Below are 218123 nucleotides of genomic sequence, written 5' to 3'. Positions count from 1 at the left end.
GACCCATCAAGATAATCAGAGGACCAGATAGCACAAAAAATCACAAGGTATATTGAAACTCAAGAAGAAATGGACCACTCAAAGAAACAGATAAAAAAAATTGAAGGAGACACAGAATCTGGAACAAACAATGAAAGGTGTGCAAACAAATCTCTTGAATCAATTTAAAGGCATAAAGGAAAATGGGCAAGGAGATAAAGGATATTAAGAAGACATTAGAGGAACATAAAGAAGAATTTGAAAGAATACTTAGAAAAATAAAAGATATATGGAAATAAAAGTAAATGCAGATGAGATAAAAAATATACTGGACACAACAACAGAATTGAAGAGGCAGAAGAAAGAATCAGTGAACTAGAAGACAGATCAATCACACTTCAACAGACAAAAGAACAAATGGAGAAAAAAATGAAAAGTTTGAGCAGGGTCTCAGGGAAATGATGACCAACACAAAGCATGCAAACGTTTGCATCATGGGTGTCCCAAAAGGAGAAGAGATGGTAAAAGGACCAAGAAGAATATTTAAAGAAATAATGGCTGAAAATTTCCCAAAACTAATAAAAGATGTAAATATGCAAATAGACTCACTCCAAGATACATAGTAATCAGACTGTCAAATGCCTAAGAGAAGGAGAAAATTCTTTAGCAGCAAGAGAAAAGTGATTCAGCACATACAAGAGAAACCAATAAGATTAGGTACTGAGATTTCATCAGAGACCATGGAGGTGAAATGGCAGTGGTACAATGTATTTAAGAATCTGAAATAGAAAAATTGCCAGGCAAGAATTTCTCCCCAGCAAAGCTGTCTTTCAAAAATGAGGCAGAGTTTAAAATATTCACAAATAAACAGAAGCTGAGAGAGTTTGTTAATAAAAGTCCAGATCTACCAGAACTACTAAAGGGAGTTCTGCCACCTGAAAAGAAAAGACAGGAGAGCGAGGTCTGAAGGAGGGTAAAAAACTGAAGAGTACTGGTAAGGGTAAATTAAAGGATAAAAAGAGATGTAAAAAGTAAGATTGACAAATAAAAACCAAAGGATAAGATGGTTGAATTAAGTTTTGCCATTATAGCAATAATTTTTTGAATGTTACTGGACTCAACTCATTATTCAAAAGACACAGACTAGCAGAAAGGATTTTAAAATATGACCCATCTATATGCTGTTTACAAGAGACTCATTTCAGGGCCAAAGATACAAATAGATTGAAAGTGCAAGGATGGAAAAAGATATTCCACACAAGCATTAGCCAAAAAAACTGGGGTAAGTTTACTAATATCAGACAAACTAGATTTTAAATGCAAAAATATAATTAGTGAAATAAAGGACACTATATATTAATAATATGGTAAATTCACCAAGAAAAAATAACAATCATAAACATCTATGCTCCTAAACAAGGTACCCCAAAGTACATGAGAGAAACACTGGCAAAACTGAAGGGAGTAATAGATGACTCTACCAAAATAGTGGGAGACATCAACATACCACTATCTCTGATAGAATATCTAAGCAGATGATCAATAAAGAAACAGAGAACATAAATGATATGAAAAGTAAACTAGACCTAACACATTTATGGAACTTTGCACCCTGTGCTGGTTTTAAAGGATGTATGTCCCCTAGAAAAGCCATGTTTTAATCTAAATCCCATTTCGTAAAGGTAGAATAACTCCTATTCAATACTGTATGTTTGAAACTGTAATCAGATCATCTCCCTGGAGATGTGATTTAATCAAGAGTGGTTGTTAAGCTGGATTAGGTGTCGACATGTCTCCACCCATTTGGGTGGGTCTTGAAAAGTTTCTGGAGTCCTATAAAAGAGGAAACATTTTCGAGAATGAGGTAGATTCAGAGAGATTCAGAGAGAGCAGAGAAGAATGATATAGCCATGAGAAGCAAAGAACCACAAGCCAGTGGCCTTTGGAGATGAAGGAAACGCATCCCAAGGAACTTCATGAAATAGGAGGCCAGGAGAGAAAGCTAGCAGATGATGCCTTGCTCACCACGCGCCCTTTCAGTTGAGAGAGAAACTCTGACTGTGTTCGCCATGTGCCTTTCCATTTGAGAGAGAAACCCTGAACTTCATCAGCCTTCTTGAACCAGGGTATCTTTCCCTGGATGCCTTAGATTGAACATTTCTATAGACTTGCTTTAATTGGGACATTTTCTAGGCCTTAGAACTGTAAATTAGAAGCTTATTAAATTCCCCTTTTTAAAAGCCATTCTGTTTCTGGTGTATTGCATTCCAGCAGCTAGCAAACTAGAACACACCCCCAGAAAGAAACATATACCTTCTTCTCAAGTGTTCATGAAACATTCTCCAGGATAGACCATATACTGGGGTACAAAACAGGTCTTAACATATTTAAAAGATTGTAATTATACAAAGAAACTTCTCTGACCATAATGGAATGAAGCTGAGAAGAGTAACAAATGGAAAACCAGAAAATACACACATATATGAAGTCAAAACAAAATGCTCTTAAACAATCAGTGGGTCAAAGACAAAATTGCAAGACAAATCAGTAAATATCTTAAGATGAATTAAACTGAGAACACAAGGCATTAAAACTTATGGGATGCAGTGAAGGCAGTGCTGAGAGGGAAATTTATAGCCCTAAACTCCTACATTAAAAAGGAAGAAAGAGCTAAAACCAGTGACCTAACTGAACAACTGGAGAAACTGGAGAAAGAACAGCAAACAATCCTATCAAGTAGAAGGAAAGAAATAATAAAGATTACAGTAGAAGTTAATGCATTAGAGAATAAAAACAATAGAGAGTATTAATAAGACCAAAAATTGGTTGAGAAGATCAATAAAATCAAGAAACCATTAGCTAGACTGACAAAGACACAAAGAGATGCTGCACAGTAAAAAAAATCAGAAACAAGAGGGTGGCATTATTATGGATACCAAATAAATTTAAAAGATTATAAGAGGTTATGATGAATAACTGTATGCCAGCAAAGTACTCAACTTAGACTAAATGGCCAACTTCCTAGAAACACATGAACAATCTACACTGACTCGAGAAGTAATAAATGATCTCAACAAACTGATCAGAATAAAGGGATCAAATCACCCTTCAAAAACCTACCCACAAAGAAAAGTTCAAAACTGGATGGTTTCACAGGTGAATTTTACCAGGCATTCCAAGAATTAATACTATTCCTGCTCAAAGTCTTCCAAAAAATTGAAGAAGGGGAACACCACCTAACTCATTCTGTGAAGCCAGCATCACCCGATACCAAAGCCAGATACAATACAAGAAAATAAAACTTCGAGTTCTTCTAATGACTATAGATGCAAAAATCCTCAACAAAACAATTATACAACATGACCAAGTGGTTTTATTCAAGGTATGCAAGGGTGGTTCAATACAATAATATCAATTAACATAGTAACCCCCATTAACAAAGTAAAAGAGAAAAACCACATGATCATCTTGATTGACAGAGAGGACACATTTGTCAAAATTCAACATCCTTTCATGATTAAAAAACTTCAAATAATAGGAGTTGAAGGAAATTTCCACAACATGATGAAGGGCATATATGAAAAACCCATGGCTCACTATGGTGAGAGACCGAAAGAGTTTCCTCTAAGATTGGGAACAAGACAAGAATGCCCAACTGCTGCTCAACATTGTGCTAGAAGTGCTAGCTAGAGCAATGAGGAAAGAACAAGAAATAAAAGGCATCAAAATCAGAAAGGAAGAAATAAAACTGTCACTATTTGTAGATGACATAATTCTATATTTAGAGAATTCTGAAAAAAACAACGATGAAGGTACTATAGTTATTCAACAAGATAGCAAGTGGCAGGATACAAGGTCAAAACCCTCAAATCAATGGTATTTCTATACACTGGTAGAGAGCTATCCAAGGAGTTAATTAAAAAAACTCATTTACAATAACACTTAAATGAATTAAATATTGAGGAATAAACTTAACCAGGGATTTAAATGACTTGTACACAGAAAAGTACAAAATATAGCTAAAAGAAATCAAAGAGGACCTGAATAAAAGGAAAGGTATTCCATATTCAATTATTGTAAGCTTAAATGTCATCAAGATGTCAATTCGACCCAAATTCATCTACAGATTCAATGCAGTGCAAATAAAATTTCCAACATACTACTTTGCAAAAATGGAAAAATGAATTATCGGTTGTATTTGGAAGGGTGTGGGCCTTCAAAAGCCAAAAACATCTTGAAAAAAGTAGAATGAAGTAGGAGGTATCACACTTCTTGACCTTAGACCACATTATAAAGCGACTGTGGTCAAAGCAGCATGGTACTGGTATAAAAATAGTCATACTGATCAATGGAATTGAATTAAAAATTCAGAAACAGACCCTCAGAACAACTGATTTTGGACAAGGTTCCCAATCCCACTCAAGTGGGACAGAACAGTCTCTTCAACAAATGATGTTGGGAGAACTGGATATCTATAACTAAAAGAATGAAAAAGGACTGTTATCTCACTCCCTTTACAGAAATTAACTCAAAATGCATAAAAGGGCAAGATGGCGGCTTAGTAAGGTACGTGCGTCTTAGTTACCCCTCCAGAGCAACTACTAGGTGAACAGAAACAGTGCAGAACAGCTCCCGGGGCCACGGCAGGGAATGGACACACAGCATACACCAGTCTGGACTGGCTAGTCTGACTGCGAGACTCTGCTGCGGTGAGATCCCCGAGCGGTGCACGATTCCCCGAGCAGTGGCAGCTGTGGCGGCCGGAGCTCCTCCCTCCTTCCTGGGCCGGTTGAGAGTCTCAGAGAGGCAAGTTTCCCAAGCCGCGGCAGCCGGCGCCCCTCTTTTGTGGGCGGCTTCCTGGACTGGCTACGAGTCTCGGATCAGAGGGCTACCCAAGCCGCGGTGGCCCTCCCCCGCGGGCAGCTTCCTGGTCTAGTGGTGAATTCCACAGACCGCGGCGGCTGGCACCGATGCCCCTCCCCCGCGAGCGGCTTCCTGGTCCGGTAGCGAATTCCCCAGGCCGTGGAGGCCAGCGATCAACGCCCTTCCCCCGTGGGCGGCTTCCTGGTCCGGTGGCGAATTCCCCGGGCCGCTGCGGCCGGCGACCGACACCCCTCCAGGGAGAGGAGGGAATTTCTGACAGTGGCGGGGACTGGGACCAACTGAACACCAATAGGGGAATTAATAAAGGAGCCACAGGGTCCCCTCAAGCTGCGGCGGCTGATGCCCCCACCACGCGTGGCCCCCTGAACCAACTGAGAGAATTGGATCGGAAAACCCCAGGCCGCGGAGAACGGTGACCGGGGGGATCCCTTCTAACATGTGAGACAAACGTGTGCCACGAGCGCCACCTACTGGGCAGGATAAGAAAAACAGAACCCAGAGATTTCACAGAAAAATCTTACAACCTTGTTGGGTCCGACACCCAGGGAAATCTGACTAAATGCCCAGACTCCAGTAGAAGATAACAGTCCACGCTCAGAAGATTGAGAATATGGCCCAGTCAAAGGAACAAACCAATAGTTCAAATGAGATACAGGAGCTGAAACAACTAATGCTGAATATACGAACAGAAATGGAAAACCTCTTCAAAAATGAAATCTATAAATTGAGGGAGGACATGAAGAAGACATGGGCTGAACAAAAAGAAGAAATAGAAAAACTGAAAAAACAAATCACAGAACTTATGGAAGTGAAGGATAAAGTAGAAAAGATGGAAAAAACAATGGATACCTACAATGATAGATTTAAAGAGACAGAAGATAGAATTAGTGATTTGGAGGATGGAACATCTGAATTCCAAAAAGAAACAGAAACTATCGGAAAAAGAATGGAAAAATTTGAACAGGGTATCAGGGAACTGAAGGACAATATGAACCGCACAAATATACGTGTTGTGGGTGTTCCAGAAGGAGAAGAGAAGGGAAAAGGAGGAGAAAAACTAATGGAAGAAATTATCACTGAAAATTTCCCAACTCTTATGAAAGACCTAAAATTACAGATCCAAGAAGTGCAGCGCACCCCAAAGAGATTAGACCCAAATAGGCGTTCTCCAAGACACTTACTAGTTAGAATGTCAGAGGTCAAAGAGAAAGAGAGGATCTTGAAAGCAGCAAGAGAAAAACAATCTGTCACATACAAGGGAAACCCAATAAGACTATGTGTAGATTTCTCAGCAGAAACCATGGAAGCTAGAAGACAGTGGGATGATATATTTAAATTACTAAAAGAGAAAAACTGCCAACCAAGACTCCTATATCCAGCAAAATTGTCCTTCAAAAATGAGGGAGAAATTAAAACATTCTCAGACAAAAAGTCACTGAGAGAATTTGTGACCAAGAGACCAGCTCTGCAAGAAATACTAAAGGGAGCACTAGAGTCAGATACAAAAAGACAGAAGACAGAGGTATGGAGAAGAGTGTAGAAAGAAAGAAAATCAGATATGATATATATAATACAAAAGGCAAAATGTTAGAGGAAAATATTATCCAAACAGTAATAACACTAAATGTTAATGGACTGAATTCCCCAATCAAAAGACATAGATTGGCAGAATGGATTAAAAAACAGGATCCTTCTATATGCTGTTTACAGGAAACACATCTTAGACCCAAAGATAAACATAGGTTGAAAGTGAAAGGTTGGGAAAAGATATTTCATGCAAATAACAACCAGAAAAGAGCAGGAGTGGCTATACTAATATCCAACAAATTAGACTTCAAATGTAAAACAGTTAAAAGAGACAAAGAAGGACACTATCTACTAATAAAAGGAACAATTAAACAAGAAGACATAACAATCATAAATATTTATGCACCGAACCAGAATGCCCCAAAATACGTGAGGAATACACTGCAAACACTGAAAAGGGAAATAGACACATATACCATAATAGTTGGAGACTTCAATTCACCACTCTCATCAATGGACAGAACATCTAGACAGAGGATCAATAAAGAAATAGAGAATCTGAATATTACTATAAATGAGCTAGACTTAACAGACATTTATAGGACATTACATCCCACCACAGCAGGATACACCTTTTTCTCAAGTGCTCATGGATCATTCTCAAAGATAGACCATGTGCTGGGTCACAAAGCAAGTCTTAACAAATTTAAAAATATTGAAATCATACACAACACTTTCTCGGATCATAAAGGAATGAAGTTGGAAATCAATAATAGGCGGAGTGCCAGAAAATTCACAAATACATGGAGGCTCAACAACACACTCTTAAACAACGAGTGGGTCAAAGAAGAAATTGCAAGAGAAATTAGCAAATACCTCGAGGCGAATGAAAATGAAAACACAACATATCAAAACTTATGGGATGCAGCAAAGGCAGTGCTAAGAGGGAAATTTATTGCCCTAAATGCCTATATCAGAAAAGAAGAAAAGGCAAAAATTCAGGAATTAACTGTCCACTTGGAAGAACTGGAGAAAGAACAGCAAACTAACCCCAAGCAAGCAAAAAGAAAGAAATAACAAAGACTAGAGCAGAAATAAATGAAATTGAAAACATGAAAACAATAGAGAAAATCAATAGGGCCAGAAGTTGGTTCTATGAGAAAATCAATAAGATTGATGGGCCCTTAGCAAGATTGACAAAAAGAAGAAGAGAGAGGATGCAAATAAATAAGATCAGAAATGGAAGAGGAAACATAACCACTGACCTCACAGAAATAAAGGAGGTAATAACAGGATACTATGAACAACGTTACGCTAATAAATACAACAATTTAGATGAAATGGATGGGTTCCTGGAAAGACATGAACAACCAACTTTGACTCAAGAAGACATAGATGACCTCAACAAACCAATCACAAGTAAAGAAATTGAATCAGTCATTCAAAAGCTTCCCAAAAAGAAAAGTCCAGGACCAGATGGCTTCACATGTGAATTCTATCAAACATTCCAGAAAGAATTAGTACCAACTCTCCTCAAACTCTTCAAAAAAAATCAAAGCGGAGGGAAAGCTACCTAATTCATTCTATGAAGCCAACATCACCCTCATACCAAAACCAGGCAAAGATATTACAAAAAAAGAAAACTACAGACCAATCTCTCTAATGAATATAGATGCAAAAATCCTCAATAAAATTCTAGCAAATCGTATCCAACAACACATTAAAAGAATTATACATCATGACCAAGTAGGATTCATCCCAGGTATGCAAGGATGGTTCAACATAAGAAAATCAATTAATGTAATACACCATATCAACAAATCAAAGCAGAAAAATCACATGATCATCTCAATTGATGCAGAGAAGGCATTTGACAAGATTCAACATCCTTTCCTGCTGAAAACACTTCAAAAGATAGGAATACAAGGGAACTTCCTTAAAATGATAGAGGGAATATATGAAAAACCCACAGCTAATATCATCCTCAATGGGGAAAAATTGAAAACTTTCCCCCTAAGATCAGGAACAAGACAAGGATGTCCACTATCACCACTATTATTCAACATTGTGTTGGAGGTTCTAGCCAGAGCAATTAGACAAGAAAAAGAAATACAAGGCATCAAAATTGGAAAGGAAGAAGTAAAACTATCACTGTTTGCAGACGATATGATACTATACGTAGAAAACCCGGAAAAATCCACAACAAAAGTACTAGAGCTAATAAATGAGTACAGCAAAGTAACAGGTTACAAGATCAACATTCAAAAATCTGTAGCATTTCTATGCACTAGTAATGAACAAGCTGAGGGGGAAATCAAGAAACGAATCCCATTTACAATTGCAACTAAAAGAATGAAATACCTAGGAATAAATTTAACTAAAGAGACAAAAACATATATAAAGAAAACTACAAAAAACTGTTTAAAGAAATCACAGAAGACCTAAATAGATGGAAGGGCATACCGTGTTCATGGATTGGAAGACTAAATATAATTAAGATGTCAATCCTACCCAAATTGATTTAAAGATTCAATGCAATACCAATCAAAATCCCAACAACTTATTTTTCAGAAATAGAAAAACCAATAAGCAAATTTATCTGGAAGGGCAGGGTGCCCCGAATTGCTAAAAACATCTTGAGGGAAAAAAACGAAGCTGGAGGTCTTGCACTGCCTGACTTTAAGGCATATTATGAAGCCACAGTGGTCAAAACAGCATGGTATTGGCATAAAGATAGATATATCGGCCAATGGAATCGAATAGAGTGCTCAGATATAGACCCTCTCATCTATGGACATTTGATCTTTGATAAGGCAGTCAAGCCAACTCACCTGGGATGAACAGTCTCTTCAATAAATGGTGCCTAGAGAACTGGATATCTATATGTAAAAGAATGAAAGAAGACCCGCATCTCACACCTTATACAAAAGTTAACTCAAAATGGATCAAAGATCCAAACATTAGGTCTAAGATCATAAAACAGTTACAGGAAAATGTAGGGAGATATCTTATGAATCTTACAACTGGAGGTGGTTTTATGGACCTTAAACCTAAAGGAAGAGCACTGAAGAAAGAAATAAATTAATGGGAGCTCCTCAAAATTAAACACTTTTGTGCATCAAAGAACTTCATCAAGAAAGTAGAAAGACAGCCTACACAATGGGAGATAATATTTGAAAATGACATATCAGATAAAGGTCTAGTATCCAAAATATATAAAGAGATTGTTCAACTCAACAACAAAAAGACAGCCAACCCAATTACAAAATGGGAAAAAGACTTGAACAGACACCTACCAGAAGAGGAAATACGGATGGCCAAGAGGCACATGAAGTGATGCTCAATGTCCCTGGCCATTAGAGAAATGCAAATCAAAACCACAATGAGGTATCATCTCACACCCACCAGAATGGCCATTATCAACAAAACAGAAAATGACAAGTGCTGGAGACGATGCAGAGAAAGAGGCACACTTATCCACTCTTGGTGGGAATGTCAAATGGTGCAACCACTGTGGAAGGCAGTTTGGCAGTTCCTCAAAAAGCTGAATATAGAATTGCCATACGATCCAGCAATACCATTGCTAGGTATCTACTCAAAGGACTTAAGGGCAAAGACACAAAGGGACATTTGCACACCAATGTTTATAGTAGCGTTATTTACAATTGCAAAGAGATGGAAACAGCCAAAATCTCCATCAACAGACGAGTGGCTAAACAAACTGTGGTATATACATACAATGGAATATTATGCAGCTTTAAGACAGGATAAACTTATGAAGCATGTAATAACATGGATGGACCTAGAGAACATTATGCTGAGTGAGTCTAGCCAAAAACTAAAAGACAAATACTGTATGGTCCCAATGATGTGAATCAACATTCGAGAATAAACTTGGAATTTGTCATTGGTAACAGAGTCCAGTAGCAGTTAGAAACAGGGTAAGATAATGGGTAATTGGAGCTGAAGGGATACAGACTATGCAACAGGACTAGATACAAAAACTCAAAAATGGACAGCACAATAATACCTAATTGTAAAGTGATCATGTTAAAACACTGAATGAAGCTGCATCTGAGCTATAGGTTTTTGTTTTGTTTTGTTTTGTTTTTACTATTATTACTTTTATTTTTTTCTCTATATTAACATTCTATATCTTTTTCGGTTGTGTTTCTAGTTCTTCTAAACCGATGCAAATGTACTAAGAAACGACGATCATGCATCTATGTGATGATGTTAAGAATTACTGATTGCATATGTAGAATGGTATGATTTCTAAATGTTCAGTTAATTTCTTTTTTTCTGTTAATTAATTAAAAAAATGGATAAAAGGCCTAAATACAAGAACCAGTACCATAAAACTGCTAGAAGAAAATACAGGGAAATATCTTCAAGATCTAGTGATAGTTGCTTTAGACTTTACATACAACGCACAAGCAACAAAAGAAAAAAATAGATAAATGGGAGCTCCTCAGAATAGAATATTTCAGTACTTCAAAGCACTTTTCAAAAGGGAAAAGAGGCAACCATCTCAATGGGATATTTGGACACCAACAGATTGATAAGGGTTTGATGTCTAGTGTATATAATGAAATCCTCCAACTCAACAGTAAATAGACAAACAACCCAATTAACAAATGGACAAAAGCCATGAATAGACATTTTTCTAAAGAGTAAGTATACATGGTTAAAAAGTGCATGCAAAGATGGTCAGCTTCACTAGCTAATAGGGAAATGCAAATCAAAACCACAATGAGAAATCATCTCACACCTACTTGATTGGCCACTATTAAAGAAACAGGGAACTATAAGTGTTGGAGAGGATGTGGAGAAATTGGAGCACATATTCACCATTGGTGGGAATGTAAAATGCTACAGCTATTGGGGAGGATGGTTTGGTGGTTCTTCAGGATGCTAAGTAGGGAGTTGCTTTACTTCCTGCAATCTTGCTACCCAGGATATACCCAGAAGATATGAAAGCAGGGTACATTTGTACACTAATGTTCATAGCAGTATTATTCACAATTAGCAAATGATGGCAATAACCCAAGTGCCAATCAACAGATGAATGGATAAACACTATGTGGTATATACATATGATACCATATTATTCAGCAGGAAGAAGGAATGAAGTCCAGTAGCATGTGACAACATGGACAAACCTTGAGGACATTATGTTAGGTGAAGACCCAAAAGGACAAATACTGAATGATTTTATTGGTATGAACTAATTAGAATGGGTAAACTCATAGACTTAAACTATCAAATATAGGTTACCAGCATAGAAAATGAGGCTAAAGAACAGGGAGTAGTTGTACTATACATTTATATAATATGTATAAATACATATTATATATGTATTTAATATATAAATACATATATTTTAACAAGAAATCATATTCCTTTTTAAAAAGTCTTTGGAATTGAAGTGTTAAAACACACACAACACAACATAGTCTCAAGTGGGGAAGGCTTTTCTAAGTATGACAGAGTCTCAGAGGCTATAACACCAAATGTTAATAATTCACTACCAAAAAAAGTAAAGAAATAAATTAATCTCTATATCACAAAAGTTACCACAAACAAAGTCACCTGGAAAAAATATTTCAAAGGTCTATCTTCTTAAATATATAAAGAGCCTTTAAATATCAATAACAAAGTGGCTCCAAATAGTTAAAATCATCTTGAGAAAAAAAAAGGTGGAGGGCTCACACATTCCAGTTTAAAAACCTATTCCAAAGCTATAATAATTAAAACAGCACAGAGCTGGCACAAGGACAGACACAGTGACCAATGGAATAGATTTAAGAGCCCAGAAATAAATTCACACATCTATTGATCTTCTACAAGGGTTGCACATTCACCCAATGAGAAAGAACAGTCTACCTGACAAATGGAGTTAGGAAAACTGGACTTCCACATGTAAAAGAACAATATTAGACCCCTACCTCACACCATATACAAAATGAACTCAAAATGGATAAATGACCCACTCCTGATAGCCCAAACCATAAAACTCCCAGAAGAAAACATAAGGGAAAATCTTCAGGAAATTCTATGTGGGAAAGAATACTTAGATGTGACAGTAAAGCCTGAGTGACAAAAGTATAAAAGATAAGTTGGTCTTCATCAATTTTAAAAATCTCTGTGCCTCAAGGGATATTAAGAAAGTGAAAAGACAACCTACAGAACAGGAGAAAACATTTGGGAGCCACATATCTGATAAGGCTCAAAATTATATAATAATTCCAGAACTCATCAACAAAAAAGTCAAACAATCTAATCCAAAAATGGGCAAAGGACTTGAATAGACATTTCTCTAAAGAAGATATACAAATGGTCAATGAGCACATGAAAAGATGCTTCCCAGCACTGGTCACTAGGGAAATGCAAATCAACACCATAATGAACACCACCCCACATCCAATAGGATGGCCACCATCAAGGAACAGAAAATAAGTATTGGAAAGGATGTGGTGAAATTGGAACTTCTGTGCACTTCTGGTGGGAATGTCAAAGGCTGCAGCCACTGTGGGAAACGGCTTGGCAGTTCCTCTAAAAGCAAAACACAAAACCCAGAAATTTCACTCTTGGGCATATACCCCAAAGAATCTAAAACAGGCACTCAAACAGACTCCTGTTCACCAATGTTCAGAGCAGCATCATTCACAACAACCAAAAGGTGAAAACAACCAAAACACCCATCAAAAGACGAATGGATAAACAAAACATGGCACATCCGTACAATGAAATACTATTCACCCACAAAAAAGGAATGATGTTCCGATATATGCTACAACATGAATGAACCTTAAAAACACCATGCTATGTGTAATAAGCTCGACACAGAAAGACAAACACTGCATGATTCCACCCATGTTTCACAACCAGGAAACTGACACTGAACCCATCCTCTTATCCAGATTTCACCAGTTTTACATGCACTCATTTGTGTGCTGTTTATTGATCACATTCAGATACAGACTAGGTCACCCCCAAGGATCCCTTGTGCTTCCCTTTTATAGCCACAGGCACCTATTTTCTGCTCTGCCTCCCTAACCCCGGGCAAACACTAATCTTTTCTCCATCTCTCTCTCTCTCTCTCTCTCTTTTTTTTTTTATCATTTCAAGAATGTTACACAAATGGAATAATATACTGTACAACATTTTGAAATTGCCTTTTTTTCTCAGAATACTTCCATTGAGAGCCTCCAAGTTGCATATATCGATAGTTCACTGCTTTTTATTGCTGGGTAGTATTCCATGGTATAGATATTTGAGCATTCAACAGCTGAAAGGAGTATGGTTTGTTTCCAAGTTGAGGCTACAATGAATAAAACTGCTGTGAACATCTGGGTACAGTTTGCACGTGTGTGTGTTTGTGGACACTTTTAATTACCACACATAAGAAAACTAAGGTTTCAGGACCTCAGTGAAGGCGATCGATCCAACGGGTGATGAACCTGAAACCTGAAAACAATCTGTACAAAATGTACCTGAAAGAAATGGATGCATAAAGTTTGGAAGTAAGAGGATAAAGATCAGATAATGGGAAATCTATGAGGTAATTTTAATATTAAACCAAGAATACTAGAAAGCATAAAAGGAAAAGTGTCACATTTTAATTTAAAAAATGGATTAATCCAAAATAAAAATATTCTGCTGGAACAACTTTTCTCTGCTAGTGGGTGTGCAAATGGTACAGCCAACTTGGAAAAACACTGGTATCATCCAGTATGGATGATGATGTACAGACACAGGAATCACTCTCTAAGTTACTGTCTTCAAAAAACTGTGGCTTCTACCTTCAAGGAGACATGATCCTTGCAGCAGAGAGCACAAGAATTAAAACTTTAAGCTTTGAAAATTTATAAAAATATCCAGTGCCTTGGCTTTGGATAAATCAACTCAGCCATATTTATAAAATTTAATATTATGTAAGAATAAAAATAAGTGTAAAATAGAGACATGCACCAACATGAGACAATTTCAAAAGCTTGAGATTAAATGAATTAAAAGACAGTTGTAAATGAATACACCCACTATGATTCCATTTATATACATATTCAAATCATGCAAAATGAGTATTATATTATCTAGTGGCACATTCATATGTGGCAAAACTATAAAGAAAAAACAAAGGTGTGAGAAACACACAATTTACTAGTGTGACTAGCTGTGAGTGTTAATAGAGGGTAGAGGTATTCAGAGGATTAAAAAATCCTGGAAATACTCTGTCTTAATCTGTATAGTGAGCATATAGGTGTCAACTGGCATGAAAACAAATCCAACTTGTAGGAAATTAAATATCTACTTTCTAACCTAAATCTTGGCAAAAAAAAAGACACCGAAATTTCCAGTACAGTATTTGTAAAGTAACTAAAGGAATAAATACTGTCTTTAGAGGCAATTAGAGCCTTAAATGATTCTAAATTGATGATTCAAGTGCCTAAAGTCTCATCTCAGAAGTGGGTGGGATCTGGGCTTGGGCCAGCAGGGGGCGCTGTGGACTGTCGCTGAAGGGTCTGAGGGTTCTCAGCTGGAAAACGAGCCTTTGGTTTGGTGCCCTGTTGCTCAGGGCTCACTGGGGTCCACAGCTGTGTCCTCCCAAGTCCCCTGGTGACCCCAAGCCAGAAGTCCCCAGAGTCATGCCCTCTCCAAATAAACAATAAAGCAGAGGGCCTGATTCATGGCATAGTAAGGGGCTGGAGTTAGTGTGGGGGGAAATTTTGAAAGAATGTCTCCTCCTCCCATCCAAGTAAGGGAAAGGGATATGAGAGATTTTGACATCTCTGCTCAGCTGTGGGAGCTCAACAAATCGAACACGTGGGCATCTCCACCTGGCCTGGACTGCCCTCCTCCACATGTTCTTCACTGCACAGATAACTGGATGCTGATGGCCAGGGGAACACTCTAGGATGATACATGTACCCCTTCTTTCTCCCTAGCTACTCAATAGATGCCTAGGCTGGGTTGTAGGTGGGGCCAAGATGCCCCCTATCTGTGATGCTATGTCCTGCATTTTGGGGTCATCAGCATGGTCTTTGCTGACCCAGCTAAGCTCAGCATTGGGGGTCTCTGAACCAGTTGGTGACCATCCCTGCTTGAATGCAGAAACTACAGTAAAACAGTTTCACCTAGAAAGCTGAAAAAATGGTTACATATCATAGTTTTGGAAACTGTGTGATATACAGAAAATACTGACTTTTATGCATTGACTCAGTAATACAAGTAACAACACAAGTTTCACCTGGAAAGTGGTAAAACTCATATATTGCTTTGTATGCTGAGTGAAATTCATTATTCACCAGCTTCTATGCTTTATTCATTGACACTGTTACAGCATAAGTTTCTATTGGGAAGGGGCAAGGTAGTATTTTGTTTAGTTTTGGAAACTGAGTCATATAATGAGTCAAAGACTCCTATGCTCTTATCTTGACTCACTGGCACCATTAAAGCAAAAGTTTCAACTAGGAAGATGCAGGATGATATCTTGCTTAGTTTTGGAAACTGAGTGATATACATGATTCAGTGATGTCTGAGCATGTATCTTGATGCACTCACATTGTTAGAGCACAAGTTTCATCTAGGAAACTACAAAAATGGTATTTTGCTTATTTTAAAAACTGGAATGACTTACAAGATTCAATGCCTCCAAGCCTTATCTTGACTCCCTGACACTCTTACATCATAAGTTTTAACAAGGAAGGTGCAACTGGTATTTTGCTTAGTTGTGGAAACTGAGCAATGTACAAATGTCAATGATGTCTGTGCACTTATCTTGACTCACTCACACTGTTAGAGCACAAATTTGATCTAGGAAGCTGCAAGAATGGCATTTTGCTTAGTTTAAAAAATGGAATGACTTATGAAAGATTCCATGCCTCCTATACCCTTACCTTGACTCAATAGCACTGTTACAGCAAAAGTTTCAACAAGGCAGATGCAAGACTGGCATTTTGTTCAGTTTAAGAAACTAAGTAATGTAAGTAATACAATGATATCTATGTATTTACCTTGATTCACTGACACTGTTTGAAATAGGAAGTGCAAGCCTAGTGTTTAGCTAATATCAGAATAGGATGAAGAACTTACATAACTCAATTCTTCCTATACCTTCAGATTGTCTCACAGGCATTGTTACTGCAGAAGTTCCAACCAGGAAGCCGCAAGGCTGGTATTTGCAAATGTTCAGAAACTGAATGACTTACAAGATTCAGTGATTTCTATGCCCTTAACTTGATTATCTGGAAATTTTCACAGCCAAAGTTTGAATGGGGAATGTGAAAAACTGTTTTTGTTTTTGTTTTTTTGCTTATTTTCTGAAACTGTCATATACAAGTATCCATGATGTCTACACACTTATCTTGACACAGTGACACTGTTAAAGCACAAGTTTCAACTAGGAAGCTGTATAACAGGTAAATACGTGTTTGCTAATCTTGAGAAACTGCTAATGTTCAGAAACCAAACGACTTACAGGACTCAATGACTCCTATGCCCTTTCATATGCCCTGTTATAGCATAAGTTTCAACTTGGAAAGTGGAAGCCTGGTGTTTTGCTCAGTTTCAGAAACTGAGAGATATACATGATTCAATGATATCTATGCACTTCTCCTGCCTGACTGACATTGTTACAGCCAAAGTTTCAGTTAGTAAGGTGCAAGAGTGTCATTTTGATTAATTTCAGAAACTACGTGATATGCTTGAGTTAATGACTTCTACCCACTTATCTTGATAATTGCTACAGCAGAAGGTTCAATTAGGAACCTGAAAGACTTGTAATTTGTGAATTTTCAGAAAATGAAGGACTCGAGCCAATGATTCCTATGCCTTTATCTTAACTCACTGACACCATTTCAGCAGAAATTTCAACTAGGAAAGGTACAAGATGGGAATTGAACTTTGTTTTCAAAACTGAATGACATACCTGATTCAATGATGTCTATGCACTTATTTTGATTCACTCATACTCATACACCTCAGGTTTCAGCTAGGAAGCTGCAAGACTGATATTTTGCTAATTTTATGCAACAGAATGACTTACATGATTCAGAGTCTCCTATGCCCGTATCTTTTTTTTTTTAATTTTTTTATTAATCAAAAAAAGAAAAGAAATTAACACAACATTTAGAAATCATTCCATTCTACAAATGCACTCAGTAATTCTTAGCATCATCACATAGATGTATGATCATCATTTCTTAGTACATTTGCATCGATTTAGGAAAAGAACTAGCAAAACAGCAGAAAAAGATATAGAATGTTAATATAGAGAAGAGAATTAAAATAATAATACTAATGAAATATATATATATATATAAAAAGGAAAAAGAAAAAAAACAAACAAAAAAGATACGAACACACAAACAAACAAAAAACCATATTTCAGGTGCAGCTTCATTCAGTGTTCCAACCTAGTTACATTACACTTAGGTATTATTGTGCTGTCAATTTTTGAGTTTTTGTATCTAGTCCTGTTGCACAGTCTGCATCCCCCCAGCTCCAACCACCCATTATCTTACCCTGTCTCCAACTCCCGCCGGTCTCCGCTACCAATGATATATTTCAAGCTGATTCTCGAATGTCGGTTCACATCAGTGGGACCTTACAGTATCTGTCCTTTAGTTTTGGGCTAGACTCACTCAGCATAATGTTCTCTAGGTCCATCCATGTTACTACATGCTTCATAAGTTTAGTCTGTCTTAAAGCTGCATAATATTCCATCGTAGGTATACGCCACAGTTTGTTTAGCCACTCGTCTGTTGATGAACATTTTGGCTGTTTCCATCTCTTTGCAATTGTAGATAATGCTGCTATAAACACTGGTGTGCAAATGTCCGTCTGTGTCTTTGCCCTTAAGTCCTTTGAGTAGATACCTAGCAGTGGTATTGCTGGGTCGTAATCCATTCTGCCATTCTATGTCTTTTGATTGGGAAATTCAGTCCATTAACTTTTAGTATTATTACTGTTTGGATAATATTTTCCTCTACCATTTTGGCTTTTGTATTATATATATCATATCTGATTTTCCCTCTTTCTACACTTTACTCCATACCTCTCTCTTCTGTCTTTTCGTATCTGACTCTAGTGCTCCCTTTAGTATTTCTTGCAGAGCTGGTCTCTTGGTCACAAATTCTCTCAGTGACTTTTTGTCTGAGAATGTTTTAATTTCTCCTTCATTTTTGAAGGACAATTTTGCTGGATATAGGAGTCTTGGTTGGCAGTTTTTCTCTTTTAGTAATTTAAATATATCATCCCACTGTCTTCTAGCTTCCATGGTTTCTGCTGAGAAATCTACACATAGTCTTATTGGGTTTCCCTTGTATGTGACAGATTGTTTTTCTCTTGCTGCTTTCAAGATCCTCTCTTTCTCTTTGACCTCTGACATTCTAACTAGTAAGTGTCTTGGAGAACGCCTATTTGGGTCTATTCTCTTTGGGGTGTGCTGCACTTCTTGGATCTGCAAATTTAGGTCTTTCATAAGAGTTGGGAAATTTTCAGTGATAATTTCTTCCATTAGTTTTTCTCCTCCTTTTCCCTTCTCTTCTCCTTCTGGGACACCCACAACACGTATATTTGTGCGCTTCATATTGTCATTCAGTTCCCTGATCCCCTGCTCAAGTTTTTCCATTCTTTTCCCTATAGTTTCTGTTTCTTTTTGGAATTCAGATGTTCCATCCTCCAGTTCACTAATTGTAGCTTCTGTCTCTTTAAATCTACCATTGTAGGTATCCATTGTTTTTTCCATTTTTTCTTCTTTGTCCTTCACTCCCATACGTTCTGTGATTTGTTTTTTCAGATTTTCTATTCCTTCTTTTTGTTCAGCCCATGTCTTCTTCATGTCCTCCCTCAATTTATTGATTTGGTTTTTGAAGATTTTTTCCATTTCTGTTCGTATATTCAGCATTAGTTGTCTCAGCTCCTGTATCTCATTTGAACTATTGGTTTGTTCCTTTGACTGGGCCATATCTTCAATTTTCCGAGCGTCATCCATTATTTTCTGCTGGTGTCTGGGCATTTGATCAGATTTCCCTGGGTGTGGGACCCAGCTGGTTGAAAGGTTTTTCTGTGAAATCTCTGGGCTCTGTTTTTCTTTTCCTGCCCAGTAGGTGGCGCTCGTGGCGCTCGTCTGTCTGCATGGCAGTCGGCCCGGGAAACCGCGCCTGGAGGCAGGGGTCACTGGCTGCCGCGGCTTGGGAGAGTGCCGGTCCTAATTGCCCAGCTGGCCAGAAACGCCAAGCGTGATGGGAGGGCCCCGCTATCCAACGTTCCCAGTCAGACCGGGAAGCCACGTGCGTGGAAGGGACCCCAGTCGCCAGCCGCCCCGGCCGGGAAAACGTGCACCCCTCGGGTATCTCACCGCAGCAGATTCTCCCTGCCCGTTCAGCTGTTCCAGAATGGGGTATGCTGTCTTTTTGGTCTCTGTCGTGACTCCGGGAGCTGTTTCGTATTGTTTCTGTTTCTTTAGTTGCTTTTCTGGAGGAGGAACTAAGACCCGCGCGTCTTACTAAGCCACCATCTTCTCTGGAAGTCCCCTATGCCCGTATCTTGATGCACTGATGGTGTTACACACAAATTTCAACTAGGAGGGTGCCGGGGGGGGGGGTTACTTAGTATTGGAAATTGAATAATATACAAGATTTGATGACGTATTATATGCAGTTATCTTGACTCACTGACACCATGACAAAGCATAAGTTTCAACTATGAAGTTGCGAGACTTTTATTTTGTTAAGTTTCTGAGAGTATTACAGGATTTAAAGGCTCCATGCCCTTATCTTGTCTCACTGGCACTGCTAGGGCACAAATTTCAACTAGGAAAGTGCAAGGCTGGTATTTTCTAGTTTTCAAACACTGAATGCCTTCAACGATTCAACAACTTCCATGCCCTCATCTTGACTCACTGACACAGTTACAGCACAACTTGAAACTAGGAAGCTGGAAGCCTTGTATTTTGCATAACTTTCAGAAACTGAGTAACATATATGATTCACTGTCTTCTATGCACTTATTTTGACTCGCTGACACTTTCCAGGCCAAGTTTCAAGAAGGGATTGCAAGTCTGGTATTTTGCTTATTTTTGGAAACTGAGTGATATACATGACTAAATGACATCTTGGCAGTTATCGTGACTCACTGACCCTATTTCAGCACAAATTTCAACTAGGATGCTGCAAGACTGTTTCTTTACTTAATTTTGGAACCTGAGTGACATACATTGTTCACTGACTTCTGTGCAGTTATCCTGACTCACTGCACTTTTATTGCACCAATTTCTACTAGGAAGCTGAATCACTGACTTTCTAAGTGATCAATTTCTTTATCTTTTTTTCATTCACCCAAAAGATCAATACAATAAAAAAAAAATCAGGTATAGTTACTTTAGTAGATAGATTTGTCAACTTCTTACTTCCTTTTTGCAACACACAAAAGCCCTATAAAAGTAAAAATCAATAAAATTTTCCTTGCTTAATAAATATTCTCAGTGGCTCAGATAAGAGTCAAGCAAAATAGCCGTGCAAAAAGACTGCTACTGCCAGGAGGAGGATGGCGTTGATGTTCACTACAGTCCTCCACAAGGGCTTCTCAGACGTGTCCGTCAGCCTCTTCTCCAGGGCAGCTTCCTCTTCTTTGGTCAGCTGGGGGCCTTTATTTTGCAAACCACAGAATAAAGCAAAAGCCTTCCTGAAACATCCGTGAGGTTTCTCAGGATAATCTGAAACAGAGAAAGATCAATAAATTGACAGAAGCTATTTCTTGTGGATGTAGTACAGATTACCATAAGAGGGAACACACCCCCTACCAGAAAATACAGATAAGTTTGACTATATAAAAATAGGAAACTTTTGCATGACATAAAGTTCAATAAACAAATATAAAGACATTCAACATTTAAAAAAAAGTTTGCATCTTATATCACAAAGCATTTTTTATTTCATAAAGGTGTATTAACATGTCTGTTCAACGTATAATAAAAAATAAATTACAATGAGGAAATGCCCTTTTGGTAGGAGACACCAAACAACAGAGTTGCTATAATTTGCTAGCTGCCAGAATGCAATATACCAGAAACGGAATGGCTTTTAAAAGGGAAATTTAGTAAGTTGCTAGCTTACAGTTCTAAGGCCATGGAAATGCCCAAATTAAAGCAAGTCTATAAAAATGTCGAAATTAAGGCACCAACAAGAGGTTACCTTCACTCGAGTAAGCTGATGAAGTTCAGGGTTTCTCTCTCAACTGGAAAGGCACTGGTGAACATGGTGACAACTGCTAGCTTTCTTTCCAGGGTTCTTGTTTCATGAAGTTCCCGCAGGGGCATTTTCCTTCTTCATCGTCAAAGGTCTCTGGCTGTGTGGGCTCTCATGGTTCTCATGGCTCTCTTCAAAATGCTTTCTCTTTTAAAGGATTCCAGTAAGTTAATCAAAACCCACCTGGAATGGGTGGGGTCACGTCTTCATGGAGCTAATCTAATCAAAAGATCCCACCCTGCATTATTGAATAGGAATTAAAAGAAATGGTTGCTCCCATATTATTGGATCAGGATTAAAACATGGTGTTTCTAGGGCACAGAATTCTTTCAAACAGGAAAGCACAGGGCAATGTCTGCAGGCCTTCTCTCCCAGCTTCTGGGTTCCAACAGCCCAGGGTGATTCCTTTCTGCATCTCCACATGTCTGGGCTAAATTGCAAGTGTTGAGATAAGGAATGCTGAGCTGCTTGGGCTGTGCTATGGTGAGCTCTCTTCTGACCTCTCACTTTTTTTTAACTTTTTTATTTTATATTATAACATATATACAAAACAAATAAATAAAAAAGCAATAGTTTTCAAGCACTCTTCAACAAGTAGTTACAGGAGAGACCCCAGTGTATGGCATGGATAACCATATGATCCTCTGAAATTTTTCCGGCTAGCTGATCCAGAATATAGGAGGCTAGAAGGCACAAATATTTTTTTTATCAACACAATTGACTTTTTTTGAAAAATAACATATATACAAAAAAGCAATAAATTTCAGAGCACAGCACCACAATTAGTTATAGAACATATTTCAGTGTTTGACAGAGGTTACTTGTTTTAGTTAGGGTTCTCTAGAGAAACAAAATCAAGAGGAAATATTTGTAAATATAAAATTTATAAAAGTGTCTCATGTAACCATGGGAATGTACAGTCCAAAATGTGTAGGGCAGGCTGTGAAACTGACAATTCTGATGGAGGGTCTGGATGAACTCCACAGGAGATGCTCACCAGCAGAAGCAGGAAGAGAGCCTGTCTCTTCTGAATTCTCCTTAAAAGGCTTCCAGTGATTAGATTAAGTATCATTCATTAAAGAAGACACCCCCCTTGGTTGATTACAAATGGAATCAGCTGTGGATGTAGCCGATGTGATCACGATTTAATTCTTTGAAATGTCATCATACCAACAGACAGGCCAGCACTTGCCCAACCAGACAAACAGGTACTACCACCTGGCCAAGTTGACACATGAACCTGACCATGACAGTCACAACTGCACAATTTTAGGCTTTTACTTCTAGCTACTCTAAAATATTGGAGATTAAAAGAGACATCAATTTAATAATTCAGCGTTCATAATAATTTATTAAATCCCATCTTCTCTGTACAATTCCACCATCACCTTTGATCTTTCCATCCCTCTCTTCAGGGATGTTTGGGCGATGTCCATTCTAACTTTTTCAACTTGGAAGGGTGTGTCATTAATATGGGGTAGGGAGATGGAACTATCTGATGTTCAGAAGAGTCTGGGCTGTTTCAGGAATTCTCTGGACCAGGGACCCATCTGGAGGCTGTAGGTTTCTGGAAAGTTACTCTAGTGCATCGAACCCTTTTGGAATCTTATATATTGCCCTAGGTGTTCTTTAGGATTGGCTGGAATGGTCCTGGTTGGGGGTTGGCAGGTTATGATAGGTAGCAAGGTCTACTCTAAGCTTGCATAAGAGCCACCTCCAGAGTAGCCTCTCAACTCTATCTGAACTCTCTCTGCCACTGGTACTTTATTAATTACATTTCTTCTCACCCTTTTTATCAGAATGTAATTGTTGATCCACAGTGCCAGGTCTTCTTTCATCCCTGGGAGTCATCTCTCACTGTCACTTAAGAGACTTTTACCCCTGGATGTCATGTCCCACGTAGGGGGTGGGCAATGATTTCACTTGCAGAGTTGGGCTTAGAGAGACTGTGGCTACATCTGAACAACAGAGGTCCCTGGAGGTTATTCTTATGCATAACACAGATATCACCTTTTCAATTAAGGTATATTGGACATGCTGGAGGAAAGTGCTTGAAAATGTAGAGCTGTGTTCCAGTAGCCATGTTTCTTGAAGATGATTGTATAATGATATAGATTTCATAATGTGACTGTGTGACTGTGAAAACCTTGTGTCTGATGCTCCTTTTATCTATGGTATGGACAGATGAGTAAAACATGTGGATTAAAAATAAATAAATAATAGGGGGAACAAATGTTAAAATAAATTTAGTAGATTGAAATGCTAGTGATCAATGAAAGGGAGTGGTAAGGGGTATAGGAAAAAATAGGGGAAAGAAAGGCTAAAATATATTGGGTAGATGGAAATACTAGCAGTCAATGAGAGGGAGGGTTAAGGGGTATGGTATGTCTGAGTTTTTTTCTTTTTCCTTTTTATTTCTTTTACTGAATTGATGCAAATGCTCTAAGAAATGATCATGGTGATGAATATACAACTATGTAGTGATATTGTGAGTTACTGATTATATACCAAGAATGGAATACTCATATTTTAAGAATGTTTGTGTTTATATGTTGTTATATTTAAAAAAAATAAAAAATAAAAAAAGAAGGTGGGCTGATGCTTTGTGTTAATCAAAAGTGATTTGCTGAACATTCAATATGTGACTAAGAATGAGAGTTTGAAATTGATTGTCAGCTCAAAAACTGGTAGATAGTTTCACGGTGGTTGATGTATGATGGATGGACAGGAAGTTGAATTAATGGATTTCATGAGACACATTGTCTTGGTTGTTGGGAAGTTGTTTTTTTTTTTTTTAAAAAAAGTTTTAGTCATACACCATCCAGTCCATCAAAAATGTACAATCAGTGGCTCCTAGTATAATTTCATAGTTATGCATTCACCACCACAATCCGTATGAAACATTTGGATTCCTTCCAAAAAGAAAGAAAGAAATCCTATACCCCTCCATTATATCCCCCAATTATTGACATTTAGCTTTGCTATAGTGCCTTTGTTACAAATAATGACTATTACAATATTACTGGTAACTATAGATCTTAATTTACGTTAATCATATTTTTCTATATACATCCCATTTTTAACATCTTGTAATAATGACGTACATTGTTCTAGTACATGTAAAAACTTTATAATACCTGTATAATTTAATCAACATCATTGTTCACTCTAGGTTTTGCTAAGTTATACAGCTCCAGTTTTTATCCTCTAGCTTTCCTTCTGGTGACATACAGGACCCTAGACCTCCTATTTCAATCATATTCACACTCAGCTTTGTTCATAAGAGTTCCACAATTTTGCTACCATCACACAGTATTGTGCTATTCATTTCTGAACCTTACATTCAAACTGACTGAACATTTGGTACTACAAAAGCATCAGTTGCTCAATCTTTACACTCTTTGTATCTCCTAATAATGCATTTTAACAAATTTAACACTTAGAGATTGTTCATTCTAGTTAGTTCATATTAGTGAGACCATACAATTTGTTCTTTTGCTTTTGGCTTATTTCACTCAACATAATGTTCTCAAAGTTCATTCATATTGTTGTATGCATCATGATTTCATTCTATCTCACAGCTACATTATATTCCTTTATATGTATATACCACAGATTGTTTATACACTCATCAACTGATGGACATTTGGGCTGTTTCCACCTTTGACAGTTCTGAATAATGCCACTATAAACATCAGTGTGAAAATGTTTCTTTGCATCCCTGCTCTCAGTTCTTCTGAAAAATACCTAGTAATGGCAGTTCTATATTAACTTCCCGAGGAACTGCCAAACTGCATTCCAGAGTGGTTGCACCATTTGACATTCCCACCAACAGTGAATAAGTGTAACTATTTCTTCATATCCTGTCCAACACCTGCCTTCTGTTTTGTTTTGTTTTTCTGTGTTATGACCACAAAATGGGAAATTCATTGTGGTTGTGACTTGTTTTTCCCTAATAGCTAGTGAAGTTGAGTATCTTTTCATATGCTTTCTAGCCATCAGAATTTCATGTTTGGAAAAGTGTTTGTAAAAAGTCTTTTGCTCATTTTTACCTCGGTTGTTCATCTTTTTGTTTTGAGTTATAGGTGCTCTTTATATATTTTGTGTATTAAACCCTTATTAGAATTGTGGTTTCCACATATTTTCTCGCATTGAGTAGACAGACCACTTTTTAACTTTCTTGACAATGTCCTTTGACACACAAAACTATTCAATTTTGAATATATCCTACTTATCTATTTCTTCTTTCATTGCTTGTGCTTTGGGTGTAAGTCTAGGAACCCCCTCATTCACAAATCTTTAAGATATTTCCCTCTAACTTCTTCTAAGAGTTTTATGGTTGTACTGGTTTGAATCTATTACATACCCCCCAAAACGACTGTTCTTTTAGCCCATTCTTGTGGTGGCAGACCTGTTGTAGGTGGAATCTTTTGATTAGGTTGTTTCCATGGAAATGTGACCCATCCAATTCGATATGGGTCTTAATCCTTTACTGAAGTCCTTTAAGAGAGCTCGCAGAGACAGAAAGCTGAAAAAGAAACCACCTGCAAGAAGCCAAAGGACCCACAGGAGCTGAGAGAGCCATTTTGAAACAAGAATCCAGGAGAGAAGGGCTGGCAAACAGTGCTATGAGCCATCCTACATAACAGAGGAGTCCCAGATGCTAGCAGCCTTTCTGCAGAGAGGGTATCTCTCCATTGATGGCTTCATTCAGGCATTTTCATGGCTTTAGAAATATAAATTTGTAACCCCTTTGTAAAAGCCAATCCATATCTGGTATATTGCATTCTGGCAGCTTTAGCAAACTGAAACAGTGGTCTAAGCTCTAATGTTTAGGTCTTTGATCAGTTTTGAGTTAATTTTTATATCAGGTGTTAGAAAGAGATCTGCCTTCATTATATTGGATATGGATATCCAGATCTCCCAGCACTAATTGTTGAAGAGGCTGTTCTGCCCCAGTTGAGTGGACTTGGCTGCCTTGTCAAAAATCCATTGTCCATAGATGATTGGATCTGTTTCTGAGTTCTCAGTTTGATTCCATTGGTTGGTGTATTAATCTTTATGCAGTACCATGGTGTTTTGACCACTGTAGCACTGTCACATGCTTTCAAGTCAGGAAGTTTCAGACCTCCAACTTCATTTTTCTTTCTCAAGATGTTTTTAGCTATTCAGGGCAACTTTCCCTTTCAAATAGATCGAATTACTGTTTTTTTTCTATTTCTGCAAAGTAAGTTGTTGGCATTTTTATTGGTATTGTACGAATGTATAAATCCTTTTGGGTAAAATTGAAATCTTAACTCTATTTAGCCTTCTAATCCATGAATAACAGTATGTTCTTCCATTTATTTAGGACTTCCTTGATTTCTTTTTAGGAATATTTTGCAGTTTTCTGTGTATAGGTCATTTATATCATTGGTTAAATATATTCCTATATATATTATTCTTTTGATCGCTATTGTAAATGGTACTTTTGTCTTGATTTCCTTCTGAGATTGCTCATTATTATTGTATAGAGACACTACTGATTTTTGCATTTTGATCTTGATCCTGGTACTTTGCTGAACTCATATATTAACACTATGCTTTGTTGTAGATTTTTTGGTACTGTCTACATATAGGATCATGGTACCTGCAAACAGTGAAATTTTAATTCTTCTTTTCCAATTTGGATGCCTTTTGTTCATTTTCCTTACTGGATTACTCTAGCTAGAACTTGGGCACAATGCTGAATAGCAATGGTGACAGCGCACATCCTGTCTTCTTCTTGCCGTTCAAGCCCAGTGCTCCAACATCCCACCTTTCCCCAAGCTCAGCAAATGTCCTGCAATGCAATGGACATACTGGGAAGCTCTTTTAGTTCCCATAACACTGCCAAAGTCTCTTCTGATATCTTAACTTGAAAAAGAGTCCCTCTGCTTGCTCCAAATCTGTACCCAGAATTGCTAAATGCTCCAAGGGGAAGATATGGGCACCATATTTAGCTGACATAGGAAGCGCTCTTTTCTCTGTGGACATATCTATTGCACATCATTTCCACAGCTATATTATGCCACTACACATGATATTTCCATAATTCATCTGTTTTTAATGCTAACTATTGTAAGCAGTTTGCTGACATGTCACAGACTCCTGGAAACAGAAGGTAAGTTGTTAAAATAAATATTTTCATATTAACTTAAAACCAATTTATTTTATTTCAAATAAATATTTTGATAAAATGTTTTAGAAAGTGGCATATATAAAATGAAAATACATTTAATATTTAAATCCTTTTTATAGTCACAATCAACAAAAACAGATAGTGATTTATAACACTATGATTATTTTGCTTATACATAGGCAAGATAAAATTATGTAATAAATAAAAATAACTGAGGCAGGCCATGGTGGCTCAGCTGGCAGAGTTCTCGCCTGCCACACTGGAGACCCAGATTCAATTTCTGGTGCCTGCCCATGCGAAAAAAAAAAACTGAAAAAACAAAATACAAAAAAAGGAAAAACAAAACCTTATTAATAGGTATTTTATTACCCTTTCAAATTTCATCTGCTTACTGGCAGACTATCAGATATTCACAATCCTAGTTAAAATCAGCCATCAAGGACGTTGGCTGTTTTACTGCCAGATACTAACCATAATTTTGACATATGTTTTTTCCCCCTATTTTATCAATAAGAAAGAATACTTGAGAAAGTTGGGGAATGGAATTTATATTTATTTTCATTTAAAGATTTCCCACTTTATTTATAATTTAAGGTATTTTATATATTTGGTATGTTCACTTCCATTTGTACACTCATACACAGGGCCCCATAAAAGTTAGGGAAGAGTCTAATTTGTATATAAATTTCCATAATCCTGGGTACTCATTAACATGTTCATTTTGCTCTCTACACTTCCTTTCCCAATACCCTCATCAGTAATAAAGATGGAGTTTTTAATTTCTAAGAAAAAAATTCAGTTGGTCATGGTGTATGATTCTTTTAATGTGCTGCTAAATATCATTTGTAAATATTTTGTTGAAGAGTTCTCCATCTATATTCATTAGAGAGATTGGTCTGTGATTTTCTCTTCTTGTAGTACCATTGTCTGGCTTTGGCATTAGGGTGATGTTGGCTTCATAGAGTGACTTAGGTAACTTTCTCTTCTCTTCAATTTTTTTTTTTGAAGAGTTTGAGCAGGATTTGTACTAATTCCACATGGAATGCTTGGGAGAATTCACATGTGAAGCCACCTGGCCCTGGAGTTTCTTTCCTGGGAGGGTTTTCATGACTGATTCAACCTCCCTACTGGTGATTGCACTGTTGAGGTCTTGATTCTTTTTGAGTTTGTGTTAGCTATTCATATCCTTCTTTGAAGTTGTCCATTTGTCCTGGTTTTCTGTTGTTAATGCTAACTATTGTAAGCAGAGTGCTGGCCTGTCACAGACTCTTGAAATGGACGGGAATCATAGCCAGAGTATTTTGTTGGCATACAGCTGCTCATAGTATCCTCTTATTAGCTCTTTTATTTCTGCAGGGCCAGTAGTAACGACCCCCTCCCATTTCTGTTTTTATTTATTTGTAACTTCTCTCTCATTTTATTTATCAGTCTAGCAAAGTGTCTAATTTATTTTATTGATTTTCTCAAAGAAATAACTTCTGGTTTTGTTGATTCCCTCTATTGTATTTTTTTGTGTGTCCTCAATTTCATTGTAATCTTCGTCCTCTCTTTCCTTTAGATCACTTTTCTCTCTTTGCCTTTGGCATTTGACAATCTGATTACTACATGTCTTAGAGTACGGCTACTCATATCTACTCTGTTTGGGATATGTTACACTTTTTGGACCTGTAATTTGAAGTCTTTCATAACAGTTGGGAAATTTTTCAGATTATTTCCTCAATTATTCTTTATGCCCCTTTTCCTTTCTCTTCCCCTTCTGGGACCCCCAGGACACATACTTGTGGGCTTCATGTTGTCATTCAATTCCCTAAGAGCCCACTCAAATTTCCCCATTCTTTTCCCTATCTATTATTGGTGTGTAAGATTTGAGATGCCTTATCCTCTAGCTTGCTACTACTTTCTTCTGATACTTCTACAGCCTATTGAAATCTGTTCTTTTATGACACCATTATAGTTTTCACTCTTATGTAGTGTCTTTCATTACCATAAGTTCTGTTATTTTTTTTTTGCATGTGCCTAGGTTTCTTTATAATCACACAATGTTTTCTTTATATCCTTTCATCTGTTTTGCCACATTTTCCTTCAAACCAATTGAACTGATTTAGAATATTTATTTGAACATCCCTAATTAGTTGCTTCAACTCCTGTATCTCATCTAAACTTTAAGTTTGTTCCTTCACATGGGTCATATCTTTGTGCTTCTTAGGGTGACATGATTTTTGCTGCTTTCTCGGCATGTGATTTTCTTGATTACTTTATTTTGAAGCTCATTTTTCAACCTTTTGCCTAGGGTTTTCTTGTTGATTGGCTTTGTGCTGTAACTTTTCGTTGACACTTGGTTCAATTTATTCTAGACCGCTAACTTCTTTTTAACTGATCAGAACTTTTTCAGCTCTTATTATTTAGCTCTTATCTTATTCTTATCTTATTATTTCAGCTCTTATCTTATTCTTGTCAAGAATACGTAGACTTCCGGAGAAGATGGCGGCTTAGTAAGAAGCACAGGTCTTAGTTCCTCCTCCAGAACAGCTACTAGGGAAGTAGAAACGATACAGAACAGCTCCCGGAGCCACGACAGAGCCCAAAAAGACAGTGTACCCCATTCTGGAACGGCTGACTGGCTGGGAGAACCCGCTCCGGTGAGATCGCCGAGGGGTGCGGGCTTCCCCGGGCCGGGTCGGCAGGTGGCCGGAGTCCCTCCCTCCCTCCTTCTGGGGCCACGCTTGGCGCCCCGGGCCGGCTGGGAAATTTGGACAAGAGCTCCCCCAAGCCACGGAGGCCGGTGCCCCCCCACCATGCTTGGCGCCCTGGGCCGGCTGGGAAATTTGGACAGGCGCTCCCCCAAACCGTGGAGGCCGGCGAACCTACCCACGTGCAGAACCCCGGGCCGGCTGGGAGATTTGGATTGGCACTCCCCCAAGCCGCTTCGGCTGGCGACCCCCCCTCTACAGTGAGAGTTTTCCAAAGTTAAAGGAGCCACAGCATCTTTTGCTGGTGGGACCCACAGACAGATGAGTGCCACGAGCGCCACCTACTGGGTAGGATACGGAAAACAGAGCCCAGAGATTTCACAGAAAAATCTTTCAACCTGTGGGGTCTCACACCCAGGGAAATCTGATTAAATGCCCAGATGCCAGCAGAAGATAACGGATCACGCTCAGAAAATTGAAGATATGGCCCAGTCAAAGGAACAAACCAATAGTTCAAATGAGATACAGGAGCTGAGACAACTAATGCTGAATATACATACAGAAATGGAAAACCTCTTCAAAAACGAAATCGATAAATTGAGGGAGGACATGAGGAAGACATGGGCTGAACAAAAAGAAGAAATGGAAAGTCTGAAAAAACAAATCACAGAACTTATGGGAGTGAAGGACAAAGTAGAAAAGATGGAAAAAACAATGGATACCTACAATGGTAGATTTAAAGAGACAGAAGCTAGAATTAATGAATTGGAGGATGGAACATCTGAATTCCAAAAAGAAACAGAAACTATCGGAAAAAGAATGGAAAAATTTGAACAGGGTATCAGGGAACTGAATGACAATATGAAGCGCACAAATATACGTGTTGTGGGTGTCCCAGAAGGAGAAGAGAAGGGAAAAGGAGGAGAAAAACTAATGGAAGAAATTATCACTGAAAATTTCCCAACTCTTATGAAAGACCTAAAATTAAAGATCCAAGAAGTGCAGCGCACCCCAAAGAGATTAGACCCAAATAGGCGTTCTCCAAGACACTTACTAGTTAGAATGTCAGGGGTCAAAGAGAAAGAGAGGATCTTGAAAGCAGCAAGAGAAAAACAATCCATCACATACAAGGGAAACCCAATAAGACTATGTGTAGATTTCTCAGCAGAAACCATGGAAGCTAGAAGACAGTGGGATGATATATTTAAATTACTAAAAAAGAAAAACTGCCAACCAAGACTCCTATATCCAGCAAAATTGTCCTTCAAAAATGAGGGAGAAATTAAAACATTCTCAGACAAAAAGTCACTGAGAGAATTTGTGACCAAGAGACCAGCTCTGCAAGAAATACTAAAGGGAGCACTAGAGTCAGATACAAAAAGACAGAAGAGAGAGGTATGGAGAAGAGTGTAGAAAGAAGGAAAATCAGATACGATGTACATAATACAAAAGGCAAAATGGTAGAGGAAAATATTATCCAAACAGTAATATCACTAAAAGTTAATGGACTGAATTCCCCAATCAAAAGACATAGACTGGCAGAATGGATTAAAAAACAGGAGCCTTCTATATGCTGTCTACAGGAAACACATCTTAGACCCAAAGATAAACATAGGTTGAAAGTGAAAGGTTGGGAAAAGATATTTCATGCAAATAACAACCAGAAAAGAGCAGGAGTGGCTATACTAATATCCAACAAATTAGACTTCAAATGTAAAACAGTTAAAAGAGACAAAGAAGGACACTATCTACTAATAAAAGGAACAATTAAACAAGAAGACATAACAATCATAAATATTTACGCACCGAACCAGAATGCCCCAAAATACGTGAGGAATACACTGCAAACACTGAAAAGGGAAATAGACACATATACCATAATAGTTGGAGACTTCAATTCACCACTCTCATCAATGGACAGAACATCTAGACAGAGGATCAATAAAGAAATAGAGAATCTGAATATTACTATAAATGAGCTAGACTTAACAGACATTTATAGGACATTACATACCACAACAGCAGGATACACCTTTTTCTCAAGTGCTCATGGATCATTCTCAAAGATAGACCATGTGCTGGGTCACAAAGCAAGTCTTAACAAATTTAAAAAGATTGAAATCATACACAACACTTTCTCGGATCATAAAGGAATGAAGTTGGAAATTAATAATACACAGAGTGCCCGAAAATTCACAAATATGCAGAGGCTCAACAACACACTCTTAAACAACGAGTGGGTCAAAGAAGAAATTGCAAGAGAAATTAGCAAATACCTCGAGGCGAATGAAAATGAAAACACAACATATCAAAACCTATGGGACGCAGCAAAGGCAGTGCTAAGAGGGAAATTTATTGCCTTAAATGCCTATATCAGAAAAGAAGAAAAGGCAAAAATGCAGGAATTAACTGTCCACTTGGAAGAACTGCAGAAAGAACAGCAAACTAACCCCAAAGCAAGCAAAAGGAAAGAAATAACAAAGATTAGAGCAGAAATAAATGAAATTGAAAACATGAAAACAATAGAGAAAATCAATAAGATCAGAAGTTGGTTCTATGAGAAAATCAATAAGATTGATGGGCCCTTAGCAAGATTGACAAAAAGAAGAAGAGAGAGGATGCAAATAAATAAGATCAGAAATGGAAGAAGAGACATAACTACTGACCTCACAGAAATAAAGGAGGTAATAACAGGATACTATGAACAACTTTACGCTAATAAATACAACAATTTAGATGAAATGGACGGGTTCCTGGAAAGACATGAACAAACAACTTTGACTCAAGGAGAAATAGATGACCTCAACAAACCAATCACAAGTAAAGAAATTGAATTAGTCATTCAAAAGCTTCCTAAAAAGAAAAGTCCAGGACCAGACGGCTTCACATGTGAATTCTATCAAACATTCCAGAAGGAATTAGTACCAACTCTCCTCAAACTCTTCAAAAAAATCGAAGTGGAGGGAAAGCTACCTAATTCATTCTACGAAGCCAACATCACCCTCATACCAAAATCAGGCAAAGATATTACAAAAAAAGAAAACTACAGGCCAATCTCTCTAATGAATATAGATGCAAAAATCCTCAATAAAATTCGAGCAAATCGTATCCAACAACACATTAAAAGAATTATACATCATGAGCAAGTAGGATTCATCCCAGGTATGCAAGGATAGTTCAACATAAGAAAATTAATTAATGTAATACACCATATCAACAAATCAAAGCAGAAAAATCACATGATCATCTCAATTGATGCAGAGAAGGCATTTGACAAGATTCAACATCCTTTCCTGTTGAAAACACTTCAAAAGATAGGAATACAAGGGAACTTCCTTAAAATGATAGAGGGAATATATGAAAAACCCACAGCTAATATCATCCTCAATGGGGAAAAATTGAAAACTTTCCCCCTAAGATCAGGAACAAGACAAGGATGTCCATTATCACCACTATTATTCAACATCATGTTGGAGGTTCTAGCCAGAGCAATTAGACAAGAAAAAGAAATACAAGGCATCAAAATTGGAAAGGAAGAAGTAAAACTATCACTGTTTGCAGATGATATGATACTATACGTCGAAAACCCGGAAAAATCCACAAGAAAAGTACTAGAGCTAATAAATGAGTACAGCAAAGTAGCAGGTTACAAGATCAACATTCAAAAATCTGTAGCATTTCTATACACTAGTAATGAAGAAGCTGAGGGGGTAATCAAGAAACGAATTCCATTTACAACTGCAACTAAAAGAATAAAATACTTAGGAATAAATTTAACTAAAGAGACAAAAGACCTATACAAAGAAAAATAAAAAAAAATTGTTAAAAGAAATCACAGAAGACCTAAATAGATGGAAGGGCATACCGTGTTCATGGATTGGAAGACTAAATATAGTTAAGATGTTAATCCTATCTAAATTGATTTACCGATTCAATGCAATACCAATCAAAATCCCAACAACTTATTTTTCAGAAATAGAAAAACCAATAAGCAAATTTATCTGGAAGGGCAGGGTGCCCCGAATTGCTAAAAACATCTTGAGGAAAAAAAACGAAGCTGGAGGTCTCGCGCTGCCTGACTTTAAGGCATATTATGAAGCCACAGTGGTCAAAACAGCATGGTATTGGCATAAAGATAGATATATCGACCAATGGAATCGAACAGAGTGCTCAGATATAGACCCTCTCATCTATGGACATTTGATCTTTGATAAGGCAGTCAAGCCAACTCACCTGGGACAGAACAGTCTCTTCAATAAATGGTGCCTAGAGAACTGGATATCCATATGCAAAAGAATGAAAGAAGACCCATATCTCACACCCTACACAAAAGTCAACTCAAAATGGATCAAAGATCTAAGCATTAGGTCTAAGACCATAGAACAGTTAGAGGAAAATGTAGGGAGATATCTTATGAATCTTACAATTGGAGGCGGTTTTATGGACCTTAAACCTAAAGCAAGAGCACTGAAGAAGGAAATAAATAAATGGGAACTCCTCAAAATTAAACACTTTTGTGCATCAAAGAACTTCATCAAGAAAGTAGAAAGACAGCCTACACAATGGGAGATAATATTTGGAAATGACATATCAGATAAAGGTCTAGTATCCAGAATTTATAAAGAGATTGTTCAACTCAACTACAAAAAGACAGCCAACCCAACTACAAAATGGGAAAAAGACTTGAACAGACACCTATCAGAAGAGGAAATACAAATGGCCAAAAGGCACATGAAGAGATGCTCAATGTCCCTGGCCATTAGAGAATGCAAATCAAAACCACAATGAGATATCATCTCACACCCACCAGAATGGCCATTATCAACAAAACAGAAAATGACAAGTGCTGGAGAGGATGCGGAGAAAGAGGCACACTTATCCACTGTTGGTGGGAATGTCAAAGGGTGCAACCACTGTGGAAGGCAGTTTGGCAGTTCCTCAAAAAGTTGAATATAGCATTGCCATATGACCCAGCAATACCATTGCTAGGTATCTACTCAAAGGACTTAAAGGCAAAGACACAAACGGACATTTGCACACCAATGTTTATAGCAGCGTTATTTACAATTCCAAAGAGATGGAAACAGCCAAAATGTCCATCAACAGACGAGTGGCTAAACAAACTGTGGTATATACATACGGTGGAATAGTATGCAGCTTTAAGACAGAATAAACTTATGAAGCATGTAATAACATGGATGGACCTAGAGAAGATTATGCTGAGTGAGTCTAGCCAAAAACTAAAGGACAAATACTGTATGGTCCCACTGATGTGTACCGACATTGGAGAATAAACTTGGAATATGTCACTGGTAACAGAGTCCAGCAGGAGTTAGAAACAGGGTAAGATAATGGGTAATTAGAGCTGAAGGGATACAGACTGTGCAACAGGACTAGATACAAAAACTCAAAAATGGACAGCACAATAATACCTACTTGTAAAGTAATCATATTAAAACACTGAATGAAGCTGCATCTGAGCTATAGGTTTTTCTTTTGTTTGTTTGTTTGTATCTTTTTTTTCTTTTTCCTTTTCTTTTTTTACTATTATTATTTTTTTTATTTTTTTCTCTATATTAACATTGTATATCTTTTTCTGTTGTTTTGCTACTTCTTTTCCTAAATTGATGCAAATGTACTAAGAAATGATGATCATGCATCTATGTGATGATGTTAAGAATTACTGATTGCATATGTAGAATGGAATGATTTCTAAATGTTGTGTTAATTTCTTTTTTTTCTTTAATTAATAAAAAAAGGATATGTAGAATGATTTTTGAGATTTCTCTTTTTGTGCAGTTGTTTTCCCCACAAGAAAAAGCTTTCTCTTTCCTGCCACCATCCTCAGTGAATTGTGATCTGATCTGTTTTGTGTTTTTTTAATTTGCCTCTATATGTTTACACTCTTTTCATTATCAGTAGTGACTTTTACATGGAGGGTTGATTCTGGGACCTTGGTCCCTGCTGAGAGGATCTACTCCAGTCAGTTTTTCCCAGACAAGACAGGTCCAGGACTCACAAGTGAGTGTAGATCAGTATCGAGGTTTCCGAGCAGGAGGGGAGATGAGACCCAGCAGGGTACAAGTCTTTCCTGTGAAGCCAATTTCTGTGCTTTTCCTGTCCTGCCCAGCAGAGGGTATTCTCCAGCCCAGTGCTTGCCACAGACCTAACATGGTACTGTGCCTTTAATTTGCAGCCAACCCTGTCCCTGCTGGAAATGTTGTTAATACAGAGGCTGAGGGGATAGTGGGTCAAAATCATTTCTAATTTATCTACTCTTGGCATTGAATTATCTAAATAATGGCGACAGCCTTGGCTGGGCATGGCACTCCCTCTTCTTGGGGAGAAGCTGCTCTTCAGCCCAGTGTTGCCTGTAGGTATGAAAAGCTACAGTGATTATTAGGCAGCCCCACTTACCTGTGTCAGTGTGTGTTTGAGAGAAAGCCTGGGTATGATCTTTTGGGAGGTTGAAACTGTTTCTTATATTTTAGCCTCTGGAATCTAAATTCTCTAAATGATCACCCTGGCTACCACTGTGCCCTGCCCCCTCTTTTCTTGGGGAAGATCCTCCCTTCAGGGAACTATCTCCACTGCTGAATGGTAACAGTGCCTCTCAGGGAATGCTACTTCTGCCCCTGCAGGGAGTGGCTGAAAACGGAATGACTGCCAGTTGCTTTCTTTAATGGGCTGCTTAAAAAAGTCACTGTTCTCAGAGCTGGTCTCCAGAATCCCAGGTTTTACCAGTCAAGAACCAGAGTAGGTACTGACTTTATCTACCCCTTTTCTTGGTGCAGAGCCATCTTACAACAAACTGCCACAACCAACTCCAGAAGACTCTGTCTTCCTGTCACCTCCTGAGTCCTCCCTGCAGGGAGTGGGGCTGAAACAGAACTTCCCATTTCTTTCATGTTGTGTTGTAAATTTATCATTACTTGGGACAGGTATCAGCCATCCAAATTTGTTCATCAATGTGCAATTGGTGCCTGGTTCCTGTTTTCCATCAGGAAGTGGGAAACCTGCCCTGCCAGTGGGGGAGGGTTATCACCTTCACAGGGTCAAATGATTTACTTACAGCATTTTGCTGCAATTTATCTGTCTTGCTTTTCTATTCATTTCTGACTAGTGTCCAACACGTGCCCCCAAAATCCTCCAGTTATTTCAGAGAGTTCTTACGTATTTACTAACTGTCCTAGCAGATGGCCTAAATCCTATACTCCTTAACATGACCATCTTCCATCTTTGGAAGTCAAGATTTTAAAGTTTTTTTTTGCTGCAAATGTGACAGCTTACTCAGAGCTTGAGTTTAGTGTCCTTTAAAAACCAAGCCAGGCACACAGAATTCCTACATGAAAACAATGACAAAACAGACATTACCTTCTTCAACACCATCATCAACTTCTTCCTGTCTTTTCTCTTCTGCATCTAAATCGATTCGTTCCTCAGTACTGTTCCGAAGAGACCAGCAAAGGCGATATAGCTGAACAGAGACCATTCACAAGTACATTAGTGACAGGGAAATCTGTGAAATAATACAGTAGTACCTTTATTTATTATAAGGATTTAAAAACCAGACAGCACAGGAGAGATCGCAAAGAAAAATTCTCCTACCACAACCACTCACAGAAATGCACTAACAATTTTTAATTGTTTCCATTTTTAATTCTGCTGGTATTTTTGAAACACTAAATATTATGTTTAAAACCCCTACTCTGATTTTATAAGTTAGAAAAGTCAAGGATTTAGCTCATTTACTGTACCCTATCTTCACTCATTGTCTATTATTAAAATGTTACTTGTGACATATTTTTTTCTGAATCTTAAACCTCATGTGTCAGCTTAGTTATGAAACTAACCATCTAGTGCTGAATTTTATAACTTTAAAGTATCTTCTTAAGCTCTATTTTGGGTCCCATCAATTCTCTATAGGATCTCTGTATTATTCACTAGAACTGAAAGCAATTTACACACTTGCATGTCCCTTTACCAATCTCCTTACCAACTTGGGTCACCTCTACCATAACTTTTAACTAAGTTCTACAAAATATTATCTTTTCTGTAAATATAACTAAGTTTTTTATACTTTGCCTGTAAGAAAATTAAAACATCAAAAATAAGTAAATAGCATTTATGCTGTTGAGAGTACGTTACTATTTTCTCTCTTTTTTTTGGCTATAGTTCCAAGACATGCAATTTAACACAATGAATAAATATCAGTGTTGGGTCATTATAAGGAAATGTTTCCAAGGATCAAATAGGGTTTAAATTTACAATCCAGCATATGCTCTGTAGTGGTTAGGTTCAGGTGTCTACTTGGCCAGGTGATGGTGTCCAGTTGTTCTGTTGCTGTGTGAAATTCGTCTGTGGCTGATTACATCTGTGGCTGGCTAAGGGGAGTGCCACCTGAAATGAATGATGCCTAATTTAATTAGCTGAAGGCTTAACAGGAGAGGTCAGAAGAGAGAAAAACAACTCAGCACAGCCAAGCACAACTCAGCTAAGTGCTCAACTGGTTATGACATTTCAGATGCAGAAGGGCCACATCCAGACAGTCATTTGAACCCAGAAGCTGGAAGAAAAGAAGGCCAGCAGACATCACCATATACCAGAGAAACCCACAGGAAAGCCAGCTGCTTTTCCTCCGAGATATTGCAAATTTGTAAATCCCCTTTATGAAAGCCAATTTGTCTTTGGCATACTGCATTCTGGCAGCCTTAGCAAACTATAACAGACTTTAGTACCAGGAGGTGCTACTGAGCTTGCAACTACCAAACATGTTGGAACAGCTTTATGAATGGATAAGGGGAGGATTATGAAGAATTATGATGAGCTTGACAGAGAAACCTAGATTGCTTTGAAGAGACTGTCAGTTGAAATATGGACTCTAAAGATATGACTGTTGCAGATTGAAAGGAGGGTGACCCTTGTTTTGAAGTGGCAGTATGTTTGGCAAAATTGAGTCCTGTGCTTCATGGAAGGGAGAATTTGAATGTGACAATCTGGGATATTTGGTTGAGGAGAATTTCAAACTGAGTGTGGAGAATGCAGCCTGGTTTCTCTTTGAAGCTTATGGTAAAATGTGACAAGAGAGGGATAGGCTGAGGAATGAATTTTTGGTTACAGGCAAATGAGAGGTTGTTGATCTGGAAAATTCTGTGCTTCCAGAAAGTAAGACCATGTGAGGATTTAACCAAACAGGAACCAGTCAGCCATTACAAGACAAGCCAAGATTGGGAATGGAGATATCAAGAAAGTAATTGTGGAAAATCCTACTTTCTGATGGCTTTGATCCCTATATGCTACATGCCAAGTCAACAAATTTTTTGCAAGATTTATATAAGCAGAACTGTTGCCAGTCTGGACTGGAAAGGTAAAATAAAAGGAAAAATAACCTCATAGGCAGAACCATGGAAGCTAAGGTCTGAACATAAGAAACCTCAGGCCAGGACAGTGGATCTACCTGTGCATGTGGAAAGGGTGAATTTACCCCAGAGGCAGAGGGCTGGCCTTCCACCTCAGTGTTCAGGAAGAGTTTACCTAGACATAAATTAGGTAAATGGTCTCACTTGGCCTGCAAACAAATTTTTTTCTTAAAACAAATAATAAATTATAGTCATTTCTATAGAGTCTAACATTTAGACTGATTTTGTTGAAAATTGTGATGTTTTCTAATGTTCTTTAATCAGTTCAACTCCCAATACTCAGCACAATATTTAGTCATGAGTTCTACTGGCATGTACTTGGTAAATTCATTTGGATCATCCTGGGGCCTCAGATTTCCCCAACCACACATAAGCAACTGGTTATTCCCTAAGGAAAAAGGGAATTAAGTTTGAAGTGGAGATTATGATTGACAAATGCAAAAACACATAAAGGTTATACACATTAGTGAGAAATTTAAACAATATTACTATGTTTAATATTTCAAAATTTAAAATTTTTAAAAACATTTCATATTTTTTGGCCCTTTACATGCCCCTGAGATACCTATTGTTCACACTTTAATTTGTGTGTGCCTTAAGAGATTTTTGTATATGTACACAAATATCTATCTATACATGTCTAGTTGTATTCATTTTCCAAAAGTGGTATTATTCTGCAAGTATTTGCTCCTACTTAAGCATAGGATGGGAATTTTTTCAAAGCAGCAACAGAGCTTCCTTATGCTTTTAAATAGCTGCATAATTTTCAGTGAAGTAGTCTTTGTGTAACTTTTCCTCTAGTGATAGAAATTTGGGTGGTGCCAATTTGTTTTTTCTATTAGAAACCTCACTAGAGAGAATGTCCTCTGTACATCTCGAAGTTATAAAAGTATTATGACATATTAGACTCTTATAAAAAGAATTGTTAACTCAGGATATGAGAATTTAAAAATTGATAATACTGACAAATACCTTGCTACAAATTCATACATTCACCAACCATTTTGGGGCATGGACATTTCCACATATCCTCACCAACCTTGGATATTATTCATGCTAATTTTTTTTCCGTTCTGAAAGCTACCATGATCTTTTTTTCATCTCTGTGCATGTATTTAGGCAGGATATAAAATCCTATCTCCCCTAACTGGGCCAGCCCAGTTTACGATTCTGCTGTGAAGCCTTTCTCAACTTTTTAGGCAATGCCAATTAATCTCTTTTTCTCCTATAACAATGGTGTTAATTTACATGCCAACAGTATTGTGATGCTTTTTGAGGATGGAGACTTTTTCCTAATCCCTTGTATTTTATTTCCTGGTGTGCTGCATATACAGGTGTAAACTGGATGATGATCTCTTAGGTTCCTTCTACCTCTAGTGCTATGAAGTTCTATGATTCCATAGGCCTGTGACTGGGAGATGAAAAGGCAAAGATCTGTTCTTTAAAAGTGAGCACAAATTCATTACTCATTACTCACATGTACATCAGGAATGGGTTTTGTTACCAGTGAGACTGCCAGGACGACCAGGATGGACATAAAAAAGAGAATGATGGCAAAGTACAGATAGTGCACTCCACAGATAATCTTGGGACAGTTGCTGGCAGTCGAGCAATTTCCTGTCCCATAGGCAAACTCCGCTATCATACGGACAAGGCCAACGACGAGGCCAATGATGAGACCCCAGAAGGCTCCCTGCAAAAGAAACCAGAACAAATTCACTTATTGAGAAAAGAAGAGAAGTCATAATTACTGCACTATCTGCTTTTTTGACTTAAGGGCCAACAAATGGTTAACCTTAAACACAAGTTTATCAAAGCTAGGAAAGCACCAAATACATATGCTTATTGTTCTCTGCAATTCTGAAATCTCATTGCACTGTAGCTTCTCTAGAGTCTAAGAGACTAATTCCTCCTGTCTACCCCATCTCAAGCTGAATAGTTTCTCTTAACTTTCATTTACATATAGCTTTAAAATTATGATTCACTTTGTAGAATATACAGAACTTATTTGTGTTAAACACTTTACAAAGCTGACCTCATGTAGTTTGGACAGTTTTATTAAGTTTTTGACAACCAAAAGCATTTATTTTTGCTGTGAAGGTGGTAGGGGTGGGACATGTGCCCCTGTTTCTCTGCCCCAGGTGTTAATAATTAAGGAAAACAGTGCTGCACTGAGGTCAGGAGAATGAGTTTTGGATGGAGAAATACCTGAGCCTGCATCCCAATTACCCCACATACTCATACAAAGTAAATGTTCAAGGCATAAGGATGGTAACCTCTCTCAGCCTGTTCCTTATCTGAGCATTAAAATAATGAGGGTAACACCTTCAAACAATTAAATTTAATCACATGGTCCATTACAGTTGATCAATTACATGGATTATAATAGCAATTAACATATTTTGAACCCTTATTTTGGTATGCTAGTTCTTCTTAAAAAGCACTTTAGATATTTTAATTCATTTATTCTCAGAACAACTCCATAATAACTGTACTATGATCTTCATTTACATATGAGGAAATCAAGGCATAGAAGAAAAAGAGTGATTTGCTGGAAATAAAATGGTATTTAGTGCCAGAACTCAGACTGGGCCCTGGCAGTCTGACTCCAAAACCTGTGTTTTTCAGCCCTGTACTTTGTATGTACTTTGTATTTCACAGGAAGTTTAAAACTACACTATGAATATGCATTATAAATTTATACAATTGAATAAGCATCAAGAATTGTAGCTGGCTGCAAGTGAAATTGAGATGAAGAATTGAGAGATATAATTAGGGTGAAAAGGAAGCATTTTTTCTAACCCAGTAGAATAAACAAGTTTTTTTCTCATTTTATCAGAGGAAAAATTTTCCCAATTTGCCTACCTGTTCATTGACTCTCTTATAGAAAATGGCAAGCAGGAACACTGCTGCAATTGGAGGTCCAAGGTAGCTAGAAATTGATTCTATGTAATGGAAAAGTTGCCCATTTTGAGATAGCTGTACAAGAGGGACCCACATAATGCTGATGACAATTAGTAGAATGATAAATAACCTGGAAAGAAAATATTAACATTAACTCTAACTGAAACTATTATTGGAACCTGCCTTGAACTTTAGTTCTTACATGCATTCTGTGGCCTCTCATTGATTTTTCCCAATAAAATAAAGGCCTTTGTCCTACCATAAACCCTCATTTAATAATTATCCACGAGTAAAATGCTGATACAGCAACTGCTTGTCAATAATTAGTCTTTTCTTCAACCATGTGATGAAATAACCATTCATAAAATCAGTTTAAATGTCAGTAATTGATTGATTTATCTTTAATCCTAAACTCATAATGAACTAATTAGAAATAAACACAATACTGCTTCTATTAGTAAGTAATGATTTGTATGATAAAGAAAGGAGACGCCCATATTTTTCTTTTCTTTTTCTCCAGCTTATGGGACACTTAGTTGGCATAGTTTAGAATTAAGACATCTCTAAATCCTGAATGCTGAGGAAGTGGCAAGAAATGCTGATTATGTATTTTACTACTTGAGTTCTCAGGCAGAGAGAAAGAATTGATTGGAATATTGGTAAGCAGCCAAAATCTATTACAGCTCCTGGAGTCTGGGGGGCATGAGTTCTCCTTTCTAAACCTCACAGTACCCTGTGTTTGCTGTGTGAACAACAAAGTATCATTTACTCGACCATCTGTTAAAGGTCAGCATTTCTCTGTGTGCACCTGAAATAGAGCAGTGGTGCTTGGAGGAAGAGAGGAATAAGCATTTGGGCAGGAGAACATGGCACCAACAACTCACCTAAGTCTCACAAAACTTCTACAACCTTGCAATACGACAACGTTACCACAGACAGTCCTTGCACATTGCCTGTGCCACAGAAAAGATTCAGTGAACACTGCTCTCCTATGCTTGTTGTTATCATCATCTGAAATCATGTCCCTCCTAGGCTCTTTCAGAGTCAATTACTTTTGATCACATATAGGATAAACTCTGAGTCTTGTGATGGCCTTCGGCTGCCTCTCGACCTGATGTTTCACTGCTCTCCCAATTGCTCCCCGGGTACTCTCCTCAGACACATCAAGCATGTGACTGTCAGAAATAAAAGACAACCAGCAGCATTTGAAAATTTGGAAAAGTAACTATTCTGTTTAAAAGTATGGACCCAGTTTTCATATCAGGAAAAAGATAAAGTTGAATTAAATGTTCCTAATGCCCCTTCTCCCACACTAGAAATCGTACTAGTTTCAATGGAATCAAAGGTGTGGTAGCTCCAGTTCACATCCTCATTTGCACTTTTCCACAGATATTTTGGGCAGAAACCAGGGTTCTCTTACCGTCCAGCAATAAGGAGCTCTCTCTCTGACGCCTGCTTCCGGATCTTGGTATACAGGTCCATGGTGAAGAGGGTGCTGGCGCTGTTGAAGATGGAGGTCAGGGAGCTCATGAGAGAGGCCAACATGACTGACAGCATCAGGCCTCGGAGCCCTGGGACCAGAAGAGGTGCAAGCACTTATTAGGGGCTGGAGGCCATGGTCTATGAGAGTCTTACAAAACCAAGGAGTCATTCCAAGATAAGAGTAAAGAGCCCTGCATATTTCCTAGGGATTTGAGAGCAATCCAGAAAACTACCTAATTCTAATTATAAAACTGGAGGTCATCTCCTGGAAGCAGATTTTGGTAGAGAAAAAACAATGCAATTTAGCCTTTCTTTGGGCAGGAACTATTGGTTTCCTGAAGACTTGTGATAACTGGAGATTTGGCAGGTGGTACTGCGTAAGAAGTCTTTGGCTGGGCAAAGCTGAGGTTTTGAGGCATTATGACAGCCTCTTCCTCTGCCCATTAGAGATGCTGCTAACCTCCTAAGACAGTGACAGATGCGGTGGATGGATGATGTCAGTAGTGGGCCATGCTCCTTTCGTGTTGCAAATGCTCATGTGTAAAACTAGAAGTGAGCATCAGTTTGAGGATTTTGTGCCTACTTCACTAATATTTTTGAGCAGCAGGGAAGTGCCTGGCACATAATAGGCATGCAATAAATAGTTGTAAAGAAAATAGGTCAAGACATTATTTGGTATAATTGGTCTAAAGATGACCTCTAGTCTTGAGTTTATATGTTTATGGCTGTGACATTCTTTTATTGACAATTAAGGTATTCAAATATACTCTATTTTTGGAATCATCTTAAATATGAAGGACTAAGGATTCTTCTAGCAAGAACTATATCTGGTTTATTTCTGTATGCCCTGGGCACAGCACAGGGCTAGTAGCCTATGGAAGGTGCTCAAGAAATGTTTGATAAATTGAATTGTATTAATAGAAGTCAGAATTAGCAAGATTTATCCCCATCCTTCCTAATGGTCTATCTTCACAGAAGACCTCTGCAGTATCTAGCTCTGATGCTTTCTTACCGTCAGGCATCAGCTCTAGCACCAGTGTTGGGTAGGCATAATTAGAGCAGCTGACTTCAGTACCACAGTATTTCATACACTCGGAAGGTACCACACATGCCACCTTATCTGAGGAGGAATTCAGAGGTGAGTTCAGAGAGGACGAAACAACAGCCCATAATCGCTGGGCAAAGAAATAAGCTGTAGGTTTACAGGAGCAAAGATGTTTATCTAGAGCTTGGAAACTCAAATTTGAATTATACTGCTGAGTGTTCATACCACAGATCTGGCTCCCCTTTCACACCTGCAGCTTCCCTTTCACTGACCTATGGGTCAGGGTTTTCCTTGGAATGTGGTCCAGGTAGAGCACTGCAGCAAACAAGGGGGTTGATGCCTGCCTCCAGAAAAGCATCAGGAGAATAAATTCTCCCAGAAGCACTGAATCCATGGGTAAAAACACAAAAACCCAAGAAGTTCTTCCTGTGTTCAGTTATAGTTAGTCTGGTACCTTCACCTACATGTAAGAGGAGGTCTTCACTCTCAAGCGTAATTTTCCAGAAAGAAGAAATATAATAATTTCTTTAGCCATTTCCTACTTGTTTGAGATCTATACATCCTTTAGTGTTTTAAACAACTAGATTATCATTTCTCTGAAATGAAAATGATGCCCAGTTGCAAAAACAAGAAGTAGATTCAGTGTTATTTGATGGATTGTCTCGATAATAAGCAAAGGTGTTGATTAGCCAAGAAAAGTTTGGTTATATTTCCTTCACTCTTTGTAATAAAGAAAGAAAATTGATTTTTAGGAAGATTTTCAATACTAGTACTTATTCTCAGCTGTCTCAGAAGTTAAAGTAGACCATCGATCCAATCCAAACAGTGAAAATCTGGCATAGCTCTTCACCCATCTGAAGGACCAAGAAGAAGTGCCCGTACATCTCAAAGTGTCTTCTCAGTCAGAGATACCACAGGACTCAACCTCCACAGCTCACTCAATTCTACTTCATCCTCCAGGACTCTCTATATTATCCTCTAGACTTGCTTAAATCTAGGCCGCTCACCATTTTAAAACACCTACAGGATATAGGCTGGCAGCAGGAAGGAGCCAAGGCAGAGAGTCAAATACACCAAATTTTCTTGCCTCTGGCCCATGGCACAAGTTCCGAAATTCTGTTTTGACCATCAGCTGGGTTCTTTCCCTTCTAGTTTTTTAAGATTTTACTACACTTTAAAAACACTTACCTGTGTAGAGGATGCGGCTGACCATTCCCGGCATCACCATGAGGAACATGGGCAGTAGCTTCAGGTACCCACACATGATGCAGGCCGCCTTCACGTGGGACATGTTCTTGCCCGAGAGGCAGCGCTGCACAATGACCTGCCAGGAAGACCCAACAGACTCATGAAACAACCAGAAGATGGTTACAGAGAAGGTGAGCATCTCTTTTTGAGATTTAATGTTATGACAGAAATGACATCATGGTCAGTGCAAAATAATGGGGTTTGGAGTAAGATCAGGATTCACATCCTTATTCTTCCTATATGATATCTGCCCCTTGTGAGTCTCAATTTCAGCATCCCTAAAATGGAATTATCTCTTGTAATTTACTCTGAATATTTGCTTTGATGTGTGTAAGGTCCTTGGTGCACAGCAGGAAGTAGCAGGAATAAATATCAGCTACTATGAAAATAGGTTTATTGCTCCCAGATTACAATGCAGCAATGGCTATGCATTCCTCCAGGTACAAATCTATTGCTACTGATTGCACTGTGTTAACTGGGCCTTTTAATATTGTAGGCTTAAGTAAGCCATATACTCGTCAGTCTTTTTCTGTGGTTAGGGAGCAGTTGCCTCCTTGGGAAATCAAACCTGTTGCCATAGAAATACCATAATTAGATAGTTAGCAGAGTAGAAACTTGTATATATTTGTCTCTAGATTTCTTCAGAATATAAAAGCAGACAGTTGGAGGGACAACAAAAATTACAGTTGAGAAGGGGAGTCCTACCCATAAACAAGCAGGGTCAGACATCTAATAAAAGTGTGATTGTACAGCTACTTTCAGGAGACAAGTTAGGGGGTGGTCAGAGGTGAAATATAAATGATGAACATGGTTCTGCACAATGCAGAACTTGCATTTTTTACCTACAGAATGGTAAAAGATGTATTCCTTAGTAGATATGTTGGGAAACCAGTTCACTATGTAGAGAAAATAAGTCTGAATCACACAATAACACACAGTATCATTGATTCAAGATGGGTTAAAGACTGTGAAACTATAAGTTTGAAGATGACAGAGATTGTTCAGGGAGAACAAAATTTGAAAAAATAAGACACGAATGCTATAAAAATGGAATAAAGAAGCAAAAACAAAAAAATTAATGTGATCTTCAAAATAAAAAATGTAAAGTCCTGATGGATAAAATTGTGGAAATTATCTAAGGAAGCTAGAGCAAAAAGGCCAAGAGATAGAAAATGAGGAGAAAAGATAAGACTACCAGCAAACCAGCTCAGGAAGACCAAAACCAAACACCCTAGAACATCGCAAAAGAGAAAACAAAATGGAAGGAATCAAACAAAGAATCTCCCCAAATTAACCAAGACATCAATTACCAGATTAAATAGGCTCCTAGTGGCTCACTGCAATGTATGAAAATAGATGCATACCAAAGACACATTGTGGTGAAATTTCACAACAATGAGGACAAAGGAAAAACAAGCTTCCAAGTAGAAAAGACAGGTCACACTCAGAGGATCAAGGATCAGAAAAAACTCAGGCCTCTCAACAGTGACAACAAAGTCAATGAATCTATGCCTTTAAGAAAATTATTTACAACCTAGAAGTTTGCATATGTCCAAAGAATCAACTATGGAAAGAATGTAGTGAAGACAGTTTCAAACATGCAAAGTTATGACAAATATACCTCCTCTGAGGCTTTCTCAGAAAGCTACTGGAGGATTTATTTGCCCTGAAAAAGTAAGCCAAGAAAGAAGCCATGGCTATTGGAAATAAGAGATATAACCCAAGAGATAGGCAAAGGGAACCCCAAGATGGTAGTGAAGAGATTTCATTTGAGGGTGGACACCAACCTGCTAGATTGGGAGAGGCCAAAGAGCTCTAGGAGAAAGTGAGGAAAAGGTTTTAGCAGTATATCTGATGTATTTGCAAGTATTGAAAGGAGATTTAGGCAATTTTCAGAGCTTTTGGGGTTTATTTACTAATTTCCAAGAAAATGTAATTTTGCCCCCACCCCGAAATTAAGATAATTATTAATTCCAGGGATATAAAAAAGCCATTAAAGAAAAAAAGACCATGTGGTTCAGCTGTAAGTTATATGTCTATGCATATTTTTAGATTTATTTTAAAATATATTTATAAATATATATATATATATTTAGTCACAAATTGGAAGCACTGAATGTTGGTCTCACCACAGTTGTGATTTAAATCTACTGGGAGGATGGAGGGACAGGAGCTGTGTGTGCATGTGATGGAGGATGCAAAGTTGCTGGAGAACTAAATCATCATTTCTTATCGCAGAAGCCAATAGAAAAAAAAACCTTAGAACTGTGAAACTGAGAGGAAGCAGCATAAACATGTTATTTGAATCACTCTTGATCAGAACCAAGCCAATTCTGATCCAGCCGATCTGGGTAGCCAGAGTCTTTGTTTCTAATGAGTTTCAAGAGGATGTCTGTGCTGGTTGTGATTGTACATTCAGTGTAAGGATTTAGAGACAGAAATAAATATCACAATACTCATTTGAAGTAGCTGAAAGTGTTTGTAGTATTTGCCTCTGAGGGATAAGAAGCAGGGGAGGGAGCCAGGTACTGGGCTGCTATTTTTCAAAACGAGTCTTGTAGAACCGTTGGACTCTTTACGAAGTGTGTGCGTAAATTTGACACAAAATAGAAACTAAATCCTCCTCTATGAGAAGGAAAAGAACAACATGAACATTTAAACACACACACACACACATATACACACACATCACCTGATCTGTGCACCAGTACCACACAGCTACAATGGTCATCCCAAAAATCGTTCCTGGCCATGGAATGTCTCCAGTGACAGCATCTCGGAAAATGTGGAAGGAGTCTGCCTGTGGAGTGTAGCACCTGGGGCTGATGGTCAGGTTGTCACCCTCGACTACTGTTGGGATGGCCTTCATGTACTTCTCTGTGAAACTCTCGTAGCCTCCAACTTCAGCAAATGCTGAAAAGGGATCAGAAAAAGTGAAATGTCTGACAGAAGTCTAAGACACTTGGAGTTCATGATTATTCCTTTATAAAGACCCTAACCCATCAATCTGGTCAAACCCTCATTGTTTTTCTTTTGGAATCCATGTTTTTCTAGTACCTACATCAGTATTGGTCCTGCTACCAAATTTACTTTCACATGGTATATAAAGAAATTGTTCTTTCTCTTTTCTCCTTATAATACAATTTCAAATTTTGATTTAGTTTCTAGCTTTATGAAGTAAAAGTGAAACTGTTATACAACAGACTGATATTGAAGTCTCACAGCCATCCAGAGCAGAAACAAATTTGAAAGTGAGCTAATGATGAAGGAATCCAGTGAAATTAGCCACAGAAAGCCCCAACTACTCTGAAAGGGCTAGGACATGGCAGCCTCTCTTCCTGCCCCGGGGCCTGGCTGGTCTAACCTTAGAAATGGGCTGGTTTTCTGCTGATTTTACCTATGATACAATTTAAAATTTCTCAAAGTATCATACAACTGTAGAGATGAGATCAACATTAACTCACTTCCTCATTAGTTATTTAATTGAGCACTACTATGTGCCAGACATTTAGCTGGGCAGTAAGTGGATGAGATTATGTGCAAAACAAAATGAACAGGGCAGGAGATTGGCCTAGTGAGGAGTAGAGTTGAGCAACTACAAACTAGGAGAATTGCTCTGATAAAGGGAATGTGATTTGTAACAAAAATCCATGGAGACTAAGAGATGAGGGAGTCTGATCTCCCCATTTTAAGGATGAGAGAAGAGAGGCTTACAGAGGCTGAATAATTTGCCAGGGAATACATTATTGAGGTCTGAAACAAAACAAAAAAACGTTAGCACAAGTTATGTAGATGTTTTTGCTAACTAAATAGAAAGATGCAGAAGAAAGTGGTCCTAGGAGATGCTTCCAGGGAAGCATTATACAACAGAACTTTCTGTAATGATGGGACTGTTCTACATCTGTGCTGTCCAATATGGTATCCACTGACCATACATCAGACACATGAAATGGGGCTTGGTGACTGAGGAACTGAATTTTAATTTCATTTAATTTTAATTTAAAAAGCCACATGTCATAGTGGTGTCCATATTGCGTTGAAACCACCAGCTCTCATTGTGAATCTGTTTGCTTTGTAGTTCTACCAGTTTTTGCTTCATGCACATTGAAGCCCTGTGACCAGATGCATGTATATTCAGGATTGTTGTTCTTCCTGCAGTTCAAATAGGTGAAACACGTTGGCTGCAGAATAGGAGTGGGATGAAGAGAGGTGTATTTTCATGGTATGGCCTTTCTACTATGTGCATGAATTTCTTATCCAAAGATTAGTAAAAGAAAACAAAAATTAGTAAACTATGAGTTCAGTTTATCAATAACGCCTGTAGGAATGATTTACTCAAAAGATTGAAATAACCGCTGGTGGTTACAAGTCAGAGTTATTGAGGAACATTCAATCCATGGTTGTGAATAATATTTTTGAATGGATTTCCATCTGAAACAGTCATAATGAGGTTAATATTCAGTTATCCAAATTTTCCTCAAAAGCTAAATTTCCATTTTATGATGATTCTATGTAAATGAAAGGCACTTGTGCTTTGAATCAATTGAATCAGTACTTTTGCAAAAATGTGAACTCATTGGCATTGATTTTGTCTAATATGGATACAAAGAAACAATGTCAAACAGGAAAATTTACCTATGCAACAATTTTCTAAAAGGAGTCAACTCTTTCTCCCCCATTTCTTCATGCCAATATAGTGCAGAAAGAGAAGTCACAGAGACATTTCAATGATGGGAATTAGATTAATGATGGGAAAATGAGTCCAGATGGAAATGGGACACAGTAGTTTAAGAGTTGCCCAGAGAGACTGAGCAGAAACACATCCCATGATTTCCAGTCCCAGGCACTTCTCACATGCCATCAGCTGGCTGTGTTCACTTACCAAATCCCATGAGAATAAAAGATCCTATGAGCATGATGATGGTCTGGAGGGTGTCTGTGTAAATCACTGAGGCCAAGCCCCCTGTGTAGAGAAAGAAAAGGACTGGGGCATTTTGTCCATGTGCACACATTTGTTTGCTTTCACCTTTGAGTTCTCCTCTACTCAAACGCTGGACATGACTCAGCAGTCAGGCTGGGCTATGAGTTTGTCTGGGAATCATTACTTCATTAGTGCTGGTGTCTCTCATTGATTCTTCTGTCTCCATTTCCTTGCCCTGACTCAAAGCTTCTATGAATCATAGTGGGGTTCCATCTTTGTGTAAGTCTTTGAATATTAACTAGGGAAAAGGAAAAATTTAAATGTTTTGAATGCTTCCATTAAGAATCCACTAGTTTTCCACATTTAGTAGATCATTCCATCTCTCAAAAAATCTAGCAAAGATATTTTTGGTCCAGTGTTGGGACATATCATTTCTTTGGTTGAATGCTACATATACCTGTATAAACAACATGTATGATAGTGTTTTTTTATTTAAAAGACAATTTAAAATCACACACCAGAAAATCCATCCTAAGTGTGCAATCATGGCTTTTGATGAATAACATATTTATGAATTCATCACTATAGACAGTATGAGGACACTATCATTTCTTCCAAATAAAAAAATCCCAGACTCCTTATATCTCCCTATTATTGACATGTAGCTTTTCTATAATGCCTTTCTCACAATTAATGAAAGATATTACAATGCTACTTTAACTATAGAACTTAGTTTACATTAATCTTATTTCTTTCACATACAACACATTATTATTTTTATTATTTGGTTATGATTTTTTTCCTTTTAAAGACTTTTTATTGTGAAAATATAACACATATACAGTGAAAAGAAAGAAAAAACAATAATTTTCAAAGTACACTTCAACAAGTAGTTACAGAATAGATTTCAGAGTCTGTCATGGGTTATTATTTCACTGTTTCAGATTTTTTCTTCTAGCTGCTCCAAGATACTGGAGCCTAGAGGTAATAGTAATATAGTGATTCAGCAGTCATACTCATTTGTTAAATCCTATTTTTTCCAACTCCTCATCCTTTTTTTTTATTATTAACGGGAAAAAAAGAAATTAACACAAAATTTAGAAATCATACCATTCTACATATGCAATCAGTAATTCTTAACATCATCACATAGATGCATGATCATCGTTTCTTAGTACATTTGCATCGGTTTAGAGGAACTAGCAACACAACAGAAAAAGATATAGAATGTTAATATAGAGAAAAGAAATAAAAGTAGTAATAATAGTAAAAAAAAAAAACCCCTATAGCTCAGATGCAGCTTCATTCAGTGTTTTAACATGATTACTTTACAATTAGGTATTATTGTGCTGTCCATTTTTGAGTTTTGTATCTAGTCCTGTTGCACAGTCTGTATCCCTTCAGCTTCAATTACCCATTATCTTACTCTGTTTCTAACTCCTGCTGGACTCTGTTACCAATGACATATTTCAAGTTAATTCTCGAATGTCCGTTCACATCAGTGGGACCATACAGTATTTGTCCTTTAGTTTTTGGCTGGACTCACTCAGCATAATATTCTCTAGGTCCATCCATGTTATTACATGCTTCATAATTTTATCTTGTCTTAAAGCTACATAATATTCCATCGTATGTATATACCACAGTTTGTTTAGCCACTCGTCTGTTGATGGACATTTTGGCTGTTTCCATCTCTTTGCAATTGTAAATAACCCTGCTATAAACATTGGTGTGCAAATGTCCGTTTGTGTCTTTGCCCTTAAGTCCTTTGAGTAGATACCTAGCAATGGTATTGCTGGGTCGTATGGCAATTCTATATTCAGCTTGTTGAGGAACCGCCAAACTGCCTTCCACAGTGGTTGCACCATTTGACATTCCCACCAACAGTGGATAAGTGTGCCTCTTTCTCCGCATCCTCTCCAGCACTTGTTACTTTCTGTTTTGTTGATAATGGCCATTCTGATGGGTGTGAGATGATATCTCATTGTGGTTTTGATTTGCATTTCTCTAATGGCCAGGGACATTGAGCATCTCTTCATGTGCCTCTTGGCCATCCGTACTTCCTCTTCTGGTAGTTGTCTGTTCAAGTCTTTTTCCCAGTTTGTAATTGGGTTGGCTGTCTTTTTGTTGTTGAGTTGAACAATCTCTTTATAAATTCTGGATACTAGACCTTTATCTGATCTGTCATTTCCAAATATTATCTCCCATTGTGTAGGGTGTCTTTCTACTTTCTTGATGAAGTTCTTTGATGCACAAAAGTGTTTAATTTTGAGGAGCTCCCATTTATTTATTTCCTTCTTCAGTGCTCTTGCTTTAGGTTTAAGGTCCATAAAACTGCCTCCAGTTGTAAGATTCATAAGATATCTCCCTACATTTTCCTCTAACTGTTTTATGGTCTTAGACCTAATGTTTAGATCTTTGATCCATTTTGAGTTAATTTTTGTATAAGGTGTGAGATACGGGTCTTCTTTCACTCTTTTACATATGGATATCCAGTTCTCTAGGCACCATTTATTGAAGAAACTGTTCTGTCCCAGGTGAGTTGGCTTGACTGCCTTATCAAAGATCAAATGTCCATAGATGAGAGGGTCTATATCTGAGCACTCTATTTGATTCCATTGGTCAATATATCTATCTTTATGGAATACCATGCTATTTTGACCACTGTGGCTTCATAATATGCCTTAAAGTCCGGCATCGCGAGACCTCCAGCTTCGTTTATTTTCCTCAAGATGTTTTTAGCAATTCGGGGCACCCTGCCCTTCCAGATAAATTTGCTTATTGGTTTTTCTATTTCTGAAAAATAAGTTGTTGGGATTTTGATTGGTATTGCATTGAATCTGTAGATCAGTTTAGGTAGGATTGACATCTTAATTATATTTAGTCTTCCAGTCCATGAACACGGTATGCCCTTCCATCTATTTAGGTCTTCTGTGATTTCTTTTAGCAGTTTTCTGTAGTTTTCTTTATATAGGTTTTTTGTCTCTTTAGTTAAATTTATTCCTAGGTATTTCATTCTTTTAGTTGCAATTGTAAATGGGATTCGTTTCTTGATTTCCCCCTCAGCTTGTTCATTGCTAGTGTATAGAAAAGCTACAGATTTTTGAATGTTGATCTTGTAGCCTGCTACTTTGCTGTACTCATTTATTAGCTCTAGTAATTTTGTTGTGGATTTTTCTGGGGTTTCGACGTATAGTATCATATCGTCTGCAAACAGTGATAGTTTTACTTCTTCCTTTCCAATTTTGATGCCTTGTATTACTTTTTTCTTGTCTAATTGCTTTGGCTAGAACTTCCAACACAATGTTGAATAATACTGGTGATAGTGGACATCCTTGTCTTGTTCCTGACCTTAGGGGGAAAGTTTTCAATTCTTCCCCATTGAGGATGATATTAGCTGTGGGTTTTTCATATATTCCCTCTATCATTTTAAGGAATTCCCTTGTATTCCTATCTTTTGAAGTGTTTTCAACAGGAAAGGATGTTGAATCTTGTCAAATGCCTTCTCTGCATCAATTGAGATGATCATGTGATTTTTCTGCTTTGATTTGTTGATATGGTGTATTACATTAATTGATTTTCTTATGTTGAACCATCCTTGCATACCTGGGATGAATCCTACTTGGTCATGATGTATAATTCTTTTAATGTGTTGTTGGATACGATTTGCTAGAATTTTATTGAGGAATTTTGCATCTATATTCATTAGAGAGATTGGTCTGTAGTTTTCTTTTTTTGTAATATCTTTGCCTGGTTTTGGTATGAGGGTGATGTTGGCTTCATAGAATGAATTAGGTAGTTTTCCCTCCACTTCGATTATTTTGAAGAGTTTGAGGAGAGTTGGGACTAATTCTTTCTGGAATGTTTGATAGAATTCACATGTGAAGCCGTCTGGTCCTGGACTTTTCTTTTTAGGAAGCTTTTGAATGACTAATTCAATCTCTTTACTTGTGATTGGCTTGTTGAGGTCATCTATGTCTTCTTGAGTCAAAGTTGGTTGTTCATGTCTTTCCAGGAACCCGTCCATTTCCTCTAAATTGTTGTATTTATTAGCATAAAGTTGTTCATAGTATCCTGTTATTACCTCCTTTATTTCTGTGAGGTCAGTAGTTATGTCTCCTCTTCCATTTCTGATCTTATTTATTTGCATCCTCTCTCTTCTTCTTTTTGTCAATCTTGATAAGGGCCCATCAATCTTATTGATTTTCTCATAGAACCAACTTCTGGTCTTATTGATTTTCTCTATTGTTTTCATGTTTTCAATTTCATTTATTTCTGCTCTAATCTTTGTTATTTCTTTCCTTTTGCTTGCTTTGGGATTAGTTTGCTGTTCTTTCTCCTGTTCTTCCAAATGGGCAGTTAATTCCTGCATTTTTGCCTTTTCTTCTTTTCTGATAAAGGCATTTAGGGCAATAAATTTCCCTCTTAGCACTGCCTTTGCTGCGTCCCATAAGTTTTGATGTGTTGTGCTTTCATTTTCATTCGCCTCTAGGTATTTACTAATTTCTCTTGCAATTTATTCTTTGACCCACTCGTTGTTTAAGAGTGTGTTGTTGAGCCTCCATGTATTTGTGAATTTTCTGGCACTCCGCCTATTATTTATTTATTTATTTTTTATTAATTAAAAAAGAATTAACAAAACAATTAGAAATCATTCCAATCTACATGTACAATCAGTAATTCTTAATAACATCACATAGTTGCATATTCATCATTTCTTAGTACATTTGCATCGATTTAGAAAAAGAAATAAAAAGACAACAGAATAAGAATTAAACCAATAATAGAAAGAAAAAAAACAAAAAAAACAAAAACAAAAAACCTATACCTCACATGCAGCTTCATTCAGTGTTTTAACATAATTGCATTACAATTGGGTAGTATTGTGCTGTCCATTTCTGAGTTTTTATATCCAGTCCCATTGTACAGTCTGTATCCCTTCAGCTCCAATTATCCCTTCTCTTTTTTTTTAATTAACGGAAAAAAAGAAATTAACCCAACATTTAGAGATCATACCATTCTACATATGCAATCATTAATTCTTAACATCATCACATAGATGCATGATCATCATTTCTTAGTACATTTGCATTGGTTTAGAAGAACTAGCAACATAACCGAAAAAGATATAGAATGTTAATATAGAGAAAAAAATAAAAGTAATAATAGTAAAATCAAAACAAAACAAAACAAAACAAAACAAAACAAAAACCTATAGCTCAGATGCAGCTTCATTCAGTGTTTTAACATGATTACTTTACAATTAGGTATTATTGTGCTGTCCATTTTTGAGTTTTTGTATCTAGTCCTGTTGCACAGTCTGTATCCCTTCAGCTTCAATTACCCATTGTCTTACCCTGTTTCTAACTCCTGCTGAACTCTGTTACCAATGACATATTTCAAGTTTATTCTCGAATGTCCGTTCACATCAGTGGGACCATACAGTATTTGTCCTTTAGTTTTTGGCTGGATTCACTCAGCATAATATTCTCTAGGTCCATCCATGTTATTACATGGTTCATAAGTTTATCTTGTCTTAAAGCTGCATAATATTCCATCGTATGTATATACCACAGTTTGTTTAGCCACTCGTCTGTTGATGGAGATTTTGGCTGTTTCCATCTCTTTGCAATTGTAAATAATGCTGCTATAAACATTGGTGTGCAAATGTCCGTTTGTGTCTTTGCCCTTAAGTCCTTTGAGTAGATACCTAGCAATGGTATTGCTGGGTCATATGGCAATTCTATATTCAGCTTTTTGAGGAACCACCAAACTGCCTTCCACAGTGGTTGCACCCTTTGACATTCCCACCAACAGTGGATAAGTGTGCCTCTTTCTCCGCATCCTCTCCAGCACTTGTCATTTTCTGTTTTGTTGATAATGGCCATTCTGGTGGGTGTGAGATGATATCTCATTGTGGTTTTGATTTGCATTTCTCTAATGGCCAGGGACATTGAGCATCTCTTCATGTGCCTCTTGGCCATCCGTATTTCCTCTTCTGAGAGGTGTCTGTTCAAGTCTTTTTCCCATTTTGTAATTGGGTTGGCTGTCTTTTTGTTGTTGAGATGAACAATCTCTTTATAAATTCTGGATACTAGACCTTTATCTGATATATCATTTCCAAATATTGTCTCCCATTGTGAAGGCTGTCTTTCTACTTTCTTGATGAAGTTCTTTGATGCACAAAAGTGTTTAATTTTGAGGAGTTCCCATTTATTTATTTCCTTCTTCAGTGCTCTTGCTTTAGGTTTAAGGTCCATAAAACCGCCTCCAATTGTAAGATCCATAAGATATCTCTCAACATTTTCCTCTAACTGTTTTATGGTCTTAGACCTAATGTTTAGATCTTTGATCCATTTTGAGTTAACTTTTGTATAGGGTGTGAGAGATGGGTCTTCTTTCATTCTTTTGCATATGGATATCCAGTTCTCTAGGCACCATTTATTGAAGAGACTGCTCTGTCCCAGGTGAGTTGGCTTGACTGCCTTATCAAAGATCAAATGTCCATAGATGAGAGGGTCTATATCTGAGCACTCTATTCGATTCCATTGGTCGATATATCTATCTTTATGCCAATTCCATGCTGTTTTGACCACTGTGGCTTCATAATATGCCTTAAAGTCAGGCAGCGCGAGACCTCCAGCTTCGTTTTTTTTCCTCAAGATGTTTTTAGCAATTCGGGGCACCCTGCCCTTCCAGATAAATTTGCTTATTGGTTTTTCTATTTCTGAAAAATAAGTTTTTGGGATTTTGATTGGTATTGCATTGAATCTGTAAATCAATTTAGGTAGGATTGACATCTTAATTATATTTAGTCTTCCAATCCATGAACACGGTATGCCCTTCCATCTATTTAGGTCTTCTGTGATTTCTTTTAGCAGTTTTTTGTAGTTTTCTTTATATAGGTTTTTTGTCTCTTTAGTTAAATTTATTCCTAGGCATTTCATTCTTTTAGTTGCAATTGTAAATGGGATTCGTTTCTTGATTTCCCCCTCAGCTTGTTCATTACTAGTGTATAGAAATGCTACAGATTTTTGAATGTTGATCTTGTAACCTGCTACTTTGCTGTACTCATTTATTAGCTCTAGTAGTTTTGTTGTGGATTTTTCCGGGTTTTCGACGTATAGTATCATATCGTCTGCAAACAGTGATAGTTTTACTTCTTCCTTTCCAATTTTGATGCCTTGTATTTCTTTTTCTTGTCTAATTGCTCTGGCTAGAACCTCCAACACAATGTTGAATAATAGTGGTGATAGTGGACATCCTTGTCTTGTTCCTGATCTTAGGGGGAAAGTTTTCAATTTTTCCCCATTGAGGATGATATTAGCTGTGGGTTTTTCATATATTCCCTCTATCATTTTAAGGAAGTTCCCTTGTATTCCTATCTTTTGAAGTGTTTTCAACAGGAAAGGATGTTGAATCTTGTCAAATGCCTTCTCTGCATCAATTGAGATGATCATGTGATTTTTCTGCTTTGATTTGTTGATATGGTGTATTACATTAATTGATTTTCTTATGTTGAACTATCCTTGCATACCTGGGATGAATCCTACTTGGTCATGATGTATAATTCTTTTAATGTGTTGTTGGATACGATTTGCTAGAATTTTATTGAGGAATTTTGCATCTATATTCATTAGAGATATTGGTCTGTAGTTTTCTTTTTTTGTAATATCTTTGCCTGGTTTTGGTATGAGGGTGATGTTGGCTTCATAGAATGAATTAGGCAGTTTTCCCTCCACTTCGATTTTTTTGAAGAGTTTGAGGAGAATTGGTACTAATTCTTTCTGGAACGTTTGGTAGAATTCACATGTGAAGCCATCTGGTCCTGGACTTTTCTTTTTAGGAAGCTTTTGAATGACTAATTCAATTTCTTGACTTGTGATTGGTTTGTTGAGGTCATCTATGTCTTCTTGAGTCAAAGTTGGTTGTTCATGTCTTTCCAGGAACCCGTCCATTTCCTCTAAATTGTTGTATTTATTAGCGTAAAGTTGTTCATAGTATCCTGTTATTACCTCCTTTATTTCTGTGAGGTCAGTAGTTATGTCTCCTCTTCCATTTCTGATCTTATTTATTTGCATCCTCTCTCTTCTTCTTTTTGTCAATCTTGATAAGGGCCCATCAATCTTATTGATTTTCTCATAGAACCAACTTCTGGTCTTACTGATTTTCTCTATTGTTTTCATGTTTTCAATTTCATTTATTTCTGCTCTAATCTTTGTTATTTCTTTCCTTTTGCTTGCTTTGGGATTAGTTACCTGTTCTTTCTCTTGTTCTTCCAAGTGGGCAGTTAATTCCTGCATTTTTGCCTTTTCTTCTTTTCTGATAAAGGCATTTAGGGCAATAAATTTCCCTCTTAGCACTGCCTTTGCTGCATCCCATAAGTTTTGATATGTTGTGTTTTCATTTTCATTTACCTCGAGGTATTTACTAATTTCTCTTGCAATTTATTCTTTGACCCACTCGTTGTTTAAGAGTGTGTTGTTGAGCCTCCATGTATTTGTGAATTTTCTGGCATTCTGCCTATTATTGATGTCCAACTTCATTCCTTTATGATCCGAGAAAGTGTTGTGTATGATTTCAATCTTTTTAAATTTGTTAAGACTTGCTTTGTGACCCAGCATATGGTCTTTCTTTGAGAATGATCCATGAGCACTTGAGAAAAAGGTGTATCCTGCTGTTGTGGGATTTAATGTCCTATAAATGTCTGTTAAGTCTAGCTCATTTATAGTAATATTCAGATTCTCTATTTCTTTATTGATCCTCTGTCTAGATGTTCTGTCCATTGATGAGAGTGGGGAATTGAAGTCTCCAACTATTATGGTATTTGTGTCTATTTCCCTTTTCAGTGTTTGCAGTGTATTCCTCACGTATTTTGGGGCATCCTGGTTCGGTGCATAAATATTTATCATTGTTATGTCTTCTTGTTTAATTGTTCCTTTTATTAGTGTATACTGTCCTTCTTTGCCTCTTTTAACTGTTTTACATTTGAAGTCTAACTTGTTGGATATTAGTATGGCCACTCCTTCTATTTTCTGGTTGTTATTTGCATGAAATATCTTTTCCCAACCTTTCACTTTCAACCTATGTTTATCTTTGGGTCTAAGATGTGTTTCCTGTAGACAGCATATAGAAGGATCCTCTTTTTTAATCCATTCTGCCAGTCTATGTCTTTTGATTGGGGAATTCAGTCCATTAACATTTAGTGTTATTACTGTTTGGATAATATTTTTTTCTGCCATTTTGCATTTTGTATTATATATATCATATCTGACTTTCCTTCTTTCTACATTCTTCTCCATACCTCTCTCTTCTGTCTTTTCGTATCTGACTCTAGTGCTCCCTTTAGTATTTCTTGCAGAGCTGGTCTCTTGGTCACAAATTCTCTCAGTGACTTTTTGTCTGAGAATGTTTTAATTTCTCCCTCATTTTTGAAGGACAATTTTGCTGGATATAGGAGTCTTGGTTGGCAGTTTTTCTCTTTTAGTAATTTAAATATATCATCCCACTGTCTTCTAGCCTCCATGGTTTCTGCTGAGAAATCTACACATAGTCTTATTGGGTTTCCCTTGTATGTGATGGATTGTTTTTCTCTTGCTGCTTTCAAGATCCTCTCTTTCTCTTTGACCTCTGACATTCTAACTAGTAAGTGTCTTGGAGAACGCCTATTTGGGTCTAATCTCTTTGGGGTGCGCTGCACTTCTTGGATCTGTAAATTTAGGTCTTTCATAAGAGTTGGGAAATTTTCAGTGAAAATTTCTTCCATTAGTTTTTCTCCTCCTTTTCCCATCTCTTCTCCTTCTGGGACACCCACAACACGTATATTTGTGCGGTTCACATTGTCCTTGAGTTCCCTGATACCCTGTTCAAATTTTTCCATTCTTTTCCCGATAGTTTCTGTTTGTTTTTGGAATTCAGATGTTCCATCCTCCTAATCACTAATTCCATCTTCTGTCTCTTTGAATCTATCATTGTAGGTATCCATTGTTTTTCTATCTTTTCTACTTTGTCCTTCACTTCCATAAGTTCTGTGATTTGTTTTTTCAGTTTTTCTATTTCTTCTTTATGTTCAGCCCATGTCTTCTTCATGTCCTCCCTCAATTTATCGATTTCGTTTTTGAAGAGGTTTTCCATTTCTGTTCGTATATTCAGCATTAGTTGTCTCAGCTCCTGTGTCTCATTTGAACGATTGGTTTGTTCCTTTGACTGGGCCATATTTTCAATTATTTGAGCATGATCCGTTATCTTCTGTTGGCGTCTGCGCATTTAGACAGATTTCCCTGGGTATTGGATCCAAATGTTTGGAAGATTTTTCTGTGAAATCTCTGGGTTCTGTTTTTCTTATCCTGTCCAGTAGGTGGCGCTTGTGGCACACGTTTGTCTGCGGGTCCCATCAGCAAAAGGTGCTGTGGGACCTTTAATTTTGGAAAACTCTCGCCGTCTGGGAGGTTCACTAGCTGAAGCTGCTTGAGCCGGCCCGGGGCCCGAACACAGGGAGGCTTGCTGGCCGCCGCAGCCCGGGAAAGAGCCCGTCCGAATTTCCTAGTCGGCCCAGGGTGATAAGCGTGGCAGGCGGGCTCCAGCGGCAGCGGCCCACCCGGGAGAGTGCACGTTCCCGGGGAGTCACGGGTTTGGAAGGGGCCTCCCCCACCCGTCACCGTTCTCTGCGGCCTGGGGATTTCCGATTCAATTCTCTCAGTTGGTCCGGGGGGCTGCGCGTGGTGTGGGCGCCACCCGACGTGGTTTCAGGGGACCGCCTCTCCAATTCTCCCAGCCGGCCTAGGAAGGGGGAAGGGAGTGACTCCGGCCTCTTGCCGCCCCGCCCGGTGAAGCCCGCGCACCTCGGTGATCTCACCCGAGCTGCTTCTCTCAGCCAGCCAGCCGTTCCAGGATGGGGTATGCTGTCTTTTTTAATCTCTGTTGTGGCTTTGGGCGCTTTCTGTATCGTTTCTTCTCCCCTAGTAGCTGTCCTTGAGAAGAAACTAAGATCCGCGTGTCTTACTAAGCCGCCATCTTCCAGGAAGTCCCAATGACACACTCTTGAACAACCAGTGGGCCAAAGAAGAAATTGCTAGAGAAATCAGCAGCTATCTTGTTTGAAGTGCTTTCAGCTTTACAAAGCATTAATTCTTTAATCCTCAGAGTAGCTCTCTCCCCCTTTTAGAGATGAAGGAACTCGGATCAGGAAGACAAGTGCCTGGTCTGAAGGTCTCTTTCTGAGTCCAGGGACTGTTTTCCTCATGCCATTGTCATTTCCTGGGGCATCCGAGGAAATTGCAGGGTGATGGGCCAGCATCTCAGTTCATAGGCATAGTTTCCTCATCTTAGAATTGAAGTCCTTAGATGTTGACATTTTGAAGCTGGGCCTTCAAGATTAGGCTCATTGATCCTTGGACATGCCCCAAGGACTCCCTGAGCTATGGGTCGAAGTTGAGCATCTTTTCATATGCTTTTGAAGCATCTGTATTTCCCTCGTTGGAAGAGTGTCTATCTATGTCTTTTGTCCATTTTTAAATTAGGATATTTGCGTTTTTAAAAAAATATTTTTATTGATAAAACAACATACAAACAGAAACACTCTTAATGTACAAACATTCCATACATGGTGTACAAATAGGTGGCTCACAATATCATCACATAGTTGTATATTCACCACTATGTTCATTTTTTGGAACATTTGCATCACTCCAGAAAAAGAAATAAAAAGAAGAAAGAAAAAACTCACACATAGCATACCTCTCACCCCTCCCTCTCATTGACCACTAGTATTTCCATGTACCCAATTTATTTTAACCTTTGTTTCCCCTATTGTTTGTTTACTTTTTTATCCATTTTTTTATTCATCTGTCCAAACCCTAGATAAAGGGAGCATCAGACACATGGTTTTCACAATCATATAGTCACACTGTAAATGTTATATCTTTATTCAGTCATCTTCAAGAAGCAAGGCTATTGGACCACAGCTCTACAGTTTCAGGTATTTCCCTTTAGCCATTCAAATATATCATAAACTAAAAAGGGATACCTAAATAATGCATAAGAATAACCTCCAGGATAACCTCTTGAGTCTGTTTGAAATCTCTCAGCTACTGACACTTTATTTTGTCTCATTTCTCCTCCTTTTTATTAAGAAGGTTTTCTCAATTCCTTGATGCTGGGTCCCAGCATATCCCAGGATTTCTGTCCCATGTTGACAGGGAGATTTACACCCTTGGGAGTCATGTCCCATGTAGGGGGGACAGCAGTGAGTTCACTTGCCGTATTGAGAGAGACCACATCTGGGGGTGACTCTTAGGCCTAATTTCAAGTAGGCTTAGCCTATCCTTTTCAGGGATATTTTCATAGGGGTGAACCCCAAGATCAGAGGCTCAGCTCATTGATTTGGTTATCTCTACTGCTTGTGAGATTATCAGAAATGCTCCAAATGGGGAAGTTGAATCTTTCCCCCTTTCTCCATATTCTCCTAAGGTGAACCTGCAAATACTTCTTTATTCACTATCCAAATCACTGTGGGATTTATCAGAGCATCACACCCACTTGGACAAACCAACAAAATCTCATGCCCGAATCAAGATTCCCTGTACTTACGGTGTTCAACTAAACTGACCATATAAGTTAAATTAGGAAATGTACTACACAAAATATAAATTTTGCCCCAAATAAACATCTCTCCCTTTAGTCTCACACAGAAGTTGAAGTTTTAAGATATGGAAGATATCATCCTTTATTCAGTCTTCTGATGTACCCTAGTCCTATCCAGATGAGCTTCATTCATATCTTTACATGATGTCTTGATCACTCTTCAACTTTTTAAACATTTCCTGTATGGGGTATGCTGACTTTCATAGCTTCAGAGCTCTAACTCTGAGTCTCAGGTGTCACATACCCAAAGTTTCTGGGAAAGATCAGGTTATAATAAAAAAGCTCAGTATCTCAGAGTTTAGAATTAACAATTATACCTCGGATATATGTTTCTGCTCTAAGAACTTACAGTCTAGGACTGTTTACAATAAGCCCCAACCTGATAACCCATGTTCTCAATTTTAGATTACCAAATTTTTATATTATAATTAGTCCATATAATTGAGGCATAATATTTGTCTTTTTTGTTCCTGACATTTCATTCAACATATAGCTTTTAAAGTTCATTCATCTAGTTGCATGCCTCCTTGCTGCAACTCAGAAGTCCATTGTATGTATACACCATAGGTCACCCTTCCATTCCTCAGTCATTGTACCCTTAGGCCACCTCCATTTATTGTGGATCACAATCACTGCTGCCAGAAACACCAGTGTGCAAATGTCCATCCATGTCCCCACATTCAGTTTTTGCAGGTGTATACAATCAGGTAGTATTGTGCTATCCATATCTGAATTTTTACAGTCAAACTTGTTGCACAATTTGTATTCCTTCAGCACCAACTGCCCAATCTCTACCCTATTTCTATCTCCTGATAACCTGTGTTCTTAACTTAAATTCTCCAAGTTCACTCATCAATATTAGTTCATATAAGTGAGACCATAGAGTATTTGTCCTTTTTTTGGCTAATTTTACTCAGCATAATGTCCTCAAGGTCCATCCATGTTGTTACATGCTTCATGACCTTATTCTGTCTTACAGCTGTGTAATATTCCATCATATGTATATACCACAGCTTGTTTAGCCACTCACCCATTGATGGACATTTGGCTGTTTCCATCTCTTGGTAATTGTAAATAATGCTGCTATAAAACTTGGTGTGCAAATGTCCATTTGTGTCCTTGCCCTTGTGTCCTCTAAATAGATATCTAGCAATGGGATTGCGGGATCATATGGCAATACCATACTTAGCTTTCTGAGGAACCACCAAACTGCTTTCCACAGCAATTCTACCATTTTACATTTCTACCAACAGTGGATAAGTGTGCCTCTTTCTCCACATTCTCTCCAGCACTTATCATTTGCTGTTTTTTTTTTTTGATAATGGCCATTCTAGTTGGTGTGAGATGATATCTTATTGTGGTTTTGATTTGCATTTCCCTAATAGCCAGTGCAGTTAAGCATCTTTTCATGTATCTTTTAACTATTTGTATTTCCTCTTCTGAGAAGTGTCTGTTCATGTCTCTTGCCCATTTTTAAACTGGGTTGTATGTCTTTTTGTTGTTAAGTTGAAGAATCTCTTTATACATTTTTGATACTAAACTCTTATCTGATATGGGGTTTCCAAATACTGTCTCTTATTGTGTAGGCTGCCTTTTTACTTTCTTGAAAAAGTTCTTTGATGCACAAAAGTGTTTACTTTTGAGGGGTTCCCATTTATCTATTTTCTTCTCCAATGCTCGTACCTTGGGTGTAAGATCTAGGAAACCACCTCCTATTACAAGTTTTATAAGATACTTCCCTACATTTTCTTCTAAAATTTCTATTGTCTTAGCTCTAATGTTTAGGTCTTTGATCCATTTTTGAGTTAAGTTTTGTATAGGGTGTGAGATATGGATCCTCTTTCATTCTTTTGCACCTGGATATCTAGTTCTCCAAGCACCATTTATTGAAGAGCCTGCACTGTCCCAGGTGAGTTGGCTTGACTGCCTTATCAAATATAAATTGTCTATAGATGAGAGGGTCTACCTCTGAAACCATTCAATTCCATTGGTCAGTATATCTATCTTTATGCCAGTACCATGCTGTTTTTTTTTTTTTTATTAAAAAAAGAATTAACAAAACAATTAGAAATCATTCCAATCTACATGTACAATCAGTAATTCTTAATAACATCACATAGTTGCATATTCATCATTTCTTAGTACATTTGCATCGATTTAGAAAAAGAAATAAAAAGACGACAGAATAAGAATTAAAACAATAATAGAAAGAAAAAAAAACAAAAAAAACAAAAACAAAAAACCTTTACCTCACATGCAGCTTCATTCAGTGTTTTAACATAATTGCATTACAATTGGGTAGTATTGTGCTGTCCATTTCTGAGTTTTTATATCCAGTCCCGTTGTACAGTCTGTATCCCTTCATCTCCAATTATCCCTTCTCTTTTTTTTTTTTTAATTAACGGAAAAAAAGAAATTAACCCAACATTTAGAGATCATACCATTCTACACATGCAATCATTAATTCTTAACATCATCACATAGATGCATGATCATCATTTCTTAGTACATTTGCATTGGTTTAGAAGAGTACCATGCTGTTTTGACCACCACTGTAGCTTTGCAATATGCTTTAAAATTAGGTATTGTGAGACCTCCCACTTCATTTTTCTTTCTCAAGATATTTTTAGCTATTCAGTGCACACTGCCCTTCCTAATAAATTTGGCTATTGGTTTTTCCATTCCTGCAAAGTAATGTTTTGGGATTCTGATTGGCATTGCATTGACTCTATAAATCTGTGTAGAATTGACATCTTACCTATATTTAGTCTTCCAATCCATGAACACAGCATGCCCTTCCATTTAATTAGGTCTTCCATGATTTCATTTAGAAATTTCTTGCTGTTTTCTGTGTATAGGTCTTTCATATCCTTAGTTAAATTTATTCCTAAATATTGTATTATTTTGGTTGCAACTGTAAATGGAATTTTTTTTTATTTCGTCCTCAGATTGCTCACTACTAATGTTTAGAAACAGTACTGATTTTTTGGATGCTGATCTAGTAAACTGCCACTTTGCCATACTCACTTATTAGCTCTAATTAATACCTTTGCTGAGGATTTTTCATTGTTTTTGACATATACTATATTATTTGTAAATAGTGAGAGTTTTACTTCTTCCTTTGCAATTCGGATGCCTTGTGTTTCTTATTCTCATCTAATTGATCTGACTAGAACTTCCAGCACAATGTTAAATAACAATGGTGATAGTGGGCATCCTTGTCTTGCTCCTGATCTTATGGGGAAAGCTTTCAGTCTTTCCCCATTGCGTATGATGTTAGGTGGCTTTTTTCATACATTCCTCTTATCATGTTGGGGAAGTTTCTATGTATTTCTTTCCATCCTTTGAGGTGTTTTCATGAAGAAAGGATGCTGGATTTTGTGAAGTGCCTTTTCTGCATCAATCCTGATGACCATGCATTTTTTCTCCTTCGATTTGTTGATGTGGTGTCTTACATTAAATGATTTTCTTGTGCTGAAACAGTCTTGCATTCCTGGAATAAAATTCACTTGTTCATGGTGTATAATTCTCTTAATGTACTGCTAGATTCAATTTGCAAGTATTTGGTTGAGGATTTTTGCATCTATATTCATTAAAGAGATTGGTTTGTAATTTTCTTTTCTTGTAGTATCTTTGTCTGGCTTTGGTATGAAGGTGATCATCAAGAAGCTCCTGAAAAAGAAAAGTCCAGGACCAGATGGCTTCACATGTGAATTCTACCAAGCATTCAAGAAGGAATTTGTACCAAACCATGTTGGCTTCACAGAATGAGTTTGGTAGCTTTTCATCTTCAATTTTTTTTAAGAGTTTGAGCAAGATTGGTACTAATTCCTTCTTGAATGCTTGGTAGAATTCACATGTGAAGTCATCTGGTCCTGGACTTTTCTTTTTTGGGAGTTTCTTGATGACTGACTCAATCTCTTGTGATTGATTTGTTGAGGTCATCTATTTCTTCTCGAGTCAACATTGGTTGTTCATGATTTTCTAGGAAGTTGTCCATTTCAACTATGTTGTCTAGTTTATCAGCATATAGTTGCTCATAGTATCCTCTCATTACCTCCTTTATTTCTACAAGGTCGGTGGTTATGTATTCTCTTCCATTTTTGATTTTATTTATTCACATCCTCTCTTTTTCTTTTTGTCAACCTAGCTAAGGGCCCATCAATTTTTTATTTTCTCAAAGAACTAACTTCTGGTTTTGGTGATTTTCTTGATTCTCTTCATGTTCTCAATTTCATTTATTTCTGCTCTAGTTTCATTATTTCTTTCTTTTTGTTTGCTTTGGGGCTAGTTTATTATTTTTTCTCTAGTTCTCTCAAGTGAATGACTAATTCCTTGATTTTTGTTCTTTCTTCCTTTTTTGATATGGCATTTAAGGCCATAAATGTCCCTCTTAGCACTGCTTTTGGCTGCATTCTCATAAATTTTGGTATTTATGTTTTCATGCAAAGGAAATGTGTTTTCATTTTCATTTGCCTTGAGGTATTTACTGATTTCTCTTGTAATTTTTTCCTTGACCCACAGGTTGTTTAAGAATGTGTTGTTTAGCCTCTATATATTTGTGAATTTTCTGGCCCTCTACCTGTTATTGATTTCCAACTTCATTCCTTAATGATCTAAGAAAGTGTTTTGTATGATTTCAATCTTTTAAAATTTATTGAGACTTGCTTTGTGACTTAGCATATGGTCTATCCTTGAGAATGATCCATGAGAACTTGGAAAATGGTGTATCTTGCTTTTGTGGGGTGTAGTATTCTGTAAATGTCTGTTAAGTCTAGTTCATTTATTGTATTGTTCAAATTCTCTGCTTCTTTATTGATTCTCTGTTTAGACGTAGTATACATTGATCAGAGTGGGGAATTGAGGTCTCCAACTATTATGGTAGAAGTATCTATTTCTCCCTTCAGTGCTTGCCTCTTGTATCTTGGAGCACTCTGGCTCAGTGCATAAATGCTTATGATTGTTATGTCTTCATGTAGAATTGTTCCTTTTATTAATACATAGCGTCTTTCTTTGTCTCTTTTAATTGTTTACATTTGAAGTCTAATTTGTCAGATATTAGTATAGCTGCTCCTGCTGTTTTATGATTGTGTTTGCATGACATATCTTTTCCCAACCTTTCACTTTCAGCCTATTTTTGTCATCTAAATGAGTCTCTTGTGGACAGCATACAAATGGGTTCTGTTTTTTTAATCCATTCTACCAGTCTATGCCTTCTAATTGGGGAGTTTAGCCATTAACATTTAGTGTTACTACTGTAAAGGCAATACTTTCTTCTATCATTTTGCATTTGGGATTTTATATGTCATATTTAGTTTTTTTTTCTCTTTTAACTTTACTGATAGTCTTTTTCTATACTCTTCTCCATCCCTCTTTCTCCTGCCTTTTCCTGTCTGTCTGTAGTGCTCCCTTTAGTATTTCTTGTAGAGCCAGCCTCTTGGTCACAAATTCTTTCAGTGATTGTTTGTCTGAAAATGTTTTAATCTGTCCCATTTCTGAAGGACAATTTTGCTGGATATAGAAGTCTTGGTTGGCAGTTTTTCTCTTTTAGAGTCTTAAATATATCATACCAATGCCTTCTCACCTCCACAGTTTCTGCTGAGAAATCCACACATAGTGGATTCCCTTGCATGTGATGGATTGCTTTTCTCTTGCTGCTTTCAAAATTCTCTCTTTCTCTTTGACAGTGGACAGTTTGATAAGTAAGTGTCTAAGATTATGTCTATTTGGATCTATTCTATTTGGGGTACATGGCACTTCTTGGATCTATAATTTTATGTCATTCATAAGAGATGGGAAATTTTCAGTGATTATTTCCTCCATTAGTCTTTCTCCTCCTTTTCCCTTCTCTTCTCCTTCTGGGACACCTACAACATGTATATTTGTGTGCTTCATGTTGCCATCTGTCATGGTTAGGGACAGGTGTCAACTTGGCCAAGTTATCGTTCCTGTTCATCTGATTGGGCAAGCGCTGGCCTGTCTGTTGCAATGAGGACATTTCATAGGATTAGGTCATGATCACGTCAGCTACATCCACAGCTGATTCCATTTGTAATCAGCCAAAGGGGAGTGTCTTCTGCAATTAGTGATGCTAAATCCCATCATGGGAAGCCTTTTAAGGAGGACTCAGAGGAGACAGGTTGCATTCCTGCTTTGGCTGGTGAGCCTCTCCTGTGGAGTTCATCCAGGCCATCCATTGGAATCGTTGGCTTCACAGCCTGCCCTGTGGATTTTGGACTCTGCGTTTCTACGGTCACGTGAGACACTTTCATAAATTTTATATTTGCAAGTGTTCCCTGTTGATTCTGTTTCTCTAGAGAACCCTAACTAATACATCTTGGTACCAGGAGTGGTTCTTAAGGAACAGAATCTTAAAAATGGGTTTTTATGAATGGTTTTCTACTCTGACTGGGCTCAGAGACACTAAGGACTCTGATTTCCGTAATCAGAATGACATTCCCAATCCATGGACTGAGTTGGCAAAGGAGATAGTCAAAATATCATCATTCAATTCTCCTAATGCTTCGCTTGTACGAAACCAGACTCTGGGGGATAATGTTTTTGACACTTTACAGAGTTTTGTAGAAATAAGAGTTATAGAGATGTTGGTTGGTTGTTGTTAGATACACTGTCTACATTAAAGGGTGAAAGGGATGGGCTTAAGGCTTCAAACAAGAAGCTTAAGTGCCGTCTGAAAGATGTAGAGGTTTCTATGAGTATCCTGAAGGAAAATTTTATTTCCTGTAGCCGTAGACTTGAGATCTCTGAAAATCAGACTCAGAATCTTATTGTTAGAGTAGCAACTTTACAACGTAAACTGAAATCTCAGTCTTGCATAGTGTCTGCCGTAAAGTGAGGGCATTGATTGGAAAGGAGTGGGACCCTGAAAAATGGGATGGTGGCATATGGATTGATAATGATGTTGGGAGTGAGGTTGAAACCCTAGACCATGCTGAGCCTTCTTTAGATAACCCTGTAATAGTCTGCCCTGAGGACATAGCCGCCCCACCTCCAGCCTGCCTTGAGGAATTGGCCACCCAACCTCCTCCTGAAGGGATTAGCCCTAGAGTTATTAATCCTGTTTCACCAGATGAAACTGCAAATGAAAGCCCTGAAGCAAATGGCTTGGAAGATATTTCTAATTCTTTTCATGACCCACCCCCACCACCCCTCATTTCTTCTAGACCTATAACTAGACTAAAGTCCCAACAGGCCCCTAAAGGTGAGGTACAAAGTATCACACATGAGGAGGTACGTTATACTCCAAAAGAACTGTGTGAGTTTTCCAATTTATATAGACAGAAATCAGGGGAGTATGTGCGGCAATGGATTTTAAGAGTGTGGGATAATGGTGGGAGGAATATAAGGCTGGATCAGGCTGAATTTATTGATATGGGCCCACTAAGCAGAGATTCTGCATTCAATGTTATAGCTAGAGCAGTTAGAAAAGGCGTTAACAGCTTGTTTGGGTGGTTGGTTGAAACATGGATCAAAAGGTGGCCAACATTACCTGAGGTTGAAATGCCAGAACTGCCCTGGTATAATGTAGATGAGGGGATCCAGAGGCTTAGAGAGATTGGGATGTTAGAGTGGATTTATCATGCAAAGCCTGCTCTTACACCCCAGGAATGTCCAGGAGATGCACCTTTTACCAGAACAGTGAGAAATAAGTTTGTGAGACTAGCACCATCATCCCTCAAGAGCTCTGTGGTTGCACTTCTCTGTAGGTCAGATATTACTGTAGGAAATGCTGTCACTGAGCTGGAATCCTTAAACACAATGGGGATGACAGGATCCCGAGTTGGCAGAAGCCAGGTGGCAGCACTTAATCACCAAAGACAGGGTAGACGCGGGTATTATAATAGACAACAAACTCAAAGGAGGCATCAAAATTATATGACACGCAGAGATTTGTGGCATTGGCTAGTAAATCATGGGGTGCCTAGAAATACAATAGAAGGGCAGTCTACTAAATTCTTGTTGGAGCTGTATAAACAAAAGAGTTCTAGGTTAAGGGAACAGAAGTCTAACCTGAATTACAAAAACACAGAGTCACAGCCCCTTAATCAATTTCCAGACTTGAAACAGTTTACAGACCCTGAGCCCCTTGAATGAAGAGGAGGCCAGGTCCCTATGGGGAAGAAACCTGTTACACTGCCACAAATTTATACCGTTGACCTTCCTCTAAGTCTTCCCCAAGGAGGCCGACGGCCTTTTACCAGGGTAACTGTGCATTGGGGAAAAGGAAATGATCAGATATTTGGGGGATTATTAGACACTGGTTCAGAAGTGACATTAATTCCAGGGGACCCAAAACGTCACTCTGGACCACCAGTCAGAGTGGGGGCTTATGGAGGCCAGGTGATCAATGGAGTTTTAGCTCAGGTCCGTCTCACAGTGGGTCCAGTGGGCCCCCGGACCCATCCTATAGTTATTTCCCCAGTTCCAGAATGTATAATTGGCATAGACATACTGAGCAACTGGCAGAATCCCCACGTTGGTTCTCTAACTCGTGCAGTGAGGGCTATTATGGTGGGAAAGGCCAAGTGGAAGCCACTAGAACTGCCCCTACCAAGCAAAATAGTAAATCAAAAGCAATACCGTATTCCTGGAGGGATTGCAGAGATTACTGCCACTCTTAAGGACTTGAAAGATGCAGGGGTGGTGATTCCCACCACATCCCCATTCATCTCTCCTATTTGGACTGTGCAGAAAACAGATGGGTCTTGGAGAATGACAGTGGATTATCGTAAACTCAACCAGGTGGTAACTCCAATTGCAGCTGCTGTTCCAGATGTAGTATCATTGCTTGAGCAAATCAATACATCCCCTGGTACCTGGTATGCAGCTATTGATCTAGAAAATGCTTTTTTCTCAATAGCTATTAGTAAGGACCACCAGAAACAGTTTGCTTTCAGCTGGCAAGGTCAGCAATATACTTTCACTGTCCTACCTCAGGGGTACATCAACTCTCCAGCCCTATGTCATAATCTTGTTCGCAGAGACCTTGATCATTTCTGCCTCCCACAAGACATCACACTGGTCCATTATATTGATGATAATCATGTTGATTGGACCTAGTGAGCAAGAAGAAGCAACTACTCTAGATTTACTGGTAAGGCATTTGCGTGTCAGAGGATGGGAGATAAATCCAACAAAAATACAGGGGCCTTCCACCTCAGTAAAATTTCTAGGTGTCCAGTGGTGTGGGGCATGTTGAGATATCCCTTCTAAGGTGAAGGATAAATTGCTGCATCTGGCCCCTCCCACAACCAAAAAAGAGGCACAACGCCTAGTTGGTCTTTTTGGATTTTGGCGACAACATATTCCTCATTTGGGTGTGCTACTCCGGCCCATTTATCGAGTGACCAGAAAAGCTGCTAATTTTGAGTGGGGACCTGAACAAGAGGAGGCTCTGCGACAGGTCCAGGCTGCTGTGCAAGCTGCTCTGCCACTTGGGCCATATGATCCAGCAGATCCAATGGTGCTGGAAGTGTCAGTGGCAAATAGAGATGCTGTCTGGAGCCTTTGGCAGGCCCCAATAGGAGAATCACAATGCAGACCCTTAGGATTTTGGAGCAAAGCCTTACCATCTGCTGCAGATAACTACTCTCCTTTTGAGAAACAGCTTTTGGCCTGCTACTGGGCCTTAGTAGAGATTGAACGCTTAACCATGGGCCACCAAGTTACCATGAGACCTGAGTTGCCTATCATGAGTTGGGTGTTGTCTGACCCACCAAGCCATAAAGTTGGGCGTGCACAGCAGCACTCTATTGTAAAGTGGAAATGGTATATATGAGATAGAGCCAGAGCAGGTCCTGAAGGCACAAGTAAGTTACATGAAGAAGTGGCACAAATGCCCATGGTTTTCACTCCTGCTGCCACATTACCTTCTCTTTCCCAGACCAGAGCTATGGCCTCTTGGGGAGTTCTTTACAGTGAATTGACTGAGGAAGAGAAAACTCGGGCCTGGTTTACAGATGGTTCAGCACGATATGCAGGTACCACCCGAAAGTGGACAGCTGCAGCATTACAACCCCTTTCTGGGGTGTCCTTGAAGGACAGTGGTGAGGGGAAATCCTCCCAGTGGGCAGAACTTCGAGCAGTGCACCTGGTTGTTCATTTTGCTTGGAAGGAAAACTGGCCAGAGGTGCGTTTGTATACTGACTCATGGGCTGTTGCTAATGGTTTGGCTGGATGGTCAGGGACTTGGAAAGACCATAATTGGAAAATTGGTGACAAAGAGGTCTGGGGAAGAATTATGTGGATAGACCTTTCTGAGTGGGCTAAAAACATGAAGATATTTGTGTCCCATGAGAATGCACACCAGAGGGTGACTTCAGCAGAGGAAGATTTTAATAATCAAGTGGATAAGATGACCCATTCTATGGATACCAGTCAGCCTGTTTCCCCAGCAACTCCTGTTATTGCCCAATGGGCTCATGAACAAAGTGGTCATGGTGGTAGGGATGGAGGTTATGCATGGGCTCAGCAACATGGACTTCCACTCACCAAGGCTGACCTGGCTACAGCCACTGCTGAGTGCCCAATCTGCCAGCAGCAGAGACCCACACTCAGCCCCCGATATGGCACCATTCCCCGAGGTGACCAGCCAGCTACATGGTGGCAGGTTGATTACATTGGACCACTCCCTTCATGGAAGGGGCAGCGATTTGTTCTAACTGGAATAGACACATACTCTGGATATGGGTTTGCTTTCCCTGCACGCAATGCTTCTGCCAAAACTACTATCCGTGGGCTCACAGAATGCCTTATCCATCGTCATGGTATTCCACATAGCATTGCTTCGGATCAAGGAACACACTTCACAGCAAATGAAGTGCGGGAATGGGCACATGCTCATGGAATTCTCTGGTCTTACCATGTTCCCCATCATCCAGAAGCAGCTGGATTGATAGAACGGTGGAATGGCCTTTTGAAAACTCAATTACGGTGCCAACTAGGTGGCAAAAACTTGAAAGGCTGGGGTAATGTTCTCCAGGAAGCTGTGTATGCTCTGAATCAGCGTCCGCTGTATGGTGCTGTTTCTCCCATAGCCAGGATCCATGGGTCCAGGAACTGAGGGGTGGAAATGGGTGTGGTGCCACTCACTATTACTCCTAGTGATCCACTAGGAAAATTTTTGCTTCCTGTCCCTGCTACCCTGAGTTCTGCTGGTCTACAGGTTTTAGTTCCAAAATGGGGTGTGCTTTCTCCAGGAGAAACAACAGTGATACCACTGAACTGGAAGTTAAGATTGCCACCTGGCCACTTTGGGCTACTTATGCCTCTGGATCAACACACCAAGAAGGGGATTACATTATTGTCTGGGGTAATTGACCCTGACTATCAGAAGGAAGTAGGACTGCAACTACATAATGGAGGTAAAGAAGAGTTTTCTTGGAATATAGGAGATCCCGTGGGGCGTCTATTAGTACTACCATGCCCTGTGATCAAAATCAATGGAAAACTGCAACAACACAATCCAGGCAGGACCACTAATGGCTCTGAGACTTCAGGAATGAAGGTTTGGGTCACCCCACCAGGCAAAGAACCACGGCCAGCTGAAGTGCTTGCTGAGGGGAAAGGGAACATGGAATGGGTAGTGGAAGAAGGTAGTGATAAATATGAACTTCGACCACGTGATCAGTTACAGAAACGAGGACTGTAATGTTGTTTTGTTTGTGTTATACTATTTAAGTTGTAAGATATCAAGTTTAAGAATGAATGCTGCCCAAGGATTTGCACGCTATTCTGGAGAGATTTAATGTGTTTCCAGTTATATGCAGGACAGTTGAGTATTGTCAGGTAAAAAAAAAAATGTGTGCTTATTTGTTTTCATTTGGAAATTAAGTCCAAATATATATATGTGCCAAGTTGACAAGGGGTGGACTGTCATGGTTAGGGACAGGTGTCAACTTGGCCAAGTTATCGTTCCTGTTCATCTGATTGGGCAAGCGCTGGCCTGTCTGTTGCAATGAGGACATTTCATAGGATTAGGTCATGATCACGTCAGCTACATCCACAGCTGATTCCATTTGTAATCAGCCAAAGGGGAGTGTCTTCTGCAATTAGTGATGCTAAATCCCATCATGGGAAGCCTTTTAAGGAGGACTCAGAGGAGACAGGTTGCATTCCTGCTTTGGCTGGTGAGCCTCTCCTGTGGAGTTCATCCAGGCCATCCATCGGAATTGTTGGCTTCACAGCCTGCCCTGTGGATTTTGGACTCTGCGTTTCTACGGTCACGTGAGACACTTTCATAAATTTTATATTTGCAAGTGTTCCCTGTTGATTCTGTTTCTCTAGAGAACCCTAACTAATACACCATCCAATTCCCTGAAACTCTGCTCATATTTTTCCATTCCTTTTCCTATATTTTCTTTTCTGTGTCAGATTTCAGATATCCAGTCCTCTAGTTCACTAGTTCTTTCTTCTGCCATTTCAAATCTATCATTGCATTGAAGGTATCCATTGCTGTTTTGTTTTTCATTTCTTCTACTGTGCCTTTCATTCACATAAGTAATTTGTTTTTTCAAACTTTCGATTTCTTCTTTTCATTCACCCAGTGCCTTCTCTATATTCTCCATCAACTTGTTGATTTGATTTTTGATGAGTTTTTCCATGTCTGTTTGAACATCCTGAGTTAGCTATTTCAACTCCTGTATCTCATTTGAGCTTTTGGTTTGTTCCTTCTCCTGGGCCATATCTCTGATTTTCCTAGTATGACTTGTTATTTTTTTGCTGGCATCTAGGCATTTGATTTCCTTAATTAGTTTATTCTGGAGGTTTTTTCATTCTTTTACCTAGGATTTTCTTGCTGGATGGCTTTGTTCTCTATCTGTTCTTTTTCATTCAGTTCAACTCACTCTAGACCTCTAGTATAGATTCTATTTAACTGATCAGAATTGTTCAATTCTTCTTTTTCTGTTTCCTATCCTGCCTATATGGAGCCTTTTTTTTAAATGTGGGTCTCCTCAGATATTATAGAACCTAGCCATATTTTCCCTGAACAGACTGGCCCCTGGAGGAGTAAAGAGTCACTTGCATCAGTTTTCCCCAAGGGTGAGACCCAGCAGGTTGATAGACTTTCCTATGAAGCTTCCAGACTCTGTGTTTTTCCTATCCTGCCCAGTATGTGGCATTTGTCTGTTTGCAGCTTCCCACCAGTATAAAGTTGTGTGGTGCCTATAACTTCAGCAGACTCTGCCAATTTGGATGCCTTTCACTTCTTTTTCTTGTTTAATTGCTCTAGCTAGCACTTCCAGCACAATGTTTAATAACAATGGTGGCAGTAGGCACCTTTGCCTTGTTCATGATCTTAGGGGAAAATTTTTCAGTCTTCCCCCATTGAACATGATGTTAGGCCTGGTTTTTCATATATTCCCATTATCATGTTGGGGAAGTTTCCATTTATTTCTATCCTTTGAGGTGTTTTCATAAAGAAAGGGTGCTGGATTTTGTGAAATGCCTTTTCTGCATCAATCATGACAACTGTGTTTTTCTCCTTTGATCAGCTGATATGGTGTCTTATATTAACTAATTTTCTTGTGTTGTAGCAACCTTGTATTTCTGGAATAAAACCCACTTGTTTATGGTGTATAATTCTCTTAATGTGCTTCTGGATTCAGATTGCATGTATTTTGTTGAGGAGTTTTACATCTATATTCATTAGAGAGATTGGTCTGTAATTTTCTTTTCTTGTAGTATCTTTGTCTGACTTTGGTATTAGGGTGATACTGGCTTCATAGAATGAGTTAAGTAGCTTTCCATCTTCTTCATCTTTTTTTTTTTTTGAAGATTTTCAGTATGATTGTTAGTAATTCTTCTTGGAGTGCTTGTTAGATTCACATGTGAAACCAGCAGGTCCTAGGCTTTTTTTTCCTTGGTAGGGTTTTGATGACTGATTCAATCTTTTTAGTTGTGATTTATTTGAAGTCTTCTATATATTCTTGTCAATGTTGGTTGTTCATGTGTTTCTAGAAATTTGTCCATTTCATCTAGTTGTCTTGTCATTAGCAAACAGTTGTTCATGTTATATGATTGCATTTTGCTGCAATGTATTATGAAAAATAACAACAACAAATGTCTTTAAAACCTAGGTTACCTAGACTCACAGTCAACAGCTATTTCCTTTATGAGAGTGTCCCAGGGAAAGAAGTCTCATCCTGAAATGAGCATATTTTTTCTCCAACATGTATTCTAAAATGTATGTTTATTGTATGAAAATCACTCCAGAACTGTTCTTGATTGATTGCGCTATTTCTTTTTTAAATTTCCCAACAGTACTGGCATAGTTCAGTTTTCATAAATTCACATGTATTGATACTACTCCAGACAGGTTCATGAGAGCCGGCCATACACCTTCATTCCTTAGCCACCCACAACTCACTTCCCCAGTTCTCTCTTTCCACCTCCACCACTAATGATCTACTACCATGCCCTGGCATCCTGTATTCCTTAGGGCCCCATTTTGCATACTGTAGTCTTTTTCTACACTGCTTTGTTACTCTGCATTCCATGTGGATAATATGCTGGAGTCTTAATTGCCAATCTGGGTGACAAAAATGCAGCTGAATCAAATCATCAATTCCCTACCCTGAGTGCCCACCTCACTATCCTTGATCAAGGTGCTTATGCCACACACTGTAGATTCTGTTTTTTATACCTGGTAGTTTTATTATTTATACTGATTTTGCATCTGAGGAAACTGAAGCTCAGGGAGGTTAATTAATTTAATAAAGTTCACCCAAGAATGGAATGATATCTTAATGTTTTGTTTGTTTGTTGTTAATTTTTTAACTAATAAAAAAAAGTTCACCCAGATAACAAGTGGTAACTTCAGCATTTGAAATCATGCAGTGACTCCAGAGCTGTCCCTGTTCAACAGTGAGATAAAGTGGTTTCCTTACCTTGGTTATGGCAAGGTTAACACTGATGTTCATAATTGCAAGTAGGGGCAGAACCAGAAGAAGACAGCATGACTGAGCTAAAAATGCAATGGAGGGCGGGCCGCGGTGGCTCAGCGGGCAAAGTGCTTGCCTGCTATGCCGGAGGACCTCGGTTCGATTCCCGGCCCCAGCCCATGTAACAAAAACAAAGAAACAAATTACAATAAAACAAGAAAATGTTTAAAGATGTTTCCCTTTCTTCCTTCCTTCCTTCCTTCTCTCTGTCTTTCCTTTAAAAAAAAAAAAAAAATGCAATGGACTCACCAGTAATTGTGTAAATAGCAGTGATAGCCAAGAGGATAAAGATTGCCAGGTAAAGGTCCAATCCCAAGGCCAGCTTGATGAATATGGCTCCAGAAAATATGTCTGACTGAAAAAGGAACAGGTAGGATTGAAAAATCAACATTCTTCTCAGGTCTCTGAATTTTCTTATTCAATGTATGCCTTCTTCTTTTGCTGGTAAACTCCTATTTATCCTTTAAGACCCCACTTGGCTGTCTCCACAGCAATACCTTCCATCAAGTCTTGCATGGTAATCTTCATGCACTTTCCTTTAGAGCCTCAGAGCACTTAGTTCATCTCTCAATTGAAGCACTTATTAATGAGGTGACATGTCCTGAGACCTTTCTTTGCACCAAGAATATTATAGAAACACTCTTGACAATGATGGGGTATCTTTATATTTTATATATTATATTATATTTAACTATTATGTTATATTATATTATATTATATTATATATTATTGAAGTCAGTATTCTTGTTAACCAATGAGTATTCTAACAAGTATATATGACTTTTCCTTTTTACCATAATTGGGTATGTTTTAGGGAAGGATGGGAAAAAACTTAAGTTGCGAAGAATAAGCTCTTCTTGAAACCTTGAGAGTATTCACTTCTCTTCACATTCTATAAGGTAGTTTTGTTATTTATACTAATTTTGCATCTGAGGAAACTGAAGCTCAGGGAGGTTAATTAATTTAATAAAGTTCACCCAGATAACAAGTGGTAACTTCAGCATCTGAAATCATGCAGTGTGACTCCAGAGCTCTCCCTATTCAACACATTGTTATACTACCACCAGGGGATTTTATTTAATTAAGTATGTTAAGCACTTTCAGAAGGACAGAGAAATAATTTGAAGAAAGAGATGACTGTGATAGCCATAGTTTGTGAATCTTCATTAAACTTCCCATAACGAAGACAAAGCAGATAATTAGAAAAACCAAACACACACTTAATTTACAGGAAAACTAAATGACAAGGTGTTTCCATGAAGCTAAAATGCAAGACATGGGAACAAATTAACCACAGAGGAGCCCTGCATGTGTATCAGCATCTGGAAGGAATTAGAAGGAAACAACAGCTCATCTGAAGGATCTGAGAACAGGGCATCCCTCAACTGGCAATAAGTATTCACTGGAAAACACAGTGAGCCAGTTTTGAAACAGCAGCTCTAACCGGAAGATGTTGTACTTTATTGACTAGTGGGGGAGTGCAAGAGCCCCTCAGTAAGTTCTGAAAGGAACCAGAACAGTAAAGACTGCAGAAACTCTCAAAACTACCTGCCAAATATGGTGTACACATTTAATGGAATATTAGCCATTAAAAAGGGAGAATTCTAAAAATTCGAAACAAGGACTGACATTTTAGTATCCCAAAAGACATATGTGTTGGTGAAAAATCTCATGATTATCTAAGTTTCATAAAAACTACTTACTGCAAGTCTTATACACTGAATTTTCCAGGAATGCAATTAATGTGTAAATTCAGGGAAGACAGTACCAATTTTAAAAATTGGAAACTTAGGAAAATTTGTTAATTATTTTTTCTATGGTGCCTCTTGTTATACAGGAGTTCTGTAAAAAAAAAATACCTGCATCTATCTGCTTTTATAGAGGTCTCATTCATAGTGATTTTCATGGAGGGGCAATTCTTCAACCATAAGTTGAGGTCATCTGTTACAGCCATGCCCAATAATGTACATATTTTAAATGCAGGATTTTATTATGACACTTTTGACTTTCATCTATTTTACTTACTACAATTGAGGGATTAAATTAATGGATTAGAAATAATATGTAATAAACGTTCATTGTAAATGATTTGTATTTCAGGACAGATAAGGGGCATTATCAAATGTTTGTAATAAAAAGGTATTGCATGAGCCAAGGTTTTCTTTTGCTATAAAGGACATTACTAGGATAATCATTATATCTGAATAAGGTCTGTAGATTAGATAATGGTTTGTACCAAGTTAACTTCCCGATTTTGAAATTTTCGAAGTTGATGTATTAGAAAATGAAAAGTGAAATTCAGGGGTAAAGGGGCATCATGTCTGCAACTGATCCTCTGATTCCTAATATATTTTATATGTATTTCATATATAATAGATATATTGTTATTATTATTATTGGAGGTTGAGGACCAGTGAACAAGATGAACTTTTCCAAACCTGGGGCAGGGGAGAACTATGAAAACAGTCTTAACTTCTTTATAATAAATCCTTTAATGAGTAACCAGGACAGAATCTGTTATCTGAATATAAAGAATGCAAGAGGTCATGCCTATGACTAATTGTTGCCAATATCACTTAGAGCATGAATGGACCCCTGCCCCCATATCATTCCAGCTGGTCGCATACCCTGCACGTGCTCTTGGCCTTCTCTGCTCACCTTACCCACCTGGCTACCATTCTGGCTCATCCCCCTCGAGGAACACTCCACTCCAGGACGTCCATCCCCCAAGTGCCCTTTTGGCCACTGTCAGTTTGCCCCAGCACCTTGTTCATGCTCTTTAGAGCCATAAAATGGCAAATGTCAGAGTCAGAGAAGAACTGGGAGGTCAGAGAGTCCAACCAACTGTGGAACTGTGCAACATGGAAGCACAAAGGCTCAGACACCCATGGGCTCCTCTGCTTCCCTCCACCTCTCCTAACCCTTCTGACATGGTGTCTTTCCTCTTTCAAGTTCCTGCTCCATGAAGGCAACACCGGTAGGGCCACTCCCCTTCAGTTGTGTCCATAGCACATATCTTATACTTGTCCACATATACTCTATCCTGTTCTCATTTTAGTATATTTACACATACATTCATAAGGTGCTTATTATTTCATGTGCAAAATTCTTACCTCCATACCCATATAGTCATGTAGGAATCATACATGAAGGACTCTTTGTTACTCTTAACACAGAGCTCAATAAAAAAGACTAATGCTAGGGAAATGTTCAAGCTGTGTTTGGAGGACTCGTACCACCTAATCTGAGCAGGGGCCTTATTTCCCACAATGCCTTAGCTAAGTGGAGGAGCCACAGTGAGAATCAATGTCTTCCTTCACTAAGGCTGAGAAAACTGCCTGGCCTGAAAACTTGCAGGAGATTATTTCACACATCCATGAAAAGCAAATGTGTTAGGCTTTCTTTGTTTTTTACACACGCTGCTGAATCTTCAAATACCTTCCTTCTGTTCTCATTGGTTATCTCCAAGGAAAGCAGCTTTTAAAACAGCTTTTAAACAATTGAATATTAATTTGCAGTCTGAGATAAAATAAAATACATTTAATAAAAGACAGTATATAACATGCAGAACACTTTTCTTCTGATTCACAAGTTAGACAGTCAAGCTGAAAATAAAAGTGTAAACCCAGACTGGCTCTGCCAAAGACAATGAAGAGGTTATTGTGCAGTGAAAAGGCAGGAGATTAGAGAAATCCTCTTTTCTACTACTAAATGGCTGTCACTTGAATGAATATTTTGTTCTTGGTGTACATTCACGGTTTTCCCATTCTTAATGGGAGGGCAGTTCACATTCTGGAGCTTCTCACTACTTAAAATTCTACTACTCACTTACGTGAAATATTTAAATAAGTAAAATCATAGAGGCAGATAGTAGATTGCCAGTTACCAGAGGCCAGGGGTTGAGGGGAAAGGGGAGGTGGTATTGCTTGACGGGTGCAGAGTTTGTGTTGAGATGATGGAAAAGTTGGGGTGACGTACACGGGTAATGGTAGCACAGTAGTGCGAATGCAATTAATACCTCTGAAATGCACACTTGATGGTAGTTAAGACGGGAAATTTTGAATCAGATTAATGTTACTGCAATAAAATGTTAATGAATTACTGTATGAACATGGGGTCTCTGAGCTTCTGCTTTTCCACAAGGACTTGATGGCAAGACCCTAGATAGTTGAAACATCTGTATGGTTCCACCTATAAAGGCTTTCAATAGTCTACACATCTATCTCTCTGATCTGACCACTTCTGCCTCATCAAGGCAATCTCTCAAAGACAGCACACAAAATCAGGTGAACTCACCGAGATTCTCAAAGCCACACAGATGAAGAGGGAGAGCACAGAGAGGTAGATCTGGAGTCGTTTCCCACCAAACCGCTTCTTCAGGTATTCCGGCATGGTCATCATCTGCATGGACAGACAGCATCGGGAGTGACCTCCAGGGCCCAGTACATTGGGTTACTAAGCAATTCTAGGCAGCAAGCACTGTGTATGACACCTTAAGAATACAGAGGTGAGAAAGGCAGGACCCCTTGGAAGAGAAGCATTGCTGGAATGAGCACAGACATTGGAATCAATCTTGGGATCTGTCCCTGGTTCCGGCATTTACTAGAAGTGTGACCTTTGGTCAATGACCATCTCTCTGATTCCCTCTATTGTCACCATCTATATAGAGGGGGTTTAATGTGAAGATCTGTGTGAAGACCTACAACACATAAAGCACAGTAGTATTTGTATTATTTTCACCTATAATCTTGCACTCTAGTAGCTATAATATTACTTATAAAGAATGTCACAATTATGATGAAATAATAAAGAAATAAGCAGACAAATAGAAAATATATATCTGGATATGCAGTTGTTATAGGCATCTTTTAAATCTCCACGTCAAGAAAAAACTGGGATTTGTGGTTATCATAACTGAACTATGAAGTTGGCTATGTGATTAGTAGAGTAACAGTGCAGCTTTCTGATTTATTTATAGAAAATTCTGCTCATGATTTAGTCTTCCTTAGTGCAAAAGTATGTTAAATAAATTTTTATAAAACATTCTTAAACAAGAAGGGGAATTCTAGGTAGACCAGAAACTGTATGTCCTTCAAGATGCAAAGCCACTGCCACAAACACATGAGTGAGTTCTGTGACAGAAAGCTGGTCATTGCACCCAGGAGGCTATGGCATCCAGAGCTTGTTGAAGATAGAACTGGAAGGGTCCCAATGTTGAAGATGGAACTGGAAGATGGAACTGGAAGGGTCCCAACTGGTGAGCAAAGAGTTAGCAGATGAGACCTGCAGAGAGACTGGCCAGGCGGCTTGCCCTCTGAGCACCCTCATCTCAGGCCTTATCCTGGGATACAGCACTCCACTGTCCCAGCACCAGCAATAGAAGGAATAAATATAGGTACTTGGCCCATGGAGACAGGGCAGTGCCCCAGTTTGTTGGGAACACCAAGGCTGAAGAAGAGCTGCCACAGCTGTTGTATATTCTGCCCCTAATTTAAAAAGATTAACAGTACTGATTGATATGTTTGATGTGGTTAAAAGGGGGAAATTTTAGGTTGTATATACATTACCAGAATAAAAATTAAAAAAAAAAGAACAAACAAAATTAAAGCCATAAGACTATACTATATACTATATAGTATATGTACTATTATATAGTATATATACTATACTATATAGTAAATAGTACTACTATAAAATTATTCTTTCCTGAATTATAACAAATGTGCCACACTAAGGCAAGGGGATATTAATAGGTTGTATATTGGAACTTTGTATTTCATGTGTTATTTTTCTTTAAATCTACAACTTTTCTAATAGAAAATAAAAACAGAGTTAAAAATGAGAGACCTCTTTTGGTGACAGAATAGGAAGAATTAGAATTACAGAAAATACCATGTGTTGGTGAAGATAAGGGAAAATGGGAATTGCCATGATAATAGTGAGAGGCAGGAGGGCAGCTAGCTGTAGCCATTCTCAAGAACACATTTCAGCACTTAGTGGATTTATGCAAATACATCCCCAGATATCCTGGAACAGATGAGATTAGAGCAGTAGTTCCAAACTGGGGGTGAATTTCTTCCCTGTCCCAGGTAACATGTGAAAATGTCTGATGCTCCTGGTATCTAGTGAGTAGAGCCCAGGAATCCTGCTAAACATCCTACAATGCAGAGGACAGGTCCCTACCGCAAAGTGTTAATCCTTTCTTAGAGATCTAGAGAAGAAAGGAACAAGGATGTTCATCACCACAGTATTATTACTCACTTTTAAAATTATTCCCTTTAAAAATTTACACAAGTGTGAATCAGAGTTCACTGAAGCATTTTTCATAATAGTCAGTAGGAGGAAGCACCCAAGTGTCCCTTAACAGATGAATGGATAGACAAAGTGTGGTCTGTTCACACAACAGAATATTATTCAGGGATAAAAGGAAGTGAAGTGCTGGTACCTGCTGCAACATGAATGACCCTTGAAGACCTTTGAGTGAAGTAAGCCAGACACAAAAGGACAAATATTGTATGATTTCTCTTAAATGAAAAACTTAGAATGAGCAAATTCATAAATATAGAAGGCAGAACAGAGGTTACCAGGGATAGCAGGATTGGGAAAAGGGGACTTACTGCTAAATGAGTATGAGTTTTGGTTTAAGATAATGAAAATAGTTTGGAAAGAGACAGTGGTGAATGTTACACAGTATTGTCAATGTTCTTAATATCAAAGAATTGTCCATTTAAAATGGCTAAATGATTTTTATGTTTGTGCATATATATATATATATATATACATACACGTAATAAAGTTGGAGGTTTACAGAAAAATCATGCAAAAAAATATAGGGCTCCCATATTGTTACATATATTTCACCACACTTAAAAAGAAACACATTTTAAAATGTACATACAATAAAATTCCTTTTGATTTATGAGATTGGTAAATGTACACAGACAGGTACCTACCACCACAATCATGATCAAAAAGAGTTCCTTCACCCCCCAAAATTCCTACATACCGTCCCCCTGCTATAGAGTTGGAGGCAACTTAGGTGACCATCAGTAAGGTAGTGCATGAACAGCAGCCAGAAGCAATAATTGAGCCTGGGTATAGAAGTGTGCAATTGTAAAAGATAAAGCCAAATAAGAGAAAAAATGAGGTTTACAGCAGGATAGCAGTTATGTAAATATGAAATATATATATGAACAAACACACATACACATAAGCAGAAAAAATCACCATAGAATTCCAAGGAGACAGAAGCATTTAATAACAAAGTAAACACATTCAAGTGATACTTGCAGGAAGAAGGTAAATGAAAGGAGGGATAGAAAGGGAAAGGGAGACATAAGAAATACTATGTAAGGAGCTTTAGGCAGATTTCAAATAACAATATGCACAAAGAATACATTCCTATTGTGATATATATTTATGAAAATATGTACATAGTGAGGAACACCCTTGTTCTATGGAACTGATGTCCAATAAAGAAGAAAAAGTGAGCAACTGATAATTTTCCAGAATTACAAAAAATATACGACTTCAGATTGAGGGTCCTGTTGAGTGGCGCCCCAGCCTGATGGCCTGGTGCATCAGGCTGCAACCCCTCTCTCCACCTCCAGCCCCAGCCTCTGTGCTTCATCTGCACTGAACCACTACCACGTTCCCACAGGTGCCTTGTGCTCCCTCATTTTGGGCTTTGCACTCACTCTTCACCTCACCCATCCTGCCTACCTGACATCTGCCCATTCCTCAAGTCTCCACTCAGATGGCCCCCCTCAGGGAGGTTTCCTTAATGCCCGGACTGGATTAGGGACTCTTTCACTGAGACCACAGAATCTTCCCACGTGTGATACCCAATTTATTGTTCTACCCTTTCCAGTGGGGAAGGGGAGGCTTCTCATACATAGATACAACTATGTCACTATGCACAGCACCTGGCACAGAATGGATGATCAACCAATGTTTCAGAAGAAAAGAACTCCCATGTCAGTAACTCCAGTCCAGCTTTCCTTCCTGAGCAACCTGCAACTCTGAGTCTCCCATTGCTCGGTGGGCACCTCATAACCTGAACACCACGTACTCAGTTCCGCAATGAACTTACTGTTTTCCGTGTCACCCATCACCTGGTCTCCCCCCTGGACTTCCCCACTCTGTTAATGGTCTCACGCACTTTGGCTCCCTATCTTGACCTCTTAGGGTTGCTCTTATTGCCTCCCTCACCACAGCCTTCACCTCTAATCTGCCACCAAACCTGTTATCCTTACTCCCTGCACATCACTCTTTCCCCTCTGTTTCCTTGCCTAGAGACTCATGAGATACATGAACTTCCTCATTATCTTGCCTTCAGAAGATTCCTGCTCAAATCCATTCTTCACTCAGCTGCCTGGGTGGAACTTGCTAAAACATGAGTCTGATGATGACTCTCAACTTCCTGAAAGTCTACATCGACTGCCTGTTTCCAGGAGGATAAGGGGCACACCTTTTAATCTAGGTACATACAAGACCATCACAGTCGAGCCCACCTACACCTGCAGGCCCACTTCCATCTCTAGTTCTTCTTTCCCAAGTATACTGCCTATTTAATCATAATTTTACCTGACCCTCAAACACTCCCAGACCTTGTATGATTTTCAGCTTCCATATATTCATTCCTCTGAATCTCCATGATCTCAATTTTCTATCTAAAAGGCGGCCCTTATTTTTTCAAGGTTCAACACAGCTTTTCTTGAGGCACATGGCTGGTCCCACTAACAAGTTTTCCTCCACCACAGGGGTCATACTGTAGGACCACTATCAATTCGTCATTTTTCTCTAGTCACATTCTACACTAGGAGCCCTGCTGGGGAAGGAATTGGGTGTTTGTCACTTGCATATTTCTAGCAACAGGCCAATGAGGACTGGGTACCAATGTTCCATGATGGAGTAGAATGAATGAGTGAACATGTGAGTGCATGAAATACACCTGACAGATGGGTACTCAACAGCCAACTGCAGATACTCACCCCAGCCTTGATGTATATGGGAACAAAGAACCACCCTAGAACCAGCAACAGCAGCAAGGCCTACCAGAAACCAAGAAAAGAGTATAAAGTTAATGAGGCTTGATTGTGAACCTTGTCATTTGCTGATCTGAATCTGAAAACAAAGTTTGTTGGAATTCTGTCCCACTTCACCCAATTAATGATCACCAGGTAGCTCTGGGTTCTTTTCCTCTGTTTACATGAGTCAGGAATCATGGTGTCCTGGGGCTTAGCATGTGATTAAAGATGTGTATAAAAAAATAGAAGATAAAGTTTCTAAACTGACCTGGACCACTGGAAGATCATACAATCTTTGCCAATGGGAATTACTCTTTGATGATAAGAGTTATAGCAACATTATAATTCTGTCTCAAAACATTGAAAGAGAAAGAAATAATCTCAGTTCCCCTCATGTATTGCCAAATAATAATTGCAGTGGTATTATACTGCATTAATATGTAATGTTTACCAATTGCCTTCATATATATCACTCATGTTCCTCTCATATCAACCAGGTGAGGCAGATATGATAAACACAATCATTCTGCATTATGGAGGTGGAACCCAAGGCTCAATATTAATGAAGCCCAAGGTCACATGGATCTAAATGAGCAGGCTGGATTTCTGCATCCTTTAATCATACCCACTTGGGTCATAGATCATTTTGTCCATGTCTCTAGTGACTGGGTCTATTATGGAGTTCACAATATTATGAAAGTAAAACAAGGGAGAATGTCTCCCGGAAGAGAGTGGGCCAAGCAGTGGAAATGACTCAAGGTCACTTTCCAAATACATCTGAAAATACTCTGTTTACACTTTTATTATAATCCAACTTTCTTCCACAGACACATGTCCCTCTAATTGCTATATATGCACAAATGCATGCAAATACTAAAAAGAATAAGAGAAAAGAATAGAAAAGAAACACAGGTAATTCAATACATATTTATAGCATTTTCACTAAGTGCCCAGTCATGTGCTAGATGATGCGCTAAGAAGAGTCAATGAGGGGACATGGCCCCTGTCTCTAAAGAACTTAGGATCTAAGTAAACAGACATTACTTCCACAAGTTAAATGATAATAGAACAATCAGTACTCAATCACAAAGTCTTGTAGAGTCTAGCTGTGACTAGCTGTCAAATTATTCACTCTCAACCACATTGTCTCTGCCTTGATTAATTCCTACTTGGTTAATTCCTACTCATCCTCCTGACATCAGTTCCAGGAAGCTCCACCAACATGTGCCAAACCCAACCCACTGACCAGGATAGATGTTCCTCCTGTGCATTCCCTTACTCTGTCCATGTTCCTGCCCTTTTACTTTCTACACTACATTGAATGCATGTCTGTCTCTGCCACTGGAATGCAACTTCCCCAGAAGAAGGGATGAAGATTTTTTCATTATTTTATTTTCTGCATCTAGTTCAGAGCTGGGCACCCAGTGTGATAGCTCAGGAAGAAGAGATACAAGTGGAAGCTAAAATGGCCAAGGATGTCAAGTGAAAGTGGGCTTGAATTGGATAGAACTCCTTGAGCAAACACACACAGATGGGGAATAATAAGACTGAAATAATTCAAGCAAAATGGAGCTGCCTGGGGAAGACCCTGAAGAACAGAAAAGAGGTAGATTAGGGGAAGGGAAAATTAGTGTGGCATATTTCTCAGGGACTGGAGCCTAGCCATGCTTAAAATTTTTTAATCCTTCTCTCCTTCTCTACATTCACTCTCTGCCCTCCGTACCTGTAACCCCCCTCTCTGTTCCCCCCTTCCCCCTCTTGTTGTAGACCTCCCATTTCCGTAGCTCACCACTAAACCGCAAGCCTTCCTGTTATTCTCTTCACTCCTCTATACCTAACCTAAGCCCTCAGCCTAGCAACTGCCTCCTGCCTTATGTGATTGGCTGTCCCTTCCTGACGTGTGTGCCCAAGACTCCACCCCTCCCCGAAAGTACTTAAGCCCCACGCTTACCCCGCTCTGGGTCGTCCGAGCCCAGGGGTCTTCGGACCCCAGACGTCTCACTCCTCGGGTTCCCGGGTGGCCCATCCCGGAGTGTAACAATAAAAGCTTAAAACCCGCATCTGGCCTGAGTGATGACTTCTCGCGACCGCCGGCTGGGGAAAGCGCTGGCTCCAGCTTACCCAAGTTAATTCCTGCGAGCTCGCCCCAAACCCACCCAGTGTACCGGTCGCGCGGCCCGGCTGAAGCTATCAGCGGCAATTAGAAATCAGATCAAAGAAGAGGTGATCCTCTATGGTCTCCCAGAAAAAAATACTTGAATATGGGGTTGATTTAAAGGAAAACGTGACGTCACTTACATTCCATTCAAATGCTGCAGTGGCGATTCCTGAAGCTGCTCCTGTCCCAGCGAGCCCCACGAAGTGACCACTGCCAATGTTACTGGCAAAGAGAGAAGCTCCCATCTGGACCCAAAAGAACAGATTAGGGTCAGAGTAGAAAGGCCTAGACAAGACTTCTTGAAAATGGAAGTGTGGGGATGTTTATTTCAATCACTACTCCCTAGGATAGGAATCAGCAAACTACGACCTACAGGCAACTGCCTGATTCTCTATGGTCCATAAACTTAGAATGGTTAGAAAAAGTCAAAGGAAGAATAATATTATGTGAAATGTGAAAATTATATGCATTTCAAATTTCAGTGCTCATAATTAAAGTTGTATTGAAACATAACACACCCCATTTGTTTACATATTGTGACAGAAACCTTATGGCCCCCAAAGCCTAAAATGCTTATAACTGGATCTTTTCCTGGAAAAAGCTTGCTGACCTCTGCCTTAGGGAAACAAGGATCCATCTACCACCACTCTGAGTTGAGAATTCCTTGGCTTAGAACTGTCAAAACTCATCAGGCTCTGCCCCTTTAAACAGCTTCAAAGACCCAAAAGCCAGGTAAAAAGGACCCTCTCCATCCTCCCATCCTTGGATTCTTTTCTCATCCATCCCTTTCCCACACTTTCTATTACATTGCTTACTTGGTCTTAAGTCTCAAAGATGAGAGAGAACTCTTGGGAGGGCACAGATGAACACTGGTCTCAATAACACAGAACTGGGGGAGTGGGGTACTTGTAGAGCCCCTTCCTCAAGCACACTCCTCTGTGTTCCCATATCTCATGCTCTACATAATTGTATTTTCTGTTCACACATTTGGGGGCCAGGGGATGGAGTTGAGTTCATTTGTGGCTATGAGATTTGTTGAATCTTGAGTATTTCACAGAAACAGTTGTAAGAAGGCAATGTCTGATTGGACACCCCAATAAAAACACATTTCAAGTTCATGGTCAGTTACTGGTTGTCCTGTTTAATTACCTTAGCCAGATCATTTCCCAATATCCACTTTCATTGAGCCAGTAGATCTGTGAATGTAGCACTTACTGAGCACCCAGTCATACTCAGAGCAGTTACAATACTGTACTAGTCCAGATCTACTTTCCACTGCAATGGGCAGGTAAGAAGGAGGCTGGAGACCAAAACCCAGCAAGGAATACACCAACTGCACAAGAGTAGGACAGGCCTCACCATTAGCACATCACAGGGGAACATGCTGTATGTTACCAGTGAAACCCACAGAATAGAAGGACTAAATGTGCAGTGAAGGGCTGGAATGAGTCAGAAGGATTATCAGGTGAAGAGGAGCTTGGGCTAGCTGTTGAAGGATGAAAGGAGAGATGAGGGAGGCTAATCCAAACAAGAGGGGCATCATTAGCTCAGGATTGGGAACAAAGAAGGAATATGCTGGGTACAATGAATAAAGCCAAGGCACATGATCCTTGATGTGGAACAGGGAAAACAGAATATGAGTAGAGGAGCCTTCAGTGCCAGATTCAATTTACTGTCATAACTAGTGATCAACTATTTGTTCCTGAAAACAGAGCAGAGGCCTCAGGCCAGGGATTTAGGAAAAGAGATGCCAGCAAGTCAGCAGCCACTGGGCATCAGAAATTGTGACAATTTCCCAAAATTTCCTTTATTCATACTAAACACATGAAAGAGATTTATTCCTAGGAAATTCTGACCCACTCACCGGCCACCAGGCCACGTCTCGACCAGCCAGGAAGAAGCCTCCAACAGTGCCTCGGTTCGTCCTCAGCATGGCCTGAGCAAAAGGGAAGAAACAAGGGGGTAAAATCACAGCTTATGCACCCAAGATGCCTCACATGCTCTGGCAAGGGTGCTGCAGATATGACTTTTTCAGCACTCCCAACGAGGGAAACAATTTCCTAGAAGCTGCACTATAGTACCATTATTTAAAGGACTTACAAATCATAGTTTCATAAAATTCCTATGGTGGATGGATCTTGAGAAATCATATTTCTCAACTTCTCTGCCCACTCCTCTGTTTACTTGCATTTAATGAAATGTTGTCAAGCACTGTTGAAGCTGTGCTTGGAAGAAAATTTTGCTCTAACATATTCACTTAAAAGAAAGAATGAAAGTAATTGGATTAAGCATCCTGCTCAGTTCTAGGAACAAATAATGAAGGAAAGTAAATAAAGGAGAAAATAAAAAGAAATTATTTATTCATTGACAATAAGTACTGGAAATGCTGAACAGAATGAGCCTGAAGTTCTCAGTATTGGCTCTGTTTTCAACAATAAGATAATGAGTAGAAAATTTAACCCATGCAGCTCAGTGTAAGCATTATGTATATTATGCAGAAGAAAATGGCTCTGACAGAAATATAATGAAATTGGCAAGTCGCCTCATTTTCCCAGCGCTGTCACCCCACACCTCTCCCTCCCTAAGATGCCTTCCTCCCATGCCTTGCGTCCACCCTGTGAGCCACATTGAGCTCCCACGTACCCAAAGCCCAACAGCCATGACCACCACGAAGTAGATGACAATAACAGAAATGTCAGCAGCATTTTGGATGCGCTGTGACATCACAGGTGGCTCCTGGGGCCTGTCCATGGTGCTGGCGCTTAACGTGCTGGCCATGGTTGCTGGCAGTTTCTTCCCCAGGCTATGGCTGGCCTCTTCTTTATATAAGCTCTGAGTTAATAATCACCCTAAGCATGTGTATCTTAGTATCAGAGCCTGCTCCTCACATGGGGACCTTTAAACTTCTCCCCTGAAGCCTACCTCTGAGGACTTGGCCCTCCAGCAGTCAGTCCTGGTTTAGGTGGAGTGTGAGGATAAGGGGAAAGAGTGCAGAAATGGGGTGAGAACTGGAGGTGCAGTGTGAGGGCTTCACTAAGTGGGAAAACAGGAACCTTAAGATGTTTGAACCATATGAAGTGAGTACTTGTGTGAAATGAAGGGGAGAAATGAGGGGAGAAGCACAGAGGTGAAGGAGCTGGAAAAAAATCAGAGATGGTAGAAGATGGTTCCAAAGAGAACAGGTACAATTCCTGAGCAAGTAACTCTATCACTTGCATTTGAAGATAATTAGGCATTTCATGGTTTCCAAATCCTTATATTTTTCTGGAAAAGGTTATCTGGAGAGGGTTTCATATGGCACATCAGGACTGTGCCACTGATGCAGGAAATGGAAGCAGCTGTACAAGCACATCACATGGGGGCTGATGGTAGGGTGTGAGGGGGGGGTGCTTTCAATGAATCAATCTGAAAGCATATGAGGGTGATACCCAGAACTCAGGGCCCATGTCCCCAGGGCCACAGTCTGCCAGCAGTTAGAGGTAAAGCCCCAACACTCTTTTTTTTTTTTTTGTACATGGGCAGGCACCGGGAATCGATCCCAGGTCCTCTGGCATCGCAAGCAAGCAATCCTGCCTGCTGAGCCACCATGGCCTGCCCAGCCCCAACACTCTTCATTGCACCTTGTCTGTTTGACTTGTCTGGTCTTTTTCTTCATCATGTGATCTTTGAGATTGCCCAGGGGTCTACAGTCAGTCAGGTGGTATCTTCTAACTCCTGAGGGAGAACCACTAGCTAGAACATATTAATAACCAAGTGCTGGGGAGCCCCAAATAACCCATCTTTGCCAGAGAAGACAGAGCCTTGTCACCTACTTAATCAGGAAGATAGAACCATACAGACTTCAAAACATGAAGTACAGGCTCCAGTCAAATCTTTTCTAGAGTAACATTCTTAGCCTTCCTAACCTTTATAGGTAAAGGGATCTTCACCTGTAAAATGGGATCTGTAAAATGGGATGGTTATGCACTCCCACCTGGATAAAAGCCATCTACACTAATCTTTATGAATCAATGATCATTAATCTAGATGAAAAAAATTAAGAGCTGTGGTCACATGGCTTCACAGGGAGGTGGATCTCAGGATAACTGTTACAATGTTTCTATACAGCTTGTTTTGAGTGAAGGATGCCCCAAAGAAAAGCACACTTCCATTATGAGCCAGTATCAAATCTTAAGGCTTTCAGTTAAGGCCAGTGTCAAGAATTGAGCTGAGCTGGGAGAGCTGAGCTGAGGTGCTATGTGTCAAAGTTGCTGATTAGATATTCGGCAGAGAAAAAGGACAATTCTTACTTGCTCAGAGTTCTGGAGGAAGAGAAAGACTGGTGAAAGATCCCACAAACCCTGAACCTAAGGAAGAGAAAAATATTAGGTAGGAAACTTGTATCCCATACTTGCCATTTCCTTCCCCCTCACTCAGTTCACACAGGTCAGGAAATGCCAGGCAGCAGCTGGGATTCCCTCTTCATCTTCCACCCAGGGACAGAGACTATAAAATCTCTCACAACAGTAAGAACTAGCCACACCTATGTCTGGACACAGAAACCCAAGCCTCCAGGGACCCATGACAGGGTGTAAGCTACTATATAAAGTGGAATATTCAAGGACAACAAGGAAGGAGGAACAAGGAGGGAAGAAGAGGGTATTTCCCAAAAGCATCAAGAAGCCAGGTAAAACTGCCCAAATCTACTGGTTGGGGACTTAGGGGACTGGGGAGGATACTTCAAGGCCCAGGCCAGAGAAGGACAAACAGTATGATAAATCATGGACAGAGACTGGGATTCCAGCAATGAGTCCTGGTACACATCTCACCCTTAAGGAAAACAGCAGCCAAGGCTCAATCCTTGCCTGGAAATGGGCTGCAAACTGTGGTGCCTGGGGCAGAGTTCCATGGCAAATGCTGAGTCAGGTTTTGCCAAATGAAGTGATGCATGCGGATGCTGCAGGGCTGCAGGAACAAACAGTGCCACCTGCTGGGCAGGTCAGAAGGTACAGGGTAAAATTATAAGGCTTTTCTGAGACTCTCAAAACATTATCCCAGGCCCAACAGGGGTGGTTTACATCCCCTGCACAGGAAAAGGGCCCGGTTTTCACTGAGAAATGAGGATGATCCAAGTGTGAAAAGCAGTGCCCTGATACAAACCCAGGAAACAACTAAATTCAAGACAAAAGTGGGAAGCTGACCTTCAGAATAGACCCATTAAGATTATCAGAGGACCAGATAGCACAAAAAATCACAAGGTATACTGAAACTCAAGAAGAAATGAACCACTCAAAGAAAACAGACAAAAAAGTTGAAGGAGAATCAGGAACAAATAATGAAAGATGTGCAAACAAATCTCTTGAATCAATTTAAAGGCATAGAGGAAAATGGGTACAAAGAGATAAAGGATATTAAGAAGACATTAGAGGAGCGTAAAGAAGAATTTGAAAGAACACATAGAAAAATAAAAGATCATACGGAAATGAAAGTAAATGCAGATGAGATTAAAAATATACTGAACACAACAGCAGAACTGAAGAGGCAGAAGAAAGAATCAGTGAGCTAGAAGACAGATCAACCACATTTCAAGACAAAAAAGGACACATGGAGGAAAAAAATAGAAAAATGTAAGCAGGGTCTCAGGGAAATGATTGCCAACACAAAGCATGCAAACATATGCATCATGGGATCTCAAACGGAAAAGAAAAGTTTAAAAGTCCAGAAAGAATATTTAAAGAAGTAATGGCTGAAATTTTCCCAACACTTAAAAAGATGTAAATATTCAAATCTAAGAAGCCCAAGATACTCCAAACTAAATAAATCTGAATAGTCCCACTCCAGGGCACATAGTAATCAGACTGTCAAATGCAAAAGAGAAGGAGAAAATTCTATAAGTAGAAAGAGAAAAAGTGATTCAGTACATACATGGGAAACCAAATAAGATTAAGTGCTGAATTTTCATCAGAGATCATGGAGGTGAAATGGCAGTGGTATAGTGTATTTAAGAATATGAAATAGAAAAATTGCCAGGAAAAAAGTCTCTTCCCAGCAAAGCTGTCTTTCAAAAATGAGGGAGAGTTTAAAAGAGTCACAGATAAACAGACACTGAGAGAGTTCGTTGATAAGAGTCCAGCTCTACCAGAACTACTAAAAGGAGTTCTGCCACCTGAAAAGAAAAGAAAGAAGAGAGAGGTCTGAAGGAGAGTACAGAATTGAAGAGTACTGGAAACAGTAAATTAAAGGATAAAAAGAAAGATGAAAAATAAGATTTGCAAATAAAAACCAAGGGATAAAGATGGTTGAATTAAGTACTGCCATTACAGTAATAACTTTTTGAATGTTACTGGACTCAACTCCTCATTCAAAAGACACAGATTGGCAGAATGGATTTAAAAATATGACCCAGCTATATGCTGTTTATAAGAGACTTATTTTAGAGCCAAAGATACAAATAGGTTGAAAGTGCAAGGACGGAAAAAGATATTCCACACAAGAATTAGCCAAAAACAAAAAAAGAGGGTAGATTTACTAATATCAGACAAACTATACTTTATGTACAAAAATATAATTACAGAAAAGGACATTATATTTTAATATCGGAAATTCACCAAGAAGAAATAGCAATCATAAATATCTATGTCCAAAACATGAGGCAAACACTGGCAAAACTGAAGGGAGTAATAGATGTCTCTACCAGAATAGTGGGAGACATCAACACCCCACTATCTCTAATAAACAGAATATCTAAGCAGAGGATCAATAAAGAAACAGAGAACCTAAATGATAAGAAAAATGAACTAGACTTAACCTTCATTTATGAGAATAGGTACCCCCAAAAGAAAAATATACCTTCTTCTTAAGTGTTCATGAAACATTCTCCAGGATAGACCATATACTGGGGCACAAAACAGGTCTTTATAAATTCTAAATGATTGAAATTATACAAAGCACCTTCTCTGACCATAGTGGAATGAAGCTGAGATCAGTAACAAATGGAGAGCCAGGAATTATAAAAATATATGGAGTTAAACAAAATGCTCTTTAACGATCAATAGGCCAAAGACAAAGCTGTAAGACAAATCAATAAATATCTGGAGACAAATGAAAATGAGAACACAAGGCCATCAAATTTATGGGATGCAGTAAAGGCAGTGTTAAGAGGGAAATTTACAGTCTTACATACCTACGTTAAAAAGGAAGAAAGAACTAAAACCAATGACCTAACTGAACAACTGGAGAAACTAGAAAAAGAACAGCAAACAAATCCTGTGCAAGTAGAAGGAAAGAAATGACAGAGATTACAGTAGAAGTTAATGCATTGGAGAATAAAAACAATAGAGAGTATCAATAAGACCAAAAATTGGTTAAGAAGATCAATACAATCAACAAATCAGTAGCTAGACTGACAAAGATACAAAGAGAGATACTGCAAATAAAAAAAAAATCAGAAACAAGAGGGTGGCATTATCATGGTCACCAAAGAAATTAAAAAGATTATAAGAGATTATGATGAACAACTATATAAAAAAAGTAGGCAACTTAGCATTTCCTAATATAACTCATGTGGACAGCTTAATTGAACACCATAGTACTTGGAACCTTGAGTAGGGTATGAGATTTTGTAGATTTGTCCACAATGATGTCCCGATAAATCCCAGAGTGATTTGAACAGTGAATAAAAAAGTATTTGCAAAGTCCCTTTCGGGGAATGGTGAGAAGGGGGGAAAATTCAACTTCCCCAAGTAGAGAATTCTTGATATTCTCACAAGCTGTGGGGACAACCAAAGCAATAGGCTGAGCCCCCAATCTTGGGGTTTGTTCATATGAAACTTAACCCTGCAAAGGATAGGCTAAGCCTACTTAAAATTAGGTCTAGGGCGGGCCATGGTGGCTCAGCAGGTAGAGTCCTCACCTGCCATGCCAGAGACCCGGGTTTGATTCCTGGTGCCTGCCCATGTAAAAAAAAAATTAGGTCTAAGAGTCACCTCCAGAGAACCTCTTCTGTTGCTCAGATGTGAACTCTCTCTCTCAGCTAACATGACAAGCAAACTCACCATCCTCCCCCTCTCTCTGCGGGACAGGACTCCCAGGGGTGTGGACCTTCCTGGCAACATGGGACAGAAATCCTACAATGAGCTGGAACTCAGCCTCAAGGGATTGAGAAAACCTTCTCGATCAAAGGGGGGAAGAGCAAAATGAGACAAAATAAAGTGTCAATGGCTGAGAGATTCCAAACAGAGTCTAGAGGTTATCCTGGAGGTTATTCTTAGTAATGAACTAGATATCACCTGTTTAGTTAAGGTATAATGGAGAGGCTGGAGGGAACTGCCTGAAAATGTAGAGCTGTGCTCCAGTATCCATGTGTCTTGAAGATGATTGTATAATGATATAGCTTTCGCAGTGTGACTGCGTGATTATAAAAACCTTGTGTCTGATGCTCCTTTTATCTACCTTATCAACAGAAGAATAAAACATATGGATTAAAAATAAATAAATAATAGGGGGAACAAATGTTAAAAGAAATTTAGTAGACTGAAATGCTAGTAACCAATGAAAGGGAGTGGTAAGGGGTATTGTAAGTATGAATTTTTTTCTGTTTTCTTTTTATTTCTTTTTTTGAATGGATACAAATGTTCTAAGAAATGATCATGATGATGAACAACAACTATGTGATGATATTGTGAGTTATATAACAAGGTTCTGTGATTATATAACAAGAACAGAATGATCATATGGTAAGAATGTTTGTGTTTGCATGCGGTTATGTATAATAAATAAAAAAATTTTAAAAACAGACAACTTAGATGAAATGGTAAACTTCCTAGAAACACATGAACAACTTATACTGACTTGAGAAGTAATAAATGATCTCAATGAACTGAACATAAGTAAAGGGATCAAGTCATTCATCAAAATCTATGAACAGCAACAGCAACAACAAAAATCTGCCAACAAAGAAAGGTTCAGAACTGGATGGTTTCACAGGTGAATTTTACCAAGCATTCCAAGAATTAATAACAATCCTGCTCAAAGTCTTCCAAAAATTGAAGAAGATGGAACACTACCTGTGGTAGTTAGAGTCAGTTGTCAATTTTGCCAGGTGAAGGCACCTAGTTCTGTTGCTGTGGATGTGAGTCAATAGTATGTGAACCTCATCTGTTGCTGATTATACCTGTAGTCGGCTAGGAGGCATGCCTGCTGCAATGAATGATGTTTGACTTAATTGGCTGATGCGTAAATGAGAGAGCACAATGTAGCACAGCCCAAGAAGCTCAGCACACCTCATCTCAGCATTCGCAGCTCAGCCCAGGCCTTTGGAGATGCAGAAAGCAATCATCCCGGGGAAAGTTGTTGGAACCCAGAGGCCTGGAGAGAAGGCCAGCAGAGACCACCCTATGCCTTCCCATGTAAGAAAGAACCTCAGTTGAAAGTTAGCTGCCTTTCCTCTGAAGAACTAATGAAATAAATCCCTTTTATTAAAAGCCAATCCATCTCTGGTGTGTTGCATTCTGGCAGCTAGCAAACTAGAACACTACCTAACTCACTTGTGAAGCCAACATCACCCAAATACCAAAGCCAGATAAAGATACTACAAGAAAATAAAACTTTAGATAAAATTTTCTAATGAATACAGATGCAAAAATCCTCAACAAAATACTTGCAAATATAATCCAATAGCATATTAAAAGAATTATATGCCATGATCAAGTGGATTTATTTCAGGTATGCAAGGGGGGTTCATACAAGAAAATCAATTAACATAATACCCCACATTAACAAAGTAAAAGGGAAAAAACACATGATCATGCTCTAGTTTGCTAGCTGCCAGAACGCAACACACCAGAGACAGATTGGCTTTCAATAAAAGGAGATTTATTTAGTTAACATATAGTTCTTCAGAGGAAAGGCAGCTAGTTAACTTTCGATTGAGGTTCTTCTTATGTGGGAAGGCACAAGGCGATCTCTGCTGGCCTTCTCTCCAGGCCTCTGTTTCCAACACCTTTCCCAGGGGTGATTCCTTTCTGAATCTACAAAGGCTTGGGCTGAGCTGCAAGTGCCAAGATGAGGAATGCTGAACTGCTTGGGCTGTGCTACGTTGAGCTCTCTCATTTAAGCACCAGCCAATGAAATAAAACATCATTCACTGCAGCAGGCACGCCTCTTAGCCAACTGAAGATGTAATGAGCAACAGATGAGGTTCATGTACCATTGGCTCATGTTCACAGCAACAGAACTAGGCACCTTCACCTGGCCAAGTTGACAACTGAATTTAACTACCATAATCATCTTGACAAAATTCAACTTTTTCTAGATGTTTTTGGCTATTGGAGGCCCATACCCTTCCAAATAAAGTTGATAATTCATTTTTCAAATTTCTTCAAAGTAGAATGTTGGGAATTTGATTTTTACTGCATTGGATCTGTAGAGAAATTTTTTTACAAAATTCAACATCCTTTCAAGATTAAACAAGTGAAAAGACAAGAATTGACAGAAACTTCTACAACATGATAAAAGGCATATATGAAAAACCCACAGCTTACATCATACCCAATGGTGAGAGACTGAAAGGATTCCCTCTAAGATTAGGAACAAGACAAGAATGCCCGATGCCACAAGTGCTGTTCAACATTGTGCTAGAAGTGCTAGCTAGAGCAATGAGGAAAGAACAAGAAATAAAAGGCATCAAAATTGGAAAGGAACAAGTAAAACTGTTACGATTTGCAGATGACATATATATATTTAGAAAATCCTAAAAAAAAAAAAAAAAAAACCACCAAGCTACCTGAGTTATTCAACAAGATAGCAAAGTGGCAGAATACAAGGTCAAAACACAAAACTCAATGGTATTTCTATACACTGGTAAAGAGCTATTTGAGGAGGTAATCAAGAAAAAAAATTTCATATGCAGTAGCACTTACATGAATCAAATACTTAGGAATAAAATTAACCAGGGATTTAAATGACTTGTACTCAGAAAAGTACAAAATATTGCTTAAAAAAAATCAGAGGACCTGAATAAATGGAAAGGCATTCCATATTCAATTGGAAAGCTAAACATCATTAAGATGTCAATTTGACCCAAATTCTTCTACAGAGCCAAAGCAGTAAAAATCAAATTCCCAATATACTACTTTGAAGAGACTAAAAAATGAATTAGCAACTTTATTTGGAAAGCTGTGGGCCTCCAATAGCCAAAAACATCTAGAAAAAGTAGAATGAAGTGGGAGGTATCACACTTCCTGACCTTAGACCATATTATAAAGCAACTGTGGTCAAAACAGTGTGATTCTGATATAAAGATAGACATATTGATCAATGGAATTGAGGCAAAAGTTCAGAAATAGACCCTCAGGACAAATGATTTTGGATAAGGTTCCCAAGCCCACTCAAGTGGGACAGAACAATCTCTTCAACAAATGGTGTTGGGAGAACTGGGCATCCATAACCAAAAGAATGAGAAAGGACTGCTATCTCACTCCTTTTACAAAAATTAACTAAAAACAGATCAAAGGCCTAAATATAAGTGCCGGTACCATAAAACAGCTTGAAGAATATGTAGGGAAACATCTTCAAGATCTAGTAGTAGTGGGGTGTGAGGGTAGTTCAGTGGTAGAATTCTAGCATGCCATGCAGGAGACCCGGGTTCAATTCCTGGCCCATGCACTTCCCAAACATACAAACAAACAAACAAATCCAAAAATTCAACAAATGGTGCTGCAATAAGGGGATATTCACATGGAAAAAGAATGAAATGTGACCCCCACCATACATCATACAAGGAAAAAAAAAGATCCAGTTTCGTTTTTTTTTTTAAGATAGTTTCTTTAGACTTTACACACAAAGCACAAACAACAACAACAACAACAACAACAAAACATAAATGGGAGCTCCTCAAAACTGAATACTTCAGTGCTTCAAAGGACTTTTCAAAACGGTGAAGAGGCAACTATCTCAGTAGGAGAAAATATTTCGACATCACATATTTGATAAGGGTTTGATGTCAGTAAAAAGACAAACACCCAATTAAAAAAATGGACAAAAGCCATGGATAGACATTTTTCCAAAGAGTAAATATACAAGGCTTAGAAGCACATGCAAAGATGCTCAGCTTCACTACCTATTAGGGAAATACAAACCAAAACTACAATGAGAGATCATCTTATACCTACTGGAATGGTCACAAGTGTAGGAGAGGATATAGAGAAATTGGAGCATATATTCACTGTTGGTGGGAATTTAAAATGCTACAGCTGTTGGGGAGGCTAGTTTGGAGGGTCCTCAGGAAGCTAAGTAGAGCATTACCTTACTTCCTGGCAATTTCACCCCCCAGGATATACCCAGAAGACATGAAAGCAGGGATGAGAAAAAACATTTGCACACCAATGTTCATAGTGGCATTATTCATAATTTGCAAACAATGGAAGTAACCCAAGTGTCCATCAGTAGACTAATGGGTAAACACAATGTGATATATACATATGATGCAATGTTATTCAGCAATAAGAAGGAATGAAGTCCGGTAGCATGCGACAACATGAACAAACCTTGAATACATTATATTAACTGAAGTAAGCGGGACAAAATAGGACAAATACTATATGATTTTATTGATATGAACTAATTAGAATGTGTAAACTCATAGACATAAACTATCAAATATAGATTACCAGCATAGAGAATGAGGCTAAAAAATGGGGAGCAGTTGCTTGATATGTGTAGAATGTTTAACCAGGTTGCACTGAAACATTTGGAAATGGACAGAGGTGATGGTAGAATGTTATTGGGAGAATAATTACCAGTGCTGAATGTTTTTTCCTCACATCCGCTTCATGGGGTAGAGACTTTTTAACTTTAAATTTTGAGATATCTATAGCTTGAATGCAGTTGAAAGAACTAGGAAAGAGAATTCCCAGATACCTTTTAACTAGTGATTCTCTATCACTCACAGCCACAACAAATTACCACAAACTTAGTGGCTCAAACAATGGCAATTTATTATCTTACAATTAGGTAAGTAAAAAATCTGGTATGGGTCTCACCTGGCTAAAATCAAGATGTTGACATCTTGTTTGAGGCTCCTGGGGAGAGTCTTCTTGTTTACTCATTCAGGTTGTTAGCAGATTTCAATTCTTTGTGGTTGGAGGACTGAATTCCATTCCCTTGGTGGCTGTCATCAGCGGGACATTCTAAGCTTCCAGAGGCCACCAACATTTCTTGGCTTATGGCCCCCTTCCTCTATCTTCAAAGCCAAAAATTCTGGGTCAAGTCTCAATCATGCTTCAGATCTCTTCTTCTTTGGTCCCATGTCTCTGACTCTTCTGCCTTCCTCTTCTACTTTTTAGGACTCCTGTGAGTAGATTAGACCCACTGAATAACTCAGGATAATAGCCCCATTTCAAGTACCTTTACCTTATTCACATATGCAAAGCCCCTTTGGTCATATTCACAGGGTCCTGGATTAGGCCATGGGCATCTTTGGTGGGCATTATTTAGCTTACCACACCCAGTTTTTCCCAATGGTAATGTATGAATATATATATATATATAACAACAAATCACATTGCTTTTTAAAATCACTTTTAAAAGGTCTTTGAAATTTAAATGTTAATGCATATACACAACACAACATAATCTCAAGTGGGGAATGCTTTTCTATATATGACACCATCTCAGAGGCCATAAAGCCAAATATTAATAAATTCACTACAAAAATATGCAAAGAAATAAATTAATCTCTACAGTATGGAAGCTATCATAAACAAAGTTACCTGGAAAAAAATATTTTAAAGGTCTATCTTTGTAAATATAGAAAGCTTTTAAATATCAGTAACAAAGTGGAACAAATGAATCATTCATCCTGAGAAAGAACAAAGGTAAAGGGTGCACACATCCCAATTTAAAACTGATTACAAATCTACAGTAATCAAAACAGCACAGAGCTGGCACAAGGATAGACACAATGGCCAACAGAATAGACTTAAGAGCCCAGAAACAAATATACATCTATTGACCTTCTACAAGGGTCCCAAGTTCACCCAATGGGGAAAGAACAGTCTCCCCAACAAACGGTGCTAAGAAAACTGGACATCCACATGCAAAAGAACAAAATAAGACCCCTATTTCACACCATATACAAAATGAATGACTCAGACATGAAAGCCAAAACCACAAAATTCCAAGAAGAAAACACAGGGGAAAATCTTCAGGACCTTGTATGTGGCAATGGATACTTAAATGTGACAGTAAAGCCTGAGCAACAAAAGTAAAAAAGATAAGTCCGTCTTCATCAAGATTAAAAACCTCTGTGCCTCAAAGGATACTATTAAGAAAGTGAAAAGGCAACCTTCAGAACAAGAGAAAACATTTGAAAATCACACATCCGAGAAGGCTCAAATTGAGACTATATAAAGAACTTTTCAAATTCAACAACAAAAAGTCAAAAAATCTAATCCAAAAATGGGCAAAAGACTTGAGTAGACACTTCTCTAAAGAAGACATACAAATGGTCAAGGAGTACATGAAAAGATGCTTCCCAGCATTGGCCATTAGGGAAATGCAAATCAACACCACAATGAATACCACCTCATATCCAATAGGATGGCCACCACCAAAGAACAGAAAGTAAGTGTTGAATAGGATTTGGAGAAATTGGAGCTTTTGTGCATTTCTCGTGGGAATGCAAAATGCTGAAGCCACTGTGGGAAACAGCCAAACACAGAATTATCACACCACCCAGCAATTTCACTCTTGAGCATACACCTCAAAGAATGGAAAACAGATTCAAACAAACACTTGTTCACCAATGTTCAGAGCAGCATCATTCACAACAACCAAAAGGTGGAAAAAAAAACATTCATCAAAGACAAAAGGATAAACAAAAGATGGCACATCCATACAATGAAATACTATTCAACCACAAAAAGGAATGAAGTTTCAATACATGCTATAACATGGATGAACCTCAAAAATACCATGCTATGTGAAATAAGCCCAAGGCAAAAAGACAAACACTGTATGATTCCACCCATGTAAAGTATTTGAAATAAACAAATTCATAGAGACAGGAAGTAGTTTATGGGAATAAGAAGAATGGGGAGATATTGTTTAATGGGTAAAGAGTTTCTGTTGGGGTTTCATTGGAGAAAATGTTTTAGTAATGGAAGATAAGGATGCTAGCATGACAGTGCAAAATGGTTAAAATGGAAAATTTTATGATATATATATATATCCACACAAAAAGAGAATTCCCCACACAAAAATCCATAGCAAAATTGTCCAAAATACCATCAGAAAAATGGAAGAATCAGCATAATTTATGAATAAGTAATTCACCACAAAGAAAACACAAATGTTTTAAACATTAAAAGGTGCTAATCTCACTCAAACTACAATAAATGCAGATTAAAAATAAAATGAAATACTATTTTTCACCTATCAAAGTGACAAAGATGAAAAGCACATGTAATAGTCTATTGGCAAGACTCTGGGAAAAAGGTACTCATACATTTCTGGTGGGAATTGAAAACTGGACAACCTCTTTGACAAGAAATTCAGCAATGTCAATATTATAAATGCAAGTACTGTTTGATGCAGCAATTTTACTTCTAGGAATTTTTCTTACAGATAAACTCGCACCCATACACACAACTTGAACAGAGCTGATGCAAGCAAACACTGGCCCAGGAAAGACTGGTTGCTGGAGACCTTTCAAAGCATCTCTTTCTTGGCCCTGGCTGCAATTGGAACTCCTTTGAGACAATTTGGGACCTGAAATTTCCTAACACATTGAAGGGGTACCCATTCCTAAGCCATAGACGATATTACTAGCATCTGCTGCACAGAGGGTGTGCTGCTTTTTGGCCGTTTTGCTAATAGTGTGTTTTGGATATTCCCAGGATGTCTACTCAGACCCTTGGTGCGTATTTCAAGCTCTGGCATAATACAAAGTTTGGCCAACGGTGGATCATAGCAACTTCCAATTGTTCCTCTGCTATTTTGTAATGCTTCTCAACTTCTCTTTATCTCCCTTTATGATGATTTTTCCCATCTTACCAGGGCACAAAGTAGACATGGGTTTTTAATGACTAATAAAAATAGGCAAGGGAAGACGCCACCGCTCTGAGGCGGCTGCCTCAAGATGGTATTTGTGCACTATGGGGCTCAGAGTTGGGACTCTGGACCTCCAGTTCCTGAAGGGCCATCAGGTGAAAGCCGAGACTGGGGAAGAGCATAGTGGAGGAAATCACCCAAATATAGGTAAAAGAAAGGTGCTCTGAAATCCACAGTGTGGTTATTCTGATGCTTCCCAAATCCCTGGCAATCCAGGGCTCCTCTGTCACATGGGAATGCACGAGGGAGCATCTACTGGTTCTTATAGCCAGGGTTTTGTTACTTTCAACTTCTGGCCACTCCATCCATGGTTTTCTTTCTAAGCTTCTGTGTTTTTCTCCTTTAGTTTCTGTCTCTCTTAGCTTCTCTGGGGCTGCCAATGTTAATGTTTTGCAGCATTATAAAACATATTATAACTAGGAAACTGACACTGAACGCACCTTTTTATACATATTTCACTAGTTCTACATGTACTCATTTGTGTACTGTATACTGATCACAATTAATGTAAAGACTAGGCCACCCCAAGGAGGATCCCTTGTGCTTCACTTTTCAGCCACAGGCACCTGCCTCCCTAACCCCTGGCAACCACTAATCTTTTCTCCACCTCTATATTTTTGTCATTTTAAGAGTGTTACACAAATGGAATCATATAGTATGCAACCTTTTGAAATTGCCTTTTTTTCTCTCAGAATACTTCTATTGAGAGCCATCCAAGTTGTTGTATATATCAACAGTTCATTACTTTTTATTGCTGGGTAGTATTCCATGGTATAGATATCTGACCATTCACCAACTAAAAGACATATGGCTTGTTTCAAATTTCATGCTATAGTGATTAAATCTCCTATGAATTTTTGGGTATAGTTTGGTGGGGGGGGACTTTTACTTACCACAGGTAAGAAAACTAATACTTTTCAGGACACAATGACGGTCATACATCCAACAGGTGATGAATGTGAAATCGGAAAACAATCTATATAAAATGTACATAAAAGAAATGGATGCATACATTTTGGAGGTAAAATGATGGATAAAGAAACATCAGGTAAATGCAAGTAATGGGAAAGCTATGAGGTAATTTGAATATTAAGCAAAAATAGAAAGCATAAAAGAAAAAGTGTCACTATTTAATTTAAAAAACTGATTATCCAAAATTAAAGGTAGCAGCAGCCAGAACACCTTTCCTCTGCTAGTGGGTGTGCAGCCAACTTGGAAAAACATTGGTATTATCCAGTACGGATGATGATGTACAGACACAGGAATCATGCTCTAACTCATTGTCCTCAGAAAAACTGTGTCTTGTATCTTTAAGGAGACATGATCCTTGCAGCAGAGATCACAAAAGATAAAACTGGAAACAAATCAAATATCCACTGAGTTGGCTATGGAGAAATCAACTCTGCCATACTTATAAAATTTAATACCATATAGGAATAAAAATAAATGTAAAATAGAGACACGCATCATCATGAGAGAATTTCAAGAATTTGAGATTAAATGAATCAACAGACAGTTGTAAATGAATACACCCACTATGATTCCATTCAGATACATATTAAAATCATGCAAAATGAGTATTATACTATTTGGTGGTATATTCATATGTGACAAAACTGAAAAGAAGAAGCAAAGGTATGAGAAACACAATATTTAGTAGTGTGACTAGCTCTGAGGGGTAACAGAGGGTGGAGATATTGGAAGCATTAAAAAAATTCCGGAAATACTCTATGTCTTAATCTGCATAGTGAGTACAAAGATGTCAATATATTACTATTTTTATTTTTCATATTTGCTATAAACAGTCTCATGTATTGTTCAATATACATGAGATAAGTGGTTAAAAAACAAAACATGAAAAGCTATTTCATACTCAAGAAGAAATTGGTCAGGGAATTAAAGTTTTTTTTATCAATAATGAAATTTCTCTCTCTCTTTTTTTTTTTGGCATGTGTAGTCTCCAGGAACCAAACCCGGATCTCCCGCATTTCAGGTGAGAATTCTACCACTGAGCTATCCTTTTAAGTTCTTTAAATTAAAACATTTGTCTTTTCCAATTGAGACAGCAAAAAATGACCAATTATATAAGGAAAAATGCCAATTGGTATGAAAACGAATTCATGTTGTAGGAAATTAAATATCTACTTTCTAATGCAAATCTTGGCAAAAAAACCCCACACCCAACTTTCAAGTATAGACTATTTGTAAAGCGATTAAAGGGACAAATACTGTCTTTAGACGAAATTATAACCTACATTTTACCAAATTCAAATGTTTCAAGTCTCATCTCAGAAGTGGGTGGGATCTGGGCTTGGGCCAGCAGAGGGCGCTGTGGACTGTCGCTGAAGGGTCTGAGGATTCTCAGCTGGAAAACGAGCCTTTGGTTTGGTGCCCTGTTGCTCAGGGCTCACTGGGGTCCACAGCTGTGTCCTCCCAAGTCCCCTGGTGACCCCAAGCCAGAAGTCCCTAAACCCACGCCCTCTCCAAATAAACAATAAAGCAGAGTGATTCACTGCCCAATAAGGGGCTGGGGGGAAATTTTGAAAGAATGTCTCCTCCTCCCATCCATGTAAGGGAAAGGGATATGAGAGATTTTGACATCTCTGGTCACCTGTGGGAGCTCAACAAATCGAACATGTGGGCATCTCCACCTGGCCTGGACCACCCTCCTCCACATGTTCTTCACTGCACAGATAACTGGATGCTGATGGCCAGGGGAACACTCTAGGATGATACATGTGCCCTTTCTTTCTGCCTAGCTGCTCAATAGATGCCCAGGCTGGGTTGTAGGTGGGGCCAAGATGCCCCCTATCTGTGATGCTATGTCCTGCATTTGGGGTCATGGGCATGACCTTTGCTGACCCGGCTGAGCTCAGCACTGGGGTCTGTGAACCAGGAGGCAATCAACCCCTGCTTGTGCGCAGAAACTACAGTATAATGGTTTTACCTATAAGGCTGAAAAACTGTTACGTTTCTTAGTTTGGGAAACAGTGATATACACTGAATGAATTCTGTGTACTTTTATTGACTCGCTAATACAGTTAAAATACAAGGTTCACCTAAAAAGCTGTGAAACTGGTTATGTTCCTTAGTTTGGGACACTGAGCGATATACATAATTCACTGGCTTCTATGCAGTAACAAAGTTACAACACAAGTTTCACCTATAAAGTGGTGAAACTCATATACTGCTTTGTACTGGAAACTGAGAGAAATTCATTATTCTATGCACTTAACTTTATTCATTGACACTTTACAGCATAGAGTTTCTACTGGCAAAGTGCAAAGTGGTATTTTGTTTAGTTTTGACAACTGAGTGATAGACATGAGTCAGACTCCTATGCCCTTATCTTGACTCACTGACACCATTACAACAAAAGTTTCAACTAGGAATATACAAGGACCGTATTTTGCTTAGTTTTGGAAACTGAGTGATACACGTTTCAATGATGTCTATGCACTTATCTTGACTCACACACACTGTTAGAGCACAGCTTTCATCTAGGAAACAGCAAGAATGGTATTTTGCTTATTTTCAAAAACGGAATGACTTGGGGGTGTGAGGGTAGTTCAGTGGTAGAATTCTCACCTGGCATACAGGGCCCTGGGTTAGATTCCCAGCCCATGCACTTAGCAAACAAAACAAAGAAGCCAACAACAACAAAAAACAAACCAAACAAAATTTAACAAATAGAGCTGCAATAATGGGCTACTCACATGGAAAAAGAATGAAATGTGACCCTGCCATACAGCATACAAAAAAAAAAATTGAATGACTTAGAAGATTCAATGCCTCCAAGCCCTTATCTTGGTTCCCTCACACTCTTACACCATAAGTTTCAACAAGGAAGGTGCAACTGGTGTTTTGCTTAGTTTTGGAAACTGAGTGATATACATGATACAGTGACATCTATGCACTTATCTTGATGCACTCACACTGTTAGAGCACAAATTTCATCGAGGAAGCTGCAAGAATGGTATTTTACTTAGCTTCCAAAATGCAATGACTTATGGGATTCAATGACTCCTATGCCCTTACCTTGACGCAACAGTATTGTTACCACAAAAATTCCAACAAGGAAGGTGAAGTCTGGTATTTTGCTCAATTTAGGAAACTGCATGATATACATAATACAATGGCATCTATGCACTTACCTTGTTTCACTGACACTGGTACAGAACATGTTCAAGATAGGATGGTGCAAGGCTAGTATGTTGCTAATATTCATAGAATGAAAACTTTACATATTTCATTATTCCTATGCTCTCATATTGACTCATAGGCAATGTTATTACAGAAGTTTCAACTAGGAAGCTGCATCACTGGTTTCAAGAAAGGCTTACAAGTCTGGTATTTTGCTTACTTTTGGAAACTGAGTGATAGACCTAGCCCAATGACATTGTGGCACTTATCGTGACGCACTGACCCTGTTACAGCACAACTTTCAACTAGGATACTGCAAGATGAGTATTTTGCTTAGTTTTGGAACCTGAGTAGTGTACTGACTTCTGTGCACTTATCCTGACTCACTGACACTTTTACTGCACAGATTTCAACTAGGAAGCTGAAAGACACTATCTTCCTAAGTGATCAATTCTTTATCTTTCTTTATTGACACAAAAGTCTAATACAACCAAAAAATCAGGTAAATAGTTACTTTAGTAGGTATATTTGTCAACTTCTCACTTCCTTTTTTGTACTGCACAAAAAAGCTATATAAAATAAAAATCCATAAAGTTCTTCTTTGCTAAATAAATATTCTTTGCGGCTCAGATAAGAGTCAAGCAAAATAGCCGTGCAAAAAGACTGCTACTGCCAGGAGGAGGATGGCGCTGATGTTCACTACAGTCCTCCACAAGGGCTTCTCGGACGTGTCCGTCAGCCTCTTCTCCAGGGCAGCTTCCTCTTCTTTGGTCAGCTGGGGGCCTTTATTTTGCAAACCACAGAATAAAGCAAAAGCCTTCCTGAAACATCCATGAGGTTTCTCAGGATAATCTGAAACAGACAAAGATCAATAAATTGACAGAAGCTATTTCTTGTGGATGTAGTACAGATTACCATAAGAGGGAACACAACCCCTACCAGAAAATACAGATAAGTTTGACTATATAAAAATAGGAAACTTTTGCATGACACAAAGTTCAATAAACAGATAAAAAGACAACTACAATTTGGAAAACAATTTTGCATCTTATATAATAAAACTTTTTTTATTTTATAAAGTTTTATTTATGTGACTGCTCAAGTTATAATAAAAAACAAATGACAACACACAAATGTTCTTTAGGAAGGAGACACCAAACAATGGAGCCGCCATATACTCTCCAGGAGCTTTTTTTTTTTTTTAACATGGGCATGAACTGGGAATCAAACCTGGATCTCCGGCATGGCAGGCGAGAACTCTGCCTGCTGAGCCACCATGGCCCGCCCACTCACCATGAGTTTTTAATTACTTCATTGATGATACTAGACATCATCCAGGCCATCTGTTTGAAGAAATATCCAGCTTAAATTTTCAAAACTGAATTACAAAGAAAAACATAAAATACAGATGAAAGGTAATACTGACTTCATATCTAATTTTTAGTTCCAAAACTAAGCACTGCAACCTTACTTTATTAGATGGTAGAGAGGCAAAATGAGACAGTTGTTGAATTTCAGAATCCAGGGTCATATGGAAATTTGCTGTGACCCAGCACGGCTCAGTGTCTGGACTGAAGGAGGTGGTAGGGAATTAAGAAAGAAAGACAAAAGACAAAGATACAGTTAAAGCTGGGACCAGGGGGTGACTCTGAGCTCTGATGAAGATTTCAAGACCCCAAGAGGTGCAGCACTGTTTATTTTATAGGGCTGCAAGGTACAGAAAGTAACAAGTGTAACTAAAGAATGGGGAGGGAGGAAGCACAGGCTGAACCATCTACTTCCCTGTGCCCCATGAGTCAAAAGGCCTCTCCCAAGGCCTCCTTAGCCCTAGACTCAAGCAGCTTTGCAACACATTAGTCTTTTCAGGACATCAGGTGTCTATTCCTACAGAGACAGCTTTGCTATATCTCTGCAGCAAGCATGTGACCTCTGTCTCATCCCTGCCCAACAGAAATTACACCTTAAATTCATATAATCTGAAAATTCCAGTCTGTGAAAAGAAGTAACATCTGCAGTGAAAACTGAAAATATCAGGCTGCAAATACTTCACTTGGGCCTGGACTTTTACTTGTTTTCTATACTTTATACACATGCTGCTATAGCTGACATTTGGAAAGACACTGAGAAACTGGGCACTGTTTAAAAGGCACTCTTCTTTCCAGAGTCCATTTATAAAGCTTGCTTTATCTTCCAGTACAAGGTTTAAAAAGGATAACCAAGTTAGTTTCATCTAGTTAAAGGAGTTTGGTACTTTCTTGTCCCATACCAACTCCTCCTTCCCCCAAAATAGGTAAGTTAATTAAAAGAATTTTTTTTTTAAATAACCCCTTCAGTTCTCAGAACTTTGTATAATGCTGTACAAAATTATCATCATTTGGGATTGACCTTTTTCACCAGGCTTAAATTTTCAAAATTGTAATGTACTACTTCAGAATCCTTCTATTTAACAGCTTGATGATCCTTGTTCACAAATGAGCATAGACTTTGCTCCATTATGGACATATGAATTAGTGGGGTGGGGCGGGAAGCATAGTAGGGTAAACAATCACAGGTCATGACATTCCTGCACACTGTTGATTATTTCTCACAACACAGAACAAAAATGTCAAGTGATTCACCCTGAGGCAGCATTTGTTAATCAGTTAGCACTTATGTAGCCCTTTCTAGTTACTCTCTGATTTAGACTTGTGCTATTGTAAAGCTGGATCAATGAACAGAAAGATGAAAAAAAAATCTGGGATATTGAAAGAAATTAATTCAATAAAAGAGGATTAATTCTCATATTTAAGGACAGCCATGAAAACCAAACTGTGGCCTAACTGAATTCGGAGTTTCCTGCTTATCAATCAGAATACCTGAGAGACTTGGCTTAGATTTTGAGAATATAAAAGAGTGCTGCTTCTAAAGAAACTAACGTTAAAGGAAATTTCATGGCAATTTGAATTTTATCCTATTTGATGCCAACATATTTGTACACATGTGATAATCCACAAGGAGTGTTTAAGGACAAAAATGTAGTTCATGGGAATTTGAAAAATATTTACACTGAAATTAAATAAAATTTTAATAACAGTACTGTGTGTGAGTCTGTTGGTATCTGCTCCAGAAGGGCCCATGCTGGTTTCAGAGGGGCACTGCTTACCTAGGTAGTTAAATGCTGCAGAGCTCATTGGAAGATGGGCCTCAGCTAGAAAGCCAAAGAAAAGCTTCCATTCACTTCAATTATCCTAGGGTTCTTATTCTTAGAAATCTTCAGCCTCTACCTGAAGTATTAGTCCATGCTGTTTTGACCACTGTAGCTTTGTATTTTGCTTTCAAGTCATGAAGCTTGGAGACCTCCAAATTCATCTTTCTTTCTCAAGATGTTTTTAGCTATTCAGGGCAATTTTCCTTTCCAAATAAATTTAATTATTGTTTTTTCTATTTCTGCAAAGTGAGTTGTTGGCATTTTTATTGGTATTGTATGAATGTATAAAATCCTTTTGGGGAGAATTGAAATCTTAACTATACTTAATATTCAATACAGTATATTCTTCTATTTATTTAAGTCTTCCTCAATTTCTTTTAGGAATGTTTTGTAGTTTTCTGTGTATAGTCTTTATGTCCTTGGTTAAATTTATTCCTAGCTATTTTATTCTTTTGATTGCTGTTGTAAATGGAATTTTTGTCTTGATTTTCTTCTCAGATTGTTCCATTGTATGGAGACACTACTGATTTTTACATTTTGATGTTGATCCTGCTTCTCTGCAGAACTCATATGTTTACTCTAAACTTTGTTGTAGATTTTTCAGGACTGTCTACCTATAAGATCATGTCATCTGCAAACTGAAAATTTTACTTCTCTTCCAATTCAGATGCCTTTTATTTATTTTTCTTACTGAATTTCTCTAGCTAGAACTTGTACACAATGTTGAATAGCAATGGTGACAGCGCACATCCTGTCTTCTTCTTCCATTCAAGCCCAGTGCTCCAACCTCTCACCTTTTGTCAAGCTCAGCAAATGCCCTGCAATGCAATGGTCATACTGAGAAGCTCTTTTAGTTTCCAAAACATTCTGCCATTCCCATGACACTGCCAAAGTCTCTGCTGATTTCTTTACCAGAAAAAGAGTCCTTCTGCTTGCTCCAAATCTGTACCCAGAATTGTTAAATGCTTCAAGAGGAAAACATGGGGACTATATTCAGCTAACACAGAAAAAACTCTTTTCTAGGTGAATATATCTATTGCACATCATTTCCACAGCTATTTGATACCATTACACATGATATTTCCGCAATCTATGTTTTTAATGCTAACTGTTGTAAGCAGAGTGCTGGCATGCCACAGACTCCTAGAAATGAAGGGAATTACAGTCAGAAATGTTAAAATAAATACTTCCATATTAACTTAAAATCAATCACTCCATTTTATTTCAAATAAATATTTTGATAAAACGTTTTAGAAATTGGTATATATGAAATGAAAATAAATTAAATACTTAAATCTTTCCTATATTCACAATAAACAAAAAGATATTGATTTATAACAATATGGTTATTTTGCTGATAAACAGGCAAGAAAGAGAATATTTTGTAATAAATTAAAATAACTGATGAATTAGGTATTTTATTATCCTTTCAAATTTCATCAGCTTATCAGCAGACCTATCAGATATTAATAATCCTAGTTAAATATCAACCCTCAAGTACATTTGGCTGATTTTCTGCCAGATGCTGACAATAATTTTAACATATATATTTTTTTCCTATTTTATCAATAGGGAAATAATCTACTTTATTGTTTTTCACAAAAAACCAACTTCTGATTTTGTTGCTTCCCTCTATTGCATTTTTTTTTATTGTTCTCAATTTCATTTATTTCTGCTCTAATCTTTGTTAACTCTTTGCTTTAGTTCACTCTGGGATTAGATTGCTGTTCTTTTTCCAGTTCCCACAGGTGTGCACTTAAGCCCTTGAAATTTGTTCTTTGTTCTCTGTTAAATAGACATTTATGACAATAAAGATCCCTCTTAGCACTGCCTTCACTGCATCCCATAAATTTTGAAATGCTGCGTTTTCATTTTCATTTGCCTCAAAATACTTACAGATTTCCCTTGAAAAATTTTTTTTTATCTACTGGCTGTTCAGTTTCCATAAATCTGTGACTTTTTCAGTCCTCTGCCTGTTATTGATTTACAGCTTCATTCCATTATGATTTGAAATAATGTTTGTATCATTTCAACCTTTTAAAATTTATTGAGAACTGATTGGTGACACAACATGTGGTCAATCTTGGAGAATGATCCATGAGCAATTGAGAAACATGTAACTTCTACTATTCTAGGGTGTAATATTGTGTAAATGTCTGTTAAGTCCAGTTCCTTTATCATATTATCAAGATGTTTCCTTATTTACCCAGTGTTCAGATGTTATATCCATTGATGAGAGTGGTGTATTGAAATCTCCAGCTCTTATTCTAGAGGTGTCTATTTCTCCATTCAGCATTTGCCTCATGTATTCTGGGACACCCTGGCTAGGGGCATAAATATTTATGATTGTCATTTCTTCCAGATGGATTATACTTTTATTAATACATAGTGTTCTTTCTCTCTTTGAATTGCTTTACATTTAAAGTCCACCCTGTCCAAGATTAGCATTCTTTTCTGGTGGCTGTCTGTGTGGAGTATCTTTTCCTAACCTTTCACTTTCAACGTGTATGTGTCCTTGGGTCTAAAGTGAGTCTCTTCTAGATAGCATATAGATGTTTCCTGTTTCTTATCAATTCTACCAATGTATTTCTTTTGATTGGGGAATTTAATCCATTAATATTCTATATTATTACTATAAAAGCAGTATTTTCTTCAACTCTTTCATCTTTTGGATTCTATATGCTATATCTTCTTTTTTCTCTTTTTTACCCTTTTAATTATACTTACTGATACTCTTCATTTCTACAATCTCTTCCAAACCTCTCTCTCCTATCTTTTCCTATTAGCCTGTAGCCCTCTCTTTAGTATTTCTTTCAGAGCATTCTCTTGTTCAAACTCTGTTTATGTTTATCTATAAAAATTTATAAACTCTTTCATTTTTTGAAGGAGAGTTTTGACAGATAAAATATTCTCTGCTGGCAGTATTTTTCCTTCAGTATCTTTAATATATCATTCGACTGCCTTCTTGTCTCCATGTTTCTGCAGAGAAATCTGCATCCAGTCCTATCAAACTTTCCTTGTATGTGATGGATCATTTTTCTCTTGCTGCCTACAGAATTCTCTAGTTGTTTCTGATATTGACAATCTGACTACCACATATTGTAGAGTAGGGCTATTCATATCTATTCTGTTTGGGATGTAGGGCTATTCATATCTATTCTGTTTGGGATATGCCACACTTTTTGTACCTGTAGTTTGATGTCTTTCAAATGAGTTGGGAAATTTTTCAGTGATTATTTCCTAATTATTCTTTATGCCCTGTTTCCCTTCCATCCTCCTTCTAGGACTCCCAGGACACATATTTGTGGGCTTCGTGCTGTCATTCAATTCCCTAAACGCCTGCTCAGATTTTTCCATTCTTTTCTCTATCTGTTCTTTTGCATGTAAGATTTCAGATGTCTGCTCTAGCTTGCTGATACTTTCTTCTGCCTATATAAATCTCCTATTGTATGACTCCATTTTATTTTTCACTCTTCTGTAGTGTCTTTCATTCCCATAAGTTCTGTTATGTTTTTTCACATCCGTCTAGGTTTCTTTATGATGAAATGGTATTTTCTTTATATCCTTCATCTCTTTTGTTACATTTTCCTTCAACTCGTTGAATTTAGAATATTTATTTGAACATTCTTTAATTAGTTGTTTCAACTCCTATATCTCATCTGAAGTTTTAGTTCATTCCTTTGTTTGTGTCCTATCTTTGTGCTTCATAGGCCAACATGTGAATTATTGTGGCTCTCCAGGCATGTGATCTTGATTAGTTTATTCTGAAGGTCAATTTTCCCTCTTTGCCCAGGGTTTTCTTGTTGATTGGCTTTTTTAAAGATCTGTTTTAACTTTTTTATTGCATAGTAAAATATATATACACAGCAAAGAAATAAAAAAGCAATAGTCTACAAAATACTCTTCAACAAGTAGTTACAGGACAGATCCCAGAGTTTGTCACGGGCTATCATATGATCCTCTAAGATTTTTCCTTCTAGTTGCTCCAGAATATAGGAGGCTAGAAGGCATAAGTATTTTTTTTATCATCACAATAGACTTTTTTCTTTAAAAAAAAATGCACAAAAAAGCAATAAATTTCAAAGAACAGCACCCCAATTAGTTATAGAACATATTTCAGAGTTTGACATGGGTTACAATTTCACAATTTTAGGTTTTTACTTTTAGCTGCTCTAAGGTACTAGAGACTAAAAGATACCAATTTAATGATTCAGCATTCATATTCATTTGTTAAAATTCTATCTTTACTATATAACTCCATCATCACCTTTGATCTTTCCATCCCTCTCTTTAGGGGTGTTTCAGGCTATGGCCATTCTAAATTTTTCATCTTGGAAGGGTCTGTCACTAATATGGGGTAGGGAGACGACCATCTGATGTTCTGGAGTGGATGGGCTAGGTTTCAGGAGTTATGTGGTCCAGGGACCCATCTGGATGGTGTAGGTTTCTGGGAGGTTACTATAGTGCAGGAAACCACTGTAGAATCTTATATATTGCCCTAGATGTTCTTTAGGATTGGCTGGAATGGTCCTGGTTGGGGTTTGGGAGGTTATGATAGGCAGCAAGTTCTAACTGAAGTTTGAGTAAAAGCAGCCTCCAGTGAAGCCTCTCAGTTCTATTGTAACTGTATTAGTTATACTTCTTTTCCCTCTTTTGGTCAGGATGGAATTGTTGATCCCATGGTGCCAGGCCAGATTCATCCCTAGGAGTCATCTTCCATGTCGCCAGGGAGACTCTCACCCCTGGATGTCATGTCCCATATTATGGGGGTGTGGGGGGCGGGCAATGATTTCACTTGCAGAGTTGGGCTTAGAATGAGTGAGGTCACATCTGAGCAACAAAAGAGGTCCTCCAGAAGTAACTTTTAGGCACACCTATAGGCAGGCTAAGCTTCTCCCCTATCTGCATAAGCTTTACAAGAGTAAGCCTCAGGATCAAGGGCTTACTTGATTTGGATATCCCTAAAGTTTGATGCAGTATCAGGGAATTTGATGGTAAGGTTTAATAATTTCATATTCTTTCTCCCATTCCTCAAGGGACATTGCCAATACTTTTTGATTATCTGCTTAATATGCTTTAGTATGTGTTCTAGTTTGCTAGCTGCTGGAATGCAATATACCAGAAACAGAATGGCTTTTAAAAGGGGTAATTTAATAAGTTGCTAGTTTACAATTCTAAGACCGAGAAAATGTCCCAATTAAAACAAGTCTATAGAAATGAACAATCAAAGGTATCCAGGGAAAGATACCTTGGTTCAAGAAGGCCGATGAAGTTCAGGGTTTCTCTCTTAAGTGGAAGAGCACATGGTGAACACAGTCACAGTTTCTCTTTCATTTGGAAAGGCACATGGTGAACACGGTCAGGGTTGCTCTCTCATCCGGAAGGACACATGGTGAACACGGCATCATCAGCAAGCTTCTACTCTCCTGGCTTCCAGTTTTGTGAAGCTCCCTGGGAGGCGTTTTCCTTCTTCATCTCCAAAGGTGTCTGGCTTGTGGACTCTCTGCTTCATGGTACTGAAGTATTCTCTACTCTTTCCGAATCTCTTTTCTCCAAAATGTTTCCTCTTTTATAGGACTCCAGAAACTTATCAAGACCCACCCAAATGGGTGGAGACGTGTCATCATCTAATCCAGCTTAACAACCACTCTTGATTAAATCACATCTCTAGGGTGATGATCTGATTATAGTTTCAAACATACAGTATTGAATAGGGATTATTCTACCTTTATGAAACAGAATTTTTATTAAAACATGGCTTTTCTAGGGGATATACATCCTTTCAAACCAGCACAGTATGTATCAAGGCATTACAATAATCTATATAGGATTAAAGGACCTCTTTCTTATTCTGGGTTCCCTGTGTTTCAATTTATTTGACTTTGTCCTGTAACTTTTCTTTGACACATGGTTCAACTTCTTCCAGACCTCTAGCATAACTTCTTTTTAACTGATCAGAACTTTTTCAGCTCTTATTTATCTTATTCTTGCCATGGATATATGGAATGATTTTTGAGGTTTCCCTTTGTGTGCAGTTGTTTTGCTTGCAGGAAAAAGGTTTCTCTTTTCTCCCCTCATCCTCAGTGAATTTTGATCTGCTCTGTGTGTGTGTGTGTGTGTGTGTGTGTGTGTGTGTGTTTCATTTGCCTCTATATGTTTTTAATAATCTTTTCATTATCACTAGTGATATTTACCTGGAGGGTTGATTCTGGGAGGCTTGTTCCCCCTGAGAGGATCTACTACAGTCAGTTTTTCCCAGACAAGACAGGTCCAGGACTCACAAAGTAGGTGTAAATCAGTATCAAGGTTCCCTGGGGGAAGGGAGATTAAGACCCAGCAGGTACAAGGCATTCCAGTGAAGTCTGATTCTGTGCTTTTCCTGTCCTGCCAGGCAGAGGATAACGTGGCATTGTGCCTTTAATTCTCAGCCAACCCTGCCCCTGCTGGGCATGTTGTTGATACAGAGGCTAAGGGGAAAGTGAGTCAAAATAGTTTCTAATTTCTCAACTCCTGACATCTGAATTATCTAAATAACAGCCACAACTTGGCTGGGCCATATGCTCACTCTTCTTGGGGAGTAGCTATTCTTCAGTCAGTGTTGCCTGCAGGTGTGAAAAGTTACACTGATTCTCACGCAGCCCTGCTTACCAGTGCTGGTTTGTGTTTGAGACAAAGCCTGGGTATCATTTTATTGTACATTGAAACTGTTTAAGATAACTTAGCCTGTGGAATCTAAATTCTCTAAATAACAGCACAGACTTACACAGTGCCCTGCCCCCACTTTTCCTGGGGAAGAGCCTCCCTTCAGGGAACTACCTCCACCACGGAATGGTCTGAATGGTTACTGTGTCTCTCAGGCAATGCTACTTCCACCCCTAAGGGGTGCAGGTGGGGTGGGGATGGGGGGAAATCTGAAAACCGAAACACTGCCAACTGCTTTCTTTTAATGGGCTGCTTAATACAGAGTTGGTCCCCAGTATCCCAGGTTTGCAAATCAAGAACTAGAGTAGGTGCTTGCTCTATCTTCCCCTTTTCTTGGTGTAGACACATCTGACAACAAACAGCCTCAACCAACTCCGGGAGTCTCTATCTTTCTGTAAGCCCTTCCATTCTCTTTGCAGGCAATGAGGCTAAAACATAACTTCAATTTCTTTCATGGTTGTGCTGTAAATTTTTCAGTGCTCAGGGCAAGTATTCAGCCATCCAAATCTGTTAAATCAATTTCCACACCAGGGAATGGGAAATATGCCATGCTAGTTGGGGAGGGATACTGGCCTCACAGTGTCAAATGATTTACTTACAGCACTTTGCTGGAATTTATCTGTCTTGCTTTTCCATTTAATTCTGGCTGGTGTCCAACATGTGAACATGTGACTCATCTCTAAAATACTCCAGTTGTTTCAGAGTTCCTAGCTATTTCTAGGTGCCCTAGAGGATGGACTAAATCTTATGCTCCTGCACTGCCATCTTCCTTTTTTGGAAGTTAAGACTTTAAAGTTTCTTTGCCATAAATGTAACAGCTTTTTTAGAACCTGAATTTAGTATCTTTTAAAAACCAAGCCAGGCACACAGAATTCCTACATGAAAACAATGACAAAACAGACATTGCCACGAAAAAAAAAAAAAAAAAGAATTGCAGCTAGCTGCAACTGAAATTGAGACAAATTTTTGTGAGATATAATTAGGGTGAAAGGAGGCATTTTTTAACCCAGTGAAACAGACAAGTTTTTTTCTCATTTTAACAGAGGAAAATTTTTCCCGATTTACCTACCTGTTCATTGACTCTCTTATGAAAATGGCAAGCAGGAACACTGCTGCAATTGGAGGTCCAAGGTAGCTAGAAATTGATTCTATGTAATGGAAAAGTTGCCCATTTTGAGATAGCTGTACAAGAGGGACCCACAAAATGCTGATGACAATTAGTAGAATAATAAACAACTTGGAAAGAAAACACTAACATTAATATTAAGCAAAACTATTATTGGAACCCTGCCTTGGACTTTAGTTCTTGCATTTCTTGTGGCCATTCATTGGTTTTCCCAAATAAAATCAAGCCGCTTGTCCTCACATGAACTCTTGTTCAATAATTATCAGTTAGTAAAATACTGATACAGCAACTTCTTGTCTATAATTAGTCCTTTCTTCATCCATATGATTAAATAACCACTCATAAAATCAGTTAAAATGTCGGCAATTGATTGATTTATCTCTAATTCTAAACTCATAATGAATTAATTAGATATAAACACAATACTACTTCTATTAGTAAATAATGATTTATATGATAAAGAAAGGAGACTCCCCTATGTTTTTTGTCTCTCCAGCTTGCAGGACCTTGGCATAGGTTAGAATTAAGAAGTCTCTAAACCTGAATGCTGAGGAAGTGGCAAGAAATGCTGATTGTGTATTTTACTACTTGAGTTCTCAGGCAGAGAGAAAGAATTGATTGGAATATTGGTAAGCAGCCAAAATCTATTACAGATCCTGGAGTCCAGGGGGGCATGAGTTCTCCTTTCTAAACCTCACAGTACCCTGTGTTTGCTGTGTGAACAACCAGTATCGTTTACTTGACAATCCGTTAATCATCAGCACTTCTCTGTGCACACCCAAAATAGAGCAGTGGTGCTTGGGGGAAGAGAAGAACAAGCATTTGGGCAGGAGAACATGGCACCAACAACTCACCTAAGTCTCACAAAACTTCTACAATCTTGCAATATAACAATGTTACCACAGACATTCTTAGCACAATGCCTGTGCCACAGAAAGGATTCAATAAACATTGTGCTCTCCTATGCTTATTATTATCATCTGAAATCATGTTCCTTTCAGGCTCTTTTAGATTCAATTACTTTTTATCACATAAAGAATAAACTCTGAGTCATGTTATGGCTTATGGCTGCCTCTTTGACCTGGTGTCTCACTGCTCTCCCAGTTGCTCCCCGGGTACTCTCCTCAGACACATAGAGCATGTGACTGTCAGAAATAAGAAATAACCAGCAGCATTTGAAAGTTTGGAAAAGTAACATTTCATTTAAAAGTATGGCCCCAGTTTTTGTATTGGGGAAAAGATAATGTTAAGTGGGTTGTTCTTAATGCCCCTTCTCCCACACTAGAACTCATACTAGTTTCAGTGGAATCAAAGGTGTGGTAGCTCTAGTTCACATCTTCATTTGCACTTTTCCACAGATATTTTGGGCAGAAACCAGGGTTCTCTTACCGTCCAGCAATAAGGAGCTCTCTCTCTGATGCCTGCTTCTGGATCTTGGTATACAGGTCCATGGTGAAGAGGGTGCTGGCGCTGTTGAAGATGGAGGTCAGGGAGCTCATGAGAGAGGCCAACATGACTGACAGCATCAGGCCTCGCAGCCCTGGGACCAGAAGAGGTGCAAGCACTTATTAGGGGCTGGAGGCCGTGGTCTATGAGAGTCTTACAAAACCAAGGAGTCATTCCAAGATAAAAAAAAGTATCATGCAACACTTATAAACTGATAGGGCTATCGATGCAAATCATCATGAGAAATTTCCTGATGATTTGAGAGCAATCCAGAAAAATTTTTGATCTACACATAAAACTAGAGGTCATTTCCTGGCACCTGATTTTGGAAGAGAGGAAACAAAGCAATGTAATTTTTCTTTGGGGAGGAATTTTTGGCTTCCTGAAGACTTGTGATAACTGGAGAGGAGGAAGTCTAGTAGGGCGGTCAGCCTAAGAAGTCTTTGGCTGGGCAAAGCTGAGGGTTTTGAGACGTTATGACAGCCTCTTCCTCTGCCCATTAGAGATGCCTCTAACCTCCTAAGACAGTGATGGAATGGGGTGGATGGATGATGTCACTAGTGGGACATACTCCCTTCATGTTGCAAATGCTCACGTGTAACAGGGAAGAGAAAGTAACAGAAGCATTAATCACCATTTGTTGGCACTAAGGTCCGAGATCACCTGCTCATTCACAAGCCCTATACTGTACTCTGCTTCTTTACACCACGGAAATTATGACCTTCTAACACCCTATCCAATTTACTTATTTAGTAAGAATGTGGTTTACTTTCTATCTCAGAAAACTAGAAGTGAGCTCCCATGAGATTGAGGATTTTGTGCCTACCGCACTCATGTTTTCTGGGCATCAGGGAAATGCCTGGCACATAATGGGCACACAGTAAATAGCTGTAAAATAAATAGATTGAGATATACTATTTGGGTATCATTGGTCTAAAGATGACCTCTAGTTTATCCTGAGTTTAGTGTTTATGGCCATGAAACCCTTTTATTGAGACAAGTAAGTCTTAAATATGAAGAACTATAGATTATTCTAGCAACAAGCATACCTGGATCATCTCTGTATTCCCTGGGCACAGCACACAGCTAGTAGCCTATAGAATGTGCTCAAGAAATGTTTGATAAATTGAATTGAATTAATGAAAGTCAGAATTAGCAAGATTTACCATCATCCTTCCTAATGGTCTATCTTCATAGAAGACCTCTGCAATATCCAGCTCTGATGCTTTCTTACCATCAGGCATCAGCTCTAGCACCAGTGTTGGGTAGGCATAATTAGAGCAGCTGACTTCAGTACCACAGTGTTTCATACACTCGGAAGGTACCACACATGCCACCTTATCTGAGGAGGAATTCAGAGGTGAGTTCAGAGAGGGACAAAATGATGTTTGCCCAGAGTTTGGAGACACAAATTTGAATTATACTGCTGAGTGTTCATACCTCAGGTCTGGCTCCCCTTTCACACCTGTGGCTTCCCTTTCACTGACCTAGGAGTCAGGGTTTTCCTTGGAATGTGGATCAGGTAGAGCACTGCAGCAAACAAGGGGGTTGATGGCAGCCTCCAGAAAAGCATCAGGAGAATAAATTCTCCCAGGAGCACTGAACTCCATGGATAAAAACACAAAAACCCAAGAAGTTCTTCCTGTGTCCAGTTATAGTTAGTCTGGTACCTTCATCTACATGTAAGAAGAGGTATCACTTATGGTTAGTTGGGCTGACTGCTCCTTGTGTAATACAGTCTTGCTTTATGGTGGTTGTTATACAATATACAATATCTTGGTTATTGTTTTTACATGAACCTTTTTATAAAAGCAGACGGTAAAAATTGGTGAAGAATCACTCAGAACACCAATACCTTAGTACTTCAGCTTCTTTTCATTAAAAAAAATGACTTTCAAATAATGTATCACAGATAAATGCCTTTTTTTAGTTAACTGTGATAATGGTTGAGATGAAAATTTGTAGCTTTCTTCTATTTAACATAGTAACGTCACAATTTTCCCAAGTTTTGAGATAGTCTTCACACTCTGTGCAATTTTCAGGAAAGAAAGAATACAATAATTTCTTTAGCCTCTTCCTGCCTCTTGGATATCTGTACATTCTTTAGTGTTATAAACAAAACTAGATTGTTATTTCTCTGAAATGAAAATGATGCCCAGATGCAACAAGAAATGGGTTCAGTGTTATTTGATGGATTATCTCGATGATAAGCAAAGGTCTTGATTAGCAAGATAAGCTTAATTACATTTCCTTCATTCCTTGTAATAAAGAAAGTTGAGTTTTAGAAAGATATTCAATACTAGTACTTACCCTCAGTTGTCTGAGAAGTTCAAGTACTCCATTGACTCAATTCTGAACAGTGAAATCCAGTATAGCCCTCTACCCATATAAAGGACCAAGAAGTTATTGTACATTTCAAAGTGTCTTCTCAGTCAGGGATACCACAAGACTCAGCCTCCACAGCTCTTTCAATTCTACCTCATTCTCCAGGGCCCTCTACATTATCCTCTAGACTTGCCTAAATCCAGGGCTCTTTCAATTCTACCTCATTCTCCAGGGCCCTCTACATTATCCTCTAGACTTGCCTAAATCCAGGTAATTCACTGTCTTAAACCTACAGGGGACAGGCCAGGAATAGGAAGGAGCTAAGGGGAAGAGAGTCAAAAACACAAAATTTTCCTTCCACATGGCCCTTGGGACAAGTTCTGAAATTCTGTTTTTACCTTAATCTGGGTTTTTTCCTTCTAGTTTTTCAAGATTTTACTACACCTTGAAAACACATCTCAGAATCCAAACCTGAAAAAGAGAGGACATGTGGATTCAGAACTTACCTGTGTAAAGGATGCGGCTGACCATTCCCGGCATCACCATAATGAACATGGGTAGCAGTTTCAGGTACCCACACATGATGCAGGCCACCTTCACGTGGGACATGTCCTTTCCCAAGAGGCCGCGCTGCACAGTGACCTGCCAGGAAGACACAACACACTCATGAAACAACCAGAGGATGAGAACAAAGAAGGTGAACATCTCTCTTCAAGATTTAATGTTACAATAGGAAATGATGTCATGGTCAGTAGAAAACAGTCGACTTTGGAGTACGATCAGGATTCAAATCCTTATTCTTCCTGTATGATATTTGGCTTTTGTGAGTCTCAACTCCATGTTCTCTAAAAAGGGATTAACTCATATTTTATTCTGAATATTTATTTTAACATGTGTAAGGTTCGAGGTGCACAGCAGGCAATAAATATCAGCTACTATTAAAATAATTTTATGGCTCCAGGTCACAGTGCAGCAATGGCTATGCATTCCTCCAGGTAAAAATCTTTTGCTACTGATTTCAGTGTGTTAAGATTGGGCCTTTAATATTGTAGGCATCAAATAAGCCATATGTTCATCAGTATCCCTCTATTCTTATGGGGTAGTTGCCTCCTTGGGAAATCAAGACTGTTGCCATAGAAATACCAGAGTTAGACAACTGTCAGAGTAGAAACCTGTGTATATGTGTACTTAGATTTCTTCAAAATACTTCTGAGAACATCATCTAGTTATGAATCAAATACACTATGGCCCTGGGAAAATAAGTGCAAATAAATTCATAATTCCTATTTAAGTTGTACAATTCTGAACTAAGAATTTTCTAGCAAAGTGGGATTTCTACCCACAATGTTTTCATTCCTTTGTACTTTTCTTCCAAAGGTATGTTAGTAGTAGGGACTACTACTTTTTCTGCCTAATTCTCTTTGGAAGGGTAATGCTTAGGGACAGCAGTTGTGTGATATGATGCTGGAGGTGGGAGGGCAGAAGGTACTTTTAGACAAAGGGCTAAAAGCAGACAGTTGGAGGTACAACACACATTACAGCTGAGGAGGGGAGCCCTGCCCATAAAGCACGGTCAGACATCTAATAAAAGTGTGACTGTGAGGTTACTTAGAGGAGACAAATGGAGGAGGTCAGTGGTGAAATATAACTAGTAAATATGGTCCTGCAAAGCAATGGTGAAAAAATGTATTCTTTGCTAGATATGTTGGGAAATAAGTTCATTATATAGGAAAATAAATCTGAAATACACAGTAATGCACAGTAACCATTGATTCAAGATGGGTTAAAGACTGTCACATTGTAAGCTTGAAGGTGACAGAGACTGTTCAGGGAGAAAAGAACTTAAAAAAAGACACAAATGCTATAAAAATGGAATAAAGGATACAAAAGTAAAAAATTAAGGGATCTTCAAAATTAAAAATACAAAGGCCTGATGGATAAAGTTTTGGAAATTGTCTAAGGAAAGTAGAGCAAAAAGTCCAAGAGATAGAAAATGAGGAGAAAAGATAAAAATACCAGTGAACCAGCTCAGGAAGATCAATACCCAAACATAGAACATCACAAAAGAGTAAACAAAATAGAAGAAATCAAAGAAAGAATCTCCCCAACTTAAAGAAAACATCAATTACCAGATTAAATGGGCTCATAGTGGCTCATTGCAATATATGAAAATAGATCCATACCAAGGCACAGTGTGGTGAAATTTCACAACAGTGAGGACAAAGGAAAAATGAGCTTCCAGAGAGAAAAGACAGGTCACATTCAAAGGATCAAGATCAGAATAACTTCAGGCCTCTCAATAGTGACAATGAAGTCAGAGGACAATGAATCTATGACTTTAGGAAAATTATTTATAACCTAGAAGTTTGTATATGTCCAAGCAAACAATTATGGAAAGACTGGAGTGAAGACAGTTTCAAACATGCAAAGTTGCTATAAATGTATCTCCTCTGAGGCTTTCTCAGAAAGTTATTAGGAGATTTGTTTGCCCTGAAAGAGTAAGCCAAGAAAGAAGCTATGGTTACTAGAAAAAAGAGATAAAACTCAAGAGATCGGCAAGGGGAACCCAAAGATGATAGTGAAGGAATCTCATTTGAGGGTGGACACCAAGCATAAAGGACAACTTCCTAGGACTTTCAGATAAGATGGCGGCTTAGTAATGTGTGCGTGTCTTAGTTCCTCCTCCAGAACAACTACTAAATAACTAGAAACAGTACAGAACAGCTCCTGGAGCCATGACAGAGGCCGGACACACAGTGTACCCCAGTCTGGAATGGATGGACCGGCTATGAGACTCCACTGCAGTGAGGTCCCTGAGAGGCGTGCGCTTCCCTGGGCCACAGCGGCTGGCAGCCAGCGCCCCTCCCTCCCTCCTTCCCGGTCCGGCTGAGAGACTCGGAGAGGCAAGTTCCCCAAGCCGCAGCGGCTGGTGGCTGGTGCCCCTCCCTCAAGGGTGGCTTCCCGGGCCAGCTGGGAGCTTCAGATCAGCAGTTCCCCAAGCCACGGCGACCAGAGCCCCTCCCACACATGCAGTTTCCCAAGCCGGCTGGGAGCCTCGGATCGGCGGTTCCCCAAGCAGCGGCGGCCGGCGCCTCTCCCCCACAGGTGACTTTCCGGAGGGAAAGGAAAGAGTCTCCAACAGTAGTAGACACTGAGTCCAACCTAACACTAATAGTGGAATTAATGAACAACTTCTGACTACTAAAAACAGGCCCTCAGCTCAGGTGAAACTGATCAAGGTGGAAGTCGCCTATTGGGCTAACTGAAAAAGAGGAAAGGAGGTGAAACAGAGCCTTCTGCAGCTGTTTCTACGGAGGCTTGGTTGCCTCTGGGCTAAGCGCTGGGATTAAACAGGTTGCAACTGCCCCAAACGCAGAGACAGGCTGCTTTCAGGGCTCTCTACCACCTGAACCTTCCCTGCGGGAGGGGTGAAACGCAACTCAGGTGGAATCCCTTCCTCAAGGAATTCAGATCCCAGGACTTAACAATTTGAAGCCATTAAAACCAACCTACAAACTTTCCTCTGTCTCCACCACACATCCAGCAGTGAGAGTCTTCCGAAGTTAAAAGAGCCACAACATCTTTTGCTGGTAGGACCCGCAGACAGACAAGCACCACATACTGGGCAGGATAAGAAAAACAGAGCCCAGAGACTTCACAGGAAAGTCTTTCAAACTGCCGGGTCCGACACACAGGGAAATCTGATTAAATGCCCAGACGCCAGCAAAAAATAACATGTCACACCAGGAAAATTGAAGATATGGCCCAGTCAAAGGAACAAACCAATAGCTCAAATGAGATACAGGAGCTGAGACAACTAATTCTGAATATACAAACAGAAATGGAAAACCTCTTCAAAAACCAAATCAATAAATTGAGGGAGGACATGAAGAAGGCATGGAATGAACAAAAAGAAGAAATGAAAAGTCTGAAAAAACAATCACAGAACTTATGGGAATGAAAGACACAGTAGAAGAGATGAAAAAAAAACAATGGAAACCTACAATGGTAGATTTCAAGAGACAGAGGCTAGAATTAGCGAACTGGAGGATGAAACATCTGAAATCCGACAAGAAATAGAAACTATAGGGAAAACAATGAAAAATTTGAGCAGGGGCTCAGGGAATTGAATGATAATATAAAGTGCACAAATATACGTGTTGTGGGTGTCCCGGAAGGAGAAGAGAAGGGAAAAGGAGGAGAAAAACTAATGGAAGAAATTATCACTGAAAATTTCCCAACTCTTATGAAAGATCTAAAATTACAGATCCAAGAAGTGCAGCGCACCCCAAAGAGAATAGATCCAAATAGCCGTTCTCCAAGACACTTACGAGTTAGAATGTCAGAGGTCAAAGAGAAAGAGAGGATCTTGAAAGCAGCAAGAGAAAAACAATCCATCACATATAAGGGAAACCCAGTAAGACTATGTGTAGATTTCTCAGCAGAAACCATGGAAGCTAGAAGACAGTGGGATGATACATTTAAATTACTAAAAGAGAAAAACTGCCAACCAAGACTTCTATATCCAGCAAAATTGTCCTTCAAAAATGAGGGAGAAATTAAAACATTTTCAGACAAAAAGTCACTGAGAGAATTTGTGACCAAGAGACCAGCTCTGTAAGAAATACTAAAGGGAGCACTAGAGTCAGATACAAAAAGACAGAAGAGAGAGGTATGGAGAAGAGTGTAGAAAGAAAGAAAATCAGATATGATATATATAACACAAAAGGAAAAATGGTAGAGGAAAGTATTACCGAAACAGTAATAACACTAAATGTTAATGGACTGAATTCCCCAATCAAAAGACATAGACTGGCAGAATGGATTAAAAAACAGGAGCCTTCTATATGCTGTCTACAGGAAACACATCTTAGACCCAAAGATAAACACAGGTTGAAAGTGAAAGGTTGGGAAAAGATATTTCATGCAAATAACAACCAGAAAAGAGCAGGCGTAGCTATACTAATATCCAAAAAATTAGACTTCAAATGTAAAACAGTTAAAAGAGACAAAGAAGGATACTATCTACTAATAAAAGGAACAATTAAACAAGAAGACATAACAATCATAAATATTTGCGCACTAAATCAGAATGCCCCAAAATACATGAGGAATACACTGCAATTACTGAAAAGGGAAATAGAAACATCTACCATAATAGTTGGAGACTTCAATTCGCCACTCTCATCAATGGACAGAACATCTAGACAGAGGATCAATAAAGAAACAGAGAATTTGAATATTACAATAAATGAGCTAGACTTAACAAACATTTATAGGACATTACACCCCACGACAGCAGGATACACCTTTTTCTCAAGTGCTCATGGATCATTCTCAAAGATAGACCTATGCTGGGTCAAAAGCAAGTCTCAACAAAATTAAAAAGATTGAAATCATACACAACGCTTTCTCGGATCATAAAGGAATGAAGTTGGAAATCAATAAGAGTCAGAGTGCCAGAAAATTCACAAATACGTGGAGGCTCAACAACATACTCTTAAACAACAACTGGGTCAAGGAAGAAATTACAAGAGAAATTAGTAAATTTCTCAAGGCGAATGAAAATGAAAACACAACATATCAAAACCTGTGGGACGCAGCAAAGGCAGTGCTAAGAGGGAAATTTATTGCCCTAAATGCCTATACCAGAAAAGAAGAAAGGGCAAAAATTCGGGAATTAACTGTCCACTTGGAAGAACTGGAGAAAGAACAGCAAACTAATCCCAAATCAAGCAAAAGGAAAGAAATAACAAAGATTAGAGCAGAAATTAATGAAATTGAGAAGATGAAAACAATAGAGAAAATCAATAAGACCAGAAGTTGGTTCTATGAGAAAATCAACAAGATTGATGGGCCCTTAGCAAGACTGACAAAAAGAAGAAGAGAGAGGATGCAAATAAATAAGATCAGAAATGGAAGAGGAGACATAACTACTGACCTCACAGAAATAAAGGAGGTAATAACAGGATACTATGAACAACTTTACGCTAATAAACACAACAATGTAGATGAAATGGACAAGTTCCTAGAAAGGCATGAACAACCAACTTTGACTCAAGAAGAAATAGATGACCTCAACAAACCAATCACAAGTAAAGAAATTGAATCAGTCATTCAAAAGCTTCCCAAAAAGAAAAGTCCAGGGCCAGATGGCTTCACATGTGACTTGTACCAAACATTCCAGAAAGAATTAGTAAACTCTGCTCAAACTCTTCAAAAAAATTGAAGTGGAGGGAAAGCTACCTAATTCATTCTATGAAGCCAGCATCACCCTCATACCAAAACCAACCAAAGATATTACAAAAAAAGAAAACTACAGACCAATCTCTCTAATGAACATAGATGCAAAAATCCTCAACAAAATTCTAGCAAATCGAATCCAGCAACACATTAAAAGAATTATACATCATGACCAAGTAGGATTCATCCCAGGTATGCAAGGATGGTTCAACATAAGAAAATCAATTAATGTAATACACCATATCAACAAATCAAAGCAGAAAAATCACATGATCATCTCAATTGATGCAGAGAAGGCATTTGACAAGATTCAGCATCCTTTCCTGTTGAAAATACTTCAAAGGATAGGAATACAAGGGAACTTCCTTAAAATGATAGAGGGAATATATGAAAAACCCACAGCTAATATCATCCTCAATGGGGAAAAATTGAAAACTTTCCCCCTAAGATCAGGAACAAGACAAGGATGTCCATTATTACCACTATTATTCAACATCGTGTTGGAGGTTCTAGCCAGAGCAATTAGACAAGAAAAAGAAATACAAGGCATCAAAATTGGAGAGGAAGAAGTAAAACTATCACTGTTTGCAGACGATATGATACTATACGTCAAAAACCCAGAAAAATCCACAACAAAACTACTAGAGCTAATAAATGAGTACAGCAAAGTAGCAGGTTACAAGATCAACATTCAAAAATCTGTAGTGTTTCTATACACTAGCAATGAACAAGCTGAGGGGGAAATCAAGAAATGAATCCCATTTACAATTGCAACTAAAAGAATAAAATACTTAGGAATAAATTTAACTAAAGAGACAAAAGACCTATACAAAGAAAATTACACAAAAACTGTTAAAAGAAATCACAGAAGACCTAAATAGATGGAAGGGCATAGCGTGTTCATGGATTGGAAGACTAAATATAGTTAAGATGTCAATCCTACCTAAATTGATCTACAGATTCAATGCAATACCAATCAAAATCCCAACAACTTATTTTTCAGAATTAGAAAAACCAATAAGCAAATTTATCTGGAAGGGCAGGGTGCCCCGAATTGGTAAAAGTATCTTGAGGGAAAAAGACGAAGCTGGAGGTCTCATGCTGCCTGACTTTAAGGCATATTATGAAGCCACAGTGGTCAAAACAGCATGGTACTAGCATAAAGATAGATATATCGACCAATGGAATCGAATAGAGTGCTCAGATATAGACCCTCTCATCTATGGACATTTGATCTTTGATAAGGCAGTCAAGCCAACTCACCTGGGACGGAACAGTCTCTTCAATAAATGGTGCCTAGAGAACTGGATATCCATATGCAAAAGAATGGAAGAGGACTCGTATCTCACACCCTATACAAAAGTTAACTCAAAATGGATCAAAGATCTAAACACTAGATCTAAGACCATAAAACAGTTAGAGGAAAACGTAGGGAGATATCTTATAAATCTTACAATTGGAGGCGGTTTTATGGACCTTAAACCTAAAGCAAAAGCACTGAAGAAAGAAAGAAATAAATGGGAGCTCCTCAAAATTAAACACTTTTGTGCATCAAAGAACTTCATCAAGAAAGTAGAAAGACAGCCTACACAATGGGAGACAATATTTGGAAATGACATATCAGATAAAGGTCTAGTATCCAGAATTTATAAAGAGATTGTTCAACTCAACAACAAAAAGACAGCAAACCCAATTACAAAATGGGAAAAAGACTTGAACAGACACTTCTCAGAAGAGGAAATACAAATGGCCAAAAGGCATATGAAGAGATGCTCAATGTCCCTGGCCATTAGAGAAATGCAAATCAAAACCACAATGAGATATCATCTCACACCCACCAGAATGGCCATTATCAACAAAACAGAAAATGACAAGTGCTGGAGAGGATGTGGAGAAAGAGGCACACTTATCCACTGTTGGTGGGAATGTCAAATGATGCAACCACTGTGGAAGGCATTTGGGTGGTTCCTCAAAAAGCTGAATATAGAATTGCCATATGACCCAGCAATACCATTGCTAGGTATCTACTCAAAGGACTTAAGGGCAAAGACACAAACGGAGATTTGCACACCAATGTTTATAGCAGCATTATTTACAATTGCAAATAGATGGAAATAGCCAAAATGTCCATCAACAGACGAGTGGATAAACAAACTGTGGTATATACATACTATGGAATATTATGCAGCTTTAAGGCAGAATAAACTTATGAAGCATGTAATAACATGGATGGACCTGGAGAACATTATGCTGAGTGAGACTAGCCAAAAACTAAAGGACAAATACTGTATGGTCTCACTGATGTGAACCCACATTAGAGAATAAACTTGGAATATGTCATTGGTAACAGAGACCAGCAGGAGTTAGAAATAGGGTAAGATAATGGGTAATTGGAGCTGAAGGGATACAGACTGTGCAACAGGACTGGATACAAAAACTCAAAAATGGACAGCACAATACTACCTAATTGTAATGTAATTATGTTAAAACACTGAATGAAGCTGCATCTGAGCTATAGTTTTTTTTGTTTTTTTTTTATATTTTTTGTATTTTTTATTTTTATTTTTTCTCTATATTATCATTTTATTTCTTTTTCTGTTGTCTTGCTATTTCTTTTTCTAAATCGATGCAAATGTACTAAGAAATGATGATCATACATCTATGTGATGATATTAAGAATTACTGATTGCGGCGGGCCGCGGTGGCTCAGCGGGCAAAGTGCTTGCCTGCTATGCCGGAGGACCTCGGTTCGATTCCCGGCCCCAGCCCATGTAACAAAAACGGAGAAACAAAATACAATAAAACAAGAAAATGTTTAAAAGATGTTTCCCTAAAAAAGAATTACTGATTGCATACGTAGAATGGAATGATTTCTCAATGTTGTGTTAGTTAATTTTTTTTTATTAATAAAAAAAAAAGGACAACTTCCTAGATTGGGAGAGGCCAAAGTGCTGCAGGAGAAAGTGAGGAAAATGTTTTAGTAGAATTCTTGATGTATTTGCAAATAGTGAAAGGAGATTTTAGGTCATTTTCAGAGAGTTTGGGGTTCAATTACTAATTTCAAAGAAAATAGAACCCCCAGCCCCTCCCCAGTTAAAATAATTATTAATTCCAGGGCAATAAAAAAGCCACAGTAAAGGAGAAGAGACCATGTGGTTCAGCTGTAAGTTATATATATATTATATATATAGTCACAAATGGAAGCACTGAATGTTGGTCTCACCACAGTTGTGATTTAAATCTATTGTTAGGATGGAGGGACAGGAGCTGTGTGTGCATGTGATGGAGGATGAAAAGTTGTTGGGGAACTAAACCCTCATTTCTCATCATGGGAAGTTAACAGAAAAAAAAAAAAACCTTAGAACTGTAAAACCAAGAGGAGGAGGATCAAGTTAACAAGCACATTCTATTTCAGCCAATCTGGCTAGAGTTTGAGAGTCTGTCTTTCTAATGAGCTTCAAAGTATTGTCCATACTGATTTTTCCATGGCCAGTCAGTGTTAAGAATTTGAGAATGAAATAAACACCAAAATACTCAACTGAAAGAGCTGAAGTGTTTGTCCTGTTTGCCTCTCAAGGACAAGAAGCAATGGAGGGAGCCAGCTACTGGGCTTCTATGTTTCATAACAAGCCTTGTAGAACTGCTGGACTCTTTACAATGTGTATGTGTATAAATTTGACTCAAAACAGAAATTAAATGCTTCTCTGTGAGAAGAAAAAGAACATGAATATTTAAACACACACACACATATACACACACACATCACCTGATCTGTGCACCAGTACCACACAGCTACAATGGTCATCCCAAAAATCGTTCCTGGCCATGGAATGTCTCCAGTGACAGCATCTCGGAAAATGTGGAAGGAGTCTGCCTGTGGAGTGTAGCCCCTGGGGCTGATGGTCAGGTTGTCACCCTCGACTACTGATGGGATGGCCTTCATGTACTTCTCTGTGAAACTCTTGTAGCCTCCAACTTCAGCAAACGCTGAAAAGGCAGCAGACAAAGTGAAATGTTTTACCGAAGTCTAAGACATCTGGTATTCACAATTATTCCTTCATGGTCCAGGGACCCTAGCAGACCAGCCTGGTCAAGTCCTCCTTGTCTTTCCTCTGGGATCCATGTTTTTCTAGTACCCACATCAGCATTGGCCCTGCTACCAAATTTACTTTCTCAAAGTATATAAAGCAAATTGCTCTTTCTCTTTTCTCCTTATAATACCTTCTCAAATTTTGATTTAGTTTTTAGCTTTATGTGGTAAAAATAAAACTGTTATACAACAGACTGATAATTTAGTCTCACAGCTATCCAGAGGAGACACAAATTTGAAACTGAGCAGATGAATGAATGAATCCAGTGAAATTAGCCATAATAAAGCCCCAACTACTATGAAAGGGCTAGGACATTGAAGCCTCTGTCCTTGACACAGAACTGGCTGGTGTAACCTCATATACAGGTTGGTTTTCTGCTGAAACATATTTTACCTGTGATGCCATTTCGAATTCATCAAAGTATTATACAATTATAGAGATGAGATCAACAGTAGGTCACTTCCTCAGTAGTTATTTAATTGAGCACCCACAATGAGTCGTACATTTAGCTGGGCAGTAGGGAGGAATCGTATTCAAAACAAAGAGCAGTGTGGGAGATTGGCCTAGTGAGGGGTACAGCTAAGCAACTACAAAATAGAGGAATTGCTCTGATAAAGGGATTTTTAACAAAAATCCATGGGAGACTCTAAGAGATGAGGGAGTCCAAACTTCCCATTTTAAGCATGACAGAAGAGAGGCTTAGAAAGGTCGAATAATTTGCTAGGGAGCACATCATTGAGGTCTGAAATAAACAAACAGAAAAATTAGCACAAATTATATAGAGGTTCTGGCCAACTAATTAGAAAGATACAGAAGAAATTGGTCCTAGGAGTTGTTTCCAGGCCAGCACTATACAATATAACTTTTTGCAGTGATGGGACTCTCCTAAATCTGTACTATTGAACATAGTAGCTACTAACCATACACTGGACATTTGAAATGGGGCTAGGAAACGGAGGAACTGAATGTTTAATTTTAATTAATTTAAATAGCCACATGATAATGGCATCCGCATTGTGTTGAAATCATCAACTATCATTGTGAATTTATCAGACTTTGCAATTCTATCAGTTTTTGCTTCATGTATCTTGAAGCCCTGTGTGACTAGATGCATGTATATTCAGGATTGTTGTACTTCCTGCAGTTCAAATAGGTGAAGCATGTTGGCTTGAATGTTGGAATGAAGAGATGTTTATTCTCAACCTATACCCTTTATACTATGTGCATGAATTTCCTACCCAAAGAGAAAGAAATACCATAGTAAAAGAAAACAAAAATTAGTAAACTATGAATTCACTTTATCAATAATGCCTGTTGGCATGATTTAATCACAGGAGTGAAATAACTGCTGGTGCTAATAAGTTAGTTATCAAGGAAAATTCAACCCATGCCTGTGAATAATGTTTTTTGTTAAATAAACTTCCATCAGAAACAATCATAATTTAATTTTCCATTTCATGATGATTACATGTAAATGAAAGGTGTTTTTGCATTGAACCCAATGAGTCAGTACTTCTGCAAAAATGTGAACCCTTTGGCACTAATTTTGTTTAATCTGGATACAAAGAAACGATGTTAAGCAAGATAATATTCCTAAACAACGATTTTCTAAAGGGAGTAAAGTCATTCTTCCCCATTTCTTCATGCTAATATAGTGCAGAAAGAGAAGTCAGAAAGACATTTCAATGACAGGAATTAGATTAATGATGGGAAAATGAGTCCAGATGGAAATGGGAAGCAGTAGTTTAAGAGTGTCCCAGAGTGAGCAGAAACACGTCCTGTGATTTCTAGTCCCAGGCACTGCTCACATGCCATCACCTGGCTGTGTTCACTTAACAAATCCCATGAGAATAAAAGAGCCTATGAGCATGATGATGGTCTGGAGGGTGTTTGTGTAAATCACTGAGGCCAAGTCCCCTGTGGAGAGAAAGAAAAGGACTGGGGCATTTTGCCCATGTGCATAACTCCTCTGAGTTCTCTACCCAAACCTTGGACATGACTCTGCAGTCCAGGCTGGGCTATGAGTTTGCTTGGGAATCATTATTTCATTAGTACTGGTGTCTCTCACTGATTCCTCTGTCTCCTTTCCTTGCACTGACTCAAAGGTCTATGAATCACAGTGGAGTTCCATCTTTGTGTGACTTTTTTTTTTTCATGGGCAGGCTCTGGGAATCAAATTTAGGTCTCCAGCATGACAGGTGAGAATTCAGCGACTGAGCCACCACTGCCCACCCCTTTGTGTTACTTTTTGAATACTAAGTAGGGAAAAGGAAAAATGTTAATGTTATCAATGCTTCCCTTAAGAATCCCTTAATTTTCCACATTTAGTAGATAATACCATCTCTCAAAAAAATCTAGCAAAGATATTTTTGGTCCACTGTTGGAACATATATTGTTAGCTTGGTTGAATAGTACATATATCTGTATAAACAACATGTATGATGGTGTTTATTTTACCTTTTAAAAACAATTTGAAGTCACACACCAGAAAATCCATCCTAAGTGTATAATACATGGCTTCTTCTGGTATAATCACATAATCATGAATTCATCACTACAGTCAATATGAAAACATTCTCATTTCTTCCAAAGGAAAGAATCCCAGATTCCTTATATTCCCTTATTACTGACAATTAGCTTTGGTATAATGCCTTTGTTGCAATTAATGAAAGAATATTACAATGTTACTTTAACTATAGCCCTTAGTTTGCATTAATTGTATTTTCCCATATAACACACTCTTATTAACACCTTGTAATAGTACTGTTTGTTGGTTCTAGTTCATGTAATAACTCTCTTGTATTTATGCAATTAAGCACAATCATTATCTCCTCCGGGTTTTACTAAGTTATACTGTCCCAGTTTTTATTCTCTAGCTTTCCTTCTGGTGACCTACATGACTCTAACCTTTCTATTTTAATCAACTCACACTCTGCTTTGATAATTACACTTAAAGCATTATGCTACCATCACACAGTATTGGCTATTCTTTCCTAAACCTTTGCAATGGGCCTTATTGAACTTTCTGTTCTCTTGAAGCATCAGTTCCCCAGTCTTTGCCCAGTTTCTATCTTCTGATCATCTATGTTTTCAAATTTACCCCTCAGAGTTCACTCATTATACTTAGCTCATATTATTAAGTCTATATGATACTATTCTCTGGCTTAATTTGTACAACATAAAGTCTTCAAGGTTCATCAATATTGTTGCTTGCATCATGACTTTATTTCATCTTGCAGCTGCTGTTTGTTTATATACTCATCAGTGGATGGACATTTGGGCTGTTTCTATCTATTGACAATCATGAACAATGCTTCTACAAACAATGCTTCCACAGACATTTCAAATGTCTGGTCATGTCCCTGTTGTCAGGTCTTGAGTATAACCTAGCAATGGGATTGCTGGCTCACTTAGCAATTCTATCCTTAGCTTCCCAAAGAACCATCAAATTGTCTTTCAGAGTGGCTGTACCATCTACATTCCCACCAACAGTGAATAAATGAATGTATTTCTCCATATCCTGCACTTGCCATTTTCTGATTTTTTGATAATGGAAATTCTAGTAAGTGTGAGATGGTACCTTATTGTGGTTTTGATTTGCATTTCCTTAATATTCAGTGAAGTTGAGCATCTTTTTATATGCTTTTGGGCCATTTGTGTTTCCTTTTTGGAAAAGTGTCTACCTATGTCTTTTGCCCATTTTAAAATTAGGATGTTTGTGTTTTTGTTGTTGAGCTGTCAGGGCTCTTTATATATTCTGGATATTAAACCCTTATTGGATATGTGGTTTCAGAATGATTTCTCCCATTGAGTAGATTACCTTTTTGCTTTCATGACAAAAGTCCTTTGAGGCACAAAAGTATTCCATTCTGAGGCGATGCCGTTTATTTTTTTTCTTTCATTGCTTGTACTTTGGGTTCAAGGTCTAGGAAACTACCTCCTATCACAAGTTCTTTAAGATTTTACCCTACATTTTCTTTTAAGAGTTTTATGGTCTTAGCTTTAATATTTAGGTCTTTGATCTATTCTGAGTTATTTTTGCATGTGCTGTGAGATAGGAGTCTATGCTGCTGTGAAAGGATTATGTACCCTAGAAAAGCCATGTTTTAATCCTGATTCATCTTGTGGAGGCAGCCATTTCTTTTAACCCCTATTCAGTACTGTAGGTTGGAAACTTGATTAAATTATCTCCATGGAGCTGTGACTCACCCAATTGTGGGTATTAACCTTTGAACAGAGAGAGATGTGACTCCACCCATTCAAGGTGGGTCTTAATTAGTTTATTAGAATTCTTTAAAAGAGGAAGCATTTTGGAGAAAGCTTGAGAGCCACAAGAACCATGAGAGCCCATGCAACCAGACACCTTTGGAGATGAAGAAGGAAAACTTCCCTGGGAGAATGTCAAGAAACAAGCCTAGAGGGAAAGCTAGCAGACTGCCATGTTTGCCATGTGCCTTTCCACTTGATAGAGAAACCCCGAACTTCACTGAAGGTAACCTCTTGTTGGTGCCTTAATCTGGACATTTTTAAAGACTTGCTTTAATTGGGATATTTTCATGTCCTTAGAACTATAAATTTGCTACTTAGTAAATTCCCCGTTTTAAAAGTCATTCTGCTTCTGGTATATTGCATTCTGGCAGCTGGCAAACTATAACAGGGTCCTCTTTTATTATTTTGGGTATGGATATCCAGTTTTCCAAGCACAATTTGTGGAAGAAGCTGTTCTATCCCAGAGAAGTGGACTTGACTGTCTTGTCAAAAATCAGTTGTCCATAGATGAGAGGGTCTATTTCTGAACTCTCAATTCAATACCATAGGTCAGTCTATCTATCTTTATGTAGTACCATGACTGTTTTGGCCTCTATAGCATTGCAATGTGATTTAATGTCAGGAAATGTGAGGCATCTAAATTCATTTTTCTTTTTAAAGATATTTTTATTATTTGGGGCACCCTACCTTCCAAATAAATTTGATTATTAGTTTTTCTATTTCTGCAAAGTAAGTTGTTGGGATTTGTACTGTCATGTATTGAATCTACAAGTTATTTTGGGTAGACTGACACCTTAACTATATTTAGTCTTCCAATCCATGAACACAGTATGTCCATCCATTTATTTAGCCTTCTTTGATTTCTTTTAGGAATGTTTTGTAATTTTTGGTTTATTGGTCTCTTATGTTCTTTGCTAAATTTATTCATTAATATTTCATTTTTTTCATTGCTATTATGAATGAAATTTTTCTTGGTTTCCTATGTATTTCTATCGTTTGAGGTGTTTTCATCAAGAAAGGATGCTGGATTTTGTTAAATGCTTTTTCTTCATCAATCATGATGATCATGTGATTTTTCTCCTTTGATTCATTGCTGTGGTGTCTTAACATTAATTGATTTACTTGTGTTGAAACAGACTTGCATTCTGCTTGGTCATGGTGCATAATTCTTTTAATGTGCTGCTGGATTCAATTTGCAAGTATTTTGTTGAAAAGTTTTATGTCTACATTCAATAGGGAGTTTGGTCTGTAATTTTCTTTTCTTGTAGTATCTTTGTCTGGCTTTGGTATTAGGTGATGCTGGCTTCACAGAATGAGTTAAGTAGCTTTCCCTCCTCTTCATTTCTTTGAAGATTTTCAGCAGGATTATTACTAATTCTTCTTAAAATGCTTGCTAGATTCACATGTGAAACGATCATGTCCTAGACTTTTCTTTCTGGGGAGGTTTTTGATGACTGATTTAATCATTTTACCTGTGACTGGTTTGTTGAAGTCTTCTATGTATTCTTCTATCAATGTTGCTTGTTCATGTGTTTCTACAAATTTTTCCATTTAGTCTAAATTGTCTGGTTTGTTAGCGCACAGTTGCTCATGTTATATGATGGTGTTTTACTGCAATGTAGTAAAAAAACTAACAACAAATCTCTTTAATCTCTTGATTTATCAGACCCATGGTCAACAGCTATTTCCCTTTTTTACTGTAAAATATAACATGTATGAGAAACAATAACTTTTGAAGTACATTTCAAGAACAGATTTTAAAGTTTGGTATAGGCTACAGTTCCACAATTTTTCATTTTTTCTTCTAACTGCTCCACGACACTGGAGACCAAAAGAAATATCAATATAATGATTTAGCAGTCATACTTATTTGTTAAATCCTATCTTCCCTATTATACTCCTCCTTTCTTTTTTTCCCTTTTATTGTGAAAAATAACACCTATACAAAAAAGCAACAAATTTCAAAGTACATAGTAACAATTAGTTGTAGAACAGATTTCAGAATTTGGCATGGGTTATAAATCCAATATTTTAGGTTTTTACTTCTAGCTGCTCTAAGGTACTGGAGACTAAAAGAAATATCAATATAATGATTCAGGAACCATACTCATTTGAAAAACCCTGCTTTCTCTTTATAACTCCACCAACACATTTGATGTTTCTCCCACTCTTTAGGGGTATTTGGGAGCCCATTCTAACTTTTTCATGTTGGAAGGGGCTGTTGATAATATGGGATAGGGATATGGAACTAGATAATGTTCTGGAAAGGCTGGCACCTCTATATTTCAGGACTTATCTGGTCCAGGACCCATCTGGAGGTTGTAGGTTTCTTGAAAGTTATCCTGTGGCATAGAAACTTTGCAGAATCTTATACTGCCTAGGTATTCTTTAGGATTGGCAGGAATGGTGTTGACTGGGGTTTGGAAAGTTATGATAGCAATGTCTAACTGAAGCTTGTGTAAGAGTGACCTCCAGAGCAGCTTCTTGTCTCTATTTGAACTCTCTCAGTCACTTATTTGTTACACTTCTTTCCCCCCATTTGGTCAAGATGATGATGTTGATCCCACAGTGCCAGGGCCAGGCTCATCCCTGGGTGTCATCACCCACACAGCCAGGGAGACTTTTACCCCCAGATGTCATGTCCCATGTAGATGGGAGGACAATAGTTTCACTTGCAGAGTTTGGCTTAGAAAGAGGTCACATCTGAGCAACAAAAGAGGTCCTCCGTAGATGACTCTTAGGCATAGGCATACCTATATGTAGGTTAATATTCTCTGCCACACACATAAGCTTCACAAGGGCAAGCCTCAAGATCAAGGGCTTGACCTGTTGATTTGGGTGTCCCTAATGTTTGACGTGGTATCCAGGATCTCCCCAATGGTAAAGTTTACTAGTTCCATATTTTTTCTCCCATCCCTCAAGGGACTTTTCTAATATGTTTTGATTATTATCTGCTTCATATACTCTGGGGGTGTATCCAAACATTACATTAAGCTATACAGAATTAAACACCCTCATTCTTATTCTCGGCTCCCTGTGTTTGGATTGTTTAAATTGATCTATCCAGACTGGTTGAGTTAGTTTATGTGCTACAGAAAATTTAGATGCTGGAAAAAACAAAGCTTTCTTCCATTTGTCTCAGAGAGTAGGTGAAGTTCTAAATACAGACAATGTCTTCCTTACCCCTGTATTCTGAATTCCCTAAATCCCAACCTGGTCTGCTTTGTTCTTATCTCTAAACACCAGGTTATATATATATAAAAGAGTCCCTCAAAATCCAAAATCGACTATTACAACTCTGTCAAAAACTATTGCCTTTATGAGAGTGTCAAGGGAAAGAGGACTGATTCTGAAATAAGTAGATTTGTGCTTCCATCTCTTGTATTCTGAAATGTATGTTTACTGTATGAAAATCTCTCCAAAACTGTTCTTGATTGTTTGCACTCTTGTTTTTTATTTTCCCAACTGAACTGGTATAGTTTAATTTCCATAAGTTCATATGCATTGACACGACTCCAAACTGGTCCATGAGAGCCAGCCACATGTTGCCATTCCTCAGCCAATCCAAACCACCACTCCAGGTCCCTCCTTCCACCTCTGTCACTAATGGTCTACCACCATGCCCTGGCATCCTGTATTCCTTAGGGCCCCATCTTGCATATTGTAGTCTTTTTCTACACTGTTATCTACACCACGATGATGCGCTGGAAACCTAATCACTAATTTGGGAGACAAAACACAGCTGAACCATATCATCAATTCCCTACCCTGAGTGCCAACTTCACTATCCTCAATCAAGGTGCTCAGACTCCATACTGCAGATTCTGGTTTATGGGTCTGGGCTTGAACCACATAATGGGAATAAAGTAGTTTCCTTACCTTAGTTGTGACAAGGTTAACACTGATGTTTGTAATTGCAGGTAGGGCAGAACCAGAAGAAGACAGCATGACTGAGCTAAAAATGCAATGGACTCACCAGTAATGGTGTAAATAGCAGTGATAGCCAGGAGGATGAAGACTGCCAGGTAAAGGTCCAATCCCAAGGCTGTCTTGATGAAAACAGCTCCAGAAAATATGTCTGACTGAAAACAGAACAAGTAGGGTTGAAAAATTAACATTCATTTCAGGCCTCTGATTTTCCTGCTTCAATTAATGCCTTCTTCTTTTCCTGGTAAACTCCTATGCATCCTTTAAGACCCCACTTGGCTGTCTCCACAGCAATACTTTCCATCAAGTCTTGCATCGTGATCTTCATGCTCTTTCCTTTAGAGCCTCAGAATACTGAGTTCATCTCTCAATTGAAGCACTTATAAATAAGGTGACATGTCCTAAGACCTTTCTTTGCACCAAGAATATTACAGAAACACTCTAGACAATGATAGAGTATCTTTTTCATATATTATTAAAGTCAACATTGTTGTTGACAAATGAGAATTTTAATAAATATGATTTTTCCTTTTGACACAATTATATACAGGATGGGGTATGTTTAAGGGAGGGATAGGGAAATACTTTTGTCTGTTCTGGAAAAACTTAAGTTGTGAAGAATAATCTCTACCTTGAAACCTTAAGAGTATTTACTTCTCTTTACTCCATTCCTCAACATTTCCTATAAGGTATTTTGTTATTTATAATAATTTTGTATCTGAGGAAACTGAGGCTTGGGTTGGTTAATTAATTTGCTAAGTTCAACCAGATATCAAGCAGTATTAAGCATTTGATATTGTGCAGTGTGACTCCAGAGCTCTCCCTGTTCAACACTTTCTTGTACTACTACCATGGGATATTATTTAATTATGTGAAGCATATTCAGAAGTGCAGAAAAATATTTGGAGGAAAGAGATGACTGTGACAGCATAGTTCATGAATCTTCTTTAATCTCCCCATAACAAAGACAAAGCAGTTAATTAGAAAAAACAAGCACACATGAATATTTACAACAGAATTAAGTAACAAGGTGTTTCCATGAAGCTAAAATGCAAGACATGGAAACAAATCAACCAGAGGAGCCCTGCATGTATATTAGCATCTGGGAGGAATTAGAAGGAAACAATTCATCTGAAGGACCTGAAAAAAAGGCAAGCCCCAAATAGCAACAAGTATTAGCTGGAAAACACCGGGGGATGGTTTTGAAACAGCAGCTCTAACTGGAAGAGGTTTTGCTTTATTGACTAATGGGGGAGTGCAAAGGTCCCTCAGTAAGTTCTAAAAGGAACCAGAATACTCAAGGCTGCATAAACTCTCAAAATACCTGCAAATGTGGTGTATTCATTTAATGGAATATTAGCCATTAAAGGAGGAGAATTTTTTAATGTTTGAAACAACAATGACATTTACTATTCTACCTAGACATTTTTGTTGGTGAAAAATCTCTTTATGATTAATAGAATCTAGAAACTAACTCTGTTTCATAAATACAAATTACTTACTGCAATTTTTAATGCAATTTTCCAGGACTGCAATTAATGTGTAAATTCAGGGAAGATTTTATCAATTTTTAAATTTGGAAATTGAGAAAAATTTGTTAAGTATTTCAGTTTTGCACGTTTGTGGTGCAATTTTTAGACTGGAGTTGCCATAAAAAAATACCTGGATCTATCTGCTTTTATACATGTCTCATTCATACTTATCTTTATGGAGGGGCATCTACTTAACCATAGCATTAGGTCATCTGTTGCAGCCATGCCCAATAATTTGCATATTATACACACAATATTTTATTATGAATCCTTTGACTTTCTTCTCTCTTACATGTATAATTAAGGGATTAAATTAATGGTTTAGAAATAATATGAAATAAACTGACATTGTAAATTATTTTCATTTTAGGATATTTAAGGTGGCAGTATCAAACATTTGCAATAAAAAGACATTGCACGGACCAGGATTTCTTTTACTATAAAGGACATTATTGTGAGTCATAATATCTGAATAAGATTTGTAGATTAGATAATGGTTTACATCCAAGATAATTCTTGATTTTTAAACTTTCAATTTAGATGTTTTAGAAAATGAAAAATGAAACTTTCATCAGTAAAGGTGCATTATGTCTTCAACTGAGTGCTCTGATTCCTAATAAATTTTATTTATAATATATATTGATTATATATATATATAGTTATTTTTTCTTATTATTGGGAGTTGAGAACCAGTGACAAGATGAACTTTTCCAACTCTGGGACACAGAAGAACTATGAAAACAGTCTTAACTTCTCCATAATAAATCCTTTAATGACTAACCAGGACAGCATCTGTTATCTGAATGTAAAGAATACAAGATGTCATGCTCATGATTATATGCTACTCATATCACTTAAAACATCCTTGGAAGCATGAATGGACCCCTGTCACTGTAACATTTCAGCTGTTCACAGACCCTGCATGCGCTCTATGCCTTCTCTGCTCGCCCTACCCACCTGGTATCATTCCAGCTCATCCCCCCAATGAACTCTCCACTCCAGGAGACTCCATCCCCCAGGTGTCCTTTTGGACACTGTCAGTTTGCCCCAGGACCTTGTACATGCTCTTTAAAATCACAAAAGTATAAATGCAAGAGACAGAGAAGAACTGGGAGGTCAGAGAGTCCAACCAACTGTGGAACCCTGCAACATGGAAGCACAAAGGCTCAGACACCCATGGGCTCCTCTGCTTCCCTCTGACTCTCCTAACCCTTCTGTCATGGGTTCTTTCCACTTTTAAGTTCCTGCTCCAAGAAGACAACCCCAGTAGGGACCTCTCTACTTCAGGTGTGTCCATAACATATATCTTATACTTGGCCACATATACTGTACCTCTGTTCATATTTTAGTTTATTTACATATATAAGGCGCTAATTATTCTATGTGAAAATTGTTACCTCCATAACAATATAGTCTTTGTAACTCCTAACAGAGCTCAATAAAAACAGTAAGTACTAAAGAAATGCTCAGGCTGTGTTCAGAGGGCTTGTACCATCTAATCTGAGCAAGGAGCTTATTTTCCACAATGACTTAGCTAGCTCAATGGAGGAGCCATAGTGAGGATCAGCTTCTTCTCTCACTAAGGCTGAGACAACTGCCTGGCCTAAAAACTTGCAGGAGATTACTTCACACATCCATGAGAAGCAAATAATTTAGTCTTCCTTTGTTTCTACAGGTGCTGCTGAATCTTCAAATGCCTTTCTTGTTTCCTCACTGGTTATGGTCAGGGAAAGCAACTTTAAAACAGCTTTAACACAACTGAATACTAATTTACAGTCTGAGATAAAATAGAACACATTTAAGAAGAGTCAGTGTATAACATGTAGAACACTTCTGGTTTACAAGTCAGATAGTCAGCTGAAAATAAAAGTATAAACCCAGGCTAGGTCTGCCAAAGAGAATGAAGAAGTTATTGTGTAGTGAAAAGGCAGGAAACTAGAGAAATCCTCTTTTCTGCTACTAAATAGCTGTGTCACATGAATGAACATTTTGTTCTTTGTTGTACGTCCATTGTTTTCTCATCCTTAGTGAAGAGGGTGAATTCACACTCTGGAGTTTCTCGCAACTTACAAGTCTACTACTCAGGTGTAATACCTAAAGAAGTAAATTCATAGAGACACGCAGTAGATTGCTAGTTACCAGAGGCTGAGGGTTGAGGGGAAAGGGGAGATGGTACTGCTTGATGGGTGTAGAGTTTGTGTTTGAGGTGATGAAATACTTGGGGTAATATACGTGGGTAATGGTAGCACAATACTGTGAATGTAATTAATACCTCTGAAATGTACATTTGAGGGTAGGTGGGAAATTGTGAGTCAGATTAATGTTACTGCAATAAAAAGTTAATCAACTACTGCAGGAACATGGGGTCTCTGAGCTTCTATTTTTCCACAAAGAACTGATGTTGAGACTCCAGTTTGTTAAAACATCCATATGGCTCCACCTCTAAAGGCTTTCAATAGTCTACACATTTATCTCTCTGATCTGACCACTTCTGCTTCCTCAACGCAATCTCTCAAAGACAGCATACAAAATCAGGTGAACTCACCGAGATTCTCAAAGCCACACAGATGAAGAGGGAGAGCACAGAGAGGTAGATCTGGAGTTGCTTTCCACCAAACCGCTTCTTCAGGTATTCCGGCATGGTCATCACCTGCACAGACAGATCATCAAGAGTCAACTGCAGGGCCCAACACATCTGGGTTAGTCAGCATTTACTAAGCACGTCCAGGCAGTAAGCACTGTGCAGGGCACCTTGAAAATAAAGAAGTGAGAAAGGCAGGACCCCTTGGAAGAGAAACAAAGGCATTGGAGTCAATCTTGGGATCTGTCCCTGGTTCTGGCATTTACTGGAAGTGTGCCCATTGGCCAATGACCATCTCTCCAAATCTCTTTATTGTAAAAGTAGGGGTTTAATGTGAAGATTCATGTGAAGACCTACGACACCTAAAGCATGGTAGTATTTGTATTATTTTCACCTATAATTTTGCATTCTAGAAGAAATAATATTTCACTTGCAAGGAATAAATCATACTTACAATGACATAATAAAGACATAATTAAACAAATAGCAAATATACATGTGAGTATGCATATATAGTCATCTTTATGGAAAAAATTTGAATTACACTAAATTTTTACCTTGAGAAAAACTGGGGTGTGTGGTTATCATAACTGATATATGAGGTTGGTTTTGTGATAAGTAATTTAAAGTGTAACTTTCTGATTTCTTCATAATAAATTGAGCTTATGATTTAGTCTCTTTTATTGCAAAAGAAGACTAAATAAATATTTATAAAATACTTTTAAACAAGAAAGGGAACTCTTCGTAGACCAGAAACTGCGAGGATGTCCTTCAAGATGCAAAGCCAATGTCACAAACATGTGAGTGAGTTCTGTGACAGAAAGCTGGCTGTTGCACCAAGGAGGCTACAGCATACTTTAACAGAGCTTGTTGAAGCTGGCACTGGAAGAGTTCCAAGGGTGAGCAAAGGGTTAGAAGATGAGACCTGCAAAGGGACTGGCCAGGTGGCTTGCCTTTTGAGCACCCTCATCTCAGGTCTTATTCTGGGATACCACCAGTAACAGAAGCATTGAATGTAGGTATGTGGCTCATGGAGACAGGGCAGTGATTCAGTTTGCTGGCAACACCAAGGCTGAAGGAGAGCTGCTACAGCTGTTGTATATTATGGCTCTAATTTTAAGATTTACCACATTGAACTATGTATTTGAATGGGGTTAAAAGGGGGGGGGGGGAATTTTAGGTTGCATATATGTTACCGGAATACAAAATTTAAAAAGCACAAACAAAATTAAAACAGTAGGACTACACAACATTGGCTATAGTTAATAGTGTGGTTATAAAAATGATGTTCTTTCTTGAATTATAACAGATATACCACATTAAGGCAAGAGGTTAATAACAGGGGGTGTAATGGAAACTTTGTATTTCATACAGGAATTTCCTGAAAATCTACAGCTTCTCTAATAAAAAATAAAAATAAAGGTAGGGCTGGCAATGGTGGCGCAGTGGCAGAATTCTCACTTGCCAAGCCGGAGACCCAGGTTCAATTCCTGGTGCCTGCCCATGCTATAAATAAATAAATGTTGTGGGGCACACCAAAAGAGAGACCACACAAGTCAAAGCAATTTGCAAGCCAATTAGGAGTCTTTATTAGCCGGCTGGTGACTGCCTCAGAAACTCAAGAAGGAGGAATCAGAGAGCAGCTCCGAGGAATTCTCAAGGGGGGCTTATAAAGGTAAAAACCACAAGCGTATCCACAGAAGCAGGAAAAAGGACATTATCTTTTTGAGCCACATCTTGGTTTGCAGCTATAAGCAAGCAATCTTATCTACAGAAGCAGGGAAATGCCATTTGCTCTTGCACAATACATCCCATTCATTCTTTTAGTTTCTTAACAATGATTATTGTTCAATTTTTAACTCTTGGGAACTTCCCGCCCTGGATCTTGTGACTCCAGATACCTTCTTCTTGCTAGGGCCTGATTTATTGCCTGATTTATTGCTCCTGACCCCCCACATAAATGAAACAGAAATAAAAGTAAAAACCTCCTTACAACTGGATCTATTTCAATAAATGCCCAGATATCCTAGGACATAGGAGATCAGAACAGTGGTTTCCAAACTGGGTGAATGCCCCCTGCTCCAAGTGACCTGTGAAAATATCTGCTGCTACTGGTATCTAGTGAGTGGGACCCCACGATGCTGCTAAACATCCTACAATGCACAGGACAGGTCTGGGCAGTGAAGTGTTAAGGTTGAGAAATCCTTCCTTAGAGATCAAGAAGAAGAAAGGCACAAGGATGTTCATCACCATAGTGTTTTTATTTACTTTAAAAATCATTCCTTTAAAACATCTACATACAAGTGGGAACTCAGAGTTCATTCAAGCATTATTCACAATAAACAAAAGGTGGAAGCAACCCAAGTATCCATTAGCAGAGGAATGGATAAAGAAAATGTGGTCTATCAATACAATGGCTTACTCAGAGATAAGAAGAAATGAAGACATTATGATGTAAATCAGACACACAGGACAAAAAATGTGTGATTCTCTCAAATGAAACAATTAGAAGAAGCATATAGAGACAGAAAGAATAGAGGTTACCAGGGATAAATGTGGCAAATGTGGAGTTGTTGCTAAATGAGTGTGAGTTTTGATTTAGGATAATGAAAATAGTCTGCAAAGAGCCAGTGCTGAAAGTCACACAGTCAATGTATGTAACATTAAAGAATTGTCCACTTAAATTAGCTAAACTGATTTTTATGTTATATGTGTGTGTGTATGCGTATATGTAAAAGATGTTATGGGTTTACAGAAAAATCATGCATAAAATATACGGTTCCCATATTGTTAACTATATTTTACCAAACTTAAACACATTTTTAAAATGTACATACAATAAAAGGCTTTTTGATTTATGAGTTTTGGACAATGGACACAGTTAGGTACCTACCACCACAGTAATGATGAAAACATGGTTCCATCACCACCAAAAATTCCTATATGCTATCCCCCTGCTAAGGAGTTGGAGGCAACCTAATTGTACATCAATAAGGAAGTGAATGTGTAGCAGCCAGAAACAATAATTGAGTATGGGTATAGAAGTGTGCAGCTCTAAGAGGGAAAGTCAAATATGAGAAAAAAACAATAAAGCTTACAGAAGGATACCATTTATGTAAATATTAAATATTTATATATACAGACACATGTGCACATATACACAAAAAACCACCACAGAATTCCAAGCACACAGAAGTATTTCATAGGAAAGTAAAGACATTCAAGTGGATACTTGCAGGAAAAAGGTAAATGAAAGGAGGGGTTGAGAGGGAAAGGGAAACAAAAAATAATGAGAGGAGCTTTACGCAGATTTCAAATGACAAGTATGCCATGAACAATTTATACACATTGTGTGTGTATATATATATATACCTTCTTTCATATATATATATGAAAATATATTTCATATATATATATAAACATATATATATATGAAAATATGTACATAGTGATGAACACTCTTATTCTGTGGAAATGATGTCCAATAAAGAAGAAAAAGTGAGCAACAGATAATTATCCAGAGTTAAGAAAAATATTGGACTTCAGATTGAAGGTCCTGCTGAGTGGCACCCAAACCCAAAACCTGGTGTATTAGGCTGCAATCCATCTCTCCACCTCCAGCCCCAGCATCTGTGCTTCATCTGTACTGAACCACTACCAGGTTTCCACAGGTGCCTTGTGCTCCCTCACTTTGGGGGTTGCTGTTACTATTCCCACTGCCTGGGCCACCCTTTCTCACCCATCTTGCCTGGTTGACATCTGCCCATTCTTCAAGTCTCCACTCTGATGGCCTTCCCTCAGAGAGACTTCCTTAAATGTCCAGACAAGATTAGGGGCTCTACCATAGAGACCAGACAATTTTCCCACATGTGATGCCCAATTTATTTTTCCTCCCTTCCCAGCATGGAAGGGATGCACCTACATCACCACGTACAGTGCCTGGAATAGAAAGGATGCTCAACCAAGGTTTCAGAAGAGAAGTATTCCAGCCCAGTTCTCTTTCTTGAGCAATCTGCAAATCTCAGTCTCCCATTACCTACTGGGCATCTCCATGTCCTGAACACCATGTACTCATTCAGTTCCAAACTGAACTTACTGCTCTCTCTGTCACCCATTACTCAGCCCCCTCCTGGAATTTCCTACCCTATTATTGTTGATGGCCTCATGCATCTAGGCCCCAAGTTTGACATCTTAGGGTTGCTCCTATTGTCTCCCTCTCCACTGCCTTCACTTCTAATCTGCCACCAAACCAGTCTTCCTTAACCCAGACACACCACTCGTTCCCCTCTGCTTCCTTGCCTAGAGCCTCATGAGATATCAGATGAACTTCCTCATTATCTTACCTTCAGTAGATTCCTGCTCAAGTCCATTCTTCAGTCACCTGCCTGAGTGGAGCTTCCAAAAATATGAGTTTGATGATGACTCTCAACTTCCTGAAAGTCTAAGTTGACTGCCTGTTTCCAGGAGGATAAGGGGTACACCTTTTAAGTCTAGGATGCATACAAGCCCATCACAATTGAGCCCCACTTATACCTCAGACTCATTTCCATCTCCTGTTACCCTTTCCCCCATATACCCTCTATTTAATCAGAATTCTACCTGAACCTCAAACACTCCCAAACCTTCTATGATTTTTCAGCTTCCCTATATTCCTTCTTCTGAATCTCCATGATCTCAATTTCCTATCTAAAAGGTATCCCTTATTTTTTCAAGGTTCCACACAGGTTACCTCTGAGAAGCTTTTCTTGAAACATGTGGCTGGTCCCACTAGCAACAGTATTCCTGCACCAACCTGGCTGACTGCTACCACAGGGGTCATTGTGCAGGGCCAATACCAATTTGTCACATGGCCTTGGTCATATTCTACACTGAGAGCCCCTCTAGAAAAGGAACTGGGTCTTTGTCACCTGTATATTTCTAGTAACAGGGCAGTGAGGGTGAGGTACCAATGTTCCATGACGGAGTAGAATGAATGAGTGAACACGTGAGTGCATGAAATACACCTGACAGATGGGTACTCAACAGCCAACTGCAGATACTCACCCCAGCCTTGATGTATATGGGAACAAAGAACCACCCTAGAACCAGCAACAGCAGCAAGGCCTACCAGAAACCAAGAAAAGAGTATAAAGTTAATGAAGGTTGATTGTGAACCTTGTCATTTTATGACCTGAATCTGAAAAAGGTTTACTGGAATTCTGTCCCACTTCACCCATTTATGATCACCAGAGCTCTGGATACTTTTCCTCTGTTTACTTGAATCAGATGCCATGGTGTCCTGGGGCTTCTTAGCATGTGATTAAAGATGCATATAAAAAATAGAAGATAAGGGTTTGAACCCAGGTGGACCCCTGGAAGATTATATAATCTTTGCTAACAGAAATTATTCTTCAATGGTAGGAATTACAGTACAGTGACAAAGCAATGAGACAGAATGTTGGCGAGAGAATACTATTTCTGGTGGCCCCTATGTCTTACAAATAATAATGTAATCTTGGATTAATATATCATGTTTACAACTGCCTTATATATATATATATATAAACTTTTAATATATATATATGCTGCTTTATATATATATATCTGCTGCTCTCCTATCAAACAGTAGAGGCAGATATAATAAGCACATTCATTCATGACTTTTGGAGGTGGCACTGAAGGCTCAGATATTAATGAAGCCCAAGGTCACAAGGATCTAAAAATGAGCAGCTTGGATTTCTACATCCTGACAATAACACCCACTCAGGTCACAGGTGACATTATCCATGACTCCAAAAGCTGGGTCCATTCTGGAGTGTATGACACTATCAAAAACAAAACAAAACAAAACAAAAACAAAAACTACGAACAAAATCTTCTATAAGGGAGTGGCCCAGGTAGCGGAAATGATTCAAGGTCACTTTCTAAATCAATCCGAAAATGGTCTGTAAACTTTCCCTATGATCCAACTTTCTTTCACACACACATCTCTCTCTAGCTGTTATGTACACACATGAACATGCAAACACTAAAAAGGTTAATAAAACAGAAGAGAAAAACTCAGGCAATTCAAGAGATATTTATAGCAGGCTCACTAAGTGCTCAGTCATGTGCTAGATGATGGGCTGGTAAGAGTTAAGGAGGGGACATTTCTTTTTTGGCATGGGCAGCCACTGGGGAATCAAACCTGGATCTTCGGCCTGGCAGGTGAGAACTCTGTCACTGTGCCACCATTGCACACCCAGGGTCTAAGTAAATATTGTTTCTACAGGTGAAACGATAATAAAACAATTAGGAACTCAATCATTTGAAAGTCCTGTACAGTCTAGCTGCTACTAGCTATCAAATTATTTACTCCCTACTACACTGTCTCTACTTTGGTCATGCCATATTTGGTTACTTCCTATCATCTTCCTGATATCAGTCCCAGGAAGCTCCCACATCATGGGCCTATACCCACCCATTGACCAGGACAGATGTGTCCCTCCTGTACATGCCCTGATTAGTCTATACATGTATCTGTCCTTGTACTTTCTACCCCACACTGAATGCATGTCTGCCTTTCCCACTGGAATGCAGCTCCCCAAAAGAAAAGAGTATGGATTTTTCATTTTGGATTCTTTGCACTTGATTCAGAGCTGGACACCTACTGTGGTGGCTCAGGATGGACTTATAAGTGGGAGTTAAATGGCCAATGAGGTCAAGTGAAAGTGGATTTCAATTGCATAAAAATTCCATTCCTGCTTGGAAAAACTCCGCCAGCAAACATGCACAGATGGGGAATAAGACTGGAATGGTTCAAGCAAAATGGAGCTGCTCAAGCAAGATCCTGAACGACAAACAAGGAATAGATTAGGGGAAGGTAGAATTAGAAATCAGACCAAAAAGGAGTTGATCCTATACAGTCTCCCAGAAAAATATGGGGTTGATTTAATGGAAAATGTGATGTCACTTACATTCCATTCAAATGCTCCAATGGCAATGCCTGAAGCTGCTCCTATGCCAGCGAGCCCAAGAAAATGACCACTGCCAATGTCACTGGTGAAGAGAGAAGCTCCCATCTGGATCCAAAAGAACCGATTAGGATTGGAATTGAAAGACCTAAATCTGACTTCTTGAAAATGGAAATGTGGGAATGTTTATTTCAATCACTACTCCCTAGGGTAGGGCAGGCCACGGTGGCTCAGCAGGCAAGAATGCTCGCCTGCCATGCCAGAGGACCCAGGTTCGATACCTGGTGCCTGCCCATGTAAAAACAAACAAACAAACAAACAAACAAAAAAGTGGTTGCTTACTCCCTAGGGTAGGAATCAGCAAACTACAACCTATGGGCTAAATATGGCCCACTGTTTCTGTATGGTCCCTAAACTTAGAAAGGTTGGGAAAAGTCAAAGGAAGATTATTTTGTGAAATGTGAAAATTACATGAATTTCAAATGTAATTGTTCATAAATAAAGTTGTATTGGAATAGAGTGCACCCATTGGTTTATGTATTGTTGATGGCAGTTTTGTGCTATAACAGTAGAGTTGTGTGGGTGCAACAGAAACCTCATGGTCTACAAAGTCTAAAATGCTTATAATTGGGGATTTTATAGAAAAAGCTTGCTGATCCCTTCCTTAGGGGAACAATGATCCATTTACCTCCACTTTTGGAGTTGAGTCCGTCCTTGGCCAAGAACTGTCAGACCTACTCATCAGCTTCTGTCCCTTTAAACAGCTTCAAAGATCCAAAAAGAGCCTCTTTTCCATCATCCCATCCCTGGGGTTCCTTTTTCATCAATCCCCTTTCTATCACATTGCCTACTGGTTTGAAGTCTCAAAGATCAAGAGGGAACTCTTGAATGGGCACAGATGGTCGCTCATCTTAACAGAACAGAACTGGGGGTGCAGGAACCTCTGTAGGAACCATTTCCCAAGAACACCGGTCTGTGCTCCCATTTTCCCAACCCTCTGTATCGGTGCCTTTTGTGTTTGGATATCTGGGGTCACAGGATGGAGTTAGCCTGATTTGAGTCTATGGGATTTTGTTGAACCTTGAATGCTTCACAAAAACAGCTGTAAGAAGGCAATGTCTGATTTGACAATCCCCCCAAAATACATTTCCAGCTTGAAGTGCGTTACTGCTTGTCCATGCTTAATTACTGTGGTCAGATCATTTTGCAATATCCACTTTCCTTCGTACTATATGTGTCAGCAGATCTGTGAATGAAGCACTTACTGAGCTCTGTTATATCCAGCCCAGTTCCAATATTGTACCAGTTCAGAGGAGAAGACCTACCTTCTGCTGCAATGGGAGATGAGGAGGCCAGATATCAAAATCCAGTAAGGAAAACACCTACTGCACAAGAAGCAAACAGGCATCACCACTGACCAGCACATCACAGGAGAATAAGCAATATATTACCAATGAAATCTACAGTATGTAAGGACTAAATGTGCAGTGGAGGGCTGGAGTGAGTGAGGAGGATTCTCAGATGAAGAGGAGCTTCAGCTGGGTGTTGAAGGCTGAGAGTAGAGAGTGAGGGAGGCTAATCCAAACAAGACAGGCATCATTAACTCAGGATTAAGAACAAATAAGGAATGTGATGGGTATACTGAATGATGCCAAGGCACAAGATCCTTGATGTGGAACAGGGAAAATAGTATATGAGGTAGAGTAGAAGTTAGGATCCTTCAATGCCAGATTAAAATGCCTGTCATACTGGTGATCAACTATACGTTCCTGAAACCATTAAGCAGAGCAGTCAGGCAAGTAATTTAGGAAAAGAGATGCCAGCAAATAGGCAGCCAATGTACATCAAAAATTGTGATTATTTAAAAAAATTTCCTTTATTCATACTAAACACATGAAAGAGATTTATTCCTAGGAAATTCTGACCCACTCACCAGCCACCAGGCCACGTCTTGAACAGCCAGGAAGAAGCCTCCAACAGTGCCTCGGTTCATCCTCAGCATGGCCTGAGCAAAAGGGAAGAAACAAGAGGGTAAAATCACAGCTTATGCACCCAAGATGCCTCACATGCTCTGGCAAGGGTGCTACAGACATGACTTTTTCAGCACTCCCAATGAGGGAAACATTTTCCTGGAAGCTGCGATATAGCATCATTGTTTAAAGGACTTAAAAATCATAGTTTCATAAAATCCTTAAGGTGGACAGATCTTGAGAAATCATATTCCTCAAATTCTCTGCCCACTGCTCTGTTTACTTGCATTTAATGAAATATCAAGAAGGCACCACTAATACTGTGTTTGGAAGAAAATTTGGCCTCAAACTCATTAACTATAAAGAAAGGATGAAAACAAATGTCTTTAGCATCCAGCTCACTAAATTAGAGAAGAGGAAATAATGAAGGAAAGTAAAGAAAATAAAAAAGAATAATTATTTATTCATTGATGCAAGTGCTGGAGATGCTGAACAGAATGAGTCTGAAGTTCTAGTGTTGGCTCTGTTTTCAACAATCAGATAATGAGTAGAATAAATTAACTCATGCAGCTCAGTGGAAGCGTTACCTGTGTCATGCAAAAGAAAACAACTCTTGATAGAAATATAATGAATTAGGTGAAAACCACCTCATTTTCCCAGCGCTGTCACCTCACACCTCTCCCTCCCTAAGATGCCTTCCTCCCATGCCTTGCATCCACCCTGTGAGCCACATTGAGCTCCCACGTACCCAAAGCCCAACAGTCATGACCACCATGATGTAGATGACAATGGCAGAAATGTCAGCAGCATTTTGGATGTGCTGTGACATCACAGGTGGCTCCTGGGGCCTGTCTGTGGTACTGGGGCTTAACGTGCTGGCCATGGTTGCTGGCAGTTTCTTCCCCAGGCTATGGCTGGCCTCTTCTTTATATAAGCTCTGAGTTAATAATCACCCTAGGCATGTGTATTCTGATATCAGAGCCTGCTCCTCACGTGGGGACCTTTAAACCTCTCCCCTGAAGCTTATCTCTGATGACCTGGCTCACTCAATATGATAAAGGGCATATATGAAAAACCCACAGCTTACATGATACTCAGTGTTGAAAGATCGAAAGGGTTCTCTCTAAGCTTGGGAACAAAGCAAGAACAAAAATGAAAAGCCATCAAAATTGGAAAGGAAAAAGTAAAACTGTCACTATTTGCAGATAATTGTTGATAAGCCTTGCCAGAATCAATCATTTCATTATGATTCGCAAAATAGTGTTTTTATAATTCTATCATTCTTTATACACATTAGTTAATGGACATTTTTTTGCAAAGTAATGGCTTCACTCACTAACTAGGGCTATTTAGTTATCCTAAAATTCAGTTTCTAATAGAAAGATGAATTATTTCCTTTTTTCCTTTGTATTACTAATTTACAGATTTCAAAAGTTGCCTCAGGTGGGAACAAATGAATTTCTCCTTCTACTTTTTGACCATCATAATGGACTTTTTTAATTTTCTTGATTCAATGTGATCTTATTGTTTCAATTCACTGCATTCTTTGTCCTTTTTTATACTGAAATTGTCCCAATTTGTCCACTGGAAGTTTTAAACTTGTCCCTGGGTCCATTTGACACCCTCATGGGTCTACCCCCATAAATTTTTACTACTTTCGTGATTCCTATTCATCTCAAAATTTGTAAAAGGACCGTCTACATTTGTGTTCCACCCATCAGATTTCTATCCTTTCTCTAATATGGCAGAAATGCACCTCACCGTCTCTACTCCGGGAGCTACAGTTGTACCCACAGTAGGATTCTTGAAGTTGCCTTACAACTCATGAACTTTCTTTTATTTTTGCAGTCTTTTTTCTCTCTGCAATTTCTTTTGGATAGGTACTATTGTTATTACTTTATAGTCACTAATCACTTCTGCAGTATCATGTCTAGTCATGATCTCATCCAGTGTATATTTTATCTCAGACATTGTAGTTTTAATCTCAAGAAGTTCAATTTAGATATTTTCTACATCTTCCATGTCTCTACTTAAGAGGCTCAATCATTCTTCTACTCTCTTGAACTAATGGCATAGAAGCCTACTAACTGTCTCTGAATCTTGCCTAGTAGTTCTATCATCTATGCAATTTCTGCACCAGTTATGGATTGAATGACCTTTCTGCTTATTAGGCATCATGTTGTCCCTCTTCATGGCTTATGTAGTTATCTGTGGAAGGACACAAGACACTGATTTTTTCCTTTTGGTTGTTGCGGAGTTTTGTTTTCTATGTATATTTTTGTCTTTTATTCTGGGATATAGTAAAGTTACATGGGAACAAGATGATATTTTTAGAACACGTTTTACATTTTTCTAGGAAGAACCAGCTCAGTCTCTATCATATATGAAGTAAACTCTACTGAATAGTTAAGATGATGTCTCATAAATTTTGGGTTCCTTGTGATAACTGATGTGGACTGTATTGAAAGTTTCCTTTAATTCTTCATGATGGTTTTTAGCCTCAGATACTTAACTCCCACACATAGGCTAAACATTACCCTTATCAAGGCAGGAGGGGAAACCTCTGCACCTCTCTATGGTCTGCATATGTTGGATGTCAATAATTTGGTATTTACAGATCACAGTTGGTGTCCTCTCTTTTATCTGTCTACTGTCATGAGGCAGAGTCTGGGGCACCTTCAGAAGGTGGTGTTATTGTATTTACCCTGAGTTGCCGTCAATGAACTTGCCAACACCTGGTGGAAAGAAATCAAAGTAAGAAAAATGATATTGCAAGTTAGGAAACCAAATGTCCACTTCCATTTTTACAAATAAAATAAAAGGGAATGAATAGATGGTCAACCACCAAGTTTCCATACTCTAGAAATGGCTTACTTGAAAGGGATAGCAGAAGAGAAGACAACCTAACAAACACAATTGAAGGAAAAAATATTCCTTGGGCGTATTCTCTCAGGAGATGAACTTGAACCACTATTACCTGTCCCTGCTTTTATGTGGCCAGCAAGTTCACCTGCCTCTTCCTCAGGCTGGAGCCCCGACATGCTCAGGAAGGCCATGCTGCCAGAATGGTGCCAGAAAAGCATTCGGACACAGGAATATTATTCAGTTCCAGAAAGGCAGGAAGTACTGTGCTGGTTTAAAAATGGTGTGTACCACAGAAAAGCCATGTACTTTAATCCTGATTCAATATTGTTGGGTGGGATCTTTTTTATTGTTTCATGGAGATGTGACCCACCTAACTATGAGTAGGACCTTTTGATTAGATGGTTTCCATGGGGATTTGTTTCCATCCATTCAAGGTGGGGTTGCTTACTGGAGTTCTTTAAGAGGGAACCATTTGGGGAAAAGTTTCAGAGCCCACACAGAGACCATTAGAGACACAGAAAGAAAATGCCCCCAGGGAAGCCATTTGCAAGGAGAAGTCTGGAGACAAAGCAAGCAGAAGTTGCCATGTGCCTTGCCAGATAACAGAGAAATCCGGAAGCCATCACCTTTTCTTGAGTCAAGTTATCTTCTTTTGGATGCCTCAGTTTAGACATCTTTATAGCTTTTGAACTGTAAACTTGTAATGTAACATATTCCCTTTATAAAAGCCAACTCATTTTTGGTATATTGCATTTCCTATAGCATTAAACAAATGAAAACAAGTGCTGATTCACTCTGCAAAATGGATGACCTCGAAAACATCTCAGTAAGTGAAAGAAGCCATACACAAAGGGACACAGATACTATGATTTCATTCATAAGAAATATTTTTAAAAAGTCAATCCATAAAGACGGAGCATGGATTAGTGTTTGCCCCAGTGTAGAGTAAGAGATGTGAAATGGACTGCCAGCCAACTGTTATAAAATGATTTTTGTAATGATCAAAGTTTCTGAAATTAGAAGTGGTAATACTTACTTGCACAACTTCACAAATATGGTAAAAACCACTATATTACTCACTTTATAAAGATAATTTTTAGTTTTGGTGAATTAACTTTTACAAAGTAGTAATGGATATACATAAAGGGCGGGGGAGTTAACTAGAGAGACAGAGGGAGAAAAAGAGACAGATTGAATGATAAAGGAAATGTGGCAAAATGCTAAATATTGATGAAACTGGGTAAGGCAATGCAGGAGTACCTTAAGATATTTGGGCAATCTTAAGTCTGCAATGATTTCAAAGTAAAATGGTAACAGGAAAATCAAGTGAATGAGAAACTGAGGAGAGTACTAATTGGAGTCCATGAGCACAGAGCAGGATTTGGTTTCACTTTCCCATGAGCTTGGACCACTGGAAAGTCCTGCTGCTTATGTATGATGCACAGTGATAATCTGCCTTGCCCTAGGGCTAGAGCTGGGAGATGCTCAGGGCCAAACTTGGCCAAACTTGGAGCCACAGAAGCCATCACAGTTCTCTGAGGGCAGTTTAGTGATGTCATAAATGAGGAGCGCTTTTGATCTAGCCACTGCTATCTCTGATCTCATCCCTTACCAGACTTCCCCGCTGATGTCCTTATGTCTTCTCAATGGGCTCCATGCTTGTGCAGGAAGAGAGGAGGGTTATGTAGTGACTCTAAAACCATGGTATCTTGGTGTAGGGTCCAAACCCTGAGGAACAAAAAGCAGCAGTGTATGGAAGAGCTCACTAAGGGCGAAGTTTCTAGTGTGGCCCAGAAGTGTGGTGTATGTGTCCATGCCTCAATGAGTACACAGGGTCTTGACACTGGGGCCACTGGAGCTCAGTAAGGCTCATAAACATGGAAATGACTATTTTCCCTCAGGAAGGGTTGCTGTTGAGGTTCTGGGGACTGGGCCTCTGAGAGGCAGAGGGGCTTATATCACTGAGCACTGTGCACCCCAGGAAGAGCCCAAACCAGTCTGGAGGCAGCAAATACCGAGTCTACTCCTCCACATGCTGCTTTCATCCATACTGGGTCTTGGGTTCTTCTGGGCAAGTGATCTCCAGCTGCCTATGTGGGTTTGACTGGAGTAAACTTGGATAGGGCATCCGGCCTTAGAGATCGGAGAGTTTGGATTTAGCCTCAGAAGGGAGATAGATTTTATTAATAAAACCAAACCAAACAAACAAACAAAAAGGGAACATGAGTCTTTATTTTAGATAATCCTTCCTCTCGGAGAGAAGCAGCTTAATGAAGTTATTATAAAACCTAACATCCAAGTAAGCAAAATGGTCGAGCATAGACCACAGTCCCTGGGCCAGGCCTGATCAGAAACTCAAGAGCCAACTCAGTCTTCTCTTATCAGAAATTTGTGGTAGAATGAAAAGAGACTTGGGGCAGTGAGGCTGAATGAGCTGGGGAAAGAACAGTGTCCACGAGTGGAACATGGAGTCTGGAGTGGTGTGGGGAAGTGGTTGTCACTAAGATCAGGGTTGCTGGTAGCCTCATCACTATGTACCCTACACACCACCTGACTTATTTTCACATTTTCCACAAAGGATGCAGCATGTGGATTTACACCCTGATGTACATACCTTACCTCATTCGGAACAGTTCCTGTCTTCAGACCCAGTTTTGTCTGGCCCTATCTTAGGAGGTGTTTCTGTATCATAGGCTATCAGAACAGGGAGCATTTTAAATTGTTCTAAATTCTGTTCAAAGATAGATGGTGGCGGGGGGGGGGTGGTCCATGGGGTGGGGGAATGGGTCCAGATGATGTTGAGTGTGGGTCTGTGGCTGCCTGTGGATCAGTGAGGCTCAAAGATGGAAAGGCAGGACAGGGGGTCCACAGGCAGCAGGAAGTCCAGAGGACATCGAGTTTGGGTCCACAGATTTCCAGCCTGCAAAAGGGAGTGAAGGAGGATGCATGCAAACAAGTGGACCTCACTGTTTGGGTAGAAATCCTGGCACAGGATGAGGGGGTGAGGGAGGACCCTTCAGCACACAGGAGCAAGTTGGCTGAGACGAGAAGGAGCAACAGCAGCAGCAGCGCCATCTCAGCTCACCCAAGCTTTCTGCTTGGCCTCAGGTCCTGGCCAGTTTTGTTCTTCTGAAATCACAGCCTTTGCTCTCCATGATGTCACTGCCCTCCATCCTGCAGGCCTCCTCCTGCTGCCGTGCTGAGTCCCTGCTCAGTGGGACCTGAGAAAAATCTCTTCTTTTCTTAATAAGGACTTAATAGGGCCTGTATTAAGGCTAATAAATAAATAAAAATAAGCATTTATTTTCCTCATGAGGCCATAAGAAAAGCTGTAGCCTTCCCCTTGAATGCTTGAAATTAGTGGGTCTTGGTAGATCTTAAGTTGGCAAGCATCTTATTTAACATGGACATAAACATGTGTGGGTAAGTGTTCATATTTTAGAAATGATGAGCTATGATATTAAAAGTAATTAGCTTTATCTCATAAATCTTTCTTTCTTTAAGTTTATTTTAGCTCTTATCTCAAACTTCCCATTAATGTCTCCTGGTTATGGTCAGATATATGTGCATGACATTAAATTATAGATTAAAGCTATATTCAGTATAAAGAAAAAGACCACTGGCATAATGTATTATAGCCATGGTTCATATTCAGTGTCTGTTAAAAGAGTTGTGAGGCACAACCAAACACATCATTGCTACTTACTGGAATTAGAAACTTCTTTAAAAGTTAAACACATTAATTTAGTTTCATTTGTCACAAGTTCTTCTGAGAAAATGCACAGTTTTCACAGCAGTTTTTGTTTGTTTTTTTTTTTAAGCTGTGTTCAGCGGTGTCATTGCTTTTCCATTTGTTGAATTCAGGTTGACCTTTGGTGAACAGAATCAAATAGGATTAAGGCAGGAATTTTCAACTGTGGAACAGAGCAACAGATGTAACCAGCTTTGAAAGTGGAAAGGACTGTTGATGTACTGTTGCCCAAAGGGAGCATCAATGTGGAAGAAAAAAGGAAAAGAAAGGGGAGGAAAAACATAGAAGAGGAGGAGTAAAAGGAACCCAAAATACCTCTATAGGTCTTTGTAATTGTGATGAAATTATCCTGCAGTTTTAAAATCATTGTTCTTTAAATAAACTGTTTCTTTAAAACTAATTTTTCCCTTTTATATTTTAAAGACGCCATTTTTAAAAATTTATAATACACTTTCAAAAATATGGATGGCTAAATGGATATGGTTTGGAAAATCAGAATTACTACTGAAAGCGACTTCTTTCTACCATCTTATTTGTTCCATTTGTGCTGCAAAAGTGTAAAACTGAGACTGTTGCATGCAAATTATTGTATTAGGTTCTGAACATAAAGTAACAAAAGGTAAGACTCAAAAATAATCATACACATATAGTGAAACCCTAATAGATTTTTGAATAATATAGGTGAAACTTTTAAAAGTTATTGCATGTATGTCCTAAAAGAACTGGATGATTTGACTTTAGAACACCCTGGTTCCTGATACTATTGATTCCCTAAGTAAACTATTGTAGTTTGTGCTAATGAGTAATCTTTGAACTGTATAAAGAACAAAAATGCATAAAGAAGAATTTAAAGCAAAGGAATAATTCTATGCTTCAATATTAATATCTGAAAGTTATTTAGAGAATTTAATGAGAAAGTTTATGAGGAAAGATATAAACAATTGAATTATTATTTGTTTGGTTTATTAAAATCATGTGTTAAATTTTAAAGGAACATTGTGGATTTAAAATATTTAAATGGCTCAAAATCATTTTAGCATTTCACAAATAGTTTCTATTAGTATGCAGTCTATTTGACAGCTCTAATGCCTATAGTTCTGGTTTAAAAATATGTGAAAGAATGAATGCATGTAGGAGGATAATAATAGATAAAATGACAAATTATTTAAAATAAGTGATTAAAAATTTGGAATAAGGAAGGAAAATTTTAACTTTCTGAATGAAAAGGTATACTTCCCCAAACAAACAAACAAAAAACCCATCCATAGTTTCATCTAATATTTAAAACAAGTTTTTAAATAGGTACCCAACCCCCATCTGTGATTTAGCAATGTTCACTTCAAACCTGTAAACTATGTATGTATCTTCCCTCTACTGTCACTACCAAATCTAAGAAATAATCCCTTGTCTGTCTTATTTATCTTTTGGTTTCTTTTTGTTCTTTGTACTAACAGGTAGTGTAAAGACTTGTAGTTGAAAGGTACATATAGAGTAATCAACCATAAAATAGTATAGCAAGGGTAAAATACCATAAGGAGATGCGGTATATGCAATCTGATGTGGAATTTAGGAGGAAGGAAAGATTTCATGGTGGAAGTGACATTTGAACATGTATCTTACTGATTTCATAGAACTGAAATGCAGAAGTGGGAGAGAGACATTTTGAGTAGAATAAAGGGTCTGAGGACTCATTCCCTCGTGAAATCTGTCCAGTGTCTTTCTCAAACATTCAGTTTCCTTCATCTGCCTACTCTTGCATGTCCTTATCTCTGCACATGCAGGCCCTCTACCTCATGTACCTCTGACACAGTTGCTTCCTCCTGTGTGAGGATCCCGCCTCAATTACGAAAGCAGAGACCAATGTTCCATCCTTTGTGTTGCTTATTCATTTTTCATACCTCTCTATATTACAGTTATTGGTTTTATTTGTCTCTTTCCTACTAGATTGAACCTCTAAATTCACAGAACAGATTCCTGGAGTCCTACTATATGCCAGGCAATGTTGATAGAGTAGTGAATAGGATAAAGGCCTTGCCCTTGGAGAGCTTGCATTATACAAAGGTAGAAAGATTATAAATAAGCAAATAATGAAAGAATATCATTTCAGATTTGGTAAGAAAATAAAGCAAGATAAGAGATTAAAGAGTGATGGGGTGGTGGTATTTTAAGTAACTTGTCATGCAAGTTTTTTTGAGAAAGTGATGTGTGAGTAGATTCCTAAATGGAGTGAGTCATATAAAGATAGGGGAAAAGAGCTTCTCTGGCAGAGGAAAAGCAAGTGTGAAGGCCCTGGGGTGTAAATTTACATTAAGGGTCATAGAAAATTCTATACAGAATTGATATTTATGCTGAAAGATGAATTAGGGGTTAGACACCCGAGCAGTGAAGTGGGGAACAGGGAAATTTTACATGGAGATTACAGCCATGGTTGCCTTACTGGAGGAGACTGGCAATTAGAGGAAATGATGGGCAAGTGTGGCTACAGCAGATTGAGCTAGTGGGGTGAACAGTGCAAAATGAAGCTGAAAGCTAGGCTGGGGCTAGATCATCCAGGGCTTTTGAAGGCCATATTTAGGATTTTATAATTTATCTTAAGGAATCTGGGATCTTATTGAAGAGGTTTAAGCAGAGAAATGGTGTGGTCAGATACCATGCTTGAAAAGATCACTCTCACTTTTGTAAAAATGATTGTAAGGGATAGGAAGAAGAGCAGACAGGACTAGAAACAAATAGTAGTCCAGGCAAAAGATAAGGGTTTAGGCTAGAGTAGTGACAGTAGAGATGAAGAGAAATAGATAAGTATATATTTAACTGACAAGATCATGCTTTTGGTGTTATATGTAAGAAATCTTTGCTTAACCCAGAATTTCAGATATCTTCCTATGTATTCATTTAAAAGTTTTATAGCTTTAGATTTTACATTTAGGTCTATAATTCCTTTTTGGTTAAAATTATTTTTTTGTCCAAAGGTATGGATTGAAGTTTTTGTTGTTTTGTTCGGTTTGGTTTTTGCATAAAGATATTCAATTATTCCATCATCATCTGCCCAAAAGACTACCTTTTCTCCTCTGTATTGCCTTTCATGTTTGTTGAAAATTGATTATGTGTGTGTGGGTCAGTCTCTGGACTCTGTTCTGCTCCAATGAACACAACACCACACAGTCTCAATTACGGCTGCCTTGTCATGAGTCTGAAAAGTCCTTCAACTTCATTCTTCCCTCCCTCCCTTTCTCACCCTCTCCCCCCTTTTCTCTCTCTCTCTTTCCTTATCTGGCTAGACACTTGTCCATTTTACTGATTTCTCAAAGACCTAGCTTTTGGTTTCATTGATTTTTCTCTATTGTTTTTTTATTTCTACTCTGACCTTTATTATTTCCTTTCTTCTATTTTGGGTTTAATTTGCACTCTTCTTTTTTAGTTTCTTATGCTGGACGTTGAGGAAATTGATTTGAGACCTTTATTCTTTTCTAATATAGGTACTGTGTTTATATTTCCCTATGAGCATTGCTTTAGCTGCTTCTTACAAATTTTGATACGCTATGTTTTCATTCAGTTCAAAGTATTTCCTAGTTTTTCTTTGTGTGTTTATTTTGAGACATGTATGATTTAGAAGTGTGCCATTTAGTTCAACACACTTGGAATTTTTCTGAATGTTTTATCTTTTAAATTTCTAATTTAATTCCATTGTGAGTACAGAACATACTCCATATGATTTAAATTATTTTATATTTATTGAGACTTGTTCTATGGCCTAGAATATGATCAGTCTTGGTAAATATTCCATTTACACTGGGAAAAACATGTATTTCATCCAGGCAAGAATTAGTTTGTTTTATTTACCTGTTATATCACTTTTATTTTCCAAGTGCTTAGAATAGTATCTGGCACATAATAGTGTATTACTACATTTTTGTTGCATGTATATGTGTATATATGAAATTATATATTTATTTTAAGAGTTGACCCTAGAGCTCTAGGCTTAAATTGGGGGGAATATGTTTTCTTTTTTTTGGCATGGGCAGGTACCGGGAAACAAACCCAGGTCTCCAGCATGGCAGGTGAGAATTCTGACACTGAGCACCATTGCACAACCCTCTCCATAATTTCTTTTAAGAAGAGTCTTATGGGATACAATTTAGGTCAAAATTTGCTAAAATAAGACTTGTTTAGAATTAAAAATTGAATGAGAAGTCCTAGGATTCATACCCAAAAAGAACTGCCTCTCTGGATACTAAAAGGAAAATAAGTTTGGGACCAGATGGGAGAAATGTGAACTGGCAAGAATGAACTATAACTCAGTTACTCAGCTGCATCACAATCACCTGGGGCATGTTTTAATCTAAATTTCATTTCATAACGGCAGAATAATCCCTATTCAATACTGTATGTTTGAAACTGTAATCAGATCATCTCCCTGGATGATGTGATTTAGTAAAAAATGGTTGTTAAACTGGATTAGGTGATGACATGTCTCCACCCATTTGGGTGGGTCTTGATTGGTTTATTGGAGTCCTATAAAAGAGGAAACATTTTGGAGAATGAGAGATTCAGAAAGAGCACCGAATGCTGCAGCACCATGAAGCAGAGAGTCCACAGCCAGTGACTTTTGGAAATGAAGAAGGAAAACGCCTCCCGGGGAGCTTCATGAAACAGGAAGCCAGGAGAAGAAGCTAGCAGATGATGCCGTATTCGCCATGTGCCCTTCCAGATGAGAGAGGAACCCTGACCGTGTTCCCCACGTGCCCTTCCACTTGAGAGAGAAACCTTGAATTTCATCAGCTTTCTTGAACCAAGGTATCCTTCCCTAGATGCCTTCGATTGGACATTTCAATAGACCTGCTTTAATTGGGACATTTTCTCAGTCTTAGACTGTAAACTAACAATTTATTAAATTCCCCCTTTTTAAAAGTCATTCTGTTTCTGGTATACTGCATTCTGGCAGCTAGCAAACTAGAACAGCAGGTATTTAGTAGCTTTTCACATTGTGCACAAAGCAAAAGTTAAAATTGTGTACTAATAAGAGCTACCATCTGCTTACTTACTATATGCCAGACGCTGTGCTAAATACTTCATATACATTATTTCATTTAATTCTCCTAACAATTGTGTGTGAGGAGAAAGGATTATTGTTCACATTTCCCCATGGAAAGGAAACTGAAACTTAAAGAGGTTAACTTGCCAAGGTGACAAAGTGTAATGAAAATTGCATGTTAAATTTAAAATGGTCAGAGACAATGCAATGTTTTTAACAGAGAATATACCATGGGCAAGGTAAGTTCTCTGCACTGTAAGCAAAAAAAAAAAAAAAATTACTGAGCCAAGATACCAAGAATATTTCAAGGATAAAATACAGTCCAGAGAAAAAGACAGAGATAGAAGCCAAGATGGTGGCTTAGCGAGGTGTGGGATTTAGTTTGTCCTCCAGAGCAGCTAGTAAATAGCCAGGAACAGTACAGAACAACTGCTGGGGTCACAGCAGTGACTGGACACACAGCGTACCCCAGTCTGGACAAGATGGATTAGCTGTGAGCCCACCCAGAATCGTAAGTCCCACAAGTCGTAGCCGCCAGTGCCACTGCCCAACAGGTTGCTTCCCAGAGTGGAAAGGAAAGAGACTTTAAAAGCAGCAGGAAATCAGTGCAAACAAACTCCAATTCTTGAATTAATTAACAGATTCTGACTACTAAAAATAGGCCCCCAGCTCAGCTGAACCTCGAGTAAAAGCTGAGGTTCCTGGTTTTTGCCCCAGCACAGAGTGGGGCAGGGCTGATGGAAAAAGAAAAAAAATACTGCAGGTTTTTTGGATCAGACAGCACATAATACTTCAAAGGATCTGGGCCCTGAAGGAAAGGAGCGGGCACATAGGACCTGTAGATACACAGAGCAACATACCAACTTAAGCTCTTGATTAGCAAATCTGAGGAACGGGGGCCCTGCTCTGAAAAGGATTTTTTTCTTTTCTTTTTTCTAGGTGTGTTTCTATGGCTTGACTGCTCTTTGGATACAACTGCAGGGCTTCTCAGGCTCCAACTGTCCCAGGCATGGGCAGAATTAAGCTTGCTTGAGAGCCTGTCTGGAGGCTGTGCCTTCTACAGGAGAGGGGTGGGGCCCAGCTCTGGTGGAATCCCCCCTCAAGGAATTCAGACCCCAGGGTCTGGAAAACTGAAGCTACTAAAGCCAACCTACAACCTCTCCTCTATCTCAACCATGCCCCCAGCAGGGAGAGTCTGCTGAAGTTAAAGGTACCACATCACTTTAAGCTGCTGGAACTGACAGGCAGACAAGCACCACATACTGGGCAGGACAGGAAAAACACAGAGTCTAGAGGGTTCATAAGAAAGCCTTTCCATCTGCTGGGTCTTACCCTGAGGGAAAACTCATGCAAGTGACACCTTCCTCCTGAGAGGAGGTCAGTTTGGTCTGGGAAAATCTGACTAGGGTCTATAATACCTAAGTAGACCCTCCTAAGTGGGGAGAAAAAGGTGCCATACAGGCAGTACAAGAAACAAGAAAACAAGAACTGAAAAATTCTGAACTATTAGACAAAACCTAAGTTAGAGAGGTCCAGAATAAGCTGAACTGAATGTCAAAGAACAGACAGACAACAAAGCCATCCAGCAAGAAAATCCTAGGTAAAAAAAGTGAAAACAATCTCCAGAATAAACTAATTAAGAAAATTAAATAACTAGATGCCAGCAAAATAATAATAGACCATACTAGGAAAATTGAAGATATGGCCCAGTCAAAGGAACAAACCAACAATTCAAATAAGATACAGGAGTTGAACCAATTCATTCAGAATATTCGAACAGTCATTCAAAACCTCATCAAAATCAAATCAATGAATTGAGGAAAGATATAAAGAAGGGAAGGAATGAACAAAAAGAAGAATCACAGAACTTATGGAAATGAAAGGCACAGTAGAAGAGATGAAGAAAACAATGGAAACCTACAATGTTAGATTTCAAGAGGCAAGCCCTGGCCTTTCTGTTGCTATGAGGACATTTCATGGACTTAAATCATGATCACACTGGCTACATCCACAGCTACAGGGACTGCCTTCTGCAAGGAGTGATGCTTAATCTAATCACCTGAAGGTTTTTAAAGAGGATTCAGAAGAGACATTCATTCTTACTGCTTCAGCCAGCCAGGGTTTCCTGAAAGTTCATCGAAGACCTTCACTGGAGCTGCCAGCTCCTGGCCTGCCCTACAGACACTGGGCTCTACATCCCCATGGTTACATGAGACTTTTTTATAAATTTTATATTTAACAGATATCTCCTGCAGAATCTGTGTCTCAAGAGAACGTAGTTAACACAGCTACCCTTACTTTGAATTTGCAGAATGTTTGGCAAAACTTATTCCTTGTACTGTGAGGCAGATAGAATTTGAATTAGATGATCAGGGATGCTTAGAAGAGGAGATTTCTAAACTGAATGGAAAATGCAGCCTGTTTACTTCTTGCAGATTAAAGCAAAATATAACAAGTAAGTGAGAAATTAAGAACTGAAGTTTTGGTAACAAAGAAAACAGAAATCGATGGTATGGAAAACTGTGGGCTCCTAGAAAGCAAGTCCTCAGAAAATAGTGTAACACATGATCATTTAACCAAACATGGTAATAGTCAATTCAGGATAAGCAAGGATTGGAGATGGAGTTACCCAGAAAGGATCTGTGGAAGATTCTGTGGACTAAAAGAGACAGACAGACAGAAGGAAGAACAGCTTGAATCAGAACCATTGAGCCTAAGGTCTGAAGTCATGAAAATGCAGACCATGAGAGAGGATCAACCTGTGCCTATGGAGGGGGTGAGTATGCCCAACAGGGAGAGGGTGGGCCTTCTGCTTCAATGTTCAGGAAGAAATCTGGTGCAGCACATTCCCCAGAGATTGGGGTGAGCCTGGCAGCCACTCCATTGTTCTAAAGGTGTTGAGTGTGTGCCCAAGAGATGGCAGATGATCTGAGTACAACCAGGATACTTAAGGAGGGTGGGGCCAGAAAAAAAATGTGGTCTCCCAATTTTCTCCAACATTGCAAGCCTCATCCCAGTGTTTGCAGAGATCCGGACTGCTGCATAGGCCTCTGCATAGGCCTTCAGAAAGGGTGGGACTGTTGCTCCCTAAGGCCCTAAGGACGACTGAAGCTCAGACTTTGAAATCTAATGTAATATGCCCTGGAGGTTTTTGGAATTGTTTTGGACCGGTGACCCCAGTTTTCCTTCCAATTTCCCATATGGAAATGGGATCATTTATCCTATGGTTCCTTCTTTGTACATTGGAAGCAGATAACTTGTTCTAAGTATTCACAGGTCCACAGCCAGAGAACAATTATGCCTTAAAGAGAGACTATGCCTGTCACTGAATTTGATGATATTTTGAACTATTTTTGAATCGGTGTTGCATTTGACTCTTACTGAAATGGTTTAAGGCTTTTTGTAATACTGTGATGAAATGAATGTATTTTGCATATGGAAAGATTTATTGCTTTGTACACAGGACAGAAGAAGCATTCTTTGTACCCAGGACAGAGGAACACTCTCTCTATAGAAAGCTTTCATTGCTTTCTAAATAGAGATTAAGAATGGTTTAAGGTGATATGAAAAGTTGCAAAGTTGAAAAGAGGTGGATACTGAAATAGTTAAGTACAGATGTCAATTGGGGCTAGGTAATGGTGCCCAGTAGTTCTGTTGCTGTGGACTTAAATCAGCAACATATGAAATTCATCTATTATCTATGGTTGGCTATGGGAGGGGCTTTCCACAATGAGTGATATTTCATTTAATTAGCTGGAGGTTTAAAAGCAGAGCTCAGCACAGCCCAGGAGCTCAACACAGCCTAGCACAGTACAGCCAGCTCAGACCCAGAGTTTGCAGATGCAGGGAAAGCTGTTTTTATCAAAAATCCCAGAGAGAGAAGCTCAGCACAAATTGCTGGGGGCCTTCCCAAATTGGTAAATTTGTAACTAAATAAGTCCTCTTTAGAAAAGCCATTCCATCTCAGGTGTGTTGCATTCAGGCAGCTTTAGCAAACGAAGACAAAAACCAAGAACCTTATTCATTAGACCTTAATGAAGAAGACTTTCTCCATGTGGCTACCACAAGGGACCCTCTCTGTCTCTCTCTCTCATAGAAACTGCATTTCCTCTTAGTTGAATGAATGACTGCAAATTTAGTATTGAGCATCTGTCTTTAAGCAACGTCTTTCTACACATTTTGTTTACTGGTGTCTGTTCACTCATCTGGAAGGGATATTGGGAACAACATTAAGCAAGGTCTAATAGGATAACTTGGATTTCAATGATTGTTTAACTGACAAGGGAGTTTTACTAGGTGTGGTAGTTAGATTCAGTTGTCAACTTGGCCAGGTGAGAGTACCTAGTGTTGTTGCTGCCAATGGTACGTGAATCTCATATGTTGCTGACTTACATCTGCAGTTGGCTAGGAGGCGTGCCTGCTGCAATGAAGGACATTTGACTTAATTGGCTGGTGCTTAAATGAGAGACCACAATGTAGCACAGCCTCAGCAGCTCGGCATTCCTCATCTCAGCACTCGCAGCTCAGCCCAGGCCCTTGGAGATGCAGAAAGTCACCCCGGGGAAAGTTGTTCGAACCCAGGGGTCTGGAGAGAAGACCAGAAGAGACCATCCTGTGCCTTCCACATAAGAAAGAACCTCAATGGAAAGTTAGCTGCTTTTCCTCTGAAAAACTAACAAAATAAATCCCCTTTTATTTAAAGGCAATCCGTCTCTGGTGTGTTGCATTCTGGCAGCTAGCAAACTAGAACACTAGGTATAAAAGTCATGTTCAGTTTCTTTACACAAATACATTACTCCATTTTCTTCTGACATAAAGCATTATTTGCAAAAACATTGATGAGATTATAATGTTTTTTTTTCCATTATGGCACTTGATTTTTTTCTAGATGTACAGAGGATACTTCTTCCCATAAAACCCCAGTAATTTTACTATTATATGCCATGCCAGTAATCATTCTGAATCAATCATCAATGTGTACTATAAACATGTAGCTTAAAACATTTTTTGAATCCAGAAAAAGATAGTATTAAAATTATTTTTTCATTGTCTTTGCTTTGGGTATCTCTTTTAGGTATTCTAGTGAGTCTATATTGGATATTCAAGGCCTATCTTCCACTGTTCACATTTTTCTCAATCTTTTATCTTTATTTAATATCTTCAATATCGTGCCCTTATTCAGTTTCTATTTCCTGAAGGCCTTATCGTGTCCCTGTGTTTCTTCATGCATTACATTTATGAAGTTATTTTTCTTTCTTATTTTTCTTATTCATTACTGAGCTCAGTCCCTTAATTTTAAAATTTTTCTTATCTGGTTTATGACAGTCTTTAATATCTGGTTGAATTTTCTTAATGCTCACACCTACTTTTGAAAAAGTCCATTAGAGTATGTAAAACAGAGCAGGATAAAGAGCTTTCCTTTATTTGTAGTGACATTATCTCATACTGATTCTTTGTTCCCTGCATTACTTTTGTATGGGGATTGGCATGAATATTTTTCCCAATTGTCATTTTTATGAATTTCTTGTTGATATTATTGGCATTAGTTTGATTCAGAATAGCCTTCCCAACCTCACAAAGCTGTCTCTCTCTCCTATTATTCTCGGCAATGCTAAAATCTATGGGAGCCTTCTATTTGGTATTTCCTGCTTTTATATTTCATTAAAATTGAAATTGCACCTGTCCTTCATTCTTTATTTTGTTTTTCTATCCAACCACTGATTATTGCTCCACATTTAAACTCTTAGATTAGAAGGTATACCAGTCTAAGTAGTATGTACTCCAGAAAAGCCATGTTTTAATCCTAATTCAATCTTCGGGTGGCAGGGGGCAATTCTTCTGATCTTGATTCAATATTGTAGGGTGGAAACTTTCAACTAGATCATCTCTACAGATATGTAATGCACCTAATTATGGGTGTGACCTTTTAATTTGATGCAGATGTGACTCCACCTGTTCCAGATGGGTCTTGATTAGTTTCCTGGAATCTTTTAAAAGAGAAAACATTTTGGACAGAGTGAGAAATGACAGAAACAATAGAAGCCTCAGAAACAAAAGAAATGACAGAAACTTCGGAGAAGAGCTGACACAGATGCCAACATGTGGAGAGCAGAGATAGGGATATATGAAGATGCTTGGAGTCCAGGAGATGTTGCCATCAGATGTTAAGAAAGTGAGTAGCTGAAGAGAGCCAAGGGAAGCCAAGATGTGAGCCTGTTCCACAGAAGGAAAGTGAGTAACCTGCACTGAAATAGAGAAAGCAACAGAGCCCAGGAGCAAGGGACCAGCAGCTGCCAGCCATGGGACTTCCCAGCTGACAGGGGTGTTGCAAACTCACTGGCCTTCCTTGAAATAAGTTATCTTTTCCTGGTTGCCTTCATTTGGACATTTTTATTAGGCTTAGAATGGTAAACTCATAACTAATTAAATTCTCCTTTTCAAACCCATTCCAGTTCTGGTATACTACATTTCCACAGCTTACAAACTGACACAGAATGAAAAACTACCACCATATTGTCAAAACCTGCCCTTAAATGTTTTCAGAATTCCTGTTTTAGATATATGTCTTAAAATCCATTTTGTTTCTGAATTTTAGTTTATTTATATTTGAGCATTTTTCTTACAATTATTAAATTTACTTTTTTCTTATAATTTAATGCTGCATTTTCTTTGATTTTTCTCAGTCATATATGAAGGATGTGATTTCAGAATTATTTTCTTTTTCTTTGGTGTTTAGGAATTGGGTTTTAGTGATGGTCATTTATTTTCAGTTGTTTTTTTTAAGGTTACATCTACTACATTTGAGTCCCAATCACAGAGGTTCAGAGTCATTATAATGGCATGTTAGCCTAGTTTGCTAGTTGCCGGAATGCAACACACCAGAGATGGATTGGCTTTTAATAAAAAGGGATTTATTTTGTTGGTTCTTCAGAGGAAAGGCAGCTAACTTTCCACTGAGGTTCTTTCTTATGTGGAAGGCACAGGATAGTCTCTGCTGGTCTTCTCTCCAAGCCCCTGGGTTCCAACAACTTTCCCCGGGGTGACTTCTTTCTGCATCTCCAAAGGCCTGGGCTGAGCTGCGAGTGCTGAGATGAGGAATGCCGAACTGCTAGGCTGTGCTACGTTGTGTTCTCTCATTTAAGCACCAGCCAATTAAGTCAAACGTCACTCACTGCAGCAGACACACCTCCAAGCCAACTGCAGATGTGATTTGCAACAGATGAGGTTCACGTACCATTGGCTTGTGTCCACAGCAACAGAACTAGGTATGCTCACCTGGCCAAGTTGACAACTGAATCTAACTAACACATGGCACCTACAATTTTACTATCAAATGAACTTCCTATTTTCAGGCATATACACCATGAACCCCGCAACAAATTGTTTAATGCATGGCCTAAAGAATCATCATTAACTTTTGCCCATGTTACATTGCAAAGCACGAAATTAGACATAACCTCTAGAAACAATGTACTGATTGGTGCTCATATAGCAAATAAAATGCCAACACTAGATAATGTGCCTTCAGTTCAGCTATCCCATCACTGCAGAGGGGAAGGGGTCTAGCCTCATCCCTACTGCAGCTGCCCCAGAGGTCCACAATGATGGTGAGGGAGGATGGCTACTACTGGTCTACTGCCACAGTCTCTGACACACAGAAAGATCCTGAGAGAAAAGTTTCCAATGAGACCTCAGGGATGAAAGAAATTCAAGGAATTAACCCAAATCTGACAGATCTAGACCTCATACACTAAAGATTCTTCTCTTCCCATGTAGGGGATGGTTTCTCTGATACTGCCACCACCCCACAGTGAAACTGAGTCACTGCTGAGCTTTAGACTCAAGAAAGGAAGCAGAGCTCTGGAGCATCAACAACTGCACTGGGGATGGAGGAAGACTGAGACCATCCACATGGCACAAAGTCTTCCAGTTCTTTAACCCTCCTTATAGTTAATCCTTTATTTATCAATTCTTTAAAAACCTCAATTCACATCAATACACACCACTCAAGCCCACTTCAACAGTGTTGACTGTAATTCCTGCCTTTGCATATTTGTAACATTTTCTGAATTCACAGTGAGTAGATGTAACAAAGCACAAAAACTGTGGTTAGATTAATGAATGGAAAGGGTCAGTTTTTTGTCACATTTTACATAGTGCGTCCCTTTTGTGTTCCCTTCTATTTAGCGTAGCACTCATAAATTTCTGTTGCTGCCATCACTGCTGGAAGACAAGTATTGTGAAAACTCAAAACCTCTCTCTCTTGTGAGATTATGATTCATTAATTCATATAACAAGGAGCATTTTTCTTGAGATCTGGATGACCTAGAACTTGTTCTCTCCTCTGAGGGATACTGGGTTCTTTGTTGTCCAGGATAAAAACGTAATTGTCCTACTTAATAGAGGGCTGCAAATGTCCTGTTAAGTCACATGGGGTCTCTGAGATGGACTATAGAATACTCCTGAGATCAAGGATAGGAATCTCCCTTGGGGGATTTGCAATCATGCTGAGAGCAGGCTGGAATTCTTGGGATGTGGAGCTCTCTGAAAGAAACAAATAAGCCACAGTGCACCTTCTTTTATAAACCATAAATCATAGCATCTGCAGCATGTGCAGCATAAGCAAGAGTATGAAAAGATGTTTAGTATCATAAGTCATCAGTTAAATGCATACTAGAACTAGAAGGCTTTACTCCCATTTCTTCCAGAATGGACAAAATTTGGGTAAGGAAGGACTTGAGAAGGGAAGGTGAGCAATTACTACTTGTGTAGCCACTCCTTATTTCAGTGCAGGTTGCTCAAGACAGGTGTGCAGGCCTTTACTCAGGGAGGTAAAGGGAGACATGCAGAGCTCACTCACTAAACCAGTGAACCCAAGCTCAGTGGGTGGCTTTGCCAGATGATGAGTATCAACTGCCCATCCAGGATTGATCAGTTGAAGGTGAATTAATTCACTGTGGAACTCTCATGTGGCAGTTGCTCTGCAACGTCCTGGATTCTGAGCCAGTACAGGAGCCTAACAGACCACTGCTCACCTGGGGTGGTCACTGATTCTAGGGAGGTTCACACAAGGAAACTGAAAAGGTGAAGATGTCGGGGGAGAATGGCCAGATGGCCACAAGTTTTTACACCACCTGATCCTTCAGAAGCACTTCATTGGGGAAAAATTGCACTACATTTCAGGCCAGGAATGTAGTGCAATTTGAAATGTAGAGGAATGAGGTTGGGTCAAGATTTGGGCCATTTGGCTGGTTCAGGCAATTCTGAAGGGCATCAATCCTCTCTCCCTAGCAACATTGGCACAGGAAAATTTAGGAAAGTGAGTGTCTTCATTTGCCAGGGCTACACTGACAAATATCACCTACTGGCTGCTTAAGGAACAGGGATTTCTGTTTCATGTTTTGGTAGGGTAGCCAAAATCGATGTGTCACCAATGTCATGCATTCTCCGAAATCTTTAACAATCCTCCATCACAACACCAATATCTCTCTCGATCTCTCTGGCTTCTCCTTCTTCTGTCATCTACTTCTGTATTCAAATTCCTTTGATCATAAGGACTGCAGACACACTGGATTAAAACCAACCCTCAACCAAATGGGCCACACCTGAACTAATATTACCATAGCAAAGGACCTATGTCCAAATGCATTTACATCCAGAGGATTGGGGATTAGGAGTTGGACATATTAATTCTGGGGGAACATGATTCAATCCCCAACAGAGAGTGATGCGAGCTCTTGGTTCAGAGGTCCAGGGGTTCAGGGTAATGATAATTATTATTGAGGTTTTGGGTATTTGGGGCACCTGCCACAGTTGCGGCCCCAGGTTCCAACACACATCAATATTTTGACTCTGGGAAGTCACCTACATTCTCTAAACTTCAGTGCCTTTAACTATTTTGATAACAGATATTCACTATGAGCTATACAGCATAGTACCCATATGAAAGATGAACATCAGCATCCATCCCTCCTGTCCTTATGTCACCCAAGAATCCTTCTCTAGAGGCAACTAGTGCCACATTATCTGCTTATTCTTCAAAAATATTTAACAACTGAACTTAGAGAACCTGTATGAATTGTAGTCATTTTTAAGGATTTAGTTGGATTTATTCAATTTCAGCCTCATAAAATAATGATAAACTGACAATTAATAATAATAATATTTAGGACCTATTAATATGTCCACACCACAGAATAGGGGACCGAGGCAGAATGGGGCTAAGTTACCTTCCCAGGTACATGGTACTTCTAATGGGATGCTCTCAGTCACCATGCAGCAGCCTTCTTATATTTTGCCGTCTATTTCACCTATTTCCCATACAATTAGTCTGATCAGTATTTTAAATGTACAGCAAAGTACAAGATCCACCTTCTTAATCCAAATTTTCATTTTGCTAGCTTCTGAATAAAGAGTTCAAAAGTTTGGCAAAGAGATCAATTATTAATAATATCTTCCCCACAATCTTCTGCTAGCAAGATGTCAGTAGCCCTCCAAATTGTGAATACCTTTTCCAGGACATTCCCTCAAATACAAGAAGAAAAGAAAATGTTATTAATGGATTCAATCACACAATACACAGAAGGAGTGATAGTCCATCTAAAAAATGAATGGTTCATCCCCAGCAGTGTGTCAGCACCATCCAAATGCACATCTGGTCAACCAAGGATAGACCCTCAATATCATACTCTGAAACCTACTGCACACAAGGTACTGTGGAAATTTAATCACTGGGTTGATTTAAGAGTAATGATTCAGGAAAAAGCTAGAAAAACATTATAGTATATCGATTACTATTAATATATAATTCACATATAATTCACATACCACATAATTCACCCTGTTACAGTGGGAAATTCACTGGGTTGTAGTATATTCACAAGGCTGTACATTCACGACGACTATGTAATTCCAAGATATTTTCATCACCCTAGAAGTACACCCTCTAGTGATGTGCAGTCAATCTCCATTATCCCCACTCTGAACCATGGCAACTAAGATTTGTCTCTACAGATTTGCCTATTCTGGATATTTTCATATAAATAGAATACAGCATATGGTCTTTTGTATCTGACTTCTTTGATGTAGTATAATGTTTTCAGGTTCATCCATAGTATTGAAGTACCATTACTTCATTATTTTTTATAACTGATTATGATTCATTGTATGTATATGCTGCTTCTTTTTTTTTATCCCTTCATCAGGTAATGGGTATTTAGGATCTTTCCACTTTTGGCTAGACTGAATTAATATTGCTATAAACATTCACGTGTACATTTTGGATGAAGAAAATTTCCATGCCATGCACAATTTGAGACAGTTTCACATCTACTCTTCAAATACGAACACCATTAATTCATACTCCTTGCCAATCACCAGTGCAATGTGGCACATAATGGTAACAATATACATTATTGTATTTTCTCTATCCTTAAGGATAAAATTTTCAGTCATTCACCACTTTCTATAATTATAGCTCTTGGATTTTCATTGATTACTTTTATCAGTTTGAGGAAGTTCCCTTCTATTTATAGATTGCTGCATGTTCCATCTTGAAGGTGTGTTAATTTTTTTTTTTACAAAAATAAAGCAATTGTTTTCCTCATGCTAAAACATGTTTTACTTTGTACATTTAGTCACTATCATTGTATACTCTAGGCATTCGTAGATTAAATCTTGTGTTGATTGTTTTACTGGTATGTTTTTTTAAAGTTTCTTGAGATGATTATATACATTCAAATTTTATTTTATTAACAACATGGATTTCATTGATTGACTTTCATGTATGTGGCAACCCTGATTTTCAAGGTTAACTACACTTGATGATGATATATAATCATTTTGTTTCTGATGGATTTAATTTTCAAATATTTTGTTGAATATGTGTGCATCTTTAGAAATAAGGGATACTGAGCTGTTATTTTCTTTGATGTCTTTGGTTTTCATATTACAATGAGATGTTTGGAAAAGATGCATCCTTTTCTACGTTTTGAAAGAGTCTCTAAAAGTTTCATTTTAATTCTTCTATCAATACATATCAGACTTTGTCACTGAATCACAATCAATCTGCTCATAAGACTTTCTTTATAGGAACTTGTTTTGCTTTGTTTGGTTTTAGTTTTTTAGCTACTTTGATACCCTTACATGTTATTGGTTCATTCAGATTTTTGAACAAAGGAGAGCAAACTCAATTGAAAATTTTATTTTTTCTTCAGTCAGTTTGGGTAAACTGTCTGATGATTTAGTCCATGAAACATAATTTGTTGACATAGAAGTGTCCATAGTATTAGCATATAACCCATTTTGTGTATGTCAAATTGGTAGTAAAACCATTTTCACTTTTGAGTTTAGTAATGTGAGTTTCTATTCTTTGTTCTCTATGAAAGGCTAGCTACAATTTTATCAACTTTGTCGGTCTATTCAATGAAAGAAATTTTGGTCATTCATTTTCTCTATCAAGCTTCTATTTTATCTATCTCCACTCTCATCTTTAATTCTTTTGATCTGCTTTTGGGGGGTTGAGTTCGATCTTTATTCGGTTTCTCAAAGTATAATTGCACAGCCTGGACTTATTCAGGGATAGTTTCTAGTGATAGCTTCTTTTCTAATATGTACTGGTCTGTGTTAGGGGATCCCAAGTCCAGTCTCCAATCTGTTGATTCCCTAGGAGTACATACTGGACTCAGTATATAGTCTTATTCATGGTTATGATTTGTTACAGTGAAGGTACATTAAGTAACCTCCACAAAGGGAAATGTGTGAAGGGCAATGTCCAGAGGAAACCAGTCTCAACCTTTCAAAAGACCTCCAAAAATCGAGTAACATGGGCACACTGAATTCCTCTGGCAAATACATATGACATATTTCACATATTGTCTGACAAGAAGCTTATTAGAAACTGTCCAGGATTTTCATACGCAGCTGCACTGACAGGCACCTTAGTCTATCATGTACATGAATTGAAAACACCTAGAACAAAACTGGTGTTCATCATAACCCTTGGTGTTCACACATCTAGTTTAAGCACAGTGAGCCACTCTCATCAGAGAATGACACTTCTATCAGGAAATACCACTCTTATCAGGAAATGGCAGGAACTCTAGATATCCCACATTAATAAGAAAGAGCCAGAACTACACATGTTTTTAAAGGAGCCCACGGCAAGATATTTTGCTAAGTATAAATAAAAAGAGATTCAGGACACTGTATTATGTTTCCATCTCAATAATATAGTGGATATGTGACTCAAGAGAATTGAAAATTTATTCATGCAAAAACTTGTCCCTGACTGTTCATAGGGGAACTTTCCATAAGAACTAAGTAGGGGGAAAGAGTCAAATGTTCATCAACAGATATATACATTAACAAAATGTCATATATCCATATATGCATAGTATAGAATATAATATGGCAAATAAAATGATTCTCTAATGAAACTAAATATACACCCTGGAAGGATTCATTGTGCCAATGGGAAACTTAATGCAGAATGATCACATAACAGTGATAATCAAGAAAAATTATTAGATCTCTGATCAGTAGTTTTACTTTTGTTCTTTGGAAACACTAAGAATACAAGTGTTATTCTTCCTTGGCCTTTTCCATTACTAGTTTGCCTCGAAAACGTTTGCTCTTTATGCCATTTCATCTTCTGCACTGTTTCTTTCTTCAGGCCCTTAAAAAAAATTTCAATTGAGTTTGCTCTCCTTTGTTACCCTTGTCATGTATTCATCATTTATGAGCAAATTTTGCTACTGTCCTTCCAACAAGGAGTTGACACTGTTTTCACTTCAGCCATGATCTGTTTCTATATTTTTCCACCAATATCTGATTTTAGTATTTGAATTTCTCAAACTATACTTCGAAGATATTTCTATTTGATGAAGACCAATTTCTTTTTGTTCTTTTTGTGCATTTGATGCCATTATTTAAGAAACTCTTTCCTAATCAAGATCACAAAATTACAACTCTTTCCTTCTAGAGCAGGGTAGTTTTAGCACTAGCACTGTGTACTTCATACATTTTGACTGGCTTAAGGTAAATGTTCATGTTAATTATTTTGTATGTGACATCCAGTAGTCACAACATCACCTGTTGAGCAGACTGTTTTTTCCTCCACTGACTGGTAAAACTGTAAAAAATTGACCACAGAGGTGCAGATATATTTATGGACTCTCAACTCTATACTTTTGACCTATACATCAGTCCCATGCCACTACCACGATGGCATTTTATTACTGTAAATTTGGAACTACAACTGATCTTCCATTTACCATAATTATATGAGTTCAGCCAACATGTTAATCCGTAACAGGAAAGCATATTGATTTCTGTGTCCAAGGAAATGGTCATTGGTAGCCTCTTATTAACAGATTCCCTATTCAAGAGGGAAGCAGTGGCAGTCAATTGTAGGACATGGGGCCTTTTCCCTAGCTACAGGTTTTCCTCTTGGTTTGTGAATTTTTAAATTCCGAACCAAAATAACTTGCAGTACCCTTCTGCCTTCCCACTTGCATTCACTCCATTACTTATGTACTCTTTCATGCAACCACTCTTTCCAATCTGCTTTTGTGAAGGCAGCAAGAGAGAAAAGACTTGTGAAACCCCACACACTATGCTCTGATCCTTAGGATCCTCAGAGTGTTTCCTTTTCTCTAATTTCAGGTGGTTACAGAAGCAAATGAAAATGGTACATACTTTGGAATTACTGACACATTGAGGAAAAAATCTGGATGCTTAAAAACCCAGGACTTCTGTATCTGGTTGGGCTGGAGAGGCAACATGATTCCAGCTTCCAGGCAGGAATGAGGATGGGGAATGTGAGATTAGGTTCTAATGAAAGGAAATTGGCCATGTTCTATAATCCTTGTAAGCAGCTGTGCCTCATTAAGTGGTGAGGTTACATGTATACGGGGGTTGGGAAGGGTACATGTGGGAATCTACCTTATGTGGATCGTGAGGCTGGGATAGGGCTGAATGTGTGTTTATGCAGAAGCTATTTCCCACAGTCACAATATGATTTCCAGAGGCAACTTCTGAAAAATAGTCCATCACCACTGCACACTTTACAGATATCTACTCATTCAACCCTCAGTACTACAAAAGCTAGGCCTGCGTTTACTATTCCCAGACCTCATACAGAAAAACTGAGGTATAGAGACAATTAGCCTTACATTTCAACTCTTAAGTAAAGGAGCCTAATTGTGAGGCCAGGTGTGCGTGCCCTTGGTTGACACCCTGAGCTGCTGTCTGCACTCCTCACCCAGCCATGGGGGTCACTGTACAGTGCCACAAGGAGAATGACCATTGCTTTGTATTCAAGGAAGTGTCCACAGGGCAATAGACCTCCACCCCTGACCTTCATTATAAGTAGAATCAGAAGTCTCATGATGCAAGGACATTACACATTCCTTTCAACACAGACTGCGGCCGCCTTTACATGGTATGAAAACCACAAAGAAAGCCCACATTCTTGGGACCAGGTCACAGATTCTGACAGTTGTAAGGTGCCACCTAGCACAACCATGTTTAACGAAGTCATCCACACCTGGACCCAAAGAGGTGCGCATCAAGGAGGTATTCTAATATATTGGTAACATCGCTTTGACCCCTAGAAATGTTCAAATCCTATTAGCTCCACGCTGAAGGGACCATGATAATAATAAGTCCCAAGGAAGAGTGGAAGGAAAATTATTACACTACATATAGTAGTGATTTTTTAGTCACTATGTAGAATAACAGTATCGTTGAATCTTCTATAATTGATTATATTCATGAAAAATTATGGGAAAAATTCGATGAAGCTCTTACCATAGAATTGAACGCAGTCTCACAGTAAAAAGATTATAAGTAAAAATGCCTTAAAACAACTGCCTTAAAACAACACATGGAGGCTGAGAAATTGTTAAAAAACGTCAAAAACAAAGTAGCATTTTAGTTGGGCCTCAGAATGGGCAGGAGGAGTGATAGGAATTCATCACTGAAGAATGGCGTGTATTTTCCTAACATTTGTAGATGGACTAATTCATGCTGCTTTGGGATGTCCTTATTTACAAAGCCAGGCACTGCTTCCCATTTTCCTGCTCCTGCTCTTTACCTTGCACTTCCTTCTCACAGCAGCTTATCCCGTGCTTCTAACCACTCACGTCGACGTTACTCTGACTTTCCCAAACCAAGCTAAGAACGTGAGTTAGCCAGAAGCAAGGCCCACAATGGACTGACTGTTACTCTTCTGTCATCCTAGCACTTTCCAAAGGACAGATGGAGGAGCTTCTGCCTGCCCCAGGAACAGAGCAGATCCCACGTACTATCCAGGTAAAGTTGTATCTCTTTGCCTGAGTTAGAGCAATGGTCTTGTTTCCTCCTCCTTCAATCCAATTCAGGTAGGGAAATCTGACCATGTACATTATACATGATATATACAATTGTCCTTGGTGGGAACAGTGTTCAATGGGAATCTATTAAGTGATCCAAGTCCGGAGAAGGAAATTATAAATGGCAGCATCAGTTTTATTATATCCTAGGGGGTATATTCCCAAGCAGCAATACTTTCTCACTGGACGAGGAATTGTGTAATTCGCCACTAAAATGGACTTGAGAGATACAGCATTCAGGAAAAGCTCATGTCTTCTGCAAAGCTGTTCCTAAACTGCTTTTGGGTTTACTTGACTTGACCTATCATTCTCACATGGTTTCCTAAAGTCACCTAGAGGTTAAAAGCTTCCTGCAGGTGCGACACACCACAATCAGGACCTCACAGTGTTTTCTTTAACTATAGGGGGCCCCAAGCGTGAACACTGGTGTATTCAGGATCACAAATTGGTGAGCAAAAATCTAAATCATAAGGTGGGTCTTCCTTGCCGACTTAAGCCTAGAGAAGCTCCTGCACAACCCCCAACCGCAGCTTCCAGGTGGAAATGAGGAGAGGGATGTGGTGAAGGAAACCAATCTTCCAGGTATGGACCAGGGAAGTACTTCTTGAGAAGCTGGTTTCTGTTTAGATGATCTGGGTTTGTATACAGATGAGTGGTATGTGTCTGTATGTGATGGTATGTGATGATGTGATCTGATGCTCAATGTGCCTGTGTCTCCTTCTCAGTGTGCATGTGTCTGAATGTTTGGAAAACTGTGACTCAAATTTTTGCTACTGAGAACTACAGAAGCAGGGCAGCAGCAGCCCATTCTAGCTGTAGCCATTTTTCAAAAGCCCAATACTCATTTGGCTGGCAGCCGAGGTACAGTCAATGCAGAGAGAACATTGTCATCCTCACAATGGTCTCCAGGCAGCTGCTAGTCTATCCCTGAGTCTGTTCACTGAACTCATCGAACACACAGCATGTCCACAACAACAGTAAGAATTTCAGTGACGAGAGGGAGGTGAGTTCTGTGATGGTCCAGCTAAATGGGGAACTGAAACGCCGAGAGGGGTTTCCTTCACCTCCTCTCATTTGTAAACTGTCTACAATGTCTTCTAAAAGAGATCTGGCTCCACAGAACCCAGGGGAGGACTGAGATCAAAGGGAGAAACTGTGGTGGTCTTGGGTGGCCAGCAAGGCCTCAAGTGGAGAACGGATGGACGGGTGAGCCACACTCTCTAATAATTTCCTGTGGATGTTTCTGTTCCTACAGATTGGCTTTCAGATTCAAGCGATGACTGCATGAGCAGTGAGGATGAGGACGATTCAGGTAGGGTCCATTATTTAAGGAAGGAGCCAATGGGAAAGGGTTCCCAGGAGCAGCTGTATTACACCTCTGCTTTCTAGACAGAGCAAAGGAGAAATCAGAAGGTAGAGGAAATTTATACAGAGGTCTGCTTAACTCTTTTCACATCTTAATTACATAACCAAGGTGTTAGGACCATGGGCTTAGAGTGTTTTTTGTTTGCAATCGTTTTTCTTCCTCTGCTATTTAAGATAATCTTCCCTACATGGCCTGATCTTTCCCTGCCTTGGCTAGTTGCAAATTTCAAAGCCTTTGGTTTTTTAGGCTTCTTGCCCATGTTCCCATGTCCTGGAGAGATGTGGTGGGAAGAATATGCTTGAAAAATCTGCTAGTCTCTCACATGTGAGTTGGAGTCTTTTTTGTTTGTTTTGCTTGCTTTTTGTTTAACCACAGCCACCATTTTAATGACATACTATGCTATTTAGTATTTTCAGAAACATATGCATTATATGCGCTCTGGTTGTGGATTTTATTTCTAAAATTGGCGTAGTCCAATGAATAAAGAAAATCATTAAAGACTCAAAAGAATAATGAATAAAAACTTGACATGATCATTCCATTATATCTAGACTTACAAGAACTACAAGTTTATGATATCCCTAAATGGAAATCTGAAAATGCTGTTTTACATTAAATTTAAGATATACAAATCTTTCATCTAACTATAAAGACTTATTTTCTTTATGCTGTCAAAGATGTTTTGATTTTAATCTTTTGGATCTTGACAAAATTGCTTGGATATTCTTAGGCTTTCAAGTCTATATTTGCCTCCTCTGCCTTGTTTCTTATGTTTTGTCATAGGTAGTAATAACCTGTTGTACTTTTTTTGGAATCAAAAATTTGGGGGGAATAGGTTTATTGAATGTTTGAAAAATAAGTTCAAAGTGTTTCTTCCCGAAGTTTTGCACATTTTTAAACTCTAACTACATATATGAATGTTAACACTCTCAGTGAATTGTTTATTATTTACAAAATGCACTGTGCAGCAACATTTTGTAATAAATCCTGCAACAAATAAAAAAAAATCTGCTAGTCTCCACTTCTCACGCAAATAAAACCCTGGGAATAGAAGCAAGACTGGAGTTTTCTTCTCTTTGACATAAGTTTGTGTCTAGCTGCCACTCACTAACTTCCAAGGCATGGCTGTGTTTCTGGAGGAATTGTCAGATGGGCTGCTGATTGCTTCCCACAGTGGGTCCCACAGTCCCACAGTCCTTCCGCTCACAGGACTGACCAGGCCCTGGATAGAGCTGATGGATTATAGGACCAAGATGACACTGCTGCATTCAGTACACACGGTTCTAAGCCAGACAGCTTGGCCGAGTCCCCACACTGCAGCCCTGCCCCTTCCTGTTAGCTTTTCCCAGTTCCATGCAGGTGCTCTTCCCTCCCAGTCCCTCCAAGGATTGATAAAACACTGGAGCTTTCCATTAATTTAGATGGTTACCCCTCCAATACAACACTTAGTTTCTGAACTGCAGAATAAGGAATCTGGGCCAGTGACTTTATCTCTAGACTCATGTTCATCCTCTCTAATGGGTTAGGTAACCTACAGGGAGGTTGCGAAGAAAAAATATCTCCAGGAACTTAAGGTCCGATGAGGGACAGGACTATCTGCTGAGTTTGGAGTTGGTGGTGTCTCTCTTCTGCAACACCCGATTCAAATTCAGGCCTCTGAGAGTTGCTCCCTGTGTAAGGACGGATTGAATAACGGATCAACCGATTAAATGGAGAAGGGGATGGTACAATTTTGACTGCTCCACTAATGAGCTCCTATGAATGAACAATTTGATTTGTGGAGGTTGAAAAAGAGAAAGGAAATGGGCAGAAATTAGGAGAGAAGGAAAAGTCACTACTGAGTGAAGGAAAATGGAAAGAAAGGCTAGGTTACACGTAGAACGATACGGACCCTGTGTCTCCTGTCTTAGAGGAGAAGGAGGACACAGGCATTTCTTCGTGGACAAGGAACAGTATTTTAGAGATTGAAAAGGGACCCTGAAGAGTCTAGACCCACTCCCTCATGGCAGAGGTCAAGCAATTATTGAGGCTCTTGGAGAAGAGTATTAATAATGAGGACAGAAATGTCCTGGGATCAGGTCGCACCCTGACATGAACAACAGGGGCTCTAGTACTTCCTTAACTCTAGCTTTCTTCGTTCCTTTCTCAAGGCCATCGCATCTCGCTAACTGTCCTTGTACATTCTGAAGCCCATTCCACTGATTTGGAAGGGTCTGAGACAGATGACAATAACAATGTCCAAGTAATTTATTTCTTTGTTCCATGTCTTTATTTTTTTATATATACTGATGTTTAATATACCTACATTATAGATATTTTCATTCCTCGACTCAGATGGAACTTCACAGTGTACTACATAAAATTACCAAAGAAACACACCTCTTTTCTCGTGTAATATATGGATGTGAAATTTGCGTTGATCTATTCCCTTTTATTTTTACATCTAAAATAAATGGGCATTTGAAACTCACTGATTCAAATGGGAAAGGAATATCTTCATGATGGAAAAACATGAGTTGGTTTTTACTGAAATGAAATAATGGATATTTCTTCCCTTTTTAGAAATTCTGTTTAGATTTTAGTGCTAAACCCCTTATTGGTGACCCCTTGATTTAACACCTCTGACATCGCTTCATTTCTATCTCTTACCTTGGGTAAAGGCATGCTACCATTATTCCCACCCCAAACCAGAAAACCATGAACTTATTGCAGCTCCACAGAAAGTGGTCTCTTATTACATCTGTTTCATAGGTATAATCTCTTTCTACCTTATCCTTATCCCCTCTTTTCCTCTTCATATCATTGTCAACCTGAAGGTCACAGTCCCATCAAGGAAGTTGAGGTCACAGGATTGACAATGTTTATAAAAACTTTACCAAACCACTCACCTACTTTGCTAGGATTGCCCTGACTTCCAAATCAACCATCCACCAAGAATATTCTTGTGTAACCCTGAATGGCTCAGACAGGAAACTGGGCAGAAAGACGGACCCCTTGGGCCACACCCTGCAGATATGACACCTGTCTAGTGTGTTTTGGCCCCAGCTCTCCCATCACAGGTGTGTTTCGACATGTGGTGCCTCTGGACATGTAAGTTTGTTCTCCCTCCTACAAGTTTCTAAATGCTTTGATGAGGAGGCGCCTCTTGCCTCAGCATCTCCTGTAGTTGAAGGAAAGCCAGATATGATGGGAGAGGGAAAACAGTGAGAGAAAATGTGAGTGTGGAGTGGGTAGGATAAAGAGAAGGGAAACAAATTCACATGAAGTCCACCGCTACCTGACTCTCCTTTTGACCCTTCAGGAAAATGAGCGTTACTAATGAGGTCACTGGGGAGGCCACTATGCAGCATCAGTGTGGAGACAGAGACAAGAAGTAGATAATCAAAATAAGCACAGGCAAGTAAAGGATATTCTGAGAACTTCTCTCCGTGGACCATACACCCATTCCATGTAAGGTTGCTCAGTCATTCCCTGCAATGATTCCTTAATTTGGAGGAGAGTGCTCTAGTACTTCGAGGGCTCCCATGTGCCATGCACAAAGTCTTCACTCTTTGTGCATTCACTCTGCATTTTTTGTGAAGACTCTCCTTGAATTGTTTCCACGTCTTTGTCAGGTAGGACTGAACCTTGCCCACCCAATCCCCTTAAGGGCAACAGGGAGTTTCATCAGTTAAGGACTGACAACAGTGAAGGGCGTGGGGTGGCCCTGACCGCATCAGATTAAGTTTGCATGGACAGACAGACTATCTTCATTTGCAAGGGCTGCTCAAAAAATATAGCACTGACTCATTGGCTTAAACAACAGGAAGTGATTTTCCCCCATTTTATAACATTAAAAGTCCCAAGGCAATGTGCTCACAGGGAGCAGCTTACTCTGGAAGTAGCTGGCCGACAAGCCATAACTCAATCTCTGCCCCTGTCACGTGGCCATCTGTCTTCTGCCTTCTACTCTAAGCTGTCCAAATTTCCTCTGCTGAAATACATTCCAGTGATATTGGAATTGGAACATTCCTGACTCATGTTGCCTTTACCTTCATTAATAAGATCTTGGGCGATCCTAATATAAATGAGTTTCCATCTACAGGCCTGGAGGTGAGGACCTGACATGTCTTTGGTGCTGGTGGTGGGGTCATGATTCAGTGCTTAATGAGGACAGAGGCATTCCAGGGCACTCTCTGTGGCAAGCAGGGTTTCTATCCTGGGCCACATTTCTATTTCAGTGGACCCTTAGGAGGCTTGAAACTAGCTCCTCTACCCTGGTACCATCAGCCTCTGTGGATCTCTGCACAGTTATAAGTCACCTCATGGCACCTTTTACCAAGTTAAAGATCTACAGATTTCAGTTTTGCATGTAAAATGCAAACAATTAAAAACCCTGAAGGAAATTTTTATGCACTGCTCACTTGGGATTACTAAAAGGGATAAGTATTAGAAGTTACTTATGTTCCCTTTATTTTCTAATTTCAAAATTAATTAAAATATACAAGTGCTTATATTTTATTTTTGGAAGGGCTGCGTTTTGTGATCTATATATATTAGACTATATAAAGTAAGGAAATTTAATTAATTTTTTATCAATCTGAATGGCTTTTTAAAATTTAAGAACACATGTAAAGTATAGTAGTACCTTTAAAAACAAAAATAATTATTAGAGTGGAAAAAGATAGCGCTCTAGGAAGCTATCCACTTATAAACAATGTCATAATCTGAAAAAAAAAAGAGCCACTTCATTAAACTTAACGTTTTACTTTATTAGTTTAGCTCTGTTTTTGGTTTATTACATTTATTTTATTTATTTATTTATTTGGTTCTCGTATGAACTTTAATTAAAGAGACACGATAGGCCATGCAATTAAGTCCATGGTCAATGTGAACGTTAAATATGCAGCTAAAAGACACTTTTTTTTAAAAATTCCCGGAAAAATAAGAAATTACAATGTTTAATAGTTTCTCAAACCTTCGCTTTGGGTTTCTCATTTAGGCACTCCAGTGATTCACATATTTGATGTTCTAGGGCAATCTTCAACTGCTGGCATGTCTTGTGAATCTTTTACACTCTACCTGAAATATCTCTGATGTTGTCTGCTTGTTGTATGTATATCAGAAAGAAAATACAAAATGATAATATAGTTGTTAACAGTTTATGATTTCTTTCAAAAGTAGATATGGGGAGAAGGGGCCAAGATGGCGGCTTAGCAATGTGCACGTTTTAGTTCATCCTCCGGAACAACTACTAAATAACCAGAAACAGTACAGAACAGCACTCAGAGCCACGACAGAGGCTGGACACACAGCATACTCCAGTCTGGACCAGCTGGACCGGTTACGAGCCTCCCCAGAACCGTGAGTTCCCCAAGCCGTGGTGGCCAGAGCCCGGTGCCCCTCCCCCACAGGCAGCTTCCCAGAGGAAAAGGAAAGAAACTCTAAACCTGGTCAAGGCGAAGGATGCTCATTGGGCTCATGGAAAAAGAGGAAAGGGGAGGGAACGGAGATTTTGGTAGTGGCTCTGTTTCTACGGAGACTTGGCAGCCTCTGGACTCAGCGGCGGGACTTCTCGGGCTGCAACTGCCCCAGGCATAGGCAGAAACGGGCTGCTTTCAGGGCTGTCTCCCACCTGTGCCTTCCCCAGGGGAGGGGTGAAGCCCAACTCAGGTGGAATCCCCCCCTCAAGGAATTCAGACCCCAGGGCTTGGCAATTTGAAGCCATTATAACCAGCCTACAACCTCTCCTCTGTCTCCACCACGCCCCCAGCAGGGAGAGTCGTCCAAAGTTAAAGGAGCCATAACATCTTTTGCTGGTGTGACCTGCAGGCAGACAAGCACCACATACTGGGCAGGATAAGAAAAACAGAGCCCAGAGACTTCACAGGAAAGTCTTTTAACCTGCTAGGTCTCATCATTAGGGAAAACTGATGCAGGTGACTCGTTCCCCGAAAGGACGCCAGTTTAGTCCGGGAAAACCTGGCTAGAGTATATAATACCTATGTAGACTCTCCTAAGGGTAGGGAAGGAAAAGGCACCATACAAGCAGGGCAAGAAACAAGAAAACAAGAACTGAAAAATTATCCTCTTTTAAATAAAACCTAAGCTAGAGGTTCAGAAAAACCTGAACTGAAGGTCAAAGAGCAGATAGACAACAAACTCATCTAGCAAGAAAACCTTAGGTAAGAGAAGTGAAAGCAATCACCAGAATAAACTAATTAAGGTAATTAAATGCCTAGACACCAACAAAAAATAACGCATCACACCAGGAAAACTGAAGATATGGCCCAAAGGAACAAATCAATAGTTCAAATGAGATACAAGAGCTGAAACACTTAATTCAGAATATACGAACAGACATGGAAAATTTCATCAAAAACCAAATCAATGAATTGAGGGAGGATATGAAGAAGGCAAGGAATGAACAAAAAGAAGAAATGGAAAGTCTGAAAAAACAAATCACAGAACTTATGGGAATGAAAGGTACAGTAGAAGAGATGAAAAAACAATGGAAACCTACAATGGTAGATTTCAAGAGACAGAGGTTAGGATTAGTGAACTGGAGGATGGAACATCTGAAATCCGACAAGAAACAGAAACTATAGGGAAAAAAATGGAAATATATGAGCAGGGACTCAGGGAATTGAATGATAATATGAAGCGCACAAATATACGTGTTTTGGGTGTCCCAGAAGGAGAAGACAGGGAAAAAGAGGAGAAAAATTAATGGAAGAAATTATCACTGAAAATTTCCCAACTCTTATGAAACACCTAAAATTACAGATCCAAGAAGTGCAGTGTACTCCAAAGAGAATAGATCCAAATAGGCGTTCTCCAAGACACTTACTAGTCAGAATGTCAGAGGTCAAAGAGAACGAGAGGATTTGAAAGCAGCAAGAGAAAAGCAATCCATCACTTACAAGGGAAACCCAATAAGAAAGACTATGTGTAGATTTCTCAGCAGAAACTATGGAGGCGAGAAGTCAGTGGGATGATATATTTAAATTATTAAAAGAGAAAAACTGCCAACCAAGAATTCTATACCCAGCAAAATTGTCCTTCAAAAATGAGGGAGAAATTAAAACATTTTCAGACAAAAAAATCACTGAGAATTTGTGACCAAGAGACCAGCTCTGAAAGAAATACTAAAGGGAGCACAAGAGACAGATATGAAAAGACAGAAGAGAGAGGTGTAGAAAAGAGTGTAGAAGGAAGGAAAATTAGATATGACATATAAAATACAAAAGGCAAAATGGTAGAGGAAAGTACTACCCAAACAGGAATAACACTAAATGTTAATGGATTGAACTCCCCCATCAAAAGAAACAGACTGGCAGAATGGATTAAAAACAGGATCCTTCTATATGCTGTCTACAGGAAACACATCTTTGACCCAAAGATAAACACAGGTTGAAAGTGAAAGGTTGGGAAAAGATATTTGATGCAAATAACAACCAGAAAAGAGCAAGAGTAGCTATACTAAATATCCAACAAATTACACTTCAAATGTAAAACAGTTAAAAGAGACAAAGAAGGATATTATGTACTAATAAAAGGAACAATTCAACATGAAGACATAACAATCATAAATATTTATGCACCGAACCAGAATGCCCCAAAATACATGAGGCAAACACTGAAAACGGAAATAGACACATGTACCATAATAGTTGGAGATTTCAATTCCCCACTCTCATCAATGGACAGAACATCTAGACAGAGGATCAATAAAGAAACAGAGAATTTGAATATTACAATAAATGAGCTAGACTTAACAGACATTTATAGGACATTACACACCACAACAGCAGGATACACCTCTTTCTCAAGTGCTCATGGATCATTCTCAAAGATAGACCATATGCTGTGTCACAAAGCAAGTGTCAACAAATGTAAAAAGATTGAAATCATACAAAACACTTTCTCAGATCATAAAGGAATGAAGCTGGAAATCAATAATAGGCAGAGTGCCAGAAAACTCACAAATATGTGGGGGCTCAACAACACACTCTTAAACAACCAGTGAGTCAAGGAAGAAATTACAAGAGGAATCAGTAAATATCTTGAGGCAAATGAAAATGAAAATACAAGATATCAAAACTTATGGGATGCAGCAAAGGCAGTGCTAAGAGGGAAATTTATTGCCCTAAATGCCTATATCAAAAAAGAAGAAAGGGCAAAAATACAGGTATTAACTGTCCACTTGGAAGAACTGGAGAAAGAACAGCAAGCTAACCCCAAAGCAAGCAAAAGGAAAGAAATAACAAAGATTTAGAGCAGAAATAAATGAAATTGAGAACATGAAAACAATTGAGAAATTCAATAAAACCAAAAGTTGGTTCTATGAGAAAATCAATAAGATTGATGGGCCCTTAGGAAGATTGACAAAAAGAAGAAGAGAGAGGGAAAAAATGAAGCTGGAGGTCTCACGCTGCCTGACTTTAAGGCATATTATGAAGCCACAGTGGTCAAAACAGCATGGTACTGGCATAAAGATAGATATATTGACCAATGGAATCAAATAGAATGTTCAGATATAGACCCTCTCATCTATGGACATGTGATCTTTAATAAGGCAGTCAAGTCAACTCACCTGGGACAGAACAGTCTCTTCAATAAATAGTGCCTAGAGAACTGGATATCCATATGTAAAAGAATGAAAGTGGACCCGTATTTCATACCCTATACAAAAGTTAACTCAAAATGGATCAAAGATCTAAACATCAGGTCTAAGACCATAAAACAGTTAGAGGAAAATGTAGGGAAATATCTTATAAATCTTATAATTGGAGGCGGTTTTATAGACCTTACACCTAAAGCAAGAGCACTGAAGAAAGAAATAAATGGGAACTCCTCAAAATTAAATACTTTCGTGCATCAAAGAACTTCATCAAGAAACTAAAAAGACAGCCTACACAATGAGAGACAATATTTGGAAATGGCACATCAGATAAAGGTCTAGTATCCAGAATTTATAAAGAGATTGTTCAACTCAACAACAAAAAGACAGCCAATCCAATTACAAATTGGGAAAAAGAATTGAACAGACACTTCTCAGAAGAGGAAATACAAATGGCCAAAAGGCACATGAAGAGATGCTCAACGTCCCTGGCCATTTGAGAAATGCAAATCAAAACCACAATGGGATATCATCTCACACCCACGAGAATGGACATTATCAACAAAACAGAAAATGACAAGTGCTGGAAAGGATGTGGAGAAAGAGGCACACTTATTCACTGTTGGTGGGAATGACAAATGGTGCAACCGCTGTGGAAGGCACTTTGGCGGTTCCTCAAAAAGCTGAATATAGAATTGCCATATGACCCAGAAATACCATTGCTAGGTATCTACTCAGAGGACATAAGGGCAAAGACACAAACAGATATTTGCACACCAATGTTCATAGAAGCATTATTTATAATTGCAAGGAGATGGAAACAGCTAAAATGTTCATCAACAGATGAGTGGCTAAACAAACTGTGGTATATACATACGATGGAATGTTAGGCAGCTCCAAGACAGAATAAACTTATGAAGTATGTAACAACATGGATGGACCTTGAGAACATTATGCTGAGTGAGACTAGCCAAAAACTAAAGGATAAATACTGTATGGTCTCACTGATATAAACTGACATTAGTGAATAAACTTGGAATATTTCCTTGATAACAGAGACCATCAGGAGATAGAAATAGGGTAAGATATTGGGTAATTGGAGCTGAAGGGATACCGACTGTGCAACAGGGCTAGATAAAAAAGCTCAGAAATGGACAGCACAATTGTGCTGGTTTGAAAGGAAGCATGCCCCCTAGAAAAGCCATGTTTTAATCAAAATATCAATTCCTAAAGGTAGAATGATCTCTATTCAATACTGTATGTTTGAAACTGTAATCAGATCATCTCCCTGGGTGATGTGATTTAGTCAAGAATGGTTGTTAAACTGGATTAGGGGATGACATGTCTCCACCCATTTGGGCGGGTCTTGATTGGTTTATTGGAGTCCTATAAAAGAGGAAATATTTTGGAGAATGAGAGATTCAAAGAGAGCAGAATGACATAGCCACGAGAAGCAGAGTCCACCAGCCAGCGACCTTTGGAGATGAAGAAGGAAAATGCCTCCCGCCAAGCTTCATGAAACAGGAAGCCAAGAGGAGAAGCCAGCAGATGACACCGTGTTCGCCATGTGCCCTTCCAGCCGAGAGAGAAGCCCTGTGTTTGCCATGTGCCTTCCCACTTGAGAGAGAAACCCTGAAGTTCATTGGCCTTCTTGAACCAAGGTATCTTTCCCTGGATGCCTTTGATTGGTCATTTCTATAGACTTGTTTTAATTGGGACATTTTCTCAGTCTTAGAACTGCAAACTAGCAACTCATTAAATTCCCCTTGTTAAAAACCATTCCATTTCTGGTATATTGCATTCCAGCAGCTAGCAAACTAGAACAAATTTTGGTACCAGAAGTGGGGTGCTGCTGCAGTTCACAAATACCAAACATGTTGGAATGGCTTCTTAAATGGATAGAGGGAAGAATCTGGAGGAGTTGTGAGAAGCTTGATAGAGAAGGCCTAGAATGCTCTGAAGACACTGTTGGTAGAAATGTGGACTCTAAAGATACCTCTGATGAGGGCTTTGACAGAAATGAGGCACGTGTTATTGCAAACTGGAAGGATGGTCATCCTTGTTTTAAAATGGCAGATAATCTGGCAAAATTGACTAGTGAATTTGGCTGGAAGGCATATTTTAAAAGCCATGAACTTGGACATTTAGCAGAAGAGATCTGCAAATTAAATGTCAAAAGTGCAGCCTGGTTTCTCCTCACTGAAGTTCTGGAAAATTCTGGGCCTCCGGGAAGGGAGACCCCAGAGAATAGTGCCCCACATGAGGTCTTGGCCAAATGTGGAAACACTCAGCCATCTCAGAGAAAGTCAGGATCAGACATGGAGTTATCCAGGAATGATGTGTCAAAAGTCCTTATGTCTGATGGGCATGATCCAAGGCTACTGCATAGAAAGCCAATGAGAGTGCTGTGGGACCTGTATAAACAGAGCCACTGCCAGGCTGGACTGAGGGTTTCAGAGAAGGGACACATTGGAGGAAAAATAACTATAGAGGCAAAACCATGGAGGCTGAGGTTTGAAGTGAAGAAGCCTCAGGCCAGGAGAATGGACCCACCCAAGCCCATGGAGAGGGCGAGTTTGCCCCAAAGGCAGAGAATGGGCTTACCACCTCATTGCAGTGGAAGAGTCATGCCACCTCAGGCCTTGGAGAGGGTGAAGCACATTCCTTGGGGTTTGGGGAGAGCCTGGCTGCCACCACATGGAGGGGCTGAGCGTGTGCCCCAGAGATGGCAGAGAGCCCGGGTGCGGCCCCAATGCTTGGAGAGGGTGGAGCTGAGAGACAGGTGGTGTATTAGTTAGTAGTTAGGGTTCTCTAGAGAAACAGAATCAACAGGGAACACTTGCAAATATAGAATTTATGAAAGTGTCTCACGTGACCGTAGGAACACAGAGTCCAAAATCCACAGGGCAGGCTGCGAAGCCGATGACTCCAATGGATGGCCTGGATGAACTCCACAGGAGAGGCTCACCAGCCAAAGCAGGAATGCAACCTGTCTCCTCTGAGTCCTCCTTAAAAGGCTTCCCATGATTGCATTTAGCATCATTAATTGCAGAAGACACTCCCCTTTGGCTGATTACAAATGGAATCAGCTGTGGATGTAGCTGACGTGATCATGACCTAATCCTATGAAATGTCCTCATTGCAACAGACAGGCCAGCGCTTGCCCAATCAGATGAACAGGTACCACAACTTGGCCAAGTTGACACCTGTCCCTAATCATGACAGGTGGTCTCCCCAATATCCCCCAAGGTTGCATTTTGAGAGAGGCAGGCCTCTGCATAGTCATTTAGAAAAGGTGGGACTGCCACTTTCTAAAGCCCTGAGGATAAATGACTCTCAGGCTTTGAAATCTAATGGACTTTACCCTGCAGGTTTTCGAAACTGTATGGATCTGGTGACCCCTGTGTTCCTTCCTCCCTATGGAAATGTGTGTATGTATCCTACGAATGTTTCTCCTTTGTATGTTGGCAGCAAATAACTTGTTATGAGTTTTCAAAGGTCCAGAGCAAATGGAGAGAATTTTGCCTTAGGACAGACCATGCCTGTAACTGATTTGATCCACAGGGCATTTTGTACTTCATTTGCATTGCTACTGAAATGTTTAAGGTTTCTGATATTGTTATGAAATTAATGTATTTTGTATATGGGAAAAACATGTCTTTTTTTAGGGGCCAGAGGGTGGAATGTGCTGGTTTGAAAGGAAGTATGCCCCCTAGAAAAGCCATGTTTTAATCAAAATATCATTTCCTAAAGGTAGAATGATCTCTATTCAATACTGTATGTTTGAAACTGTAATCAGATCATCTCCCTGGGTGATGTGATTTAGTCAAGAATGGTTGTTAAACTGGATTAGGGGATGACATGTCTCCACCAATTTGGGTGGGTCTTGATTGGTTTACTGGAGTCCTATAAAAGAGGAAATATTTTGGAGAATGAGAGATTCAAAGAGAGCAGAAAGACATAGCCACGAGAAGCAGAGTCCACCAGCCAGCGACCTTTGGAGATGAAGAAGGAAAATGCCTCCCGCAGAACTTCATGAAACAGGAAGCCAAGAGGAGAAGCCAGCAGATGACGCCGTGTTCGCCATGTGCCCTTCCAGCTGAGAGAGAAGCCCTGTGTTCACCACGTGCCTTCTCACTTGAGAGAGAAACCCTGAAGTTCATCAGCCTTCTTGAACCAAGGTATCTTTCCCTGGATGCCTTTGATTGGTCATTTCTATAGACTTGTTTTAATTGGGACATTTTCTCAGCCTTAGAACTGTAAACTAGCAACTCATTAAATTCCCCTTGTTAAAAGCCATTCCATTTCTGGCATATTGCATTCCAGCAACTAGCAAATTAGAACAACAACACTACCTAACTGTAATATAATTATATTAAAACACTGAATAAAGCTGCATGTGAGAATGATAGAGGGAGGAAGGCTGGGGACATAAATGAAATCAGAAAGAAAGATAGATGTTAAAGATTGAGATGGTATAATCTAGGAATGCCTAGAGTGTACAATAATAGAGAAATGTACAATGTACAAATTTTTAAAATGTTTTTGCATGAGGAAGAACAAAGGAATGTCATTATTGCAGCGTGCTGAACATAGAAGGTAATTAATATTTCAAAATGTCACCTTATGTAAGACTAAAGCAAAAAATGTTTATTTGTTACAAAATTTATATTTTGACTAGTGCATTTCCTAATATAACTTATGTAGATAGTTTGATTGAACGCCATAAGTACTTGGAATCTCAGGTAGGACATGAGATTTTGTTGGTTTGTCCAGAGTGATGCCCTGATGAATCCCAGAGTGATTCGATCAATGAATGGAAAAGTATTTGCAAAAGCCCCCTTCAGGGAATGGTGAAAACGGGGAGAAATTCAACTTCCCCAAATTGAATTCTTGATATTCTCACAAGCAGTGTGGACAACCAAAGCTATAGGCTGAGCCCCTAGTCTTGGGGTTTGTTCATATGAAACTCAACCCCACAAAGGATAGGTCAAGTCTACTTAAAATCTAGGCCTAAGAGTCACCCCCAAGAGAGCCTCTTTTGTTGCTCAGATGTGGCCTCTCTCTCCAGCCAAAATGACGAGCAGTCTCACCACCCTCCCCCTCTCTGCGTGAGACATGACTCCCAGGGGCGTGGACCTTCCTGGCAACGTGGGACAGAGATCCTGGAATGAGCTGAGACTCAGCATCAAGGGATTGAGAAAAACCCTAGAATGAGCTGAGAATTAACATCAAGGGTTTGAGAGAACCTTCTCGACCAAAAGGGGGAAGAGTGAAAGGAGACAAAGTGTCAATGGCTGAGAGATTCCAAACAGAGTCGAGAGGTTATCCTGGAGGTTATTCTTACGCATTAAGTAGATATCACCTTGTTGTTCAAGATGTAGTGGAGAGGCTGGAGGGAACTGCCTGAAAATGTAGAGCTGTGTTCCAGTAGCCATGTTTCTTGATGATGATTGAACAATGATACAGCTTTCACGATGTCACTCTGTGATTGTGAAACCTTGTGTCTGATGCTCCTTTTACCTACCATATCAACAGACAAGTAGAACATATGGAATAAAAATGAATAATAGGGGGAACAAATGTTAAAATAAATTTAGTTTGAAATGCTAGTGATAAATGAAAGCGAGGGGTAAGGGGTATGGTATGTATAATCTTTTTTTTTTCTGTTATTGTTTTATTTCTTTTTCTGTTGTCTTTTTATTTCTTTTTCTAAATCAATGCAAATGTTCTAAGAAATGATGAATATGCAACTATGTGATGATATTGAGAATTGCTGATTGTATATGTAGAATGGAATATGTTAATATTTTTGTTTGTTGTTAATTTTTTTAATAAATAAAAAAAATTTAAAAAGTAGATATGGCTTTTTTCCTATATTTGTATGATTCAATTAGGAAAATTCAAAACTTTACATTTAAAATGCCAACAAAAGTTTCAAGAATTTCAAACATTATACATTAGTTAAAAACAATGTAACATCCAGGTCATTTATACTTTGTACACTCTATTAGAAGCAAAACAGAGCATGCAAATGGAAATATCACAGGGGACAGTTTAAGGTTTACCCACAGCATTTAAAAAGAACATTGGAGACAATCAACATGATACAGGGATATCGGGATATCATTTCCCTCACTAAATTAACTTGAAATCTATTGCAAACAAGGGAATCACACCCATATTTTGCAACCCAGGTCTTAAGTGTCTTTCTTGCATGTTTCTATGTTTCAAACCATTAGGTTATTTTAGGAAAGATCTTGTAGTAAAAAAATCAGAATTGTTCACTATTCAGTCCTGCAAACACATAACACACACACACACACACACACACACACAGGTATACAAATTACATTCTGACTAGGCATGGACAGTTACAGCTAGGGTGTTTTAAAATCATACTTTAGAATTTCTTTTCCATCATATTTTAAATTTTATTTATTCTCATTTCCAAATGGTTCACTTAAGGTTAACCATAACATGACAGGTTTTCCTGCTTACGGAATAAATACAATAAACTCTAAGCAGAGCCCTCCAACAGAAACATAATGTGAGCCACATATTCAATTTTAGTTTCTTCAGTACTCACATTAATAAAAGCAAAAGAGGTAAAGGTAATTAATAATATATTTTTTATAGCCCAGTATACCCAAAATATTACAATTTCATAACGTAGTCAACATAGAATTGATTAATGGAATCTTTTGCTTTCATTTTCTCCTGTCTTTGAAATTCAGTATGTGTTGTATACTTACAGCACATCTCAATTCAGACTAGCCATATTGTGTTGGTGATTTCATACTGGACGGCACATTTCGACAGGCATCTCACAATAATTTGCTTCTCTGAAAGTTAGCATGCCACAAAAATGTGACACATCCACAGGCACTCATCTTATCCCTTTTCAACAATGCCTGTCATAAAGTATGGTCAGCCATTAAGAGACAACAAAATTGCAAAGTTCCTGAGCATAATCTAGGAATGACTCAGAGAAAAACAAGAGCCAAAAAGAGTCAATAAAGAGAGAAAAGGAAACCAGGGACTTAATGTATGTTCAATAATTTATGCAGCCCAGGAACTTGATATGTCAAAAAATTAAGTGCCCCAACCACTGTGGAAGGCAGTTTGGCGGTTCCTCAAAAAGCTGAATATAGAATTGCCATACGACCCAGCAATACCATTGCTGGGTATCTACTCAGAGGACTTAAGGGCAAAGACACAAACGGACATTTGCACACAATGTTTATAGCAGCGTTATTTACAATTGCAAAGAGATGGAAACAGCCAAAATGTCCATCAACAGACGAGTGGCTAAACAAACTGTGGTATATACATACGATGGAATATTATGCAGCTTTAAGACAGAATAAACTTATGAAGCATGCAATAACATGGATGGACATAGAGAACATTATGCTGAGTGAGTCTAGCCAAAAACTAAAGGACAAATACTGTATGGTCCCACTGATGTGAACTGACATTAGAGAATGAACTTGGAATATGTCATTGGTAACAGAGACCATCAGGAGATAGAAATAGGGTAAGATAATGGGTAATTGGAGCTAAAGGGATACAGACTGTGCAACAAGACTCGATACAAAAACTCAGAAATGGACAGCACAATACTACCTAATTGTAATGTAATTATGTTAAAACACTGAATGAAGCTGCATCTGAGGTATAGTTTTTTTTCTTTCTTTCTTTTTTTATTTATTTTTTTATTTTTTTCTCTCTATATCGTTTTATTTCTTTTTCTGTTGTCTTTCTATTTCTTTTTTGAAATCGATGCAAATGCACTAAGAAATGATGAATATGCATCTATGTGATGATATTAAGAATTACTGATTGTATATGTAGAATGGAATGATTTCTAAATGTTGTTAGTTAATTTTTTTAATTAATAAAAAAAAAATTAGGTGCCATTACATTCCCATTAGGAATCTAACCATACACAATTGTTGGGGGAAAGAATACTTGTTAAATTCTATCATACCCAGAGGTCCAGGTTTTATGCAAGTTTTGTAGTACAATATGAAAGTTTCTAACTACAAGGGCCAACATGTAAGATAATACTGGCTATGAAATAGGTCATTTTAAAAAAGATATCAGTTATACATATAAATTTGAATACAAACAGATAAGAGAAAAATGCTGATATCCCTCCCTTATCCCTGCTGCATCTGCCACCTGGTGTTGCTGGCCAAGGAACTTGTTCAGGTGCTTCCACTTGCATGGGAATACTGAGGTTGCATTGATAGTCCCAATACTGTCAAACTGCTTACCACTATGTGGGAAAAATGACACAACCGATTTCTTTTAAGCACAGAGACCCCTCCAATAAACCAACACTATTCTTTCTCCAAAATCACACAGTTCCAGCCATCTTTGACAAAACAACCTTTACCTAACTACCCTACAACTTAAATTTCCATTTCTTTTCTTCGGTGCTGTTTTGGACATCCCTTTGATAGTGTATCTAATCAGTCCTTCCCATCAGCCTGTGGCTCAGATAGCCCAAAGCCCTGTACGTGAACGAACTGTGGTGCGGTGAAAAGCCCAGGCATCGCACTAAAGCAAACTTGCTTCAGAGCCTGTCCCTACCCTTAACAGAGTGACTTTAGGCAAGGTGCTGAATCTTACTGAGTTGCTACTTAACTAAGTAAATAGGAATGAGATCTGAGATCAGAATATCCAGCAACACCGCATGATGCAGAAGTGTGGAAACTGTTAAAAATGGAAATTGAAGCCACAGACAGCAGGTACCATCTATGGAGCTCCTTCTATGGGCGAGTCACTATAAGTTAAAAGCTGATGAGAAACAAAAGCCGTACGTTTTCTGTCCTCACAGGGCTTCAAGGCCACAGGGAAAGTGATCTCGATGCGAGCTACACAAATCTATTAGTATTTACAACTGTATGTACTGCTTTGAAAGGAAGGTTCAGGAAGCTTTGGGAGAATATACACCAAATATCCTGATCTGGGCATGGAGGAACACTGTCTTCATACAGCATTCATCTATGGCAGACTTTACCTTTTAAAGTCCTCATGCTTGTCCTCTACACATCCCTAGAGGTGTATTTCCTTCTCACACAACTACTGGCATACAATGCAGGAATCAAACCTGCGTTTTCCTAACAAATGGTCCTATACTAGAGACTAGGTCTCTGGTGTCACAGATTTTGCAGTCGCACGCTGAGACTACGTTTATTTTTTATTTTTTTAAACAGGTGGATGTATGTTCTAAAACTTGTTTGCCATTTTATGACATGCCTTCCATTAGAGGCCCTTTAAGCACAGCTGACACTAGTGATCACTTGTCACTCACAAACATGTCAGGGAAGCATTCATGCTCATGTTGAAAAGGCCATGAGCTTCTGCCTGGTTCATGTCTGCACACTCTCCTGGGCAGACCTCAGCCATCAGGAAGGGTCTAAAGGCCCTGAGACTGCCGTGTTCCCAGGTAGCCCTGGCCAATGTGGAGATCTCACATAGGTCCTCCAGACAGTGCTTCAACCTACAGACCTGTGAGTACCATTGACCCATGCATTTCCATTCCCTGGCTGAGAAAACACCTCAGCCAGGGGCCTTTCTCTGCTCAAGGCACAGACATCATCATGCAGAATGGGGATTAGATGCTACTCTTTTGGAAAACAGTTTTCGCCTAGTAACAGCAACAAGAATATTACACTTGTACTGAAATAGAGGTACAAAGAATTTACACTAAAATTTGAGTTTCCTTCCTTCCCTGCTCTGCAGCTATCTAGGTATACTGCTGGAAATAACACTGTTACATTTCCACATAGGAAGGCAGATACATTAACAGAAAATTCCACGTGGAGTGACACCATGCCAGCTAGTTTTCAAGTATATTTGCTCATTGATTCTCCACTTATTGCGGCCAGTTAGGTGGCAGGAGGGAGGAGAGTCCTCTTCTTCATCTAACTGTTCTCCAAAGCAGGGAAGACTGAATTACTTGCCTTTCAAAGGCTGCACCTGCAACAGGATGGTTACATCTTAAATACATATTTCCAAATTCATTTTCATTTGGCCTTCCAATTTGACATTCATGTGTGTACCTGACACATAGTTGCTTTACTTTTCAAATCAGCATATGTAAAATTTTTGTCACTCTAGTGGCCTGTGAAATTCTGTTAAGACAAAATAGTATCGTTGGTTCACTTCCACATACATATAAACAACTCCCTTAGGGGGGGTAAAACTCTGGAGAAAATATGAAGACATCTGTCATGCAGCAGATTTTTTTCTTTTGTATGCTGTATGGTAGGGGCACATTTCATCATTCTTTTTCCATGTGAGTATCCAGTTATTGCAGCACCACTTGCTCAATTTTTGTTTGGTTGGTTTCCTTGTTTGCTTATTTTTGGGAAGTGCACGGGCCAGGAATCGAACCTGGGTCTCCCACATAGCAGGCTAGACTTCTACCACTGAACTACTCTGGCATGCACAATGCAGCAGAGTTTATACCTTATCAGTGACCTGGATGATTTAGTAGTTTTAGAAATTTGAGATGAATCAGCAACGATGGTCATTTGTAGAGAAGCATGTTTTACCATGAGGGGTATGTTCTTTATTTTAAACAGGGCTGCTCCCTCATCTTCTGGGGTAGTTAGGTCCAGGTGTCTACTTGGCCAGCTGAAGGTGCCTAGTTCCCTCACTGTGGACATGAGCCAAATGCATGTGAATACACATTTGTCTCTGATCACATCTGCAATCGGCTAGAGGGAGTATCTGCTCAAATGAATGATGTCTGATTTCATTGGTTGGCTGCTTACATGAGAGAGCTCAGCACGGCACAGCCCAAGCACCTGAGCATACCTCATCTCAGCACTCACAGCTCAGCTCAGGTCTAGGGAGATGAGATGCAGGAAGGCATCACCCCAGAGAGAGCTGTTTGAACCCAGGTGCTAAAAGAGAAGGCCAGCCAGCAGAGAGCACCCTGTGCCTTCCCTTGTAAGAAAGAACCTCAGATGAAAGTTAGCTTTGTTTCCTCTGCAGAAGCGTACGTTTCTAACTAAATAAATCCCCTCTTATGAAAAGCCAATCCATCTCTGGGGTGTTGCACTTTTGTAGACTAGAACATCTTCATTCTAAAATTCTCACTTTTTCCAAATGTTTGGGGACAGATCATACCCCTCCACATAGGTAGATTTCATTGTCAGATAATGACAATTTATGTGGTTCTGTGTCGATATATGAGCCAAACTCACAATTGATCTTCCATTTACCTTAATTATATGAGTTCATCCAAATGTTAATCCATAACAAGTAAGCATTGGTGATAATATACCGATTTTTCTTTTTAATTACTTGGTGGAAAACCAACCATTCACGTGCACAATGATAGAGACACTGCTTAATAAATTACAGAGATGGAAAAGAAGCCAAATACATAGAAATACCTGGAGAAAGGGGAAAACTCGGTAATATACTGAGATGATGAAAGAAGGATATATACAATTTGATAATTACATTCTTAGAGAAGGAAATAGCATCTTTCAAAATTAATTTATTTTCATGCTGCTTTTTATCTCCACCAGAATAAATTTAAATGATTTCTCTAGAAATCATTGATGACTCAGGAATGTTAGAAACCTGTAAAGTTTGGGATTTCAAATTAAGAATGAAACCTCTCATTCTTCTGACCACATAGGCATATTCCTCTTTACCCTGCAATCTCACCACTGACTACGTATGGGAGGGAGAGCAGGCCATTTTCTCTCAGAAACAGTTATTTTCAAAATCAAAACATAATAATATGTGGCTGCAGGATTCAGTGCTTCAAACCAATCACTATCTCTTAACCATGTGTCAATGTGAAAACACCCACGTATAGAAAGCAGCAGTTGGACCCTGCAATGGGCAGAACACACGCACGCCGACCATTCCGTAATGGCCCGTTGATGTGGTTCTCGGATGATACACATGTGGCTCACGGATCCAACTGCCACTCTGCATGCAGAGAGACTTCGAGGCTGGGAGTGGGAAGAGAAGTGCTCAGCCCACCGAGAGACATGGGAAATCTAAATTGCTGCTCAAGAGGTATTCTCACATTGGCCTGCTTAATCAATTTCACTCCCCAAATGGGCAAAGTTAACTTTCTTTCAACTTATTTCTCATCCTTTCTTCAGTTTGTCCTCTCCATATCTAACCATTTTAGATGTGTTTTATACTTTTGTTTCAACCCTTACTTATATGTTTGTTTATTTCTTAAATGTTCTAACATTCTGGTTACTTGTAAAACTAATCTACACTTAGAAAAATGTAGTACTCCTTTGATGTCCTGGCCCATCGCTTACCCTCCACATTAGCTATTCACTAGGGAGAATATGGTGATGTCTATTTTACGACTCTTTTGTACTCAATAAGGACAAGCCATAGTAAATTACTCATTTCTGAAATTTGGAGTGAATTTGCCTTGCTTGAGACAGGTAGGGAGGCATTTCACACAATGAAGGGTTACAACCTTTGGTTTCATCATGCCTTCCTGCTGCTTTTCTCTTGAAATGCACATTCACTTCAGTATATTTGGGGACCTTGTTCATTCTTATGAGAAGGATTCAAAAACATCTTAAGAATGTGTATGTTTAACAGTCAATTTTTGAACTACATCAGACATTTCCTTTCATACTGGTCAGTTATCCCTAATCCCCATTTTACAGATATAATGAGGTAGACTTTTACCAAAGCCTTTTCCCTCCCTAGAGTTAAGCATGGGTAAAAGAGGGTAAGTTTTTCTCAACTGAACAACGTGTACCCTGTCTTTCAACCCTAAGCCACAGACACAAAAATAAGTCAATGAACATACAGGGACAGATAGGTAAGCAAGTACACAGAGAGCAACACACGCCAAAAAAGATGAGAAAGTGGTCCAATGTACGCAGATGAGAAAGTGGTCCAATTTAGGCAGCAGATGGCCCAGGAATACCTCAGTTCATGATGGTTAACCATCAAAATCCACCAATAGAGGACTTCTGTCAAAGTCAAGTGAAGTTGCCTGAGTCATTCAGGAGAAGAATCATCCATGTACTGACAGTTACTCTCTATCCACCAAGCTCACAGAGTGGCCCCATTGGAGGAGGAGCCTAATGCTGAGGAGGCTGTGGAGACCCCACTGGACAGGGAGGTAAATGTGTGCCTTTCTTCGTTTCTAACACAAAAACTGCTTTCTTGGTTAATTCATTTTTCCATCAAGTTCAGATTTGAAAACCTTATCGTGAACTACATAGAATGTAGGTACTGTCTACTTGGTGCAGGAGTCGGGGGAATCTCTGACCCACTGAAAACTGATTCCAGAAGAGCATCCAACATTGGTAGCATCAGAATGGAGAGTGTACAGCAAATATATGGTAGAGGGGGTTTCCTCAGTGACATTCGATTATTCCTTGCATTAAGAATATATGATTTCCCGCGAAAATGGATTACAAGAAAAATCCTGTAGGAAAGCTCATGACTATTATATGGGTTTCCCTAACTCCTCCTTTTGTGTTCTTTGAGTGCATCATGGTTTCATATGTCATTTTCTAGTGCAACTAAGAGAAAAGACTGTGCCAACACTGCATGGCATGATATGATTCTTACAGGGTTTCTATTCCTTCTTTATAGGTGGCCTCAAGAACACCAGAAAAAGGTACATTATTCTGAAATCACTCATAGGCAGACGAAAGAAATCTAGAGGAGTATGGTGGGACTCCCTTGCTAGCTTTAGTGTGGAAAGCCACGGTAGATGCTGATTCCACGTGGGAGGGAGAATGGGGCTGTGGTGAGAAAAACTCATTTCCAGGCAAAGAACTGTCCCTGTTTCTACACTCCCTAAAAGGAGCTGGGTTCTCTTTGGGTTGAGTGGATTAGCATGACTGGAGTCACAAGCTGTCAATGAGGAAGTCAACGTGTGATGACTGTGAAGCTGTTTATGGATATTTATCTGAGATGTAGGTCCTATTTACACAGAACAATTCCCAGTGTCAACTATGGCAAGAATATAACCATATATGACACTTTACATATATACCAGCTTATTCAATCTTCATTACAGGTATACATAGTGGGTTGGTTTACTATAAAATACACAACGCAAAGGAGAAAGGGACATGCACATAAATGGCCCAAATCTCATGTATTTATCACTGACACATTTTTATGAGAGCATTTGTATCATAATATCCCAGAGCATAAAGTGTACTGTGTAAGTTATCAAGGTGGTAGAAAAAGATTCTCTTTAGTTACAGGGCCAATGATTCTATTACCTATTACTTTCTCTTTATTCTCCTTCACCTCTCTTTCTTCTATACAGGAAAACCAAGAGTACCATAGTCCATGCGTTATAACACCCCAGACCCATACATAGGAGCCCCTTGTCCAAGTCAAATAGAGTTTCTTGAATAATGTGTGATCGGCATACACAATGTACTGATGATGACTCTGTGTCCCCCTAGCTCTCCTGGAGGAACTGGCAGAGGAGGCTCCTAGTGACAGGGATGCTGAGGATGCTGCCTCTAATGACAAAGTAAGGTCATCTGTTTTCTCTAAGACAGAAATGTTCCTTTCTCATATACATTCGTTTTCATTTGAGTATAGCTCTGAAAATATAATGATGTACATTTTACATATCAGCTACTGTTCTGGGGGAAGGGAAAGTTGGAGGGGACCACATATCAACTGATATTAAAAGGAATTAGAAATGGCTCCACAGTTTATAAACCAAATTGGAGAAAACTTTTGCCTCAGCAGCCAGTGTTCCTCCTGATGAAGACTTCTGGAATTACCAATTGAGTGAAATTCCTCCAGGAAAAGCTTAAGCTTTGCCATAGGTGACGTCAATGCTTACCTATGGGACCTTGAGTTTATCACAGTTTTCCATTGTTTTTATACAATATCAAGATCTGAGCAAACGTGACAGAGCATGGCCTGATTCTCACTGTATTTTCTCTTCTCCGATTGCAGGTGACCTTGAGCGCAAGTGACAAGGGTAAGTATTCTGGGCTCATCCAACTGATGTCAGAAGAACTTAGGTGAAAGCAGAGGGCTTCCTATATGCTTTACTCTACAGAACTGACACCTGTTTTTGCTATCACAGGGAATGAAGATTGGGGGTATAAGAAAAATTTTCAGTTAAAGAAACGTCCATACTTCTATAGTTCCAGGCAATATGCGTGTGTTCCTTTTATGTGCTGCGGGTTTCAGAGCACGGGGGCTGAGGGAAGTCTATATGTGAGTCTCTGAGGTGTGAGTGTGAGCTGTGAGTGTGCAGGGGATGTGTGCACAGTTCCACAGGTGATACATCCTGCTTACACTGGACAACTGCAATGATCAGTGAAGGAAACCAATCTTCCAGGTATGGACCAGGGCAGTACTTCTTGAGAAGCTGGTTTCTGTTTAGATGATCTGGGTTTGTATACAGATGAGTGGTATGTGTCTGTATGTGATGGTGTCATGGTTAGGGACAGGTGTCAACTTGGCCAAGTTGTGGTACCTGTTCATCTGATTGGGCAAGTGCTGGCCTGTCTGTTGCAATGAGGACATTTCATAGGGTTAGGTCATGATCACGTCAGCTACATCCACAGCTGATTCCATTTGTAATCAGCCAAAGGGGAGTGTCTTCTGCAATTAGTGATGCTAAATGCAATCATGGGAAGCCTTTTAAGGAGGACTCAGAGGAGACAGGTTGCATTCCTGCTTTGGCTGGTGAGCCTCTCCTGTGGAGTTCATCCAGGCCATCCATTGGAGTCGTCGGCTTCGCAGCCTGCCCTGTGGATTTTGGACTCTGCATTCCTACGGTCACGTGAGACACTTTCATAAATTTTATATTTGCAAGTGTTCCCTGTTGATTCTGTTTCTCTAGAGAACCCTAAATAATACAGATGGTATGTGATTATGTGATCTGATGCTCAATGTGCCTGTGTCTCCTTCTCAGTGTGCATGTGTCTGAATGTTTGGAAAATTGTGACTCAAATTTTTGCTACTGAGAACTACAGAAGCAGGGCAGCAGCAGCCCATTCTAGCTGTAGCCATTTTTCAAAAGCCCTATACTCATTTGGCTGGCAGCCGAGGTACAGTCAATGCAGAGAGAACATTGTCATCCTCACAATGGTCTCCAGGCAGCTGCTAGTCTATCCCTGAGTCTGTTCACTGAACTCATCGAACACACAGCATGTCCACAACAACAGTAAGAATTTCAGTGACGAGAGGGAGGTGAGTTCTGTGATGGTCCAGCTAAATGGGGAACTGAAATGCCGAGAGGGGTTTCCTTCACCTCCTCTCATTTGTAAACTGTCTACAATGTCTTCTAAAAGAGATCTGGCTCCACAGAACCCAGGGGAGGACTGAGATCAAAGGGAGAAACTGTGGTGGTCTTGGGTGGCCAGCAAGGCCTCAAGTGGAGAACGGATGGACGGGTGAGCCACACTCTCTAATAATTTCCTGTGGATGTTTCTGTTCCTACAGATTGGCTTTCAGATTCAAGCGATGACTGCACGAGCAGTGAGGATGAGGACGATTCAGGTAGGGTCCATTATTTAAGGAAGGAGCCAATGGGAAAGGGTTCCCAGGAGCAGCTGTATTACACCTCTGCTTTCTAGACAGAGCAAAGGAAAAATCAGAAGGTAGAGGAAATTTATACAGAAGTCTGCTTAACTCTTTTCACATCTTAATTACATAACCAAGGTGTTAGGACCATGGGCTTAGAGTGTTTTTTGTTTGCAATCGTTTTTCTTCCTCTGCTATTTAAGATAATCTTCCCTACATGGCCTGATCTTTCCCTGCCTTGGCTAGTTGCAAATTTCAAAGCCTTTGGTTTTTCAGGCTTCTTGCCCATGTTCCCATGTTCTGGAGAGATGTGGTGGGAAGAATATGCTTGAAAAATCTCCTAGTCTCCACTTCTCATGCAAATAAAACCCTGGGAATAGCAGTAAGACTAGAGTTTTCTTCTCTTTGACATAAGTTTGTGTCTAGCTGCCACTCACTAACTTCCAAGGCATGGCTGTGTTTCTGGAGGAATTGTCAGATGGGCTGCTGATTGCTTCCCACAGTCCCACAGTCTTTCCGCTCACAGGACTGACCAGGCCCTGTATAGAGCTGATGGATTATAGGACCAAGATGACACTGCTGCATTCAGTACACACGGTTCTAAGCCAGACAGCTTGGCCGAGTCCCCACACTGCAGCCCTGCCCCTTCCTGTTAGCTTTTCCCACTTCCATGCAGGTGCTCTTCCCTCCCAGTCCCTCCAAGGATTGATAAAACACTAGAGCTTTCCATTAATTTAGATGGTTACCCCTCCAATACAACACTTAGCTTCTGAACTGCAGAATAAGAAATCTGGGCCAGTGACTTTATCTCTAGACTTATGTTCATCCTCTCTAATGGGTTAGGTAACCTACAGGGAGGTTGTGAAGAAAAAATATCTCTAGGAACTTAAGGTCCTATGAGGGACAGGACTATCTGCTGAGTTTGGAGTTGGTGGTGTCTCTCTTCTGCAACACCTGATTCAAATTCAGGCCTCTGAGAGTTGCTCCCTGTATAAGGACGGATTGAATAACGGATCAACCGATTAAATGGAGAAGGGGATGGTACAATTTTGACTGCTCCACTAATGAGCTCCTATGAATGAACAATTTGATTTGTGGAGGTTGAAAAAAAGAAAGGAAATGGGCAGAAATTAGGAGAGAAGGAAAAGGCACTACTGAGTGAAGGAAAATGCGAAGAAAGGCTAAGTTACACGTAGAACGATATGGACACAGTGTCTCCTGTCTTAGAGGAAAAGGCGGACACAGGCATTTCTTCGTGGACACAGGAACAGTATTTGAGAAATTGAAAAGGGACCCTGAAGAGTCTAGACCCACTCCCTCATGGCAGAGGTCAAGCGATTATTGAGGCTCTTGGAGAAGAGTATTAATAACGAGGACAGAAATGTCCTGGGATCAGGTCGCACCCTGACATGAACAACAGGGGCTCTAGTACTTCATTAACTCTAGCTTTCTTCATTCCTCTCTCAAGGCCATCACGTCCCGCTACCTGTCTTCGTACACTCTGAAGCCCATTTCAGTGATTTCGTGGGGTCTGAGACAGATGACAATGACAATGTCCAAGTAATTTATTTCTTTGTTCCATGTCTTTATTTCTTTTTATATTGATCTTTAATAGAACTACATTATAGACATATTTACTCCTCGACTCAGATGGAAAAACATGTATGAAATTACCAAAGAAACATACCTCTTTTCTTGGGTAATAAATGTATGTGAAGATTGCATTGACCAGTTAACTTTTATTTTTACATCTAAAATAACTGGGCATTTAAAACTCACTGATCCACCTGGGAAAGGAATATTTTCATCATGGAAAAAGACGAGTTGGCTTTTTTCTGAAATGAAATAGTGGCTATTTCCGCCCTTTTTAGAAATTCTCTATTTAGATTTTATTGCTAAACCTCTTAACGTAGACCTCATGATTTAACACCTCTGATTTCATTTCATTTCTATCTTTTACCTGGGGAGGGGGCATGCTACTCTTGTTCCCACCCCAAACCAGAAAACCATGAACTTACTGCAGCTACACAGAAAGTGGTCTCTTTTTAAGTCTGTTTCATAGGTGTGATCTCTTTCCATCATATCCTTATTCCAACTTTTCCTCTTCATTATCATTGGCACCCTGAAGGTCACAGTCTCATCAAGGAAGTTGAAGTCACAGGATTGACAACATTTATAAAAACTTCACCACACCACTCACATAGTTTGCTAGGATTGCCTTGACTTCCAAATCAACCATGCATCAAGAATATTCTCGTGCAACCCTGAATGGCTCAGACAGGAATCTGGGCAGAAAGACAGACCCCTTAGGCCACATCCTGCAGATGGGACACCTGTCTAGTGTGTTTTGGTCCCAGCTCTCCCATCACAGGTGTCTTTTGACACATGGTGCCCCTGGACATGTTAGTTTGTTCTCTTTACTACAGGTCTCTCGACGCTTTGATGAGGAGGAGCCTCTTGCCTCAACATCTCCTGTAGTTGAAAAAAAACCCAGACACAATGGGAGAGGGAAAACAGCAAGAGGAAATGTGAGTGTGGAGTGGTAGGATGATAAGGAGAATTGAAATAAGTTCACATGAAGTCCACCGGTACCTGACTCTCCTTTTGACACTTCAGGAAACTGACCATTACTCAAGAGGTCACTGGGGAGGAAACTACACAGTGTCAATGTGGAGACATGGACAGCGAGTAGTCAAAATAAACACAGGCAAGTAAACGATATTCTTAGAACTTCTCTCCATCGACCACACACCCATTCCATACAAGGCTGAGCAGTCATTCCCTGAAATGGCTTCGTAATTTGGAGGAGAGGGCTCTAGAGCTTCGAGGGCTGCCATGTGCCATTAGAATACTCTCTTTGAATTGCTTCCACACCTCCGTCCAGCAGGACTGAACCTTGTCCACCCAATCCCCTTAAGGGCAACAGGGAGTTGCATCAGTTAAGGACAACGGCGAAGGGTGTGGGATGGCCGTGACAGCATCACATTAAGTTCTCACGGGCAGACAATCTTAGCTTGCCCGGGCTGCTAAAAAAAAAAAAATACCACTGACACATTGACTTAAACACAGGAATTGTCTGCTTGTTCACCATCCATTTCCTGAAGGCACTACCTAGTCGCTAGGTTTCTTTTAGTTTATGTTTCACTTATGAACCGACTCATACTTTCATTTTTTTCCTTATTCTTTCCTGTGCTCTGTCCCTCATTTTTCAAGGATTCCTTATCTGGTTGATGACATCCTTTCATATCTGGCCTTTTTATAATGCTTTCACCTAGTTTTATAAACAGTCACTATGGCATATATATATAATAGGGCAAGATAATGAGCTTTCATTTATTTATAGTAGTATTTACCTGTATTCATCCCTTTTTCATTATAACTTTTGTATTTTCAGTTATATGTCTTAAGATACATTTTCGTTTCTGAATTTTAGCTTATATATGAATATTTCATGCAGACAATAAATTTTAGTTTCTCATATTTTAATGCTGTATTATTTTATATTTATCATTCATAATTGGGAGATTTGAATGATTAACTTTATTTTTATTTACCACTTATTAAAAGAAGTGATGACAATTTACTTTCAGTTGTTTTCCAATGCTAATTCTACAGGTTTGGTTGTCCAATGAGATCGGTTCAGAATGATTTTTACTGGACCTACAGTATGAACATCAAGTGGATTTCCTATCCCCTTGCACAGACACCAAGCTCTCCCGAGGCCGCTTGTGTCTATCACATGTTGCAGTGCCACTGGTGTCTATCACATGGTCATCATTAGGTTTTGTCCACACTGCATTTCAAAGCACAATTTTACAAATTACATCTAGAATGGACTGTTTTAATTCTGTTTACTGATTGTTAAATACTTATCTACACATAAAAACCTGTCAGTTCTATTGTACCCTGATTCTATTCCTGAGCATCTTTTTTTGAAAGATGTACTTTACATTAAACTCTTGGTCTCCTACAAATGTGCTAACATTTTGGGATGTCAGAAATGCACTCCGGGTTTCCTGTACCATGGGGACAGGTTGCTCCTCACTGAGTGGGCTGTACGTTGTGGAAGCCACTGAATTCTCTTCACAGCTGTATCTGTATCAGCTTCCTATGTCATCTCTGTTAAACAAAAGGTGAACACTTCATCACGCAAGACCCGTTCATGCCTTGACCTCCCCAGCTCTGTACAGATGACTTGCCCAAGAACCCGCAAGTAGAATGCAGTGTTGTATTTAGAGATGAAGAAATATGAAGAGAAAGACATGTACTGAGATATGAAGAGAGATGAAGAGAAATTTGGCTATAACAGCTGTATTTAGAAACTCTGAAATACAAGTACTTATTAGCAAGAATCTCATAAGTAAGCAATTAGAAGAGAATATGAATTGCTGTGAGAGTTAGAAATTTACACCTGAACAGTAAACACAGGCACACCTATTTTACTGAATCTCTAATGTAGTAATGTAGATGTCTAAACTACAATTACAGCTTTATAGTGTTTATAATCTGGCCACGATTCTTAACCAAATAGAATTTCCAAACTTCCCTATTTTAATAATATATCAATATAAAATGAAATATCCATTTTAATCATTCCAAAAAGAAAATTTTGAAGGGTCATTTCTTTTATATATATTGAAAGCATCATTCAACATTCCTCTCTCATAAAGCTGAAAACTAACAATGACTGTGTTACCTAACAAACCACCATAGTACACTTAAAATTTTCACATTAGGCATTCTCCACATGATTATAAAATAACATTTTTTCCCAATGAACATCTTCTAAAATAAAATCTAAAAAATTTCCTATTTTATTCTAGTTATTTTTTCTTTTCTTTAAGAATTTTCCTCTGCAAACTTTTTCTTTATGTGAAACACTTTTGACCCAAAAGTGTCATTTCTAATAATAAATCAAATTTCTATTTTTCAAGACAGCTGTATTATGTTGTAGTTGGATTGATACAAAAATCCAACATTTAAATCATGTCATCTCCTGGCACCCGTGAAGCCCAGACATCAACCTGAGCCATGTTAACAAGTGCTGTCTTGGAAGGCGGCCTTTGGCTGGCAGAGTCCAGAGAGAAGAGGAAGTTGCCAAACCATGGAAGACCCCTCAGCAGAGGGAGAGAGAGAAGACAGCGCCTGATCTGTGCCCTTTCCTGCTATACTGTCTGGTGGCCCCTTTCCAAATCCTTCAAAGTGCTAATTTCAACATAAGAGAGTAATAGTGATTAGAGATTGCCTGTTATCTCTCTAGCTCACTAAAACCTGAGTTCCCTGAGGCTGCCGCTCAGCCCATGGCAAAATCTGCTGGGATTCTGGGGAAGGAGGGAGTGACACTCTCTTTGGCTCTGTCACATGCTGTCCAAATCACCCTCTGGGCCACCCCTGTTGTTCTACTCCCATTCCTGTGTCTGCCAACCCACAGACTCCCTCTGTCTAGAAGGACCAGGGATGCCAGGGGCTTGCACTTAGTATATTACAATATATTGCTAAAAGAAATAAAAAATAACCAAAATAGATGGACACATTCCATGCACATGGATGCAGGAGCTTTCCCTAGCTCCCGCCTGGGGTCTTCCTCGCAGCGAGACAGGGAAACTTAGTAGCCGACCAGTCCCGGGGGCTCGAAGGTCTGGAGGGCGCGCGAGACGAAGAACGACTCGCGGGAACTGGAGGAGCTGGCAAGGCGTGTGCACCAGAACGTTTATTAGAGGAAGTACAGAGCTTTATATAGTGGTGTGGCGGAAATGGGGGGGGGCCAGGGGAGGTGCGCTGCGTGATTGGTGAGGAGGCTAAGGGGTGGCAGCGAGGGATTGGGTGAGCTGAGAGCAGAAAGGTCCAATGGAATAGCTTGAATATGTTGCTAGGCAGAGAGCTAGAGGAACGGGGCCGAAATTACATCCGGCAATTCCTCCCTTTTTGTTTAATAGGAGAGGAAGAGAGAGTAAAAAAGAAAAGGGGAGGGGCGAGGCTGGCCGCAGGTGCAGGTGGCCCGCGGGCGCCCGTGGGGCTCATGCGGATGAGCCAGCATACGCATGAGCCATGCTCCCAAAGGGTGATCAGTCCTTAGGGTGGGCAACACTCACTAACCATACCTGTGCCTGCTGGCGATGGCCTGCGTCCGCGAAGGGGTTTTGAAGTTCGAGAGCTGCTAGAGCAAGAAGTTTAGTCTGTTGTCTATGGTGGGAGAGTTGTCTATATATGCATTTGAACATAATAAGAACGACAATGAAGGCAAGTAATAGGAGTCCATAGAAGATGAGGTTAGAGGGTTTGAAGAAAGAAGAGAATTTTTTCGTTAGGTCAGAGAGAATGGAGGCAGAGACTTTAGGGATAATTGTTTTCTAGAGCAAGTATGTGAGCTTGGAGTTGGTGGGTATGATTCCAAAAAGATTCATTATAAGCCGTAAAGATCCAGTCACGCAAAGTGAGGCGGGGTTGGGAGTGATTAACGAGGACAGGGGTAACACAGAGGCTGGAAAAGGGGTACCATCCATCACACGTGGAAGAAGCTATGTCGTAGAGGGCTTCGATGTCTTGGGCAATTAGGTCCATCTGCTGCTGTAGATTGAAGATGGAGTGGTGCATTAGAAGGTTTAGGTCCTCTTGACTGCCAAGTGCATCGGCAGCGGTACGAGTGAGGTTGTTGATGACTTCCGCGGTGGTGGAAGTTCGGGTGAGGGCGACAGCAGCTGTAGTAGCAGCGGCTAGAGATGCGACG

The 218123-nt window shown here is 38.9% G+C and overlaps 2 protein-coding genes and 1 long non-coding RNA gene across 16 annotated transcripts; 1 reads left to right on the top strand and 2 right to left on the bottom strand.

The window, feature by feature from the left end:
* Window positions 1–19943: 19943 nt before the first annotated feature.
* LOC143683928 (solute carrier family 5 member 4-like) lies at window positions 19944–110870 on the bottom strand. 4 transcript variants are annotated; one of them, XM_077160418.1, is made up of 16 exons: window positions 107285–110870; window positions 103322–103629; window positions 92167–92238; window positions 90443–90547; window positions 88109–88168; window positions 83412–83516; window positions 79365–79470; window positions 51472–51552; window positions 49282–49502; window positions 46530–46665; window positions 45309–45416; window positions 44235–44385; window positions 42776–42944; window positions 41388–41603; window positions 37866–37968; window positions 19944–21109 (listed from the first exon to the last, which is right to left on the bottom strand). In XM_077160418.1, the coding sequence occupies exons 2-16, from the start codon at window positions 103385–103387 to the stop codon at window positions 20895–20897; spliced, it is 1914 nt and encodes a 637-aa protein (XP_077016533.1). In that variant the 5' UTR covers window positions 103388–103629; window positions 107285–110870; the 3' UTR covers window positions 19944–20894. The 4 variants fall into 4 exon arrangements, 3 of the variants coding, with proteins under 3 accessions (XP_077016533.1, XP_077016532.1, XP_077016534.1); XR_013175734.1 differs by lacking the exon at window positions 107285–110870 and adding an exon at window positions 21588–21788 and having other exon boundaries at window positions 21001–21109; window positions 103322–105570; XM_077160417.1 differs by lacking the exon at window positions 107285–110870 and having other exon boundaries at window positions 103322–105570.
* A 111-nt stretch (window positions 110871–110981) lies between these two features.
* LOC143683929 (solute carrier family 5 member 4-like) lies at window positions 110982–166674 on the bottom strand. Of its 8 annotated transcripts, none has more exons than XM_077160422.1 (11): window positions 161343–166674; window positions 157614–159600; window positions 156829–156900; window positions 154899–155003; window positions 154130–154207; window positions 153007–153066; window positions 147928–148032; window positions 143900–144005; window positions 135330–135550; window positions 125827–125962; window positions 110982–111386 (listed from the first exon to the last, which is right to left on the bottom strand). In XM_077160422.1, the coding sequence occupies exons 2-11, from the start codon at window positions 157746–157748 to the stop codon at window positions 111172–111174; spliced, it is 1233 nt and encodes a 410-aa protein (XP_077016537.1). In that variant the 5' UTR covers window positions 157749–159600; window positions 161343–166674; the 3' UTR covers window positions 110982–111171. The 8 variants fall into 8 exon arrangements, 6 of the variants coding, with proteins under 6 accessions (XP_077016537.1, XP_077016540.1, XP_077016536.1 ...); XM_077160425.1 differs by having other exon boundaries at window positions 159570–159600; XR_013175736.1 differs by lacking the exon at window positions 110982–111386 and adding exons at window positions 122975–125473; window positions 125541–125791 and having other exon boundaries at window positions 125899–125962; window positions 157614–166674.
* Window positions 166675–177434: 10760 nt separating this feature from the next.
* LOC143683927 (uncharacterized) lies at window positions 177435–216290 on the top strand. 4 transcript variants are annotated; one of them, XR_013175732.1, is made up of 7 exons: window positions 206200–206914; window positions 207928–207998; window positions 209308–209378; window positions 209816–209840; window positions 211316–211372; window positions 212865–213924; window positions 214013–216290. It is a non-coding gene; the product is annotated as an uncharacterized LOC143683927 (long non-coding RNA). The 4 variants fall into 4 exon arrangements; XR_013175730.1 differs by having other exon boundaries at window positions 206203–206914; window positions 212865–216290; XR_013175731.1 differs by lacking the exons at window positions 206200–206914; window positions 207928–207998 and adding an exon at window positions 208294–208502 and having other exon boundaries at window positions 212865–216290.
* The last annotated feature ends 1833 nt before the right edge of the window (window positions 216291–218123 follow it).

Source organism: Tamandua tetradactyla, chromosome 5 (genome assembly GCF_023851605.1).
Source record: "Tamandua tetradactyla isolate mTamTet1 chromosome 5, mTamTet1.pri, whole genome shotgun sequence".
Lineage (NCBI taxonomy): Eukaryota > Metazoa > Chordata > Mammalia > Pilosa > Myrmecophagidae > Tamandua > Tamandua tetradactyla.
Note: the sequence above shows the minus strand (reverse complement) of the source record. Positions and strands in the feature narration are given on the sequence as shown.

What these genes read in the sequence shown, in the direction of transcription:
- LOC143683929 (XM_077160421.1), bottom strand. Translation starts at nt 157,748, where the DNA reads ATGGCCAGCACGTTAAGCCCCAGTACCACAGACAGGCCCCAGGAGCCA. An exon ending in TTGGAGCATTTGAATGGAAT is followed by an intron (nt 154,208 to 154,898) that starts GTAAGTGACATC and finishes TTTCACCTGTAG; the next exon opens with AAACAATATTTACTTAGACC. An exon ending in GGTACTGGTGCACAGATCAG is followed by an intron (nt 125,963 to 135,329) that starts GTGATGTGTGTG and finishes TCTTCCTGGCAG; the next exon opens with GTCACTGTGCAGCGCGGCCT.
- LOC143683928 (XM_077160418.1), bottom strand. Translation starts at nt 103,387, where the DNA reads ATGAGTAAACAAGAAGACTCTCCCCAGGAGCCTCAAACAAGATGTCAA. An exon ending in TTTTATTCTCATGGGATTTG is followed by an intron (nt 49,503 to 51,471) that starts GTAAGTGAACAC and finishes ATCCCTTTTCAG; the next exon opens with CATTTGCTGAAGTTGGAGGC. An exon ending in GGTACTGGTGCACAGATCAG is followed by an intron (nt 46,666 to 49,281) that starts GTGATGTGTGTG and finishes TCTTCCTGGCAG; the next exon opens with GTCATTGTGCAGCGCTGCCT.